This window comes from Thunnus albacares, chromosome 1, assembly GCF_914725855.1.
Source record: "Thunnus albacares chromosome 1, fThuAlb1.1, whole genome shotgun sequence".
NCBI lineage: Eukaryota > Metazoa > Chordata > Actinopteri > Scombriformes > Scombridae > Thunnus > Thunnus albacares.
In genome coordinates this window covers 12,720,952-12,996,516 of record NC_058106.1, presented here as the reverse complement: position 1 = coordinate 12,996,516, position 275,565 = coordinate 12,720,952, and the positions used below count along the sequence as shown (strand labels likewise).

At 39.3% G+C, this 275,565-nt stretch overlaps 12 protein-coding genes and 2 long non-coding RNA genes across 28 annotated transcripts; 8 read left to right on the top strand and 6 right to left on the bottom strand.

Annotated features, from left to right (window-relative positions):
* Positions 1–44,393: 44,393 nt before the first annotated feature.
* ube2q1 (ubiquitin-conjugating enzyme E2Q family member 1) lies at positions 44,394–59,847 on the bottom strand. 3 transcript variants are annotated; one of them, XM_044336182.1, is made up of 14 exons: positions 59,444–59,847; positions 59,128–59,311; positions 58,602–58,706; positions 54,322–54,444; positions 53,892–53,945; positions 52,805–52,945; positions 52,005–52,095; positions 51,316–51,376; positions 51,103–51,193; positions 50,948–51,006; positions 50,718–50,766; positions 50,479–50,574; positions 49,282–49,348; positions 44,394–47,652 (listed from the first exon to the last, which is right to left on the bottom strand). In XM_044336182.1, the coding sequence occupies exons 2-14, from the start codon at positions 59,284–59,286 to the stop codon at positions 47,621–47,623; spliced, it is 1,128 nt and encodes a 375-aa protein (XP_044192117.1). In that variant the 5' UTR covers positions 59,287–59,311; positions 59,444–59,847; the 3' UTR covers positions 44,394–47,620. The 3 variants fall into 3 exon arrangements, with proteins under 3 accessions (XP_044192117.1, XP_044192035.1, XP_044192143.1); XM_044336100.1 differs by having other exon boundaries at positions 59,128–59,847; XM_044336208.1 differs by having other exon boundaries at positions 52,005–52,089; positions 59,128–59,845.
* Positions 59,848–79,268: 19,421 nt separating this feature from the next.
* chrnb4 (cholinergic receptor, nicotinic, beta 4 (neuronal)) lies at positions 79,269–89,066 on the top strand. Its single transcript, XM_044335984.1, has 6 exons — positions 79,269–79,996; positions 82,994–83,139; positions 84,093–84,137; positions 84,384–84,493; positions 85,690–86,743; positions 88,347–89,066. Exons 1-6 carry the CDS (start codon positions 79,948–79,950, stop codon positions 88,509–88,511), a joined length of 1,569 nt encoding a protein of 522 aa, XP_044191919.1. The 5' UTR covers positions 79,269–79,947; the 3' UTR covers positions 88,512–89,066.
* A 1,870-nt stretch (positions 89,067–90,936) lies between these two features.
* On the top strand, positions 90,937–99,738 carry chrna3 (cholinergic receptor, nicotinic, alpha 3). The gene is made up of 6 exons (XM_044357583.1): positions 90,937–90,940; positions 92,240–92,415; positions 95,397–95,441; positions 96,901–97,010; positions 97,345–98,545; positions 98,667–99,738. Exons 1-6 carry the CDS (start codon positions 90,937–90,939, stop codon positions 98,793–98,795), a joined length of 1,665 nt encoding a protein of 554 aa, XP_044213518.1. The 3' UTR covers positions 98,796–99,738.
* Positions 99,739–103,800: 4,062 nt separating this feature from the next.
* On the top strand, positions 103,801–105,441 carry LOC122997569. The gene is made up of 4 exons (XR_006398205.1): positions 103,801–103,872; positions 104,203–104,233; positions 104,510–104,580; positions 105,140–105,441. It is a non-coding gene; the product is annotated as an uncharacterized LOC122997569 (long non-coding RNA).
* A 1,607-nt stretch (positions 105,442–107,048) lies between these two features.
* LOC122988237 (UDP-glucuronosyltransferase 2C1-like) lies at positions 107,049–108,640 on the bottom strand. The gene has a single exon (XM_044360464.1). It carries the CDS (start codon positions 108,520–108,522, stop codon positions 107,053–107,055), a length of 1,470 nt encoding a protein of 489 aa, XP_044216399.1. The 5' UTR covers positions 108,523–108,640; the 3' UTR covers positions 107,049–107,052.
* A 1,673-nt stretch (positions 108,641–110,313) lies between these two features.
* Positions 110,314–118,339, bottom strand: LOC122969783 (neuronal acetylcholine receptor subunit alpha-5-like). Its single transcript, XM_044335796.1, is given in 10 exon segments — positions 110,314–111,154; positions 111,275–111,967; positions 112,053–112,230; positions 112,512–112,621; positions 113,314–113,358; positions 114,062–114,213; positions 117,323–117,402; positions 117,778–117,827; positions 117,829–117,864; positions 117,866–118,339. Coding segments are annotated over 10 exon segments (1,704 nt in total). The 5' UTR covers positions 118,067–118,339; the 3' UTR covers positions 110,314–110,995.
* A 4,796-nt stretch (positions 118,340–123,135) lies between these two features.
* On the top strand, positions 123,136–127,692 carry LOC122969315 (UDP-glucuronosyltransferase 2C1-like). Of its 3 annotated transcripts, none has more exons than XM_044335026.1 (2): positions 123,136–123,369; positions 124,866–127,692. In XM_044335026.1, exon 2 carries the CDS (start codon positions 124,866–124,868, stop codon positions 126,441–126,443), a length of 1,578 nt encoding a protein of 525 aa, XP_044190961.1. In that variant the 5' UTR covers positions 123,136–123,369; the 3' UTR covers positions 126,444–127,692. The 3 variants fall into 3 exon arrangements, with proteins under 3 accessions (XP_044190961.1, XP_044190878.1, XP_044191026.1); XM_044334943.1 differs by having other exon boundaries at positions 123,136–123,412; XM_044335091.1 differs by lacking the exon at positions 123,136–123,369 and having other exon boundaries at positions 125,018–125,095; positions 125,214–127,692.
* Positions 127,693–127,830: 138 nt separating this feature from the next.
* On the top strand, positions 127,831–136,621 carry LOC122968839 (UDP-glucuronosyltransferase 2B15-like). 8 transcript variants are annotated; one of them, XM_044334671.1, is made up of 4 exons: positions 127,834–127,944; positions 128,192–128,263; positions 130,341–131,081; positions 134,341–136,621. In XM_044334671.1, exons 3-4 carry the CDS (start codon positions 130,367–130,369, stop codon positions 135,201–135,203), a joined length of 1,578 nt encoding a protein of 525 aa, XP_044190606.1. In that variant the 5' UTR covers positions 127,834–127,944; positions 128,192–128,263; positions 130,341–130,366; the 3' UTR covers positions 135,204–136,621. The 8 variants fall into 8 exon arrangements, with proteins under 8 accessions (XP_044190307.1, XP_044190606.1, XP_044190463.1 ...); XM_044334528.1 differs by having other exon boundaries at positions 128,138–128,263; XM_044334603.1 differs by lacking the exon at positions 127,834–127,944 and adding an exon at positions 127,991–128,008 and having other exon boundaries at positions 128,138–128,263.
* On the bottom strand, positions 128,666–152,478 carry LOC122969859. The gene is made up of 3 exons (XR_006399107.1): positions 152,463–152,478; positions 147,894–147,899; positions 128,666–128,771 (listed from the first exon to the last, which is right to left on the bottom strand). It is a non-coding gene; the product is annotated as an uncharacterized LOC122969859 (long non-coding RNA).
* LOC122969480 (UDP-glucuronosyltransferase 2B17-like) lies at positions 135,754–140,354 on the top strand. The gene is made up of 2 exons (XM_044335217.1): positions 135,754–135,838; positions 137,446–140,354. The coding sequence occupies exon 2, from the start codon at positions 137,453–137,455 to the stop codon at positions 139,028–139,030; it is 1,578 nt and encodes a 525-aa protein (XP_044191152.1). The 5' UTR covers positions 135,754–135,838; positions 137,446–137,452; the 3' UTR covers positions 139,031–140,354.
* Positions 143,230–145,745, bottom strand: LOC122969708 (calcium homeostasis modulator protein 6). The gene is made up of 2 exons (XM_044335677.1): positions 143,887–145,745; positions 143,230–143,685 (listed from the first exon to the last, which is right to left on the bottom strand). The coding sequence occupies exons 1-2, from the start codon at positions 144,349–144,351 to the stop codon at positions 143,533–143,535; spliced, it is 618 nt and encodes a 205-aa protein (XP_044191612.1). The 5' UTR covers positions 144,352–145,745; the 3' UTR covers positions 143,230–143,532.
* nptnb (neuroplastin b) lies at positions 145,895–174,372 on the top strand. Of its 2 annotated transcripts, XM_044335349.1 has the most exons (9): positions 145,908–146,249; positions 157,819–158,166; positions 162,381–162,555; positions 163,937–164,031; positions 167,367–167,500; positions 167,694–167,967; positions 172,881–172,902; positions 173,023–173,096; positions 173,189–174,372. In XM_044335349.1, the coding sequence occupies exons 1-8, from the start codon at positions 146,174–146,176 to the stop codon at positions 173,081–173,083; spliced, it is 1,185 nt and encodes a 394-aa protein (XP_044191284.1). In that variant the 5' UTR covers positions 145,908–146,173; the 3' UTR covers positions 173,084–173,096; positions 173,189–174,372. The 2 variants fall into 2 exon arrangements, with proteins under 2 accessions (XP_044191372.1, XP_044191284.1); XM_044335437.1 differs by lacking the exon at positions 157,819–158,166 and having other exon boundaries at positions 145,895–146,249.
* Positions 173,404–182,770, bottom strand: rec114 (REC114 meiotic recombination protein). Its single transcript, XM_044335557.1, has 6 exons — positions 182,398–182,770; positions 180,829–180,918; positions 176,763–176,846; positions 176,203–176,376; positions 175,017–175,082; positions 173,404–174,770 (listed from the first exon to the last, which is right to left on the bottom strand). Exons 1-6 carry the CDS (start codon positions 182,479–182,481, stop codon positions 174,606–174,608), a joined length of 663 nt encoding a protein of 220 aa, XP_044191492.1. The 5' UTR covers positions 182,482–182,770; the 3' UTR covers positions 173,404–174,605.
* LOC122968669 (potassium/sodium hyperpolarization-activated cyclic nucleotide-gated channel 4-like) lies at positions 182,376–264,386 on the top strand. Of its 3 annotated transcripts, XM_044334181.1 has the most exons (10): positions 182,376–182,464; positions 184,534–184,601; positions 188,282–188,953; positions 209,693–210,116; positions 223,957–224,118; positions 227,360–227,578; positions 240,898–241,044; positions 241,404–241,644; positions 253,186–253,350; positions 255,597–264,386. In XM_044334181.1, the coding sequence occupies exons 3-10, from the start codon at positions 188,295–188,297 to the stop codon at positions 258,302–258,304; spliced, it is 4,725 nt and encodes a 1,574-aa protein (XP_044190116.1). In that variant the 5' UTR covers positions 182,376–182,464; positions 184,534–184,601; positions 188,282–188,294; the 3' UTR covers positions 258,305–264,386. The 3 variants fall into 3 exon arrangements, with proteins under 3 accessions (XP_044190116.1, XP_044190197.1, XP_044190033.1); XM_044334262.1 differs by lacking the exon at positions 188,282–188,953; XM_044334098.1 differs by lacking the exons at positions 182,376–182,464; positions 184,534–184,601 and having other exon boundaries at positions 188,274–188,953.
* The last annotated feature ends 11,179 nt before the right edge of the window (positions 264,387–275,565 follow it).

Genomic DNA, 275,565 nt, shown 5'->3' with positions numbered 1-275,565 from the left:
TAATCATACTCCAGTGCTTGAGTGAGCTTTCATGTGCAGAGGCTGTTAATGTCCTCTGTACATAAAAACAACAACTGCATTCGATTTTTCTCCTGGTTTGCATATGCTGCTACAACCTTAGATCACCCGGATATTTACTTTTTGATGCATATGTCAGACCTATAGCAAAGACCCAGGCTGAGATGGCCTACTTTTTCATGGAATAACTCAAGGTTTCTCTGCTACTCCTAAAGGATCATTCCGCTCACTCTTGTACAAATCATAAAATGCAGTTATTGCAGCGTAAACAGAGTATCTGTAGACCGGCTCACTGAGGAACTAAATCTAATCTTTATATCTAATCTGTGAGTGTGACTGTACCCCAGTGGCAGCCTCTCTTCCTTTTGGCAGTCAGCTCCGGGCAATCCTCTGATCCAATCATGTCTCACTGGACTCTCCCTTTTTTTGCTAATCTAACAGCATGTAACAGTGTTGTCAATTATTTAAGGAATGCATCTCTGAATCCTCCTCAATGTTTTTCTGCTGGCTTTATTCTAATTATTCATCAATCTCTCGTGGAAGCTTAAAATTTGTTGGCAAGCGAAAGCACTCCAGTCGACATGTTACCTTTTGAACCCGGTTAAGTATGTCGCACAGTGTGCTAGAATCCGCACTGCCAAATCGTGCAAAATAAGGATTTACTGCCTATTAACTGGGATCCAAGTGCGTAGTTATAATGCTTAGGATGCTGCACACCCTTGTTGAAAATGAAGCAAAATATTTGGCATATATCCTGAATGATTTGTGGCCTTGACGAAGAACATGAAAGGACAGGACATAAACGAAATGCCGGTATGCAATTTCTAGGGATGCACTACATGTTTAAATGGTGTTTTCACTAAATTAGTTTACAAGATATTAAAGTATTTTAAAGGATTTTTCAACTGTTCTTTCTGTGTTAATTGAAGTTGTATGCTGGATGATGACTCTTACTGTTGTGCGTGGCAATGATACTTGTTTAGTATCATATTTGGGGATGTGAGTGTATTGAGTGTGACTGCGGTGGATCACAGCAGCATTGTTCAAAAACTTGCCTCTTCACTCAATAGACTCTGACAAATGAAAATTTGCTGCTCGCTCCTTTGTCTCCTAACCATCGTTTTATAATGCACTGCTGTATGCAACACCATATTTGGACATCACTTCAGAGAAGCCAGCTAATATAATACTGTCAATGGATTTGAATCATGTTATTGTGAGGTGGAAACCTTGTTAGTCCAATCTGGTTAATTTGTTTAATGTAAATTGTCTTTGTCATTGTTGGGTCATTCATTGGGTTCTCTCAAACTCTAAGGTTTAATTTCAAAACCCCGTGTTGCACTCCTCACACTGAGGTTGTTGTTTTGATTGCTGAAAAGTTTATTATTTCCAAAACACAGGATTTTTAGCCAGTAATAGCAATCATCTACATATCTTGTTTTTTTCTCCCACTCTCCCTCCAGTTCTCGCATCAACAAAATGATTATTATGTTGGTCATGCTTCACCTTGAATACGATTTCATTATTCCAAAGCACAATTACCAAAGGGAGAACTGCCAACAGTTAAACTCATATTGATTGCCTTGCTGGAGAGTGCAGTGATTGGATACCCACCCATTGCAACCATCCTCATTTTCTTTTTTATTTTAATTTTAATTTCTAATGTATCACTCTGACAAAGAAAGTCTCCAACTGTGCAGGTAAAGTGTGGCTGGTGTACGATAAGGTGAATTTAGCAGTCTTAGAAGCTGGTCTCATAGCAACGTATTAGCGCCAGTCCTGTGTGTTAGATAGTGAAACAGATTCCCAGGCTCTGGGCATATATATAGGGGAGGAATTTTGCTTAATGGTGGAGCTGTAGAGAGCTGTAAAGAGCTGTAGAGAGTCTCTGGGGTGAAATACTCTGTGCTGCAATTTGGGAGGCTGTAAAAGATGAAAAATGTTACCCAGCGGCTCCTTGCATTACTGCTATTGTCATGCTAATGCATCAGCAATGACTGGCCGTGTGTGTGTCATAACTAATAACAGGCTGATTGGGGTTTCCGTGCCATGTCAGAGCCAACACTGATGATGAGTGTGCTCTCAATTCTGTCTTGACTGACATCTATTCACTGTAATTGTAGCCTATTTCATTTTTTCCTTATGTGGTAAAGTGAACAGCTCTAAACAGAGTCTTCAACAGTGAAGGCAATATGTGGTCCCTCCCCCTGCTTTCCACACACATGGATGCAGGCTGCCAGGAAGCTACTGAAGACAAGGAACATTGATGATCTGCTTGATAATTAATTGCCAAACTCATACTCAGATTGCTGTTCTGTTCTGTGTTTTATGGTGTTTGGTTAAGGACTAAACCAGGAAACACTTTCTTAATGGCAACAGGATGAGGGTTGCACCAAGGTTTCCAAAAATGTTTAAAAAATATTTTTTTTGTCATAATGGTCTTATTTTGTGAAAATGTGCAAAGGATGACACTGAACACTCTTGCATTATAACATTTGGAAAACTGGAATAGTATGATGATAATGATAATAATCAGCACATTGATCCTATCTAAGAATATGTGCTTTAATATACGCTAACTTCATGTGTAATTGTCTGAAATATTAAATTTTTTATGGCCACTGTGATTGTATTAATTACATATTGATCTCTGGCTTGTGTTTTAATGTTGTGGCTGGCTTGCCCTCTAGAATCTTCAGTATATCAATAACTTGTTTGTCTTGTAATTGCATATTGATTCAGCAAACCCAATGTGGCTGTTAGTGCAACCTTTTTTGGTTAATTCCCCCTTTAGACAGACCAAATTCCTGCAGCCTGATACAATCTTCATTTTCTTTTCAGAGCTGTATGAAAACATTTATTCGCCATCCAGGTGCATAATGACTATCATTAGTATACCTTTGGAATTTGTTGAGCACTGGGAGACACGGAGAGTTTACGTGTGAAAACAATGCCTGAGTTGTGGGGAGCTGCAGGTGCTGAAAGAATATACTGTGAGATTTCACATGCCACTAAACATGAACATCCCGCATTCTTGAGTACCTCTCTAACACCTTCCCAGACAAATTAGACACAGCTCAGTAGCACTCAATAGGCTTCACCCCTGGGAAATTATCACAAGACAATGGGCTTCTCATCTTCGTTTTATGTTCTGAGGGGAAAAATGGACAGAAATGGCGAGGAGAAAAAAAAGAGTTTTGAGACTTTCCTTTAAAAAACAGGAGAGACTGGCAGTATCCGACAATCACAGAGCTGTGAATGATAAGTAATTTCCTTGCGGGTTTGTCAGTGCACAAGAGCGGATCCCAGAGACTCCATAGAAGTGCTGTTTTCAGAGGGATGATTACATCCTGAAGATGATGGATGTGTGCTGGGTAATGTGGGAGACAGGAGGATGTCCAGGCTGCTCAATGGCTGATGACTTGCCGCTGGCAGCCATAACCACAGCCTCATTACACACATAGCATGAGCTAAACACTTTATCCTGTGGCACGAACAGTAGACAGGTGATCTCAGTGGTCCTGCTCAATTAAGCAACACGATTCACACCCCTTTCTTTTGGGTGGGAGTCTGTTAAAGACTTCCAAACTATAATGAGGATATTATAAAAGGAAGTGCTTAGAATCTATTGCGAAGGCTGCAGCTGACCCCCACGCTCTGAAGTGCACAGGCAAAAAAGATGAATTTCTCACTTGGGAAATGTCAAAATGATGTAATGATATTCAACACATCCAAAAGTGAGACTCATCTTACTTTGGGGGATATTTTACAGCAGCTCATCCCTGTGTGAGCTTACAAAGGTCTTATTTGCATATGATTTTGGAACGGAGCAGGCAGGCGGCGTCAAACCCTGTTATCCTGAGGCACTGACCTGTTTCAAGCTGTTGACCCAAACAATCCAGAGCACATTCTCTCAGCTACTATGGTTCAGATGACAGTTTGGGTACAGAGTCAGTGAAAACCTGTAAAAACAAAAATGTCCAACTTTATAAAAGGTTATTGTCAAACAGAGAGGAAAGGAACACACGTAGAGTACATTGGGTGAACTGGAGTTGAGTAGTGCTGATTGACTAATTGATCAATCAGTTAATCGTCACTACTCAACTCCAATTCACCCAATATATTGTATGTGTATACTGAAAATTCATCAGTGATGATTTTGATAATTGATTAAGACAACTAGTCTAAGAGTCTAAAGCCATGCTGGTAGCACAGTGATGCTTTAACTTAAATGCTAATGTCAGCATGCTAACCTGCTCACAGTAGCAATGTTAACATGCTGATGTTAAGCATTTATAATATTTACTGTGTTAACCATCTTAGTGTAATGTGTTAGCATTTATTAGATAGCACTAAACAGTGCAGTACTGGTATGTTACAGCTGAAGCCGATCTGAATGAATGTAACTATTTTTGCAGATAACTGGTGATAAACCTATGTATTTGACTTGATGATAGTGCTAAATGACATGTTGACAGATCACTAAAATGATTACAGTTCATCTTGAGACGGACATGAATCTCTGCACTAATTTCATGGCAATCTATCCAATAGTTGGCAAGACATTTCACCCAAAACTACAAACATCATCATGGTGGTGTTCAAGGAAAGGTCAATGGATCAAGAAAGTGATTAGGATTCATCTTCTGGGAACCATGAATGTCTACAAAATTAAATGTCAATCCATCTGTTGATGCTGAGATATTTCACTGGATAAGTGAGAACTTTGACCCGCTGGTGTTGCTAGATGAAAAGTTAGGGGATATTCAAAGTCATTAAGATAGATCCTCTGGGCACGATGAATGTCGATACCAAATTTAATCCATCCAATAGTTGTTGAGATATTCCAGTCTGAACCAAAGGTGGATCAGTTGGCCAATGGACTGACATTACCATCCCTAATAAAAATGCCAAAGACTTGCTAGTTCCAGATGATTAAATGTGACTATTTGCTGCTTTTCTGTTTTAAACTATTGTAATTGAGTATCTTTAGGTTTTGGATAATAATATTGGCGTTTTTGGTAAATGTGATATTCATTCTTTTGACAGTCCATAAGCTGAACAAAAGAGGATAATCTGCTGCATAATGAAAAGATATTGCAGCTAGGCAGACCATCCCCACCTCCCAGTGTAATTGTACAGTAAATTTCATCCATTGTTAATACTGTCATATGTTGCGGTCAATGGGTAGAGAACTGAAGTGACACTGGCTGGGTTCAGGGTTTGTTTCTCTCTAGGGGGTCTTATTCTAAAATGTACACTCTTACACTCTTAGATACTGTTATCTGTTTGGAAGAAATGTATATGTACTTCCCCGGTGACCACTGCTCCACTGATTTAATCAGTGACTCTGTTAACCTGATTGCAAAGCACACACCAGGCAAACATATATTTCCCATTGAATGGCCCAGACTTGTTTTCTCAGGGAAACAGCCACCTTGGCAATAACCAGCAGTAGTTTATTAGATGTATTTTTATGTGCAGTGAAAGCTGGGATAGCTCCAGGCGGTTGTCTTACCCTTCCTTTTCTCACTGACTATCATCTCAGAACAGCTGTAATTCTAGGCCTGTTAGGCTGATAGCAGCCATCTGAAAACCTCACATTTTCCACATAATTCTCAGCCCTGTGGAAGGAGAGAATGATTTCACCAGCAAATCTATGACAGGTGTAGTGATCATCAGTAGAGAGTTACCAGTGATGCTTTTGAACACTATGAATGGGTGTGATAGCTCATACATCCTTGAGTTCAGTATTGTCATGCTCTTTCAATTACTTGAACCTCGATGTTGCCCCAGTATTATTTTTTTTCTCACACTTAACAACATTATCATGTGTATGCATACTTTGCTTCTGTGCTTCATTAAATATAAAGTGCAAATTGTGTGAAATATTTAAACACAAGATGCTATTTTACACCTGGTACATGGATTTCTTTCAGACACATTTCTGTAGAATCAAGCATAATGTATGTGCTTGAAAGCTTGAATCCTTGACTAGAATTTAACATTTTTCTGAGGATTTAAACAAAGCTTGGCTTTGAGTGATAGACTGGAAAAGTTAAGTGATAAATGGTTATGGTATGCTATTGATGAAAAAAACCCTGTCCGGTTCTTGCAAGAGTTAAAAATGCCACATTTTAATAACTATATTGTAAGATAAATACTAGATATACTAAAAATACCATTTTGCATACCTATAAATTAGATTAGAAGTTTATGATTTGCACCACAACGTCTGCTGTTCTCTGTCTAAAAAAATACAGTCAAAATTATCAAGACAATGACATTTGAAAATGATCTGTACAAGAAAAACTTCAATTCCTGAGTCCACATCCAGCATGAATGGATGTGGACAATCGCAGACCGGGACTTTAATCAGATTCAGTTTGGCAGGGATAGGCTGGTGGTAAGGCAATTGAGTTCAACAGTTTAAAATTCAAGACTGTCTGGGAAAGTGATGTAATGTTTACTGAAAAAAGTCACAGTCATAACAGCATTTGCCCAGTTGTAACTAATAGTGGATGATGATAAAACAACTGCATGTCTTGAATATATTAAAGCTGGCTGTAATGGGATACAAAGGAAGTTTTCTCTACATTTATGCCTAACATCACTTGCAGTGATGTGTAGGAGACTTCATTATCCTAAGACTGAGAAACCCTAAAGTGAATTAGGAAACAGTTTAACCTGGTAGTGTTAAACCCCAACCTTAACCTTAACCTTAACCTTAAACCAAGTCTTCATCCTAAAATGTATGAAGATGATTTACATTACAGGGACTTGCTTTTTGTCCCCAAAAGGGAGGCAAGTCCACCCACACACACACACACACACACACACACACACACACACACAACAAACAAACAAATACAAAAAAAAACAGGGGATTATTTTGCATGTGTATGGACTAGCTTTAGCATGACAGGAAGGAATTGAGTTCTAAATGGAGCAGTGCACACCTTTTCTGTTTCCCCCAGGACACAAAACTTGTGACAGCTCCTCCCCCGAGAGAGCAATCTGTATCTTCACAGTGAGGAAGTTCTGTGAACAACAGACAGTCAGTCAGACAGACAGTCAGTGAGAGAGAGAGAGACAGAGAGAAAACTAGGTTTACTATACCTATAGAATATGCATATGTAGCAAAGTAAAACACAGCTACAAGGTCATGAATTTTCTTGGATTGAAGTAAAACTACATCTGGAACCTTTGGTAGAAAATGCATCTGTGTTAAGATAGCCAGTGCTGAACGTACAGTAAATAATAACACTTTAAGATGGATATGTTTTACAGTATGGATTGTAGAGGACTTATCTCTTGTTTCATGAGAACTGCTCATTTCTTCTTTTGTTCTTTCATAGTTAAAGTTGTAAATCAATGACACATTTTTCCAAAAGAGATGATGTGATGCTACTTCAATTACTTCTGCAGTCATGTGACCAGACAATAACCTACACACTACAGAACAGGACTGAAGCAATCCAACGACCAATAGGCATTAGTTGAAACAGCCTATTCTTCCCTTGCAGAGCTCCATTTTATCATTCTCTCGGATAGATGCGAGCCATGTCCCATCTGAGTGAGCATAATTAACACCGGGTGATAAAACCAAGCCCCATGGGAGCTGTCCACTCACAATATATTTAATTGAAGTAAATGGTATAAAAGGATAAATCGTGAGTTATATCGAGCTGCCTTGACCAGAGGGTTCAACCATAAACTATTATACGGGCACAGTCATTTTCTTTGGGACATTCATTAAATAAAAGGGTTCCAGGCATTGAACACAAGGCGGGGATTCGGACTGTGGCGCTCACTCACCCCATCCTGCCCCCCCTCCCCTATTCAAGATTGAGTGTATGAATAGACATGCATGTGTGTGTTTGCCTGTCTGTGTACAGTATCTGCCCATAGGTTGATGTGTCTGTGTGTGTGTATGTCCATGTGCTTGTGTTTGAATGCGTATGTTCATGCTAATGAGTCCCTTCTGTCAGGTCTGCACTCACCTTTCTGCCCTGGTCTGATCAGACCCCTGACACTGCATCACAGAGGTCAGGGCTTCTGCCAGACAGGCTGCTGAGTTTCTGATCCACTGACTTCATCAGCATGCACGTACGCACACTAATGCATGCAAATTCGCCCACTCGCATACACGTTGGCAGTCCCACACATAGAAGAAGAAACAGAAGTTGATTGACGTACACAAGCCCACATTCACCACACAAACGCATGCACGCACACACACCCTGACACTTTAGACATTTCACGTGTCTAGAGCGCTTCCTCAGCACTTAGACCTCATTTAAACCAAACATATTCAATCGCAATGGAAGAAAGAGGTTTAGCAGGTGTATCACATTTACATCTTCTTACCTCTAACATTCTGCAGGTAGGAGATCCAGATTGCATTTTAATAACAGGTAAATTAGGTTTTTTTTGTCAGCAATCACAGTGACAAGACAAAGCAGAGTGAGAGCACATATACCAATTGCTTTCTCTGTCTTCAGATCACTGTGATTGTTTGCTTTTGTTGAGCAATTCGTTTCACCTTTTCAACACAGCCTGTTTAACATCTGTTCAATAAGGAGAGAACAACATGAAATGAATGAGATTATTTAATATGAAGTGATACAGGGAAACATTTGTCAGTTTGACTACATTACTGTATACATGTCTTCATCTTATCAGAATACAGGCCCATGAAGATACTGTAAGAGTTAGTCCTCAACTATTATATATTTTCCAAAGTCTACCAATATTTTTTGCCAAAATGTTTTTTTAATCGTCTTGATTCTATCATCATCCTCTGTTTCTTATGAAGCCCCTCAAGGGTCATGGCGACAATTTGTTCTCTCTTAATATGTTTTGCATTCTCTTGCAACACTTTTGCATTCACTTGCAATAGTTTTGCATTCCCATGTTTCCTCAGTGAAACCCCTCTGGGATCCAGCTCTTTCATAATCAAGCGGACATCCTCTTTTATTACTTGTAGGCTGTACTCTCTCTCATTTACAATACATGCATCTGTATCCATGCAGTTGTCCTGAGTACAGTAACTAGTCACGATCAAAACTGACAGCATCCTGCATATTACCATACTGCTTTCTCCTGGAGAGACTACTTGACCGAAGAAGTTTACTTTTTACATAACCATGCCTATTGAGTAGTACTACTATATCAGCATACTTAATGCCCAGTTCAAAGTGAAATTCAATGATCCATATTGGGTTGCACTGGGAGCAGCTGAGTGGAAATAGACTCAGAAATAGGCTCAGTGGGAATGGAAGAAGAAAAGTATTGCAAGGGAATGCAAGAAAAAAAAAAGAAGTCTTGCCGTGACCCTTGGGGGGCTCCATAATTTCTTATGGAACTATAAAGGCCACAGAATTAAAAAAGCCCACCTCTGTAAATCTAAACAGGAGGGCGGGTGGCTCTCCCTGATTGTCACTTATATTATTGGGCTAGTCTATGAAAATGATTACACGGTAGCTTGATAATATAACAGCTCCTCCTGTCTGGCTACAGTTAGATCAAGAACTATGCCATCCTTATAAACTTGGTTGCATTATTTTCTCTCCTATACAATTAGATAATCCATATATAGTAAGAGTGTCATTATACATGGCGTTATCAGAATATGGAGACAAATTAAGAAATATTGTTCTCTACCAGCATTGTCACTCTTCCTATACTGGGAAATCCATTCTTTTTACCTTCTCAAATGGATAAAGCATTTTCTCAGTGGGAAAACGCAGGAATATATACAATTGGATATTTATATTTAGATGGAATGTTTGCCTCATTTGATCAGCTACAACAAAAAATCTGGGCTTCCATAGAGTCACTTTTTTAGATTTTTACAACATAGGAATTATATACACTCTTGTAATTCTAATTTTAAAAAAGCTTCAGTTACTTTTTTAGAAAGGTGTCTGAATCCATATGCAAACACCGGCAAGACACTGACTCAGTTCTATACATGTTTACAGTGTTTTGTGTGTCCCTCTATGTCTGCATTGAAAAAAAACAAATGACAAAAAGAGTGGAATCAAAATACAAGAGGAACTTTGGAAATCAAGTTTAAAAAAGATTAACTTAGATTTAATTAGCTCTAGACATTGCTTGATTCAGTTTAAACTCATGCACAGATTGTACTATTCCAAAACAAGACTACATGAAATATTTCCAGCTGTGATAAGTGTAAAATAGAACAGGCAGAACTTACACATAGTATTGTCAGTTGTTCAAAATTACATGATTATTGGACTAACCGCAATATTTTATCTAAATTATTTAAAAGACATATTGATGTAGACCCTCTCCTAATAATTCTGGGGACATCAGAATCAATATTTATATTGAATAAAGCACAACAGCAACTTCTTTATAGTTTAATTACAGCAAAGAAACCTCTTCTTTTGAACTGGAATAAAGAAGTTGTTCCCACAGTTGATAATTGGATGAATCAACTTACTGACATAAAACAGACTGAAAGAATAAGGCATGGTGTAAAATATATTATCTATATATTATATATTATTCTATATCATATGCTATATATTATCAAATTTGGGGGGATTTCCTTGCTTTTTGGGAGGTAGTTAATTTTTTTTATAAATGTATCTATTTAATCTTATACTTATTTATTGATTTTATTTATTGCATGTTTGTACAGTAGATCTGCACTTGTTTACCCTCACTTTTCCCCTATTGTCTGTAACTGTTTATGATTCAATTATGTAAAAGGTTTTCATTATCTGTTACTTCATCCCTAATGGACTTCCACCACAACTTATGCATTGCGTACATGCATGAGCTGGAGCTCTGTTCTGGGAAGGGAGCTTGGAGGTGCGTGGGTAAGTGCACCAAATTGGTGATTTTATGTTGATTGTATATTGCATTAAAAATTCATGTAATAAAACTTATTTGAAATAATAATTGATCTATTGATTGTTTTTTAGCTACACTAGAAGTGTGATTCTTGGTTAGTTAGTCAATCCACCCTTCTGGACCAAATATCTGCCATGAAATTCTGCGCAGACATTCATGGTCCTCATTGGATGAATCCTACTGACTTTCATGATCCCCTAACTTTTTATCTACCACCACCATGAGGTTGATGGTCCAATGCTTCAGTTTTTGACCAGATATATATATATATATATATATATATATATATATATGTGTGTGTGTGTGTGTGTGTGTATAAAAATTCTGTTAATCGACTAATTGATTCATTTTCTGATTGTTCTGATTGTCCTTAAATCCGATACAACTATAAATATCATCTGTCACCATGTTACCAGTTGGTTTTTAGCTAATAACTCCTGTAGTGCACATGAATCTCCTCTGTCTGTACATATGTGTATATATTTGCTTGCATACATGTGTGCTTGAGTGCATGCTTGCATAATGATAAGTGCACACTCAGAAAAAGGCATTATGTTTACTAATGGTAAAATGATGTCAGAGAGGCTTTTTGAGCCACTTAGCTCTGCAACCAGATCAATAGTGTACAGCTTTGGGATTATTTACACTGTCCACATCTCATTTTAGGGTTACGCCTTGTTCATCACTCACAGTTAAATGAATGTTTCTGTAGTAGCCAGCTGAATAGAGCAGTTGTTCGGGTCAAACAACTATTGTGATGAACCTGATTAGGTATAGTGGGTGTCTATTAGAGTATTGATTTTTAAGTCATTCAGGTTGAGATCATCAACTAAGTGGGGTGACACATAGACCTGAATTTGCAGGGAATTTATTGACCATGTGAGAGAACAAGAAGTGCATACTCACATTTAGAGCACAGTTCTTATAGATCTAGCTAAGGTCAATGGATTATTTACACTGATCACATTTCTTTGAAACAATCCGAAGGAAAGAGCAAACACAATGGAATTTACAATAGGTTGAGAAAGAGAAACCTCAGAAAAGTGAATATCTAATATAGATGAATGCAGGTCATATGAGTGATGATAATTCCTTATAATTTTACAGCTTCAACAGACAGGGTTACAAAAAGACACAAATAAGACAGCAGAAAGATGTTGTTAACATCTTTGCAAAACTATGATATAAAAATTCAGTGTTTGGTTCAACAGCAATCTAAAAGTATCAGTTTTGCAAAGCAATCTGAGGAAGATCAAACGTGTTTACTGCTCCCTCCTTTTCACTAGTGTTTGAATCTGACATCTCATTGTTTATTTCAGTATCTCTGTGCCTGCCCTCTGGGGCCAACCAGCAAGGAGATTTTGTAACATTGCATCTTTGATTCCTGAACCTCTGCCACAGTCCTGCCAAAGCCCCCGCTGCGCCTTGCTCAGCTCATGTGCCTCCCCACCTTTCCCGCCCTGTCACAGATGAGAGAGGAATATAAATGCCTGCAGTCCCTGAAGCCCAGCCCCCACCCCTCTTCCCACATCTACACCACCCTCTGCCCGCCTCCCTCCATCCCTGACTGCTCTCCTCCAAGGACAGCCAAAGACATTCTCTTGAGTGAGATAAGACCCGACACAACATGGCAGCGCTCACACAGTTGTCTGTGGCGGCTGCCTGCAGGGTGTTACTGGTGGAGCCACACTGAGATTGAGACTTTGAATCTTTATGTTTGACTTTCTGTCACACCACCAGATATGTCTGGCACTGAAAACCATCCATATTTGTCTTTCTTCATCAGGGACAGAGTTGAGGGCGGCAGTCAGCATTTCAAAGCATGAGGCGCTTGTCATGTTACACATATAGTGCATGTGATGCAGCATGAATGATGAATGAATGGGAGCTAATCTAAATTATCTGCAAAGATACAGTGTAATGCATGTTGTGTGTCTTCTGTTTTTGCTTTATAACTCATAGCATATCAATGTTAAGTCTTTCCCTTGATTGATCACTCGATGGTTATTGTGCACAGGTCTTTAATGTCATGTTTTCTTTTTCATATCAATTGAAGACTGATAAATTATGTGTTTCGTGTGCATACCTCTGAAGATATTCAAGGATTCAACAGTAGAAATACAGTAAATCATGGCTTCTCAACATTCAATGTTGAATTACTCAATCATCTAATGATTTAAATCATTTTATCAGAATTTCGTGTGAGGAAGACAGTGTGTGCCTCTGCGAGGCAGAAACATGGTTATAGATGCAGGTGCAGATGACATGTGAACTCAAAGACCATGAATTTGTATTTGTGCTCGCATGCAGTTCTTGACAGGGAATGTATGGGTTTTATGACCATCATCTATGAAGTTATTTGGCTCCAGAAGGACAAAGCAGAGAGGTGATTAAAAAGCAGAATGGAATGTCACACCTAATAGATACAGAGCTGGTCTGAGGAAATAGGAAAAGAGAGCTGGAAGAGGAAGGGACAGCAAGGGGAAAAGGGGAGAGGAGACAAAATGCAATGAAAAAAGGTCTATTTAAGTTTGTGTACATGTGTGTTTGTTTGTGCACACGTCTGACAGAGCGTGTGGCGTGTGTGCACATATATGCTGTATGTGTGTCCGCATGAAGGGCTCGTGGAGAAATTGGATAGTGTGTGACTGGAGGTATTCTCGCCTCCCCCAATTTCAGGTGTAATTACTAAGACAGAAAATGAGAGGTAAGTGGACTAGACAGAGCCCCCTTGAGTCCCCTTTCCTGAGATACAGCCTCCTCCTCTGTACAGTACTAAGAGGAAAACATTTACAGCTATAAACAGTACAGTATATGCCACCTTGGCTTGCAGGATAAATTATTGGAATCAAAAGCTTGTCCGTTATGACATGTAAAGATTGCAATGTTGTAATCCTGTCCTACTGTGTGGGGTAGTAGAGACAGTAAATATGTAAAATGGCAGGCAGACCTATGGACAAAAGGATTTCTATCACTGTGTCATAATGTGATCAAGTTTATCTTTTCCAATGACTACTGCCTGTCTTCCTACCTCAGCTCTCTGGATTTGTCTTTCTCGTCTGACTGCTTTCTCGCTGCCAACTCTAAAACCTGCTTTCTGACCCAGTAAAACACAGTTTTTACCACACCTGCTCAGCCCACAGAGTCTGCTTTTGGGCACTAGATCTGTGAATGTCTGGAAGACAGGCTGCCAAGAAAGAGCTGCAACTGGAAGCTGCCCAGTCCTCCCACTCTCCTCCACATTTGGCTGCTAAGACTTTCACTGAAGCAGTTCCAGGTATGGAAGCATGTGATCCAAGAACCACCTCAACCCGAAATCTACAGTCTGTGTCTTAGACATTTTTTATAGGATTCATTCTCTTGGCAGCCGTGAAAACTTTGTACAGTTTTTGGGATGTGGATGTTGGTGTTATAGGAGGTTCACTGATAGTGGAAAACTGGCCAATTTCATCTTTGGCTAAGCTCTCATCACTGCATAATTTTCTCAACCACAAATCCCATGTTTTACTGACTGCAAGAAATAAATGATTCAATAAAAAAAATGGCTTCATTCCAGGGATGACACCTCTCCAAAGTTCCAGGATCACTTGTTAAGGGCAAGAAAAGACAGAACGTTTAGCATCTTGCCTCTTCAGGTGTACTATTTGCACAATCTATGAGTATACTTCAGTAAAGACAATGTGCATGGCACACAATTTTATCAGAGGGACAGCTACAAAAGCGTGTTTCGCTCTAAAAAAAATGTTTGCCTCTGTATTGTGCAAGTTGTTGCAGAATGTAGTACTCCACTATGTGTCCACTATGTGTCAGGCCCGGGGCAAAATGGATCACTCTATGGAGTGATATATTGTTTATTGTGGCTCTTTTTGTCTACAGTGAAATATAGTCTGACCATGCTGTACATTAACTGCACTACTATGTTTTGTTATTCATTTGCCACAGTATCTCTCAGATACAGTATCTAAGGATCATGTGCAATTATTACAGTAATAAAATATTTACATCAATATATAACATTTGACATTTGCTAATGTTTTAAAGCTTTGTGCTTTAGTATGGGAAGGTACTGACACAAGCCAAAGATGGACAGCAAAGGTAAAGCAGACATAAACAGGCAGGCTACATGATTCAAGTACTGTACATATACACAGTATTGAGGGATGAATACTTCACTGGAGAATTATTGCATACTGGATATTTTACACTCTCTTTCCAGTATATTTCAGGGGGATTTACAGCCATTTTTCTTCTTCATTTCTTTGCTTTGCTTTCTTCTTCATTTACTAGTCACACTGCAGATTAAGGTTTTAGATAGACTACATTTTATGCGCCTTACAATAATGCATTTCCACTGTTTAAATCACTCAACAATACATGCATTAGGTAGACAGACTGCCACCTCCTTTCAAGTTTAAAAATATTTTAACAGCAATTAACTCTTTAAAAGGGAACAGTGCTTTAAATTGATACTTCAGTATATTTAGCTGTTTACTTCTCTGTGTTGATTCAGGCAAATGCTTGAATACATTGTTTTTGTACTGTTCTGAGACCGACTTTGGCGGAGTACAATTACAACTCCCACACCAGGATCCTCATGCAGCTTTAAGCTTTTTCCTTGTGTCATTTTTCTCATGAAAGTCCCTGTAGCTGTCAGTGTGATGTTAGAGATTGCTGTGATCAGTTTTGCCTCCATGTTGTTGTGTAGACAACAATACTGTGCATCCAATTCATGTGGGATAGTTGCCTCTCCAGTGCATCAAAGAACACACAGAAAAACAAAAGACCCCATACCAAGCTGCTGGATATATTTTTGCCTCTTTTTTGGCATATCTGTTGCCGGCACTTGTGTATGTATTGAGGTTTCAGTAGAGGCTGACTGGTGTCCTGCCTCTTCCTGTGTCTTTGTCACTGCATGTGTGAACACATGGTGCTCCCAACTAATGGTGTAATATATGCTGTGAACTCAAACGCTGGACTCTCTGAAAGCACTGAAATCTGTTGAGGGTACAAGTCTGAGATTTGCAGGTTTTTGGTCTATTTGGTTGAGACACCATCACTGAGAAGTGAAGATCAGCTTTTTCTCTGTTTTTGCAGCTCACCCAAGGCTGTGTGGATGGATGGCTCCCTGTCAAATTGTTAAATTGTTAAGCGTACAGTATTCAGGTCTGTGGCATTTGTGCGCAGATTGCCAGAGCAAGGCCTAAATGCAAGGAGACATCTTTTATAGCGTGACCTTCTCAATAGACACCCCCCCCCCCCACCCCCCTCTCTTCTCCTCCTCTCCTCCTCTCTCTCTCCCTCCATCTGCATTCCCAGTCTGTCCTTGTTTGTAACATTTCCCCACCCGGCGCCATGGGTGGTTTTGTTTATATGAGATGTATTTGAGCACCCCCTGCTTTCACAAACTGAAGAAGTGTCCATTGAGTACACACAGACACACACAGACATAACAGACAGGTAATGGATCTTATTTATGAAAAGACACACTTTTAGGAAAAATCTATTTCAAATTCTGACCAAAAAATTACTCTTATTATTATTATTACTATTATTTTTTGTGATTATTAACCACAAAATGGACATCGGGAACATACTTTTTTTTGTCATTTGATAATAACATGATGAAACAATGGAAGCTTGAACAAAGTCAAACAAAATCATTATCAGGAGAGTCTCAGACCACTACTCACCCTTGGGCAAGGTGATGGAGGTGGCAGGTGGTGGACACAGAGAACACTGGTAAAATAGGAAACAGAATAATTTCCTCTGAAAAGTGCACAGGGGGCAGAGCAGTGGACATGCTTTAGAGGAAATATTCTCCCTACACGACTTTGTAGGTGTTAAGATTACACATATCCAGTTAAATGTCCAGTGTCTAAAATATTTGTCATGTTTTTGTGTCAACTGTTGCATGTGCTTACATGAGTGTGTACTTTTTCCTCTTATTGCCACTTGGTGTTTTAGCCCGCTGAATAATTATATATTGTACCAAAGATGCGTATCTTTTTTGGAGGTGTAAGTATTTTGGATTTTGGATTTCACTTATACACACCCTTCTTTCTGTTCCTTGTTTTTTCTGTATGATATCTAAACACCTGAGATACAATCTGATACTGATACATTATTCAGATATGAACATATACAATGGGTAAAATTCTTCACTTTGAGATTTGTATGATTATTTATCCATGATTGAGTGGAGAAATCATTGGTTACTGCTGTGACCAGTGTTCAAGTGTGTGCTACTTCCATCTGAATGCAGGTACAAAATATAAAAAGTAACTCTGCTTTATACAGCTGCAATATTAAAGCCTAGATAGGAAACTTGATGGGAAAATTGAATCAAAATCATGCTTCTTTTCACCACAAAGTCGCTGTTAGGTTACTGTTAAGAAAGGCCGAGCCTGAAGGGAGACAAAGTGAAATTGAATTGAAGTATCAATGGTGCCCGTTAGGCTTGTTGCTGTAATATCTTTACAGATGCACATTAACAGGGAGCCTCTTCCAGGCCTGGAGCTGATGTGAATGGTTGTAAGGGTCATACCAATAGTGTACATGTTTGGAAAGAAACATTTTTCCTTTAGCTGCTTATTGTTTCAACTTTTTTTCAACAGCATACCTCTGAATCGTTTTACCTTGAGAAAGAATTGACTTACATTTCACTAGTTTTCCTAACTGGGGAAGACAAGGTCTGTGGGCGTCAATTGAGCCCATCTTAATCCTCCCCATTTCCCTGCTTCTCCTCTGTGAAGCTGATGAGATATAAGGTGTAATTCTCTTGTTACTAACCTCCATTTACCATCTGATTATTGACAAACAGAGGTCGATATACAGTAAGTCCAGGTTTATTCAACCTCAGTAGTCACATGATGCTGGCTGGGGTGGTTGTAGCTCAGCTCAGCTAGAGCCAGACCAGTAACCAGTGGCCATTATTTATTTATGTATGTTTGAAGTTGTTGAGTTGGTTTGTCTGGATATGAGGGAGACAGCCAAAAAGAGATGGCTTGTATAACAAAGATGAGAATATACAATGAGATATATAATTATTACAACAACTTTAAAGAAGGTAATGTAACTAATTATAAAGGAATTGAATTTCTATTTTTTAATTTTCTATTTTTTTAATTTAAATTAAAAAAAATTAAATACATCATTATCTTCTCAAAGCATTTGGTTTGCCCACAGCCATGTCAGAATAATGCAATAATCTGCCATATAATATATGATGTATATTGGTAAATTGTCCCACATTAGAGTATGAGTATTATGACTGGTTTTCACAAGTAAAATGAGAGTGTTAGTAAATAGGTTATTTAACAATCATTAAACTTTCATTGTTGGATGACATCTATTTTTGAGAGAAATTTCTATTTAATTAACAATAGATGTCTGCAGTTGAAATAAACTGATTATTTTCATTCCTTCATACTGCACGCAGCAACACTCCTGATTGTAAGAAAGTTTAACATGCACAGTACTTGTTATTTTCAGTGGAACCAATATGACATGAACAAAACCATTCAATAATAATATAATATAATATAATATAATATAATATAATATAATATAATATAATATAATATAATATAATATAATATAATATAATATAATATAATATAATATAATATAATATAATATAATATAATATAATATAATGTAGCCATTGACCATTTAAGATAAAAAAAAGAAACAATTGAATCCTAGTAAAGAAACACCTGATGTTACACTGGTGGTAATGCAATTTCAGTTAGAGCTTCCATCAGCTTCCAACTCTCACACTCAGCCTTGCTCTTGCTTGCTCTCTTACACACACACACACACACGCACGCACACACACACACACACACACACACACACACACACACACACACACACACACATATTCAAACTCACAGATGTGTCAGTGTCAGCAGAATGCTGTTTTATAATCAATTTGGAATTGGGGGTGGAGTGGGTTGATGTTCCTTACAGCAAAGTAAATCCCAAAGTGACTGTTGCTCATATAGTGCAAGCGGGGCAATCAATTTCACCAGTATGACCACTGGAGAGCTGGTATCGTGAAAGGTATGAGCTAAGTTAGAGTTCATGCAGAGAGAGTGACAGTTTCCCTGTGTGATCACTCTGAGTCAGGTTCACTTAGTTCTCCATGTCCCCATGCTGAACTTTTGATTTCTTACTCTTTTTCTGCCTCAGTAAGGAACTATTGTTGAGACACTCATGGTCTGTGATTCCTTTTTTTCCATGATGGGGCTTTTAAATGAATTTTCAACGAGGGCACCAAACATGAATACCAGTTTCTTAATGCCAATTTAAGCCACCTTTAAAAATCCATGTCTCAGTTGTATTAAAAATCACTTTTCATCCTGTTCCCTAACGTGTTACTATAAAATGAAGTGGATTTGAAGGTGGAATAAATAAAGGATTATAGCTTTTACTTTGATTTACCTGGTTATTACCTGGTCTGTGAGAAAAAAAAACTTTATTACTACTGCATGCAGAGATTAACATTACATCAAGTTGTACAGTAATACTGGATTTATATGATGAATGAATAATTTCCATTCAAAAATGTGTTCTTGAACAAAGAGATGAGAGATTTGCATTGTTTAAGAGAAGAGACTAAAACAATGTTAGAAAATTACAAATACATCCAGGAAGAAAAGAAAAAGGTCAATTACCTCCTATGCATTACTGCATTTCAGAGCAGTATCCATGCTTTCCAGTAAAGTTATGTACTTTAACAGGACATGCCAATTTGATGTAGATTCATCAAAGTCATTTGTATTCCTTTGAGGTCTCTTAGTTTTATTGGCAATCTCATAAATGTGATTCTCTGAAAGTGTAGGCTGCTTTAATGGTGGGGGCATCAGGTTTTTAATCTGGCTTAAAAGCCCATTAAAAACCATGAATCAGTTGGCATGATAAGGAACTGAGGACATTGTCGCCTTTCCCCCTTTAAGAACTGTGTAATTACTTCTCTCATGTTTTATATAGATTAATGAGAACACAATTTTCTGGGAATCATTGGCGAGCTATATCTCATCCATAGAGATGAGGACAAATATCACCTTCGTTGGGTGAACTCATTGTGTCTCTTAAATCTTGTGACTCAAGAAAGTTATTTTTAGATTCTCTACTCTGTATAACTTATTGCAGTAAGTTTAACAAGTTTCAAGGACCTCAAAAAACTTGCTGCGGGCCCCACAAGGGCTAAAAGTTGATTCTCGAATGGGCAACAAACTGGGATCCAAAAGAAATTGTCCATCAGCTCCTGTGGTCTAAAGGCTCTATGTCTGTCTGCCCATGTTAATCAATGGAGGCTATGGTGGCTTCAATCATGAGCTCAAGGAGGTGGACAAAGTTAAAGAGCTATGTAAGACCTGAAGATGATTGCTTGTGGGGCCCACTAGAAGCACGCCTTGGCCCAATCATTATTTATATTCTCACATCTATGGAGCCTATGTGGGGTTGGAGGATGGGCCCTATAGCCCACCATGGCAATCCACATGGTTAGACACACATGGGGGCTCTATGGGGCTGGACAGTTTCTTTTGGTGACTCAAATTGGACCGAAATGCCAACCCATCACTGACCTATATGAGACCCTCATATTTTTTGTGACAGTAGATGTCCTTGGAAACATTTGCACCACAAGATTCTTCCACAAGATATACCTGAAATTGGGTGTTGAACAAGTGGCAACTACCACGTCTTGAGGCTGAAGCCAGTGCGGAAGTACCTTAAAGTGCATTACCACCGATGGCCGCTAGATGCTCCATGACTCCCATTCAAAAAACTTTTCTCTAGAAATATTAAGTCAATCATTTTTTCAAACAACTCATTATGGCTAAATTCGGGCCCTCTAATAAGTGTGCTAGTGGTCATTTTGGGAATTATTGCTCCGTTAGTAAGATTTAAAGACGTAATAGTAGGCTTTGATGTCTACTGTGTGGGCATTGATTGACAGCTGTGATTGACACTTGCTACTTGATACATGCCATGTTAGGAGTGACTGCCATGTAACTAAGTTAGCTAAGTAGCGAAGTTAGCCCAAGTGTGCATCACTCAGTGTTCCCAGTAAGCCAAGGTTCATTTTGGTCCGAGGTAGGGGGGCGTGTTTCCAGAGCATGAAAGGCAACACCCACACTCCTTATTTGGAAGGTCCTGGCTCCAAACAGAAAAGATGGAGCCAACCATAAGTTGCACCTCTGGACTTCGAACTGGCTCCAATGCACACCAATGGGAGACGTCACACTATGTCCATTTTTATATACAGTCTATGGTGTTGAATCAAACTTAATCGAACCAAGTATAAGTTGAATTAGGGGTGGGCAATATGGCAAAAATATCATATCACAATTTTTTTTCAGGCAAGATCGCGATCCATGATCATATGACGATTCTTTTTCATGTTGGTTTTTAAGACTATTTAGCAAGTTACTGAACAGTACTCAAGATTCAAGATTCATATCTATCACATAAACTCAAATAAAATTACATTAAAACACAAACAATTCCATAAATAAATAAGAGCAGGTGTGAAAAGCTGCATTAAAAAGTAGGCTGTTTGGGCTTGTTTAAAATGGATACTGGAGTGGGAAACCAAACCAACAATATGACCAACCTAATTTCACAGCTGAAAAGCAAACAACTGATGTTGTGTAGAAGCATTAGTGTGTTGTTTCAGATAACTAGCAGGATGTACACCATTAAAAAAAGGCACCAACACAGTACACCAGAGCTGACATCACACTGGCTTGCGGCGTGACAGAAGTTAGTGTTACCAGTTAGCAGACAAGCTAACCGCATTTACCTGCAGCCCAGCTGTCACTTTAACATGATGTGCAGCAGGTGAGTGGCCTAGTGGGACATTAAAACTGCTGTAGATTTCACCAGCTGATTAGAGATGTGGTACGAGGTGCTCACCATGTCGGTGCTGTTACCTGTTAGCCTCCTGCTTGCAGACTGTGCTCCATCATGGAGCTGAGCTGATACAATGTGCACTCTAGCACAATACTAATGATTTCTCTGTAAAGGCAGATTGTGGAGACATCGTTCATGATCTCATACCGTCATATCGCACACCCCTAAAAATCGTTACTCTGTCTTTCAGTCAGTCATAGAAAACAGTGAAAGAAAAGAACATTTAATAATGTGAAAATGTTGCAGATTACTGTTTTACATTGTCCCTTCTCCCTTATTTTGATATAATTATTTCCTAATTATACCGTTAATGACTGAGGTAAATGTGTCAAGATCAATAAGTAGGATTCATAGCTTTTACCTAAATCGAATCTGTTTTATTTACCCAGAGAATTGGAATATTTATGTACTCCAAAGCAGCCACCTGTCTCTCGGTTCCTAGACTACACTGCTACTCAACCTTTTCAGAGCTGTTGTAAAACATGCAAATCCATGCCAGCAAGCCAAAGCACACCTGTTGAAATCCACTGGTCTGGCCAAAATCCGCCTCTTCAAAGCACCCACAGAAAAATTCAGACACTTTTTTAATTCAGCAGCCTCCATGCTCAGTGCACTGCTCGGGCCCACGCACACCTGTTCATAGTGCCGTTCTCCTCTCCTGTCATCTAATTTGTGATTCATATCAAATGGATGCATTTCTAATGTACAAACTGTTAGCTTGCTTTTTGACTCTGGATATTATCTGGATATGTTCCACAACCTGAAAATGATGACAGCGATCCATGTGTGTGTGTGTGCTGTACTGAGAGAGACTTTGATTGTCCCTTGCTCTATACAGTTATTAATGAGGCACTACAGTCATCTTTTATACCATCTGTTTCCTCAGTACTGATGGAGCTGTGTTCAGTCATTCCTCTATGTCAAACCTCACAGCTCCACACAGCTCTCTTGCCTCCTATAGAACACTGTGTTGTCACATAAAACCACAACCTCCATCATCAGCTCTGGTCCAGAGTGTTTGTCACATTCCCATGGCACTTATTTAATCTTCTGTCTGTCGCTTTCTGTTATATACCTTCTTCCCAACTCCATTTATTTCAAATCTTCAGTAACCCTTTACATTTCGGTACACAAAATTTGTAGTAGTTACCAAACATAACACACACAAATGTAGTTTCAGATTTTTTCAGGGTCATTATAATACAATAGTCACATGCCATATATCTATTGAAAGACTCTGGTGAGAAATGCATATAGACCATAGACTGTAGGAAAATATGGACGTAGTCACCGTGACATCACCCGTTGGTTTCTGAAGAGCCACTTTGAAGGTCAAAGGGAGTCCCTCTGGCCGTCTCCATCTTGGCAGTGCGTGATGCTGCCTAACTCCCAGCCAATCGAAAATGGGCAACGAGGTGGGCCGAATGGCTGAAACAAGCCACCTAGCGGCCGGCGGACCTGTCACTCAAAGCAGCCATGTCCTTCATTATGCATAACTTTACAACTTAATAAAGTAGGCAGTCTGTTTGGGCTTGTTTAAAATGGATACTGGAGTGGAAAACCAAACCAACAATACGACTTAATAAAATTTAAACAAGTGAGTTATAAAAAAAGTCACCCCCCGTACAGTTGTCATGAAAGGGTAAATTAGCTATAGAGACCAAAACTGTTGTTTGTACCAGGCTGTTAACATGTTTATTTCTGCTGTAAAATTGGGCATTTTAACATGGGGGTCTATGGGGATTGACTCGCTTTTGGAGCCAGCCTCAAGTGGCCATTCAAGGAACTGCAGTTTTTGACACTTCCACATTGGCTTCATTTTACAGCCCCGGAGGTTGCCACTTGATATAGATGCACTGGACCACTAAACACTCCGCTTTGTGGTGACATGCTGGGTGATGTACTGAGAGTTGGGTGGTGATTGATTTTGCCTTGTCCGCTTTTAACATGGCGGCTGGGTTACGAACTTTCTCATATTACAGCTAAACAGTACACTAAACAGTAACTTGGCATCCGTCAACAGATCCAGCATGTCTTCACCTTTACTGGTGGCTGTAATTATGCATTCTAAAATTAGCCAAAAATGCATTATGGCTAATATGAGATTTCAGTAGACTGATGCGGCGCACAGGCTGGATGCGATGATGTATGTCAAGTTGATGGATTCTATTCATTTTCTATGTAGAGCAGGAGATGCAGCCATATGGTACATGATGGATACGGCACGGCGAGTTGACAGACTGCTCACCGAATCTGTATTTGCATAAACATAACTTGACATCAACTTTATGCAAAGGCCTATTTCTTGCCTCAGATGTTTTCAGAAACATATTTTAGCGTACTGTTTAGCTGTAAAATGAGCAAGTTTTTGACCAGGCCGTCATTTTCTCCTGCTTGAAAATGGAAGAGCCAAAACTAAGCACCACCCAACTCACAGTATATCTGTCCAACCAACTGCAGTGTTTCCATGGTAAGCTACATCATTTCTTTGGATAGAAAAAAAAAAAAATCATGATCATGGAGGAAACAGCACCGCCCACCAGCTGGAGCATTTAGTGGTCCATTGCGTCCAGATGCATCCTCACTGTCTTTTACATTTTACATTTCTTGTTGGTACGCACCACCTAAACACAACTATACCAGATGATTGCTCAAGCCTCATATTAGCTTCGACTGAACTTTAGCATGCATTTTTGCAGTGAGGACGGTGGATTCTGTGCCCTATTTCTTACAGTGTAGGTGTAGGACGGGATCTCTTCATAGCCAGGATGGAGAAGAGGATTGATTACAGCAACAAATAACTCTCACACATAGAATATATGACATATGAGTATTGCATTAAACAAACAACAAACTTGACAAAATCCAAACCTATTGCTAACAGTTCCTGAACTAGAACTATAATATAGTAGATAATGATTAGTTGAGAACAATGAGATACCATGTTATGGAAACATTATGTAACAATTCTAAATATTTGTTAATCATTTATTGATTCCTGTTTAACTCTGACGTTCTCTAACTTCATACATTTCTAAGTAGGTATTTGCTTCATTACTTGATGATGATTATCATTAATTACAATTTTTTGTGTTCCCTGAGGTAAAGTAAAACATCAGTGTATCAAACCGATCAGCAGCAACTGAGAAGCTATAATTAATTATTTTATGACAAATGGGAGACAACAAAATACTTGAAAAGATTGTGATCAATCAAATGTCCATTAATACCTCTTCCGATCAATTTCATTTTCTTTCCAATCACTCTCTTCTCTCTTTCCATTTTTCTCTTTTCCATCCTTTCTCTTCCTGCCTTTCTGTCTGTATTTATCACATCTCTTTCAGCTCACTCCTCTGTCTTCCTGTCTTCCTCTTTTTATCTCTTTGTTGTCCTTCCTGTGTTATCATGCAGTACTAAAGCCTCACTGATGTGAAGTGACAAGTGAAATATAGCTAATTGGAGGGTCTGGCATTACCTAATCCCATCTGACAAAAAATCCATTTTCTCTCTCTGTATATGTAACATTCATCAACTCAGAAACAAACCTGTTGCTTGAGGTATGTAAAGATCAATTGTAAATGAGTCATGAGCTTCCTATTTCAAAAGAGGGATGACAGTATATTTCCTACAGTGTTTTTGAGGCTCAGACCACATTGGTCTTGACTGTGTGATTCATGGCCAAGAGCAGGTTTTTATTGATGTGGGGTGAAAATGAAGCATTTCATTTGTAGATATACAGAAATTATTGACTCCCTGTACGTCTTCAACATTTTGTCATGTTGCAAAGACAATGGAAACTTGAGACAGAAAAAGATGTTTGGGTAAGGTAGAGCAGCTTCCTTAAAGGTGCCCTGAAGAGTTTTCTTGTAAACAAACAAATTTTCTTTACTCACCAGAACACATTGTATGTATCTACGAAGCATAACAGATGTCTGAATGCATTTCCTTCCTCAGGCAAATTTGCAAGGCCTATTATCTGATTTTACCGTCACCTGTAGATCAGTGCAATTTTCTTTTCCCCCCCTTTATTTAACCAGGTAAAAAGTTTTATTGAGAATAAAATCTATTTTTCAAGAGAGATTTGGAATAGTGTGAAACCACTGGCAGAAATGTGTATTGCATTGTTGCTGTGCTGCCGTTGGTGCATTTACGTGCACGTTTACGAGAACAAAACAGGGATCCATTCATAAAACATTGCTCCAAAGTGGTAGAAGTGGTCATAAATTCCACAGGGTACCTTTAGAAGCAATAACAGGCAATAGCTTAAACTATCAAGGGCACAATTTAAATAAGCAAAAATCAGCAAAAAAAGCACATAAAGATTTTTAGGTGCTACATAAAATGGACTAAAACTACCAAAATAACATTTCATATAAAAATCAAAGAGAAAAGAGTTGAAACCATCAGTTCTGAAAGAAAATAGTCAACAACTTAATATTTATGTGCAAAGGTAGTGATCATCACTTCACTAATGTTTTTGCAGTGAGTTAGCCCTCCATTATACAGAGACAGCAGACATACACTCAGTTTATTACTCAGTGTCAGTCAGCATTCTGATCTTTACCTTTAATCGTGAACTTTGGGTGGAGAGAATGAGAGCGAAATTGCAGATCTGCATTCAGCAAGACAAGAGAGACGGGGGCACAATAATCAGTGAGAGGTGAGGAAGCTTGTTGAGGTGATTGCTCTCAAGGCGGTCAACTGAGATAATCAGTAAGAAAATGTATGATTGGATGCCTTAATCTAAAATTGATTGAACAGGGATTTTATTTGTCAAAAACCTAAAGTTATCTGGTTCTAAAAGCAAATTAATACATAAATAAATAGGAATTGCGGCAAATACATGAATCTGGAATCTGTGGATGGGTTGAGTGTTGTGTTGTAATTCAAAATGTTTTAACAGACCCCATATGCTGCTGAACGTTTCTTTCTGTCAGGCTGTTGGTATTGTACAGTACATCAGTCCACATGATGTATCCTGTCCATGCAACTCTTACTGCCTGATGTCAAAAATCTGAACTGATCCCTTTAACATATACATGTTTACCCCTTTCACCTCAACTTTCAAGATAATTCCCTTTAGACTGATGGTAAATTTCATTCTTGTAATCAGCTTCCAAGCTCCTCTTAGTATGTCATTTTGTCATCCACCGCTGTATAATCCTTCTATCTCAGCAGACCGGGCCAGGGCAGTGAATTAATAATACTCTCCGAGGGCTGCGGCTCAAACCTCTCTCAAAAATGAGGTCTGACAAAGTCTCCGCTCTAATTGTATAAGCATTGCCACTTTTTGTCCGCTCCCAGGCACATCAGTGGAAGTGATGCTTGCAAGAGCTGCCCTCTTGGCCTTGGCGCTGCTGTCATATCTCTGCCCTGCCGGCTACCCCCTCGGCGGGAAATCAAATACACTTAATGGAGTAGAGGAAACATTACAGCTGTAATCGAACCTGGAACGAGATAAGAGTGTCACCAATCACCACCTTCCTGCATATCGTTGCTGTGGTGGAAAAACCTTTTACTGTAACTCCAGTGTCAGCAGTCCTCATGATTTCACTTGAATGGAAGGATGACACGGTGCTTCATGAGCTCAATGTATTCTACAACCTTCGGGTACATGAAACCTATTTGAAACTCATAATAGAATTTCACCAATGCACAGCAGGCAATCCTTTTGAAAAATACAAAGATTTAATATTCATGCTACAATATAGAAAAGTTTGAATAGGTGGAAAATGTGAAGTAAAATGTCCTCGCCTTATACAGCCTTTGTATTCTTGTGTTTTTTTCTGTTCGTGCAACACACGTCCATCCACTGATGGCCTAAACAGCTCCTGGTGGGCTACAGAGTGTACGACCAGTGGATCAAGTTCTCCCTTTGATTAAGGTCAGTGTTCCTGAGAGCAGAGGCTTAGCAGTGCTTGCCTCACCACAGTCCAGCTCCTGTTTCAGGGGAAGACCTCAAAGGGCAACCTCAAGGTGAAAGACATGATAAGTGTTGGGGAGTACTGGAGGACCGATACCGTGTCCACATTAAAGATGTGGATTATTTCTGTTGAGTGAAAACACAGAGAGATGCTGACAGAGTTTTAACATAAAGTTACCAAGAGAAGAAATGTTTTGAATTACAGTAGTTCAGGGTTTGGATCTTAGAGCTGTTTTCCAAACAAGAGGTCATCTTTTCTTCATGTAATATTAGATATTAGCAGAACTGAGTATTGGTAAGGAGTCAGTTGAAAATGTGGTAGTTATATATTTATTTCCTTTATTGTATTTGACCAAACAATAGTCTTCTCTCTTTCTGTGATCTTAATTCTGTTTGTTTTAGTTAGGAGTCTTTTTGTCAAGACACTTTATCAATTTGCTGTGACACTCAATACTGTCAAGGTTTAATCCCTCATCTGTGATGGAAAGTGGCGTATGGGTCAAAATCAATATAGCTAACGGAGTAAACCATAATGAGTTCAGGTATCCGGATGACATAGAGGTGCCCAGAATCATGCATTGCTTCCTATATTCAAATTCAGGAACAAAATCTTTAGTAGGTTCTTCTGTCTAAGGTTCTTTTCATATCATCCCAATCTCTATTGAATAATTTTATGGTAAATATTGTGAACATACATCACATACTCTTTTGGTTTTGCTCTGCAGAATGTATTTCAACATATTACTCTTTCATATTTCTTTCATCACTTATCTGTGATACATTGTTTCAGTTTTCTGTTAAGATATTGTTTCTAAAAATATCTTCTTATTATTATTATCATCATTAGTAGTAGTAGTAGAAGGAGGAGGAGGAGGAGGAGGAGGAGGACGACGACGATGAGGACAAGATCGAGGAGGAGGAGGAGGAGGAGGAGGAGCACAAGAGGAAGGGGGATTGTACTTATCAAATTGCCTTTACAATCTAATAATGTAATAACCTCATAGCAGGATATTTTGCATTAAGTAATTGCACAAACAGTAGTTACCAGTTAGATATTCAGTTCAGTTTTATTAAATTTCCCCTAAAATAATGATGTTATTAGTTATTTCCATGTATATTCTGAAACCAACTACAGGTAACTGGAGAAAATGAACAGGATAGAAATTAGAGTATTTGGAACTATTCCATTTCGGACCCAAAGAAAGGTGGCAAATCCCTGTTAAAAGTGGACCTACTTTGTGCAAACGGAGTAAAATAAGTATCACTTGAAACATAATAGATACACTACACTTTTAAGTATATAGTTGAGTTGACAAAAATAACTGAAGTGAATATTCCTAAAATATCTCTGACAAATAAATACTGATGAACTATTTAAACTGAAAATTTAGATGGAAATGTGACTTAAACACAGAGCCCCAAATTACTGCCACACATCTGTATCACAGCCCAACGCTCCACCTTGTAGTACACTCCTCCTTTGTTCAAACTGTCAGACCAACTCTCCGTGTCACACTCAAACAGGGCAATACAGTCTAGAACCAACAGCCTTCTCTCCTCATCATGGCGATACAGTAATACATTAACAATAAATAATGAAGAAATTCATCAGAAGAGACTTTGCATATAGATAGCCTACTTAAGCCGGAAGCGACCATTAACATAGCATGCGGGGAGTGGTGGATAATTAGAGTGGCTCTCCTTCTTTCCTTTTCCTTTCTGTGACTAATAGAGAGGCCATGGTGACAGAAGGAGGACACGGTGCACACATCTCACTATCACCAAACTCTCAAAGAGGGGGGACCTCTGAAAGACTGCAGACCTGCACATTCAATTAATCAGCTCTTTAAAGCTAGATAGAGCAGTCAGTAGCACACAACAAAAAGAAAGATTTTAAAAAGAGGAAAACGTTTCTTAAGTACACATTTACTACTTAATGGATCTTATCTTTTTTATTAGGTGATTTGATCACTGTGAGTGCCAAAGTGTGCCTTTTTTACTTTATTCAACCAGAATATGTCTATACCTAGGGCTCTATGCCATCATTTAAACCAGTACCCGTTTTGCCAGACTCGGGTTCCCTTGTGGTAGGTCCAAGTGCCTCTGTGGTTTGCTTCAATGTGACTCTGGTTTTACTTTAAGGCAAAAAAATTGCCTTAATCCTAAACCTGCATGTATAAAAGTTATAGAAGGGTGATTAGACAGTAGCTGTGACAGTTTTGTGTCCACCCATGGGCTCCTGTAGTTGAGGCCCACAAATCTTAACCCAATAGATGAAGTGCTTATCCCTGCTAGATCCCTGCTAGCACTCACCTAATTATACAAATCTCTGGGAACAGGTCATTAAATACAGGATATATTAAATATCATCAGGATTTAGGCCCCATTCATCAAACAACCTGTCTTTACTCCCTTCGGCAGGATGAAACTCATGCACATCAATCAGAGCAGGATGTGTGTGCAGGACTGCTATTTATACATAGCAGGTGGAAGGGAGGAGAGTATGTTGGTGAGTCGGACTGAGTTCCAGATGGTGGTGTAGACTGAAAACATTGCCTATTGTGTAATTAATATTGGTGGCATGATAGTATTTTTTAAATATGCGTGCTACTGTTTCCCTAATAACTTTTCCAATCTGTTGTTTCCTGCTGTTAAAATCTTCTCATTGGCATTAGCAACCTCAGTTGTTATGGAAATATTGGCTTGTTAGAGATGTTACAGTAATGCCCTAAAACCTTATGTTTTAACACTTACTCCTGCTAACATATGCCTCTCATTCTTTTTCTTGCATTTCCTGTAACACATATAAAAAAAACTAATAACTAATAGCTAATGCAGCATGGCCTAAATTTGGATGACACTGCAAATTAAGGAATGCAATACATGCCAAAAATCTGCTGAGGTCAGGCTTGGACTGGTAATCTGGCAACTCTGGCAAATGCCAGATGGGCTGGCCCACCTAGTGGGTCGCAAGGCCAGCAATGTGTGAAAAAACAAGACTAGGTCTGGACTAGGTCAAAACCTAGTATATGGCTAGACCATGTATGAAACACTAGAGGGCATTTAATTTGAAACAAAGGCTTTTAATTTGAAACAGTATACTGGCAGTGGCGGCATTTGGCTGACCAATGGTGTAACTTCATCTCTCAGTCAGTCACTCAGTCAGGGACATTCGTGGTTATAGAGCTGGCCTGCTGCGGTACAGCCAAAAATTGTGGGAAAAAAAAATCGACCTGTCTGATGTGGCCCACTTGATCTTGGAACAGCCCAGCTGACTGGGGGTCCCAATTGTCAATAGGCTACCTATACTGTAAGGCAGGTGCAGGAAGTGCTACCGTCGTCCTCCCCTTGCCCCTTCAAGTGGATGTGTCCATGTAATGTCAGTGGTCAAGCGGGAAATAATGAAATCAAGATGGAAAGAGTGGAAAAAAAAAGTTATAAGTTCAAATTGAAAATAACGCTAGTCTATACAAATTGATAAACATCTCAAAAAGTGAAAAGGTGGAGCAAAAAAGTTCTGACAGAAAAAAAAATCTCAAGGCTGATGCTGTAAAATATTTTAAGTTAACACATTTGTTCAAAAATACCAATGCCACTGCCACGCAAAATCCTGTTAGCATGCATAGCTGCAGTGATAACATTTACAGTCCACTGCCAAATGAAGAGGAGGGGGAAAGAGTCTGGACAGATGAGAAGGCTGAATCCAGTGGAGAGCAGGTGCAAGAAGAGGAGGCCGATGTCGAGGACGAGCGAAAGGTGCACTGACCCTCTCCGTTACACAAGTGGCACATGAGCGCAGCTTTTCAACTATAAAATTCATCAAGAATAGATTATGGAGCACTACATGGCGGCTGTGGCTCAGGAGGTCAGCGTTTTGATCCCCAGCTCCTCCAGTCCGCATGTCAAAGTGTCCTTGGGCAAGATACTGAAACCCAAATTGCTCTGTGACTGTGTGTGTGAATGGGTGAGTGAGCATTACAAACAATGTAAAGCGCTATATCACTCCTGATGAGCAGGTTGGCACCTCTGCCATCAGTGTATGAATGTGTGTGTGAATGGGTGAATGTTGGCATGTGTTGTAGAGCACTTTGAGTGGACGGTAGCCTGGAAAAGCTATATAAATATATATATATATATATATATATATATTTACATCACAAGAGCATCTAGAAGCGTTCATGCTTATGGTTACAGAAAAAGACATTCTTATGGCTTTGAACACGGATGGAATAATCTGATGAGGCGTCGTCTCACCACCTAAGGTAGGACATGTTATTCTATTCTATTTGCTGCTTAAGGCCGCTGTGCTATGCTGTTTTTTTGAATGATGTCAAGGCCAGAATGTTATTATGGCTCAGCTGATTAGTCACTCTGGGTTCGCTCCAATAGGGTGCAGGCATGCTGCCTATCACAGCCTGACAAAAGCAGTGAATGAATGTTTAAATAGTGTCAGTAGCATGAAATCCTGATTGTTAAGCCTGATGTGTGAATTGCATCAGATCAGCTGCGAACACAATGTCAGATGATTGACTATAAATAGAGTGCTGTTAATTAATGTCCAATTTCAGACACATTTCCAGATCATCACAGGAAAGCTTTTGTCCGGTGTGAAAATTAAGTTTTGGCTATTTTGTTTCATGATGACAGCATTGCATTTTGTCATAAACTATATTCATTTATTTGTGAAGTTACCCATTGTAGCATAAATGCCCCAAGAGCTGGGTTGCCCATATCAATTGTCAAATGAATAAAATCCTAAGTGCACCTCTTGGGTTGCCAACTTTTGCTCTAGACCATTTCTTAGCTATTCATTTATTTATTACATTATTTTATGAAACCCTGTACATACACTTGTTGTTAGGGTGCCATCTATTGCTTAGCCTATATATTATAAATAGCCTGATATTGCTTTATGCAACACATAAGTGCTTGTGTTGGGGAAAAATGGGGCTGGACCAGATGAAAATTGCCAATTTTGTTCCCAGTCCGACCCTGGCTAAGGCATTGTTATTATGATTCATGCAAACTTCCTTAAGGGCACCACCTGCAGAGCCAAGTGATATTTAAACAGCTGGAGATACCACCAATATTATATCACAACAATATTTCATAAATTTGGATGACAGTTTGCCAAATAACACATTTTCCCATGATTCCCGTTACCACGAAAACCTTCAGGTGTTTTTTGCCTGTGCCTAAAATGCTGTGCCTACATTTCCTTCCTGGCGTTAAGACTTGAACCAGGACTAAAATCAATGTATATATATATATTTATTTATTTATTTTTACTTTTTCATGACACTTACACCATTTCTTCACTTCAAGACAGGAACATCCTTCAGCAGTTCATCTCTTGATGTTGTTGCCATAGCATGAGTAGTATGTTAGTGGTGCAGCACAGTGATCTGAAAAGTGTCATGTCAGGAACCTGAGAATTGATTCAAAGACGTGACAGAGCCTGCGTTATAAGTCATGTGCGTGACTGCTCTCTAAAGGTCTGCTCAAGGCTGCCTGTCATGCATGCCAGGGTGAGAGTGAGACGTCAGGCTGTGAAAATAACACATTAAAAAACAAAAATAATCTACATCTATGCATCCTGTACTGACATGACATGACAATGCTAGGTAAGTGTTCATTCATCACATTAATGTATGCAAATATGTGTGTGTGTGTGTGTGTACATGTCTCCTTTATTTATCATATGTGGCATACAAATTTGATCTGAGGTTGATGGAAATACGTTACAATATTGAGGGTGAAAGTTGATTCTTGACCTTGCAAACAGCAGTTAAAATCATAACTCATCATCAAATTGTTGGCTTTTTCAGAAGCTTTCAAACACATATATCTCACAGTCTTTCTCAACAGATCCTTGGTTGTCATGGAAATAGCTCAAATGTTATTATGGGACCTGATTTAGGTCAAGTTATATCAGGTGAGAGAGATGGTAACCAGTCTGTTCAATGATGGTCTGAAAATAATAAAGCTTCCAACTACACTAATTACCTTTAAAACAGTTCTACTATCTCTCTCTCTCAATCTGTCTCTCTGTCTCTCCATTTGTCTGACAGCACAACTATTGGTTAGAAGGACTTGATTCATTCTTGCTAAAATAATCATTATCTCAGGTCTCAGAGACATAACGAAAACCCAGCCACGTATACCTGAAACCACCAGGTTTCAGTCCAGTAGTTGTGCTTGGGAGGAGGAGCAGAGGTTCCAGCTGGGGAGGATGTCCTTGATGTTTCTCTTGTTGAGGAGAAGACAGGAGAAAGAAGAGAAGGTGGCAAGATTGTCAGCGGTGTTCATCCCCCCCCACTCCAGAGTTGAGGACGGATGACTGCAACACTCCCCTCGCAGCTGGCCTCTGATAAGCCCTCTTTTCGAGGCCCAAGGTGGAGGGCCTTCTTAATGGAATTGCTCTCATCCGGGTAACAGTGTTCTATCGACTGCTCTCACCAGAGAAAGAGGACCCCCTTTGTGAACCGAATGAACTGGGAGATTGATGAGGCTCGGCTGTGTGAAATCAGCCCAGCCCCATCTCCTATCCAGCCCGAGGGCTCCGAAGGACATCTATTTAGGAGATATAATTCATATGTATGTGAAAATGAAATGCCTTTACTGGGTTGCTGGGAAAGCAATGTAATGCCAAAATATTTCACAGTCTAGTGAAACAGCCTGGAGATTCTCTGTGTACTTGGCGACAGAAAACACATCATCATGTATGTCTGTATCTCTATGTTGTGGGACTACTGCATTAACAACCTCTAAAAATATAAAGATAACAGACAGCAGAAGAATAGAAAAAGATGAAACATGTTTATGTAACAGTATAATAATAATGGCACTACATGACCCATTTTTTGAGAGAAATGTTTCAGGAGTTTATTGATACACTGTCAAAGCGATGTTTTCTCCTAAATGTAGATTGTGCAAAGGTACAAAAACAGAAGAGTCCTTTATCTGCAGGTAGCAGTGGCTGTCTAACATTCTGTAATACAACAGGTATACTCCGAGAGTTCAAGAGGCAGACGACAGGCTGATAAGATGCTTATCACCGCTGAGGCTGTACAGCCTTATCTGTCTTACAGAGGCTCTTACCTTTGGCTTTCACACAGCCAAACAAAGATCCTTTCTCAACGGGAATTTCAGCTGTGTGTAGAAGAAACAATTTGTTTTCAAGATGTCAGTTTTCTGTAACCTTGCTGGAAACTGCCTTTACCACTGTTGTTACTTCATATTCCACTTAGAAAAGGTGGGGATATACTTTATATTATAGTAAACAAATTGTTAATTGCTATAAATTGTTGATTTTAGGTCAGAAGTGGCAGTCTTTTATTGTAGCTCAATTTATATCTGTAGTCATATCTGGAGGAGGCTGTTTCCATATTCCTGATCATAATTAACAGTATTAATCTTGAAGATGCACTGTACTTTGTGCCAATAGCAATTCAAATATTACTGCATGGCAAAAAGCCCATTTTGTTAATGCAATTGTCCCTGTGTAATGGAGAGTCCTTTGTCTTTTCTGTTCGCCCCCTGTCTTTTCCATTGCGGTGTAGCCATTCAGCCAATGTAGAAATCCCATTTATCAAGTCTGTGAGTGCCCTCATGTCTGATCATCTGTCACTGGCTTCCTGACGTCTCAGACATCCCTCCTGCTGCTTCTCAAAATAGAGCAGGAGATTAGGAAGAAGGGAGCATTTTAGCCAAGTTCCAGGAGGTCCTTCATCCCCTTCACCCCCCTCCCTCATTCTCCACCTCTTCCAACCCCACCCCTCCTTTAAACATCTTCTCCACCCTTCCTTCCCCTCCTCCTCCCCATTTCCTTCAGCATCTTCATCTGATGGAGCCATCAAGGGAAATCATTGTCCAGAAGACGCACTATGTGCTTCGGGGGGACTTAGAGTGTGGTGTTCTTGGTGTTCCATCAAAGACATTCATTAATGTGTTATATTTTTCATCACAAAGTTCATAACGCAGACAATAAACTTTGCCATAGAACATTAATCAACTAATGCTGCTCATAGACCTTATAAAATGTCATAGCAGGAAAAACACATGTGTAATTAATAATATCAACACCTGGCTCTGTTCTAAGCCATGTCAGTGACCTCTGTGTATCTTAATTGTTTTGTTTTTGTGAAGAACAGTAGTGTATTATGATGCATCCACGTCCATACAGGACTGCCTCTCCAGTATAACCACTAGCAGTGTGAAAGGCAGACATGGGGGAGTTGCATCAATCTAAGAGGGCATCAGCTTTGGCACCACCTGAACAGGTGTTTTTAATTACATCGTTACTCAACTAGGCTGGCACAGGATGCATTCTGTGGATTTTTTGTTTGGTCATTAGAAGAGAAAAAGCTGCCGGGGTCAGAAGTGACATGCTGAAAATGCCATCAAAGTGCTGTACATAGTTCCTTTCTGTTTTATGTAGTAGCAGTTTCCTACTTTATTCATTTGTTAATTGTCAATGTTCAGTTATTTTACAGCTTAAAAAGATCATCACTCCATGTTGCATCAAACACATTTATTCAAAGAGGAAACCATAACATACAGGAAAACAGTTGATTATTTAAATAAATGTCTAAAGAACAAGCTGTGTTGAACAAGTGTTTTGAATTACTCATTTGATAATTTGGTGATCCCACCAAAAAGTGCAAATGGATAAAATGCACAACAGTTATAGACTAATGCTAAGCAATGTGAATAAACTCTTTCATCAGATTCTTAAACCAATACAAACATATAGATTCACCAAAAATAATGGATTTATGGGTTTACTAATTTTAATGGGTTTATAACATGAAGTACTAGTCAATTAGTCTGTACTGAGCTAAAGATTAATGGGTGATACTTACTCACCCATTACTATACTTACTCTTACAACTATCCATCACTTAAAACTACGAAACCCTAACTGAACATCCTCAGCATGACCTGAGTTACAGAGTAGTAAAAATACAGAGTTACCTGGGGCTACCTTCCTTGCCGTCCTTCCAACTTGTCTAACTATTTTAGGATACATTTTAAATGCAATATTATGTGACACAGCATTATAATGCCTGCCATTGGTTTCTGAAAAGGATAATTGACCTTTTTCACAGCAGACATTTTAACTTGTCATACAAGGGAAAGCACAGTTGGAACTGATATCATTAACGATAGCTCAGTGCCGTCCATGTGGCCAGGAAGCCATACTGGTCAACCATCATGCACTATACCAGGGTCATGAATTTGGAAAAAACTAAATGGGATTCAGCCATCATTAATGTTATTAATTACACGTGTTTTTCCTGCTTTGACATGTCAAAATGTCTGCTGTGAAAAAGATCTATTATGGGATATTGTCAGTTTATGTAATCATGCAGTGTAAGGTTTTGGCAGCATGCGGCAACACTAACCAAATGTAATTCAATGCAAACTTATTAAACATTGAACTTTTTTTTTTAAAATATTACCAAAAATTTGAAATTATAAATATGATAAAGTCGAATACACACAGGCATACTATACAAGCACAAATCACACTGCACATAGTACATGAACAAAAGCACTTATGCCCTAATTGACCTTCTGCTTTGCACTCATCACCGGGATTGCACTGCAAGAAAATAGCTCTTAGTCCTTTTCACGTGGGTGGGACTTGTTAAAACGTGATCGTTTCTAAGAGTGTTTGTCTTCAGAAGCACAGGGAGAATGTAAGAAGAGATCTAAGATGTGATGGGTTTTACTATAATCTTTGCCTTAAGATGCTTGTAGATTATGTGGCCTTGTTCTGTCTGTACTCCGTGAAAAATACCATTAAAGGGGCTCAGAGCTGCAAGGCTGTGCATGATTTGTGTTAGTATCTACATCAGAGAGAACAAACAAGAGATTACCCTGCTTAACTTAATATAATTGTAAAATAATCAACCTACTAGCCTTGCATTAAGCAGTCTGAATCCTGTACAACCGCACAAGACATGGAAGGTAATGTTGAAATTTCATATATTTTACAGTACGCCATCACAGGGGATGAGGGGATGGTGGAGCTTGACTCTATGACAATTTGTAAAGGTGGTGGAGCTCCAACTTTTAGGACCCTATAAAAATAAAAGCTAAACATAGCTGACAATAAAAAATAATTGAATTTTTTAATAAATTAAGACATCCTTCTACCTCTTGACCTGCAGAGAAAACTGCAGTTTTTAAAAGATATGTACCTGCTCTAATTCAAAACACACCACAAAATGCTGTTGTTTCTGCTTTTCTTTGACAAATTCATGAAGATCCCACAGAACTTCTAATGAGAGACAAGAGTGCTGCTTTTTTAAGTCAGTTTCAAATCGATGCTCAGACAATAATTCAGTTCCAGCTCTTCTCTGCAGTCGGGGGGGTTGCATAAGGGAATAACGGTAAGATGGATGGTCCATTTCCCTGAGATCATTGCTTTTCCTATTGATCGTCCGATGCAGGTCTAGCCTGAGCCCAGACACAGTACTGAAGAGATATATACATACTGTAGCAGTAGAGGAACATAACATGCACTCACTGCCCCGAGCTCTCCTAACCAAACAGATGTTGATATAATGGGTAGTTTCAGCTAAGCGAGCTGATGGGTCAAAGATGCAATTCAACTGAACTAATTCCCATTAAGATTGTCTAGCTGTTCCTTATTGCTTACTCAGGAGCTAGTTAGCAATCTGTAGCAATCTTGTTTTTTTCAGTTTTTTTCTTTGTCAGACTGCATCCATGTTTCACTCCTCACACTACAATACAGATGACAACCTTCCTTGCTGTGATAATCAGCACACAAGTTATGCAGACGGTGCGAAGCACATCCCTCTCCCCTCTCTGGACACTATCTCATACAAGAATGTTTGGTTTTGTTGTCCTTTTTTGTTCTGTCTGGAGGAAACTTTCTGCTACAGTGCCCACACAGTATTGAGTAAGCATCTGGAATGAGTCATAGCCCCTCTAATGGAAATCCATTTAGCTTGGTCTGAAGTATAAGACTGCGCAGGGAAGCATATCGTCATGCTTAACTGAACCCTGGGCTATCTTTCAGCACAGGCAGGACAAGCAGGCAACATTCAAGGTGAAAAGACGGTCCTAAACAATCAAGAAAAAAGGTATTATTTGGTCATCTTGAGACCAAACAAAGAAAAAGAGTAGATGTGTTTGCAGCTGATTGCATCTTTATTAGAATATTTTTTAGTTTTTACAGTTTTCTCACTGCACACCAATATGAAATAGAACATTTGAAGGAAGTTCTGATGTGTTCTTAAAGGCACCTAGTCTTGGGTGATTGAAAACTGAGGAAAAATATCCAAAGAGACCCCGCTGAAAGAGTTATCTGATCTGAATGAAAAGACCCATGAAGGCTGCAGAATATGGAGTAAAATGCAGATGCACGGATCATTAATATTTACATATACTTCCAGCCGGGGAGAATTGGATTTTGAGGCTGGCCTTTTAGTGTAATGTATGCATTCTGGCTCTTGATTGTGACGTCCCTGCAGCCTGAGAGGCAAAGTGCGAATACATTTGAAGTGAATCTTTTAATGGAGACATGAAAGAAGGCCCGTGAAGGTCAGTCTCTCAGTGGTGCTGCAAGCAATTTTGTTCTCCTAAAAATGTTTGGATTACTCAAAATTAAACACAACTGGTTTCACTTTCAAAGTGGTATTGACTGCATTGTGCAGTTTTCTCTTTTACCGGTGGAATTATAAAGCTTAATGTTTTCTCTGAGGCAGGTGATCATAAACATTGCTGCTGGTGAATAAAAGCAGTGAATCTATAAAATGTCTTTTCAGGAATAATAAAAAAAACACTGCATCGTATAACATAAGATTTAAACCTTGTCATGATTTCACTAACATAGATTTATGAAACTGAATCTGCAACATATAAAAACAAGTAAAACACCAAAATGGAAGTTACACAGTGATGCACATTATTTTCATGTTGTTATCTTGATATGCAATTTTCATTTCAGCAGAAGAGTTGTTGTCCCTATTAAAATGACACACATGTGCTGAATGAATAATGAGCTCCATCACTTTTTTTGTCTCTTTGTTCATAACTCTCTTCAAGTTTCACCATGTCTCTCTCTCTCTCTCTCTCTCTCTCTCTCTCTCTCTCTCTCTCTCTCTCTCTCTCTCTCTCTCTCTCTCGGTGTGTGTGTGTGTGTGTTGGTTCAAAAGATTTTGATTCATTTACAATTCTGTGCCTTATCTCGGGCTCCAATTTATTTTCAAGTCCTTGAAGGTAAATCTGCCAGACTGGTAATGTGCATTGACACACTCCCTTCCAAGAATAGGCCCTGAGGCAATTAGATAGATGAAACAGATGCACAGATAGAAAGGACTTTTATACCTCCAATTTAAACTGTTTTCATGTTTCTTTATTCAATTCAAATGTTATGTTATTTAGAAAATACCATGACCTCAGACCTAAATTCCTAAAGATTATTTGCTCTTAGTGGGTAATGAATGAATGCAATGTTTTGTTCTAACGGCAACAAGATGTGAGCTGTAGAGGCTTTTATGGCTGTATATTAACAATGTCTGTGGGGATGACACCTGTCTTATTGCTCTGCAGATGCTCTGCTCTAACATCAGGTCATTCAGAGTCACAGTGGGATTGCGTCTCCAGCCACTGATTCTGCCATGTCTTTCAAAGCCAGACGTCATTACCGCAGCTCTGTGCTCTGTGTTCTCAATTTACTCTAACAAGGCTCACACAGACCACTGTAAAAGTGTTGCTTGTCTTTTAATATCAGGAAGCACCTGCTGTCTGTAAAAGCATCTGGTTTTGTTGCTGTACCCCTGCACTGTTTAACAGATCTTCGGGACACTGACCGGAGGAGTTGGCAGGAACAGATTACATTAATTAAATGAAAGTGAAAAGGAGATAACTGCAGGCTCTTGCAATTAGTTAAATACTAATGAGACTCTGTACTGTAGGTGTTTCCTTACTCCATGCAATGCTTGATGAGGTGAGAAAGCTTTTGATTGCAAGATAATGAATATGATGTATATGTATATATCGTTTTACACAACTGAAATACTGTTTGAGGGTTTAAGATGATAAAAAAACTATTAATTAAAAAATGAGTTAGAGTGCAGGAAAAGTGTTTTTTTTTTCAGCTCTACTCTGACACTTCCTAATTTTGGCTACAGTCAGGAAATAATTATTCTCTCCTTTATGCTCATTGTTGGATGGATACAATATTGGTGGTTTAGGATTTCAAGTTTCTTTCTACAGTGCTTAAAATGCACAAAATGTAATATTGAAGAGACACTTTTTATTGGAATGACCAATATACAGAAAAACACAACACAAAATACACTTTACTTTCTTGTCGGGAGTTTGATGAGAAGATTGATACAGTAAATATGTAGCTGGAGCCAGTAGCTGGTTAGCTTAGCTTAGCATTAAGACTGGAAAAAGTTGGAAACAGCGAGCCTGATTCTGTGCAAAGGTAACACAGCAAATTGTCCTATTTTTACACTTTGTATAAAGGTTAAACAAACAATATATAACATATTTGTGAGCCTGTAGTCAGTAGGTGGATTTTGTTACCTTCGGACAAAGCCAGGCTAGCTGGTCTTTGTGCTAATTGGCTGCTGACTGTAGCCTTGACAGACATCTAACTCTCATCTAACTCTCAACCAGAAAGCAAATAAGCGTATTTCCCAAAATGTGTAACTATTACTTTACATTTACATGTATTACTTTGGCAGACACTTTTGTCCAGAGGTACAAATGAGCTACAATCCAAGCCACAATAGACCAAGGGGAAGCCTTCAAGATTAAGTGCACAAGCAATACTCAGTTCCTCATTCTGCCTGACAAGTGCCACAAGGCTGGCTTGTTCTTTTGAGAAAGAACAAGAGAAGGATCAAGCAATAGAGAAAGAGCACATAAGGTAAGTAAGTAGTCTCGGAAGAGGTTCATCTTCAAGCAATTTTTGAAGACAGAAAGGGATTCTGCTGATCGAATCAAGTTTGGTAACATTCACCACAGGAATTAGGACTGAGATTTCCTGTCTTACAGTGACAGCAGGACTAGTCTTTGTTCATTTGCAGATCTTAGTGAACAAGATGGCGCATAAATGTGAATGAGGAAATCCATGTAGGTGGGTGCCATGCAAGTGGCTTGAACTTTGTGAGCAGCAACAGGGAGCCAGTGGGGAGTAATGAAAAGTTGAAGGAGTGGAATCAATAAATCAAATCCTTATTATATGCAGCAAATAAAAATGGCTAATGTCAGTTTCACACATATCACCTCACTTATCTGTTATAAAGCATTGTGAGTGCAGTCATGACCCAGCCTGTGAGAAGAAGATCAGCAAGGCAAAAGCCCTTGCAGCTTCTCTGATGAATTCAATCTGAATCTGGGGTTGCACTTGAGTACGGTATTACTGATGGGAGGCAAAGCAGAGAAAGTCGAGCTATGATGGACGTAGCCGTTATGCCGCAGGCTATCAGTCAACTCCAGCTGATTCTGAATGTGGCCCACCATGTGCTTTGCACTGGCCCAGGATGAGGGGAGGGAGGAAAAGTCAGCTATTTCTTGCTGTCTCAGTGTGGGCACTAGCACGTTAATCACAGAGATACACAGTCTCCTTCCTCCAGGCCGAGAGTCTTGTCATTCTGCTCACTGTGTTACGTCTGAGGCGAATGACAGACTGGACAAACCAACTGGCTGAAGCTGGATAATGAGGCCTGTTCCTCTTGAGCAAAGAGGCCGATCAGCTAAACCTGCACATAAACAAAAATAAAAACTGCTGCAATAATAGGCAATTAGCCTTTTGTTTACGAAGTGCTGAGTTCCACTTCTTTTTTCCTCCTCCTCACTGCATTCTGCCCTTTGGGTCCAGGTTTGCAATCATCCTCACAGAGAGTACCAGTCTCCTGAAGGAGGATGTAATTTATCAATGAAAGATGTGGTTCTGGTGATGTCAAGATGTTTATGGTTGTCTGAGCTTTTTCAATGAATGGAATACGTAGGTCCACTTTTTTAAAGATGGCTGCTGGTAGACCATCTTTGCATGTGATCCAGAAATGCCATCATGAACATAAAAAGCAAGAAAAGACCTGGACCAGAATAGAGGACAGCATGAAAAACATGGTTTGAGTGATAATTCTAATATCCATAACTATTCAGGCTGCAACATGATCGACCACACACTCAATAGAGGGCAGGTCATCTCACCATCTACTTGCTCTCCCGCTCCTCATAAGAACTGATAGGAATTGATTCCGCTATTTATCACAAATCTGACGTCTGTGAGAGCAGCGCACTGTAACAGTCTCTGATGGGAGAATATGAGCCGTCCATATCGGAGTGTATCCCATCAATAGCACTCCTCTCACTAAAACAAATGACCTTATTCATTCAACCTTGAAGGAAATGAGCCACAGAGATGATAAGAGCAGGAATGAGTGTAATAATGGAGCACCAACTGCTGATGTTACAGATAGAACTACAGAATGTGAACTATAGAGTGCTACGAGTGACCAAAAAAAAAAAAACACACAATACCCCAGAGTTACAAGAGTGCTCCAATACCATCTAGTGGTGACTTCTAGTACACACAACCATAAAATACAAAGCCAATGAAATTTCAGCATGTTGTAGAGAAAGACAAGAGGAAATCTATTATTCCAAAGAATAGGCATAAAAATCTGCTCACCCTATTCGCTTAGCACCACTCTTTCCAGTTACTACAAGGTGCTATAAATCACTGCTCACAAACACGTTAACTCAAGTTTACCCCATCCACTTCCCTCTGATTGAACTGCATGAGCTGTAACTGTTCTTGTTTCATATATGTGATATGTTGCTGGATGTTTGAAGGTGATATATGATTTCTATTATGTCCATGTACAGTACAGTATTTGCTATTATTTAGTGAATGTGTGACCATGCCCTACTGTCCCAGAAACAAATTTCACCTGTTTAGCTGTGATGTCATTGAAGTGAATTAAATTAAATCTAATATTTAGCCACAGTACACACTTTTGTTTTCATTTATTCTACTTGAAGTGCAATTCTGAGCATTAAAAAAAAAATCCAATAGCAGCTACTCTAATTTTAGCAATGTAGGCCCCAAGATGTACATAGTTTGTCAAAAAGGGTGCAAGTTAGGTCAGTGTATTTTATTTATATTGCACCTTTCTAGATCAGACGTCACAAAGTGCTGCACAATAAAGGACAAAAGACATAAAATATGCGTCAGGGTTGGAGCGAAAATAAAAAAGGGTTTAAGTGTTTCCCATTAGGTCAAATCAAAGAGACATACCGGAGGCGCGCTGGCTCAAGTGCACTGCCTCACTTCAAACATCACACAATCACCTGAATCTTTTTACAAAGAACACCATCTACTGGAAAGCACAAGAAATAAATTACCTGCAAGGACAAGACATATTTGGAGTTGGGTGTAGCTCTGGTAGTAGCATGGGTTGTTAATTGTAGGTATGGTTGGTGTTTGTTCCCGGTTTATCAATACTCTTTGAATGTTCCTGTGTAGTGGCATATACATTTTCATCCAATACCAGTCAGATTTTGGATAGATTCCACATAGCAAATACCATATTTTCACATTTGCTTTTGATGAGTTTTTATTAAAAAGAACAGAATGAAGAGATATTTCATAAAATTCTTTATTCATAAACTTGATGCAAGTTTACAAATTACTTTACATGGTCAAAATCACCCTTGCAATGGAAAAAAATGAAACCAAACCAAAGCATGCTAACAGTGCATAACTTTATAACCCGGCCACCGCAGTTAATGAAGCAAGGAACCCAGAATCAGGCTAGTTCAGACCTCAGATCAATATGGCGCTTGCCAAAGCAGAAAAGGTTTTTGTTAGTCAGACGACATGTGTTGGTGTAAGAGAAGCTGTTATTCAGTGCACAACAGACTTGGGTACACCATTATTCAAAATGTCAGGTTCAAGATGTAAGCTCACAATTGTTCTGATGGCACACAAATCTAAACTGCTACTTTTTGTAGGGAATCCTGGCATCTTTAAAGGTAATCCGAACATGTAGTCCATGTGTCTCATATAGTATCTGACCTGTTTCAATAAGCAACGCACAGAAAAAAAATGACCCTGTGCTCTGATAGGAAACCACAAGTTGAGTAAACAATGAATGAAAAAATGGATACATCTAGTCTTTTTTACCACCCAAACCAACCACACTTTGCCTTCAGTAGCTTGGGGGAAACAACACCCATTGATATATTGACATGCAAAATACAGCAATATCAAAGAGACAGGGTTGATGTGTTCTTAACCCCTCATAAAGCACAGGATGATATGAAGGTGGGATCAAATCCCTGCTCCAGATATCTGATCATTCCAAAACTTGCTTAGTAATTATTTATCAACCTCAATGGTATTCAGAAAGTCTAAATCAAGTGTGTGCAATACAACAGCAAAACACACTGCAATGCCTATCGGTGAGACAAGGGCATCATTTTTAAATGGCACCCCAAAAAAAGATTGACACATTCAATCTTGCATTTTATGATATTCTGAAGCAATCCTTTGCAAAGTCAAGTGTGCAGTATGTATTCCTGAGTTTGCTTCTCCAGAGAATGGGGTGAGCTCGACAATGTGACCAGAATGAAGTGATTAGTACTTTACCAATGGTATCACAACAGCTAACAACCATGCCAATGATCCATAGTCATGTTGAAAATTTGCTTTGGGTGAAACAAGAAGGGAGTGTGACTCTTGTCAAATCCTGCAAGTCTTAACAAATGTCAGACTTGTTGGACATGAACACGCTGTTTGTACCCATTTCTACCTGTTTTGAAGATGTTGGACTGAGGTTAGTATTACTGAGAAAATTCTAAACCAACGCAAAAATGAGGAATGACTGTATGAATTAGCATAACTAAGCTTTCTATGCTGGTTTTCAGGACAATATACTTAAAACAATGCAAATAACCACACAATAGAACACCCACAACAAACGTGTAACTGCATTAATTGGAATGCTCCACACAGTTTTCTGCATATTATTCACATTACATCAAAGATTCGGCGTGTGAGGGGTACAGCAGTGCTGAGAGTGGTTAGGAATAGTAACCAGAGAGGTGGTAATGGGAAGACCTGGGTCCTTCCTGTAGCGAATCTGAACAAATATTTATCAAACCTGAACAAATATTCTGGAAATGGAACAGACTCCAGTTGATCTTCCCAGGTGTGAAGCCAGTAGGTATATGGTCAAGACTATTGCTGTGAATTTGAAACTCTGGCTGTGTTTTCAAACAGCCATGAGGTCGAGGAAAAGTCAGAAGGTAAAGGTCACTTTTTTTTTTTTCCAGACTATTACAACTGCAGGATTGGCAAAGTGGTCAGGATGTGAACCAGCTACAAGAACTAAGCAGGTGACTACACTGTTAAGACTACTTCTCTTCAGTACAACAAAACTCCACAAGACTGTGTCTTCACTGCATAGCCTTACTGAGGTTCATCCGGTTTGAGTGATTAGATATGAATAGCCGAACCTCTGGAATGCCAGAAACAGCTGTGTCTACGCCATCATCATTACGGCCATTGTAGTTAAGAGGTGCCATCAAATAAGGGGAATGGTACTGTCATTGTTGCCAATAACACGAGGATTACAAATCAATATATATATATAAAAAAAAAAAGAACAAAACCGCAGTAGTCATTAAGCTTACATAAGAACATGGTGTACTTTTGTTTCCTTCTGCAAGAGTATCCATGAAGCAACTCTTTCTTATTCTAAATGGGTCTTGAGAAGTTGCAGTGCCCCTGCTGTTAATTGTCAAGGGTATATACTAATACAGTCTCTGCCCAGCCAAAGACCCAGACAAGGTTACATTATAAACAATTAAATCCTTTTGCAGAAATACAAATTTACATGTTTACATGTGGAGTTAAAATCAACTACAATACAGTGTGAGCCAATCCCAACACACCCCTACTTTGCCTGGTCATGTTCCTTTTGTTTCCAGCCTCGCCACACACTAATCCTCCCCTGCAGGGAGGGGTCCAGTAGCTGGTTGTGATGATGACAGTGGTCTCCAACTTTGGAGCTCAGAAGGATGCTGTTCATTATTATGGGCTGTCCAGCCCAGGCTGCAAAGGTCTCTTTATCTTCCTCCCCACCTCAGGGCTTCAAGCTTTAAAAGATATGAGGTTTGAAAGCGAGCTAGCCTCAGAAGCATGTTATTCCAGAGGAGGGATCTTGGCATAACAAAGATAATACATGAGCACAATATTACAGAGGCCGTCCATGGAGAGAGAGGTGGTGGTTTTTCCCCACCACCAGCATTTATGTCCGTTCCAGCCACCACTGCATCATACCCGGGAATGTCGCATGCCATTCTCGGATCCAGTCTGTGGCTGCAGAGGCAGTGTGCAGTGACTGGAGCGCCAAACTGCCACTGCCAGAGGATAAAACCATGCCGCACCTTTCAACTCACAGCCTGTAAGTAACCTTGGCATGCTCGCTGCCAAAACCAAACGGAGAGTTTGCGTGATATTTAAAGTCCACTGTTCTCCTGGAGTATGGGATGAATGTCGCAATGGTAAAATGAGATTGTTTCAGACAACAGATGTACAGAGAGATAAATATCTGAAGAGAGGAAAACCTTGCGAGCAGCTGATGGGCTTGGATGTAATTTTTGGGTGGGGGTGCATGTGTGTGTGTTTATGTGCTAGTTTGTGGGTGGTCACTGAATGAAGAATTTGGTTTGGAGTTCAAACTCTCATGTAGAGAACAAAATAGTTTGAATGATTTAAAAAAAAAAAAAAGAAATTGGTCGCAAGGAAAAGGGAAAAAAAATCTAAGACATGTGGTCCCAGTGCAGGAAAGGCAAGAGTCTGTTTTAGCCGTCCTCCTTTGGGGGTGTGTACCAGCCTGGGGGGAAAAAGCACAACAACAGAGAATGACTATACATTAGGAAAAAAAAGCACCAATCTACTGTCGCCAGATCTCCACCACCAACAGTACCGCAGGTAATAACATATTTACACATTCACATGCACAGTACTCCTTTGTTGGTTGCAGTAAATGAACATCCTGTCACTGAAGATTATTTATAGAGAAGTGAAATAATGAAAGCCATTGTGAATATGGACCTTTCTGCTTGCCTAACAGAATGGGCCAATATTTTAAATTATGATCAGTTGACATGAAACAATTGTCTTATGAGCTATTCTGTGAAAGACACACACACACAAAAGTGCATTGTTTCCTGTCCCATCTATTTGTGCTGCAAAATGAAGCTCTCACTTCCTATATTCTGATACAATTAAATATGGCTCAATGTGGCCCAACAGAGCAAAAATAATTTACATATTTTCACCTGCACTTCTTTTATTAAATGCAGTGTGGTGTTTTCAGAAGTCAAGGACAACAAAAAATTTGAATAAATCTTTGAACAACACTGACTTACCAGTGCTGTTCCAATAAAGATATTTAACTTAAAAATGTAAATGTTTCTCTTTCTTGATTTTACTATTAATTTCACTGTATGTCCAAATGGATATTATTTGGATTTGACAGAGGATATTATTCTTTTATTCTTCTATGTTTGTAAACTGCAAAATCGCAAAGCCTTTATTTCATATGTAGATATGTGCAACACAAGTGGAATTACATAATAACATTCAGCAGTTTACCTAAACATGACACCACTCCACTATTCACCTATTTCAGAACAAAACCTTTACTTTGGGTCACACTTAATTTAGCTTTATTTGGTTTGTTCAAGCTGTTGCTCATCATGACATTACATGCTTATACCAAATTGTTGTCCAAACCATTATTGAGGACATTTACCGTCCACAATGGACAGTGTGATCAGCGCACCTTTGCACAACTTTAATAACATTCAACCTTGTATAGCAGTTAATTTCTGATGTCCTTTAAGCTTCTTTAAAGCAGTTTATTATGAACCTATAATTATGTATCTAAATCATATTTGCACTAAATAATACCTGTTGTTAAATTTCTTGTCTCACTCATTGTGCAGCTTACTATCAGAAATGCACTGCTAAGACTCCTTTCTGTATTTGTTATACGACACACTGCAGAAAACACCCGATTCTTTGCTTAAGGCAAAAGATGGGGATAATCTTATGTTTTATTTAATTTTATTAAATCTATTTGTCATGACTCGAACAAAACTACTAATCTCAAACAAGGACAGGAGATGCTTGGCACCTGATTTAGCTCCTAGTTACTTTCCATCTGCTATGGAGAGGGAGATCATTCTTAGTAGCACACTTAAAAACATTTAGACATTTCTGGATCCATTTGCTGTAACAAACACTTTAAAACACTAGCTGGCGCACTTGTGTTGTGTCAGTAAAATCTTTGACCTTCAGTGTAAACAATGGTACATGTGAGAAATTATGTTGTCCATGTTTGGTACATACAGTCCAAGCAGTCATTTTCCTACGCTTTGATGCATGGGAGGGATTACATTTCAGTAAACAAGGTCAGTAATGCACTCTGTGTGAAACTGGAGACAAAAACACTCACCATTCTTTTCGTGGATCTGAACCAGGGATTTGTAGGACTGCTGTGCTCTGGCAAGATTGTACTGGTTCTGCATTCAAAGATGAAAATGAAGTCAACCTTAGAGTGTGCATTGTGTTTATGATGACAGCACAGAACAGGAAACAGCACTGACAGCTGTTTTCTACAAGCAAAAAAAAAAAAAAAGCTTATCGCACAATCTCCAATCTGTGTATGGTGCAGTATAATGAACACACACACTCTCCCCTTGTTTGGCCATTCATACCAGACTGCTTTGACACACACGCCTGGTTAATATCACCATTCACAGAAGACCTGGCTCTGCACCTGTAGCTCTGCACACATCACTGCTAAACCACAGACAATACACAAGACTTTATGCTGAAAGTGATATGCTTTTCATTCTTGGTAACTTTTTGACAAATTAATGTAACAACTACCATTCTACAATTATATGTATCTTTACAATTACAAACAATACTGACAATATCTCCGGTAAGACTGCAGAAATGCTATAATAACTCTTTAGTAACTCTGGTCATTGAAGAGGCCCCTTTACAAGTGTTACACCCCGTTCACCCCAGCTCAGTGAGTCTATCTCAAAATGGTATGAGGGGTAATGGTCTTTATGAAGGCTGTTTTCCAATACTGTCAGAGCTTTCATACAACTCTAAGTAAGTGGATGCAACATCTCACTCAACATTTATACATTTTCATTAAAAAAAAACATTCCCACTTTCACTTCTAGCACCACACAGGCACTCCAGTCCTTTTAAGAGTGAAAAACAAACTATTAAGGGTCTTATTCTAAAGATAGAAGGGTTAAAAAATAAAATCATAGGAAAAGCTCTCTGATAAAAAATAACTTCACTTGCTCATTATAATGCGAGCATTATGCAAGAAGAGCTTAAAAATAAACAGTGACCCATTTGCCCTTGGTCCCCAAAGAGAAAAACAATTTCAGTAACTTTTGTTAGAGGCACCCAGTCAGCTGATTAAAATAGCTCTTACAATGAAATGACGAGGAGAAATGAAAAGAAAAAAAAACATGTACTTTTTCCAAATATTCATCACATTTGCACTTATTATCTGACTGGGAAAGGAGAAAGAGAAAAAGGATGAAAAGCAAACAGTGTGCTATCAACATATCACAGGACATTTCCTGGCTTGAAATGAACCTCTGGGTGCTTCCTCACTTACTTTATTGGCTCCAAACTGCACTCTGGCTTTTCCTTTGACTAAAGTGGCATTGATCTGCATGATGACAGACTCAATGGAATAGGCACTGCTCCAACCCTGCAATCAGGAAGCCCAGTGTCAATAAGAGTAGGTCTCAAAATGTAAAAAACAGATTCAAATGCAATCCGGAGTAACATTTTTTATTACGCAGCACAAATTCACTTTCATTTTTATCCTTAGGAAAAATACATTTGACATACCTGTTTGGTGAGAAGTTCCATGCACAGGGCACCTCCTCCGAGAACGTAACTAAAGCAAGGAGAAACAAATTATCAGAGGAAGGGTTATCCGAACAGCACAAGGAAGCCCTCTTCCTGTTTTTATGTAGGCACTTTTTAATCTCTCGGTTTGTTGATAAACTCTGCCTCAATTTGAAAACGGACTATGGGGATTGAAGGAACTGTTAAGTGTGCATGCTAAATGAACTCACCCTCCAGAAAGCACAGGCGAGACTACCCGGACAAATGGCGGATCAAAGGGGAAATTATCCTGTAGAGACAACCAGCCAAAAATGCTTCACTTAAAGACTTCAAAGACTCCCAAATACTGTTTCTTTTTCATTAATGCAAAGTCTGTTTTACTCACTTTATATGAGAAGTTTAGTAAAATGTAATCCATTCCTTCCTTTTCCTTTAAGACTTGTAAATCACTGTGTAAGGGGCTATCTGGATCCACCCTGTTGGGCATTAAATTATGTTATCAGTCAGTGTTTATGCTGACATAGAAAAAAACAACAACAACAAAAAAAAAAAACAAAAACATGATTTTTCATGGATCAAAGATCCCACAGTTACTTACGTCCTTAGTTTGACGTGCCATTCATACAGGCTGTCGTTAACGAGCTCGACTGAATAGATGCCTGCAAAAGAAAATGATTAAATACGTCTCCTGGTGCAAGACTTGGAAACAACTGTAATAATTTATCTCCCTTTTCACCTTATAAACTAAACAGCATTGCAGTGAGGCAAAGGTTTAGATGTATTTTGACAGGTACCTCCAGTCTCCACTGTCAGCTCGTTCTGCATCCGTTATTAGAGGCCTTGTTCAAAATTGTTCAAAAGTGAGGAATTTCAACATAATGAGACTTCAAAATGGGTTTCTGCCTACTGCATAAAAATTTGGTATTCATATTTCAAAGAACATTTTTTTTTTTTTGTTAAGCCTCAGTGGAAAACACGCTGACGTGCCTACAGCCATTACTAAAGCATACATGAGTTGTTTGCAAATAACAGAGAGGGTGGAGCTGACCTCATCTGGACAAGCTGTAAAGGTACTTTTTGAATTTTATCTCTCAAATGCTTTCCTCCATTCATATATACATCATGCCTCTAGTATTGCGATGCCTGATGTTGACCGATACACATCTATCACATTAAGAGGTACAACAGATAATAATAATTGTTTGTATGTTTCGGTGTCGTTTTTTGCAAATGTTCTTTTCACTTAGATCTGCTACAAAGTGCAGACCTCTGGGTGGTGAGCATTACCTGTCTTGTAGCTCTGAGACCTGTAGATCTCTCTAAGCTCCTTCATCAGGCGGTCAGAGGCTTGCACTGAACCAGACACAGCTCCCTGCAACAATAATAATAATAAAACAAAAAAACAGATGTAACAATAAAGACAAAGAACGCAGCTCTTTGCAATTCACCATGAGGGTAACCCTGTCTTCTGTACTCTATACAGGCAAACATCAAAGAGAAAGCATTATCCTGCAAGACGTCTATATTTACTCCTCTACACCCCTTGAGATTATTTCACCAATCCACAAAATTAGAAAACAAACAAACAAAGAAAAACTAAAATAAGTGCATGAAAAGCTTGGGTCATTGGCTCCATAGTTAGGATATAATTGTATTTTTGACACATTTCAGATACAAGGACAGGTACATAGCTGAGCCACAGAACAAAATGATGAGCAAGCTGAGGGCCAGAACAAAAACAAATCATTTCATAAATTTATGCTGCCTTGAAGGGCAGATGCTGAAAGAAACCTGAAGATGTGCTGTATATAGAAGCACATTAATAAACAGGTCACATTCTCCCACTGTCAGATAAACGGATGAAATATCTTATAACTGACTTGTTTTTCAGGTTTCTTCTTTCCAAACTGTTCTCATTTGTCATTCAAAATTTAATCACTACCTTAAGCCCTAAAAAGTACAACTGACAAAATGTTTAGGTAAGCATACATACATTCTGTATACAGAATATGTGTCAATCAAAAATAGTATTTACCATAAGACCCTTTGACACCTCAAAATACATACATCACTGAATAAAGACTTACATTCAAGTGGTCCTGCCTCTGGTTCTTACGTATCTTCTCCAGGATGGCCAGATTCTCCTTCTCGATGCCATCATCCTCGGATTTTTTCCCATCCACGGGCTCCTCCTCTTTCATTTCATAGTGGTCCAGATCTTCTATGTCCTGTTGGTTCATATTTGATATTTTAGGTATTCTTACTGCACATTATACTTTCCAAAACATACCATAACAGCATGCAATTTCAAAAGCTGAAACACTGCTCTTAAAAAAAATGTGTGAGTATGATGGGAGGAAAATAAAGAAGTATGTATCATTACTTGGGGGGGGGGGGGGGGGGGGGGGGGCTCAACTACAGGGGCAGTGCAGCACCTGGACAGTCTACACCGCGCACATGCTAGAGTTATCTTGTAGTTCATCTTCAAAAAAAAGGCAGTGGGTGCAAGCATTTTTTTACAAGACAAACGTGAAGTTAGTTGTGAACTTTCTACCTCCTCACCCAGAGACTGAAGTTAGCGGAGCGGAGCAATCAATTCCAACAGTAACAAATGAGACCAGCTGACCAACACACACTGCGGCATGAAACAACCTAAACCAACTCTGAGGTGATGAAAATAACTCTGTGCTCAGTCTGTTTCACTGCTCAGCATCTTGGACAGTGATGGCTTTCCCTGGAGCTAATGGAGACATAATGTTAACAACAACACAGCGGAGCGCTCCTCCCCCTCATTTTGTTATTCTCATACAGGCAGGAGATTCTAAGATGTCTTCAAATGAATTCATTCATTAATTAATGCAGTTAACTTTTAAAAATAAAAAGGCTGTGGATCATTTATCTTAATTGCCAGTTATGTTTGATATTGTATTTCAGTGGAATAAGGACACCAGTGAATGCTTTGGCACGCAGTGTACTGGAGCAAGTGAGTGAAAATAGGCTACGTTTTTCTGTTCATTCAATCGAGAATCGATTTGGAATCGTACATCAAAGAATCGGAGTCGAATTGTGAGATTCCCAAAGATTCCCGCCCCTAATCATCACTAATCACCTGGCACCACACCCTAAGAGTAGTACATGAAGTTAACAAGTGTTTAGTTTGATATAAAAACTTACCTCTCCCATCTCCTCCTCCTCTTCTTCTTCAGATGTGACCTCTTCTGTTCCATGCTATGAACACACACACCACAGACAAGGCATTAGGTTAAGTTGCATACAGTGAATTAAGTAGTATGTCAGAGACTTAATGAGCGGGCTGGTCCTTTTATTTGTCAGAAGACCACCTTCTACTGACTATGACCACAAGAGGAACAACCTCATGTAAATCATCTCTGTGATGTACGCAGCTATCTCCTTATGAAGTACAAGTGGTTTGGAAGCACATAAAACATCCTAATAAAAATATAATTGCATAATCTAATATAAATATACATTGCATAATCCTTAAATTAATTATTTCTAGCCAGTGTCCTGGTGTACCATACTATGCCATGCCATGCCATGCCACTGGGAGGTATCTGACAAGAGCAATCTAATGCAGTCTTGCCTTTCGGTCTTGTCCCACAGGGCCTGCGGGCAGGGGCTGATCCAGCATCTCCACATCGGGATGTTGAGGCAGGTTGTACAGGCGGCAAAGGTCACAAATGAGCTTCTTCAATTGCTGCAAAAGCTAGTAAAGAGAAACCACATAAATGAGGTTAAAGAGAGTTGGAGAAATCATTCAAGGGTGCAAACGCTGCTACACAGCATCACCACACAACAGACATGTAAATGATGTAACATACACTTTCACAGGTATAAATAAGAATTTTGAACATCAGTTTCTGGACTTTAAACTGGCAAATAGCTACTGGTGAAAATACTGGTACGACTGTGTGAGGCAAATCAAAGTGATGTTTGCATTTCATACATCAAGCAGCAATGTATTTAGGCTAATGTCTTAAATAAGAATTCAGACTAAACATTTTAACACAAAATACTAGTAGTAGTAGTAGTGTAAATAAATGTAAGAAGACTGTTTACACTCGAACAGAAAGACTACACAGTCATTTGGCTGCCATCAACTAGTGTGTTCTGCTTTTGCAAATTTGGTGCAATTCAAATATAGCATGCCGCTAAAACATCCGTGCAAAACAACCAAACTGATCTTATCTATCCACAGGAAGGCATAGCCTATCTCTTACCTAACAAATAACACACACACTAAGTTATGGATAATTTACTTCTGTCCAAAAAACTTGACAGTACTTCTATGAAAAGCTTATTTTGTGTCCTACAAACAGAGCATACAGCATGAGTAAGTAGGCTAACTAACCACCGTCACCACATAGGTAGTAAGGATGGGCATTTCAAGCAAAAATACTATTCGATATTCACTGGGAACTATTCGACCATTCTCCGAAGATCCCCCCACCCCCTGCAGGCATGCACGTACACACACATAAAGAGAGGGAGAGAGACAGAGGCCCATTCACGATCTTCACAACTCTGTCTTTTTATTTTGATGTCATGTTCTTTAGTGATGCAATACTTGTCTGAATGAGCTAGAATCCACAACAGAATCTAATTAAGCTGTTAAACCAAACAACCCCATAAAGCATAGAGTATAATGAACTGCGCCACATCCTTCCTCATAAAACACACAGACAGAAATGGATCATTTCTCTTCCACAGGACAGGTTATTGGCAATCAGCCTGTCATACTACAACTCAGTATGTTTGAGGCAACATGGTCCTGACTCTTCAGGCCTAACAAAAGCTAACAAAATCCTAATGCCAACTGCACAAGCGGATAAGGAAAAATGATAGTTATTTCTATATTTCTCATATAGCGACATCAGTGTTAATACAGCTCAAAAGGTTTATCGTTTCAGTCACTATCACAGCACACTGTTTAACTGTTTAATACCTGAGTGACAGCAATGCTGACATGAACATTCATTTTGAACATGTCTGTCTTCATAAAGGCTAATCTGAGCGACTGTTCAGGCCTATAGTCTATTCCATATTTTTTTAAAAATTTTTTTACAGTAAGTCCTGCACTGGAAAACACCCTCTCTGATGGCACAGACGTTGCAGGCAAACACACAAGTATGACCTTGCTAATTTTGCCAGTCGGGGATATTTGTTTTTGTTGGTTTTCCACCAGTCCACGGGATCGATGCGGAGGGGGTGGGCACTTGTCCTGGGCAGTACTGGTTTAATTCAGTAGTTGTGTCCATTGTTTCCATATTGTAATCCTCGCCAAACAGGACTGTGATGGCAGACACAGCATCAGTCTTTTTGGCCACCGGCTCGGTTTCATCTGATTCAACTGCGACCATCTCTCCCACGCCCACGAGATTGCACGCTTATGCCTGCACAGCAAGTTTAACTTCATCAGTTGTTAACCTCAAGTGTTTGTGCCTCGGATCCAGGAAGGATGCAATGTATGCAACCTTGCGAGCCCTGCTGACATCTGCAGGTGCAAGTCGCTGCTCCAGTGAAGCAGACATGGTGTGCTTTGGGTGATTCTCCCTGGGTTTCTTTGAGGTGCTTTAACAGGAGTGTTGCTGTAACCGGGTAAACCATGGGGATGGATACTCCAGATTCTCCACACAACGCAGTAGTAGCACATTTCAGTGAGTAAAGCACAGGTATGAGCTCCTTCATAACACCTCAGCTATCATCAGTCAATTTGAGGATTCGTACATCTGATAGTTTGGTGAACGCTCTGTCTGGCGAGACTGCAGATATTGCCTTTCTTTGCTCAAGTAGTCGCTGGAACATGTCATGAATAGAATTCCATCTTGTTCGGCAGCACTGCACTGATTTGTAGTCGGGCAAGCTCTGAAGTTGTTGCTTTTGTTTCAACGCTTGTGTTGCGGTTGTATTGTGATGGAAATGAGAAACCAGACAACTGGCAGATGCAACCACATGGTTTATGTGTTGAGGTTTGAATCTGTCATTTATAGTGAGTTGGAGTGAATGTGCAAAACAAGGCTGAGAGTCCCATTCCAGGCGTTCAGTGTTGGCTAGCACCATGTTGCTAGTGTTGTCATGTGCGCATGCTGTGACTTTTCCGTTTAGTCCCCAGTGTTCAGTAGCGGTGGGAACCACATTTGCCAGATTTTCAGCAGTATGCCACTCTGGCACTGCTTTGGTCTGTATTTCTTTGGTCAGCCCTCTTATTTCCAAGCTGAGTATGTAATGACAGGTGACCATTATATACAATTCAGTTGTAAGTGCTGTCCGTGAATCTGTGGTCAGAGACAGTTTTTCAACACTTGTCAACAAAGTGTACAGCTCACTTGTATTATCATCATATAGTATATATATTCTCCAGTTTTGTGGTAATGGATTTCCTTGATAGGGCCATAAACTCAAGCTCAAAAAATCCCATCAAACTTTGAAAACCCTCGCCTTTGACAAAGCTGATGGGAAGGATGTCTTTAGCTGTCATCTTTGAGATGAGGGCCGTTGTTTGCTCTGCACGTCTATGATCAAACTTAATTCATCTGGTGAAAAAGCTAGCCATCGATTGTTGATCTGTGGATGGGCCGCCACCTTCTGCTGGGTGCTTTGCTCTCAAATGACTGTGTATGGTTGTTGCAGACTTGTGATATGCTAGCTTTACCTGGCAGAGTTTGCACCGCACCTCATTTTAGTTTATTTTTTTGAAGGAGTGCCACATAGAACATCTTAATGGCTGTAGTAGTCTTTGCATATTTCTCCTATTTGTACATTAGCATCTAGCCCATCTCACAATGCTGTAGCAAATGCCCTTGTGTGGAAAAGAGCTGAACTGAACGTGCTGTACACAACAAGGGAAAATATATTGTTTAATACAAGACGATAGTCACATTAACTATTCGCTTTTTATAATTTAATCACTATTCAAAAATCATGACCATCCCTAATACGTAGAATTACAGCAGCTTGTCACATTTAGACCTCAAAGATTGTCCCAATGATCTAATGACACAGCCATTTGGTCATAAGTACAGACTCACATTTCTGCAGCACTTGCAAGCTGTTTATGTTTGAAAGCCCATACTGTAAGAAAACTGACATAAGCCCCTTTTTTGGTAAATCTTGAGAATATGACACTAAAATGGCAAAAACTCAACCTGCATCAGTGAACACTCTCTTTAACTAGTCCAACATTGCAAAAATCCTGCAAGGATGATGCAAAAATTGTTAAAAGGACAAAAACTGTATGAAAAATCTAAAACACTGACACAAAATCAAATATTAAGAGTACTTAGTATTTAAAACATCTAAATAATAGCCAGCATAATGAGTCAAAGTCCAAAATAAAGGGCCAGTGCCAAAAGATTATTTAGCAACACAATCATCTGCCTCCATCTGACACAGCAGGCTGGCATTATGTCACAATAATGCAAAGAAAATGTTCCTACTGTGAGGCAGCCTGGTCAAAAGGTGTTAAGCCGAGCATTTCAGTTAAGTCAAATAGAGTGTTTTCTTTTCAACTAGTCATGTGCCAAATACCACAGACAGACCATAAAAGCGTTTTGAGTGAGGCTACATCAAATCTGTTTTGACATATGAGGATATTTATTGAATTTTAGCTGGGTAGTTAAATTATCTGCTAATTGTTGTTGTTTATTAACTTGAAACCAACTGCTCTGTATCAGATTAACTCTGCCTTGCAGTAAGATGAGTGTGACAGTGGCAAAGTACGTGTCTTTGGGCAAAATGTTGGATGACAGGTTTTAAGTTCATCCTTTACAATGCATCATAAAAATGTCAGCAGATCCTTACAACGTGTACATAAATCCTCTCCTTCAGTGACACATAGTGAAACAAGTGAATCACGATCATTACCAGGGTGCTGCCTTTTCTCACATCTTCCAATCGCTCCAATACTTGTGTCAAGCTCGGGTCATCAGAGTCCACAAACCATATTGGCGGCGTAGATGGATAAGACTCCTAAACACAGTCGAACACAGCAGAAACAAGACAGTTAGCTTAAACCAATACGTTTGATCTAGCGTATGTAAGTTACCTGCGTGTCGCAGGGTTTAACACAGTGTCAGTAAATAATGTAACATTTGGGTTGACGACGTTAGCATTCAGAGTGCAGGGTTAGCTAACAGCTAGAGTTGCTTCACAACACTTTGTAGTGTCGGATTGTCAAACCTACAAAAAAACGCATTCTGTACTGCGTAGCTTCAATTCACACTGGCTAATGAAACTACGCAAACACCCTGTCCCGCATAGCATCAGATTATCGCACGGTTGTGGAGGTAGCCTGCTACCTGACTTAGCAAGTTAACCAGCTAACTTTAGCTCGCTAACGAACAACACGGGACACGTAGAAATCCCGGCGTTTGTATTTATGTCCCCTTACCGTTATGTTACAGTGGATAATTAACAGCTTTTCCCCAGTTACATTAAACTGGCAGCTCAGCTCATCGGGCTTCCAGTCAATGATCCGGAATCGTTCGTGGTTTGGATCAAAAATGGACTCCAAAAACTTCAGTTCGGCCTTCAGCCCCGACACCGACATCTTCCACGCATCTCCGGCCGGGCCGCTGGGGAGGGGGAGAAGTCGGGACTTAGCTTTTAGCTAGCTAAAGCCACAACGCAAATCTCACAACTAAATATGTTTTTAAAAGTGGCCAAGTGGTGTCGGGGTGCCTCGTTGGATAGAGCTGGATACCCACTGTCAGCTATCAAACAGCGTCCAGTCAAAATTTCAGCGCAACCAGACAGACTTGCTGATGAAGTAGCTAACGTTAGCTAGCTAGCTTGCAGTTAGCGTTTGAAACAGCGTTAGCAAGGCGATGCTAGCCGCTGTTGTTGTCTTTCCGTCTATTGTTGTTGTCCGCCTATGATAACAACATGTTAACGCTCTCGCTGTGTCCCGTGGCCGTCTCCGCTCAGTCCCATCGGACAGCCGCTTGTTATTTACTTAACTGGGAAACAAACATATATAAATTCCCAGGATCTGAACTTATATCCCGATGAAGGGAAAGTGTTTTTCATCCCGGTGTTCAACTGTAGCTGGCCTCTTGTGGGGTTTAAAGATGGCGTTCTGCAATCTCCCTGTTCCCGCAGAGTCCCAGCATTCAGCGCGTCCTCACTGTATCTGAAGAACAGATAGAAAAAGTTCATCACAGTGAATCATTTGAGTTCATCAAACATCTGTATGTGTGGATAAATAGATTTCATGATATATTTTTTTAAATTTAGGTAAAAGACCGTTCCTGCTTCAGATGAGTCAGACTAGAGTCAAATCTGAAGCACAGAACTTAGATAGATGGGTCCTGCTGCTTCATTTTTGCTCTGGTGCCACCAAAGATGGGTGAAATAATTTAGATTTATGTTACCATGGAAATGATGATTGATGCAGTGTTAATCAGAGTTGAATTGATTTGTCCTGGGCATTATGAGTCAGTATTAGCTGTCTACTAACATCAACATCATCAAACAGCAAAACTGTACTGAGTACTGAGTACTGAGTTCAGTAGAACATTTAAACACGAGAAAGGAAAAAAGGACCATGTCCAGGGTTGGCCCTAGTAGTGCTAGGACTCAAGAGCCCCAGGTTGACTGTGTGTCAGTTGTGTCTTGGTAATTTGATTTCTTACTAATTTCTTTGGGAATTTGCACTACAGAATTACAATATCAACTGGGTTCTACATCAGGACATAATCTTGTGACCCTATCTTGTAGAGATGCTCTGTGCCAAAATGTAGTTCGAACACCTTAATTAAATAACTAACTGGCATACAGAAAACTTGGTGTTCAAGGATAGGAGAACTTACTTAGTTTGTGCAAAATATAAGAAAGCTGCAATCTGTAGTGTACTATGTGCACTGTGCTTGATGCTGTGCTTGATGTGAACTTGGAGGCAACAGGGACCTGACTGCAAATTTTGGCCTGGAGCCCCCAAAGTATCTGGCCATGACAAACAGGACATGTTCTTCCTTCATTAATAAAAGAAAAAAGCAAATTACCCATGATATTCAGAATCTTCTGTGTGTGCATGTTGTCATGCGTGTGTGTGTGCCTACGTGCATGCGTTTGTGCGTGCGTGTATGTGTATTTTTCAAACAGATAGTTATATACCAGATAAATGTATTTCTTCCAGTGTTTTGTATAACCTTCTGCAATATAAACTTTGATTTAAATGTAAAATGTTACATCTTAATGATCAATAATAATAGTACAATAGTATAGTAAAACACTGACCTGATGTGGCTGCGCAGCTCCAGCCCAGCAGTCATTTTTCCACTGCCTTATTCACTCTAGGTTGTAAAAAAAAAATCTACTCAGCTCATAAGAAGGTAGCAAAGTAACATGCTCTAGTTCATGAAATGAAATCATCTCTGTAGTAGTACTTGGTACCCAATAGGGGGTAGTATTGCCTTAACTTTTGAACAATAAACACTCAAAGCTTATAAAAACTCACTATTTGTGCTCTCTAGTAACTGGTGGTGACTGTTCTTTACGTTACAATAATAACTATTTTGTTCATAATTATAATATTCTAAAATGTTGGTGTGCAGGGTGGATTAGGGACATTATAAAATGTTGGCATAATTATTAAGAAATAGAACAAATGGCAAACCTGTGTCTAGATAATTTAAATGTTTTTCGGGAAACTGTACTGCGATTGCTATCGACTGAAAAAAAACTTGGAAATATTTTGACTTTCAGGTTGAGAGCCAGACAGGTTCAATACTGGGTAGATGGCACACAGCCTCTGGAAGCAGTCCTTTTAGTCCATAAATTCAATTAGACAGATAGGGTAGGTTTCAGGGAGCACAGCAAATCTCAGACACAAACTTTAAAAGCCATACCTTTTGTGAGTAAGGCTGTTATCGGGAGAGATTTGGGAGCAGCTGACTGGGTCCAGAATAGTGCTGTGCTGTCAACTCTAATTATGGTATCACAACATTTTCCTTTCAACAGGGATAACCTTGCTTTTACTTTGCCCTCTCAAATTAGTATTCTGTGATAGACAGTGGAAGACACAGGTAGCTCACTTGAACATTACTGGTATAAGTTCAGTGTGTAGTGTTTAGTAATATGCTCTACCTCAGACCTGTCATAGCAGACGAATGCAAGAGGAGAGGAATGCAAATATGGCCCTTATAAATGTGCTGAAGTTGTTCAGTACGTTTGGGCCAGTAACTAAAATTGTGACATTTTGATTTACCACCACAAGAGCCCCTGTTCATCCAAGACTGGAAGTGGCAGTTGGCACATTTGTTCTGCTCTGTGCATGCCACTGGGGATGTGAAGGGTCTTGAGTGAAGAGTGACAACCAGGAATTAACCCATGACAGCGTTCTCATATGAATGGGTCAAACACAGGTCTATCCTAAGCCGCCGTGCTGTCCATGTATATGTCAACGTCTGTATATGACAAATTTTTTAGATTCATTGTGCAGAATATTGCAACTGTGTGCAGTAAACTGACAATCTACCTGAACTCACTGAATGTGTGCAGGTCAGGGGCTTTGCTAATGTAATGGTTCCTCGGGAAAGGTCACAGTTCCAGTCTAGCACACATTGTAATTCATTTTTGCGGGGTTTTGGGTAGCAAGAGTGGAGGTGGTGCTGTAAAATCAACAAGGGTAGATCACAAAGTGTGACTAACCTTTCTTTTTCTGAGCCCACATTTAGTGTTTCTGTTTGGTTATGTATGTCTGTAGTAATCATTGTGTGAACCAGAAGCTGCCACTATGTTCTTCTTTGTGTGTGTGTGTGTGCATAAAGAAGTCAGGGTATTGGCCAGACTATGATCATAGTAATTTATGATTTATGTAATTTGAGTAGGTCACAAAGGTTTGACAAATTATGCAAGGAAATTATTTCCATTCAAGTTAATATCACATAATACCTCTAGATATGAAGATTGGCTTTTTGAATGGGATGTAATGCAGAATTTATTAATGCCCCACATGAGCTGGAAGTAATAATGAGCTTAGTAAAATCACTTCCTAATAAAAAAAACCCTTCACTCATTTTAACAAGGCAATCTCTGTATACGACTCATATTATAAGGTTTAATTTTATAACTGATAGACCTGATCATTAAGTATGAAGAGAAATGTTTGTTGTTGAAGACTGTTGTGTTTTAAGGATTACTTTCAGTCTTTACACCTGGTCGCCAGGTTGATTTTGAAGCTGCTGACCTGTGTGCAGGTTGACCTTTCACTAGCAGGTTAAATCAATAGTATCTATCCTTGTTGGTGTGTAATTACTCTGCATTGATTGCTTATTTAGGATACTGTGTGGAGGGACTGTCCTCTACATGTGTCTTCGGCCAGAATGTCGTGTTATAGATGGTAGCGGTTGAATAACATCCTGTCAAAAGCAATTAACGCACCACGCCCAACATGTTGCATCTTCCCACAACTGACAGCCGCTGAGAGGTTGACTCCACACTATTAGACAGATTAATTACAGTGGCATTTGTGCTTTTCCCAAATCTTGGCAAGTAATAACGAAATGTTTTTGCATGAATATTTTTGCATGGAAACCATTACCATAATTCATGTTGTGCTTTACTGCAAGGGAAAAGATATTGTATATGTTTCCTTATTGATTGCACCTACGGTATTACATCTATTTCACTCATGAAGAAGACATGCAAATGAAGGGGAGGACATGGACAACTGAGAAATGGATTGTAGACCTCAATGCTAGAATTATGTTCCATATATTCTAGGCTGAATGCATATAAAACATTCTTGGTAGAGTATCTTCAGGGATGTCACAAAGGCATGTGCAAAGCTTGTCAAGGGTCAGAGAACAAATAAAACAAATGTCTTTGGTTGAATCCTGATTGTCTTCTCAGCCTTGTTTTATGATTGAGCAGCTGACATGTAGTTTGTCACAGCATGCCTGTGTACGCACTAATAAAGAGGCAGATTGCTGTTGTCCGCGGTGATTTATCCTGCTCTTCTGTCCTCCATCTGCACTAGACAAAAAGTTAATTAAAACCCTGTCTTGTTTCCTCATTCCATCCCAGACAGTGCAAGCAAATCATCTCACACCATTTACAACCTTTTATTATTTCTTTATGAACAAGAGCTGAAGTCAACAGCTCGAAGGCACTGCATGCCTTCTTTTTTAGCTTGACCTCAAACCTCATTACAAGATGTAAATGCACAACTTTTCATCCCATTTACATAATCTCTTACACTGATCAAATTGTTATGTGTGATTAAGAGGAGTTACTTTCCCAATTAAACATTTAAATGCCTAGCTTGTCTACGGACTTTAGGATTATGTGCAGCAGAGGTGAAACTGAATCAGCTGAACCTCACTGCCCTTTTTTTCCAGTAGCTCTTCATAGAAGAGTATGTGATGGCCATTTCAGCTCATTAGTCCACTATAACTGACTTTATCAACAGTATTAGCCAACACAACTGTTCAAAGTTCATCACTGCAGGAAAAAATAGGTGTATCTAAACCACTGTGGTGTTAAGCCAATGTCTTGTAAGCATTCGGAGGTGTTTAGATGTTGAGCTTTGGATAACTAAAGCCATTCCTCAACCGCCTCTGCTGCTGATTCACCACATATGGGAGGGCAGTTTGTCAGAGCAGACAGCACCATTCCCACCAAGGTGGAGCAATATTCAATTTTCTTCTGGGGAACAGTGACCATACAAGCAAAGACAGAGAGGAAGGTTAACATCCAGGACACACAGCCCTCATAGTGAATGCGGCATACTGTATGTCTGCATCATCCACACAAGTGACAGAGATGGTAGGTCACTTACACCAACTCTTTATCTCACACCCAGTGCTGGACAGCAGCTGTCATGGGCTTCATTTAGAATACAAGGTCCTTTCTGCAAATTAACCATTGATTCACATAAGCGTAAATCATGTTGGCTTTCAAATGTTTATGCTGCAAGGGGTAATGACAAATATAAGCCCAATGTACCATAATGTGAGAACTGTCTTTGAGACCGAAAGATTACAGGAACTACACTGGACCCCTGTTTGCTGCAGTCTTTTACTAAATGTTAATGATTTGAATAGAATTAAGTCTGGAGGGTAGCAGATATATTTCACTCTGGGAAAAGGTAAAAACAGCCACAGTCACTAGTATTTTATAACTATGTTACTATACATTAATACATGTATATCATCATGTAAAAGTATGATGTAAAAATGTATTACATTTTTGTAGATTAGGTATTATGGTACATTATACAAATTGCTTTTGTATAATTCTCACACCAGTGTCTTCCAAAACATAATTCCATTAAAAAGGTACTTGTCAATTCCATGGGTCTTAGTCGGCTTAAGTGTTTCTCCAATGAGCCCACAGAGGGCCATTACTCTCAAATAGTACTGAATAAAGAGCAAATGTCACCTTGAACTGCAGTGGTATCGCCAGAAGTGTCTGAGCAGTCTCTTTATATCATAAGTTACAAAGTTAAAAGCTGTGGATGAAGTCAGGTTTGAAGGAGAAGTGTACAAGTCTTACAGTAAACTTTGTGTATAAAAGAATACATGAAAATGAAGAATGGAAACAGATACATCACACCAATTAGGTGTTGGAGATTAACTGATCATTATCAAGTTTACAGTGGCAATGAAATTACTTTGATGTGAGGAAACAACAATGATGGTGACAACCCTAACCTTAGCAACAAACACAAGAACCATAAGAGAAACAGCATCTATGACACTATCAACATTAATAATGCAAAACATGTATGTCAGTTTTTTAGATTTAGATTAGGACAGTATGATCTTCATACCTTGCTCTTTCCATAGTAAGGTGCTAAGCATGCATCCAGATTAAAGCCATGAAACACATTGTTATATATAAAGTGGAGGTGTGGGAAGATGCAGGTTAAAGACTAACTTCATTGTGAGACAGCAATATTACAGCATGAAAGGACACAAAGAGAAATTGTTTGATGGCAGTCCTCATATTTTGTAAAGTCATGTATTTTTCATAAGTCCCAGTGTAATAGATAAATGGACTATATTGGGCCCAACTAATTGGATAAGGTTATCTGTGGAGCATCACTGTTCGGTTGGATCTGTTGTTCCTCATGTGGTCTAACCAAGTAAACTGCTGCCTAATCACATTCAAGCCAAAGTCTATTTACTTTGTGGGGCACTGCTGTTCTGGCAAGAGGCAAAGTGGGCTGGTGGAAGGGTCTCGTAAACGAGCGCACCATTGCCAATCTATCCATCCTAATGCTAATACAGTTTACAGGGCCAGTGAGAGACCCTGACAGGCTGACAATGGGGGAAGGAGGCCCGGCTTAAATCAATTAGCTAAGAGGACAAATATCATCTAAATCATACCCTGCCTGGCCCTGGGCAACGGGCCTGAAAATGGAGGGTACATGCAGGCAGAGAGTAGCACTTTATCCCAGCCAGGGTTATGATTGAGGTGCTGACAGTTAAGCATACACTTACTGTATCAACAAGCTCAGAACTGAGCAGACACCAAAAGTCAAATCAGAGAGCATACTTCAATTAAATCTCTAGCTTCATCAATCAACATTGTTCATTTCTGCTACATTAGAATGAGAGTACAGTACGTCCACATTTAAACCTTCTGACATTGTGAAACTAAGGCAGAAGTTTAAACTTTCATCTGGATCACTTTTAAGGGCCCAGCATGCTTCAAACCATGTGCTTGTTGAGTCATCTAACAGTGTCTGAATTCCTCTTTCCAACAGCAAAATTGTGTGAAAGTACGCAGGGTTTGAACTTCTCTCTCAAGCTCTCTTTTCATTCTTGTGTCATGGCCACAAGTTGCCATTTGTCCAATTGGTTGGTTGCTGAATGTGAAGAAAACGGATCTTATCTAATATGAGCCTGTCAGAGGGCACACAATAGAGAGAAAAAAACAAGTGCAACACTTCCTTCAAATACATATCGTACATCCTAGTTTGTCTGAAACATGCTAATGCCTTAATGTGCATCTCAATGAATTGAGGCTCAAAACAGCTCACCTTGGGCTTGTTTATGAGTTTTAGTCTGGCTCTCTTATGTTATTATCTTGCTAGTTTGGCTTGTATTTTCCAGGGTTTGGTTTGAACACAAGCCACCTATGAAAAGTGAGGAGCATTTGCATCGTCCAAACATATTCATACAACAGCGGCCTTTATAACCTGACACTTCTCAATGGCTGCTTTCCTGATGACAACTCCTCAGGTCAACACTGCCACAGCTTCTTCTATGACTCTGACTTCCTCCTTACTGTATGTGCTACACTTTATTGGTGACTTCACTAGAATCTAATGCCATGTATGTGTTGAGGGAAGTATTAGTTCTCCGAGCAGAAAGCTTGTTATTATTCTTTGAGAGCTCTCTCAAAGAGTAAAGCTATTTCTGACAAATCTTAACTGTATAACAGTTTTTTATAAATGGTCAATTTTGTGACTCTGACTGAGCTTAAGTTAGCTAACTAATCCAATAAATCCTGCTTTGGGAGACAGGCTGCTGGATCCTTTCACTTTCTTTCATGCTAGAGTTGTGACTTGAGACAATCTGGACAGTTTCTGTACCTGTCTAACTGTCTGCTTGCTTGTGTGGATATGTGTTTTGACGTCGTGGAGAACAGGGAGGGATGTGATCTAACGAGAAAAGGTAGGGACATATGGTGGCTGTGCTGAGAAGCTGTGTGTGGCAGATAACATTTTCCACGGATGATTCTGATCACAGTGGAGACTGCAAGAAGGAGAGGGTCTCAAGGGGAGCAACATACCATCTGGATTCCTGTGAGCTGTGACACATCCATCTCTACCTGTGGACCAGTCAGTAACCTCTCTGTAGTGCTCACCACAGCAACAGCCAGAGATTAGATGAAGTCAGATCTGACAAGACACACTTCTCAGACTGGTCAAATTACTCTCTAATTTAGAGCAGATAAAAGATTTTTTTAGAATAAAACAGCAAGCCATCTTTGCAAATTTACTTTTGTTGACTATCTGGATAACAGCCTGTATTGACCTCTTCGGAAAACCGTATTGTCTCAGAGTGTGTTTACATCCTGCTATTTTACAGAAAGCAGTGTTCAGTAAGGTTCTTAGCATCCTGAGGCCATGACAAACTTTTCTTTGGATGTCCTCTGCATCAGCTATGCTGTAAATGAACAGGGACATATTTCATTTTAAGTCCAGGCTAGGTTATGCAATGCTATAACATACAACTAATCAAGTGAAGGACAGCTCCCTAACCTCGCTCTCTGGTCTAAGGCCAAGGAAAGGCTCTTTCATATCATTACATAACTTGATCGCTAAGGTGGGGATGAAAAGTTATCAGTCATATTTTATAGCAGGAAGATTTCTATCTTCTTCTTCTTCTTCTTCTTCTTCTTCTTCTTCTTCTTCTTCTTCTTCTTCTTCTTCTTCATCATTTAGCTTTCTTTCAAACAAAAAACTACAGGAAACAAAGGCAAAAAAATGTCACATTAAATAAATAAATCACCTAAAAATTACATTAGATGTCTCAAATGTCTAATTAACACTCAAGGGCCTTAGATATACAAATTCTCTTCTTTCTTTTTAGCTCAACATGACAGATATTGTTAATTGGATTTTCATTAAATTCAAGCAAATTATGACTGTTATAGCTCTCATCTTTCATTTTTAATTTTGTTATGAAATGCTCCAATATTTACTTGTTACTGAATGCCCAAACAATATGTGCATCATTTTGAACAGACAACCTGTACACCCCATCATACTGTTGACGAAAATAATATTACCCCATTATTCAAGATCACACTATCTGCTGCAATATGCAAGACACACACAGGATGTGAATCACAATGTGGGTACACTTTATAGCCACTCCTCCAGTAACAAACTACTGTATCCTCCTCAGCCTGAGGGTATTTGCTTTCAGCTAATTGATGCATGGTTGGATTTCCATGTGGAAAATGCAGCTTCAGATCTAATCTGTTTCACTTATTTTGGAGTAACTACCAGCCACACTGCCTGTGGTTAGTTGATTATCTCTGCCCTGCATCATTAGCAGCCAGGCCAGACACGCAGCAATCAGTCACTTCACCATCTGAACCCAGCCTCTCAGGATGAGATTTCTGCTATGATGAGGGCCTCTGTAGTCTCTTGGGTACCACTGATGACAGAGGGGCTTCATCCTCTCCATCCCTCTCCCTGGAGAGTTGGTTTGATGGTAACACAGACACTGAATTGAATCACAGAGACATAATCCTGGCCAAATGTAGAGACGTCATTAACCCAAGATATCCACTGAGCAATGTCTAAAAGGATATAGTTGCGTCATGTTAGCTCCAGTCAAATACAGGTCAGTAACATCAATCACACAACTGTTCATTCTATAATGAAGTTTCCAGTTACTCTGTATTACTTCAACCATCTGTTTCCATGTCTATGATGTTTTATAGTGCTCTTATGATCACACTAATGGATTCTTGTGGACTTTATACCAAAACTCTTTGTCCAAGTTTTGAAAGTGAAATAAAAGAAAATTCATCACAAAATCTTGATAAACAGAATTATAGCTCTATAACTAAGAGTAATTACAAACAATAGCATGTTTCAGCTGTTTGCCATATGTTAAAATTCACCAATCTTTTTTTTTCAAAGCTAGTAAACCTTTCTACTTGTAAAACTCAAACCATATTTGCTTTTTTCCAGCTATGTCGACAGAATGGGAAACGAGTTTTCTACCTCATCCAACACTGGACTCAATCTGCTCCTAAAGATGCATCCTCCCAGTGGGACCTCCCTCATAGTGGTGTATTACCCATCTCACACTCCTGCAGGCTCAGGCAGGTCATTTCCATGTCCAGCATTGATAGGCATTGATTGAATCTGCACAGCTCTGACCCTACTATGAGCCCCAAGAGAGGGCTTCAGCTTCCAAGGTCCAATAACACCTGAGTTGCACTGTCAGTCCCACTCCATCATAGTTATGTCTGGCCAGGACTTATGTCTCCTGTTCTTCCTGTTCAACACAAATGAGTTTAGGATACTGAATGTAACAATATCTTAGATGTTGCAATGGGATTTTTTCATGCTGCAAAATCAATGGCAGACAGAGGAACTTTTATTTCCAAAATGAACAGAGTAAACACCATGACAAACATTTTGTTTATGATGGACTAGTGTGTACATTTGGAGAACTGGGAAATGCATTGTTATGATCAAGCATAAATGCCAAAAAGCTATGTAATGACTTCTAATTTTTGTTTTAATATTGTTAGAAGTTTTATCTTGTTAGTGCAGTATTTAATCTTTGTTCACTGAAATTGGTAATGGGTATGGATACATTTACCAGTAGTCATAAACTAACATTTGGGGTTACATTTTTAATGCCTTTTTCAAGTTTTGTGTGTGAAACAGAAACAATCAATATTATAAATCTGCATCATCAATCAGCCTATTACCCACATTTTGTTTCCCTGATTGTCTGCTACTGGCAGGTAACATAAAACACTGGAAAATGAACATTGCACCACACTGACTTACATACTGCACATGTATATAAATAATACTCTCTACTACAGCTATTAGATGTGTAAATTATGCAGCAGATTTACCTGTATTTTATAATCATGAAACACTAGTGTAGCCAGGAAAAAGACAAAACTGGGTTTACCACATCTAATTTTCTCTAAAACACAGAGTAGGCTAGACTAATGTGCACCTCCACAAAAATATAACCATCCATCACTCTCCATACAGGCTTGCCTACAACATAGCCATAACACAGTATAAAAAGTGCTTTAGTCATTGTACAGTCCATTCTTTGTTGTTATTTTAAACATCACAATGCAACCGTTCTTTTCGTAGGCTTATCAAATAAAACAAAATAGGCCTACAGTAGAATAGATAACAACCAAGCAAAACTATCTACACAGCATTCCCCCAAATGACATTTACATTAAACTTTATTGGGACACAGCCTATCCGTGCAAGTTGACATCTTAAAGGGCAAGACAGTGTGGCTTGGTCTTAAATGATTAATTTATTCTCTTAAGTCTCTGTAAGTTGCCTTTCAAACGCTAGCAACAAGAGGCTATTTAGTCTTCCTGTGAGCATGGTTGCTCTGTTCTCTGACTGTTGGGAGCAGGCACTCCATAGAAACTCCATAGAAACAAAACTAGCTAGCTGTCAACTGCTAACTGCTACCTGCCACCGTTACCAACATTCCAAAGGAGAAACTGCACTGAGGAAGTTAACAGAAGAGTTGTTTTTGTGAAGGAAAAAGAGAAATTAAGGGGTCCTTGTTGGTGGCTTTCTCTCTCTTGCTCCATCAACTGGTGTGATGGCGGCGCAACCAATGTTTGCGGCAGCCTCTCCTAGTTCCGACTATGCAGTGTCTTTTTCCATGTCTACTTCTACATCTACATCTGTGTCATTGTGTGGGGTGAAAGGGACATATGGCTATGATCGTCAGTTTCTTTTGGACATTTGTAACAAAGACTTTTGCTATGAGAAATGCTGGCTGGGAGCTAAGTGCTGAGTTCAGCTGAGTGAACTTGGTCTGCTATGTCCAGTGGACCCAAAGGAGACCACAGCCTTGCCTGGAGCTGTGCTGGAAAGGAAATATTGAAATTGGTGCGACAGGACATGGAACCTGGGCAAACGTGGAGGAGTGCAAGCCAGGCTAACTGCTAACCTATACAAACCAGCAGTTCCAACAATCATGTTGCCTAATGTTCTCTGGACAGCAAAATGGATTATATAACCAACCCCCCATCAGTGCTGGTCACTCATTGACATGCAAGAGCTGTCTACATCAAACTGAGACATGTACTTTCCTCTCTAAATGCACTTTAATGCACTGTGCTGCTAACTGCTCGTTCTTTTTTTGTGTTGTTTTTTTTCTCTTGGGATATATATTATTTTAACTTTTTTTTTCAAGAGAATTTTTAGATATACAGTATATCTTTATTCTTTCTGTTGTTGCTGTACTGCTGTGGTCTGGGAGGAACAGCATTTCGTTTTTTGTGTATGCAAATACACAAGAAAATGACAATAAACTAATTATTGAATCTTGAATCTTGAACAGCTTGTAACAAGCAATGTGATCAAAACACAAAATAAACTGTTTATGTTGGGGAATACTTTATCACTAGTCTAAGACTTCAATTAGGGACAGGTACAACCCCCATTCACCTTTTGTTTGATCAGTTGCCTAAATACTGTTAGTTGAAGCCCTTCCATTCCAAGTCCATAATGCTTGGAGCATGTAGTTTGTCCATCTAGTCAAACAAGTCTGTTGTGGGCAGCAGGGAGGCAACAGTTTCATTATTCTGTAGGAGTTGCACTGAAAACAGTTCTTAAGTTCCATAAGCTGTCGAAATCCACAATAAATGCAAATCCAAGTCACTCCTAGTGGGTTCAGACTTGCCCACTGCAGGGGTCACATGCGAATTAGCAAACCTGGAAAGTAATTTCCCATTACGGGTGCCCACAACGTCCCAGTTCTGCACATTGTTTTTCTTCATGACATCATCAGTAAGCGCGATGATTCTCTCAAATTCCCCATCTGAGTTATTCCTAAATGTAGCAAACGATTCTTTGAGGCCCTCAATCACATGGATGCAATCAGTCACCGAAAGAGATGGGGACTGTAGGCCTTTTGTTGCGAAATCACTGGCACTGAACAGCTTAGAAAATGCCATGAGCAGAAAGATGAATCTCTTGGTCTTTATTTGTTGCAAGAGAGACTCAGCGTTTGATCCAGCCAGAGCCTTCTGCAAACTCACTCAATGTTTCTAATATGACGTCATATGAAGTCAAAACTCAACTGACAGACTCAGATTTTGAACTCCATCTAATATCTGTGGAAAGTACAAGCTCAAGACAGGGGCTGTCAGGGTGAAGCTCTTTTTGGATGTGTATAAATCATGCGTGTCTGTTGGCTCCAGTCATGAAATTGTGCAATGAATTTAAATAAAAAAAGTGGCCACAGTAGGAGACACTTTCGAGGCTGTCAAAAGCACGAGATTCAAGCAGTGCGAGTGGCGATGTATATACAATGCATAAGGGAAAGATTTTTTTGAGCAGCACTTGCACTCCAGCTTCCCCAGCTGACATGACTGAGTTAAACAGCAAGCTCTACTTCATTTTTTATACTTCATTCATAATAGCCTAAGTTTCAAACAATACGTTTTAGTAAGGCTATACCTAAAAATTCATTCTGCATCTGATTTTTGGGTGTGACCCACACCCTGGCACACCCGTGGTTACACCATTGTCATGAAAGTCTTTTCTTTCAAAGTGTCAGACATTTTCTCTTGCGGTGATTTCCTCTTGAACTCACAATGTCTGAGTGCACTGAAGGCGAGGATTTTCAATCATTTGGGTTTTATGAGGCAGTCACAGTTCCTCAGACAGCTGACGTTTTGCAGCGATGACCTGGGTATTTTTAAGCAGCACTATCTCTATCTACCTACCTACATTTTGACTGTTTCAGACTGTTTATCTCTCCTTGCATTTGTTTTGTTACCGACATCTAACTTGTGCCCAAAGAAGCAGAAAGAAAAGATTTACAAATAGAAACAGTTTGCATGGCTTCGCTTCGATCGGGGCTCTTGTCTAGGAGCTATTAGACACACCTTTCTAAGCACATTAAGATCTCATCTAGGGCAGAAAGAATTGATTCCAGTCAGCTGTGATTGTGGGAATGCTTGTCAGTAAATAGTGCTTATGTAAAAGAGCTCACAGTGACAAATGGGATCAATTTTACAGTTCTGTTAACACAGGAGGATCAGCGAGGTAGTTTGTCATTTAAAGTACACACATGCAAAAAAAAAAACAAAAAAAACTGCAGACAAACATACTGTGCATGTACACACACTCATATACACATACACTGACTTCTGGCTGCACATTGAGATCTATAACTGTTTGGCTGTTTCTTTTTTCTCAATTTTTTATTTATTTTGTCTCCAGTGCACCATTCAAAAAGATGTAATTTCTTTCAATATAACACCCAGCAAAGTATGACATCTCTTTATTACAGTTCCAGGTCTCTCAGCCCTTCAGTTTCTAATCTGTGACATACAATTTGGTAAGCCAGCCTTTCAACTTCCAATCCACTTCAGTGAAGGCTTTGATGGCTAAAACGACCAGACAAGCTCCCTGACTGAGGTCATTAGAAGGCCACCTCTAAATCAAGCTTCTGGGGGGAAGAGGAAATCAGGGATGGCCCAGACCAATTGATCCTTCCAGGATTTGTGGGGCTGCTCCTCAAGACAGGTGTGGTTTAATACTCCACCCTGAGCTGTAAAAAATGGCACTGCAGAGTACATTCTGAATCAGGAGGTCACATTAAGTCCTGCTCTATCTGCTGGTGTCACGCAAGACCATTTATCTTTTTCATTCATGCTGTGCGACATATTGGACACTACACTTGAGAGCAGTCTCACCTTCCTGTCTATGACTGAGAAGCTGAATACATTAATAAACAGACTAATCTGTCTTATCCAGAGACTATCTATTACTGACCACGCAGTCTGACGCAACAGATATGGACCGCTGTGATAAGCTGACTATTGCATTCTACGTCTTTTTGCTCTCCCTTCCCATCTCTGTAACTGTTTTTAATTTTAAAAAAGCTGGCAATTAGACATGTGATAAATGTTCCCCAATAATATTTCCCCATCAGATCAGTGCAGATGTTTTGGCGGTAGGTCTGCCAATGCAAGACTAATGGCCACTTGGACATTGGACAGGGATTGTGAAGCAAAGTTGCACCTCATAATTTCATCCCCCCCTGACATAAAGTCAATCCTTTTTGAATTTAAACTGCACTGCCTTCTGAATCTTACCATGCTAAAATGTTTTGCTTAATAGGAATCAATGAACAAATATAATTGCTTTTGTAAATTAATATATTTATCTTTGTAGTCAGTGCATAATAAATGTTTGTGGTCACACATATGGTGCATGTAGGTCATCAGTGGTTTTGGCCAAAATCAGATGCCTACCAGTGGCCACTGAGCATCCATACATATCACTTAAGTGGAGATATCAGTATGTTTATAATGTAAATATTTATATATTTACATTCAGTTTAGGCATGTGTTAAAGCTAAAATCTAGGGCAGCAACTAATGATATTTCATATATTTTCATTATCGGTTAATCTAATCTCTAAAAAAATTGGAAAAAAAATCCCATCACAATTTCCCAGAGTCCAAGGTGATATATTCTAATTGCTCATATTGTCCAACCAACAAGCCAAAACTCAATGATATTTATATTAGAAAATACACAAAACAAACCAAACCAGTGACTGTGTAGCATTTTTGCTTCAAATATGACTCCATATATTTCCGGCTTAATTTCCTGTCAGTCAACAAATCATTATCATTAACCCGTTGTGTAGTAGTTTGTTCATCATTGCTGAACCTTGCCTCTGAATCTTAGAATGATCCCTTTATATCTACATAGGGAGTGGGTCCTCTTCCATAGAGGCTGCCATGTTGCACCGCCATGTTTCTACAGTAGCCAAGAATGGACAAACCAAACTCTGGCACTAGAGAGGGCCTTTCATGTTTTCCGCAAGTTTCGCGGTGATTGTAGGTTCTCCTACACACTTGAAAAGGAAGGGTGAGGGGATCTGTATTCATTTGGTGGCAATCTGTAACCTCACCACTAGATGCCACTAAATCTTAAAGACTGGTCCTTTAATGGAAACAATCTGTTTTGAACTTCTGTGTGTGCAAAATTGAGAAAGCCCTGTATGAATCCTACATGTTAAATGTTGCAAATAATGGGTAAGCTGCTGAATTTTGCAGCTTATTTTACAATAAGAGTAATGGTTTTTTAAATGTTTGATGTTTGAATGTTGGTTGGGGTGAGGGCTCAAAGAAGACATGTGATAGGGAGATCTCAACATACATTTCATACACATACAGTATGTGCATGCACACACAGAGACCAAAAAATCTCAGCTGTATCCATAGATTATCATAATGCTATAGCATCCTGCATGAACCAATGAGATGGGCTGATTCCCCCTGCAAGCAATGGTGGGTAATCGATAACTTCACATGAGGCTGAGACTCTCTGGTATAGGAGCCAAGCACTCCAGGTAATGAACTGTCTGCTTGATATATATCCCTCACAGGGTGGGATTGCGGTGGTGCAACATGGTACTGCAACAGCAGCAAATATTTGATTAGCCATTTCTCTTCCATCACGCTGGCACACGGGAAAATCTCTCACACACATACGGTAAATGTCTGTCGACATATCAACATGTCCACTGTCAACCTGTCATGAGGCTTCTGCAGGCTGCTCACAGACCTCATACCACCTTTCACGCTGCAGAGACAGACAAATATTGTTTGCTGTGCTATTTTATATCCACTTTGATTTATAAATATCAGTGCATGCTTGTCAGCAAGGCAGCTTGGTTTTGTTACTTTGTATTTTTTGTTTAATTTGTTGGATTTTTTTTTTGGTAAATTTTGGGGTGAGATGTTTTCATAAGCCATTTCTTTGCTGTTTTTACTGTATCGAATGTTTCTCTTCTGTGTTATATTATGGGCAAATATATGAATAAATATGGCTTTGAGAGTTCACTTCTAGTCAGATGAACTCTGGTTCAGTTAAACACTGAGATGTTGTCATTTTCAGAGCTATTTCCTGTTTTCCTGTATTTTATGGTGTTCACTAACAGTCCAGACAGGCTTCCCACTTGAGTGAATTTGATTTAAATGATTAAAGGACATAAGCAACGTTGATAACTTAGAGCACTTCACATTCAAGCTAAAACAGCAGGGTCGCTGCAAAAATGCAAGCACACCAGCCCAGACATGTATACAATACACCCTTGAATTTCTCATTGGCTGCTTTCCATATTAATAAATCAAGATTTTAATTCACTGTCTCAGACTGTCTCAAAATTTTCAAAATGTAGACTTATTGTCTTGTTTTTGACATAATCATGATTTACATTTCCTTTGCTCATTGTGTAACAGCATACAGGGAGATCCACTGATTTGGTAAGTTAATACATAGCAAAAAATATACAATATATAAATATGGTATGCTCCACATAATTGGTTATTTTTCATGACTCTATCCTATTATGTTTTGCTGCTGCAATGACTCAATCACATGTGTGTCTACTTTACTTTTTCTTTATTGTTGTCACAGCATGTAAGGAGATAATATGTTCAAGGAACATCGTAGATTCAAGCAGAAAATATCTTAAACAAGCCTAAATTAGATCATATATGAAATAATTTCTTTTTCTTTTCTTCTTTTTTTTTAAAGATGTGATAAAAGCTGTCACATCTTATATGTTTTTGCGCTAAGTCAGTGCATTGCTATGGCAGTGAATGTAGGGTGACAAAGTTATTCTTTTTGTGGCACTTAAACCTTTAAAATGTTACGCTGCCTTGATGGAAAAGGAAAGCTTGCACTTCATGATTCAGAAAGGCCAGAGAGAATTTTTCCCAAGGGTCTCGTAAATGGGGTTAATAAAAGAGAGCCGCCAATATCTCACTGGATTCTCTCAAATAGTTTGTGTGCCTGTTTACCATAAAATGCAATGTGTGTGAATATCTATGGTCATTAAGAAGACATTACCAGGGTAGGTATAGCAGATTGGGATTGGGTAATAAAAACGTGAAAACCTGTTTGCAGCGTCACACTTATCAAGATGATCAAATGTACATTTTTAAATTTTATCGTGCATGTTTGACCAAGTAAATCTGTTCTCATGAAATTCCTTGTTTGACATTTATACAGTCTCACCGTCTTGCAATCTGAGCCACTGAGCGGTTAGTAATAGCCATTAAACAAATTCAGTCTTTCTGAATTAATCAAAAAGTTATGATCAAAGAAACTAGAGTGGTGCCAAAGACCTGTGACAAGTCCTCTGCAAAACCCCCTTTTGGAATAAATAATGAATTTATCCATCTATCCATTGATACATTAGGGATGGGATCCAATTAGTGATGGGATCATTGGCTTTAATCCAAAGTCAAAACAACCTTCTCCCTCTCCAATCAGGAATTATATTGTTGATATTGAGTATTTCACAGAATGTGTCCCTGTAAATTGTCATCACTGTGTAATATGATGAAGTGGGCAGCCATTAAGGAAATTAACTGGCTCATGGTTCATATCTGAGGAGTCATGTTTCACAACTCATGACTGTACTGCAGTTCATTGCATATTCAAAGTAGACTGTCAAGTCTGCTGTTTAGGGTCAAATCTCAGCTTGACTGAATCTTTCAAGCATTTTGCACACTTGTCACAATTTGGGTTGTGATAATGAAAAGGGAGTGTCGTGGAAAATATTGTGCTGTGTGCTGAAATTTAGGCATTTCATTCAAGCTTTTGGGAACAATGAAGGAGAGATGTGAACTGCAGTTTCAGTGTCTTTTCTTTCCTACAGAAGGACATGCAAGATTTCCTGGGACGAAGTCAGGTCATAGCCAAACCGGAGTCAAAATTTACAACAACTTCCTGTAACGATAAGACCATCCATGTTTGAGCCAATTTACAACAGAAACTTTACATTGCTTCCAGACATGCTGTAGTGATTTAGATTTTTTAGAAATGTAAATTCAAAAGTTATAGTACCACATCAGCAAGTTATTCTCAGTGGCAACATTCAGTGCCAATGCAGAAAGTAATTTGATCTTCATATAGTGTCATGGTGGTCAGGGTTTACGGATGGCTTTATTAGCATTTGCTTTCACATTGACAGTTTTATTTCTGTATTTAACCATGAGCACAATCTTTTCCTCTACATTTCCACTAAAATATATTTTGATAATGGAAAATAGTTTATTTATTATATCATTTGTAGTAAAAAAGACTACACTACAGTCCTTTAACCAAGAGACCTCTCTAGATCAAAATGTTGTTGCTGTCTGTATCTGATTTAAAAATATAATGTTGCTTTGAATGTGTAATTTTCATGAAAACCATGTTTTCTACATAAACAATACCTATGACACATGTACAATTTTGAAAACAAATGACTTAACTGTGCAGTCAATGGCCCTGTCCCCTTCGACCTGATAGAAAACAAGTGAGGGTCAAAACCTAATCAGCCCCTATTGATCAGCTCTCAATAACCCAGAATATAAGTCTTTGGAGTTCAAATTTATAACCCCAGGCAGGGTCCTTGGGGCTGCTCTTCATGCCTGATACAGTTCCTTTACTGGCCAGTATAATGAGGCTTTAAGCAGCACAGTGACTGTAAATCTGCTACGCTAAGATTGCACTGCTCCTGTTCTGACTGGACTTTGCCTCACGACTGTAAATCTCACATCCAGGACCAGAGAATAATATATTATCCTCTCCTGAGTGCATTCACTAAAGCAGTGTGAAGTCAGCAAATGTCCACAAGTCACCAAAATTGTCACCTAATGTTTGTTGGTGGGAAGAGTTTGTTTGACAAAATCTGAGAGGAATATACATGTGTACAATGGACACAGTGTATGCTGAAATGTGACTATATGGTTCAGGACATTGACATAAAGTCAGAGAAACCTCTACTTTCAGATGATAAAAGTTCTCAGATATGATTTTTTAAAACAATTATTTCCACAGGGCATTATATGCTTCAGTTATTGTGTGTGTTTAACCATTTATTCTAGTGTTAGGAAGATGTTACAAATCATTTATTAGGGTGTGGGAATCAGATCAGAAAATTAAACAGGAGTAATACTAAATTCACTGACTTTACAAAAGGGTCATACACCCAAATAGTAGTAGCCTACTTCCCTATCCCTAATATGTCACTCAAAAAGTATGTTCAGAAATGAATAAACCTCATCTCCCTTTCCATTTGCACAATACAGTGTAGCATCTTCAGTGGCACATACAGCATATGAAACCTACCACCTAAAACAGATGCTGAGCTGGTGTAAAGTTGCAGTAGCCGATCAGAGACCTGGTGAAGACCTGCAGGACCTGCAAGGGACGGAGAGAGCAGCGCGTCTGCATGGCTAGGCTGCTGCGTGTTGGCGGAACGCAAAAACTGCTTGAAGAGACTCGGTGAATTTCACGGGGCGGATTGTTGTAAAGTAACACCACATTTCGGTGAATGACTTTCTTTTTCAGGCATCAGCACAGTGCTGGTAAAGTGTCCAGACCGAGAGCGCGTAGAGTCCGGCATGTCCGAGAAGAGGAGCGCTGAACACCGCAGCTTTGAGGCTTTCCTACTGACAGCTCCAGCGGACCAGATGGTGCCGAAAAAATGACTCGGGCTCTCTCCATCCTCGCTTACTTTTTCTCTTTGGTTCACTGTAAGTGTGTCTTCAGTTTTATTATTTGTCTTATTAATGTAGGCTGTTCTAGCATGTGCTCCTGTCTGTGTGACAGCTCCAAATTTATTTGGGTTAAAGTGCCTCTGAGCTGTGTTTTTTCTTTTTCTGTCATTGTAACAAAGTTGCATGCAGCTTTTGATTTTCAGCGCAATCTTCACTACAGTGACTGAATGTCTACTAACAATAGAAAATACAGATACATTAATATTTGCAAGTCCATGCTGCTTCCATTTTTATTTATTTTTTGTTACTAAAACACATTTTAAAAAGTTTTAATTTAAAAAAAAAATTACAGACATTTTTATAATAAAGAACAATAGAAATATGTATTTGCAAGTTCAGCTGAGATGTTAAGATATTAATACAAGTCCTGCTATCTAGTGTGGCCTGTATAGTCACCAAATCAGCACTTATATGGCTGAACGTTTGCAGAATGTAGTGGCAGCTTTCTAAACTTATAAAATTGGACAAATACTTGAAAAATTTCCAGAAACTTTTGTGTGTAACATGCCCACTTTATCTTCCTCAGCATCACAGTTTCACTTGACCATAGTGGGTTCATTGTTGAGATTAAGGGGACTCCTAGTCAATGGTGACATGTATTTCATGATGGAAAATACAGTGACAATCCCATGGAAATGCTTCACTAATAAATTATGATTTGACACAACATACAGTATGTTAACAGATTCATTCGGTCACAAAGACAAGGCCTATACTCATATAAATATCTGGAAGAAAGAAGAGGGAGAAGAAGACAAAGTAGCAATAGAAAAAGATGAACATCTTAAAACTGATTATCATAGGTGGAATAACAGAAAAAATGAATTCATACAACATGACACCTCACTCAACTTTTGCCTCATTTTGGTTCATTCACATTCTTAGTTATGCTCTCGGCTCTTTAACTGTGTTACATTTTTGTAGAATAATGTTTTTCAGTGTGCTGTGGAGAGTGACCTTATCAACTCCACAATAGCTGACTTCAACGTTGTATTAATATGCCTAACCTCACTCTGAATCAACATAATGTCAACACAACACTTATGAGATGCTGTTCATTTTACACAGTAAACCTACACACACTCACACACATACACACACACACACAAATGGCAGTTTTGGGTGTTTTGCCAGTGGCCTTCACCGCTGGGGAAGGCAGAGCTTGTTTGACTCTGGTCTCCGAGGGCTTTGACAACACACCATCTGGTACAGAGTGCTGCGGGGGTCCTACTGTGTTTGGATGGGACCTCAGCCAAATGACTGACAAAGGCACAGTTGCTGCAGCATGCACTGACCCACAGGGCAGACTGTGGGTATGCCACGCCCTGCAAAACTCCAGGAGTCTGTGGCCTGATAATGACAGTCACAGTTTGATAATGAACAAGAAGAGAAGCATTAAAAAGCTTTGAAATTAGCTTTGGAGTCTAGCTCTACTCTACTTTTTGTGCAACATGTCACCACATAGCTCCAGAAAGGGCACATTTGATGAATCTCTGAGGTTCTGCAGCCATGAATATCACTCTGCGCACAGTAGCGATTCTTCTTGAATGGGTGCATCAGTAAAACCTCCATGAGTAGACCAACTCGACTCAGCTACTCTAGCAGTGGAAGCATTAATAACCAGTGGCATGCAAAGTAATGGAAGAGGTGCAACATGCACCAATTCAGCTCCAGATGAGAAACACCAATCAAGAGTTTCAATCAGGCTTGTCTTCACCCCTGACATGGGCTTCATTTATCAGGGATGGAGGGAAGGAGGGGGAGTTTAAGTGTTGGTATTCATAGCTTAGTCTCATTTGACAAAACCAGTGGTTTGGCTTAAGGCAAAGACGATACAAAAGCAGAATTATTAACATGCTGTGGAAATTTCAGCCCTCATCCCAAATGTAATTACTTTGGACATGACTTTGGGGTGTTCATAACATTTTAATATGATTTCCACAACACAGCCATCCTTGGCTTTCTTAATTGAGAGCTCCTGTCTCCCTTGAGACCTTGGAAAGTTAAATTTGCAGTTTGTAAGACGCACTGCCTTGATACAGACTGCAGAGAGAGGAAGTGCAGTATTGACCTGAACAGTTTTCTTCATATCCTTTTCAAAGCAAAGAGGGTATATGTTGTTAACAGTGAGTTAGTTGTGCAGGGTGATAAACATAACCAATGAAACAACTTTACCCTCTCTCTTACAATACTATGATCCCCTGACCTTCCATCTAGCACCATTATCAGATCAAGAATTTAGTTTGTCCAATTCTTTGGTTTATGGCCAAACACATGCAAAACTAATGACATACCAATAACTTAAGCTGTACTTTGTCTTTAATGATGATTAGTCAATTGTTACCATACTAATAAGCTAAAATAAGAAGGTGAACATGGCACATCTAAACATTGTACCTGCTAGAGATCAACTCATTGGCATTGTAATTGTGAGCATGTTAGCATGCTGATACGGCATATATCTCAAAGCACTGCTGTACTAAGTATAGCCTCACAGAGCTGCTAGCATAGCTGTAGACTCTAAGTCTTGCCTCCATCACATGAACTAATTAAGTCCATCTACGTGGTGTCTCAGGTCTGAAACCCCATAATGGTCAAAATGGAAAACAGAAGAGATTCAAGATTCAAGAGAGATTCAAAAGGTTTTATTGCCACATGCACATCAACACAGCAGATGGCAACATTGAGGGCAGTGGAATTTGGCTTCTTCAAGCTCTAGTTACAATTAGAGTATATAATGAAATGAGAGAGAAGAGGAAGATTTAAAAGAGGCAAATTAAAATATATACACATATATATTATTTTGTGCATTGGTGTGCAGGTGTGATATGGCACATAGGTGGTAAATATAAAAATAAGTAATCTGGGTTATTTGGAAACTGCAGTACACAGTTCACATCTCACTCAATGATTTTAGATATGTATACACTACCTATGCGTTAAAATAATCATTAAACAAAATTGTGTCTCTAGGTAGCAGTTGTGCTGACTCAGAGGAGCGTCTCATGAACTGGTTGTTGGGAAAAGATCGCTATAATCCACTCATTCGCCCAGCTGTCAACAGGACCGAGAGAGTCACAGTGAAGCTGCAAGTGTCTCTGGCACAGCTCATCAGTGTGGTAAAGCACCAAATATTCCGGCTCACCGGGAGGATGTGTGTGCATTTATTTGTGTGTGTGCATCTGTTAGTATGCGTGAGAATATGTGCTGGAGAGAAAAAGAGTGAGACCGAGAAAGAAAGACAGGGAAAGAGGATGATGGAAAAGACAGAGCGAGATCCACAAAGCTTTAAGAAAGCAGTTAATTACAAACCAGTCTCTGCTGAAAGGCCATAGCTCTGAATGGATGGATGAAGTAGGGGATATATCTGGTCAGCTCTGATCTCTGCCTCTGTCATGTCCAGATTGAAACTTCAGCACATTGGATTAAAAGGGGCCATAAAGCTGTTTTAGCCACAGTGATAGAGGCTCTCCTCTGATTTACAGTGGAAGCTCTTCCCAGCTGCAGACCAAGGCAGTAAGGCTCATTTTCAGCCTCACTTTATGAGCTTGCATTGTAGCCCTTGGAGTAATTGGCATTTGGTATCACTTTACTGTAATTGTATATCATGGCAGTGTGATGACAGTGCCATCAACAAACATGTTAACAAGCAATCTGAGAAGAGAGAAGTTATTTTTGATCTCTCTCCAAACTCTCCAAACGAGATGCCAGAGAGTAGTCTGTCCTCAATTTTCTGTGTGTGTGTGTGTGTGTGGATGTTGACACGATCTAAACAAGATGATAATTCATTGTATGTATCAACACATTTCATCACATTTCACCTTCTTGTGATCTTACAGCATTTTTAGTGACTATTTATAACTGAAACAGCTGTGACCTTATCAATTCATGACTTAAATCATTGTTGAAGTTTGTCAAAGTAGATCAAACCAGCATGCAGGTATAACACAAAAAACACAATAATATAACCCCTGTATTGTTCTTTTCTAAATTAAAACAGAAGATTGTTGTGCTTGTATTTCTGCATGGAACTGTATTTAAAGTGAAATCTTCCACACTTGTCCATTTCCAGAATGAAAGAGAACAGATCATGACCACAAATGTCTGGCTCACTCAGGTAAGTCTGATGAAGCTCAGTCATATACTCTCAGTCAGCCGATGTCTAGTTAAATGCCCTTCCAACTGAACTTGAATTAAACCGTGTCCATTCTTCTTCTCTCAATGTGGAACAAACTGCTGCTGTAATTCTGCTCCAAACATATTTCACTGATAATGAAGCATGTAATTGGATATGAGTTAGTCTTGAGAAAGTGTGTGGAAGTCAGGACTCAGACTTGATGACCAGGTCTCTGTGTCTCTCCAGCACTGGGTGGATTACAGATTATCATGGGACCCTGCAAAGTACGAAGGTATTGACAAGTTGCGTATTCCCTCCAGACACATCTGGCTCCCTGATATTGTCCTGTACAACAAGTAAGCATAACTGAAATGTCATGATGTTGTTTCTGTGTTTATGGACAATGTTTGTATTAATAATACTAGGAGTCTACAGCATATTAGCATCTCTGTGAGGCCGTACTTTGGCACAGAAGTGCTTTGAGCTAAATGCTAACATCCTCACAGTGACAATGTTAACATGCTGATGTTTAGCAGGTTATATTTACCAGGTTCACCATCTTAGTTTAACCTGTTAGCATTCTAACATTTGCTTATTTGCAACAAACACAAAACACAGCTGATGCTAACAGGAACAGCATTAATTTTACAGGTATATAGTCATAAACCAAAGTGTTGGGTACACTGAAGTTTTGACCTGATGAGAGAATTCTAAGATTCACCTAATTAATTAATTTATGCCCTAGGGACCTGGAATATCTGTAGCCAGTTTCCCAGCAATCCATCTCATAGATGTCAAGATATTTTAGACAGAAAACCACAAATGTTTACCTTGTGGTGGCCCGAGAGAGAAAGCCAGGGGATCACCAAAGTCATTAGGATACATCAACTGGTGAACCATGAACCATACTTTTGTATCTTGTAGATGTCAAGCTATTTCAGTGAATATGTTAAAACTTTGACCTGCTGGTGGTACTAGAGGAAAAGTCAGTCACCAAAGTCATTACAATTTATCCTCTGGGGACCCTGACCTTTTCAACGGCAATCCATTCAATAGTTGAGATGTGTCCATCCAGACCGAAGTGGTGGACCAACATTGCCATCCTTAGGGCCATGCAACTAGTGAGATTAAAAAATCAAAACAGATCATTACTCATATAAATAATTAGTTCTTTCTATAATGTACAACAGTTCAACCAATATTTTTGGATATAATCTAAATTACCAAGAAAGAAAACATTAAGTATTAAAGTGACATAATCAGCATTCTCTCCATCTTCACTTTGTCTTGTTCATTTTAACTATCTTTCCAAACTGATTCTCTGAAGCCTCACCAAAGCTTCTATATGATGAAGGTTTCAGTCTTTGCTTTGTGGATTTTGGTTTTGATATTGATTGAACTGTCCTTGTCTGTCAGAAATAGCCAATAGGACTTTACAGTATGAGTAGTTTTCCCTTATCTGCACTATGATTGCAGTATTGATAGAATAAGCCTCAGAGACGGATTCAGAGGCTCTCCTAAGTTTTCTTTCTCTTTCTCTTTCTTCTCATAGTGCTGATGGAACCTATGAGGTAACAGTTTTCACCAATGCCATTGTCCTTTTCAATGGCAGCATCAACTGGCTCCCTCCAGCCATCTACAAAAGCGCCTGTAAGATCGAGGTCAAGCATTTTCCCTTCGACCAGCAGAACTGCACCCTCAAGTTCCGCTCTTGGACATATGACCACACTGAGATCGATCTGATCTTGAAGTCAGAGGTGGCCAGCATGGATGATTTTACTCCTAGTGGGGAGTGGGATATCTTGGCACTGCCTGGTAGACGGACTGTAAACCCTCTGGATCCTACCTATGTGGACCTCACATATGACTTTATCATCAAGAGGAAGCCCCTCTTTTACACCATCAACCTCATCATTCCTTGTGTGTTGATCACCTCTCTGGCCATTCTGGTCTTCTACCTGCCTTCAGACTGTGGGGAGAAGATGACCCTCTGCATCTCTGTCCTCTTGGCCCTCACTGTGTTCCTGCTTTTGATCTCAAAGATTGTTCCTCCCACATCACTGGATGTGCCCCTGATTGGCAAGTACCTGATGTTCACTATGGTGCTGGTGACGTTCTCCATCATCACCAGTGTGTGCGTGCTCAACGTGCACCACCGCTCTCCCAGCACTCACACCATGCCTTCCTGGGTCAAGCTGATATTTCTTGTTAAACTGCCCGCTTTACTCTTCATGAGACGTCCACACAATAACTCTGCACGCCAGAGGCTGCGTCAACAGCGGTGCCTACGGGCTAGAAGAGCCATTTTGGGCCTGGGTTATCCAGTTGCAAACAAAACAGGTATCACCATGTCATCTTCTGCCCTGCTGTCTTCCGACTCTGCCTTCTCCACCCCAGGACACAAAAATGTAGCTCCTCCACTGGGCTACAGCAACCCCAGCAGGAAAGGAGACTTGCGTTCCACCGATTACCTCCCAAGCGGTTTCCCTTCTGCCCAGGACCTCCAGCAGAGAAGCACTTCAGATTGGGCTGCTGATGTCCAGGAGGCGGTGAATGGGGTGCGCTTCGTGGCTGAGCACATGATGGGAGATGATGACGATCAGAGTGTATGTATTGATGTTTAAAGCAAAACTTTTATTCACTCTATATGGTTCTATGAAAATATTTCTAAAAAATTTCTTGTGCCACAAAATCAATCACAAATATCTGAAATTGAAGAATTAAAAGGTACCCGTTATACAGTGCAAAATTTGTTGTACCACAGTATCATTCATAAAGATTTGAAATTTAAGAATTTAAGAAAGATATACATTTTTTGTTGTCTAATAAAATGGTACCAACATTGGCTTGAATTTCAACGAACTAGACAACATTTTAGGAAAATACGCATATTTGTTTTTTTCCTGAGAGTTGGATGAAAAGATCTATACCACTCTAAATAGCGTGCTTAATGTATGGAGCTGGAGCCTGGAGTCGGTTAGCTTAGCTTAGCATAAAGATGGGAAGCAGGAGGAAACAGCTAGCCAGGCTCCATCAAAAATGCAAAAATCAGGCAACGAGCCCCTCTTAAGCTCACTTATGAACATAGTGTGTCTTATTTCTTAAATCTATACTCAAAAATCATTGTAAAATTAAGGGTTAATGGCTTTTTGGGAATGCTGTAACTAATGATATTAACTTAGCAGAACAGACTGACACATTGTTAGCCAACCGTAAATTATGTAACCGTAAATATGACAGTAACATAAATTGGGCATTACATTTTTATGTTCTCATCTCATGATTAGCTTATGTTAAGGTTAACAATAGGTAGCTACAATAACTTTGAGTAATGTAAGAGTTGAACAGTTTTGCCATCAAAGTTGAAGCCAATTAGCTATTGGCAAATTTTGGGGGAATCAGGTTCCAATGTCATCACCATCTTCTCCCATCTATTCTGATCTCAATAAACTGGATCAAAGATGTTTGTATTGGCATGATAGCATTTACTGTTCTGTGACCCCTGAGGTGCAGCAAGGAAGACCACTAACCTTAAGTGGTGGCTGTGACCCAGCAAATTGAGGGCAGACTTTGGGTAATCAATTGCTTTTTGTGACAAATCAATAAAATAGGGAGGGAACCAGAAATGAGAAATGACTTGTTTCAAAAACTACCAAGACCAGCATTGAAATTGAGGCGAAAGGGTCAATAGCTATTTCAGTATAGATCTCAGCATTATGGAGACAGTTCCTTATAAGGATATAACTTAACTATGCTCCTGTTCAACTATCACCCAGTCCGCATTCTATACTGCACCCTCAGAATAAGCTTATGTATTCTAAGTAATATTGGTTTAGTGCAGTCAGAGAACATCATGGTAAACCATAAATGGAAATCACAGTAAAAGTTGCAATTCATTCATTCATTCATTCATCAATCCCAGTCAATTGCTATAGACTACAAGACATCCAAAACATCATACGACTAAAACATATAGGGTTTTATTATTATATTTAGATCCTCATTTATTCACTCATTCACTCACTCATTTATTTTCTTTGCCCCCGAGTGGCTGCATGGAGGCATAGCACTGAAAACACACTGAGTCATGCAATACAGCTGGTTTAATATGATAAATGAAATAAATAAATAAATGTGTACGATATGTCCTGACACATCTGTATAACAAGCACACTGAATAATTTAGACTTCATTTCTGTGTATTTGCAGGTGATAGAGGACTGGAAGTATGTGGCCATGGTGGTGGATCGTATGTTCCTGTGGATCTTTGTGATAGTGTGTGTGGTGGGCACCCTGGGCCTGTTTCTCCAGCCTCTCTTCCAAAATCAGATTATTCCCAACCAGCAGCCCATCTCCGAGATCCCTCGTATCTGATGAGCAATGAGGAACAGTGCACAAGATAAGGCTCTTCATTAGCAATTGAACTGTTAGGGTAATTATCATACAACAGATGAAGGCCAGTAGTAGTTGCAAAGTATTTTTGGTGTTTGATTAAAACTTATAGTACCATATTGGTGGGGTCCAAGGGCACTGACACCAATGTCACGTGTGCCAAATTTCACCAATAAGGCACCTTAGTGGGTTAAACCAAACCATAAAAAGTAATCCTAGCACCAACCAAGTATCCTACAGCAATACTACCCTCTTCATCTCCCAGTGTTTTGAGGAAATGGTACATCTGCAAGAGACCTAATGAGACCTCATTACACTGAGGTTATTTCCCTTCATATCCACAAAAATCAGCTCCAGAACTGGACTGAATATAGCTTCCTCTGCAGTGAAGTATGCAAACATGATACTTGCTGAACTGTTGTTGGGACAAACCCAATTGGACAGAGATGTGAGGGACGTTTGTCTGCTGTCAGATGTTGTTTTACTCCTTATTTGTGATTAAGTTATATTACCATGTCATTGAAATGTGATGTGTGATTAAAGAATGAATAAATGTATCGAAAGGTCAACCTGTGTCCTCTTTCAGTTTGATTAAATGTATGAAATCCCCAGCAAATTCCCAAAATTGTCAGGGTCTTGCCAAAGTGCTCAGCTCTATCAATCTATGTTGCTTGTGGTAAAGTTTGCCCTCAGAGCCAATACATTTGCTGAAGATGTGCCAGTTAGAACATTTCATCACATAGATAAATGTGGGAATGTGTGACCAGGCAAAAAAAATAGGTTGATGCAACAAAACAGTTGAAAGTGGAGCTGATCTTGTCTTGAGGTCCAATGCACGCTGCACAGGCTTCAAATCTTAGCTGAAGAGAAAATGAAATTCATATGTATCAGAAATTGACCACACATGTGCGTTGCGTTTACACTCGAGTTAATCTCTGTTATGTTTTTATTTGTAGAGACAAGCAAGTGCACCCACACACATAAATCGAGCCTCACAAAGCACACAAACACAAGCTGAACATTCACCTCCACACACACACACCCACACACAACGTTTACTGCTCAATAAACAGTGCTGAGTGGGCTCGTTACAGATTCTGCAGACTGTTGGTTCTTTTGTGACACCTTTATTTCAATCAAGAGATAGCTATCAGCATCTATGTTAATGACTGCACTTACTTTGTTTTAATCTCTGTTTACAGTTTTCAAGATTATTCATCGCTTTTTCATCCACCTGTTAGTATCTTATCATTAGGAGAGAAAGTGCAGTGCCACAGCATATCTGTTAATAATTGATCATCTGTTTCAAATCGTACAAATCTGGAGGAGTCTTTAATCAACACTCAATGCAAGGATTCATTAATCACAAACCTTATGTCAGCAGCCACATGTCATTAGTCTCCAATCTGGAGGAGTCTTCATTCAACACTCAATGTAAGGTCCCATTAATCACAAACCTTATGTCAGCAGCCTTATGTCATTAGTCTCCAGTAAGAGATGCATGGATATTTTGCTCTGAGAATTACCTTTACATTGATGCAACCAGTCCTCTTTTCAAAATCTAGTAATTTATATGTTTTCAACAAGAATTTACTATATGAAGAATGGAAGGATATACCATAAATGTGAGGATTCTTTCAAAATCCGATATATATTTAATTCCATGTCAGATTAAACAATAAAATCATAATTAAAAACAATAACAATAACAACAACAACAACAAAACATTTTACAAATGAATAATCCTTATTAAATCCACAGGATAACCTTTGCATCACGAGGCTCACTGAAGTCATGTTAAATGACCCGAGCCTCGGCTGAAATCTTTTATGTGTAGGTGTACAAACAACCTAAGTTTTCATTGTAACCTGTCTGGAGGAAAGAAAACTTTTTGAAGGTCAAATCAACATTTTTTTTTAGTCTTATGTGATGTAATCCTTAATGGTCCCCATGGGGCAATTCTCTTTTCACTTGCCCCACTTGAGGGAGTTAAGAGTGAGTCAGACACCAAACCACATCCCTGGTGCTGTTATGAATTTATTTATCATTAAAGGGCTCTTCAGCATGGTGGATGTCAACTTAGCTCTTCATCCAGCTGAGGGACAGAACTGTCAAACCAATGAGCCACCCTGCTAGCCAACTGAAACCACTCTAAATTGACAATGGACCCTTTTAATGACATTTTGACTTGTCAAAGCAGGAAAAGCACAGAGGTAAATAATAACGATGGCTCCATTCCATTAATTGTCCCAGTAAACCATGTCAGTGAGTGAGCATTCACAATATCAGAGCCCTGGAACTCACCTAAATGGAAAGCAGTCGTCACTAATGTTATAAATTCCACCTGTGCCTTTCCTACTTTGACAAGTCAAATGCTTTTACGTGTCTGCCTTGAAAAGGGTCAACATGGGTAAAAAGGAAGACCAGAATCAAATACAAAGCTGTATCCCAATTAGAGGTGGGATTACCAGCAGTGACATATTTTTGAAAAGACAAAACAAGAAACAAGAAGATATTCCGTCAGAATCAATAAAGAACTGGTTACTAAAGAAATATTCTGTTATGTTCCCGAACTACCACTGAGGGCCACCCAAACCCCAACACAGTGACACACAATAACTACTGATCTTATTTGATTTAGGCTATTATTGACAAAATGTCTTCTTGCAGGAGACTCAAATTTGGGCTGGAGTCTGACCCCCCTCAATTCCCCCACTTGAGGAAAAAAAAGGGAGGAAGAGAAAAAAAAACATATGCTTTTCAGCCAATTGTGTAACCATACTTGTTTCTATAGGGTAGTCCAGGTAGTCCAATCCCAGACTTAAAGAGAAAACTCTGGTGACAATGTAGACCCTAAAGGAACTATCCAAAAAAAGACCCCCCCCCCCTTTTTTTTTTTTATCAGATTAGGTCGCTATAGGTTGCACATTTTTTGCAGTGCAGTGAGCATCCTTCCAGTGACTGGCTGTGTGTTTCAGTGTGGCTCTGCCTCCCTCTCTCTGCTCTCTGGGCTCTTGGCAGCTGCAGACGTGCTTTCACTCTTCCCACTTTCTCCTCCTGTCTGCTGCGCGGAGCGCTGCTGCCTCTGACCCTGGATTAATATTCCGATTGCCAGGTGAAACAGGATGAAAGCCAATTTTTGCTCTCTTTTGCACACCTGTTCCTTCCTTCTGTTTCTTCTGCAGGGTGAGTGGGTACTTCTTTTCTTTAGGACATCTTGTTAATTGTTGCTTTACATAAATGTGTTCAATAATATTACCACAATTAAGGAGAAAAATGAACATTTTATTGTAGCATAACCTGTACAAAACTAAAAAATAGAAAGAACATTATTTAAAAATAATCCCTTGCATGAATAAAATACGTTCATGACAAATCCTTTATATAATGCAAACACTGTGGGAAATCAAAAGGATGACTTAACATGGCTATGTTTCAAGTGAAGGGATGAATGTAGGCTATTTGTATTGCTGCTCGTATTCTCTTCAGGGGAAATTTCGAAATAAATTAAAACAAAACTGCACGAACTTGAAAGTAACACAAAAAAACCAAAACAAACAAACAAAAAACAAAAAATGAGTTAATAATTCTAGTCACTGTTTTACTGAAATAAGAGAAATCATTGCTCCCCTGGATTGGTGAGAGCTAACAAACGTGATCAGCTGGCAGTTATCCATCCTGAAAACAAGCTGTTATTAACCATGTGCAGTGACAGATCCATGTCTGACCCTCTGCTCTGATGCAGGAGGCACATGTTCAGATGCAGAGCACAAGCTCTTCTCTGTGATATTCTCCAACTACAACCAGTACATACGGCCGGTGGAAAATGTGTCAGACCCAGTCATTGTACAGTTCGAGGTGTCCATGTCACAGCTGGTCAAAGTGGTAAGTATAGCCTGCAAAGGTTTTTTCGCAGTTTCTGAGACAAGTGCTTGTATCTGTCTAAAGGTACCTGTAATTTATGGGGCAGCTACTTCCCCACATGTCAACATGTATCACTCTCCAATGAGCGGTCATGACCTGAGAGAAAAAGCAAGAAGCAACATAAAAAAATAGGTTGTGTGTCAATTTGTGGACTTTGGACAACAAAGTTTTGAGAGGGGGAGGATTGTGGCACCATCTGAGACACCTGGGATATTCTCTGCCAGTGCACAGTTGCCCCGGGTTTATAACCCTGACAAGGGAACTAGGTGAAAAGAGGGTCAGCGTGGCTGTTTGTCTGGCCAGGACAAGATAGGAAATGTCAGCTGTCTGAGTACCTCTCAGTTTAAGTAGCCTCTATCACTCAATCGCTGCCACTTCAGATGAGCACCCCTGGAATTAATGGCAGGTTTTGCTGGAGCTTGTTGTGTGCAGACTGGCTGGGCAGACACACGGCTCCATCGCTTGACTCAGACAGGTCTAGAGTGGATAGCAATAATTAAACAAAAATGGGCTTATTGGAGGGCTTGGGTCATTGTGCCACATTTGAATATACTGCAATGTATCTCATCAGTCCCTAAAGACATTTTATCAATATCAGATGTTTATTTTACAGCTTTAGGTCAATCAAATTGATTTACATTATAGTATGTCACTGCTGTAGAAGCAAGGCTACAAGATTTGTTATAGTTTGAATGGATAATGTGTTGTCTGACACGTCACAGCCCACCTCAATCAATTTTCCTTTGTCTGTGATAAGAAACTTTAATATTTTTTCCTCATAAGAGCTAGGTAAGTACTGAAGAGCTGTCTGAGTCGAGAGATGACAAAGAGATAAGGACTATTTTGTTATCTTATCCTTAATACAACTGGTCTATCAGGCTGCTGAGCTCCCAGTGCTGATGAATGGCTATAATTCCCTGCCCACACCTGGTGCTCCTCACGCGGTGTTGCTCGGCCTATAGCAATTACAGCAGGGCTATATGAGCTCATTTAGACCATCAATAGCTCATTGGCCGAGCTGGCTCAGCCATCAAGTCACAATCAGGGATTGTACCACAGGCAGTTTGTGCTGATTGAAGGTGTCAGAACATGTGGCAGTGTGGTACAGCACGAAGAGAAACTGTTCTTTAAAGGAATAGTTTGACATTTTTGGAAATATGCTTATTCACTTTCATGTCGAAAGTTAGATTAAAAGATTAATACCACTCATGTCTGTATGGTAAATATGAAACTCCTGCCAGAGGCCAGTTAGCTTAGCTTAAAATAAAAGTTGTTCTGTCCAAAGGTAATTAAATCTGCCCACTAAAATCTCCAAAGCTCACTAATTAACACATTATATATACAACACATCATGATTTTATGGAGGTTTATGTGCTGGATTATTTCTTGGCCAATAAATAACAGGCTAGCCGTCTCCCAAGGTCTTAGTGCTAAACTAAGCTAGATGCTGGCTGTAGCTTCATATTTACTTTGCAAGCATGAGAGTGAATAACCATATTTTTTTCAAAATGCCAATTTATTCCTTTAAGCCTTAGATTTAATCATCACATCAGTAGTCAGCCATGTTTGTATGTCTGTTCAGAGGATTCTGTTATTGTGAAATGGTACTTAATTAATAATTCTAAAAATCAAATGTCCGTGCTTCAATTGCACTTTTGAAAAAAAGAGACGGAATTATAAATGAATCTCCATCTGATCTGAACCAGAACATGCTCCCTTTCTGTCTCTGCACTCTGGCTGATTTGGTGATAATGAATGTTTGCCTTATCAAATCTCTCAAAGTACTATGAAATTACCAATCTCTTACAGATAATCCAGCACAGATCACCCTCTGGCCTTCTGTCTAACTGTGCTTATCAGCCATGCGGAACCATATAAACACAGATGTAGCAAGGTGTGACGTCACCCATTGCTTTGCATTGGAGCCAGTTTGAAGCCCAGAGTTGCTGCTTATGGTCAGCGCCATTTCCACTTGGAGCCAGGACCTTCCAAATAAGGAGTGCTACCGCGCTATCTCAGACTGAAGCTAACGCTAGCTTAACGGGAACACCTAGCAATATAGGCCTGTGCTAACATTAGCTAACTAAAACAGCAGGTATTGTTATCAAATAACATTCAATTAATTTAAATATTGTGACAATAGTCCGACCCAGTGTGAGCCCTGGAGCCGGGAAGCACACTGTCAATCAGTGCCCACATGGCAGAAATCAAAGCTACTATTCGTCTTTATATCTTATTAACGGTGCAATAATTTCCAAAATTACCACCAGCACACTTATAACAGGGGCCTGTAGAGATTGAAATCATAATGACTCTTTGAAAAAATGTATTGGCTTGAGTCTATTGGAGCAAGGGACTTTATTGACCCAGCATCTAGCGACCATCGGTGGTTACTAGATGCTGGCCCACTTAAGGGACCTCCGCATTGGCTTCAATTTCAAGCCGTGGTTGTTGCCGCTTGTGTAGAACCTGAGAGCTCTCCTGGATATTAAACGGTCATATGAACGGTTCATGTTATGCACTGGGTCATGAGATTGGTTCATTCACGGTCTAAGTCACGCGCAAACCTGACCCTCACAGTTTTTTTCTCCCCTGCATTCCCTCCTCCCCCTGCTCCAGCTTTCTCACTCAGTTGTTAGAATAAAAGTTAAGGCTGTGCTGCGACCTCCTGTCAAAGCGCCATCCCCTCCTGGCTCCAGCTGTCATGTGTGTTATGCTTCAGGCATGGAGGACTCAGGTGTGCCTCTCTGAATCCTCTTGTCCAGGATACGCAGAGGTCTGACCCTGCAGAGAGCACACAAACAATCCTCAGCGGTGAACTGGATGATCACCTGTGACAGTGTTCTTACTGTTTTAACGTAAAAAAAAAAAAAATGTTGAATGATTTGTTTTTTCTTTTCTTAAAATGTCTTCATTAAGGATAAATTCTGCTCTGTTGTCAGGATGAAGTCAATCAGATCATGGAGACAAATCTGTGGCTGAGACATGTAAGTTTATGGTGCGTGACTGTGCAAATGGACCTTGAGCAAGGACATCAAGTATGGATCTAGCCTTCTGTCATACATGACTCTTTGGGGTTAGACTGACAGGTTGAATTATTCATGGGGGGAAGCTTTTTAAGCACATTGATCCTTGTAGTCTTGTTTCTTGAAAAAAATCCTATAAACCAAATGCACTTTGATTTCATGGCCAATTTAAATGAAAATCAATTTTTTTTTTTTATTTTAATTGAAAACATCTGGCAGTGGTCTGAAACTGATCATACTTGCCAATGTCCTTAATATTCCTATCGAAACAGAAACCTCCAATCTTTTGCAGTACACTAAACCTGGATAAAGAAACCTGATTCATATTTCAGAATCACTTAGAAAAGTCAAAAATAAAGTGTCTATACTTTTTGTATGGATTGATGGTTTTGTCATTTAGTTGGTCCCACGTGGCTCCTCTGCTGCCATGATGCGTAGTGCATTGAACCAGTTTTGAATCAAATGAGGGAGGGCAGGTCTCCAGGTCCCATATTACAAGTGCTAGAGCCATGTTCATGCCAAAGGGCTGACTTGTAATTGCTCTTCGGTGCTGAGAGCTGAAGCACTGTTTTAATGTCATCTTTTTATAGAGTCTCTTTAAGCATTGTACAAACAACAAGGAGAGCCCCCCTGGCCACCCAAATCTTACAATACACTCTAAGTACATGAAGATACTATTTCTTAATTAAATGAAATTTTTAAAGCTCTTTGAGGTTGCTTTACTATTGTTGCTTTATGAGTCTCATGAGGATCACTGGCTGTCCTGAGGCAAAAAATGTGACAAAAAGATCCTTCTTGCTTTTATATCTGTTTTGTAGCTTTATAAAACTTTGCAATAAACTTCTTTTGTTTAAACCACTTGGCTTGGAAGAATTAATCTGCCATAATAATGCTCACAGAGGTATATTGATGGAACTTGCTACTGGCTCACTTTTTCTTGTCATGAGAAAACATACTGCAGGTAGTTTTTTATACTTTTGACTGCTGCTTAGATCATATTTTGTATTACATTTTATCTTGTAGGTATTTACATTTGATTAGGGTGATTTTATGAATGAATAAATAATACCTTAACCACTGAGCTGTCAAATTCTGGTTAAAGATTTAGATTAACCAACTTGATTTGTGACCCGCTTTCAGTTTAAATTTCGATCAAAACGAGAGCACAGATTCAACACCAATTTTACATTATATGCACAAGAGAGGCATCCATCCAATGCAGGTGGATGATACAGTAAGTCTCAAACTGACTGTAAAATTGCCTTAAATAGAAAGCCCTACTTAAAAGAAACCTGACCTAAGTTGTATTAAGAAATATTTTTATTTTGTTTTCATTATCTTTAGATATGTCCAAAATGCTGAAGAAGTGCAGGCTTTTTGTGTTTTTAATGTAAATGAATCATTCTGTTTTGTTTTTCAGATCTGGAATGACTATAAACTCAGATGGAATCCAAAAGATTTTGGAGGCGTTGAGTTCATTCGAGTACCGTCCAACAGGATATGGAAGCCAGACATTGTGCTGTACAACAAGTGAGCGTAACAACAAATTAAAAACCTGGCTCAACCACTTCATTGATTGTTGCATTTATGATAAAAGATCGCTGCACAATGACAAGCCATATCGGTCTCTACTGGTCTGCTCATTTTGCACGGGTCATTTGATTTGTTTTGCATATTCTTCAGGGAGTCTATGTAGAAACATCAAAGGGTATAATTTGCTGAGAAGCCAAAAGACATCGCCATGACACAACAGTCGATTGTATATATCCCCCAATTTAATCTTCAGTGACTCATCTGTCCTTCTCACCAACCTGCACCATGTCTGTCTTTCATTATCTCATTCTTTCTGTTTCTCCCTCTACAGTGCAGTTGGAGATTTCCAGGTCGATGACAAGACAAAGGCCTTGCTTCGTTACAATGGTGACGTTACCTGGATCCCTCCTGCCATATTCAAGAGCTCCTGCAAGATTGACGTCACCTACTTCCCCTTCGACTACCAAAACTGCACCATGAAGTTCGGCTCCTGGACTTATGACAAGGCCAAGATTGATCTGGTGCTGATTGGCTCAACCATCAATCTCAAGGACTTCTGGGAGAGTGGCGAGTGGATGATCATTGATGCCCCTGGTTACAAGCACGACATCAAATACAACTGCTGTGAGGAGATATACACGGATATCACTTACTCTTTGTACATCCGCCGTCTGCCTCTTTTCTACACCATCAACATGATCATCCCTTGCCTCCTCATCTCCTTCCTTACTGTGCTCGTCTTCTACCTGCCATCTGATTGCGGGGAGAAAGTCACTCTGTGTATCTCTGTCCTGCTGTCTTTAACTGTCTTCCTCCTTGTCATAACAGAGACCATCCCATCCACCTCGCTAGTCATCCCCCTTATTGGGGAGTACCTCCTCTTCACCATGATCTTTGTCACCCTCTCCATCGTCATCACTGTTTTTGTGTTGAACGTCCACTACCGCACACCAAAGACACACACGATGCCCTGCTGGGTGCGGAGTGTGTTCCTGGGGCTGCTCCCCAGGGTGATGTTCATGACCAGACCAGATCGGGACCCCGAGAAGGTGACAGTGGCTGACACTGTTCAGATGATGCATTCGAGGTCCTGTGCCATTCATTCATCAGGTTCTCTGCAAAAGCAGCACAAACCTCAGGCCTTGGCTTCCAGCATGGTGTCCAGCCTTACGAACCGTCAGCGGCTTTTCAACAACACAGAGCTCTCCAATCTCAATAACTTAAGTGAAGAGTCAGCCAAAGGCACGGGCTCTGGGTTCCTGTGCCGCGAGGGTCGTTGCAACTGCTGCTGGCACCAGAGATCCAGCAAACTGCCTGCAGACTCTGGGGGAGGCAGTGGAGGACTGGGCAGCCTCGGGGCCTTGACTGGAGGCAGTGCTGTTGGGGTTGGAGGGGAAAGTCAGTGCTCCAGCTCTGAGTCTCTGGATGTAGGAATAATGTCTCTGTTGCCACTCTCTCCTGAGGTCAGGGAGGCTATCGAGAGTGTCAAATACATTGCAGAGAACATGAGACTACAGAATGAAGCAAAGGAGGTGAGTGCTCACAATTGTAAAAGCATTTTATTAAGGGCATGGGGAAAGTACAACTTTTAAACCTGTGACAAAACGTCTTTGCCATGGCATTAAAAATGTTTTCACTTTGATCCTCTCACAGGTTCAGGATGACTGGAAGTATGTTGCCATGGTTATCGACAGGATCTTCCTCTGGGTATTTGTCCTCGTGTGTATCCTGGGAACAGCTGGCCTCTTCCTCCAGCCTCTATTACTTGGGGAGGACATATGAATCAGTTTGACAAAACTAATATTCCAGACTGTTGATCAGCACAACATTCGTTACAAATTCTCACCATGGCTCAGAGAGAGAAAATATCGAGTGAATCCAAAGTCAAGAAGGAAAGATGATGAAGATGAAGATGGTGTCTGGCAAATGTTGATTCAAAGGGTTCAGTGTTGTTGTTTTTTCAGAGATAGATATTTTGTTTGTTTGTTTGTTTGCCAGAATTTAAGGATTCTACAGTGCTGAGATCATGGCTAATAAACAATGGCAAAGACAGTTGTCATTAGTTATTTCACTGTGTAAGAAATAGTTTAGCAGTATGGCAACACCCAGATAATTAGATCAGATAGGGTGCTGGTGCCCAAAACAGAAAAGACACCAGGTAATATCTGCAAAATCAAAAATTGTTTTTATGAGTAAATAATTGGTACAGTGACACATTTTTTATGAAAGTTCAAATTCATGAAATTAATCCTTTTCACAAAAGTATATACATACATTCACATACCATTGGAAAGATAAGTATTTGGGTATTTCGTCTTTAGAATAGTAAGTACTACTGAGTGCCATGTCCAAAGTAAAAAAAATGTGTTTAAGGAGACAAATTGTTTGGCATGGATTTCCATGCATCAGAACCATAAAAAGATGTTGAAAATGACAATGTTCAAAGAGTGACATCATGTGGTAAAGCTATGCTACTACAAATGATAAAATGGCTCTCTGATAGTTTTATAGGGACATGTTGACCATTTTGTCCTAATTTCAGTTGTAACATATTGCAGTTGTAAAATTATATAAAAAAGTACACATATGACTTCATTTAAATGGCTCAAATGCATAAAGAGAGCTGTTGTTTGATTTTGACACCATTACCTGCTGAGCAATACTGAGACTTTGTCAATTTATTTGACCATGTGGAGGACATTTGCATTTTCCCAAAAGTATGTGATGTGCAAAGAGAAACTGTAAATACTAATTTAAGACCAGTTTTACTCACCTATTTGTGTAAATAAATCTTCAAAACATGTGTGCAAAGGTATAAGATGGAGCTCATTATATGTGAGATGGTGGTTTCTGTGAACTATGTCTGTATTTCTGCAACTGGAAACAGAAGCTCTGGGATGTAGATGTAATTTCAAGGAGGCCACCAAGGCTCTGTTTATTACTCTGTTTCACATCCTCTGTGCCCCCATGGAGCTAACTCAGCTTATTGGATCACAATCAATACAGAAAGTAAGTGATGAAGGACCTTATTGGCTTCCTCTCTTTTCTTCATCTAACCATTCTTCCTGGCCAAAATATACCTTTCTAAATGGTCAGATTCTAACATGTACTCGTGAATGAATATATAGTGCCATTGATTGCCTTTTGTTTTTTTGCTCCAGTTATGATGAATCATCAGCTGCTGATATGCATAAAGTGAGACAGTACAGTATACAGTATACAGTATACAGTATACAATATGTGACTGCGGGTATCTGTGCTGAAAGGCTTTTAAGCATTCAAGGGACTGATTGCCAGTATGTCACTGACTCTTATTATAGAACTAAAAATCAGAGCAGATGGCGAGCTATGTGATTACAAGGAAATCCAGTCCATATTAATTGAATGCTGGCAGGGAAGCACGGACAGATACTGTATTGCCTCACTGTCACATCTGATAAGAAACCCCTGGCTAATGAATTTAATTAAAGCTCACTCAGAACTCATGTGGCTGACCTGCAGGAGATCTCCCAAACAGATTCTGTATGATGAACATACAAAATGAATGAGCTTCTAAAGGTATCAGTCAGTATTTTTTTTTTTTTTTTTTTTTTGGTGTGTCCTTTTTAGAAGCTATGTGCTGCAAAAACTGACTATAAATAGTAAAATAAAATGAGAAAGATGTTAATGGACACTAATATTAAATATTACTAAAAAGTAATAGCACTCACTTGCCAACAATCGCTCAGTGAAAGCATGCATGAACTTTTTTTGTTCTGTGTTTTTTTAACTGATGATGTTTAATTTGGGAACAAAAGTGTTCAGCTGTCACAAGCCACACCATCACACACAGGATGTGGTTTATTACAGTTTCTCTTATGGTTTTACTCTTTCAGCTTTCTGTAGATGTAAAAACCTGATAGGTGCCTTTACAGGGCTTCACAAGGTTTACGTGGAGACACTGTATGGGTGTCACATAGCTTATAATGATGAATATAATCACCATTCTTCTGTGTGAGTAACATCTTTATTTAACTGTTTGCATTTACAACTAATTGAACCTTTGCATGTGAGTTAAAGAACATGTGATTTTTTTTTCCTTCTTCAAGGTGCTCTAGCAAATCAAGTCATGAGTCATACTAACGGTGAGCTTTCATTCCTCAATATGATGATATGTTTTGAATTGTATTATTTATCAATACAGTTTCTGCCTCTCCAACATATTCATTTTGCAGATATTTATCCTGCAAGGATCCTGGCCCAACAGAAAACTTTAAGTGAGAACAGTGACCTTTATTTAACCTGCAGCACATTTGGATCCAAGAAACACACAAATGTTTTTATTTATTTATGTAAGGATGACCATGGAATTCAGATAATGAGCCAGAGGGAAGAACAAAACGATTCGACCTTCACTATAAGAAAAGTTGGTACTAATTATAGTGGAAATTACAGCTGTGTTTACTCCAAAAACAATTACCTACTTTCTGAAGTAGTCACGAGAGGAAGCAACATCATCCAGATTCTTGTTATAGGTAAGAAGTTTTATTCCTATGAAAACATTATGTCAGTGTCATTTCTTTCTACTTATTTTCTCCCTTTGTCATGCAGCCAATCTTCTCCCTGCAGATATTTCAGTGTCTGGGCCGTCCACTGTCAGTGAGGGAGACAATGTTGAATTCAGATGCACTGTTTCTGACGCCCTGAAAACACTCAATGAATGTCAACTCATCCACTCTTACCTGAAGAAGAATGAGACCGTCCTCCAAGTGCAAGCATTTAATGTCACACGGATGGAGGCAACTTTCACCATCGGAGCTGCCGTCATGAGGGATTCGGGGCATTACAGCTGTTTGGTGCTGCCATCTAAGTGTATCCAAGAGCATGAGAAAATACTCCATGGAAATAATGCAGTATTCCTACAAGTCAGCGGTAAGGACAGCATCTGGAAAAAAAAAAATGATCTTAGGTTTTTCTGTTTGGGTCAGATCTCCAATTCAGTCCCCTAAATTCAGTGATTAATTTTCTTTTCAAATAGTAATGTCAATTTATATATTTTAGAAATACAATAATGTTCCTCTGCTTTGCAGAGAGTTTGGTCCTCAAAGTGATTTTCCCATGTGTAGTGATAATCCAGATGTTATTACTGGCTCTGTGTCTCTGGTGGGTCAACAAACAAGGTCAGTAGATTGGAGGTGAATCAAAAAGCAAATAATTCAATTTCAGAGTTCATATTTTGTAGTAAAAGTCCATCTTGGTTCCCCTTCTCAAATATTATTGACTGACAACAAAGTTCTAAGTATTTAAATTCTTTTTGTATGATATTGGCTTCTCACACCAACCACATTATGAAGCAGAACACACAGTATTCATGGATCATTTGACGTTAAAATTATTGGGATTTTTTCTATTTCAGCATGCCACTCAGCTTTGTGCAATCCATGGTGAGTTGTGATACATTCTGGTTGATGCTGTCACCTCAGAAACTGAAGTTTATTATATATCCTGATATCCTCAGTGTTCAGTGGTTAATTTAGATTTTTACCTTATATGTTCCTGTGACCGACCAGCACTTGACTGAAAATACTGGCTGTGCATGGGCAGTTCTGTCCTTTGATATTATATATCCTGTCCTGGCTGCTAAATCTGCACAATGTTTGTAGTTAACTGCTGTTAATTAGATACCAAAGTGAATCTGCAGCTGGCATTAATATCAAACACTGACTGTCAAACAAAAGATGATTAAAGGGCTTGCATATTCCTTGAATTACATTTGCTTACAGTGAAGACAGTCAGCAGAACAATAAGAATGTGTTTGAGGAACAGGAGGAGCAGACAGAGGGACATGATCTGGACGGAGAAGACGGTATGTTGAAAATTAAATTAAAGACATAATCATCTATACTGACTGAAAACATAATAGTTGAGTTTTGACCAATTTCAATAAAAAATAAAATCGCTCACATAATATGAAAAAAACAAAAATACGTCACACACATCTTCCTAATGTTAAGTGGATCTCATTTTTTGTAAATTTTTGTAACAGCTTTTTCCAAGCATCTCCTCTTATTCATCCTGACTTCATCATTAAAATTAATCAAAACATCAAATGTATAAATAATTGTACCTTGACTAATGCAGTCTATCAGATTCATGGAATTTATGCACTAGCAGCAGCTTGTGATATTTTATTAATTGTTTTCATCTTTATGTGTCTTATGGTCATCAGCAAAGCACCATGTAGAGGAGTAAACCCATTAGTTTGCTGATACATTGTCTCATTTACACATCCCATCAAAGTCACTCAGGTCTGCTGAGTGACTTTAGCTTAATTAACTTAAAACTAATTTTTATTCCTTGGCTTTTAACTCGGTGTGTTAAAACCAAGAAATGTCTGTTAAACCAGTCTTTGCGTCTTTATTGTGTTGTTCATGGCCTTTGTTATCATGATTGTACAGCACTTTGCTCAACTGCTGTTGTTTTTAAATGTGCTTTATAAATAAATTTGATTGATTTGATTTGATTTATACATTTTACAATATAAGTATTTTTTTCAATTATCAGAAGAATCTTTCAGCACAGATGATGAAGAGGGGTAAGAACATAAATTATTTACAATCCAAATTATTGTTTTTAAGCATGTCGATCATACAGGTGATAATAATAATAATAATAATAATAATAATAATAATAATAATAATAATAATAATAATAATAATAATAATAATAATAATAATTATTATTATTATTATTATTATTATTATTATTGTTATTATTATTATTATTCCTTAATAACATTTTCTCATCAGGTCTCAAAATGGTCTGGCTGTAGAGAACTCAATTTACTATGGCAACTTTGAGGCAGTGTATAATGTTGCAGGTAACTGATGACCTCAATGACATGTTGTAACATGAGTTTAGCAACTTTGTGCTATTACAGAAGTATTTTTATTGCTTTTTGAGGCTCATATAGATGACCTTCATTTCTAACATTCAGATAAGAATGATGATGCGTTCAATGACATTAATCATATGTGTGCCAACTGAGAAACTAAAGGTACTGTCACATGTGGAGTTATAATTAGAATGCAAGAGTAGTGGGTATTAAAACATGTTGTATTGTTGTGTGTTTTCTTAATGTTTTCTTTATTTACTGATAAATTGTCTCATTTATACATTTTACAATATATGTATTTTTTTCAATCATCAGATGAATCTTCCAGCACGGACAACAAAGAGGGGTAAGAATATTAATTATTTACAATCCAAATTATTGTTTTTAAGGACATCTATCATACAGCTGTAATATTTTAAACAATGTGAGAAATAATGTAGAAGGTGGATAATTTACCTGACTTTTGATGTTGAAAGACAATTGTGCAAGGAGACTTTAGACATACACATACACTAATAAATATACAAACACTTATTATGATTATGATTATTATGATTATTATGATTATTATGATGGTGATGATGATGATTATTATTATTCCTTGACAACATTTTCTCATCAGGTCTCAAAATGGTCTGGCTGTAGAGGACTCAATTTACTATGGCAACTTTGAGGCAGTGTATGATGTTGCAGGTAACTGATGACCTCAGTGACATGTTGTAACATGAGTTTAGCAACTTTGTGCTATTACAGAAGTATTTTTATTGCTTTTTGAGGCTCATATAGATGACCTTCATTTCTAACATTCAGATAAGAATGATGATGCATTCAATGACATTGATCATATGTGTGCCAACTGAGAAACTAAAGGTACTATAACTTTTAGAGTTATAATTAGAATGCAAGACAAGTGGGTATTCAAGGCAGGACAAAAGAAACACTGCTCAATAACAAAGCAATATGGAAAGAAAATGTGAATAGTAAATTAAAAAAACATATTTAACTTATCAGCTTAGAAGCCGTTACACAGTATAACTGTGTCTTGCCACTTCACATTGAGGAGTTTTTTTTTCTGTTGGTGAGGAGGGTGCATCTTACAGGAAAACCACATCTTCACTTCTAACTCAGCTAGTTCTGTATGTAAAGCGGTAAACAAATAAAAAGAGTCAAGCAGACAAGAATAATTGTACGCCTGCCTAAAATTAAAGAATGTTGTGGGCCTACTATTAAACTATGAACTTTCCGACCACAGATGATGAACCTTCAAGACCCAGAGTGGCACCTTTGTACACCACATCCTTCAAAGCAAAAAGACTCAAGATCTCACCTGTCTGCTAAATGCACAGAATAATGCAAACACCTGCCCATGTTGGACCCCTGTTTAGTACAGTTCATGTCTATTTCATAGTTAGGCAATGTTTATGTTTAGAATGAATGTATATAATCTTGAGGTTTTGTGGAAGTGTGGTGGCCAAGTTCCTCTTGAACCTGCTGTTGTCTCTCCATTATTTAGGAGGCATTTTACTGGTCAAATCAGTTACGATCAAGGCATCAGAATATTTAATGAAAAGAGTGGGTGTCAGTGCTTTAGAAAAAATATTCTACTTATTAAAGTGTTGAAGCTTTGATTGTGTTCAATGAAGAGATCTTATTTGGTATTAAACAGTGCAGCGACTCCTCCTTTCACATCTAATCAGACACATTTGATCTCTGTTGTTGTTGTATGATGTAAAGCATGTGCTAACAGAAATAAAACCTTATTGCAAGGCATCTAAAGTGTTTTTACAGTAATAACAACCTTTCTGTTGTAGCAAAACTTTCCTCAAATAGTGAATTTACTGTGGATGAAGCAGATCTCATTTTTCTTCTCATGTTGACATGTTTCACTTTGGTCATGAGGGAAATATTTTAATAAAGGAGATGGGACAGAGATGATTATAATAGAATTTGAGACAATCGTTATGCAAATAGTGTGCTGCAGGGCAACAGCTTGCCTCTCCTTTGTGAAAGTGTGTGTAGGCTAGACAGAAGCACATATGCATATTTAACTATATTTTCATTTTAAAGATGTATCAAATATGTGAATGTTTTATATTAACATTGTAATTGTATCATTAACAACCTATATATCTGTTTTTTTAATTATTAGATAACATGAGATTGCCATCCTTGCTTTGTAGTTGTCTTATGAGTCCAATCAAAAGAGTTCAATGACCTTATGTGAAAAGAAAATCACTCCATCAGTAGCACTGACTGTAATGATTTGCCATGTTTTTGGCTGATGAGATACCAATCAAGAACGGCATCCAAGGTATTTGTCACTGCTCCTTTCCTCCTCTCTCTCATTACTGTTGCTCTCCCGTGGGAAATACAGCAGAGGAGCCGAGGAAAAGGCTAGAGGTTACTACTTAGTCATCAAAAATGGGGGATAGCAGTGTACTGCTGTCTGCTGCTGTGTGTTTTTTGATACTACCACTGATGGAAGCCAACTCTGCACATAGCTGTTCTATTCACAGGAGCTGGCAATTTATCTCATATGTTTCATCCATTTTTTTCCCTGTGACTATCTAGTCTGAACATGATAACGCTGAAGTCACCTTGAAGGAAAAACTATCCTCACAATTCTTGATTCTCAGCTTGAAAATGTAAGGGGAATTTTATACAATGAGTGACTGCAGCCTGTGTTGAAAGCAAACTTTTGATCATGTAGTACATAAATCTCTCAGTCAGTGAACCTTTCTTGCTGTGCCTGCTAAACCTGACTCTGGATCACGTCATAGAAGCCTCACTCTGCCCATCCTTGGTAGGGGTTGGCCTATTCTCATTGTGTTACACATACTGCCTGCGAAAAACCCTTACAGGACTAACCTTTAGCCCGTATGGAAAAATAGAGGAACCAGTTCAGTTATTCAGTGAAGGCTCAGATATGTAGCCCAAACATAATTCCCCTTCTGCACCTCGATGGGGACACAGAGATATCTGCAGGTATTTCATGCAATCTCAGAAGTGTTTAATCAACAAGAAATTCAAATCAAATGCAATATAATCCATAATTTAACAATCATCAGAGAAAATGTGTTTTATATATCCTCCCTTTCCCGTTACTTGAACAAAAACATTATGTGTAATATTTTTGTAGAGGACAGGACAGAGAACAGTGTCTTATCACTTTTTATTTGTTTTCTTTTTGTTTTCAAGACATGCAAATCTGAGAAACACAAAAGGGAGAAAAAAAATCACCACAACAGTAGCCAGCAAAGTCAGGACCACATCTACAGAGTAGTAGGAATACCAGGGCAGTCTGTAGGACTCTGTTCTCAGGTGAGCTGCTCCTTTATGTCTCATGACAAACTCTATCCAGAAGAGGGCGTTATCTAGTGGCTTCATAGGCTGATCTCTGTGCAGCCTGGAGAGCCTCTGCATGTTCATCCTGTAAGAGGGGTCATTCAAGACTTCTTGTATGGCCTTCAGGAAGCTGTTGTCTTTGTCCACTGTATTAATGGTTAGAATCTTAGCTGCTCCTCTCTCTTTCAGACGGAGCAGATTGTCATATTGGTCAAAAAACACAGGTAAACCCACAACTGGCACTCCATGATAAATAGCTTCTTGCACTCCATTTGTTCCTCCATGAGCCACAAATAGTTTAGTCTTGGGATGTCCTAACAGGTCATTCTGTGGCATCCAGTCAACTAGTAAAGTGTTGTTGCCCAGAGTGGCTGGTCTGTCACCTTTATGCCTCCAGATGACTTTCTGAGGTAATGTGGCAAAAGCTGCAGCTATCTTGTTTGTTAAGTCTGCAGGAAGTTCACTCACAAAAGTCCCCAGAGACATGAGGATGACTCCATGTTCTCCTGAACTCTGGACAAACTCCTCCAAGTGTTGAGGCAGAGGTTTTGCAGGTTTACACTGAAACCCACCGATATAGATAACATTAGGCATGGTGGGACGAGGGAACTCAAACACAAAGTCCACTCTCATGAGCCATAGATCTGCTCCCTGTAATAGGTCACTGTATCTGACTTGTGGGCCAAAGAACTCATCACAGACAGCTTGATACTGAGGGCGGATTAGAAATATATCCTGAGCTTGCCAAATGACATAGAAAATAAGATTTTTCACTCTCTGTATGAAAGTCATTTTGTCTGACAGTCCTGAGCCGGTCAACGGGATATAAGATAAAGGAGAGGGTGCAATGGCCATATGCCCCTCCCCACTGGTTACCCACCGCACATTATAGATTAGAGGTAGCTTAAGAGCGTGAGACAACATTATTCCTGCACCCCATGCTGGGTCAGTAAATACCATGTCATATTTACTCTCCTTTAGATTTTTCATTAAGTCGTTATCTTTAAACATGTTAGTAGCCATTTTGCACATTATTCTATGCATGTTAAACATTGCAGTAAACATTTCAACCTGCAAGCTTGCAAAGCTCAAAACTGAACTCTCCCCCCTCTCTATATCAATAATCTTTTTCAGAATGGGGTTAATGAAGTTGTGATTAAAGGCTTCGCTGACAGGAACTGTGATTGTATTGTAGTGCGGAGAGTCATCCTTGATGTACCAGCTTTGATTGGTGCGTACCACATCAACAGAGTGTCCTTGAGTGTGGAGAGCTTTGATCATGATGTCCATGTTCACCCAGTGGCTTCCCTCTAAAGGAAAAATCAAAATCTTGCCTCCATGACAAATTCTCCATGATAAGAACAGGATGGATAATGAGAGAAGAAATGTTTTTGAATTTCTGTGCAGGGGCATCTCTAACCTGAAAGGAAAAAACAAACAAATACATAAATAATTCTAGGTTACCTTGGATAAGAAAACTAGACGTAAAATTCCATAAATGCCTTGACAAAAGAAAACTCAACAATAGATGGATCTGTAACATACCTGTTTTACATGAAGTTGCTCCAGCCATGCATATGGGTAAAGTACTCCTTAGATGTTGGTGTGAAACACTTTAAGTACCAGTGCATGCATAACCACAAATTCCAGGATAGCTTACATAAGTGGATTATGGATAAGCTCTTATTTGAGCTTTTCTCTCAGGAACAGAGAACAACATGGTCTCTTTGTTGAGCCATGGGCAGAAATGTATTAGAGCTATTTATTTGTACTTCTTTGTTTGAATCCTATTCTTAATTTTTAAAATTCTATCTACACACATCCTCAAGTGGTTCATATTTATAATCGACACCTCAAGGATTTTCAAAGGTGTGTTCATCCAAAATCACCAAGAAGATGTAAATCATTTGGGAAAGAGCCAAGGTGGTCCAAATAATATTACATATCTCATATCAAACTTTAACAGCAACCTTAATGTTTTTATATAATATTAGAAGTCACAGGTCATATATGTCTGACACCTAGTTGTTTTTTTGTTTTTGTTTTTTCCAGTCCTTTTTTACCCCATACAATCTGTATCTCAGAGTCAAAGACCAATCAAACAACATAAAATGAACTTTCTATTGGCAAGAAAAAGAATTCAAACAGCACAGTTGTGGTGCTAATGTGCAACTCTGCACTTTAATGAGTTGTGCAGAATATATTTAATTTATTTGATTTATTCATCAGATTCAGTGGCTGATATTGCATGTTTTAGATGTTTTTCACCATTTTGAATCACATCATGCACAACGTATTTGCATGGCTCCTCTCTCCCTTTATCTATTTTGGTCATCTCTGTCTGGTTTAATAAAAAGACAAAATCATATGACTTATACTGTTTACCTGTGCTAATTTCATTTTGTACTCATCATTTTTATTGACAGCCTCCACATCTGGTATAACTGGACCTGGAATGTCACAGATCTCATCACTTCAGCCAGAAATATGTCCATGTTTGCATGTGCCTTTGTTGCATTGCTCAGCTGTAATGTAAAGACATGGCCATGCAGAGGCAGTGCAGGCTCAACTCAACAAGAGGCTGAGCTGCTCAGCTGCAGGAAAACAGGATCTTCCTATGGTCCTCTATTACAAAGTATCAACAAATTTCTAACATTTCAAACAAGACCTGTGCTTTAAAGTTGTTGTAAGATTTATTTTCTACTTCTGATGGATTAAAGATAACAGTTTTGCCCTGCTTTGTGCTATGGCAAAAAACATCCTGGACCAACATTATGCGCTAATCTGTATGCAAGATCATTTTACACCCTCACAAAGAATGCAGGATTAGTCATCTGGTTGAAAGGAAGTGCTGCCTGGGAAATTCAAGTCCTGGCAAGAAAGCCTCCTATCCTTCCCACACACAGTCAAGCAGAATGTAATGACGAACTGTAAAATCATGTGGAGTGTCTGACCTTTGTGTACTCTACGTATGTGATCATGGAATTGATGGCCCTCTGAAGTTGCACAGTAACTCAAAGAGATGCAGGTCTTTTTTTTATTAGAAACAATATGTAGTTTTATTCTTTCTCTTTAGCAAGTTTCACATGTTTACTTACAAGGATGTTCTCCAGAAAACTTACATAACTTCCAGGCTGCTGCTGATGCCAGGATAAGTAATGGAGATTTGTGAAACTGGAATTATAGAAAAGCAGACACTATAGTTAGTGGAAATGTTCACAAAGCAAATAAAAATGAGCATGAGAAAAAAAAACTCATGAGAAATGCCTTTTCTTCAAACATCAGTCAACCATCAAGATATGTTATCATATTTCACTCTGTTATGTAACCTGCATAAACATACTTTAAGGGCCGGTGGTAAGATAGTCATCTTAAATGATCCTGTGAGGACTTGTTCTTGTCATTTTGTACCTACCTCGACCAGACTCAATGATAAATCTCCACTCTGTGATGCCAGCAAATACACTAGGCCAAATGAATGTGTTGATTTTTATTCATGTGTGAAATGTGGGCAAAAAAATGCAGCGAATATCACTGAATGTTGAATTATTTTCATTCATAAAGCAGTCAATTTTTCTCATACTGTATGAAGTACATAAAATGAGTTTTACACTTATGTCTAAACTCAGAAACAGAATCTCTTTTTAAAAAACTCTCTGTGAGATGTACTCAGCAAACAATGTCTGGCATGGCTGTGGATAACCAGAGCAGGGCTGTAGCTGTTAATGTGCTTTGCCTCTATTTGTTAGTTGAATTGTGGTATTTAGAGGGTGCTTCCAGCATGGTTAGGGACGATGATGCTGGCCCATTTGTAAATAACTGGGATGAAGAGGAGAGCGGAGCCCAGGATTGACACCAGCAGGAAGGCCCACAGAAACATTCGATCCAGAACCTGGGCTACAAACTTCCAGTCTTGTACCACCTGTGCCAAAAAAGAAGCATATATCATTTTTGTCATCACTTGTTGTTTTGTTTTAACTCAAAAAATAAAGATTGGGGCCAAAAAAAAAAAAAAAACAACCACAAAATCGAATAAACTCACCTCTCTGACCTCATTTTCTTTAACTACGTGCATGGTTATGTAGCGGATAGAATCCAAAGCTGCTTGTAGGTTATGTCGGGTGTAAAGGAGAGGAGTGAACTCAGGTGAGTCCTTCCTCAATCCCAGTCTGACAGCTCCCCCTGTCCCAGCTAATCCAGCTGTGGCGTAGCGGTCCACGTGGCTGCGCATGCACAACAGCTTGGGTAGTCGATGCAGGAAGATCCTCTTCACCCACGGTGCCATGCCATGATGTGTAGAAGAGGAGCGGTGGTGGATGTTGATGGCAAAAACGGTAATGATGATGGAGAGCGTGACGAAGATCATGGTGAAGACCAGGTACTCCCCGATGAGAGGGATAGCCTTGGAGGAGGAGGGGATGATCTCCTCTATGACCAGGAGGAAGACAGTGAGCGAGACCAGCACTGAGGTGCAGAGAGAGATCTTCTCGCCGCCGTTGGAGGGCAGATAGAAGACGAGGATGGTGAGGAAGGACAGGCCGATGCAGGGGATGATGAGGAAGAGGGTGTAGAAAAGAGGCAACCTGCGGATGATGAAGAAGTAGGTAATGGTGGGATAGGAAGAACTGCTGTCTGTCCTCAGACCGCGGCTGCCTGTGGCCTTCACTATCTCCCACTCGCCATTGTCAAAATAGTCCTGCTTGTCCACGTGGAATTCCTCCAGAATGATGTCGACCTTTTAAATAAAGAAAATCTCATGACAATCATTGCTCATAACTGACGCTGATGAAATGTGCACACACTGTGGAATATACACTAACCTGGGAGCCATCATAGGTCCAGGAGCCAAACTTCATTGAACAGTTCTGGAGGTCGAAGGGGAAGAAGGTGACGTCAATGGTGCAGGCCGATTTGTAATTAGCTGGTGGTGTCCATGATATTGTTCCATCATACTTAACAACAGCCTTGGTGACAGTACCCTCAAAACGACCATCTGCACTGTTGGAAGAAATAACATTTCTTTATTTACAAGATAAAGAACAGATTTAGCTGCAGTTTTAGCTGATTAGCTAGATTAGCTTTTCTGAAACAACCACCACTAACTCTTTCTTTAAGATTTTTGACTGAACTAAAATAAGTAATGGTTGGTCCTCTAAAATCATTTGAGGACTTTTAAATATACACTTCTTTCTTATCATGTAAGTCATTAGACAAACTTGGAAAATATAAAAATGTCTCACATCTATGTGAGCTTCTTTTTCGTGCATCATCTTACATACTTATCATACAGCACAACGTCAGGGAGCCAGATCCTGTCAGAAGGGACTCGTATAGTTGTGATGCCCAGATAGTCATCAGGGTTCCATCTGAGTTTCATGTCATTCCACTCCTACATTAAGAAAAAATGGAAAGTCAGTATAAACAAAGAAGAATTCTACTCATAGAAGCTTTAAGTTGATTATATTCTTTCTGTGCCATAATATTTTCCAAGTGTACAGTACATGCAGTACATGGTAAGTAAATGGTAATGGTAATAAATAGGAGGGTAAGCTGGTGTATGGAAAAAGCTTAAGCGCAGTTTTCTTTTCAACAAAAAAGGTGACTGCCAGATGCAGGAGAAAAGATGCAATTATGAAATATGACATTCCTCCCACTTTGCAAACGAAATCTATGATAGATAGACATCACCACCGTGGCCACTGCCATCCCTTTATGCATAATGTAATCCATCACTGTGAAAGGGGGCAACTGACCTGAAAGGCAGAGGCTGGTCTGTGGGGATAATTCATAAGATGTATGACACACAGGACACTCCAGACCATGAATAAGGCTGACAGAAGCTGCAGTGGGGAGGAGGCAACTAGTGGAGGCAGGCGTGTGGGCACAGGGCCGAAAGGACTCATTTAGATAAGAACTGTCAGTGAAATGCCACCAGACCAGATTACAAAGGGGGTGTGGGGAGGCTGACACCAACAGCACCTCTTTAACAAATCTACCTGCATGTTGTGTTTACCGCAGGTACAGTAGAGAAATGCAAGGCTACTCTTGTGTAGGTTAGTTGTCTACATTAGCTTTACTTGCCTGTTTCATCCACACATTGGTTGTCATTAGCTGGTTTTTCTCATCCTAGAATGGTGAAACAACAAAGTTTAGATTTTAATTCAAAAAGTGGCTATTACATTTTTATAGAGAAACAATTTAACATCTTTTAGTGCTATGTTTATGAAGTTAAAACCTCAGTGACACACATTCATGAAATGAAACATATAAGCAGTCGCTTTCTTTGTTCACCGAGGGCTCGATGTTAGTCCGTTGTACTAGTTTCCTTGAGCAAGTTGTCCTGCCAAGACTTTCTGTTGTGTTTGGACTCTTTCTGTTTTTGTTCTTTTGGATTTTCTGTGTAACACTTGTGTTGCCTGGTCATTTGGTTGAGCTTGTTTATGTCATTTGACTTTGGGGGACTTTCTTGCATTTTCGGTTGGATCGTGTTGTGTGTTCTGGGATTCGGTTTTCTCTGTGTTTCACTTGTGTGTTTCTTCACTCCTCCTGTGTTCGTGTGTCCCTCGTCTGCCCTGCATTACTCTTGTTAGCCTCCAATAAATATTTCTTTATCTGATCCTGCCTACCTGCCGTCATTTGCATTTGGGTTGCTCTACTCACTTCCTGACACAAGTCTAAAGTCTTTTGTCTTTAACCTTTGGACTGCTATTGCACTTACAATTAACCACTATATGGTAATAAAATTACATCACATTTAAAAATCACCCTTGTGTTTTGAGGTGTCAAATACAATACAGTGTTATCTGAATCGTATATCCTATATCCTCACCACATCAACTAGCTGGGAGATGGCCAGTCCAAACTTCACACAGATGGTCTGGTTTAGGTATTCCACCGGACGAACCCATTTCTGATAGTTTCCAAAGAGGTGTTTGAACAGCTTGTCCTCTGCTTTTGCATACGAGGAGAGTTTTGGAACCCCTAAAAGGTGTGAAAAGACAAGAAGGTTAACTAGAAAAATTTTACAGTTTATTAACTTGCATGTAATTGAACAAATACAGCTTCTTTAATTTATTCAGATGTCCGATATAGACTCCATGGTTGATTTTCAGCTCTGTTTCTAACAGCACTTCACTCTGATCTTATCACAATGCTCATATCTAGAGTGTCTGAACTCTGGTGTCATTATCCTTAAAACATATTATGCATGAAAGCCTGATAATCTGTCGAAACGACTAGATCTGACACCTGTGTGCTATGCAACAGCAACAGAGATGGTGGCCTTTCATATTTTTAGTTACTTTTTATCTGTAATGGTGCCATTACAAAAAGAAGGATGATACTAACCCTTGACTGTCAACTAGACCTAACTTACAACAGAATACTGTGTCACAGTGCTACAGCATATTCTGTTGAGCTAGTAATATACAATATGAGTCTCAAAGGATTTCCAGTCTGATGGTAATACGTTAAATAGAGCATAGTATATGAGTGGTAAACACGTAAAGAAGGCCCCAGTTCTGGGGACCAAACAAAAGCACCCCAAGCAGATTCCATTTCTCCCAGGTTTAGTGAGGTAATTGTATGCAAGTGATTTCAAATATGATTGGAGAAAGAATTGCTGATATTTGTCTCACTTCATATTTACTGTATGTTCTTCTTCTGCCATAGTTATAAAAGATGAGCCTATTTACCTGTCTTGCATTGTGACTTGTGTGTCAGTTATTGTGATTTCTGGATGCCTTTCATTTAAAATTTGCTGCTTACCAGTGGCTTTGATCCTGTCAACAGCAACAAGTCAAAATATTTTCTGAACCATGGAATTATGGTGGCAATAGAGGGATTATTGTAACTGATCTCAAAATGTGTACATACATTTGTTGGACTGACATTGCCAGTTCAAATCTAATTGGTACTACTTGGCCAAAACAAAAATATTGAACTGGATTTTTGTCTATTATTTGTTATATGCAAGGGTAAATATAAAAAAAAACTGTTGAGTTGAGCCAATTTCTGTCTGACACAGTATCAACAACAATTAAACATTTAAATTTTGACAATAGCATTCATCACAGGACAGAACTCTAGAGATCCCAAGTAAAAGCAGTGTCATATAATATCTATCTGGTCAGCTTACATTAATCAAAAACATGCATTGACTAGGGGACAGAGAATGCAGTCATGGCATTACATGTAGGTACATGATAACTGTAACTGACGGATCACTTCATACAACAGTGCCACAGTCGAACTGCTGCATTTTCTGAAGCAGAGCTCTACTGCAGACTGCAGAAAAACAGCAGAAAAATATCAATCACACTTTGAATTACACACAATTTCTTTCCTCCTGTTCTTTAAATCACCCACCAGCATGGTTATAAACTCAATTTATGGATGGAGAATGTGGTCAGAAATCTACAACGAGAATGACCACAAACGCATGGTGTTACTTTCTCAGTGTATTAATCAATAAAGACAAGGCTGCAACACCCTCAATCAATGACTGTGTTATTGGCTAATTCATCTTCTTTTCAGTCTCTCCCCCCAATATCACCAGCATCCTGCTTGGCTGAAAAGTATGCTATAGAATCATGCCATATAAAGCCATAAATGTACTCATAAAAAAGATATAGTACTATAAGCTAAAGAAATGATGATGTAATGAAATGATGTTTACACCTAACGTTGAGTAAAATTAATAGTTACATTCCTGCATTTTCAAGGAGAATCAAGTCAAGGCTTGCCTGCAGTCTGCCAATTGCAGTGGGCAGCATGACAAAAATCAAATCTGTGCTGTAAATAAAGTAAACATGGATAATATACCTGCTACCATAAAGATGATGATGATTACATTGAGACATTGCTACTACCAGCGAAATATGCAAAACATTAACAATATAATAAGAGAAATCTATAAAATCTATAGCAGATAATAACAGAATATAAGACTCATACACACACAAACATGCATAAATATACTGCATATATACACTGCACATACTGTATACATGCATACAAGTACAGTACAGTAGATACACTGTCATGGCAACAGCAGTTCCTCTCTTCCCTCCTCTCCTTTAAGTTCACACCATTAATCTCTGTGTTATACATAATGTACTAACCTTTCCTATTACTCTTCACCTGCCCAGCAGCTGTCACTGCTGAGCTTCCCACCTCAGCTCATCGCCTCACCCAGTCATCAGTCCACCCAGCTGCCAGCTAACAGTTGATTTGTTTCTCAGGCAGTCCAACTTTTATTCTTGGTTGGTCATACCTGTACCTTTTGACGACTACTTTTTTCCTGAGCCATCTGAATATTCTTTCTGGTTTTCCAGATTTTGTGTCAGTGATTGTGTTGTGTCTCTCCATCATGTACAGTAGCAAGAAATATTACTCAGTGTAGCGATAAGAAAACAGTGTCATTCAATATAACAGTGCTACTGCCAGAATCACAGTCAAACTGCTGCATTGTTTTGCTGAAGCAGAACTCCACTACAGACTGAAAAATATTGATCACATTTTGAATTGATGACTACTTGCTTTCCTGAGTCATCTGAATATGCTTTTCTGGTTTTCCAGATGTTGCGTTACTGATTGTGTTGTGATTCTCTGTCATGTACAGTAGCAGGAGAATTTCAGTATTATTATTATTATTATTATTATTATTATTGTTGTTGTTGTTGTTGTTGTTGTTATTATTATTGGAATTCTGGGTTTTAGGAGAAAATATAAATGTTTCTTTCAATTTTAGGTGGTCTTTTACTGCTATTAGACATGTGCAGTTGTTCAATAGCTGAACAGTCCACTAACTGTTTCTGCAATATTTTCAGCTCAATTATTACGACTTTCATGCAGCTAAAATCATTAAAAAATCTGATATAAGAGGGTAAGTGTCCACACTGACACCAAAACTTTTTGTTTGCACAACTGACCTTAATTGGCAAGCTCTCCTCACTCTTCACTTTACGACCATTTGCCAATTTCTACTTCTTCTCTCCCTGTCTCTGCAGTTCATCTTTGACTATGCCATCTGTCATACTGAGCGTATTACATTCTGCCACGGTAATTTGATGAGGCATTCCCAACTTACGCAGTGAGTGGCACAGGTGGCAACAGCACAGCAATGGCAGCAACAGCAGCAGTGCGAGAGAGGTGGCTGCCCCTCCTGCTCTCAGCATCATATCAGAGGTGGCACCGCATCAACACAGCTGGTCCCTCAGGCATCACAGAGCTGGAAAATAAATGTTAAAAACTGTGGTTATGCTTCTGTTTACATTGGGCAAATATTGGTGCAGTAAGAGTGTGACATTAAACATGCCTTAGGTTACTACACCCCTGCTTACTCCCCTTTGCTGTGTGCAATCCCAGTCACGTATTTCAGTGAATAAGACAGATAAAAAAAAATCATCCTTGTGTCATCCATGCTAAATAACAAACTGCATTTGAATGGCTCACACACCTTTAATATAGAGAGCAACATCCTGCACAAGCCAAGAATGCACTCTTCTCTCACCTTACTAACCTGGATGCAAATGCTGCACATACCTGCTCAGAGTCTCTGCCATTACCACACAATCCAGAGAAGCAGTGGTGGTGGAGGTGGTGGGAGTCTTGACGACAGCGACAGTGCTGCTCTAGTGCTCCTCCATTCCATGCAGGTTCTTTCTCTTGCCTCGTACAGATGCTGCTTCACTCTCTGCTGCATCCAATTGTGCACAGGCTCATCTCTTCCTCCTCCTCCTCCTCCTCCACCCCCTCTTCCTTCAGAAAGCCCGCCCTGTTTTCCCCCATCCCCCATATCCCATCTCCTAGCATTCTTGTGGTCACTAATCATAGAAAGGAATAGTCAGACCCTCTGTGCAGCCACATCACTCCCTCTCAACAGCACACGAAATGACGGGGGGCCAGCTCTGCAACTGATAATCTGCTTTGTACTTCCTCAAGTTTTCAGGTTGTTACAGTGTCTGGTGTCCACAGCCACATATGATGTTTTGTACCTCTTATTTCTCTCACTCTCTCTATATGTGTGCATGTGTGTGCTCTTATGGCGACAGCATATTGTGGGAACCAGAGATGCAGTAGGGTATGGGGTGAAGAGAAAATCAATACCCGGCTTGTGTTGAAAAATCAATTTGCAAAATTTTAAAGCCTGCTATTCAGTCAGATTTCTGAATATTTATCTTAGATTATCATCATTATCCTTAGATTATCATCTCATGTTTTGGCTTTATTTGTTGTTTGTAAAACACTGTGAAAACTGAAAAGCTGACCTTCACATGTAGTTAATTTATTTATTTATTATTTATTTTTAATTTTGTTTGTTTTACCTCAAATGTGGATACTAGTCAAACACACACAGACTGACACACACTGAGTCATGCTCTGCAAAATAACTTTTCAGTCTCCAGAAAAAAGATATATTATCTTATGATGTGAGAGAGCAATGTATGCAATGCAGACATGCTATAATGTAATTTTCTATGCAGTATAATTAATAATAATCATAATAATGAAAAGTGTTGAAAGATCTCTTAATCTGAAAGCTGCTATTAAGAAATGAAAGATTGTTCCCTAACAATTTCTTCCTGAAATAACCTTTCTGTCCGCTGGGTAAACATGCTTAAGAGGCTGTGGGAAAAAAAAACATTCTTATTGCTTCAATATGAAAAGCTCCCTTTTGATTACTTTATGGATGAAACAATGTGCAATTTTACCAACTGTATGTTATCGAAAATGGATATGGGCGAATACACTTAGATCTAGGTTTATATATCACTTGATGCTATTATCTATTATCTTACAATGGGTGCAACTTCAGAGTAAGCTTATTTGTGTATTTTCAATAAAGCTAAACCACACTTTACACCGCCAAACCATCAACCCCATACACTACTTAGAAAGGTTGTTTGGATTATTTTGATTAGGTAACTACTCTATGTATTAATTATATACTATTTATTTAAATAAATATCATATAGATTATGTAATAATATGTATTATATAGTATAAATGTACCTTTTCCTTGAGAATGATCTAACACACAGTATTTGGCCCACACAAGGAATTCTGATAACTAATTTGTTTGTCAATAATGGTGATGACATGTTGTAGTTGCTACTAAACAAAAGCTAAAAAAAAAAAAAACAGACTGAGAGAAGAAGGATCAACATACTGTAATACTTCCAGCTCAGAGTCACTGACAATTTAAGTTGTGCTCTAAAGCAGTCAGTCAGTACAAAGACTACACTGGAACTAAGCCAGAGCAGATATTAGCAATTTAAATTACATTTCATGTTCTGTTGCCTGTTGTGTAATTCATTGCCAAGCAACAAAATGATAATAAGCAGACACAATCGTCCTCTTGTCACCTTGTGTTTGGCTGACATAATGAAGTTGTGATTTTGGTTAGATAACAGACAAATAGCCTCAGTGAGAATGAATGAATTCAAGAATGCAGCAGTCTGACCAAAACTACATGGGCACTTATTAACAGCATACACTTTGAGGTCATTAAACCTAAGCTAATATGAATGATTAACTGCAACTCCAAGTTTCTACATGTGTGTTCTGGTCCTATCAATCAGTAACCTCCTTATCGCTGCACACAAATACATCCAGTTGTAGCCCTTCTTAACCCAACCCAGGACTCCAGTCTGCAGGGTCTGTGTACCCTCTATATAGGTTGCAACGAGCAGCACTCTGACTCTTTGGTATTTTCCTGACCTTGAAACTCGCTTTGCTCATCTGTGTGGTATTTTGGTGACCAGCAGAGTGCAGGGTGCACAGGTGGCAGGAGAGGCACAGACAGGTGGGATGTTCATTCAAATGAAGCAGCGCAAACACAGTTGTCGTATTTTTGTTGAATTATAGATGTTGCACTGAAAATAGACGTCTCAGAACCACATCTGTATATGGCAACGTCAATCAGTGTGGCTTTGGTGATATTATTAACAATACTTGCTGCAAACATGCTGCAATAACAGATTGATGCTTGAAATATAAATAACCGGCACAGAAAATAATGTTTAATGGGGTTAAAGAAGGAAAGTCAGTACAGTAAATCAATCTACATTGATCTATAAATGAATGTAAGTGATTCTCACAGTACTTGCTGTCCACAGCTGCTTTATACTGTATGAAAAGCTTCTCCTTTCATTCATCAAATCCCTGCAGCATCTGAGGGCAACAGGACTGATATGCTGATAAATCTGCAGCCTCTGATCAGAGAAATTCTGCACCAGAGCACAGTGCCATTATGCACCACCGTTCACTGTGTTTACCGTCATTAAATCACCTGAAAACAACACCACGCTGCCTCAGCACACACGCCTCTACACACATCAGACTGAAGAAGTAAAAGAAGAAGAAAAGCTTTCAGTTTGTTGAGCTGTCCTTATCACGTTAAACTGTGATTGGCACAACTGTTTCAAAGCTATGTGACTGACTGAGAGAGTATTTATTTATCACCACACCCGCTAATCTATATTCACCTTCACCCATCCCATTTGTACGTTGCGCTGCTGCACATACATGAACCAAAATAGCAGATTGCATGGAGATGTCCATACAGTCCATGAGCCCAAGACCTACTACACTGTGGTTGTCATTGCACTTGTGCGGTTGAATTAGGGCCCTAAGTATATTGGCACCTCTGGCCGAGTGGTGCTATCCACAGTACTGAAAGGAGTGTTGGGGGATTTAATTCTGGCATGTGAAATTAATATTTTTTAACTTTTGTTTTGTTGTGTATGATCACATCTCCTATGTAGGAAAGGCATGGACTTCACATCACAGCACTGAGAGTGAAAATATCACGCTACTTGACGAATTAAATTTTACAAAAAGGATTAAGATATTCCTGCAATTCAAGTTCAAATTTCGTAATTGTTTTGTGACAGTTCATAATTGTTTTATAAATGTTACTGTAAAAGCTGCAAGAAATAGCGTAATATGCGAAAAACAAGGTTTTGGTTTAATTTCTATTCCATTGGCTGCTTTGAGGACAAAAACGGAAAAGCACGTGGATTTCCGTTTTTTGTTTTTTTTTAATTCACACGAAAAACAGAAAAACAAAACAATGCATTGTATATTTGTTTGACCTGTTATCAAACAAGTTGAACACGGCTTTGGCCGGAGGGTACACAGACCCTGCAGCTGCAGGACAACCTTAGGCTCTTCTCATTTCTCAGTTTGTACATCCTCGATTCCTTTCCTCGCCTCCTCTCCTCGCGTTTTAGTCCCTCCCACCTGAGATGCGAACGGAGGAGGCGAGTAGGAGACACGAGGAGTGAGGAGTCGAGGAAAAAGACACTTAACAAAATGAGACATCCTCGCTTCAGAGACGTCATGTCAATTAAATATAACGTGCTGCAGAGCTGCATCATCTGTCCATTGTGTTGTTACAGCCTGCTGCTGTATTTTATGATCTCTAACAGATGAGCAGAACAGTGTTCATGACAACTTATATATTTACTTTTAATTCAAATTACAACATGGCATAATATGACAAGTGTGTACGGATGTCAGACATTGTTATATTTTATTGAACGCGCGCGCACACGCATGTACACACACACACACACACACACACACACACACACACACACACACACACACACACACACACATATCCTTTATATATTTTATTGTGTGAAGCACTACAAATGGTTTGTATATTCCAGCTGTGTGTCTCGCCTCTTCTATACGTCATGGATGTCGTAAAACTTCCGCAAAGGATATACTTGTGTATCCTCGCTTATAGCTCCTCCGGCAAGCCTCCTCTCTCCTCGCTAATCTCTTCTCGAGATGTTTTTTAGGAATTGAGACATCCTCAAACATGGCGCGCTGAGAGCAATTTCCGGGTCACGGGCAGGAGGACGGAGAAGAGAGGAGACGAGGAGGCACAAAATAGAGAAATGAGAAGAGCCCCTTAAGTCTCTTAATCAATGGGTGCATCCCAAATCTCTTAAATTGCATCCACGTTTCCCTCACTTGCGTCTTTTCCTTGCGTCTTAGTCCCTCCCACCGTGGATGCAAGGAGAGACGCAAGGAAACCAAGCGAGGAGAGAGGAAACGAGTAAATTTGTTTTAAGAGACATGAGACGATCAGCTGTCAGTCGGCTTTAACAGCTGTAGAAACTTCTGATGGAGTTTGTGTCTGCACACATGTGCACTGTGCTAATACTAATAAAGGTGCACAGTTATCACCACTCTGCAGTCTGTTACCTGTTTAACAAACACCTAAATAAAAACCTGCATTCTGCATTTATACTGTGTCCTGCTCAGAGGCACATGAACTATTTCTACTCGCGGAATGCGTTTATACTATTTATTGATTATTTGTATCTGTATTTTTAGATAATCCTGATAGTGAATTCATTATTCAATTACCCAGAATATCATTATTTCTTCTGAACACTGGAAAATATGTATTTGGATAAATGTTTCAGGGAAAATGGAAATGATATAACTCATATCAAACCCGACGCTCAGGAATTTTCAGCCTCACATGTGACTGAATGGAAATGACGATAAATGATGTAAACTATAAATGTGTTATTATGGATAAAATTAAAGTCAGGAAGAGTCTGTCTGTCAGCAAGAAACAGTTTAATGGAGGAAATAATAGATCATGAAAAGAAAAATCTTTCTAATATATGAAGAAAGTTGTTAATGGTTCTTTTATTGATCAGGTCGACAATTAATAGATTTTAACTATATGATGAATCAGAAAACAAGTAAAGCATAAAACTTGGGAGTGATACATTTAAATTGAATCTATAATCCTCCACTTCGGTATGAAACTGCAGTGATGTATCAGATCAGTCAGATTAGGTGCAGCGTCCAATCAATAACTGATATCCAATAAGGGGGCTCGTCGGCTGGTAAAAGACTTCCGTGAAGGCTCTCATGTTTCCTCGCTCCTCAGAGATCCCTCCTCGTTCCTCCGAGCAAAATAAGAGATTTGGGACGCTCGTCAAAATGGCGCATCGAGCGAGGAGCCATAAAATAAGAGATTTGAGACGTACCCGAGGAAAGGAATCGAGGATGTACCAACTGAGAAATGAGAAGAGGGACAGATGTACCCTATCTTGTGTTGTGTGGACTCGTCGGCAATACGGATGCTGAACGAAACAGGTGATAAACCCCGTAACTTGATTTTCTCGTGTGGACAAACACAGTAAGTAGAAACATTATGTGTAAACAATGTTTCACCATAGATATGGTATATGTTAATAAAATCTAGATACTAACTTTGTAGCTCAGTCAGTGGAAAAGTGGAGATTGGTACTCAAATCACGCACGCTTTTGTACTTTGGCACGTTATGCGCCTTTTTGAAGCCTATATATGGAAGGCGGATTGGGCCAAAATGTCTAGTTCGGCCTCCACATTATGTAATTTGTCAAATTTGTACATCTTAAGACACTGCACTGAAAATGTCGCCATTAATCAGAAAGGATCTTAACCGGTTAACATTGAAATCAATGGCTTGCAGAACACCACTTTCTACTCAAAATTCAACAGGTTGCCATTTATGCTCTAATACTGCCATCTAGTGGGCACTTAGGCGAACACAATACATTAAGTGAATGTCAAGTATGATATTGTATGCAAGCTACATTTTTTCTCAATAATTAACCAGTAACCTACACAAAATGCAGAGGTTAATAATGTCACTGTAAATTCATATCATTTCTTAGGCCCAATTCAATCAATATTGTTTCTTAACCTCAGTTCATACAAGGTAGGTTGAGTGGGGGAATCGTTTTCTCTCTTGCAATGATTATATGAAGAGTTTCCCCTCAGAAAGTGATGAAGTGGTAGCACCCAATTTTAAACGCCTTGAGATGTTCAAAATGAACGCTTTAACAGTTAACGCTTTTCTGTCATCTTAAGACGTATAAATTTGACGTATTAATGCGAACGCCAAACGAGACATTTTGGTGCAATCAGCGTTCCATATATGCCATACTTGTTTTTCCGTTATAACGAGAGAATATTTTCTTATTAGAAAACTTTCTCGAAAAAAGTATCTCGATATTTAACGAGAAAATGCATTTCATTGTTATGACATACCTTTCTTGTTTAAAGTTTTCTCATAATAGTAGGTGCTTTTATTTTGACAAACACATCCCATGGGCTTTCAGAAACCCATGTTATTTCTGTTGCTTCTTTCGCCAATGTGAGATGTAGCGTATGGAGGATGTAGAGTGATGATTATATTAATAATATATATTATTATTATTATTATGTGTTTGCCTTAAAAGAAAGTAAGACTTTAAACTCAACAGCAACACTGCTGTTTTCATGAGATGCAGTCTCAGTCTAATATTTCAAACACCTCTTGTTATCTTGTTGTTATCTCAGGCTGTTTTTCTTTAAATTTAACAGTTTGATGCAAACTATAGGGCTATATTAAAAAAAAAATGAACCTAAGCATTTCAGCTATGATCCTATTAAGAGACTTATTCTTAAGAGTGTGCACCATAGACAATTTTCAGCTGCATCCTAACTTTTACAATCATGTTGTGTTGACAAAGTTGAAAAAAAATAAGTGAGAAGTCACAATACATTTCTTCTGTAATTATATTTTTCACAGTAGTTAATTGATTTTCCATCATATTCATTTCAGATGATCTGTTGGTGCAGTGCTTTGCTGCTGCTCATCTTCATACCCAGAGCATGTCAAGGAGGCAACATCTTGGTTTTTCCTATTGAGGGCAGCCACTGGATAAACATGGATATTCTAATCCAAGCTTTGCACTCAAGAGGGCACAATATAACTATTGTGTGTTCCAGCAAAAGCTGGTACATAAAGGACAACTCCTCTTATTACAATACCTTAACAGTTCAAGTGGAAAGAAGCTTAGATCAAAAGTTAATTACAAAAATTGTATCTGAAGTCATTCTATTTGAGAGGGGGGCACTTCCTTTGACAAGTTTTCTCCACATGACTGTAGGAATGTTTAGCACATTTGTTGACGCTCATGCAGCCGTGGGTGAATTTGTATCAACAATGTTAGGTGATCAAGGGTTGATGAGAAACATGAAAGACAGCAAGTTCGATCTTGTAATCACTGACCCCTGCTGGGGTGGTGGAGTCATTTTGGCCAAATATTTGAACCTGCCTTTAATTTATAATGTTCGCTGGCTAATAGCTGGAGAAGGTCATCTTGCTATTGCTCCTTCACCTATATCATATATTCCTATAACAGGATCTGGTTACACTGATAAGATGACATTTTTTCAGAGAGTTAAAAACATGGTTTTGCATCTAATAACCCATACGCAACATACTATGGTGGTTAAGCAGATATACCAGAAAATTTGTGACAAATATCTTGGGCCAGATAATGACTATCATCAGTTAAATGTTGAGGCAGATCTGTGGCTCATGAGAGTGGACTTTGTGTTTGAGTTTCCTCGTCCCACCATGCCTAATGTTATCTATATAGGGGGGTTCCAGTGTAAACCTGCAAAACCTCTGCCTCAACACTTGGAGGAGTTTGTCCAGAGTTCAGGGGAACATGGAGTCATCATTATGTCTCTGGGGACTTTTGTGACTGATCTTCCTGCGGATATAACAAACGAGATAGCTGCAACTTTTGCCACATTACCACAGAAAGTCATCTGGAGGCATAAAGGTGACAGACCAGCCACTCTGGGCAACAATACTCTACTAGTTGACTGGATGCCACAGAATGACCTGTTAGGACATCCCAAGATGAAACTATTTGTGGCTCATGGAGGAACAAATGGAGTCCAAGAAGCTATTTATCATGGAGTGCCAGTTGTGGGTTTACCACTGTTTTTTGACCAATATGACAATCTGCTCCGTCTGAAAGAGAGAGGAGCAGCTAAGATTTTAACCATTAATACAGTGGACAAAGACAACAACTTCCTGAAGGCCATACAAGAAGTCTTGAATGACCCCTCTTACAGGATGAACATGCAGAGGCTCTCCAGGCTGCACAGAGATCAGCCAATGAAGCCGCTGGATAGAGCCCTCTTCTGGATAGAGTTTGTCATGAGACATAAAGGAGCAGCTCACCTGAGAACAGAGTCCTACAAACTGCCCTGGTATTCCTACCACTCTGTAGATGTCATATTATTTCTAGTAACAATTGCTCTTCTTGTTTTGTTCATTTTTGCTGGGTTAGTGTGCTCATGCTTCAGACTGTGTTTGAAAAGAAAAGTGAAATCTGACTAACCAGTAGAGATGCTTCATGGTTAATTTTCATATTGGTGAATATGTTGCTATATTACAGTCAATGTGGCTGTGATCAGTAAAAAAATTGAAAGAAAGGAGTAGATGTTTTAAAGATATACATTTTTTGACTGTAAATGTAACGTAAAGTGAAACGCGAATAATCATTCAAGGAATATATATTTTGTTCAATATCAGGTTGCGTTTTGCTAATTTTGAGATTAAAAGAATATTTGTTCGGCTGTCCATTTATAATAATATTAGATAACTAGTAAGTAATTGTTTTTGTAGAGGCAATATTTTCCAGTGTGTTCTTTTAATTTGTTTGATATTCATGTTTCTGTAAAATATGTGGATGAACTAAATGGATGTTGTGACCTGTCTCAATCTGTTTCAGGTAGGACACTGTACAAACAAAACGCAAGAAATGTATCTAAATTGAGTGATATTTTATTAGTTCCGGCAGGGAAATTGATGCTCTCTATTTGACCCCTGTTCAAGGGAAATGGCAAGAGTCTCCTAATACCCATTGTCTTTAAGACTGGATGAGGTTATGGCAACACAGAAAGGCCCCAGTTGGCCCAAATAGGCCCACCGTCTTTAAGTTCTCCTTACTTACAGCAGCAAACTGTATTTAAATATACCTTTGACTGTGCCTCTATGAAAAGTAAATGAAAGAAATTTGATACACCTTGATGGTTTAGTTGCAATTCAACCCGGTGAAACTAAATATGTTAGTTCATTTTTATTCTGTGTGTAGGAGACATTTCAGTTATATGTACGGTGTGCAAAAGTTTTAGGTACTTTAGATGTTTAGATTCTTATCCATCACACAATACCATCAGAAATGTGTCTGATTGGTCCCAAATTTATTCTGGATCATGGCAATGACCCCAAACATACAACCAGTTATCTATTGACACTTGTTCATAAAAAAATATTTTCAATGTCAAATAGAAGAAGGAGTCCTATAAGAGATGGTATGACCTGCACAGAGCCCTGATCTCAACATCATCGAGTCAGTCTGGGATTACATGAAGAGACAGAAGCAACTGAGATGCCTAAATCCACAGAAGAACTGTGGCAAATTCTCCAAGATGCAGGAACAACCAACCTGCCAAGTACCTTAAAAAACTGTGTGCAGGTGTACCGAGGAGTGTAGTCACACAAAGTATTGATTTCATCTAGGTTTCTTCTGTTTACTGAACTTTGTATGGAGTTAATTGATAAATAAAAACTATTCATAGTATTGTTTCCATGAAGTGACATCCTCACTTTATTTTTAGTGCCTAAAACTTTTTCATTACTATATATATTCCTCAGGACACTAGCTGGATAATTGACATAGATGTATTTAAGGTGGTTAACACAATCAGCTTCAGGTGTTGCTGCTTTGTGTCACAGCCTTTGCCTATGCCCAATTATCTGGTTTGTACTTTTTGCAGCACATTTTGGTTTATGTTAAGTGAAAAGGTGACACTTGACAATACTGGAACAACAAATGGTGAGCTGTAAAGAACTGTACAATAAATCTGAACTGTTTGTTTGTCTACATACTGAGCAAACAGGTACTACATTGTGTTATACTTGTATTTTTAGTAGCATGTTTGACTTCCTTAAAATGACTCACTTAAGTATGCCAACATTTTTGCCCAAGAGGCGGAGTTTCTATCTCAAGGGTGTTGTCTTCTTTGCAGATACTATGATTCTATAGCCTTGATCTGTGCCTGCCTTTTATTACATATCCCAAGCTTCAGATAACATTGTCTAAACGTTTTGACTGTTGGCTCTTTCATCTAGCACCTGACCAAAGACTCAGCTGAGTGAGTTTTATTCTTTATAGTTTTACAGCTTGATAATATTGTCTTGTAGTTTGAAATTTTTTTCAAAACTATTTGTCCAAATTCTACTGCTTTACAAAGAATACAGTGTGTCTGTTGTTAAATTAAATGCTAAATGCATAATAAATCTCATACATAAGTATAATCACAGTAAATAAACTTTCCTGCAGATTACTTTGGAGTTCCGCCTCATTACACTGTTAAGAGTGAACTTCCCTTAAAGCAGTGGTTCTCAAACTTTTTCATATCAAGGACCCCTAAACTGACACAAATTAAACAAAGGACCCCATCTGATAAGATTTTTGCTTTTAGATGTTTTATTACAAAAAGTGTATGAAACCCATGACCAAAATAGTCATAAATTCTGTCATTTTGCTACTTATGGGTGGAATTATAGTGAAAATAAATTATTCCTATTTTTTCTGGGGACCACCTGGAAAACCCTCAATGACCCCTGGGGGTCCCTGGACCCCACTTTGAGAACCACTGCCTTAAAGAGGCAAGAATTTAAGGTGGTAAGATTAGCAGAAGTGATGTCAGTGGTGAGGCAAATGTTGCAACAAAATGTTTTAAAAAATCAGGAAGTGGTTTTTCAGTTCCACTAAACTCTGCACAGTCCTGACAGCAGCACCCAGAAGATTTTACTTTAAGATTGCTATTGAGAATAGTCTGTCACAAGACAGTGATCTTCGAATGACAGTTGTAAAAGTCTTAATATATGGAGTGCAAAGACACCATATTGAAAAATTGAAAAGTAAATATCTTAAGCCTGTCTAATAGCTTTTGGAACATAAACTTTACAGTTGAAATGGTCATTTTACCAAATCAACAACTAAAGCTCATAATTCAAAATTGTAGAATTATGAAATTTGTTCTTTTCGCTGTATTACTGCTGAGTGAGTTTGGAGTTTGATATATAATGCATGCAGTATATTTATGTGATGTAGAGTCCTCATTGTACATTGAACATACAACACTCACTGCTCTCCTGAGTGGTTTATTGAGGTATCTCTAAGTATACTTTCACACAAAAGGCACACTTTATATTCCACAGTTTACAAATGATGTTAAAAAGTTATTCTTCTTTTGACTGCTTAATCAGTTAGTGCACCATCCAAAGTATACTGTTTGTGTGCAAATTTAAAATCTAATGTTTTCCACTGGCCAAATCTTGCTTCTTAAATAAATAATGACAGAATTTTCTGCCTGTGTAAAAGGTAAAACGTATGCAGCACACCACTTTACAAAGTAAATATTTGCCTTTGACATTGCTTCCCTGGCTTAACGCACAACGATGACCAAGCTTCCCCTATAAGCGTCGAGAAGCTCATGTAACAACTCTGCTGAGGGTGGGACATAAGAAACCAGGAAATGTTTTACAGTCCCGACAGTTTGACTTCGGTTCTTTATGGCCTGCTTTGTTTGGTTCTTAACTATCTGCGGAGAGGGTTTGTTGACATGAGTGCCAGGAAAGTTTTCACTGTAAGCTTGACCTTTACAGATCTTGTTTTTACCACGAGAAAACAGTGAGTAATGTCTGTCGTGCAAGTTGTAAACAGCTGTTCAGTACTAAAGGAGAAACATTTGTTTCTAGCTTTTGTCAGCTAATGTTACTAATTAGCCTGGAGATTTTATTGAATCAAATCTATTGTCAAAGGATTAGACATCAAATCAATATGAAAATCGGTACATGGGATTTGTTTTACAGGGATTATGGGTTTTCTTAGAGGGAAGCTCTAATATATAATATTTCTTGTATGCAGTTATGCACAGTTATGGTTATAAAAACACCATTGCTCAGGGAGATTGCAAACAGAGCTCTTGGCACTGAACAGAACTCTAATTTCCTGAGAGAGGCCCCATGTGCTTTATCCACGTGAGAGCGGTCAGAGGGATTTTTTTTATGCATGAATAAAGAGACAATTAAAAAGAACATTGTTGAAGCACTCTGTTTTGGACAGCCTCCACCAGGAACACTATCCATCATTATGTGCACATGTTTTCTTGAATCTATTAGTGACAGCTATCTGACTTTTGTTCTTTTTCTTTTCTATTTCAGACAACTCCGTTTCAGAAGATTTGAAGATGTTTTTTTCATTGGCCTCTATCATCTCTCTTTTGGCTGTCATTATTCCAGCTGCACACAGTGGGAAAGTTCTGGTATTTCCGCATGATGGCAGCCACTGGGTGAACATGAGAGTACTTGTGGAGGAGCTGCATTCAAGAGGGCACAGTGTGACAGTAATTCGCGCTGCAGACAGCTGGTACATCAGTGAAACCTCTCCATTCTACCGTACTGTCACACTGGATATTTCTGGTGGTGGAAATGAGGATTTTTTTCGTCTCTTTGTCTCTGAAGTTATTAAAATTAAAAGAAGCAAGGGGTCTGCGTGGGCCCATTTTGCTTTAGATATGGAGTTAAAAGACAAGTTCTTTGAATTACACAGGAAAGTCTCTGAAGTGGTCATGTACATGTTTGAAAATAAAGAGTTAATGAAGTCCTTTCAAGACGCCAAGTATGATGCGGTTTTGACAGATCCTGCTAATGGAGGAGGAGTAATGCTGGCTCACTATCTTGGATTGCCATTAGTATTCAATGCTCGATGGACTGTTCATGGTGAAGCACATTTTGCAATTGCACCTTCTCCGCTCTCTTATGTCCCACTTCCACCTTCAGAATTAACAGATCAAATGACGTTCCTTGAGAGGGTCAAAAACATGTTTTTTTATACCATGAGGATGCGTCTGTATAAACAGATTGTTGGACCGCATTATTCTGCATTGTCCACTCGTTACTTTGGTCCAGATGTAGACTATTTCTCCCTGTTCCAGGCAGCAGACCTGTGGCTCATGAGAGTGGACTTTGTGTTTGAGTTTCCTCGTCCCACCATGCCTAATGTCATCTATATGGGAGGGTTCCAGTGTAAACCTGCAAAACCTCTGCCTCAACACTTGGAGGAGTTTGTCCAGAGTTCAGGGGAACATGGAGTCATCATTATGTCTCTGGGGACTTTAATTGCAGAGCTTCCCCATGACTTGGCTGATGAGATAGCTGCAGCTTTTGCCACATTACCTCAGAAAGTCATCTGGAGGTATAAAGGTGACAGACCAGCCACTCTGGGCAACAACACTTTACTAGCTGACTGGATGCCACAGAATGACCTGTTAGGACATCCCAAGATGAAACTGTTGGTGAGTCATGGAGGAACAAACGGAATCTATGAGGCTATATATCACGGTATTCCGATTGTAGGCATTCCCTTTGTGTTCGATCAAGCTGACAACCTCTCTAGACTGAAAGCAAAGGGTGTGGCAAAGGTTTTGGATGTTTCTGAATTGGATAGAAAAACATTTCAGAATACCATTCAGGAAATCCTGAATGACCCCTCCTACAGGATGAACATGCAGAGATTCTCCAGGCTGCACAGAGATCAGCCAATGAAGCCACTGGATAGAGCCCTCTTCTGGATAGAGTTTGTCATGAGACATAAAGGAGCAGCTCACCTGAGAACAGAGTCCTACAAACTGCCCTGGTATTCCTACCACTCTGTAGATGTCATATTATTTCTAGTAACAATTGCTCTTCTTGTTTTGTTCATTTTTGCTGGGTTAGTGTGCTCGTGCTTCAGACTGTGTTTGAAAAGAAAAGTGAAATCTGACTAACCAGTAGAGATGCTTCATGGTTAATTTTCATATTGGTGAATATGTTGCTATATTACAGTCAATGTGGCTGTGATCAGTAAAAAAAATTGAAAGAAATGAGTAGATAAACATTTTTTTGACTGTGTTTTGTGTCAGCTGCAAGTTCCCTATCAAGAAAAATATCTACTGTAAATAAATAAATATAATTGCCAGTTTTAACTGTTAACTTGTAAGAGTGAAGTGTGTTTGATACAGTTTTAGGTTAATCAATATTTTTCAAATCCCATTATCACTGAGTATTTCTGTGACGTCATGTCACATTGCCATACCTTGGCTTTTGCTGAAACACCGCCCCTGCTGTAAAAAATGAAATATAACTGCCAGTTTTAACTGTTAACTTGTAAGAGTGAAGTGTGTTGTAAGTGTGTTTGATTACTTTGTCACTTGTCAACATTTGCTTTTGGATGTAACCAAATGAAAGTTAGAATTATCTCAGCTAATGCAAACTACCAGAAGACTACTAGAATAACTTGATGAATGACAATGAAATGAGCTAAGATAGAAATTTCAACTCTGCTGTACTGTGTTTTACGGTAGACTGCATTACGCTGAAAGCAAACTGTTAAAGGAAAGATCCTGAAATATTTAAAGGACTGACAATAAAATATTAAAACCATGTGGAGTGTAAGACGAGAAAAATAATGCACTTTCATTACTTTCAGGTTTCTTGCAATAGACATATTTTAGAAATTGACCTAAATGAGAGTTTGTTGACACTTTTATCAGTCAGAAGGTGATGTTGTTTGGTCATTTACAGTATTTTCTTAGGCTGTTAAAGAGGAATACCAGCTACCTAAAAAATCACACTTTCCCGAAGACAACACAACATAGCGGCCAAGTTACACCTGAGCATTATAGGCCATATCAGAAAACTCCTAGTTGGTTACACCATTAAGGCATGTAGTTGTTGCTTTTTATTGGGAGACAGAATAATGGACTTGCAATAAAATTTACAATTCAAACTGAAACTTTATCCCAATCTGAAGCTTTTATGTAACTAAATACTTGTAACACGGGAAAATAACCCTGCAGTTTCTAAGTTATTTTGTCTCCCAGCCTTTTAGTTTGGTTACCAATGTTTGCTTAGAGTTAAACACTGTGGACTATATTATCTCTTCCTTGTACTTTCTTATCACCTGAGCGTTAAAGAACATGACATTGTTGTACCAAAGTCCTACTCAAATTGGAACCTGGAAGGACTAACACGTGTTTTGCTCTCTGGCAAAGGAGAAATATTGAAAAACAAATACATTGGCAAAGAAGGTAATATTGGCATTTTTTAAAAATCTTTCACCAATAGAAATGATACCGCTATTTTGGAATTAGAAATTGTGCATATTTACTGCACATACTGTTACACATTTTCTTGTTGCTCCAGTGGTTTAGATAATCTCAGGTGTAAAGGTTGCATGCTAGTTAGTAAATACTGTAAATGTTAAACAAGTATAGCAGGCTTCACATACTACTGCAAAATTATTAAAAGCTTAAAATGTACACAATTATGAAACTTTTTTTTCACAAACCACTGATCAAACAATCCTTTAAATTTAAGTGATTTATTTTGATTTATAGAAAAGGCTACTTGTATTGACATTTGGGTTTTTGATGAGATATAATATGCTTTCTCCCCAACTTTAGAACAAAAATGCATCAGCCCTGGGTCTGGATCACGCTCTACCTGCTCTGCACAAGTGTAGTTTATGGTGGGAAAGTGCTTGTTTATCCAGTGGACGGGAGCCACTGGGTGAACATGAAGGTCATTATTGAGGAACTACATTCAAGGGGCCACGAGGTCTCTGTTGTGCGAACGTCAGATAGCTGGTACATCAAGGAAACCTCCCCATTCTATACTTCAATTACACTCAATATTGAGTCTGGATTTAATGAAGACTTTGTAACTACATTTGTGACCCAGTTGCTTAAAATCCAGAGGGAGGGAAAGTCTGCCTGGACACGTTTTAAACTGGAAATGGAATCAGGACAAGCGGCCTCTGAGATACATGAGAAAACATGCAAAATGCTTGAGCTGCTTTTTGAAGACAAAGATCTGATACGGTCTCTACAGGATGCAAAATATGACCTTGTCCTGACGGACCCTGTTACACCAGGGGGTATTATACTTGCCCACTACTTTAGGTTACCATTTGTTTTCAATGTCAGATGGACTAGTCATGGTGAAGGCCATTTTTCAATTGCGCCCTCTCCTCTCTCTTATGTTCCACTGACAGGGACTGAACTTTCAGAAAAAATGACCTTTCTTGAGAGACTTACTAACATGATCGTATTTGGCTTCACAAAATATCAAATTGCACATTATATCAAACCACATTATGTTGGCTTAATTGAAAAATATTTAGGTCCAGATGTAGACTACATCTCCCTGTTCCAGGCAGCAGACCTGTGGCTCATGAGAGTGGACTTTGTGTTTGAGTTTCCTCGTCCCACCATGCCTAATGTTATCTATATGGGAGGGTTCCAGTGTAAACCTGCAAAACCTCTGCCTCAACACTTGGAGGAGTTTGTCCAGAGTTCAGGGGAACATGGAGTCATCATTATGTCTCTGGGGACTTTAATTGCAGAGCTTCCCCATGACTTAGCTGATGAGATAGCTGCAGCTTTTGCCAAGTTACCCCAGAAAGTCATCTGGAGGTATAAAGGTGACAGACCAGCCACTCTGGGCAACAACACTCGACTAGTTGACTGGATGCCACAGAGTGACCTTTTAGGACATCCCAAAACTAAGCTATTTGTGGCTCATGGAGGAACAAACGGTGTTCAAGAAGCAATCTACCATGGAGTTCCTATACTAGGGCTTCCATTGATTTTTGATCAACGTGATAATCTATTAAGAATTGAAATAAGAGGAGCAGGAAAGATAATTGATATTTTTACTATGAATCACGACATCTTTCTCCAGGGTATTCAGGAAGTCCTGAATGAGCCCTCCTACAAGATGAACATGCAGAGACTCTCCAGGCTGCACAGAGATCAGCCCATGAGGCCACTAGATAGAGCCCTCTTCTGGATAGAGTTTGTCATGAGACATAAAGGAGCAGCTCACCTGAGAACAGAGTCCTACAAACTGCCCTGGTATTCCTACCACTCTGTAGATGTCATATTATTTTTAGTAACAGTTGCTCTTCTTATTTTGTTCATTTTTGCTGGGTTAGTGTGCTCATGCTTCAGACTGTGTTTGAAAAGAAAGGTGAAATCTGACTAACCAGGAGAGATGCTTCATTGTTAATTTTCATATTGGTTAATATGTTGTTATATTACAGTCAATGTGGCTGTGATCAGTAAAAAAAAAGAAAAATTGAAAGGAGTAGATGTTTTAAAGATATCACCTTTGTTGACTGTGTTTTGTGTCAGCTGCAAGTTTCCTATTGAGAAAAATATCTACTGTAAAACATAATTGGGGTATGACAAGTATGGCAGTTGCCATAGCTTGGAATCAGTTTAAAAAATAAAAATGAGAACTAATATCCCCTGTATTACCTTAAAATTGATCATTTATGCTCAACAAAACGTAAACATGTATCTACAACATCTGGAATGCAGTGAAGTGAGGCAGCGTTGCCAGCTGTTGTTCCTGAGCAGCTGCTCAGCCAGGCGGCTAACACTACAACCATAACCGAGCCTACAGCTGCAGATACTGCTAGCCGAACAGCAACAGCAGTCTGAGTCGGTGACACATGAAGGATGAAGACTGACTAACCAACCTCAATACTGAGAGAGAGAGAGAGAGAGAGAGAGAGAGAGAGAGAGAGAGAGAGAGAGAGAGAGAGAGAGAGCAGTTGGGAGGAATGGAGTTATGATTAAAAATTTCACTCAGTTTTACAAGTGTCGCTACTAACGGTGAGTAAATCCGACAGAGATACGGAAGTTGAGCCACAAAATTGTGCATCAAGCTAAATCAGCTGGGGGAGAGAGTGTGTGTTCATATTACTGTTACTGTGCACTGTCAGATATTACATATAATGATGCTTTGGCAACATTGTTCTTGAAACTTTAATGCCAATAAATCATAATATATCATAAGCCAGTGATTTGACTCATCACTGGCTTATGATTGCAAATGATGATAAAAGAAAAACGAAACTATATCCGTGGTAACCGCAAAAACTATTCATTTAAACTCGGCATCTAATTGAGACTGACCTTTATTAATCAAAACGTCTAGATATACCGGGCCAGTGACACTGACTCGGCTTTTAAATACAGTTTTAGGTTAATCAATATTTTTCAAATCCCATTATCACTGAGTATTTCTGTGACGTCATGTCACATTGCCATACCTTGGCTTTTGCTGAAACACCGCCCCTGCTGTAAAAAAAAAAAAAAGAAATATAACTGTCAGTTTTAACTGTTAACTTGAAAGAGTGAAGTGTGTTTGATTACTTTGTCACTTGTCAACATTTGCTTTTGGATGTAACCAAATGAAAGTTAGAATGATCTCAGCTAATGCAAACTACCAGAAGACTACTAGAATAACTTGATGAATTAAAATGAAATGAGCTAAGATAGAAATTTCAACTCTGCTGTATTGTGTTTTACTGTAGACTGCATTATGCTGAAAGCAAACTGTTAAAGGAAAGATCCTGAAATATTTAAAGGACTGACAATAAAATATTAAAACCATGTGGAGTGTAAGACGAGAAAAATAATGCACTTTCATTACTTTCAGGTTTCTTGCAATAGACATATTTTAGAAATTGACCTAAATGAGAGTTTGTTGACACTTTTATCAGTCAGAAGGTGACGTTGTTTGGTCATTTACAGTATTTTCTTAGGCTGTTAAAGAGGAATACCAGCTACCTAAAAAATCACACTTTCCCGAAGACAACACAACATAGCAGCCAAGTTACACCTGAGCATTATAGGCCATATCAGAAAACTCCTAGTTGGTTACACCATTAAGGCATGTAGTTGTTGCTTTTTATTGGGAGACAGAATAATGGACTTGCAATAAAATTTACAATTCAAACTGAAACTTTATCCCAATCTGAAGCTTTTATGTAACTAAATACTTGTAACACGGGAAAATAACCCTGCAGTTTCTAAGTTATTTTGTCTCCCAGCCTTTTAGTTTGGTTACCAATGTTTGCTTAGAGTTAAACACTGTGGACTATATTATCTCTTCCTTGTACTTTCTTATCACCTGAGCGTTAAAGAACATGACATTGTTGTACCAAAGTCCTACTCAAATTGGAACCTGGAAGGACTAACACGTGTTTTGCTCTCTGGCAAAGGAGAAATATTGAAAAACAAATACATTGGCAAACTACTACAGCAGGCTTCACATACTACTGCAAAATTAATAAAAGCTTAAAATGTACACAAACCACTGACATAAACATAATCCTATATATTTAAGTATATATTTTTTTTATTTTATAAAAAAGCTACTTGTATTGACATTTATATTTTTGATGAGATATAATATGCTTTCTTCCCAACTTTAGAACAAAAATGCATCAGCCCTGGGTCTGGATCACGCTCTACCTGCTCTGCACAAGTGTAGTTTATGGTGGGAAAGTGCTTGTTTATCCAGTGGACGGGAGCCACTGGGTGAACATGAAGGTCATTATTGAGGAACTACATTCAAGGGGCCACGAGGTCTCTGTTGTGCGAACGTCAGACAGCTGGTACATCAAGGAAACCTCCCCATTCTATACTTCAATTACAATTGATATTGAGTCTGGATTTGATGAAGACTTTATAATTACATTTATGACCCAGTTGTTTAAAATCCAGAGGGAGGGAAAGTCTGCCTGGACACGTTTTAAATTGGAAATGGAATCAGGACAAGCGGCCTCTGAGATACATGAGAAAACATGCAAAATGCTTGAGCTGCTTTTTGAAGACAAAGATCTGATACGGTCTCTACAGGATGCAAAATATGACCTTTTCCTGACGGACCCCATTACACCAGGGGGTGTTATACTTGCCCACTACTTAAGGTTACCACTTGTTTTCAATGTCAGATGGACTAGTCATGGTGAAGGCCATTTTTCAATTGCGCCCTCTCCTCTCTCTTATGTTCCACTGACAGGGACTGAACTTTCAGATAAAATGACTTTTCTTGAGAGACTTACTAACATGATTGTATTTGGCTTCACAAAATATCAAATTGCACATTATATCACGCCACATTATGTTGGCTTTGTTAAAAAATATTTAGGTCCAGATGTAGACTACATCTCCCTGTTCCAGGCAGCAGACCTGTGGCTCATGAGAGTGGACTTTGTGTTTGAGTTTCCTCGTCCCACCATGCCTAATGTTATCTATATGGGAGGGTTCCAGTGTAAACCTGCAAAACCTCTGCCTCAACACTTGGAGGAGTTTGTCCAGAGTTCAGGGGAACATGGAGTCATCATTATGTCTCTGGGGACTTTAATTGCAGAGCTTCCCCATGACTTAGCTGATGATATAGCTGCAGCTTTTGCCAAGTTACCCCAGAAAGTCATCTGGAGGTATAAAGGTGACAGACCAGCCACTCTGGGCAACAACACTCGACTAGTTGACTGGATGCCACAGAGTGACCTTTTAGGACATCCTAAGATGAAACTATTTGTAAGTCATGGAGGAACAAACAGTGTTCAAGAAGCAATCTACCATGGAGTTCCTATACTAGGGCTTCCATTGATTTTTGATCAACGTGATAATCTATTAAGAATTGAAATAAGAGGAGCAGGAAAGATAATTGATATTTTTACTATGAATCACGGCATCTTTCTCCAGGGTATTCAGGAAGTCCTGAATGAGCCCTCCTACAGGATGAACATGCAGAGACTCTCCAGGCTGCACAGAGATCAGCCAATGAAGCCGCTGGATAGAGCCCTCTTCTGGATAGAGTTTGTCATGAGACATAAAGGAGCAGCTCACCTGAGAACAGAGTCCTACAAACTGCCCTGGTATTCCTACCACTCTGTAGATGTGATGCTCTTCTTAGTTGGAGTTGTGCTGATTATTCTTGGTACTTTTGCTGCTTTTATAAAGTGTTTATGTTCCAAGCTGTGTCTGAGAACAAAAAGTAAATGTGATTAACAAAAAAAATCTAAGTAGTGTTAAACTGTAGATAATCTAAACTACAAATTCGCGACCATATGATAGTTATTTGAACTGTGATTATAGGGATAACAGAAATACACCTCCAGTGAGCTGCAAAAACATAGTTTGATTCTCCTAAAAAAAGAAAGTGCTCATTGAGTGCTTTATAATTCTTGTTTTATTGACAGTGAACAACAAATATGTTTAAAACTGATTATATTTGACTCACTATATTCTTACACTATTGTCATTTCACAGAACCAGTGCTCTGGATAAACAAACTGTAATAGTCTTAACAGCAAGATCCATCCTAGACATCCTAGAATGTGACCCAAGTTTGAATCATTTGTCATCCTCTGGACCTCGTTTTTGCTTCAAAAGAGTCAAAAATGTCAGAGATACTGTTGTCAGTTCTTTGTAACAGGAACCTGCACAAACTAATTGTGGAAAAATAATGTGGAAAATGTGCACACTGTTCAAACACATTTGATACCAAGACATTTAATCACCCTCATTTTGGAAAGAAATATGATATAAAAGAAATCATTAACTGTCTCTCTACACATGTCATTTACATCTTGAAATGCCCATGTGGCTTAATGTACGAAGGCCAAACAAAGTGCCATCTCAAACTGAGAGTTGCTGAGCATAAGGTTGCCATTAGAAATGGAAATATGGATTATGCCATTGCGAGACACTACAAGGAGAAAAACCATCAGTCGGCTACTTCCTTCAAACTTAGTCCAAGAGGTGGTAATTTGATTAACAAGCTCTTAAGAAGGGAGGCATTTTGGATTTATGAACTGAATACTATTGAACCTTATGGACTTAATGAAACACTGGATTTGAGTTTTTATCTGTGATATGTAAATATTAACTTGTATCTCTCTCCACAGGCTATTTGGACTCTTAGGGAAAGATGAACCACTAGTTCCCCTGGTACTCACCCTTCCCATTTAGTGGTTTAGAGGGACAGCTGTAGGATTGATAGTCTATTCTGCTAAGGAAATTTAGCTCATCCTATTCAGTCAGTTGTTGACGGGTGATAGCCTTTCTAATGAAGTTTAAATTATGTAAAATGGTGTAATTCTTGTAACTCTGTGTAATATTAATCATGTCATGTTTTTTGAAATACGTTTTTTTATTGTCATGCCCTTTTTTAAAATGCTCACTTTGAAAAAATGTAGACTGTGATAATTAGTCATGTGACTCAGATGTATTTATCACACCTGTGAGTACTCATGCAATTGTGATGAGCAAACCTGAAAAAGCTACAGGCAAAACCTGTTGTTTGCTCCTAATAAAGTCACAGTCAAGTCGTCTCAGTGTGTGATGGTTAATTTTCATTTTCAGCAAATTATTTTTCTTTGTAAATTGGTGAGTACATTTAAAAAAAAAAATAAATAAAAATTAAAAAAAAAAAAAAAAAAAATATATATATATATATATATATATATATATATTATACACACACACACACACACACACACACATATGTATGTATGTATGTATGTATGTATGTATATATTTAATGGTCACATCACACATTAAAACATGTTGACCCCCTGATATCTGTAGACTGTGATCAGAGACAACACAGACATAACATTAGGTGAAACACTTAATAAAAAGTACAGTATTACTGCTGCTCTAGGAAGAACAAAATAAAAACATTTTAATCAGCGCATCTTTTCTCTCAGATTTTCAAATTTTCCAAATTCACTTTTATACTGTAACACAATATATATATATATATATGTATATGTGTGTGTGTGTGTGTGTGTGTGTGTGTGTGTGTGTATATATATGTTCCTATCTCATCATAGACAAGTGTAGGCTTGCATGGATTTAAACATTTCACACACATAGATTAGAGTAACAAGTAACAAGACTAAACTAGGCCCTTATATGTGTAAATCCTTGCTTTATTGTATAAGCTTTTATACCTGTGGGATTTTATTGACTCAGTCTTTCCTTGTTATACAACACATACAATTACATTAATCTCAGTGTTAAGGAGAAGCCTCTTTCATTTGAGTCTGATAGTCTGACTTTGATTGTTCATTCTAGATGTAAAACTAATTTAAATCATTTGATCAACATACATATTTACTGCCTTAAACAATGTGTTGAGACATTCTAAGAATGACCTCTACCACATGTACATAAGCATTTTGAAAATAAAGATATTCAGGTGATTTTGAATACTTTTCACTGATACAGTATCTCTAATTTCTATGTTCAGCAATGGTATGCACACTGAGAAATGTTTTGATGTTTCTTATACATCTCCAATTGTCCTCTCATGATGGGAGAGCTGTAGTTGTTCCTATGGAGGGAAGCCACTGGGTGAACATGAATGTCCTAATCAATGAAGTCTTGTGTACAGTAAGACAGACCAACAGAAGCTGGTGCATGTTCTCTATTATATTATAATCATTGCTATCACTGAGGGGTTGACTTTGTTGATTAAAAATACTTTATACAAAGAAGGGAGAGAACACAGTGATGAAGCATGCTTATCTACCAATATGGGATGCAGGTATGTTATTGGCTCATACTATAACTCATACCAAAGTTACCTTTAGTGTATTATGTATGAACCACGTTTCCCTTTTAAGTATGAAAGAAAGAGGAAGTGGCTCAGGACTGTCAGACGAAGCAATTCTTGCACTGAAGTCTTTAAAAATGACAGATTTCCTGTAATACAGTATCTGTGGCTTAAGAGAGTTGCATTTGTGTTTGAGTTCCCTTGTCCTTTGGTCCCTAAGGTCGTTTATCAATACTTTAGCAAAGGCCTGTACAAAAAAGTGGGATAAATTTGGCAGCATTTGTCATATTACCTTTAAGTCATTAGGGTGAGAGATCAACTACTCTGGTCAAGAACAGTTTGAAAAGGAAATAAAGTAGTTCAAAATTCAGTTGAGTCCCAGTTGCAGGTCTCCATTTGCCTGTTGATGAACATGACATTCTGATGTGACGAAAAGTGAGGGGAGCAGAGCAGATAAAGGAAACAACTTCCTCAAGGCCACACAGAAAGTCCTATCTAAGCCCCCCATGGGATGAATATGCAGGGTCTGCCACAATTTCTGCACTTAATGGGCTTAGCTGGCATCTGGCCAATGTTGTAGATATCCACAAATACAGGTCGAAACTAAACTGTAAGCATTGGTTTTGACAGACCTGCACAGACTCTGTGGGCTGCAGAGCCACTGGACAATAATCCAACATAGGTGCTGCTCACCTGAGAACCCACAGACGCCTTTATATTCCTCTGTAGATATCATGCTGTTTATAGCCTGGGTTACACTGATTTCCTGCTCACCTTTTTAGCCAAGGACCCATGTTTCAGCTGAGTTAAGGTATTTTGGTTTTTAATATAATTCCACTAAAAGAAGAAAGGATATTCAAAATGTTACCATACACTGTTGTTAATGTCAAAGCAGCATTATTTGTCATTTAAATGATTATATTTTGTGCAACAGTATAGTAAAGGTATCTGTAAAATTTACTTGGTAGAACGATGTCACAAAACTTAGTTTCACAAGTGAGTTGATCACACTGAGACAAACTTAAATCCACAAATATGAGGATTGTGGAATCTTACTGGCTAGTATGACATGACCGTACAAAATCCCTGAGGGTTTTTACTTAAATAAATAAATTATTTTATTACAAAACAATAAAAAAACATACTGCAAATACTGTTATAGAATTTGTGTCTATATACTACTTTTGGCTGGTTGCAGCCATAATACAAATCATAATGTACATGGTTTTACATCTCTAGCTGTCAAACAGATAAATCATAAGGTTCAGTTCAGTCTGATCATCATTGTTAGGTAGACTTACACGTGATGTATGTCCAACCATACAAAAATCTGGAGATATTCGCTACCCAGGAGTGGGGAAAGTATTTAAAGTGAAATTTCACTTTGATAAAACATTTTCATTATTGGCATGCGCAACTCAAATGATAGTAAGAGTAATCTAATATTAGTCAGGTCAATATTAGCTGCCTGGTGGATCCCATCACCAGTAGTATTTCCATATGTCTGAATGTAGCTTATACAAAAGGCACAAAAAATGTCCAGGTGGAAAATGAAACAATATTTGCATGGTATAAAAAGTTGAAAGTAAGTGTCTCAGAGGTGCTGGCTGAAAATTTATGACTCTAAAAAACTGACCAAATGAGACAAAGTGAAATATCAATTTAAAGACAGGTATGAAATAATTTGTCACTGCACTGAAATATCAGATGAATACAGGCACAACACTGTGTACGTATTCACTGATAATACAACAAAACAGGTACAATATTTTCAGTTATATTCATATTTATGGCAGCATCATTCAAGACACGTCCAATTTTTAGAAGGGAAAATACTTTCAAATGGCACTTATTGACAATAGTTACAAATACTCTTAGTAAAGTCTGTTCAGGGTATTTACAAAGTGTCCATGCCAGCAGGGCAGGTGTGGTGGGCGGTGTAATCCTCTCATGATGTCCTGGACTGTAGAGACCTCATCCTGAGCACAGTGAGCTGGGCTACATCTGCATCCTGCATCTCCGCCTCTTGTTGGCAGCTTTCTCTGATTACATACACTACGAGACCCGCACAGATGAAAATGAGGAGGACTATGCCTATAACCTGGGGTGCAAAGGTGTAGAGCAATGCTTTTTTAGTAAATATTAACAGAAAAGATGTGAACTGTACTTTTCATTAACAAAGTCTATTAACAAAGCTATATTTATATATATTTATGGATAGATTCTTTACAGTGCACACTCTGGTGTTAGCACTCCACTCATCCTACATAATCTTCTGTAAACTAGAAATGATTCTACTCACCTGAGAAAAAACAAACAGCTGCTGTGAGCGGAGCATTAGTTCTTGTGGGCTGACATCTCCCTCACTAATTGGCTCACACCACTTCAGCGGAGCTGCCTTGTCAACTAGTACAAATCTACCCTCCCAGTCTGTCATAGCACAAGCAAAGTATTGGCCATCGAGGAACAACAAAATCAGCCACACGATAGCAGGAACGAAACTGGAGAGGGAAACAGTTTTCCTGCACCACGTATCACATCTACATCCTTGAATGATCAGCATCAAGGTGAAGGCCATGATGGCAGGAATGGTGAAGAATGCTGATGAAAACACTCCGTTCCATGTAGGGTTGCAAGGACACTCAAACTCCAGCTCCACCAGCTTCTCTAGTCCCATGAGGATAAAGCCAAAAGCCACATTTGATACCAGAGGACTGTTGCTAAGTTCATTTTTCAGTCTGGTAAGCCATTGTTGTCTACTTTCCATACTAGATTGACCGAAAAATGAAGACAGTCGTTGTAAAAAACCCAAATGAGGGTCCACCGTTGTGAACACATTGGACACAGCTAAGTGATGCGTAATTAACGCATCCAGGGGTAAGTTTTCCCCTCGGGCAAAATGCCACACTTCCACTCTGATTGGTTTTGAACAAAGGAGGGTGTGCCGTCTGCTCTGACATTTCTCTGGCTGATTGGTCTGTGCAAGGTTTCAGGTGGGGTTACATTTTAAATGTGGTCTCCCATGGACAAACTGGAGGGAGGGCTGTAAAGTGGAGGGAAGTTTGTTCTGCAGTTGAGCACAGAAGGACCATTTACAATATTCAAGCAAAAAAATGCATGGAGCTGTAGGCATCTGTCAAAGAGCAAGCCTTTGTTTTTAAAAATCAAGTTATAGGCCCAATTTTACACTAAAACTAAATAAAAGAATGAAATGTTACAATTACAAACATATTCAACTAAAGAGAGACCGCTTAATTTACCTCAGAAAACTGCAGGCCTAGTTATTAAATGCTTGGATGTTTTGAGTTAATTTGTCTCAATTATCTGCAATTCAAAAATTAGATGCATGCTGGCTCTTTCTCAGTTTACATTAACTGACCACATGAGGTCGCCCATGCGACAGCACAGATTAGGGATTGAGAGGATTACAGGAGGCCATGTTAAACTTTCAAGGGGATGTGGTACATACAGCTTGAGGACACCCATGCCACTGATGTGATGACATAATTTATAAATGACCTCAGCGAGTTCAAAAGCATCACCATAATCTCCTCACATTAAAACCTGACAAGGGAAAGTATTTAGGCGCTGTGAAATAGGCTTGGAAAGATGTGACTGGTGAAAACAGCGGCTGGGTTGTTTTCATTTCATCAAATTTTTCAAATGTAAAATCGTGCGTATGAGATTATTTGTCGTTTGCTCTGCGTAGTTGGTGACACATCTGTCTTGACCACTGGTGATAGTTGAAAATGGTTACATTAATATTGCAAGAGATCTTGAAAAGCGTGGCCAGTATAGGAAATCATATTGCTATTACTGTGGTCGCCGACTGTTCCATTAAATACTATATGAGCACGAACAAAATCCTCCAAATGCCAGATAATGTGTCATCTAATAAAAATGAAGGCCTATCCACTGACAAGGAAATGGAGCATGTGTAGCCACAGAATAACTGCCTGAGTTCCCAAACAGCATTTAATTACATACGTGTTATACAGTACACTGTACTATGTGCAGCCTCTGTGAGTCTGTGCCGCGGTCATGAGCGCATAGGGTACGCGCAGCTTGTCGTTGCTGCCGTCGGTGTCCTACCAGCATCTGCTCCTCTTTTTAGTATTAAAAATAGACCGCTGCTGTTAACAGACTGATGTTTCGGCTACATCACTTCCCGCCGGGAGTAATTTGTGCGTTACTTTCATTTTAATCACCGAACCGTGACCGTGCGTGCGCAAATGCGCATCGCTCTGCGCATCTTTGAATCTTCAGAACTACACTGTGGACAATCTCCCTGACATCCCAAGACCCCTCCTCCGCAATCCGACGAGGCTTCTTCACCGCCTATGGCCACACATCGGCATCCCTGAGCCGCTGGCCTCGTCCCGGACCTTTCGCTCATCGTAGTCGTCCAAAGGTCTTTGAATCCGGGCGACTTTTCTACAGACATTTTTTGAAATCAACCTCGGCTGACAATTTTTTTAAAGAACCAGGTGCTATGCAGGGCCCATCTCTCTAGAGCTTGTGATCAATACACGATCTCTCCTCCCACATTCGTCCGACCGAGACCCTGGTACTCTCATCGAGCCCCGACGATGCATCCTAACGCAGTAATGCTGGCGGTGGTCCTTCTGGGGAACTTGATGCTGCCTTTCATTGTGGCTCAAAACGGTAAGATGCCAGATGTGTCCATGGCATTATTGTACACAGCGCATTGAGGGAAAGTGACTTGACTTGTGTGGGGACGCGAAATGTTTCTAAAGAGGATTTTGCGAATGACTCCGTTAAAAGCTCTACTATCGTTTTACGCATCTCGACATCAAGGCCAGAGTTAGACAACCAACATATCTGATTCCATCACTGACTATACAATCTGTCTTCAATGTAACCAACTCTAAACTAAGAAAACAGCATGACAACTCACGATGTTATTGTGACATTTTTTTTTTTTTTGCAAGGTGACTAATTTTCAACTGAGTATTGTGAGTGTGTAAGAGGACAAGTCGGATATGTTTCCTTTTCCATTTCTTTAAATTACACAATGAATGCTGTTGCTGTGAACAAAACTGAGCTTTGTACCTTCATGTAATAAGTTGTGAATATCTACATACAGTATGGTAGTCTATGGCTGCCAGTGTACAGTTTGTTTAGTCAAAAGGGGGTTAGGTGACAGTGTGTGTCAAGCAAGACTAACCTGCTTTGGACGTTGAGCAAGTAACCTATTATCAACACCAAATACAGGCTAAAGACTCGCCCGGTGAGTTGTACTGTAAATACCAGGCCCTCCTGTATCACAGTTGCTGTGCATGTGTATCTTTTCGACTGACAAAACTAATTCACTATTGTTGCCTACCACATTTCCAGTGATGCAGGCTTAAGGGGACCTTTCTTTCTTGCCCAGTTGGCTCAGTCTTCAGCTATTTCAAAACGTAATACATGCACAAGTAACACCCTTATTTCCTTACCTGATTATTTGGCATGTTGGAGCACCAGATGTTTCCTTTATCCAAGTATTCAAAAATGAAAGGGAACGAGAGATGTGATTTATAAAGATTAAGAGCTGCAAATGATATTTATTTGTGAATAACACAATTCAAAAGTTCGCTTTTAATCATAATAAAACTGACAGGATTTGGTTTAAGTAAATGTTGGTAACATGTTATTGGGTGTTCTAGGCTGTCCTCCTCTGATACAGCATGTCCCAAATTCAAATTCTGTTGAATCACATCACCCAGAGGCGCACACAAATCAGCCGCCACTCATGAAATGAAAGTGGAATCTTTTGAATCTGTATTTTTTTTAAATTGCAAAAGAACATCAATAGGTTCCCTTAGCAACCCTGACATGATTATAAAGAAGTTGGCACTTTAATATGCAACTGGAATCAATATATTTCAATTTTTGTTAATAATATAATCATCGCATATACTCATATCATTTAGAAGAGCATGTTCTACCCAAAGGTCAAGGCCCCTGTGTTGAAAAATCAATGTCACTGACATGATCTAATCCCCCTTTAGAGAAAAATAAGGGAGAGAATTACTTTGCATACTTATAATTTTAATACTTAATGTCCGCCTCGTCTTTCCAGTGGGATAATCGGACACCCACCATGCAAGACTTAATGAGACGTGTATTCTGATGATAGGATGAGAAGGTTGTGAAAAAACTCAATCCAGCACTGTCCTACCTTTGAGGGATTTATTTTTGCAAATATCTGAAATGGAAAATGTTCAAAATTACTTATGTCTGAACAACAAGCTAATTTTACACGATCAGATAAGCTACATCTTCATCTTGTGAGGAGACAAAAACACTAAACTACCACAGCAGTTACATAACAAAATATTATCCCTTGAATTCCTTTCTTTTTTCTTTGTTAATTTCTTGGAGGTGCTTGAAGTGTGTGTGAGTGCACGGCGAGGCCTTCTCTGATCTTGCTATCTGGAAAATCAAATACCCAATAATCCCACTATTGTTTGATAAAGCTCAAGCAAAGGCATTCCAAACACTTCCTGTGGTCTTTGTCCAGTGTTAGTGCCCACTCACTGGGGCCCAGTTCATACCACAGAAACACACACACACACACACACACACACATACAACCAGGGGTCAGTTGGAGACAGACTGCTGCCCCCTAGTCACTACATGTGTTTGTGCTTCATCTGTTTCATGTAGAGATCCTAAATTCTAATCTCCAGACATATCTCATGCTCAGCAAACAGACCCTACATTAATTACAGGTATGATCATAATAGGCTACAGTTAGTGCTGTTTTTATATTTGGTCACATTGCATGCATCCAAAAGCCATTTCATTTCTCTCTCACAGTTCAGATTAAGGGTAATCAGTGCATGGCTTCTTACGCAATGCTAGATTTTCCTGTGATAGTACAGAGTTCAGGCAGTGACGTGGGGAGAATAATAATTATAAGTGCATGAGATGTAATCACTGCATCTGGGAAGCAGAGGGAATTCACGCCATTGTTCTCTCATGTTCAGGGAAAAGTAGGCCTACTATAGGTGGTCGGCTTCTGCGACAGATATTTGGAGGACTGTAAATAGCATCCATCCATTCTGCCTTGTTTCTATTTTTATCACTGAGACACAGCACTGAGAACTGTGGCTTTAAGGTCCTTTTGTGAAAGTGAATCCATTAACTCTTAATGGACGGCCTCCTTGTGCACAGCTGCACAACCTCCTAAAGACTTGCTAGGTGGTTGTGAACTATTTAAGCTGATGTGAGATGATGTGATCTTTATGCAAAGAAAATAAAGACTGTTGAGAAGGTGGCTGGGGCTGACCTGAAGGAAGTGCTTTTCTGTCTTACATAATTTCCCCCCACGAACCATGTAGCCCACTCTGACTGCCGACACTGTCGTTATATTATCACTGCCTGTGTGAATAATAGACAGATAGATAGATTGTTTATTAGCCACACGACCGAGGCTGGTGGAATTTTTTTTTTCAGTACAGTATATTAAACTCTGCAGCACAAATGCATAAATGGACAACAGCTAACAATTAATATTATCATGACACAATACAGGGATGCAGTCAACATATCATCACAGAAACATAGTACACACAAGCATATACAGTTGGTGCATGGTAATGCATGTCAGTAGTATGGGAGGAGGGGGTTCGATGGAGGAGTTCAGAGTCCTAATGGCTAAGGGGAAAAAGCTGTTTGTGAAGCGTTTAGTCTTAGTGGGCAGTGACCTGTAGCGCCTCCCTGAGGGAAGGACTGGAAGAGGTTATGAGCAGGATGTGAGGGGTCAGAGATGATCTTCTTTGCTCACACAGTTCGGTGACTATGTAGAGATTCAAATGAGGGAAGTGGGTTGCCTATGATTTTGGATGACTTGTTGAGAATCTGCTGTAGTGTAATGACCTGATACAATTACTTGCATGTTAAAAATTCACTATTTATATTTGTTCATATTGATGTAACTGATTAGAGCACATAGGTTCACAGTACATTAAAGTACAAAGACATCATGTAGAGAGGGCTATGCCCACATGCACTGCAATGTGTATGGAAATTACAATATACAGTTTTTTGTCAATACTTGGCCCTCTAGTTCTTCTGTATGCCACTTGTGCCAAGAAATGTTATCAACAGAGGCCAACTCCCCATTTTGAGATAAGCATACCACTCAATCAATAGACGCACTGTTTATGATGCGGCAACTTGTCCATTATCATGTTTCTGTCCATGCTCTGGACAAAGGTACATTTGTGAGTCTGGAAAATATGCTGTCGGACTCAAGCCAGCTCTTACAGTGAGTCATGCTTGCCTACTGTGAAATCTGATATGGACTGCACTGATTAGGAGCGGCATCACACAGTATAAAGCACACTGCAGTCATATACTGATACACAACTGTAAGGGGAGGAATGTTTTTTTTTTTTTTTAATAGTGATATGCTCAAGAAAGGCTTTTGTTCAGCATGCATGCTGTTTTTTCAGCACCACCCTGCTTCACATTCATACATTTACACATATTCACAGCTGGAAGCTCCCCAATTTAGCCATAACCCTGTACTACTGGCTCTTCTGCAGGAACAACTCAGGTTAAGCATGGTACACAAGGGCAGCTCAGAGACAGAATACTCAAAGATGTTATTTTCATGTATACCTGGCCACATTTCTCCCATCAGCCTGGGAATTTTAACTAGTGACATTGCAGACACAATTTAAGAATTATTGTGTTATTACGATGATGGGAATCAGTGTCCCGTGACATATCTACCTAAGTGCTGCTTCGGTTTTTACATCAAATCATTTGAATTCCCTTGTTTTGACCTCTGAAAGGGAAGTAGGAAGTGTTCGCTGGTTGTGATTAGAGGATGGGATTAGAGCATTTCTACCCAGCACAGGGGTTATTGGGATTTAAATCTCATTAAACTGTTGCCTCTCTTCTGTGATCTGAATGACAGACTCAAGTATTATCACTGAAATGGAAATGGTCGCCCCCAACGCCTGCTTTTCTGGAAATTCAGCCTTACAAATAACAGCAATATTTTATCACAGTGACATTAAATTAGGTTTATCAGTGATGTGATACTGTGAGTGAGGAAAACTACAACCACTCTGTCAGGGCCTTGTGTACACAATTGCAGCCTCTTTGACAGGTCAAACTGTCAGCTGCTCACTACATACTGTATCCCACCTACAAAGTGCATTCCAAGTGTGCAAATTCTTATATGAATTCAAATACTTGATGATTGTGACTTAAAGACAGTAATTTCCTACCACGTGAGCTGTTTTAGCAGTATTTAGTAAAGTAGTATTATCAGAGCAATTTGGTATTAAACCAAATTGAGTAATATCACATGGCCTCTACACATTGAATAGCATTCTCCTTGTATAATATTTCAACACTGATATAACTACTTGCCTGTAGGGATAGAAAACTGTTTGTGTTGCTCACATCCACTTCTTTTTACTGCTGACGTTACTTGCTACATACCATTTATCTATACCTTCCATGTATCTATGATGTTATGCTCATTTTAGCATGGCTGAATATCAACTTGCATCTTGGTTGATACATGTAATCCATTATAGCAAACATTTAGGCCAATTTATTCATTTATTAATTACTTTGGAAAGGGGTACTGGTATTTCTGTTGCAAATTACTTCTTGGTTAGATTTTTCAACAACAAAGCTTGTGAATGCCATGTTTTTTTCAACAGCTAACCCTTAAACCTGTTTTGTGTGTGCACAAGAACAAGAAAAACTGTAAAAACAGTCTCTTCCCACATGGATTAGACAGTACAGTTTTGATTGTGTCCTATATCAAACACGTTCCTAGTGTCCAAAGGATGATTTTTAAACTTTACTGAAAAATAATAGAAGGCACTGGATGTTTGGAAGGTAGGAAACTCATCTTAAAACTAATTTTTAAAAAACTAATTTTTAAAAAAAACGGAACCGAATCTAAAGAAATGGTTGGCAGTAATTTAAAGCACATGTGATTTGTAGTTAATGTGCTATTACATGAAAACCACAAATATGGCCCTTTAGAGTTGTTTAACTTTTTGACAGAGCAGGGAGGGTATCAAGGTGTGTATTTAACTTTAGGCAGTGTGAAAAAGTTACTACCCTCATAGATAAAAAAAAGTAGAGAGAGGGTGAAGAAAAAAGAAAACAAACAAAACATGTCCATAAAGAGGTCCCCATATTGTGACAAATTATCAGAATATTGATCTCTCACACTCATACAGGTGTTCTCAGTTGTGCCTATTTCGACCTTCTCTCAGGACTGCGTAGATGCCTGCAGACTGTGGATGACTGACACTCCCTGACTCACCCTATTTGTTTTGTGGTTCCTGTTAGGGCAGGACAAGTTACACCTTTATGATTTGGAGTCATTAGAGATTGGTGACCATGACTCACTCCCAGGGTAGCTCTGCCAAACTTTCACCCAAAATGAACTCTAAATCAACCAGAAAACCCGAAAACGCCTGTTTGGCTACGGTTGGCCTCTACCTGCAGGTGACGAAGAAAAACAACCAATTTCCTCATCTAAAAAAAAAAAAAAAAAAAAAAAAAAAATATATATATATATATATATCTAAACAATGGTCACAACTATAAACTATTATGTCATACAAATGACCTGCAAATAACTACCATTGTACCATACAGGTACAACACAGATGCACCCACACCCACTAACTCAAATATACACACACTGCCTAGCACATAACCAGTTCAGTGGCCCTAGGGGGTTTCCTACTCGCTGCTTTCTCTGTCTGTGTTGTGGGACTGTGGACGGGGATCCAGGTTGTAGGCAGGCTGCTGACTCACTCTCAGGATGCATGGTGGTTGTGTGTGGTTTGCCGTCAGTCCTCGGGGGAGCTCTCTCTTCTCTACCTACATCAGCTGAGTATGTAGGTTGTAATGACTATGACTTCCATACAGCCTCAGACAGAGCTTGTCACAGAAAACCACAGGTTATTTTGCAATACTGTTGTGTACATGTCAGATGGGAGTAAAATGAGCTGAAGCGTGTTAGTCAGATATTGGACCGTGAAGGACTTCATTATTTTGTGTTGAATCATTTCTGTTAAAACATCTACTCATAAATGTTTGCCCTCCTTGGTTAGATTCCATACAAACCACCACAGCAACTACACCTCTGCACGCATTAAATTGTAGCTCTTATAATCTTCTTTTGCAAATCCTGCATTTTGAGATGCAACACCCCTCACTTACTATGTGATCAGCTGACAACCCACCACCAAATCACTGTCCATGTGGTTAATATTATAGTTTGTATTCATTATTTAAAGTGATATTTTCATTTACTATAATTTAAAGCAAAGCATACGTGTCTTTAGTAGGGCAGGTAGTTTAGAACATGGTCACCACCAGCATTCAGGATTTATCCCAGCTGTAAATATTGCAAAGATCCACTTTGTGGTGGACTGTTTTATGTTTTATTATTTCCTATGTCAACTTATGGCTTGTTAGATCTTGTTTTAATGTGTACGTGTGTAACTGTGTGCTAACACTGCCAGTGACTTCACGTGTGGCCAAGTCACCAAGTCTCTTGCAGCCAATGTTGCAGCTGTAGCTTGTAGGCACTGCTGTCCATTATGTGAATTTTAAGGCATTATACAAACCACAGTAGTAGTAACATGGTAGAAATGTTAAATTGTAGTAAAATGCATAGAAACACTAATTTAGATTATGTTAATTTTATATATAGGTTTTTACCATGTGATTAGTCAATTCATCGATTAGTTGAATTAAGTTTAGTTTTAGAAACATAAAATTTACGTAAACATTAACAATTTTAATCATAGATTTATAGTTAAAGTTATATACCAAGCAAAAAGGTGAGAGATTGCTGCTTTTATATCGTTATAAATTGACTATTTTTGCATTTGGACTTTCTGACAAAACAATCAATTTGAAGACATCATCTTAGGTGCTGTGAAATTGGAGACTCTCCTAAGAAAAATAACACAATAGGTCAGTCGCGCAAAAACGACATATAATTATGTTTGAGTGACAGATGCCATCTAGTGGTCATAGTTATTATGAACCGGAGCAGTGGCGCAGTTGAGATGTCGTCTATACAAGTTGACAAATTTCTTCATTTTGGATGTGGTGGGTCAGGTGGGACGGTATAACACAACAGTGGTCTTTGCCACAGGAAACCACTGTTCATTTCATAGTGTCATCATGTCATAAAACATTATTTAACAGTGATTTGTTACAGTTTTGGAAAGCACAGACAAATGATGTCCTGCCAAGTACTGCGCCAGATTAGAAAAAGCTCCCATGTGTCATTCTGGAGTTTTTGTTTTTTGTTGTTTTTTTTACATTTTACTGATTTTAGACCAGACAATACACAATTAATTGAAAAATAGATCAACAATAAATAAGTAATTCAATTATTCATGTTTGTTGCAGCCCTAAAAGCCTACATAATTTTCCTTTCCTTTTTCTTTTTACTGATGTCCACGTAAAATAAAAAGGCAGCCAGATGTGCCTACTAAAGATAACTAAGTAAAGATGTTACCATCATCTTTTTTTTCTTGTTTTGCATTTGTGAACACACTGATTGGAACTGAAGTCAACACATCTGCCCTTCAGTTGGTAGATATGCTGACAGCAGTCCTGCTCATTTGCAGACAGAGTTCTGAACGCTGTTCATCTTTCTTCTGTCTCAAAGTTGCTGAGATCTGTCCACCATCCATGGCTCCATTCTTAGTCACTTATTTCCCAGCACAGCTTTGAAATGAATGAGTACCGGCTGCTTTGTATTTTGTTTTCACTGGCAGTGTAAGAACCTTGTTTAAACAACACACAAATTGGTCTGCTCATTGGTTGAGTGTTGTCTCTAGTTCTGTGCATATTCCTCCACAGAGCCTCTCGGAGCCTGAATTTAAATCAGGCTCTTCCTTTTTCTGATTTAATTTGCCATCACCTTGGAGGACATTCTTTACTTTTTTTTAAGCAGATACTTCACTGTGATTATGAGCACTTACGCATGGCTGGCAATAGCTATCTGTGCCATGTGCCAAGCCAGTTTACTGCCATACCCATAGTCATAGTAAAGGATGCCATAGTAAATGTTCTGTCAAATTGAAATATTGCTTTAACAGTGTAGGCGGATAGGCTTGGATTCACCCTCTGGGATTATGTGGTGAGCTTGATGGGCCCAGATGTTTCCAGAGAAAAGAAACAAATGCTAATTACTCTGCATATCTCTAGGCATCGTGCATAGAAACGCAAGTCGTAAGCACCTAATATCCTCAGACTCATCTTCTAGCAGGAAGACTGCAATTTTTTTTCTTTTTGCTAAAATCTCTTCACTATTCTTCCTATCATCCAATTTATTTCCACGTGGCTGTGAGTCATGAACTGGTGTTGGGCAACAGACTTGTTACCATGGTGCCAACTAAAATCCATGTATTGTCAAGTGTGTGAAATATTTTGGCTGTACTTTGGTGGCCTGTTAGAGTCCATTGTATAGATCACACTGGCCTCAAGCTTTGCAAACACTGCATTATAGAATTATGGAAAAGGACTATATAAACCATGGAAAGCTAAAACTTAAACTTCCAATAAAATTATTTAAATGTAATTGCCTTCATTGTGGGGGTGAGATGAATACCGCAGTTTTTTACACTTCTTCCACTGGCTTCTACATTCTTATCTGTTCATGTACTTATGATACATTACTTTGAGCTGGGCAGACAGATCTGGGAGGGCCTGTAAGCTGTTGTATTTAGACACAAGAGACCATAGGCTCTCTGTTCCCATTTCCTGTACAAAAATTCAGGCCAGAGTTGAAGCAGTGTTTTTTTCTGATTTATTTAAGCACATGTGGTTTACAGCTGACAGGCTGCAGGGGAGGCAGAGAACAGTGTCTGTGGTCCAGGTGATTTGTCATTAGATGAGGTTCATTAGGGCTGGCAGTGTATTGTTGGGCTAACTACTGATGTGGAACAGGAGCATGAATCAGGCACAAACAGAGAGTGGTACATTTAGAGTTGTGGTAATAATGCATATGGATCCCATTTTATTATGAATTCCACTGCATTTCAGAAATGAAATGTGTTTCCTATTCCACACTGCAGTAAGGTAGTCCACTGATGAAAATCAGGGTTGTTTGTCTGAGAAACAGTGGTCTAAGAGCCAGTGGCATGTATTGGGGATTCACATTATGTGCATATTCAGGTTTACATGTTTTAAAAAGACAATTCAACTGTTTGTGATTTCAAAATGTCATCTCAGTCCTTTAGTGAAAGGAGAAGCTGGTTGAACGATCCTTTTCTACTGTAACCATAAATGAATTTTGAGAAACTGCTCTTAAAGTCCTGCTTATCCAAAATGAAAGCTGGTTGACCTAATTTTTGGAGCTGAGAGCTGATATGGATTAAGATAGATTAGGTTTATACAGACATACATACACTTACATCTATTTGTGACAATTTCCCTGAAAATTTTAGGTAAAAAAACTATGAGAAGTGGCATCTGTATTTAAATGTGCTGATTATTGTTGAAGTAAAATAAATGCATTTGTATAATGGCAATTTAGAACTCAGACTTTAAAAGTCATATGTGAAAAATAATTCAGAATCTTTTAATAATCAGGATTATTTAACATGCTACAATATCATCAACAAGAATTTGACAACCAATTATGAGAAAACAGTGGCACAAGAAGACCCTGGGTTCGAATCTGTGTTAGGCCGACAGGTGACTCTAAATTGCCTGTAGGTGTGAATGTAAGTGTGAATTTGTATGTTAGCCCTGTGACAGACTGGCATTGTGTCCAGGGTGGACCCTGCCTCTCACCCAGCGTGTGATGGGAATCCAGCACCCTGCACTACTGATGGAAACAGAGACTGGTGTACCATATCAAAAAATGTATGAAAAACTCATACATATACAATCTTGTATAATATTATTAAGCAACTGTGATGGCGATTGAGTCAAAAACGCAATAAATAAAATAAAAATAGATAAAATAAAAAGGGGGTTAAGAGCTAAATTGCTTTATAACTGGACGTATAATGGCACGGCAAACCAAAAATGAATTGCTTTTTCATTCGCCCATGGTGCAACTTTCAAAATTTCATTACTAATCCTAAGAATATTCTGAGCCATCCTTCTAACTAACAAACTAACTTACTAACATCCGTGGTTGAGGGAATAACCTTATAGTTGTAAGATGCTCACTAGACTGAAAGCCACAGATATAGTCCCAAGCAGACGCGTACACAGACAGCTGCGGACACCACATGCGCAGTAGATTGGTGTCTACAGGAAGACAGCCTTGTGACTGCGCGGACAAGTCCACATGGTCACAACAAATTGCAGTTATGCGGATTTCTGCACAGAGCCCACGCATACACCCTCTGATGACGAAATTTACATCACGGGGACCCTAGTGGACCCTCACATAGTCGCAGGCGCTAAGGCATAATTTCAGCTTAAGAACACACATCATTGTACCTTTTTAATTTGACATTTATTCCTCCGACAGAGGTGTCTGTGAGACTTAAGCTCATGGAGAACATTTCTTAGCCACTGATTTAGATGAAACAAATAAATTCCCAAGCCGGTTCTTTTCAGCATTGACAAATACAAGGCACACTTGTGAGAAGTTTTCATTTCAATGAGCTCAAGTAGGAGTGGTGCCACTGACTGTTGCAACAGAGTACATTTAGAAAAGGGTTGGGTGATTGTTCACCTACTTGACAAGGTTCTGATAAACAAACCTATAAGAAACCGGCAGAGGCTGATTAAACTCAGGTAGAATGCTTAATCGTTCTCCCCTTCATCACATATTTACTGAATATTTTGTGAAATTACATGTACTACGTTCAGTGTATTGTAACAAATGTTTACACTGTTTGTTTCAAGCATAGGCACATGAAAGGTTAAATATGAGAGAGAAAAAGACAGAAAATACACAAGATACTAACCCTATTTGCTGGCATGAACATGGGACTGGTTGACTATGACTTTGTCTGACAGGTCAATGGCCTTAGTGGGCCAGGGAACCTTGACGTTGAACGGACTGGATTTAGACAATCATTGACCTTTTCTTTTTCCACCTATCACTGATTTGAGGCTTGCTTCTTTTTCATTTCCCTTAAATCATCCTCTCTTTTGTTTGTATGTACTCTGATCCCACTTAATTTGCTTCTCCATCCCTCTTCTGCCGTTTCTTTCCCTGCCATCCCGATACACTTTTCCTCTCCAGCTGGGTTTGTGAAGTCGCCAATGTCTGAGACTAAGCTTACGGGGGACACCTTTGAGCTGTACTGCGACGTGGTTGGTAACCCCACTCCAGAGATCCAGTGGTGGTATGCCGAGATCAACCGGGCCGACTCCTTCAAGCAGCTGTGGGATGGAGCCCGCAAGCGTCGGGTATCTATCAACACGGCCTACGGTGCCAATGGGGTTAGTGTGCTTGGCATCACTCGCCTCACACTGGAGGACTCTGGGACCTATGAGTGCCGGGCCAGCAACGACCCCAAGCGCAATGACCTCCGACAAAACCCTGCCATCACCTGGATCCGCGCTCAGGCCACCATTTTGGTGCTACAGAGTGAGTGGTCTATGTCCTGTAGTACCTAGATCGTGAACGAACTAACAATCCCCTGTCCCAACCACTCCAACCCGTAAAAACTCTCAAGAGCCCACCCTCACCACAGCGGTCACTGGCCAGACAAAAATAAAACAAACGCCAACCACGTTATTCATTTTAATTTTTTAAAAAGTTGTTTTATATGAAAATATTCTGTCTAAATCCCTTATGCCAGTGTTGCGTCTATCTAGTGTCTATCTACGTTTCCCTCTTTCCTCCCACACCAAACCTTTGTTCTTACTGTCTCTTGTGTCCTTTTACAATATTCTGATCATTATCTTTTTCTCTGTATCCTAGTTTCACCCATTCCCTATTCCTGGATTTATTTGTGATAGTTATTCCCTTAAAATTATGTTGTGTCTCTTGCGTTGCGTGGATTGTTTTATTTACTTCAAAGCCCTGCCTGCTAAATGCAGCAGAAACCTAGTGGTGCTTTGAAGTAATGGTGCTTTTGATTTGGCTTTCTCACTCTGGGCAAAGTGTAAATGGGACTGTAAGAAGACACAAGGAGGGATCCGATAAGGTGTAAAAGAGTGATTCCTGCTGTCAACTCTTTCGTGATAAAAGCAATCATTTTCTACTTTCAAATTTGTGTGTGGTAATCCAATAAAGGATAAGACCACGTGAGGGCCTTGAGTGTCTCATTTCTCTTTCAGATGAGACAGACATTTCTCTTCTACAAAATAGTCTCTCTGGACTCTCCTGTGCATTGTGTAACCTTGTGCCTTCTCAGCCACTAAGCGTGTGACTGTGAATCAGTAATGACATTATATCCTTTAACCCTTTGCTCTGTGCACTCAAACATTCAAACAAACTGAATTTTAACTGGACCCTTCTAATCTGTGCATGCTTCAGTGCTCTGCCCACTGGAGCACAGGGAGATGTGGAATGTTGTTAGTCATAGTGAAGCTCTCTGAGAAGCTTAGAGGAGTCTGATCCTTACTGGCTCTTCTGATTGGACTGACAAATTTTGATTTCTGTGTGAACACAATTTGAATAGGTGTAGGGCTGATGCAATTTAAACTTATAAAAAGTGCAATGGACAGCAGCTTTTCACTTGTCTCATTTACTTGTTTACTACTTTCTTACTTTTTATAAACATGCAATTTAAATCCTTACTCAATATATTCTGTCATTACTGAGCAGTAAATGTTCTTTGCATATACATGTAATATCCAAGTTATTACATGTATATAACAGGCTATACATAATAGCCCATTTATGTGAATGTATAGTTTGTAGCTGGGGGAACATGCTGAAGTCTGAATGTCTTGTTGGCCTTGTAGTTTTGCTTAATTTAGATTGTGAATCACTCCAAATCAATATACCCTAAATCAGTATATTTATGTAGTAATTCATTTCCATTATAAAGGTTTAATTATTACTCTTTTTGGCATTTGTATTTGCAAGTAATTGCAGTTTTAATGTTGAATTCTCCAAAAAACATGCATGCATGGATAAAATCTACTGGAGATGCATCTTTTTAACATGTGCTTCCTACATGTGCTTAAAGTGATACTCTAACCAAAATCTTTCCATTGAGTATGAAACCATCAAAATGTTTACAGTTTTCTTAATAAATTAATAGTTCTATATTTTGGAAAATAGGCTTATTTGCTTTCTTTCAAAGAGTTAGATGAGAAGATCAATACCACTCTCATGTTTGTACAGTAAATATGAAGCAAGTATGAAGGAGTTAGCTTAGCATAAAGACTGGAAACATGGGGGAACAGCTAGCATGGCTCTGTTCGAAGGTTAAAAAATGCCAACCAGCACCTAAAGCTCCCTAATTACCACAGTATATCTTGTTTGTTTGATTTGTACAAAAACAAATGCAACATTATGATTTTTACGGGGGTATTTCTGACTATTTCTTGGCCAAGAGCTGTGATTTCCCAAAGCCAGGCTAGCTATTTTCTCATATTTTCAGTCTTCATGCTAACTTCATATTTACAGTGATGTACATAAATGAGAGTGCATATATATATGAAGCAGTATGAAGGAGTTAGCTTAGCATAGATATGTATATATATATATGTATATATATGTATATATGTGTGTGTATACATACATACATACATACATACATACATACATACATACATACATACAACTTTAAGATGACCATGACAGCCTTCTCTGTAAAATAGTAAACCACATATAATTTTCAGCCACTTTTCAAACCTACAAGAGGTGAGTATTTCATACTAAAATGCATACACACATTTTGTGTGGAGTGTCACTTTAACTGATAAGTGATCTCTGTGGATTTTAAGAGTAAAGAGATAAGCGCATGTTTGTGTGACTTTGCTTTTTAATACAGTGTTACTAGTATGCGACCCTCTACTTTTTGCATTGCAAAGTAATACAAATATATGTGTTATCCTAAATTAGACATAAGAATGTACAAAATTGCTTATCCTTATAAAGTATAAGTGGTTCAAACCATTTAGCTCAACCACGTGCTCAGGAGGCCCACTATTCTCTCTGTGGCACCATTTTCTTATTGTATTGTAATGTGAAACAATGTCATGATTTGAGGCCTGCCTTGCCTTTTACAATAATGCTGTAGGCCTCGCCAAGTTGGCTACTAAATCTAAGCTATTTAGTTTAATTGATTTCATACCACATGGCAACATGTAACAAAAAGCAGCTCTACTTGACATTAAAACAAAACTAGTAATGTCATAAACTACAAGCCAATGTAAAGCAAAACAAAATATTTGTATTGATGAGGAAATAATTTAAAAAGTAACATCCCTCATTATGTAATGTATCAGTTATTGGGATACAATGTCGATCTAAATGCAGCCCTGTATCAGAGTATCAGCAAGAGGAAAGGGGGAAATCCGGTTTCCCTACATCTTTAAGAGCAACATTTTATATTTAGTCACATTCTGATATGGAGATACATTATCCAGCAGTCACCACATTTTAAGTTGTGACAAGGTGTCCTACAAACAACCTTCTGGTTAAATTGCCTGTGGACCACTGTGCCGTGTTTGCTAAATGTTAATTTATGTACCTCATGTTGTGTGTGTACGCATGTCTCGAAGATACTATTAATAGTACATGTGCTTCTGCTTGGTGGGGGAGAGAGAGATGTACGGGGGGAGGGGAGAGATATCCCCTTAGCAAGTAAGTATACAGAACTGCAGGAAGAAGGTGCCATGACTGCTAATAGAAGTCACTCGCTAGTAGTCTAAGTGACCCTTCTTCCCCTCTCCTCCCTTTTACCTTGCTAGTGGCCTTGCAGCAGCAGCCAGTAGTAGGATTATGATGCTTCTCCTCTCTGCTCCTCCCCTCGGGGGCTCCATCGTTGCCATGGTTGGCCCGCCCTGGAGGAGGAGGAGAAGGAGGAGGAGGGGCAGGGCAGAAGAGGCTTCCTGCTTACTACTACTCAAGGCAGAGCAAAGCTCGCCCTCAGATGACACTGCTTCCCTGAACGTCCTTGAGAAATGAGCACTGGTATTGCGTAGTGATTTAGAGGGTGAAGCAATTTAGGTAATCATACAGCAGTAATGTAAAATGTCAAAGGCCCAGATCTCCCAAGTATATGGCTCATCTTACCTCAATATTCTGATGACATTTACATACAGGCCTCTGTTACAATGAGACATTTAAATTACTTTAGTTATCAGCTATATCATTTTCTATCTGACAAATGTTCTTCTGCAGACTGTGTGACAGCACATCAAGAGTTTTCAGATTTTTTTTATAAATGCAGTGCTATAACCAAGGAATATAATAATATCACATCAACATTTGATTATTTTTGATTAATTGTCTATGTTTGTCTAAAATAGAGAGATTTTGGTAGTGGTTGCTCTTATACTCTTAATATTGATGACGCATTAATATGTTTTAATTAATCAGTCACTTTAAGCATTTCCATTCTCAGCTTTGTCCAAAGATTTTACTCTGTCAGAGGCTGTTATTCTGTTATTACACTAGACAAAAGACAATCAGTTGACACAAGGTATTCCAGCTGTTTGATGTACTTATGTCTTTTGTTTGTTTGTTGTGTGCACTTTTGTCTTCACTTCATAGACACCCGCCTACATAGATCATATAAAAACAGCATACAGCCTACAGCTACTACAGCATGGGAAGAAGCTTTAAAACAGCATTGAGCCCCACTTCTGTGATAAGGTTTGACTGTCTCTGTCTTCCAGAACCAAAGATCAGTGCCTCTGATCAGACCGTCCTGCCAGCGGACAGCTCTGGCATACCCATTACCCTGCAGTGTAACCTCACCACTGCTCACACTCCCCACGAGGAAAGCTTCTGGATGAAGAATGGACAGGAGATCCCCAATACACGGACAGAGCAGAAGAACACAGTATACAGGTGACAAACAGCTTAAGAGAGAGGATAATGCAGACAATAAGTGCTCCCAGCGATGGAAAGTGAAATATGGGTCTACAATTTATCTCAATGCTTCATGTAAAACAAAAGTGGCTACGCAAGCAAAAAACACAGCTGAGGCAATCTTGCATAGTCACATATCTGACTCAACAGTGGGCGTCTAGCATAATTCTTGTCAGAAAATAATGGTGAAGGGGACATTGTCAGGACAAAGGCAGTATACTGATTGGCTATCACTTTGAAATGAGAGTCTTGTTCACATTTCCAGAAATGGTAACTCAGGTTTGTTTCTCTGCTTGGCTAACTAACTATAGATACTGAAAGGGGGTCAGACCATAGACCACAGTGTTGCAAACATTTTCAGTGGTCAATGTGCATCATCAGTGCACGCTTCAGAGATGACTTAAGTTATTTTCCATAAGTCAACAAAGTAAGATTGTAATTATTGAACATACATTTTTCTAAATTTTGATGGAAGGTTATTTTCTTTATCATGAAAACACATCTCTTTATTTCAAGTAGCATACCAAACCTATAAAATTTTGTTCTTGTAGCTGACAAAGTGCTATGTATGGCTCTATGTATTTCATGGTACAACTTTATGTATATAACACATCTTATTACATTATACTGCTAGATTTACTAGCAAGCTACTACAAATATCAGTGCACTGTATCTCATAAGTACAAATGCATGGTTCATATGTTGTTTTTTTGCTTTAAGTCATGTGTGATACACTGGAACAAGCACATGTGATTCAGAGCTTATTAGGAGCACTGCTGAATTTGGTACCCTATTCATTTTAAATAGCTCAAGACCACCACAGAATGAGATCAATGCTGAGGTAACTTCTGACATTCTCGTCCATTTTTCAAAAACTTATGCAGCATATCATAATATGCCTTAAACCAATACCTATGCATCTAATAAGAAATGAAAAACTAAATGATAGCCTAAAGTACCAACTAGTTGTTAGTTCCTGCTGTCACACACTATAACCATTGGAGCACAAAGCTACTGTCGCCCCTGTAGACATACCACAGACTCTCCCTAGCCACAAGATAAGACCAATTGGTCACTTCCTTGTCACATTACATCAGCGATACGCTGAAGATTACAGCTAAAATGCCTGTGGTGCCCTTCCCTGCAGAATGCAGAACTGCTGTTCTGTAATATAACAGCATAATGCCAACATTTTGTCTCCCATGGGCTCAGAGGTCCTCTAGGCCCTCACTGCCATAGTCCCAACTAATTATTAGAGTTAAGCTGATATTAGTGGACTTAATTTACTTAACTACTTATAATGTAAGTGACTAGTAAGTTAAAGTTATGGAATAAGTTGGTGTTTTGTATTTTGTTGCAGAATCATTAAACCACGGGCGGATGATTCTGGGGAATACATGTGTGTTTACACATTTCAAATGGCACCAAATGCAAATGCTACAATTGAAGTAAAAGGTAAGATTCCTCTGTGATATAATAACAACTGAACTTTTGTAACATTTATAACACAAATGTCTTTTTATCAAAAAATGTCAATGTCCAACAACTGAACCCATTAGATTCTGAAAAAGCCCTGGCTTTAATTTTAGTGTTTACCATGTAATCTGTAGTTTTCTGCTGAGAGATGGAGAGCTAAAGGTGTCCTAGAAAAGTTAATCACCTAAAGCTGTGTGCAGAAAGTCCTTGTTGACAAAGTTGTTTGAATTCATCCAGTGCAGTGGTGATGACAAAGAGCATTCCTGAGGCTGTTGTCACTCTTTCACTGAGACGACAGTCTAGCAAAAATGGACGGGCGTTGTACATGTTCACAAAACATGCAAACACAAGGTCTCCTATGAGGCATCCTTAAGAGCACATACACTTTTAAAAATTGAGTTCAACTTATGGTTTCGTGTTTGTAGATTACTTAATGATTCCATAGTGTAGAACTCAGACTGTAATTAATAATTTATGTAGTGAAAGTGAACTAGAACAGTCTCTGTAATGGATATAAAGCTAACCAAAGACCTACTGTGTTGGTTTTATGCAAGCTGACAGCGAAGCCATCAACTTGAATAAGGAATCTTCCCTGACAAAGGGCAAGTGAAACCCTGTTCAAGAGAAGCTTGCCTGTGTGTAGTGCATAAGCCAATTTGCTGTGGCATGGCTATGGTGCATACTGAGCATGCCGTGCCTCCTATTCCGCGGCTGTCTTAAAGCGCTGCCTGATTGCGTAACATGGGTGATGACCGTGTGTGTTCTGCTTTCACTGGATTGTGAGATGACGGGAGTCATCGCCATTCAAACTGAAGTGTCCTAGCCATCACCAGACTGCAGGCCTGTGACTGCTGAGGCTTGCTATCTGTCCTCTGGAGAAAAAGTTAGTCTTTTAACTAAACTGATGATGCATGATTTTGCCCTTTAAATTGGACGACATTCAAAAAAGATATATTAAAATAACAGGATGTTTTGACTTTGAGAGTAGGTACCATTGCAGGATCTAAACAAAGCTTCTTTTTTTTCGGTTCTTAAATGCTCTTGTGATATTCTAGAGGTGTTTGAGATCTTTTATGACCCAGGTAGCAAGCCCACTGTTATGCTAGCCAGCTTTGCACTGCGCTTCTGGCAGCAGTTCACTGAGATCCCTCGCCTACAGTGTCCTTGGCACACTCATTCTTGCAGGACTCAGCTCAGAGGCAACAGATGGAGGGTTCTGTGATGTTGTAGGATTAAGGCTCTGAATCCGGTCCCAGCCATCTCTGTGGCAGGAGGGGAGTTTATTGTCTGTGATACTAAGCTTACCACAGATACATATTTGGTACCTTATATTTCTCAAATTGCAGTAAATGTTAAGCAGATGAAGCTTGAGATTAAGCTATGAAATGTTTCAGCTTGCATATTGATAATATAACATTATCCTTAAGAAAAAATCTGACTGTCCAAGTCTGTATAAATAATAAGTCTGTTAAAAAATAATCCTCACAATTACAAAATGAAGCCACCTCAACACCTAGATAAAATGTGGAAGGCGACTAATAAAGGATTTGATTTAGCAGCTCTTTACCATCTGATGTCACCTTAATCAGCTTTTTTCTATTCTTTCTGACAGCTTTGACCTTGATCCTCCTCACACACTGCTCACATTCATACAACGTCACGATACCTCTGTCTAGCACAAACAGATTAATAATCGCAGGAGTGTGAAATGGAGGTTTCTGCCTGTTTTAGCGCCACTCTGAGGGTTGTCTCTGCGCTGTCAGTCACTGACATAATACAGTCAGGATAAGGCACAAATGAGCTTGGCCACTCCCCTGCTCAGGGAGCACGTGTGAGCCATAATTAGAGTGGAGTGATGTCACCAAAGAGCTCAGACCTCTCCTGCTCCGTTATCCATGCGCAGCTGAAAAATGCTCACTCCAGGCCTCTCCCTTATCCCGCTTAATTGCATGGAAGGAATTATTGTAATTTTGAGGATTAGAGGAAAAGCAGGAACAGTGATCTTCCTGATGCTGTACAGAGTTAAATTGAGAGTCTGTGTCTCACCTCTGTTTTATTGATGGATCAGTTTGACTTGGCATCTGTTGCAGTGCTTTATCCCATATGCCTAAATTTATTAAATTCATAACCTTTGTGCTGCATTTTCGTCATCAGTTCATTCATTAATCAGAGCCAATTTACACAGTTTTCCTCTGGCTCAATGTCTCTTTTATGGAATTCACTTTGGAATTATTATGAATGAGAACATCTGGAGGCTCTCATATCATACTGATCCCCCTCTTCCATGACCTCATTATGAATTTTGTTGAAATGCTTTTTTGTCTTCCAGAGTGATATTCCCCATTGCGGGGGTTGGGTGGAGGGGGTATCTGTGCTCACAAAATGACTACACATCCAAAACTGCACTTTTTATCAAGAGCCTTTGACCATCCCTACTTCTGTGCAAATCTCTGTTCTATTGGACTCTGTTACACAATTCAATTTTGCAAGTATTTATTAAATCCATCTTTTTGATAAAATGAGAAGTCATCATGGGTGATTATGTCTATATTTTAAGCTAAACTTATATCTACTACTTAAAAATAGTAATATCTACTACTACTACTACTACTACTACAAAACAAAATACAAACAGAATACCAGTTTATTTTGGTAAAATTATTTTGTTAGCATTCAACAACTACAGCCCCCATGAGCTTTTGACAGCATGTGTATGTCATAGACTGATGGGAGCTGTAGTTGTTGAAAGCTAACATAATTAGTGCTATGTGTTAAAATGATTAGTTGTTAAAACTGTATTACCAATTACACTAATATATGCCAATTTGACCTAGAATACAAGATGAATCGCACACATATCATATTTTAGCTATTTTAGAAAGAATGATTTCAAAAAATCTTATAAGTAGAAAAGAAAATAGTCCAGAAACATGATACAACACAAATTCAGTAACCTCTGTGTGAGATACTGAACGACATAATGACATGACTTCACAAACTAAATGATACTGTATGATTTTTGAAAATATCTTAAATTAATTCACTAACCATGCTTCTTCTCAGCTGCAATAACTATACACATTTCAAAAGAAACAAAGCTGCTTCAGTGAATCAGCCCAGCTATAGAGAATCGTAATTGCACTCCTTTCTCTTACACAGACAGCTGAATAATACAAATTATTACCTTACCCAGAACAGCTAATCATGCTTTCCTTACTCATGCCATCTGGTAGGAGTTAAAACGTTCCTTTGAATGTCTCACTTCTGCCAACTTAGCTAATGATCAATTTTATTTATTTATTTTACCTTTCCAGCAAAACCTGACATCACTGGCCACAAGCGAAGTGAAAATAAAAACGAGGGGGAAAATGCAATGCTTTACTGCAAGTCTGTCGGTTACCCACATCCCACCTGGACATGGCGTAAAATGGATGGAACATCCTACACGGTAAATGTACATACTGTATATATAAGTATAAAATTGAGAGACAGAGAGAGAAGTAGACAGACAGATATAGATGTTAAATAGATTGACAAGACAGATGGCATATGTACTGTGTTTATTCCAAATTAAGCATTAAGCATTTTTAAGCATTTTTTTCCAATGTAATTAACGTTTAAAAATGACCATTGTGTTCCAGGACATTGACAACTCCACTGGACGCTTCTTCATCACTAATAGAGACAACTACACAGAGCTCAACATAATCAACCTGGATATAAACACAGATCCTGGAAAATACGAATGCAATGCCACTAACGTGATTGGGAACACTGCTGAGATCACTATCCTACGGGTGCGAAGTCATCTTGCACCGCTTTGGCCATTCCTGGGTGTGCTAGCAGAAATTATAATCCTTGTTGTCATCATCGTTGTGTACGAGAAACGCAAGAGGCCAGATGACATTATCGATGGTAAGAAAACTTTCACTCTGTTATTAGCAGTAGGCACTAATAAACTATAAAAGTCATTATGTTAAAATTACAGCACAGCAATTCCAAAGTATGAAGATATTCAGTGTTCTTTGTCTGGAGTCTGATCATTGCTATAAAAGTATTGCACTATTTTTAAAATACATGTAGTATACAAACTGCACTGACACTTGGTCTGATACTAAGAAGTAAAGTTAAATAATAATTATGGTAGGTTTGCTAGTGTCAGATCAGAAATTTCAGTTACTACAAAGTGTGTCCAGTAACTCCCTTTTCCAAAAGGACTTTAGATCTAAAGTAAGGTCAAATGTCATCATGAGAGGAGCTTGCCAGATCTGTAGTGGCCAACTGACTATCTAAGGACTTGCCTCCTTGCATCTTGACTGGTGTGGCGAAAGGAGACAGGAAGGACATTGTCACATATAAGCCACATATTGCACATATTAGATGCATGCAATGACCTTTACATATTCACATTAGGTAAACAACCTAACCGCAGCCAACCTTTCCAAGAGTTGGCTATTTTAGTGTTGTGTACTAATTGCAATAGCAACAGCACATTTGTTTCCATACTGATAGAAGAATAAGAGTGCTCATAAACATGCGGGTTTACCAGCATGTAGAGCTACTTGCTGGTAAACTCGCATATTAGTCCCAATCTGTAACTTAATTGGTTACTATTCTTTTCCCCCCTTCTTTCCAAATGGCAACATAATCTAAATGGGTGGTAAGTGAGAGATTCTGCATGGTTCCAGAGATTTTTTTTTCTGTCAATTTCTATGTTTTTACGAGCCTACAGTCCATCCAAACATTTTGCATTGTCTTATGAGATATTAACATTGTGAATTAAGTTAACTTTTATACCAATTATGGTGAAATGAAAACTTATCTCCATCCATTTTCACTTCCATCAGGTTCAGGTGACTTCTTTTCACTTGATAGCTTCAGACATGGATTCAATTTTGTTGATTTCTGAAGAGCCAGAATCTTAAACCATATTAAAAGCTATATCTACATAAATAAGTGAAGTTTGAATTATATATAAAATAAACATGTTGTGTATTTCTCAACTGACCGTCATTGAAAATGCAGGCCTGTGTCAGTATGTTAGTAGTCCTAATGCCACAGCTCAAACTAATCACTAGAGTGAAAAAAGTTTTAGCAAAAAAGTTAGCAAATGTAGACAAGTGATGGACATTCACCAATATTCAATCGTACTTTAACATATTCAAATCCAAACCCCCAAAATACATTGATTTAGTTACTGTATTGTACAATTATTTGGATAACTGAAAACACCCAGTTCTATTTCTTTTTTGTACACTGACATACAGTACATCTTCAACAGCCTCAAATTATATGTTTAGAATTAAATTGAAATGTTAAAATAACATATAAAAATAAATACATGTCTATGGATAAACATGAAGAAATAATGAAGAAACAACATCTTTCTTTGCAGATGTAATACAAGTTATTTCTAAATGTATTCTTCCTCTTAGTATGTTTACCTTTTAATGTATTTCTTTTTCTACTGAGGAGGGGTGAGTCTGATATTTATGCATAGTTATCAACACCAGACTACAGGTGTAACCTCTGTTTGCTGCTAGATGCATTCATTGGAACTGCTTTTTTACCTAAACTATAATGGTACTATACAGTATGTGATTATGAACAAGAATGTTCTCACTATGATCACTCGTGTGTGTAGCTTCAACATGCCACTGCACAGTGCAAATAGTTTATTGTGCTGCTTGCAGAGCCAGGAGACTCTTTTGAACAAAAAAGATAAAGCGGTGCTTAGAATTATTCATTTTTATGACTCTCTTGGCATATGCAAGTAGCAAAATAATTTTCAAGCATTCCTACTTTATACACACTGGGCTTTGGTCTGAAAGACGCACTGTAGACAAGCAGGTAGACACTAGTTTGCCCGACAACATCAAGGTTGTAAACAGCCCATAATTCACTCTCTTATACTAAAAGGCTCACAAAAATAAATAAAAGAAAAAATACCCATTAATTAATATGGGACAGATAATTAAATACATAATTTCTGCAGAATGTCCAATTCCTTTGTTCATTCTGTCATACTTTTATCAGTTCATGCATTTCTTTTTTGTTTTGAGATTGTCAAATATAGTAGCCCATATGTGAGATCAGCCTTTCCGCTTAACAAAAGAAATGGCCCATGCTTCAGGAGGCAGACAAAATCACGTGATAACAATGTGACAAGATGAAAATGTCTAGAAAGCCCAAAGGCATCTCCAGTCACCAAAGGTTCTGTCTGACCTTTACTCATGTGGCTTTGTCTTCTTTTTATTTTGGAATCAAACATTAACACACTATACTATTATATAAAACCACAATAGTCTTCCCGCTAATGTGAATCACTTCAGCTGGGAAACAGTTGTACGCTACAGTACACTCTAATACAGACCAAAGAAAGCTTCAGGGTACATCCTGCTTTTCATTCACTTAGTCTAAACAAATATTATTTACGTAGTAAAATGTGTAAAGAATATTAAGTAGATAAACTTGTTTTAGACTTCAATGTCTTAAACTGGTCACATGCTGTTTCTCCCCATCACTCCTTCTTCTTCACACCCGATACACACACTGCCTGTGCTCCAGACAATCACACAGGAAGGTTTAAGCTGACAGACGTAAATGTATTCATAATTTAATGGGCTCCAAAATTAACAGATGTTTCAAATTATTAAGTATTAAGTACTGTAGATATCGGTTTATGATAGCTACCAGAACCCATTTTTTAAATTTTAAAAAAGTCATTAATTTCTAACCATTATTTAAGTTCAAATGTATTTCTTTACTAAATATAATAAGACACTATGGTGGTTAACCACATCTATTATGATCTGTTAATATCTATAATTGAATATATAAATTGTATGTATTTTATTCAAGTTACATTAGTTAATCATATCACATTATTGGTTTGTTAAAATTGTTAATTAATCGATAATCAATACAAAAAACAAACATACAGAGAAAAAAATGCTTTCCTACAATACTTGTTTAAAATACATACACACACACAGCTCAAGTAAGCTCTGTGCATGGCCTCTAGTTTGGTTTCATCTACCGGAAAAATGAAGCGATTAAGGTGGATTATTTTTGCCATGTTTATGCCATTCAAATCAGCAATGAGGACTCCCAGCTCACGATGCACAGTCTCTCTAAATCTCCTTTTAGCATCCCGTATTCCCGGAGGTTTTGGCCCCTGTCTGCGCGCATTATGAATTCTGTTCTCTTGATGGCTTAGCTGTGTTTGAACACTTTTATACTCCACAACCAAGAGCTCTGAGGCAGAGGCTGACATTTCTATGCTGTTTCAAAACCAGTTGCTAAAATTCCAGATTTTGCTGTGTGATAATTTGCAAAATACCACAGAAAATTTAAGCTGGGAATTTTGTACCCACTTACAGTTTGATGTTACGTACGACTACAACCAATGCAGTTGAATTTAATTACTAATTAGATTATCAATGTTCAAGTACTAGTTTCACACAGTAAAAATCTGTTATTTGTTATATGCTTGCAAAGCCATTATGATAAACATAGCTTTTGTGTTGTATACATAGGATGTGTGAAAACAGTGGGACATGCCGACAGATGTTCCTCCTCCAAGTGATCACAGAACCATGTTTTTTTGTCTTAACATTATAACTGCCATGATTTGCTCCATATTAATGCCATGGAATGCTGCTAATGCTGCTTATCTCAGACATGTAACTGCATGAAAAATATCTCACTGTGTCTGGTTACTTACCTGTTGACACATTTTCATCTGTATGCCAAACACCAACCACCTTGTCAACCCCAAGGCTGCGGGGTTTTCAAACTAACTTGTCACTCAGTGCAACAATATTCACTATTATTCACCAGTTCCTCTTCCTGCAGTGTTTCGTTATGTTAGATAATGTACGTTGTTTACTGCACTGCTGTCTTGTGAAAAATTATGACAATTTATGTGAGGAAATTATTATTCAAAAATGTGTGTTTTCATTAACTTCATGTTGCTAATCTTAATTGAAATTAGTGTTGAAAGTTGTTGCAGGGAATTGATAAAACCACTAGATGCTGAGAGAAAGATCCATGTTTTTATGCCAAACCAGTCACCACAATATCACACCCATGTGCTAGGCCCTTTCAAATTCACTATGAAATTGCTGAGTGTAATTAAGAGATGGTTTAAAGTGAGCCATCTGTAACCCTCCTACACATATGCTCAGCCTGAAATGAACAGAAACCTCATGAGATTCAGATGGCATGTGAGGTTAAGTTTAGAATGCTTGGCAAAAAAGCTGTGGTTGTTTAAAGGACCATACCAGTTTTCAGTCCTTCTACTACAAATATGTCACTGCTGACCATTTTCTCATTCTTGCAGTTGATGATATTTTTCTGAATGGATTTTTACCACCTCCCAAGCAGCCTTTAGTACCCAAAAACATTTTTTAATGCAATAAGCTACAAAACTCACAGTACCCTTTCCCCTCCTGTGTTTGCTTAATGTTTTCCTTCTGAGTCTGTTTATTAGACGCAGAGCTTGTGCATAAAATGCTGTTCAGCAGCTGACTCACATGATGTCAGAGCTTCCCACCAGTGCACACGACTGTGCCACACCACTATTCAGAGCAATCTGTTCTCTCAGCTGCATTAACATGGAACATTAACGTTTGAAGGATATGGTATCCCATTTCTAGCAAATTTCTTGTTTCTGGAAAAGTGTGAAAATAGTCAGCAAAGCAAAGTACATACCTATTGCAGTAAATGTGCTGAAACATGCAGCACAGGTATTTTCCTTTTACCTTTATCTCATATTTGACTTCTGTTTTCTGCTTTTTTCCCTCTGTTCTCTCCTCGCGTCAAAGATGATGAACCAGTTGGACCAATGTAAGTAAATAAATATTCTTACAGCTACACATACTGTATAATTCATAGTGAAATACTCTGTACTGTGATTTGAATTACTATTACCTTTAGGTCACTAAACCATAACTGCTTCTTTCCTAGGAAAACAAATTCTACAAACAACCACAAGGACAAAAACATTCGCCAGAGGAATACAAAATAAGCAATTTACTCAAGTAAGAGTCTGTTGTAAGGGATGGGGGCTAAATATAGAACTCACTGCAAGGATTATCCATAGTCACGCCTTCTCTTGATTTTTCCTTCACAGATGAGATGGCTAAACTGCATTTTTGGCTACATGAAGGCATCAGAGGTGGATAGAGCTCCAGGCAGTTTTGAAAAAAGCATATCTTGTCTCATTTTATGAGAAACAATATCAGCATAACACTGGCAACAAAAAGAACATAATGGCTGTCTTAAGCATGCCTTATTCAGTCTTACATGGAGATTTCGGGATGACGAATAATGACGAAAAACCACCACAAAGGTGTACACATTTTTAATGTGCTGTTGATGTCTCCTTTATTCATTTTATCATGGTCCTCAGATGAGGTGATCCCTTTTGTATTACATATCATGTACAATGCATGCAAGATAATTACGCAATAGGATACTCAGAATAGACATCTTCTGTTGTTATCCCTCGTGTGGCTTTTTTTGCATCCAAAATTACCTTTTTTATGGAGTCATCCTTATCATATATATATATATATATATACAGCACCAGTCAAAGATTTGGACACACTTTCTCATTCAAGTGAATGGGAAAGTGTGTCCAAACTTTTGACTGGTTATATATTATATATATATATACGTATATATAGTTTTCTTCTTGAAAATTTGTACAGCATATCATTGTAATTTAACTATGTTTGATTTTGTGACAAGAAGTCCACTTTTAACAGAACTTTTATTGTGAAGCAAGGGCTTCAATGACTGGCAGTATTTACATTTAATTGAGAGTGATTACAGAAAATGACTACTGTGTGTTTAACTATCAAAACAAAAATATGTGTATTATTTTTATTTTCTTTTGAGAGTAACTTAGGTGTCTCGTATATGTTGCAGTATGAGTGTTCAAATGATAGGAAATCTGTGAAAGAACTATTTTTTTTATATTTCCCAATTTCATTAATTGATTTTTATTTTCTATTTTTTCTCTTTAACTGTATAGCATGGCTATAATCCTATGCAATATGTATTCTTAAATAGATATATGGAGGGCAGTTTGTTTTACTCAGTGAAGCTTTAATATTGTGGGATCACTTGGAAGCTGGCATAGCAAAATTCACTGCTGTAGCTGCATGACTCCTCTTTCAATACAATGTATCAGTGTGTGTTGCGGTGGAAATGGACCTGCATTAAGGTGGGAACAGAGGGACCAGAGTATATAGCCACGATCAAACATAGTGAGACCAATATTTTTTTCTGAATAAAAGGTTTAAAAATGAACCCAGATTTTTTTTTTTTTTTTGGTATATTCAGTACCATTGGATGCATCCTCTTCAGGCAATATATCATGACTACTAGTGTGAAAGAACATTTCAAACAACATCGGCAATACAGCAAGCAAAACCTCCACCACCACCAGGCACTTCCTACACATACTGTAAATATATATAAATATATATAAAAAAAAAAACATTTCACTTGACCTCTCTGCCTTCAGCTGTTGTTCCAATTCTTCACTCTTGAAGCAATTTCCTCAGCTCCCCCTCCACCTTCTCCACAAATGCATGAAAGCTAGGATCCAGCAGACAAACACGCAGGATGGGCTCCAAATCACCTTGTGCCAAAGAACCATGTTGGTATACTTTAGGCAAAGTCACAGCATTCTCTCCCAAGAAGTGCTGTGGAAGAACAAAAAAATACTTCATTGACATTTAAAAGAAAAAACTGTTAATTGAGTAGTCTTATGCTAGTATTCGTCATTTAAGAAAAGTACCTATGCCTCAATAAGAATCGATAAAAACATTATGCTTTTTGGTTAAACTTAAAACAAAATTACAATTAATGTTGTACATTAGATGTTTAATTTTGTTAGTTTTAGCTCAAGATGACCCACTGTTTACTGACGCTCACTTAACAATCAATACCTGGGTAAGACGCTTGATTGACAATGATCCTTGGACAACCTCAGACTCAACTCCCACAGCCTTTCCCTGATGACACAGGGTTACACACAAAAGGAGAAAAAAGATTTGACAAACACGACATGACACCACAGGGTTAAGAGGCCAATCAATGGCTTCATTACTAATTGAAAGATATCCACCCCTCAAAGCCCTTTCATCTTCACTGTGAACTCCTTCAGTGTGTCTGTACGCTAAAGGTCACATTCAACCCCATGGCAGAGTCCATTTCTTTCTCAACCCTTCATGTTAGATGTTGTGAAGCCCAGAAGAGCGTGATCGAAGATCAGAATCCAATTTCTAATCAACCATTAAGCTTGAGTGTTTTGAAGTTCCAAAGTAAAAAAAAAGAGACCTACTGACTTAAAGCACAATTGAATAATAATGTCCAAACCAGCGTCGAGCATCCTTGTGTCATTTGTAGAGTAAAAATTTCAGCTGGTTAAATGCTTTGATTGCATAATTGCTGTTGGTTTTTAGCTTTAGGACAAAAATGTTTGTGTTCATAATCAACAATTTGACTGTTCAAGGCAATATGACAAACTAATTTCTTCAGTGGCTTAAGGGACATGCCATTCTGATGGTTGTATTTATAAATTCATTTTTATTGTTCTACATTCCTGTCTGTGTGTGTGTGTGTGTTTGGGGTGGGGCTTACTGTACTACACCATATATTTTATTGTGATTGGCTAATGATTCATGTACAGTACATAGTCTATCTCACTCCACCTACTGTAGTTGTAATGTCACCTCTAAGAATATGACAGTATTGTAAATAGCACCATCTAGTGAGGGGAATGTTGATGAAGCTGACCACAATATTGTGACAATACTGTTAATTAAGCAATGAACAATGACTAATAGTGTTAAATATGTAATTTTACAGTCTGTCATATTTACATTTTTAAATGTACAATTTACAAAATACATTCAAATTAATAATTACATTGTATGATCAGTGTCTCTGGAAGAAAAATGCAGTAGGTCTTTGATACATCCACAAACTAGGCTCTCAAGTTACCACCTATGTCATAGGCCTATTTTGGGGATTTCTATGGGCAACACATTTAAAAGTACAAGCATCTGATCTGTGTGTTGGTGCTGATTACAAATATAGAAATTGTATTTACTGAATTGTAAAATGGGCAACCTGTATCAACGGTGCAGAGACCTCAGTGGGGGGCTGATTAAGGGGCGGTGGGGCATCATCCTGAGTGGTGACAGGCAGGTACTCCATCAGTTTTTCCACAGCACTTGAACACTCCTTTATGGCCTCTGCCCTGCTACTTCCATCAAACTGCATCCTTATCATACGGCTCTCTCCCTGCAGAAATCCACAAATACATTCAATCTGTGTCTGTCAATCCCAACTGTCCCAATTAAAAACACACTCTATGATTTGTATGTTGCTTTTGTGAAATCAGCATCTCATTTAGATTTAAACCAAGGGTTTGATAAAAAAGAGACTAATCAGGCAACTCAAGCCTGCGCATTAAACTTAACAGCAAATTATCAGGGTGATAATTTCAGTATGAGAAGGCTGTTCATCACAGCACCTGAATAAACTATAAAAAACCTAATAATCCAACCTACAGTATTATTAGTTTTGTTGGTTTTCATTTTAAATAAGTTCTAGTTTTAACCTTGAATTAAGACAGAAGCTTGAGAAAATATTACTGTGTTGGGATTGCAATACATCTCACAACTCACCCTCACAGTAAATCGAAACATCAGGTTATCAGTCTTTTGGTGTACTTTGATAAAATCCGAGCCATGGAGCAGAGGAATTGTATCCTTAAAAAGACAAAGAGAATAAATCTTTTAGCAGGCACAAAAGGAATCTGTTTTACCCATAGGCAAGATTATCTGATGGATAACAAATAAAAAAAACATTTCAGGTATTTTTTAAAAATATAGAGTCATCCTCCATCCTGCTGAGCCAAATATAACAGCTTTATTTCCACTCATGACATGTCTAGACAGAAGAGAGTGCTTTACTTTTACCAAGCTGATTGGACAAAAATAGTTACCTAAAACTGTCTGCAGGGGTCTCTATTTACTCAGTAACCTTAGAGTCTCAGCTTTGAGGATTATAAGCATTTCCACACATGCAACTAACCAGTAGATGTAAAAAGGCTTCAAACAATAGCCTAATATTGTGATCAGCCTATTTTGTTAAATGTGCTTAATAAGTACATTTGTTTTGACTGTTTTGACACTTTCAATGTAGATATATAAACAGGATTTTCATTGGAAAAAACAGCACTGTTCCAAAAGATAAATGTTTAAAAATGTTAATAAAACACACTTTTGTATTCATAGCAGCATCATACTTAGGAATTTTTGGGAGAATCATCTCAGCTGTCTCTGATTGTAGTACAAAAAAATCTATTGCTGGAGAGCAAGTTACCATAATGGTGGAAATAAACATAAAAGTAAATATATTAGGTTTCCTAACTTTTATGGATAAGCTTTACTTTCTGTGGGACAGTCAAATGGTTTATTACCAATTAGGGAAACACAGTCTTGGGTATGAATTTATTTTATTAAAATGCTAACTTAACTACTGTTTGTTATAACACAAAATATATAGCTAGATGACAAATTAAAGAAAAAACCTGAATAAATGTGTGGAGAGGCCTAATAAATGTACATGTTTCCATACAGGGCACTAGAGGTCACTAAACAGTCTGAATGGCTCTGTTTGTTAAAGTATAAAAATGATGTGAATCACATGCTGTGGTCTCACAGTTACCAGCACTTAGACACATGGGAGATTTTGGATCGACGTGTGTGACAGTGCTCCTCACCAACATCATCAAAACACTGAATGATAGAGTATCTTTTGGAAGAGCTCCCGAGCCAAGAAGCATCGAGGCTGCTCTGGCAGCTAGTGTGAGCCAACACTTTACTAAGACACTTTACATAGTTTTTTTTTTCCACCCATCTGTTGCATGCAAGATATACAGTATATGCATTTAAAGATGACTGATTTGGTGATGAAGTCAGGATTGTTTTTGAGGTATTTTGAGGAGAGCACTGGAGATCCTCAGTAAACCCTTGATTCTCTTTAATACAGCAGATTTCACTTGTGTTCAAAGACAATTTGTTTCAAATGTTTTTCCTCCAGACCTTATCATGTAGCCTATAGGCCTAAGCTCTTTGTATTGAAAGTTCCTGAGCATTCACTGCACCAATCTATAATAGACCAGTCTATCATCCTTGGTGAAAGCTCTCTGCAGTCTGACCTGAATATCTGTCTGGCTCGGCACCCTGGCACAGCAAGATAGCAGTGTCTCCTGCCAGAACTCCATTAACGAGACATTGAGTAGTCCCTCAAATTTCTGTTGTCTGCAGGGCAGCAAGCTAACTTTTTATGTCCAAAGACCACAATAACTTTACCTTTACTATTTTACCTGCTTAACCAGACTTCTACAGTTAAACAAACCTATACATAACGGTTACCTCCTAAATTACTATTATTTGTGGTGGTGACTTTAGTGATTTCCTGATGTCTGATGTCTGCAACTGGTCTTGGCCTATTTGTGGAGTTGAGATGTACATGTCTACTGTGCCAATCTTGGCAACAAACCAATACAGGAATAGGAAACTACTGTCAACTCCATGAGGCATATAAAATATGAATTGAACCAAGGCTTGTAAATTCATGCTCAACCTGACTCCACCTTAATGTTTCTATCAAAATCTGAACCAAGCCTGAAGTTGGTTTTAGATTTTCTGAGCCTGTACTTGGCTTTTCACATTTTTAAAAATGAAATGATTTTTAACCTGTACCCTAAACGTTCTGACGGGGCGTTTGGCTTGACCTAACCAAAACAATCCAGTCAAGTCCCATCAGATTTGAGTAGAAATGTCAAGCTCTTCAGCAGAATATTTCATATGGCCTTCATGGAAGCCTTTTATCTAGAAAGCAGATTTTGTTACTGTTTAACATCCTACAGATAGAAAGGTGCATTTTTTCTTTAGCCATCATGTGAATGGTGAAAAAAAGGCCACTACATACTGTGTAAACACACTATATTCCAATTAACATATAGATTATTGTTCAGTTCTATAATTTAGTGGCAGATAATACAGGTACAAACTTCAAAGAGAGTGGCAGATCATAGATGTCCCACCTGGGAATGTCGTTTTGAAACCAGCATTACTAATGTAATAATTAATATGATTCATAATATTCAGTGTCTCTTCCATAAGGGGGAGGACAACCAATTATAACAACTGTGATGTTCTATAAATTGCCAGTGCCAGAGCATGACATTTGCAGCTGCAGCCTTAAATGATTTCAAGCAATTCCCCTATAGCCACAATTTATTTTTCAAATTACAGAACTTCAAGTTAAGGTGCAATGCAATACCTATGCAACACAGTGTTTCATGGACTAACATCTACTACAGTCTAGTGTCAAAATGATGAGGTCTTATGAGCTGGAAGTGTGCATGTGAATATCAACATGAATTGATGTACCCTGCAGATGTACCTGCAGTTCAATCAGTGCATTCAGAACCAGGCTGAAGAATCTGCTGAAGGCTGCTCAGCTCTGTGACCATGGAGTCTGGATTTGATCTCATGGTCTTCTCAAATAATCTTGCTTTTGGTTTGACATGCTTGTATTGTTGACTTCTGGTTGAGACTGTGAGTGTATGTGATGTGTTATTGTGTATAGCTTTGAATTTTGTATCTTGTATAATGTGTTCCGTGTGTTTTTTGCTTTGTATTATTTGTTGCTGTGCTGTTGTATGTTTTGATTGTGGGGGACTACATTGAGCTAACTCTGGTGCAGTGCATCATTTATGTTAAAAACTGTACACTGTCCCAATAAACACAATACGATACTCTGCAGAACCACTAAACCAATTATAAACTGATGATTTCTATATATTCATGTGACTGAAGACAGACCCACATTTGATGACAACCCTATTTTAATCTATAATACTAATCTTAAATAAAACATGTCATATGTTAATCTACAATAGAGTCTTTTTACCACCCCCCCCTTTCCAACCAAAATGAAATGTACAGTCCTTGTCACTGCTAACTCCCACTATTGGCTTTGGGAGGATCACAGTCATGTGTTTCACACAGGGATTTAACATGTATCTTTGTTGAAGTTGTATCCCTAGTCACTGTGTTGATGGGACAGTAATTGTTACTCTGAACCATTCTCAAAAAAAATAAACAAACCAAACAAACAAACCCTTCATGGGGTACCCTTTCTCAAAATAGGTTCTTGCTGCATGCCTTCTTTGGAAAGAAAGAAGTTAGTTAATAAACTAGGCCTTCCCACCACTTACATACATCCCAATACACCTTAATCAACACATACAGTGTACCATCGTCTGGAAAGTAAGGCTGAGTCTTAAAGATCCCCTCCAGATATGTTTTAACAAATATCAAAATACTCTGCTTAGAATAATAATGTGTGTCTGATATTTTTCCTCAAAAAAAAGTACAGTTACCACATTGCAAATATTTTTCATTTCAAACGTTTAACTGTTGGCTATAAGATAATCCCTTCAAGGTGGACTCAAGGTGAGCACAGATGAATGTGAAAACAACGTTCTAGTGTCAAACTCTGCACACACATCATTCCACACAGTGAAGCTCGAAGATTCATCAAGAAACAAGAAGAAAAACACATTTTTGAGTGGAGGGGGGCTTTAAGGTGCTGCATGCTCATTGTAAAGGACTATCCATGGAAATTAAACAGCATAACACTAAGACGATCAATCTTGCTACACAGTCTTCTTACCAAGCTTTCCTGTCCCTGCAATACCAACAAGTATCCATATTCCACAATTGTGATGACAATTTCGGGTTCATTGCCATTTGCCTCAAATACCTGATGAACAAAAGAGAAAATGAGTCAGTGCAAAGTTATAATGAGTTTTCCTGATCAACTCATGATGGATCTTTGTATACATTTTAAAGGGTGTTTGGTTAAAACTGATGTGTGTAAATGAGCAGTTCAAGAGTACTGAATTAGACATTTCTATATGTTCTATGTCATTTTGAGCACATGGTTTAACAGCCCATCTAATTAAGCACAGTATATTTAACATTTTTTAGTTGGTTAAAGTTGCACTTTTGGATGTAGATCATGTGTGTTTGGAATAATCTTCTTTAATTAAAACCATGCAATTCCATGTCAACAAATGCCCTAGGACTGTATATTGCAATGTGGTGGAGTCCTATGGGTGAAGCGTAAAAGGCCCTAAACTAGGTTTAAATGAACAGTTTGAAATATATGTTTTACATCCTTTCATCACAGTCTTCTCTGTGAACATGCAGCTCTAGCTTGCCATCTAGAGTCTGATGCATTTAATGGAGGACAAAGTTACAATCCTTGCAGCTACACTGCCTGATTTTGTTACATATCACTAAATCCCCAAATTATTTTGACACTCAACACAGATGGATAGCAAGTTGGAGCTGAATGACAGGGTGAGGAAAAACATTTGGTGACTATGAAATGCACAACACCTGATAATGTGTGACATTTGTGGGCATTTTACAGGAGTCTTCCACATAGTAGTACTTAAACTGTTGAAACAAAGTTTACTTGCCACTTGGGATTATGATCATAGATTTATAATGTATTCATTTTTATTTGTGTTCATGTAAAACATATTTGAAACATGCAACTTACCTATTGCACTTACCTATTACCAAAAAATGATCAAATTATCTATTTATTATAAGTATGTCATTTAGAATAAGCACTTTTCATCATTTTAACATGTCACAGCAGGAAAAGCCTACGTATAAATAACAATTAAATAAATCAAATTAAATTAAATAATTAAATTAACAAGGACTAAATTCCATTTAGCTTCTAATATGAATGAATCCCCTCACTTCCATGCAGAGAGACCACATTTAGCCTACTTTTCTTACAGGCTCAATTGTACCTAATATTGGCCTTTTTGCTTCTACTGTACTGATACTTCTAGAGATATCATCAGGAAGTTATTTTTTATGAAAAAACAAACAAACCTATAACTTGTGCTTAGCTTAGAAACATTCAACTACAATCATTTCATTAGAGGCACAACTAAGTTACCAGCCAGCGGTTAGTTAGGTCCAAAGTGAAAGTGTTTTAAGAACTTCTGAAGACAGCTTTATTTCATGTGTGCACACAGTAATAGTATAATCAATACACCTGCAATGACGGCAGCTATTAGCTGTCAAATTATGGCTCATTGGAATGTAAGAGTACCTATAATGTCATATGCTAACGCTATGCTAGCTAAACAGAGAAAACTAATTTTAGCCAGTTAGCATAATGCTGCTCAACAACTGTAAAGTGAACGTGAGTTACCTTCCAAGGTCTGCCTGCTGTCTTTGTAGAGCCTGGAATGAAACGGCCATAGCGCTTTAACCTCCATGTAAGACTGCTGGCCATTTCCAATTATGTATCGATATTTTTTCTGGTAAACTAATCTGCTAATTTAACAGTGTAACTGTTAGCCGAGCCTGTGTACTACTGGCGCGCAGAATCAGCACGTTCCTGTTTTACTCAGACACATAACAAAATATGCTTTAGCCAGCCTTAGACGGATAGATAGATAATAGTATTCAGAGCTGCAACGATTAGTCGATTAGTTGTCAGCTATTAAATTTATCGCCAACTGTTTTGAAAATCAATTGATCGTTTTGAGTCATTTTTTAAGAAAAAAATGTCCAAATTTTTATTCCAACTCCTTGAATGTGAATATTTCCCGGTTTCTCTATTCCTCTATGACAGTAAACGGAATATGTTTGGAAACAGTGATCATCATTTTCAACCATTTTCTGACATTTTTTTCTGGACCAAATCGAGTTATCGAGAAACTAATTGACAAATTAATCGATAATGAAAATAATCGTTAGTTGCAGCTCTGATATTATTATTATTAGGCTATATATATATATTGTGTAAGTTTGCATGGCAGTGCAAGGGATGCTGGAATGCATATTGTATGGATAAATTAATAAAGTAGCCTAATAACTTTATTTACAGAAGTAGTTTAGTAGTTTTATGTGTTATAGATGCGTACAGTAGATACAGCCTGTTTAATTGACAGCAACAGAATATTTTGTACATATTACACCATGGTTATATTGCATCATAATGTATATACTCTGTACGAAAATGTGATATTGTTTTGGCACAAAACTGTGTAACCAAATCAAAGCTCCGCTTACCATTTACTAGCATTTGGGGGCTTTTAGCCACATCTCTCGCATTCTTCAGGAAATGGAGCTGGCTCATGTGACCTCATAGTGGAACCTCAGTCAAATGATAACAGGTGGATATAAATGGGGGGGGGGGGGGCAGATTGTAACCACTGTATCTGTTGATGGTCATTGACATTGATGTGGATGCCTAACTCCTGGTTTGACCCTTTTCCACAGTCACCGGTTTTGTTCTAATGTTCACAGACAATTAATGTCTGTTTCCGGTGTTTATTCAGTCACTAGTCCAGGGTCCATTCACTTTTATCAATGCAATGGTCACTACAGCTGAGACAGGATTTTACAACTCTGGTAAAGTTATCACAGTGGCAGCTATTTTATAAACTATTGTAAACGGTAGAATTACTCTGTTCACGTTACAAAATAATCCACCCAGAGTGTGCACTTTTTTGCCAGAGCTCTCTGTGTTTGTGGTCTGCTCTTTGTATGAGGGTCTTTGATCTTTCATATTGTAAGAGGAGGTTAGAGTTACAAGTGAAGTTTTTTTACTGTAATAAAACTGAAGAATTCTGACTCAGGAGGAGTCCCGGAAGGTGGGCGGGTTTGCACTAATGATTTTAATAATTGCTGTGTGGGACTAGATCTGCAGCTCCTGTGGAAGGGTGTACTTCCTTTGCCAGTGCAGAAAGAGGAAATACATCCTGCTGGGTCATCTTTATGTTGGAGTCTATGTTGATGTCTACACACCAGGTCCTGGAAGGTTGTAAATCCCAGAAACCTGAAGGTTTCAACAGCCAATAGTGGTAATAATAGTTCTTTCTTCTCCCTTTCCTCTTTCTGCCAGTGATTTATTTTTTAACCGAAAGTCCTTCACAGATCTGTACTTTTTGCATGGAATATCCCATGGCCTTTCTACTTCAGAGCCTTCGGATTGCTTTCTCTCAAAGAATCAGGAAAGGAGATTTTCCTGTTTCCCAAATTTCAACTCATTTTTTTGCCACAGCAGCAGCAGATGGAATATTATCTTTCCAAACAGATAGAAGACTGAGGAATCAGGAAATGTCTCCAAACAGTGGTTTAGTGTTGTCAAATAACATGTTTTTAAAGGGTTTATATCATCTTAGAGGCTCAGATGTAGTCATCTATTAAAAGTCTCAAATGCAAAAATTATGATACTATGAGAAGCACAAACTTGGACTGACTAGATAGTACCATGTTTGGCTCACAGCATCCAACATCCTGTCTGATGATTTCCCTAATGTTTTATTTTGCTTCTCAGATCCAGCCAGGAGCCAACTTGACTAACAAGAGAGGAACAATATTAGTCACAGGCACAGCACAGAACAGGTAGGACATGAGAAGGAAGGGAGAAAGAAAATGTTGATGGCTCAGTAAGACTTTCATACCAAACAGGATAAATTGAATTTATGATCACTTGTTGTCAGTACAGGAAAAAACGCTCAGTGCACAGTGTCAGCATGGCTAAAACATATCACACAATAAATAAATGTGCTAAAGTGTATGGCCACATATATTCTCCAAGTTTTAATGTTTGCTCTATTTGGAGTGTGCAGTGAGGACATTTCTTAAATATGGGGCGGTTTAGCACTGTGACCAGAGTCATGTGCAGTATGGGATAATACTAACTTTACATATTGAGTGTGTATTTCTATGACGTGTGTTTCATATAGTCACAAAGGTTTGTCTTTAATTAAAATGAAGGCCTACAGAACTGAACTGAAATCACTCAAAATTTTACCTTACATCCAAATCAGAATGACTGATTTGATTAAGCACTCTTGTCTTGAATAAGTGTCAATCAAAAGCCATATCTGTAACCATTCAGGACTTCAGCACTTTGACACTTGATTGTATAACTGTACTGATACTGGAATTGTGAGGCCAACACTAATATCAGAGGGTTTATAAAATCCAATAATAATATATAGGCTGCCATACATTTTTTACACAAAGGAATGATATAAACAGTTTTAATGATCTCTTTAATTCTTTTCTTTATAACTGTGACCAAGGCAGGGGAAGAGGGACATTTAAAGGTGCAGTGTGAAGAATGTACATCTAGCGGAACGGACTTGGCAGAAATGGAATATAATATTCATAAGTATGTTTTCATTAGTGCATAATCACCTGAAAATGAGAATCGTTGTGTTTTCGTTACCTTAGAATGAGCCTTTTATATCGACATAGGGAGCGGGTCCTCTTCCACAGAGGCCGCCATGTTGCACTACCATGTTTTCTACAGTAGCCTAAAATGGACAAACCAAGCTGGCTCTAGAGAGGGCCTGTCACATTTTTTGTGAGTTTCGCGGCCATTGTAGGTTCTCCTACATGCTTGGAAGGGGAGGGTGAGGGGAGGTGTATTCAGTTGGTGGCAATCTGCAACCTCACCGCTAGATGCCACTAAATCCTACACACTGGTCCTTTAATAGCTGAAAAATAAACCTGCTCTTCAGGGCTCTCTGGTGGACAAACTATTTAATGGCTTCACTGTTTTTAAATTACTTCAAACACATGGCCGGATTAAGCTCCTAGGGGGCCCCAGGGCAGAAGTTTGTTGTTGGGCCCCGGTTGATCCCCCCTATAAATGGTACACTAGAGCTGAAATGATTTGTTGATTAAATAATGAGTTGATTGATATAAAATTAACTGGCAACAATTGTGATAAGTGACAAATTGTTTGGGTCATTTTTTAAAGCAAAAATACCAAAAATTCACTGGTACCAGCTTCTAAAATGGGAAGTGAAATCCCTTTTCCAGTTTTCCAGTATGGGAAACTCAACATTTTTTTATTTTTATTCAGACAAAACAAGTAATGTGTTATATGTTAACATGTTAACTTGGGCTTCAAGAAATAATGATAAGCATTTTTCACAATTTTTGGACATTTTATACACTGAACAATCAATCAATAAAGAAAATAATTGTTAGACCTGTTGATAATGAAAGTAATTGTTGGATGCAGCCTTATAGTACTCCTATGATGGAATAGTACTACCTTGCCCTAGGTTTTCTGTGTGCATGTTACAACAAGTGGGTACAATATAATTAAAGTCTTACAAGTAGATTTTGAGACAGAGCCCCCTTTTAAGATGAGGGCCACAAGATGTACTTTTTATTTCCCTCCTATTGCCCTCCAATGCCATATTGGCATTGTATCTAGCCAATAAGTGGGTTCATTAATTAAACTTTGGAAAGGGGCATCTTACAAAATGGGGAATCAAATATTGTGACATTTTGCAAAATTAGCACAGTAAACAATAACTCTTAAATTAGATTTATTTCCAACTATTTTTCATTAGTGAAATGCTTTCTGGATTATATTTGACATCAGCACATTAGACAGAGAATTATTTTACTTACTTGCAACATTGTCCACTGTAGAATAATCTAAGTCTGTCTGCTCAACAATTATAAATACTCATTTAAAATTCTGACCTGTGAGGATCTGTCGGTGAGAATATTTCATCTATTGAACTAATTTTATTTGTTAACATTCTAGTATATAAGTCACTTACTGTATGCTTGTGAGTATTTTTTTCTTATCACTTTAATAAGTTAAAGACAAAGATACAGTACAGTAGATTAATAGTGAAAATTGATTGTTTTGGTTGATTTTACACTAAACAAATCCTTACTTATTCCCATGTTTCCTTGCCAAGCATTTTGCTATGAAAATCATTGATAAAGTGAGCTTTGACTAATTGTCATGTAAACTCATCATGTGGACCTCCTTGGGAAGGGGGATGTTTTTGTCACAACCTTATTGAAATTTATTACAGAAAAACAAAATCTGCAAATACTGAAACTGTCATGCCCCCTAACTCAGGACCTTCCTTTTTCACTTAAATGTCTGATTGTTTTTGTGGAAATGATGAGGAAATTAATGACCCTGCTATTACACATAATTTTACAGAATCGTGTGTCTATATTTGAACCACATTAGATAGACAGAAATGAAAAGGAAACATGCCAAACAACAGATTTGGATGGGGAAAACGAAACATAAGTCTGTAAGTCTCAATTGCATTATCTTCTAATCGTTGAAGTGGCCTAAATTGTATTCCTCTAAACGGGAAGAAAATCATATTTTAGATTTCAAAAATATTAATATTTTTCAAGCATTACAGGTCTGTGTTGTAGCTGCAATTCAACCAACTAATGAAAGCCTGACACTCTTTGTCAAATTGGCCATCCTATTCTAGTTTGAACCATTTAATGTGCGCAAATTACGCAGTGGATCAGTCTGATCGTGGGGATGGCAAACAGGCTACGTGGAGCCAACAGTCATGTATTGTTGAACAATGAGCTTGCATTGCCTACCTGTAGCCTTAACTTAAGAGAACAGGAGAGCGTTTTAAGAATGGGAAGAGCATTCCCCTTTAAACAAGGTGGGCTGAGCTTATTTGCAGTTCTCGCTCCTATGGCAACCCAATAGATCAGCATCATGAATATTCACAATTCACCAAAACGCACCCTGACTATGGATCAGTGATGTCAGCGGTCCCTGGAATGCTCTACTGTATTTTTGCACGATTGTGTCGCGTTGTTTGATGGCAGCTGGCAAAATATCTGGTGAGAAGAGCATCCTTCGTTGTGCATGACCTTTCCCTCGTCTCCATATCACCGTCCGTCGGCACGTCCCTCACATGTCAAGCTAAGGTGACTTTCAAGCAGTTTTTTCCACTTTTGCGCACAATGTCGGAACGACACAAAGATGTACATCGGGGACGCAGTGGCCAAGCGGACCGCCCAGGCTGTGCGTGAGGACATATGCAAACTGTCAGGTAGTCTAATTATGAAAAAGAGTGTCTCTCATCTGTTTCAGCAGAGCCACGGCGGTCCATGTCATGTGTAGCAGGCTTTCAGGGATTCAGATTAGCTCCAGACTGATCGCTCTCACAAACAGATAGGGAGCGCTGGGCTGGTGGCAATAATCGTTACAGTACAGCCTAACAATTTGGATTTATTTAATTTTCTCCACTGTGTCTCAATGTCATAATGGACAGGTTGCACTCCTCCATGCGTAAAAGGCTCTACAGTTTGCCACAACACATTGGACAGAAAGCATCTATAATGGGTGAAGGAGAAGACGCAGACAAGGACACCCGGAGGAAGAGTATCAGGATGAAGCCTCTGCCGTCGCCGACCTCTGGGGGAAGCTGCAAAGGCATCGGGGAGACCAAAAGTGGGGAGTCTGTGATCATGGAGACGGACATAGGGAGACCGATGAAGACCAGCTCAAATGGAGATTGCCGGAGATTTCGAGGCAGCCTCTCGTCCATCACAAGTCGGCATGTGCACGACTCGGACTCGGCGGAGGAGAGACGCCTCATCACCGAGGGGGATGTCACCCCGAGCGAGGAGAGCCCCCCCGGAGCCATCGGTGATGGGCCGCCGGATCAAGGCGCGCAAGGGGCCACCGGTGGCGGAGGTACCCAAAATGATTCCCAAGACCAGCAGTCAGGGTTTATAAAGTTGGATGGCATCGATCAAATTCTGCCGGACGACGAGAGATTATATCAAGCTGGGTTCATGCACAGACAGTTTGGGGCAATGCTTCAGCCAGGGGTCAACAAGTTCTCCCTGAGGATGTTTGGAAGTGAGAAAGCGGTTGAACGGGAACAAGAGCGGGTTAAATCCGCCGGATTTTGGATTATTCACCCCTACAGTGATTTCAGGTAGGCTAAATGTAGACACCTTACACATGAACAACAAAAGGCTTAGAATAAAGCGTCACGTTACTATCAATGCCTTGGCACAGGCTCAGATGTTTTTCTCTGTGTGTTTATCATTTACCAGTACATTCATCATCTCTGGTGCAGCCCATTCATCGTTTTATTCAGCTTTATAGCACCCTCATCACTTATCCTACACATCCTACTCCTACACGTTGAAATATTAGGCCACATTTTACCAAGGCCATGATTGTAATAAATTGACTTTACTGCTTTATGAAAAATCATCAAAATGTACCAATTTTGATAGATTAATAAGGGAGTTCTTGGTGCAGCAGAAGAATAAGATTCACTAGTTTCAGGATACACAAGAGGCCTGTAGACACACTGTTGTGTTATGGAACAACCCACAGATAACACATCCTTTACTAATAAGGCCAATTTACCTATCTTGTGCAGATGCTATTCAAATGAATACAAAATTGAAGCCCCTCAGGGGTTTCTGCTCCTTTATTTGAGAAAACATGCTCAGCTAGGGGACATGATTTATCCATTGATTAGGGTTAGTGATGAGGCCTTCACATCACATCATTGAGTTTCTTTCTTTCTTCTCTTCTTTTGTACATAGTATTTTGAAAATGAACAGGGATAAGTCATTTTTATTGGAATTTAATTTGATTAGTCGTTAAAGTTGTAAAGCCATTTTGAAATGATCAACACATTTTACATCTGCATTTAACATTGTGGCAAACTACAGCAGCAAAACTGACTCATAGAGTCTATGATCGCTCTTCTTTCTTGTCCTGCACACTTCTCTCCATTAGTGCCCTTGAGTTTGTTATTGGCCATATGCATCTGATTCATGGCCACATGTAGGCTCTTAACGGCTAAGAGAGATTGGAGTTAAAGTCCTTCATTCTTGCTTTTATGATTTTGGACTTAATGAACTTAAATGCATGTATTCATCTTTACTTGCATCTCAGACAACCACTTCATAGGAGGTGTCACTGAGCTGTTTATTTAAAACAGTACTGCTGTGGCTTGAACAACATAAAATATATCCTGTGAAATCAAATTTGGAAAAAAAAAAAATCTATATTGACTGCTCCATATGTAGCTTCTAATTCTCTCAAAATTTTAGTAATTGTATATCATGGCTGTTTATTGTGGTAGGTAATGAGCCTTGTCTTTTTTCTTTAAATTATCACGTTTTCATGTAGTTCAATAATTCAGTCAAAACTATTTAATTACAGGCTGTGTCAGCCTTGGCATTTAGTTCACCAATGCATCTTATCATTTAAGTCACATGGAGACATCCGTGTTGCTGTAAAAGGATACAGAGCAGGATTGTCATTGTTACACATACTGTAACATTTTCTCCTTGTCTGTGACATTGAATCCTGTCTAGCCTGCCTAGTGTTTGATTGTCTAATGACATACGATACAGAAACTATCACCTACCACAAAAGTGTGTCATTTCTACCCCAAGAACAAGATGTCTGACTTTGAGAGACATGTGAGTTGTAGTGCAAGTTGCTCGCAGGCCCGGGGTGTCAGTGAAAAAGACTAAATATGACTTTCTAGAATAGAGAGCAGACCAATTTATCTGACTGTTTATCCAGTGGGAGAAATGTACTGTGACTGCTGGCAACACTGGATGTTTTCTGTTGAATTTATATTTAAGATTGACTCTCATGTCTGTTAGTTGACTTAAGTTGTCATGAATGAAAAGCAACTTGTTAATTGTACTATTTGTTTGTAGACAGATAGCAAGAGAGAAGAGGAATATCTGTGCAACACAAATAGGAGTTTTTTGCAGACAAAAGAAAAATGCTTTCTTGTAACACCACATGTCAGACAGTCTTATGCAGGTGGATATCAGACTTACTGCTGTTACAGAACTATTCACTCATACTATCTCCAAATCCACACACAGGTTGTGCAGGTCATCATGAGGAGGTGAGACAAAGTTTTAGACAGATTGCCATTTTTGTTATGCTCCTCCCAGCTGGTTGTGTTTCCTCTGACCCCCTCTGCTCTCTTACTCACTGTGTTAAATGTCATGAGAGAGGGTGATTTGGGGCTTGGGGAGACTGTTCTCATACTGAAAGGGCAGAGATTTTTTTGAAGTGTCTTTGAGCAAGAAATCGGGGCTCTGTTCCACACTGCGCTCGCTACAAGGAGACGCACGTGTGACTCTCTCAGTGAGGTGGAAATAATAAATAAATAGATAGATTAAATTGCACTGAGAGAGAAGTGCTCTAAAAAATGAGGTTAGCCACCCACTTGTTCGGGGTCTGAGGGAGGATACTGTATATTACCATAATTAAACCATTTTGGCAGTCTGAGAGTGGTTTGCTTGTGGTTCAAGCACTCAATACTATGATTACGTAATCACTCAACTCTACAATTAAAACCACAGACGTGGTACTCAGTCAGGAGAGTGAAAAATGTAGTCTTGGCTATCACTGTATGAAAAGATTAATTTATGTTTCTCCGTGACTGACAAGGAAAAGAAAAGCAAACATAAATGCAGCAATTGACAAGTAAATTTAAATATGATGACCCACTATTGAACCACTTCTCTCAGGAAGCCAACAAGTATAACACCTAATCAGTATTAAAATGTTTCAAGCATTTTTTTTTTTTGAAACACACTTATTAATGTTAGATGGAGAGAAATAGCACGTCATGTCAGCATGTTGAGACGAGTTACAGCTCATATTTTATTTTTAATGAGCTGAAGGAGAAACATGATACTTGGACGCCCACTTCCTCCAAAATCAGGATCAGAGACAGGACAAGATGACTGTAATTAAAGTACACAAGGAGTATGAGAGGGATCTTTTAATGGGCCTGGAGAAGAAGAGGGGTCGCTGTGACTAAAAGTTTTATTCCCATGTCTGCATCAAAGCTTTGGCACTATAAGCTCAAATTAGAGTGTCACAAGGAATCACAGAGTCATCACTGCGCCAGAATTCAGCAAAATCTTCTCTTGTCAAGTATTGTATAACGCTAAGAAGCAGGGGAGGAGCAATATCTTGCAAGGGAAAAAGACGGATTAAAAATGGCATCATAATCCAATCTACAGCCTCATTTCCAGATCCAAAGCTGAACAGCCTCCTTCGATTCTGAACGAGAATTTTCCAGTCAGGAGATGTGGTCAGTGAGCTAGCTGCATGGTGACATCCAGCACCCAAACAAAATAAAACAAATCAAAAAAACAGGAGACAAGCGTTGCTACAAAATGACTGAGTTGTATGGAGTCTTTTAAATGAAGATTTTTTACTGTCCTTAAGCACACGAGGACCATAAAATATCTGTGGGGGTTTGATAGGATTGTTGAACAATACACATGATGGGGGCAGAGATTACTGTCCCCTCTTCCCTGCTCTCACTGGATGCTTCTGTTGGATATCTGCTCTGCTCTGTTAGCTTACATGCCTCTGTAAAGAAAATGTGACCGCTGTACCATAAACTGTGCTGAGATTGATAAGTCACAAAATGCTTATTACCCCTTTAAAGATATATAGAATATTTCAGTGCTTGATTGACAAAATGTTACCCCTTTCACTGAACGGATCCCCTATCTTTTCATGATAAAAACCAGGTGATATATATATATATATTTATTTTTATTTATTTATTTTTTTTGCTTAGCTCTTTGCATAGAGGCTTTTGAGTGGATTCTATCAGTGCAACAGTATTGTGCGGAATTCTAGACAATTGATGCGGCGCAATATTAGAATGCAGCCCTCTGATCGTCAAGTGCCTTTTAATTATCTTGTGATTCAGAGCCCAGAGGACACATCTGTTGGGAAGTCTTCCACATTTCCCTGGAGAGATAGAAAAGAAGATGTCTCACATTAGAACTTTTTTGCACTGAAGGCTCTATTAAGCGCCCCCTCCCCTCCTTTTTTTTTCTTTAGTGCCATGTTGCCAACACTATCAGAGAGGGGGGGTCAGCTGTCCTGCAGTTTCTGTCAATCAGTTAAATCCCTTTGCAACAGTCAGGCGAATCCTTCTGCAAAGTCCACTTTTTCAACAGCCTTTTATTCCTCCTGCACATCCAGCGCTGTTTCCCAGAAGACACTTACCTAGACAGTGGCAAAAATAAATCCTGTGAAAAGACATCTTACAATTTTGTTTCTGTTATTTTTTTTGCAGAGAATACATTAAAGAAAAGTAGAGCAGATCTAGTCACTGACGTGCACTTTGAGGCTTTGATATAGTTTAAGAGAAGTAACAAAATGTAGACTAAATGAAAATGTGCACTATGCTCATGAATACATTAATATGACATTATATTAATAATTAATAGGTAACATACCTATTAATATAACCAGTTTCTGATTTGATGTTTGTATTCTCTTGCTAAAATGTGTCATAATATTTTAAATTTCCTTCATTAGCCTAAATAAAAAAAAAAGTACAGCTTCTCACAATATTAGCATAGCTATGTTGACTCAGATAGATCCATCATCAGAAGACACACATGGCATAGGAAAGCTAAGTGTACTGTAATTAGTATAAAAATAAAATGATAGCTGTGCTACATATACATAGACTGTACTTTTATTTAGTAGGAAACGTGGCGGAAATAATTCCCATGGCCATTATCAACCGGTCAAGGCAGATGGCCGCCCATCCAGAGCCCGGTTCTGCTTGAGGTTTCTTTCAGTTAAAGGGTAGTTTTTCTTTGCAGCTGTCGCCAAGTGCTTGCTCAGGAGGGAAATGGGGGAATGTTGGGTCTCTGTAAATTAAAGAGTATGGTCTAGACCTGTGCCCTGAGATAACTTCTGTTGTGATTTGGCGCTATATAAATAAAACTGACTTGATTATTTTAAGGTATTTTAAATATTGTAGGTTTAGATTTACAGTCCTTATCAAGCATTAGCACCTTCTGTACTAACAGTTACATGCTTTTTGTTGAGGAGAACAGTTACAGTTGTTGCACCAGAGTGTGCACATGTGTATCTCTGTGTATTATGTTTGTAAGCGTATGGGATCAGATTAAATAACAGCATTCTCTATTTCAGTCAGGTTGATTACTGTTGATTTGAGAGTATGTTTTGCTATTGATTTGTTTGGGTCTCGTGGGGCCTCTGGCTTGCCATCGGTGGATTTATTGAAAAATGAGATGGAGGCACATACACGAGTGCAGCAATGGTGATTCCCCTTCTTGTGGCGGTGGCAGGAGTCATAGTCTGGGTGAGAGTTACACAAAGGTCAAGGTGAGGTGCTGGCAAGCTGCAGGAGATGAATGTAAAGCCTAGATATTTGAGCACCATTTACTTTGTTTTTTGTGCGGCACATCTTAATGATGATCATTGCAAGATCTGTGCAAGATCAAATAAAAGATGCATGAATGGAGTCCAGACAAGTGTTAGCTTGTGCCCTAATGGACCATGCCCTTTTGTCTTATAGTGCTACTCTGCATGGGAAGGTGGAAGAAAAGGAGATTTGACACTACAGTACATGGGATGAATGACACTATTCCTTTCGGTCCCCATTAAATAATTCCTCCTTTAATTTAGTGAGGGTAAAACATGGGGATTACAGATGGTTCTGGCTGGGCCTGAAAGTGGGGTAATCAAAATAGGCTGCTGTGCTCATCCACGAATATTAGGAGCCAAGAGATTATTACAGCACAATTTATTTAATGGAGGGAGCCCAGGGAGGATGTGTGTAGCCGGTGGGTAGAAGGTTGCCTGTCATAGTGGCAGAATGATTGAACGGTACCGCGTGACCTCACCAGGCACACTTGTGTGGGAGTGTGAAATCAGGAGACGTGATCACAGCTGTACAAGAATGGCCTTTTGTTTTTGTTTTTTTTTGCATGTCAGGGATTTTTTTTCTCCTCTCCTGATATGTCATTTAATTCAGCTTTATGTATTAGGCAGAGAGCTGAGTTTAACCTTGGCAAAGTGATGGTAATCTGGAGGTGAGATTATATTGATTGATTGGACATCATATACATTTTGAAAATGGGAAAGCCTGCTGGAAGCATTTTCTGTTAAGTGCCACATGTCATGCTTGATGTATTTTGGTCACCTGACAAATGTAATGTTGTGTGTCCTTCCTGCTACACCATCCTCTGCACTGCAACATCAATTTATAATCTCTCCAGGTGGATACACAACACTAGTCACCTAAAACCTATTCTCAAGTTTTTTTTTTTCCGTCTTTTAACACATTTCAGTGTCACATTTATTTTCCTTGCCACTAGACAGATGTGATTATTGTCCCACTGACCAGAGGTAAATATGTCAGTTTCACTTATCTCAACATTTAGGGGGGTTGATGGAGAAAACGTATTTATTTCTTTATTTAACAATTTATCACGCCATAGTCAAGTTATGTGTGAGGTGTCTTGTATGTGGCATTAGAGTGACCAAGACCTCCATGGACCTTTCTGTATTCCTGTTGACACATCCTGCTTGTGGCTATGCTAGAATATCATTTTTAGAAAAGAGAGGAGTGCAAAAAAAAAAAAAAAAAGAATGCTCGCTCTACTGTATTCCATACGGTGGACAGACACTGATCCCTTGTTGACTTCACCTGTCCACTCTGCTCATGCAAGAGAGCAGTTGAAAAGGAGAAAAAACAGGTTACAGCAGGATTTGTGAGCCTTGTGACACTTAACATATGAATTGTGCAAAAGGGGCTTGCAACTCACTGTTAGGGAAGTGATTGTAACTCTGTGGAGATAAACACTGAATTTGACAGTGATGGCTTACTGCATGCTGTACGCTGCCCTGTGGCACAGTGAGATTTTTTTTCCATCCAAACAGTGGCTCTGGTTATAAATCTAATTTTAAACATTTAGTTTTAATTTTAGTCTGACATCTGACATGTAATCAGTGCCGGTTGAAAAGCAATCAACATCAACACAGATTCTATATAGGTGTAATCTTCCAATGGTACCCAAGAGGGCATTATTTACTATGCTTAGGCGTATTACAGTGATTCAGCCTTGTGCAACATCACCTAATTGACAAACACAGTAAAAAATATATTCTCTCTGATATTATTGCTTTTACTAAGCCACGTGTAATGACTGAAGAAGTTTCTTTAATTTATTGCACATAAAAAAGTAAAACTTCTGAAAGAACTGACCTGGTTGCCAGCAATCAAGAAAGCACAGCATACTGTTTTTTATGGGAATTGTCAGCATGGTTGGAATGAATAATTAAGATTGCTTGGGTTAAAATACCTCCTGCATGCTATCACTTCTCTCTGATGTCTTCCATCAGGCTCAGTATTCACACAAACGGGTGAAATACTGTTCGCAACTACTTTTCTTGGTTTGTTATTGCCTAGATAGGAGCCAGATGGCTGAGATTTGCTCATTTTAACAAAGCAATGAAGGTCCAAAACACAAACAATCACATTATAAGGCAGCTCAGTACTGTTTTTCACCTAAGACACAAATTGGTCTGATATTTGATACCTTTTTACACCCCATGCAGGTTAAAATAATCATGTAATATTAATTGCAAACTATATTTTGACCTAGATTTGTCCTTCAGTTGGTGATAAGTATGCAATGCATAACCAAGAGACTGCTTAGTGTAGCGTGCAATTCTCCATAATACAAACCTAGATGTTTTAATGCATAGTTTGTATTGTATAGTACAGTAACCGAATCACATCTTCCCTTGCGTTGACCTCTGCGTGCACACTGCAGCCCCAGCCTGCTCATTCCTCCTCACATAGATTCTAGTACATACAGGATGACCTTTTCAGACCTGCCTGTGTCCCAGGTGGATTCTCACACCCCTTGTCTCTCTGAAATTTGATTGCTTTTTTCCTATCAGCCTAGATAGGAAATGGCCAAGATGTGAAACTGGCACCGATATGTTGCTTCAGGGGGTGGACACATGAGAAACACCGTATTAAAAAGCACTTTAAATTTAATGTAATACACTCACCGTTACAAAGTCAGCTTCACAGGCAAGTTCTATTGAGTTCAGAGCCAATTAGTGGTATGTGCTAGTAATGCTAATCAGCTCCACCTGTAGGTCACTCAGGTGGGCAGCCATTGGTCATGTAACAGTTTCATTGTGCCAAGACTGTTGTTGCATTTGATCCCTCTACATCTCCTTTATCTTTCATCTTTCTTGCATGGCTACATGGGAAATAAATCCATACTAACATTTATCAACTTTCAGTGGAACTGACAATCATATTGTGTTGTAGTTTAAAAAAAAAAAAGTTAATCGCGTTGGACATCATTTTGGTTTGACAAATAACTCAAGGTCCGCTCGCCAGCTTTCTCTAAGCTTTCAACTCCCTTCACAGTCTTCATCATCAAGTGGAGTTTGCTCAACTGTCGTGGAGTTGGTTCAGTTGTCTCTTAATCATTTGGTGAACATTAGTTTCAGTCACTAGTAGTACAGTTAACCATGACAACTGAGCAAACGCTGATGAAGACCATGACATACTGTTGAAAGCAGAAAAAAGCTTGTAAGTGGACCTTAAGATAAGATTTTTTTTGTCAAACTACTGTTGCTGAGGTCAAGAATGAATGTTTATGCTAAAATCATTATGACTCTTCTATATACCATTTTTCAAACACTGGCCATATTGCATCATATATTGATAATGGAAAAATACTGCATGAAAATTGTGATATTGATTTGACTGTGCATGACTTCCATATCTGATTAGTTATCAGACTTTATTTGCTCAAAACTATTTAATTTGTAAAGTATAACAGGTGGTGGAAAAGGGCAAAAATATAATTACTCAAAAATATCAATTTGCAATGGAGCCAAGGAAATAATCTTGTATATAAAGTAGAGTTCTACATTTTATGCCAGTTCACTTTATGCCAGTTCACATAATGATCCTTCACACAAGCTGCTGGCAGTTCACCTGTGATTATTCTGTTGTTAAAATCATTCTCAGCAGCCTTCTGTGCAGGACAGACATGGCAGGAGGATGGCATCAACACTTCTCCACTGTTCACTATGTAAGATTGAATAGAAGGCTAAAGCCCTTTGGAAACAGTAGGGTTTCCACTCAGACAGAGGGCCAAAGTCCAGTGCACTGAATAAAGAACTCTGTGTGTGGCTTGCGTGATTCACAGGAAATACTTCCCTGGATCAATGTGTTTGGCCTGGCCCTGCCACACGCTGGGTGTCTAGAAGACTCAGACAAATGGCTGGATTATGAGACATGCACTGGTGGGAGACAGATTGTTTGTCTCCTCTGCTATGGGGGATGACTCCCGATTTATCTTCACCATCTCCATAGTTGCTAGCATGTCCTCTTTTTTTTTCCCACACTCTGGTTTTGGTCATGATACTAGTAAATGTTACCCAGTGTTTGATTGAATAGGGAGGCGTCAGAAAAGTGTGTGTGTGTATAAATCCAATTCCTGACCCTGTTTAGCATGTACAATTGAGAAATTAGAGAGCTAACAAATAAACATGATAAATCCTGCTCTGTTTGGTTTAACAGTCAGATAAGCCTCCGCTTTTGCTTACTCACGCAGACCAGTAAAAATCAGATAAACTGCATCTCCTCACCGATTTGATTTGATTTCATGCTCAGAGTGTCTTCTTAGTGAGGGTTTTCCATCAGCTTTTAAGCTGTATTAATTTTGGTTTTATTTACCTCTACTTTTTTTTTTCCCTGTAATTTATTTTTTTCAAGAGATGGTGAATCCAGAAAAAAATAGTAATGCTGTTCCATATGGAAAGAAAACCTCTATGTCCAAAAGACTAAACTGACATGGTTTTCTCCTCATTCTCACCCTCCCTTTTAGACTTAATATGTTTCATTTTCTCTCACTGTTTTCATATTTTCTCTCCCCATATTTTTTTTCTTTTTGTTCCCCTACTCTTCCTCTTGCCCTTTGACCTCAGATCACTGTTTTGGAGATGGATAGAAAAGGCTGTCATTGTGGCTGCTCCATTTGCTGATTGCAGCACCTGAAGTGGTGAAGATAATGGCCCAGTACTGGTGCAGCCCAGAGCAAGGGCATGAGGTGATGGTGTACAGTGTGACCAGCTCCTGGTATTATAGACAATACATTATCTTAGCACTTCATCTATGTTAAGAGAAAGCCCCCTTGCTCCATCTCTCTCTCTCTCTCTAACTCTCTCCTGTCCAACATTGCAGCGGGATGGTTGGGGGAGGGGATTGGTGTTCAGTTGGGAGGCGCTGGCCAGTGTTTTCCCTGCCACACTCTGTGGCTGGCTGACAGGGGACCCCTTGACATGACCCTTAAGACCTTGCGGGAGATAACAAGGCATCACGATAAAACACAGATGCAATTAGTGGCAGGATGGAAGTCCACACAAAGCCAGAGTGCAGATACTGGCACATGCTAGTGGGATAAGTGCATGCTGATGGCACCGGCTGGAGAGCTTTCTGTCCTCCCCATGTCTTCTGCAGCCCTGCCACTCACTGTCTGTCTATTTTTTCCCCACAGAGGGCAGATTTATGTGCTGACTGCAGACTACCCTTGTACAGTTTTTGTTCCTATGAGCAGATAAGTAGCAGGTTGTGCTCTGGGAAGCTGTGAAGGACTTTGCAGGGCCTAACAGACAAGGACAGGGACACTGTGTAGCCACTACTGGCACCAGGCAGAGCCTCTCCAGAAACAGCCAAAAAAAAAAAATCCAATAGTACGAAAAGGGAACTTGGCTTGGCTACTTCAGAGAATTCTTCTCAGTGGGCTCCCGATTACATCTGGTCAGTTTGCAAAGTAGCTTTGGTGATTTCATTATTTAGTCAGAGCTCTTGAGTGCACACTTCTGAGCTATTCAAACATCAGAGCAAGTTTAGGCTGGACTTATTTCAATAACTGGATTTGGGGCATATTTTTGAATGACACACTACAGCATGAAGAGATTTTCCCTCAGATTTTGAATGAAGATGAAGTGGAAAGAAAATAGAAATTCCATCTGATTAACACACTACTGAATAGTTTAAACTCCCTTTAAATCGTTAATAGAGAATCACGATTAAAGGAATATGCTTTGTTTTTGTAAATGCTCCTTCTGATCAGCTGAGAACACCTGTAACAGTAACATGGCTGTATATTCCTGTGTTTACATTTGTCAGTGCTTACCTATAAGGGGTTCTATCTGTTAGAGGCTGTTTTCTAGTGCAGTGGATGTGACATTGTCTTTAGCGTTGTGTTTCTCTCGGCTGTGTTGAACAGTCCTAGACAGAGCTTTAGCGGTGAATAAAAAATCATACCCTGCACCCTTACCTTGATGCCTTACCACAGAACTACTTGTAATCTTATTTATGAGTTCTTTTAGCAGTGTTAGGTAAGGTTGACTCGTTTAAGTTGATTTTGCTTCTCCTCTCCCTCCGTAGGTATTTAGTAAATCCCTCTGTTTTCTCTTAGCCTAAGGTTGGGGAGATTTGCCTCTACCTCTGATGAAATCTTCTTAGCCTAGGTTTGATAAAACAGCGTGCCTCACCTAAATATAACCGCCTGCGACTGCACAGCCCCAGTGTCAGTGATGTGCTTGCAGTGTACCTGCTGGCTGTGCTTAGCAAAGACAGCGCCATTATGACAGTTCATTGGAGCGGGTGACAACAAAAATAGGATTAACCCTTTTAACCTGTTTTTTATTTTCTCCCAGACACTTAAATCTTGCTGTGTTTACCAACTGGCTTGTTTAAAACCAATGTGATGCTCTTTTATGGGAAATACACAGTCATTTTTTTGATGCCACAGATGTTGTTCTCCTGTTATCCCGGGATCAGACTACACAAATTCAGCCCGATTTTGACACAATTTTGTCCAGCGTTGGGCCTGATTATGAATGCCAGGAATGACGAATGGGCCTTGTAGAGTGACATAAACAAAGAACAACAATGTGTTCTTGACAAGTTAACACATTCGTTACCTCAAGTTCTCTTTGAAGGATAGACAGCCCATACTGTACTGTCCTCTTTATGACACTCAGGAATGGGTCCACAATCGTTTTATTCTTCTTCTTTTTTGAACACAAGACCACCAGCATCACTCATACAGTAGCGCTTCTGTAACCATGCTTGAGAATTTCTTGACCCTCCTCCCCAATGACCTATGAACTCATGCAAGGTCCTGAACAATGATTGGTAGGGGTCATACTTGTTGCCAGTCTCAAAACCTAGTATATGGCTGGACCGTGTATGAGTGTCCAAAATTGTGGCCAATTTGTTACAGGGATAGTCAGTGGTAGTATCTATAATGTGAATTCCTGGATATTGTATAGTCATCTGGAGGCTGCGGTGGAAATTACCAACCAACCAAGCGCACCTACACTAAACTGATATAATAGCAACATGAGTCCCATGTTTTACTTGCAAGACTTGTAATTTAATGCTGTTGTTCATCGTTTGTGATGTGAAAACATCAAAAGAAATCAAAACTTTGCATCCTGGTATTTAGTTCACCATGGATCTCTACTGCCGGCTGCTGCTAGCACTGCCGGAGAGTCGATCACACTGGACTGTAGAGGAGGAGACGGTAGACGGTAGGTACGTCTGTTTAAACAGGAGTTTAGCCAACCTCTCTGCATTTAACAGCGCAGCTGAAAGCTTGGAAAAGGAAACACAGTTGCTCTGCGTTGCATTGGCCTCTGTTTTCATCAGTTATGTATTTAGGTAATTTAGAGACAAGAGTTTGACTAGCAAAAGTTTGCATAATGTCAGTGAATTTAAGTAAAATTGGAAGGACAAAATTGGAAGTACAAAACTGTTTGCGCTGATTCATTTTGAAAGAGCATTGGCCAATGGGGAAACTCCAACACATGGCCTGCCGACCAATGCTGTCACTTCATCACTCACTCATTCACTTAGTCAGTCACTCACTCATGGACAACCACATGTGTAGGGCTGGCCCTGCTGTTGCAGTCCAGGCAAATATATCTTGTAGTCAGATCCCGGCATTGAGTGTGACAGGCTTTATCATAGATTTCCTCCCCACTTGCCTATAAGTGTAGTTTGCGTAAAATGTACCTTCCCTGCTTAATTTTCATTAATTCCCGTAATTCATTCTTTCAAAAAAAGAAACGGTCTTAATTGAGCTGTTGCTCTCTGTTATGATATAACCTTTAACTGGTACAATTAAACTATTATAACAGCTATTTACAGCTAAAATGCAGCTACAGAGGAAGTTAGATCAATGCAGGAGTATCAAAGGAACAACAAACATCCTCTAATAATAAGTTGTGCTGTCATTTCTCCCAGCAAAATATAAAGTCTGAAAATGTAGCCTATTATTTTGAAAATGTATTGTTTTGCTCCTTTGAAAAATATTCTTTAATAGCATGAGCAGTTAAGTAAAAAAAAAAAAGTAGTCAGTTTCTCTTACTCTGGCTTTAAAAAGTAATAAGGCAGATGTTATTTGAAATGAATTCATTTTAAATGAAATCACAGAATATTGCATTATGTTTACATTTAGCCTACTTAGAGTAGCCTATTAAACATGATGTATGGCAAAATATATTAATGCTTTATTATATTAAAAGTACATAAACAATAGACGCTTCTTAAACAGAGATGTAGCGTGTACCCTTAAATTTCAGTTAAATACTGTGTTCCTTAGTCTTAACTTAAGCATCAGATACAGAAACATCTCATGGCAGTGAAGCAGTTTCTATGAAATAGGTCAAAAAGCAGCTGTGCTAACTTCTGTGGATCAGTGTATACAATTTTCTGCAAAGGGCCTCATTCAGTTCCTGCAAAAAAATCACTGTCTAGTAGTAGAAAAAGCCTCAATGCACCAATCTGACACGCAGGACTAAACAGATTGAGTATTAAATGTGAGCAAGCCACATGATTGACCTTAAATACTGTTTTTGAAAGAGTAACTTAACATCAGGCTGAAAGGCAGTGTTTCACTGCCTGTTTCACCTCTGACCACACCCAACTGACAGGAGTAATGTCATGGCATCCTGGAGTACACCTGTACATAAGTGCAGCAAGATGAGAAGTTAAACCACTGGAGGTCAGGGAAAACAAGATTTCTAGGGTGTTGAACACTGTTTATTTAATTGAAACAGTACACTTTTAACATTCTCTAACAGTATTAATATAATAATAATAATAATAATAATAATAAAATAAAATATAACAGTATAAAAATTAAGTAATAAAATTTGCACAAGCCTAAAATTAAAATGCCTACATATACTGAACAGGTGATGTGTGTTACACACTCATGTTACCACTCAGTAAGCTACTGTATACAAACTTCAAACTGAAAAAGAAAAAAGTGCACCAGTATTTGATTGGCACATCGGTTTTCAGCAAAACCTCAAGAATCAGAGTATCAGAATCGGCTTTGGGGGAGAACAACTGTAAAGTGTGTATAGGCATGTGGTGGTCACAACCAAATGAATTGGGGGATTTGTGCTGTTGATATTTAACATAACATGAGCCAGAATTCTCAGGGATATATTGAATTAGTACTTCTGAACACAAACAAATCTTTAGAGAGAAAACGGGAGCAAACACACACACACACATACAACAAGCAAATGAATTATTCAAAAAGTAAACTGCTTTTTTATGCAAAAACAGATAACTTTCTATCTCATTTACAGTGCACATGATGTTGGCTGGTGCCCTCATGGAAGTGTGGCACTGACTGTTCTTTTGCTGTTCCCATTCAGTCAGTGTGGTGCAGAATAAAGGGAGACACTGTTAAATGCTGTCTGCCACTTGTACCTGACATGACAGATGATCTGCTTGCATTGCTATGCCATCACTCTCCCAGCATGTTAGCCAACAGATAGACATCTCTACTTGAGAAGTGTAAACAAGTGTACACACGTATGCACAAAAACAAACATATATATTCCCTGTATATGCAGGACTATATATACCCCAAAGCCTCCTCAATTTAAATATAGGCTACCCTGAATGGTAAGTGTGTGTCCATCTCGGGCTGTTTGTGGTGGCTCTCACAGTCCCTTTCAGGTAGCTTGGCTGGCAGGGTGAGGAGAATGAGAGAGGCTTATCGTGTAGTCAGATGCACTCTAAGGGTGACAACATGTTCCTGCTGTCCCTGGTCACCCCGCTGGAGAGCAGAGTGGGCTGTCGCTCTGTCCCTCCAGACAGCAAAATGTCAGGGCTCCCTTCATCAGTACAGTGAACTCTCAGTACCATAAGTTAGGTGTGAGCTATTCTGCTACTTCGCTTTCAGTGTTTCCAGTAGTTCACTGTTTCTCCACTCCTCATTTTTAAAAGTTTCTGCCACACACATGCCGTTATTCAACCGCTCTGTCATCCTTTCCTTTCTGTTCATAAGCTCAATTTGATATTTGATGTTCCCCAGTGATCACATGCTGTAATTTCACAAACTCACACAGAAGCTCTGGCCATGTTTTTTGATGTATTTTTTGCTATCACTATTTTTATCTGCCTGGTATCTTTTGTTTCCTGTGAAGCTCTTTGGGACATTTTTATTTTATGCTTCCTGTTTACAACCAAACCACCAAGCCAAAAGCTTGATTCATGTAGAAAAAAGTGTCAAAAAGTCATGGCATCTGCAGTTTCCATATTTTTTCGAATTGTCTGGCAAACATAAAATATCTTTTTCACTACGCATCATTTACACAGAGTTTAAAGATGTTGCCAGTTTAACATTTTTTATGTACTTGAGTTGTGGCCAGAATAGCCCGAGTATCACTAGGGATGTCTGACTATTATGCAGTAAGATAAAACACAGTAAAACTAAAACTAGAATCATAAAAAGGATAAAACCTTATTTTTCCTCTCTTGCTGCTACATTGAGGAACACCACTTTTATATCACCATTGCTAGGTCACTGCATTCCCCGTTCATTTTATTTCAAAACAGGTGGTATACCACTACACAGCATGAGTCTGTGATTTGGGATGCACACAGAGATATGGGACTGTTTAATGCTTTTGAAATGTCTGCCTCACATCCCGCACTTTGCCCAACTGTATTTATAGAACAATGTTCTTCTATGTCAGGGTCCCAGTGCATAATAAAACACAGTAAATGGATCCCTGCTATGTTTAGGTGGCCTGACCTCCATTAGGAGGCAACTGCAAGAGTGAAAAGGAGAAATCATGAGCATTTACCCTACACATGCATGCACGCATGCACACACACAGACACACATGAACAAGTGCATGCAAAACCACAGTTGACACATACATATAAAACAGACTAAAAATGCACATAATTCTTTTCTTGTCCCAACCACTGACTATATGAATATGGACGACTCATCTCCACTTCCTACCACTATGCAAAAACAAAGCCAAAATATCTCCTTTCGAGGAGTCTGCCATCTTGCTTGTGTGATTTGGAGCCAGAGTTTGCTCAGTAGAGTTGGGCGGTAAGATGACAGCCCATGGGACTCACCCCCTCAGCCATCCCGCCACCTGACAGAGGTTTGAGAGCAGCTGTTACAGCTGTCAATCATGACGTTACACCCCCTTTTTACATCGTCAAATAACTAATTAAAAACAAACTTATCAGAAAAATGAGCACTTGGACAAACATCAATGTGACCACCTGCCTAAAATAACAGAAACCATCTTTGGGAAAAATTTATTTGACATGTACTTCGATTTTTTTAGTTTGGCTCATGTCCCATCCGCTAACATGGAGGGGGCGGGACTTATGACCTATACTGCAGCAAGCCACCAGGGGGCAATTGAGATGTTTTGGCTTCACTTTTGGGGAGCTGTCATGATGTCCATATTTGTATACAGTCAGTGGTCCCAACATATTGTAGTGTTAATCAAAATAATGTTAAATTTTCAAAAGCACCATAAAAATGACAAGTCAGCTAATTAAGATTACAATAGTGTCAACATCCAGGCTTAATTTTATCTTGACAGTGTGATAAGATTATTATTCTTTATTTTTTCTGTGTTGGAACATGTGCCCTGTGTTTTCTTATATTTGAAAAGATGCATTTGCACAATGAGCATACAGCAGCCACTGTTGATCTTACCAATCCCCCACACTCCTATAACAAATGAGGCTTGCTCAAACAGGTGGCATCAGTAGCTGTATTCTTCCAGAGAGACGTCCAGAGGTCTTACACAGTATACTGTCTTGTTATTCTTTCTTAAAAGATGATGAGGCGCTCTCCTCTGGCACTATTTTATTTTCATTTCTTTCAGTTTGTTTCCTCACTCTGTTGTTCAAACTGCTGGTGGGGCTTTTTCTGTAAGGTTGGATTTTTTTTTTCAAAGCCAGACATCTTTGTCAGGCCTCCACCTCTCTGGCTTGTCTTGTTTTTTTCTGGTGCTGAACTACCTTTGCTAGGTAGGGTTAGGTTTAGATTAGGGACACTGACCTACTCTATTTGAGTACATGTATGTTCATGTCACTGTAACATTTTTTCCCATAAAGTTCAAGTGCCACAACATTTTCTTAGTTGTTTGTTGGTGCTTAATAGAGTTATCTTAAAGGACCATTCCAGTGTTCTCTTAATGATTTAGTCCATTTACTAAGGGTCATCAATATTCTCAAGGTATTCCATAACACTTTTAATTTTTATGCAATTTCCTGCCATCTTGGTAGCCATTCATTTCTGTGCTGTATAAAAATGTACTATACTTGTAGAGACTTAAAACTTGAGCTTAAAATTAAGATAAAAAAGTAAGCAAATAAAAAGTAACATCTGCTTTTATTCATCAAACTCGCATTATTATTATGTGGTTATAAAGTGCAGACATTTTAAATCAGTCTTCACTTACAACTGTATTGCCACACAATGATAATGTGACCTTAACAACAGTAAAAGCAGAGTTGATGTTCACTGACATGGGTTACCTTGATCATAGTGAAACAAATGAAAACCAATGGCTGCCTGGAAAAACACATAAACTATTTAAACATGATGGTATGCTTTGAAAAAGCACCGTCACTTTTGATTGTATTTTCTGGTTTGTAGTAAAAAAGCTGCAGAGATGCAAAAACAATAACACGGAAAATAAGTATTATATGTGGTTGAGTCATCGCAGTTGATACAAATAGCATAACAAAGGACATGATTTGCAGCTCTTACAGACACTGAAATAAACTGATCATTGTAGTTTGTTGCTGGTAGACCCTGTCAAGTGCAGGGAGCACACTTACATCCTATTAGTAAGCTGTGCAGCTTATATATATGCACAGTCTATCTAGCATTCGTAATATTAAGGAACATGGAAATATGAAGAACATATGTTATTACCTATGTTTGCATTTCTTCCTTTGAAGTTTTTTTTGTTCTCTGGAGCTTTCAGTCTTAACATGAGCAAACACAGTGGTGGCAAGGTCTGTCTAAATATAACTCCACTTGACAACAAGCTGGAACTGTAGATACCCTTTTACTTTGAAGAATTCCAATTACTGTCACTGTTTCCTCAGTGTGTTTGTGTGTGTGTGTGTGTGTGTGTATGTGTGTCTGTGTGTGCGATAGACATGAAACTGAGATGTGTGTCCATGTATACTGTATATTTATGTTTGCATGTTTAAGTGTGAGATGCTCTCGCACATTACAACTCAAATATCTGCTGGATAGCAGCTTGTGTGGTTTTGCAATAACATTTTTTATTCAAAGTGATGTAAAATGTGTCCATAGATTAATATGTTAGAGGCAGTGAGACCTCTCGTCTCTGGAGGAAACCATGACAAATTGTGACATGGAAAATACAATGCTAGCCATCATTGATGGCCCTTGTTTTTCCTCTCATGCCTCTCACAGCTAAAGAAAATGGAACATCGCTAGCTAAAATAAAATCTCAAATTATTAGCTGTGACCAAGTCTAAACCATTTAAATGATGTGGTAGCATCAATGGGATTATCATACTTTACAAGGTTAAGCTTATTCATTTATGTAGTGCTTCATCACAAGCATGTCTCAAAGGACTTTGAAGAGTTCCTTTTAGATCTGCCTAATTATCAATGAAAGAATAAACTTTACATCATCCAACAAAGAAAAAACACAAGACACAGAAAATCTCATGAGGACAAAACTAGAAGACACCCTGGAAGTGAAAAGTTATTTTTATCTTTGTGTTTATGTTCTGCGAGGCCTCAAATATGTCTCAATGTGTTTGTAAAAAGTAATTTCATAACCAAAATTTACTCAACTTGTCTTGGCATAGATCAGAGGTCTTTTTGGATCAGGTGTGTGTACTGGTCCCGTTAGAGGGGCAGTTCATTGTAAACCCATGAGTTATTTAGTTTAACACACCGTGAATCAACCATGAAATCAATACACATCAGCTGCAACAAGGAAGTGAAAGAGCAGTAATTACTTGCTGTAGTCTAGCTAGCTTGCAGTAGAAATGTATCCCCTGCCCTGGTTATGTATGTAGTATCCTTTTTTTTCTTATTTCGTATGCTCCTGTTCTTGAAATTGCTTTTGCACAGAGACAGATCTTTATGGCCCAGTTAAAGGTGGGTTGGTAAATCATTCAAGCTCACTGGCCCAGTGCACAATACAGAATCCTCTCATGGTGCAATCTATGAATTATCCAGGATATATCACCCTTAAAACAAAAGAGCCAATCTGGATTCAATTACCAAGCCAGCAGAGAGCGCAATTTATATCCAAACTCTCTGACTTGGAAGATGGATGAGGTCACAGTACAATTTGTAATTAACAGTTAACCCTCATTGACCTTTGAGTTGTGATTTACTGTCCAAACACAAATAGCTTGTGAGGAGGTTAGATATGTATAGGTTATTACGCCATCATTACACTGTGTGTGTATAAGCTTGCTTCCCGCACACATGCACAACACCCAAATGTACCTAAGGTTAAAATAGGCTAGTGATGAGACACAAGTGGGTTCCAATACTGTGTCTGTGGTTAGATGGATAATCAATGTCCATACTTTTCCAATGTTTGCTAAGCAGTTGCACTATGTGTGTCTGAGTGTGTGTGAGTAAGTGATTGAGTGGGTGTGTTTTTCAAAGAAGTCACTTGCAAAAGATGAGATAGGATTAATCCTCTCTGTTCCTCATGAGGGAAATTTTAATGTTAAGTCACATAAAGACTAATATAACAAGTTGAATATAAATCTGGGTAATTTGAGTTAATTTAATCCATGCTGGTCTCAAGTATGCTCTCCATTACAATATATGCAAAACATGATATAAAGTATAGTTAACAATAATCAATCAGTACTGTGTATACCATATACTGTATGAATTAATGGTGTCTGAGAATAACACAACCAGCTACATGAAAAGTAATTTTAGAATTTTAGAACAATGACAGAAAAACGTGATAAATGAACATATGAGCAACTTCATCATATTTAATACTACACACAAATTCTTATACATTAGAACATTAGAATAATAAGACATTACTTTGTTGATGTCCACACAGGAATTCTGCCTCCATTTTAACTTTATTTTTCTGTATTTTTATGATGAATTCTAATAGAATAGATTCTATTTCTATAAAGTTACATTTTTGGATAACTTTCCTATCTATGAAGATGCTTTAGACACAGTAAATTGCACATTTGTTTGGCCCACCTTATTTGTAAAGCCTAATTGTTTGGGCATGTGTTTGTTATACAGTGTATACTATATGTGAGAAGAGATGTACATACAGTGTGTACATCATACATCATGCAGTACATCTAGAATTAGTTTTTTAACTGCATCGAACAAAATCTGCAGAATGTTACTAATAGTTAGAAATCTAGAAAAGCTGACTATGTTGTGACTTTAGCATTCACTCTTTCACCATCCCATTTCTGTATTTCTCCATTTCTCTCTCCAAGATTTTACTGGGACTTGACCATGTTGCTGCTGATGGTGGGCAACCTCATCATCATCCCCGTGGGCATCACATTCTTCAAGGACGAGCACACGCCACCCTGGATCGTGTTCAACGTGGTCTCCGACACCTTCTTCCTCATGGACCTGGTTCTCAACTTCAGGACGGGTATCGTGAAGGAGGACAACACAGAGATCATCCTGGACCCACAACAGATCAAGATAAAGTATTTACGGAGCTGGTTTGTGGTGGACTTCATCTCCTCCATCCCAGTGGACTACATCTTCCTCATCGTGGAGACGCGCATTGACTCAGATTTCTATAAGACGGCGCGCGCTTTGCGGATTGTCCGTTTCACCAAGATCCTCAGCTTGCTACGACTGCTGCGCCTCTCAAGACTCATTCGCTACATTCACCAATGGGAAGAGGTAGGAAAGTGCACCTCAGCATAGTTGTGTGCACATAAGAGAGGGAATACAGTAATGTGTTAAAGCTGATAACTTACAGTTGCTCTAAATGTTACCCACATGATGTGTATGGCGAGTGCTATTATGAGGAAACCCGGATTCCCCTTGATTTTAACAAGTGGATTCACATGGAGAGAAAAAAATAGATTGACAATCATACAAGCATACTATTTGATGAAGCTAGTCAAACAAACAGGACTTCACTTCCTCAATCCAATTATAATCCAAATGGTATTCCCATCCTAGGGAGCTACTGCGAGTATGTTTGCAGAGCTCTGTACCTTCCCCTTTACCCTGGGAAGGAAATATGGATAGATGCTGCTTCTGATTACATCCACCCTTGAAGGAGTGAAGAGGCTCTTTTGTCGTACCCCAGTCACCAATAAATTGATGAAGCCGGGATGTTGATTAGCATTTCTCTCTGTGTGCCCATCCAGTTAGCAGTGGGACCACAGAGCCCATTTCTGCAATACAAGCGTGATTATAATTGCGGCATTAATTGGAAAAATTTCCCACTGCTCCCTCACTGGATGGGTCTTGTTGTTTAGTCTCAGAGGTAAAAGGTGCCAAGTGAAGCATCAGAGTCTCCGTTTGGAGTCAACAAGAAGACACTCCATTGGAGGATGATATGGAACAGTGAGGTCTGCACTGATTTGGTTGTGAGGTTATGCAAGGTAATTTATTTGGGCTCAGTATGGACAAATGTGTGATTTGGTCAAATAAAAGCAAAATCATGTTTGTTGGCCAGTCACAAAATAAGACAAATCACTGGATAATTGTATTCAATTACTAATCAGAGTATTTTCATGCAGTTCACGAGAGGGAGAGTGCCTTCAAGACACAGCTCTACATAGTAAAGTGCTGTTTGTCATTCCACATACTGTATTCTCCCTAAAGATAACCAAAGCCCCCCCACATGCTTGTATTTCTTTGTGGCAATATCAGTTCAGGGTTGAGGCTTTAGTTCAGGGTTTAGTGTCTCAATGAAGAGTACTTTGACAGTATCTGTGCACATGGTCTTAATATAAATGTTATAGCAGCAGCCCTGCATCACTGCAGTACACACTGCATCACTGCAGTTGATGTCAGGGATCAAACAACAGTTTCAGTTATTAACCACCTTGTGTGTCTCCAGACTCATGACTTGTATGTCTGGATTTATTTTTTAACCCAGACACAAAGAAAGACAAGTCTATAGAAGTGGTTTAAGTCCAGATGCTTGATAGTTGCATGACATCCTGCTTATTATAGATTTTTTTTTTCAGGTTACATTTCTAATGATCAATTGACTTGTTTTTTCAACCTTAATCTTAGTTTTGCATCGTTTTTGCAGTCAATGAGAAAGTACAGATTCAAGATTTTCCAAAATTTTGTTTTAATTTACATAAAAATGTAATTCCCCAAACTACTGAAGTAAATTAGAGTAGACCTTCTCTAGGACAACAAATAGGAAAATGTATTAATTCATTAATCAATTAAGAGCTCCATTTTGCTTTGATATTACTGAAGCAAAGTAATATTTATCTTCAACAAAACAACCACAGCCAACAGAACAAGAATGTCACTGTGAGGATTGGTTGTATGTCTCTCTTGATCACTGATTCCTGTGCTAGTATTTATAAAACACACACAACAACACATTATTTTGGTTATTTTGAACAAATGCAAGCAAACGTTTAAATAATCATGTGATGAAATTTAAAAAAAAATCAAACACATTTTCAGAAATTAGGTCTTTGGTCCAGCTATGTTGCGCCTTAAATGAGACTATTTAAGAAAATGCTTGGTGTATTGCTCAAGGTCACAAGAACAGAAGACGGTAATTTTCCACTAATCTGACATCAGATTGACATCAAAGGCATGAGAATATACACTAACGACACAGTATTGTTGTCCATCAATTTGCTTGTTTCCACAATGTTGTCAAAATGCCGACGCACTCAGTCAGGTGGTGGGTGTGTTCACCTGAGTGCTTGACATTACATGGACAATCGGAAAGGTTGAATAGCTCGCTGATTGCCAACCAAATGCAGTTACCCCAGACCTGCCCACAGGGCATTCTGAAAAGTTCTTGGTTTTCAAAGATTCAGCTGGCACTCTGGGTAGAACAGTGTATATAAGTGTGGTGACATTAATCATGCAGGGCCTCTGTGATGCCATTTCAAAGAGAGGAAAAGTTCAAATGAACCACTTGGGGAGAATCCCTGAGCGCAAAATCAAGGCAAAGATACATGCAGTTCAGGCCAACCTTCATTTGAATATGGTGGACACACTGACAGTAATCTGTCACATGTTCAGCCTGTGCAGTAAGGCAACAAAGGAAGGAGAGAAAAAGAAGGAAACAAGAGAAAGAAAGAAAGAGCAGTATGCTTAACTTGCTTATAGCCACGGGCTGTTTTGGTGTAATCCACCATCACCACCACCAGACTGGTACTATGTTTAGAAGAAAAGGAAGACAGTAGGATGAGAAGGAAACAAAGAGCAATAATTCATATTCATGTCCTTAAAAAATTTGCACGGACATTGTGAGACCGTGATGACTACAGCATCTAAAAACCAGCGAAACAATACCACGAAGAGAAGGGACATTACATTCATGGAGCCAGCTGCCATTTACATGTTTTGTGTGTGTGTGTGTGTGTGTGTGTGTGTGTGTGTGTGTGTGTGTGTATGTGTGTGTGTATGTGTGTGTGTGTGTGTGTGTGTGTGTGTGTGTGTGTGTTCGAGGTGTGTGAAAGGCCAGCTTTGCCTCAGTGCCAGAGTACTCCAGATGCAACCTCACAGAAATGTCATCTGTCACTGCGGAATAACTTGTCGCCTAGATCTTACCACCTGACTGACTCTTTGACTTTTCCTATTGACAGCTACACTTCAGACTACACGTATGTATCTCATCGCCATTTGAATATTTTGGTAACACCTCACACTGCTCTTATACTCCAGTATGTTGCTTTATAGCGAGTTTTTCGTGTGAAGCTATATGGTAATTCTGTGGTCACACCATTTGAAAGTCTTTCTCTTATACCCAACATGTTGTTGCATTGTTTGCCACTCTAAATATGGCACTGCAGTGAGGTGCACTTCTCCGACATGGCAGAAGCTTTAGACCCGTGATGTCCAAATGTCCTCCAAAAGGCAAAGCGGATTTATTTTACTCATATTTCACAAGTATCTGCAATCTATAAATAATCCAGCACACATTCATTTGGTTTGTTATTGTCTGAGTTTCATTTTCTCCTCAGTAAGGAGTCATGCAGAGGACACTTCTTCCGCCAAGTGTTGACTACAGCTCAGTGAACTGTGCAGCATGGTTTAATGCCTTGTGGAGTGACACTGTTGGTGATAAATTTTAAAATCAAAATCTTTTTTCTTGTACTCACTGCAGCACAAGCTTTTTAGGAATTCTAGACAAGAAAAAGGAATATATACAGTACCGTATCTAATGTGCCAACAAGAGGTGCACTTCATACCAAAACCAGGGAGAAAATAGAGCTAATATAGGTGAAGTGCCTCCTAAAGCAAAAGTTATATGACCTGCCATCTTCTTGAGTAGAAACTAGATCTTTATCTCTGTGACCATTGAAGACATTGTCAACAAACCAGAGAATCCCCTGATTTTTCGTTAGTGGTTCCCAAAGTGGGTTTTGGGCCCCACCAAAGCCTGGAGGCATTAAAAATTACAGTTTGTCCAAAAGAAAAAAAAGCAATAACATACTTTACAGATCATTTCTGGCTTAATTCTGAACTTCTTTTGTCAAAAGGTGATTAAGCTAATTATTTCCTGCTTCACATCCTCACTTAAAAAAATGACACCAGTGTGACACGTACTCTCACAGCAACAGGCCCATCCAACACGCAATAAATCTGTTTCACATTCCTTTGGGGACAGTCAGCTAACTCCCTCATGTAGTATGGTCTTTGGTCATCGCATCAGTTTTTTACAAGTGAAATAACAACATTTCTGAGACATATAAAGGTGGTGAATCTACTGATGCCTCCTCAGAGGCTAAAAAGGAATGTTGTCCTTAGCGAGCCAGTAAATGTTGCTTTTAGCGTGGATTGAGATTGAGATGAATCCAAGAGCTGAAGCCTTTGCCAAGAGGTGTGAGGAGCCATGCCACACTACCTGTGTTTATTCATTACAAGATGGCAGAACGTTGTTCTCATTAATATTGGCATCTTGGATTGTTAAGATTAACGGTGCAGCCCACCCACGTGGCTGAGTTCCCTTAGCTTCGCTTTTATGAAAGTCCAGCTTAGGTAAAGAAAGTAGATCATAATCTGACATGCACACACGTGCATGCATTGGCAAATACATAATCGTCTCATAAACTGCAGTCAATATACTGTACATGTCTATTGATGTATTGCGTGTAAGTTACGGTACATTTTCCTGCATGTGAGTGTAGGCATGCTTTGGTTGGCTCTGTTTACATGGGTTATAATTGCATGTCCTTAGCAGAGCATACTGTCCTCGTAGCCTGAAGCTCACACATGTTGGCACATAACTACATAACTGTTGAAGTGTCCTTGTGCATGATGCTTGATCCCCAAACTGCTCCAGTCAGGCTGCCCAGAAGACAACAGAGGGGACTGTGGGTCAAAGCCGATTCATGAGTTGTCATCACGCATTCTACAGCTCAGTAGTATTTTGATGAGATCATTATTAATAGAGATGAATAATTTTAATCAGACCGTTAAAGTGATAAATAATGCATTAAATGAACAGTCAGTTTTAACCCTCTTTTCCAGGGTGAAAAAAACTGAAGCAGCACTGAAAAAATTAAAATGATTGGAACCTAATGAAATTTATTTAGGTGTATTAGAATAAGATTAATATCCTCACCACCATATCTGGTGGCAAAATGATTTGCCACTGACCTCTTTTGTATACTGATAACAGAAATAAATAGATGTGCAATTAACAATAAATTCAGACAGGAAAAGATGTATTTCAAAAAAACTCTTCCTGACTCACTCTGAAGTCTGTGGTGTAGCTTTTACATTGTTTTAACAAGCATGAGCCTTGTTCAAGAAATGATGTCAAATCTGTTGTATGTGTTGTTCAAGACATCGACATCTGTTAAGCATGCTCACAACTGTGGAGGGAAAAAATAAAAATTAAAAAAGTACAAAGCATGTAATGCTCCCAGAGCGTCTCAGCAAGGAAAGTGACGTCTGTAACTGCAATATCATCTTCACCTCCTCAAAGACTCTAATCCTAACACCACTAAGACCATCAGCCTCCCTTTGCATAACTAAAGCAATGCCCTGATCCCCCACCAGCTCTTAAATCTCCTTTTTGCATGTCCTTTTTTTATCACAGCTGTCATAAATTAGCTCTGATTGCTTCCATTTCCTCCCAAAACACTCCAGATTTAAGGGTGTTTCTACCATCGCCATGTTGACAGAATGTTGTTTACAAACAAGGAGCTTTTTGGCGGATGTGACTATATGCCAGTGATAACACTGTCATGCATAATGACGTTCAACATGGTGTGCAGATATCCATCACACACACACGTACACATGCACACACACACATACACACAGAGACACAGAGCGTCTGACATGGCACGACATGGCGTCTCCCCTGTCACCCTCTTGTCAGCTTCCTCTTGTCACTTTTCATCGGGATAAAAATAAGACTGTGACCGTATATTCTCCTCATTGGAGTTGTCTCTTGTTGACGAACCAGTGACTTGGATGAGATTAGTCATCCTGTTAAATCAGATTCAAGGCAGTGCACTAATGACTAAGCTCTGAGGGCTTCCTCTCATCATGCCTGATGCCTTCAACATAACCGTCTCGACTGGCCGACCCAGTAAACGTTGCTTTAAGCGCAGATGGAGATGTGTTTTTGAGACAAGAGTGGAGGTCTTTACTGAGGGGGGCAGGGAGTAAAAAGGATAATTTACAGTATGTTGTGTAGTCAAATGACTTAAGCCATACCACACCACCTGTGTTTATTTATTACAAGATGGCAGAACGTCTTTCTCTATTAATATTGGCATCTAAGCTTGTTAAGATTTATGACTCTGCCCGCCCAAGTGACTGTGTGCTGCAGTTACAGAGAAATAAAATGATATGTCAGTAAAACGCTCAGTTGCTTTGATAGAAGTCAACCATGTGGCTACCCCGTGGGCCCAGAGAATGAGTGAGGGGCCTTTCATTTCCACCCAGTAAATCTATACAAAAATATTTAAATAAGGTAAATCAACTAATCAGCCCACCACTCACTGACCCATTACCTTGGCCAAGGACTGGTCTTTCAGAGATAAGAAAAGCCAGAAGAATAGATTTAATGGGCTATTATTGAGTGCACAATGAGGCTTGCCAGCAACAGTGACAGGTCCTCAACATTCTGAATGAGCTTTGTGTGATAGGAATACCCACAGTGGATTTGCTTAAAAAACTATTACACAAAAATGTGTAATCTGGCACAAACCCAATGGCGCATCTTGGTAGGAAGCAGAGTGTGAGTGGTTTTTGTGATCCGAGCCCTGCAGGCCTGTTTAGACAGATGATGGAAGGGTGTTCCCTGTGGTCCACTCCCAGGCCTACTTCTCATTCTCCACATGTGCTTCATCCACCATGACAGCATGCATGAGCATGACATTTTGGTGGAGGCATTTATAGAGAAAAATCTAACCCCTGCCCACAGCCTGCTCCCAGAATCTGCCATCAAGTGGGATGATTAAAAATAACACTGAGGCATGCATGGATTGATTTGGTTGATAAACTTCATTAGTCATCACAGGGAAAGATGCAGCATGTGGTAATTGACACAGTTAATGTACCGAATATAATACATATAGTTATCTCCAAATTTGCATCATTTCCAGAGAAAAGTTACATTAAAATATCCAATACATCTCTCAAAAATCTTTTCTTCTTTGTGCATTTATAAAATGATAAGTTGACTGCATTTGCAGCTAAAATTCTGCAGCAATATGTCATTTTATGTTGCATGTGTTTTTAACTGATCAGTAAGATTCAGTTCATGCTTTTAAATTTACTTAATAACATGTTATTGCAGTATGAAAAAATGATGGTGAATCAACATGCTCAACTCAACTATGTATTGTTGCAAAAATCAAAACCAAGAATCACTAAATTCAAACGCTTTACTTATACATTAAATAATTTAATTGGAGTCTGTCTTTTTAATGATTTTTGCACTGCACTATAACATTATGATAAAATGAAATGTCTACGGTGTGGCTAATTATTAAGTAACTAGAATAGAAATTTAGCTGTATTTACTGTACAATTAAACTTTATCATCACATAAATTATGAAAAACCCATTAAAGTCAGTCAAACTACAAGATGCGTGTCGAGGTTAAGTCATCAAAATGGCATCAGGAAGACAATAATTGAAGAATTTAGTTTTCTCTTATGTGTCACGACGCCATCACGCCAAACATTCATCATCATTAGTGGCGCGAGCAGCAAACACCAGATGCCTCAGTATAGTGCTACATCAGCTGTGTCTGGGCATCTACCATCAGCATCATGGGACATATGCATCTATCGTCTCACCTGGATCTCACTCTACTCACTTCATCTGTTTGAGATGACTCGGCAGCTGCCTACATCAGCTCTCTGCCTGTCTGGACCTGATTGTTGCCTCACAAGGATACAGATTAGTTTATGACTTTAGCACATAACCTTGTTTTTGACCCCTGTCTTATTTATTGGTTTTTACTTGTTACTAGTTTTATTTGTGTCTAGAATTCAATTCAGTTCAATTCAAATTACTTTATTTTCTGTGAGGAACTTCATTTGTGCAGTGGACAAATAAATAAGACAAATACAACAATCACAGACAAACAGAACAGTCATGGCCATGATTAGTTAATCATTGTGTGCAGCCATGATACATAAAATACATACCTAACTTACATACAAATTCAAATGCATGTAGTGTGCTAGTGCTATAGTGCAATAGTGCTGGTGTCTGTGTGTGTGTGTGTGTGTGTGTGTCTTTCTTTCTTTGGTCTATGTCTGCTGTTGGTTGGAGTAGTATAGAAATAATAATAGCAGTAGTGTAGTAACAGTATAGTTTAGTGGTAGTCAGCAGGATTATAAATAGTAGTAATAGTATTTCTAGTAATAATTTAGTAATAGCAGGAGTTTTATTGTCAGTGTTTCATTTTTTCTTCCATCTTTTGCCATGCAAGATTAAATGTTGTTAAAGTGGCTTTTCCCACATGATAACTGTTTATAGAATACAGCCTCCGTCTCAAAGTTCTTACAACCATGTTGCAATTGCCATTTCATTATTTGCAGTTATGAACAGGGTTGGGCAAGTTCCTCAGGAAGTGTAATAAGTTATTTTTTACTTATTACTCCTTTAAAAAGTAATAATGTTACTTTACTTATCACTTGGTATAAAAAGTAATCAGTCACGTTACCCGTTGTACTATATTAGTACCCTCCCAGGATATAGTAAATGTATATATTTATACATATATCAAAATTTTTTAAAACTTTTTAACTAATGTTTTTCTGCATATTCAGTCATAAGAGTAACAAGGAGTATTTAATGGTTTTACGAAACATAAAACGTTGCATAACACCACATTTAGGCTGATATCGTGTCCTGCTTCTTGTTTTGTTATCTCTGTCCTGACATGTTAGGCAAGGTTCTAATATTCAGAAATGAAACAATGATTGTATCTTTTTAGCAGAAGTTTCTCAAACCTCTTATCAGACAGTCAGTTCCTTCTAGGGGTGAGCACCAAACCTCCTAAACTAAAAAGCCGCTCAACAGGTGTGCTAGATGGGATCAGAGTGCTCTACTTCATGTAAATGTTTTTGACGTTTGAGAACTGGTTCAGAGTCTCAACCTCATACCCCCCTGACCTTCAAATAGTCCATTACTTCTTTTTCTGCTGAGTAGCTGTCCTCGGGCTCTGTCTCAAATGCAAAAAAAGTCCATTTCATCATGGCTAGCTGACGTTGTGGACACAGAGGCAGGGTCCTCTGCAGGAGCAGTTGTGCGACACTCTGCTGTCAAAAGCTCCCTCACAAGCTCTCTCCTACCCTCATCTCTCAGTCATCACAGTTTGAACTTCAGACAACTGGCAACTGCAAGAAGTGCATCTTTGCCATCCAGTACACCAGCAAAACGAGTCTGGATGGCCTGAATAATACAATTTGATCTATTTATTATAGTTGTATAATTATTATTTAATTTGTCATTTGAATCATTTTTTATACTGGTTATTCATTGTAAGACCTAAACCATCCTTCCTGCCATGTGGGCTCAATATCATAGATTTAAAAACAGACTGCTTTAAAAACAAATATTGCAGTAAGATCTGTTCCCTCCGTTCATGAATAGTGGAATGCAACAACATTAACATCTGGAAGGCCAGCTGTCATCTTTGAGAGGGTGTCTTTCAAGGCAAGTGTCCTTGACATCAGGATTTCAAGAGTTGGTAATAAAGTTCCATAACAACAGTTATCCCCTTGTAAGATGTCCAATGCTGCTGTAAGTGGCTTCATGACAGCGCAGGAATTGGTACTCCTTGTTGTTGATGCACTTAATTCCCAGTTTGACACACAGGCTATTCAGCTCATTCATGGGAATTTCAGTGATTCTGGAAACAGACTCATAGAAGGAGTTCCACCTTGTTGATGATGGCACCAGTAGCTTGCTACAGCTGACTCCCTCCAGATGTTCTGATGCAACTGTAGATCGGCTTGCCTTGGTCTAAAGAGCTGTGCATTTTCACAATATTACTCCTGGACACCGCTTTGGTGTCTGCACTGGAAGTTGAGTATTTCTCAACATCACCGTTGGAAACTGGGTTAATTGTATGTAATCAGAATCAGACTCCGAATTGACAGGCCGATATATTTTAAACACCTTGGCAAAATTTGATGCATTGTCTGTCACAGTGGCTACAACTTTGCCAAGCAGTCCATATGGTGAGTGAATTTGTTCTATCTCTGTGCCAATAACATCAAATGTGTACCTGCGTCCAATTCTTTTACATGCTATGGCGACCTTGTTGCGTTGATCCAGTGAACTGTTACACCCAGAAAGCTTTTGTTGTTAGCTGTCCAGATGTCAGCTATGGTGGAAACAAAGTCTACTTCTCTGAGTGTGGCCCTAAAATTAGATTCCATCACCGCATATTCTCTCTCTGCGGCAGCTTGACATTGCTGTTTGTGGGTATTTTCTCTATAATGCGTCGAAATGAGGGTGAGTCAACTGTGGAAATAGATAACATCTCGTCTATGATATACCCAGTGATGAGCTTCTCCAGATCTTGTCCACTTAACATCTCTCCACCACTGTGTCCTGCTCTGAAATCCAGTTTTTGTTGTTTAGCCAGAGTGCATGCATCACTGGCAGTAGATGCCTCCCTGTCAGCGCCACTGTTTTGTTCGACAAGTTGCACATTGCTGTGCTGACGTATCAGATACTTCAATAAATTAGATTTTGTATTTTTCATGGTTGAAAGCATTTTACTGCTTGCACAAAGTTCACAATGGATGACAACGTTCTTAACATCTTTAACTGAGACAAACTCAAAATAATGACAATATTTCCAGCTGTTGAAAGTATGCCTCTCTCCCTCTCCCTCATCCTCCATCCTTCATTTAGCTTTTTGGCCAGTAGCCAACATGACCTGCCCTGACCTGTCGCGTGTACACATCATCATAAAATAGCCTACCTAGGACAAAAAACATATTGTTTTCTGGCAACGCAGTAATGCAGCGTTACTTGGATTAGTAACTGTAATATAATTACTGTTTTGTTTTCTCTTACACTACTGGGGATAATACTGGGGAAAGTAATAATATTATGCTGTGTCTAATGCGTCTGCCCAACACTGGTTACAAAACCACTGCACTGACTTTGACTGACTGTAGGTTTGCGTGATCTGACCCATGTATTTGATTAGAAAAAGGCAAATGTACATTAACATGGCCTATCATATGGAGAGCCCTAATGAGGGTAGTGTGAGTAACAACAAGCCCCCCATAAGAAACTGTTGTGTTGTGTCCCTGTGCCCTCATCAATCAAAGCTCTCTTGTTTATGCTGATGCTAATACAGCCAGGTTCACTCTGTGTCCCTATCAATTAAAAGAAAGTGGTCAGCAATCCATCATCCTCCATGTAATACACAACATTGTGGAATGCTGTGTGTGCAAGCAGCATGTAAGTAAGTGCATACACACACTGTTTTTGTGTGTTTATGTCAAATGCAATGTGTGTGCATGTTTACAGTACATGTTTCTTTGTTAAATTACACACAGCGTAGACGTCCCGCTGTATTTGGCAATTTTCAAATTTACATAGAGGCAACAGGAATGAAAAGAGAGGGATAAGAGATACGGAAACCTCGCGCCTTTGCGTCAGAATAATGATCCTTTAACAACCCTCTAACAGAACCAATCTTGGGAACAATTTTTCCTAACTGCAAAGTCTGTTCCTGCTTGGCACGGGTGTATTTGAATTGATTACAGCTGTGAAGGGAGATAGGGGAATCACCTTCCTCCAGTGAAACTACAGTTTGGGTTACAAACTGGAGATTTGCATGGCATTACCCATGACAGTTCTCATTGGCTTTATCCTCCACACAGTGGTTAAGTGCCAGAGGTCTTCTGAGGGCACATCTACAGTAGGAATGTAGCAGGAGTTATTGTTGAATAGTAATGAGTCATTCAGGCTGTGCCTCAAGATATTGAAAGGAATTTATCCTGCTACAGAAATACACTGACACTGCAGAGAGTTCAGTATTATTCAGCACAGTGACACATTCAAGGACAACCAACACAATGAAATGGGACAGTATATTATTGACTAAAGACAGTAGACCATTTCATATTCCATAAGAGTTAACTCCCAAAATGAGCCAGTGCAAAATGTAATAACTATACTTTTACATATGGTTGGTCATTTTTGGTCCTTTATCAGAATAAACACATAAAACTATTTGAAAAATAAATTATTAATACATTCAACATCTCATATCTACCAGACCTTACAATGAAATGCTTTTCTCTCCTGTAGAATTATGTAGAAATAGTAAAGCTACACTGTTTTATTGTTTTACTTTGACAGCATATGCAGCTTCTTCCTGCAGATAGCCTGGGGATAAATGTACTATTGGAATGGAAATTATGTCAGAATTTCAAATAGCTCATTTAAAAATGATAATTCACAATGTAAACAACACATTGTGTGCTTGTATGCACTATCTTTGTCAGTTCTTAATGTCCTAGGAATTGCTGTATTTGAATTTGCATATTACTTAGCAAGTTTTTTTTACAGATTTAAAAGCAGTCCCCATTTTATAAAGCTTCCCTTGCCCTGTCTGGAAATACAGTTTCACAAATGAAAAATATATCAGGCTCAATATGGGAGATGGAAAGGGGCACCTCATGATTTATTCATTCGCCATAGAGTGAATTTAACACTTAAATGTTATGAAATACCATTATGGCTCCAGCAGGAAATTTAACATCACATGATATTGCATTAGATAACACAACATGTATTGCTGTGTTTAAAGAAAGGCAGGCTCCTAAAAAAAAACAATAAGTTCACATTTGGCGTGCAGCTGTGAACAGAAGTGTTGAAAATGAGCAGGAAAGGTGCAGCTGGGCGAATGATTCTACTTAGGGGATGTAAAAGTGCCGAAAGCTAAACATTTTGAACAAAAGCCCAAAGAAAGAAGGAAAGGGACAGAGTGGGAGGGCAACACGTTGAGTTTCAGTGTTTGTATGTTTGTGTGGACAGACAGAGATCTGGCGTAGGAGAGAGAGCCTGGCTCCACTCCTCGGCCGGGCACATTTTCCTGGCCATACCTCAGGCTTCATGCTAGCCCGTTGACGGAGCTAAATTGATGTGATTTGATGGTGCAGCAGCACCCACACAATCCCAGACAAACACGACACTGATCCCTGCCAGCCTCATTCTTAACACGCACACAGATACACACTCACGTGTGTATGCAGTCGGATGAAAACAGCAAGTAGAGAAATAAACAAGCCCAGTGCTTTAGGAATGGAGACTAAAAATTAAACTCTGGGTGACAAAGATGTTGATGTCTTTGGATCCCTCTTCATCTTCCTCCTCATCATCACCTACTGCAGAACAACAAAGTGAAGATGGAATATCCCCTCTCAGTCACAAGCTCTTAAAAGGCACTGAGTGGATTTTAATAAGGAGTGGAGCGGTTAGCAGTGCACACCGTGGTCTTCAATGGGATTAAGAGGCTTTGAATGGTTGAGGCCATTAAAATCTACACCAGCCCAGAAGTCCTGGAGCGCCTTATGAGTATATTTATCATTAGGATTAACAAACCCAGCCTGTGAACGCTCTCACCCCAGGAGCACAGCCACCTCTACCCTTGTACCATTATTGTATTTGGCTGAGTGGCTGATGATAAGAGCGATTCAGCAGCAGGGGAGGCAAAGCTCTGGTCCCAGTCTGCTAACCATCCCCGGTGGACTGTTCTCAGAGCAGCAACATCTGCATCCACCAGCTCATCTATGTGCAATGTAAAAAGCTATGGTTTCTACAGGCAAGGCTCCTAAAGGAGTTTAAGCACATTGCCGTCTAATTCCTATACCAAGAAGCCTCTGCATGACGTGATCAAAGGATAGACCCAGAAGTTATTGAACTGGATGTAGAAGAGGGAAATCTCCCTTGAGGATGTGTGTGTGTGTGTGTGCTTTGCAATCTAGAGAGATTTCAGGGATTTGACCATCAGTGTATTGAGTCATCCAACCCTAACCTTTTTTCCTGCTTCCTTCCTCTCCCATCTCCTCAGATCTTTCACATGACCTATGACCTAGCCAGCGCCATGGTGAGGATAGTCAACCTGATTGGCATGATGCTGCTCCTGTGTCACTGGGACGGCTGCCTGCAGTTCCTGGTTCCCATGCTGCAGGACTTCCCCGCCGATTGCTGGGTGTCCAAAAATAAGATGGTGGTAAGTGCTTCTCCTGCACTGAGTCCTCCTGCCTGTTGGAATCAGATTATGTCCTGTCTTATCTCATCCATCAGTTTCAGTAATTACTGTACTAAAACCCTTTAGTATCCTGGGGAAGATTGCCCAGCATATCTGTCATTTTAGGCCTTAAATCAAATATATTTACCCACATTTATTTAATTTGCTGATTATTTTTATTTATTTTGAGCGTTCTACTTCTGTCCATATTATGGAATGAGAGAGACACTGAGGCTGTGCATGAACCATTGATTTTTTTAGAGGAGGACAGATGGCCCTTGTCCAATATTGGTTGGATACAGTTTCCAGTGAGCACTCGTGCTGTGCTTTAATTTTGCTGTATTGTTCAAACAGCTGCTGGAGTAGAGTCTCTGTTAAAGCCTGACTCTCTGACTTCTCTTTCATTTGCTTACGGAAGCGGACTGTGTCACACCTGATGTGCGACTCTGAATCACCCGCAGCTGATGGCCTCATGTTAACTTAGCATGTTACAAAAGAGCACGGCTCCAGAGGAATCTAATTTATTGTCAGGTTTCATGTTGGGGCTTTCAAAGCTTGCTGCCCTCAATAGGGATTGATCTGACATCAGTGAATGCTCCTCTCCTCAGTGTAACATACCAATAAATCAACATATATATATAACCTTTAAAGAATGCAGTTAAAGAGAGTTGCTCCCTAACTCATGGCTCATCAATATACATGTCAAAGTTAGTGTCAATAGGGCAATGCCTGGGTGTTTGTGTGGTTGGTAAGTCATCAGGGTGAAAAATTGAAAGATGTCCATGTGGTAGAATAAAAGCTTCCTGGATTGAATAGGTTTATTGGCGATGTCCAGGTTTTCCTCAACTAATTGCATTCAGCTTTCTGGTATACAAATAATGTTGACAGCCACTGTGTCACGATTCTCTTTGTAGAAAAATACACAATGTTGTTTTCATTCGAATTTAATATGAACAATACAGACTAAAATTGCTATTTTGAAGTCATTTAACGATTCACTTCACTGAGTGAATTCTGCTGTTATTAACAGAAAGATGACCGATTAGATGCCACAAATAGACATATTTTTAAACTGTGACAGCAAAACAACACATTCAAGGAAGCCAATTTTACGTTATACATAAACCATCTTCAAGTCAGGTGTATGTTCAGCTCTCCATGCCAGAACAGATGTCACATGAGTAGTTACATCGCTGAGGGTATGATGTATTTGGTTCTTCATGCCTCACTGCCTCTCTGACATGCTCAGCTCTCAGTTGTTTCACAGAATATGCCTCTCTTCTGTTTAATCATATGAAGCGACAGATGTTGCAAACCACTGTCCCTTGAGATGTTTCACAGTTTAGCTCATTTAAGCTTTCTATACCTGTCTGTGCAGAGATGCAGACTCAGGTGAGGTGGTCCTGCTCTGGGACTCAGCTGGCGAGAGCAGAGTCAGTAATGGGAATCAGATGAGCAACCTTTCAACTAGATAGCCTCCTTATACAGCCTCCCAATTTTACCAAGCTATGTATGTTATATATCTACATTAATTTGGATTAAAACAAAAGATAAAGATAAAATAGAACAATCTTCTATGTTCCACTTTTCTATTTCTGTTCCCCTTGCCATCATGAAAGATGCATTCTACCACCAGCTCAATATGCATGGAGTCAAGTTGCAAGGGGATTATCTTAAATTACATAAGGCTGAGTTGTCAAGCAGCATAATGTAAACTGTGGCTCATCAGTAAAGTACAGTACAGAATGAACAGATTAAGATCGGATTTCTTCTGTCTTATTCTGCAGCGGTGAAAACATGTATATGATTGCTCTCCTAATCTCTTTGTTTTATTCTGAAAAACATATTTGAACATTGTGTAGATGCAGATGCAGAAACAATCATAGAAAGGCAGATTTAAATACTCCTGTACCTCTGCAGAGCATAATGAGACATGTACCATACTGTATATTTGTAAACAAAAATATATTTAAATCACTCTTTTCTGTTATATGTTTACATTTTTGGAGATAAATTGTCTCTGTTCGTATTGCCAACTTTTACCTTCACTTCTACCCTTAAAACCTAAAAATCCAGTCTTCCATTTCTAAGACATTTTAATACCGCAACCTCAGCAACTGTGGAATATGGGCTCACACACCAAATTCCTTGTCATAAAATGATTTCATGCAGTTCTGACTAGATTATACTTAGGTATTTCTACTTCTCATATTGTTACAGCTCAGAGTCGTCTTTCCATAACTTCCACAGAGGCTGCGCCGGCTGCTTCCTCAAACTGCTGTACCCAAAAACAGCCCCTTGCATCCAAGGGTGCAGAGGCCCTGAGATGTGAGGAAGAACTCACATAATGTACTTAGTTTAAAATCCCATGTGAGAGGATGTAGCCTCTCATTAACATCCAAATGGAGTTTGTTTTGTTTCACACAGTAGACACTGTCTAATTAATTGCATTACGTAGAAGAATGATTCTCAATGTGACAGAATAACAAATATATCTTTCTGAATTAATTCAAGCCTCGGGGGCAGGCACCACTCTGATGGAAAGCTCCTCATGTTTTGCCCACATTACCTGGTAGACAAAGAGGTTGTTAGTATTGATAGGCTCATTCACGGTTGGTTTGGTCCTGATTAGAATCATTAGAAGACATTTTTTGTCTTCTTTTACAGTAGCTGTCCCATTATCTTGCTGGGTCATCGCTCCTTACCTTTTCAGGAGGGCACTAATAAAATTGCTATCTCTCAGGCTTTTCCGCTGTGGAAATGAGTTTGAAAGCAATTTGGACATGTCACCCCCAGGAGAGAGTTGATATTGATTTGCCATGAACTACCACCAGGATCTAAAGGAAAAAGGGCAATTTATCTACAAATGAGAAAACTCACAGAAAAATCACATTTTTCTAAATAGCTGACCTACTTTCTGTCATGCAAGCCTCTAGTGTCTCACACTCCATCCGCCTATTCTCAGGGCTGTGTTTTGGGCTCCTGCCCAAATGTCTGCTTGCTCCAAATGTTTGCATATTGAAAAGTACATTTTACCCTGCCAGCTGCTCCGTGTTGAACCAAGACAGTTTGAAGTGGACAGATGCCATTAGTTTTGTCTTAAGTAATTGGATGTGAGCGTGTATGTGTGTGAGCTGCAAGGGTGCTTGTTGACCTTTGAGAGAGAGCGAAAGAGTCCTGATGTACTCACCCTAACTCACCCCATCTCTTCTGTTTCATCCAGAATGACACATGGGGACAGCAGTACTCCTACGCACTTTTCAAAGCTATGAGCCACATGCTGTGTATTGGGTATGGCATGTACCCCCCGGTGGGCATGACAGACGTGTGGCTGACCATCCTCAGCATGATTGTGGGCGCTACCTGCTACGCCATGTTTGTGGGCCATGCCACCGCGCTAATCCAATCCCTAGACTCGTCTCGACGGCAGTACCAGGAGAAGGTGAGTCAAGATGATGTGTGGCTGTCTTGTGTTACTAAAAATTAGGGCATGTTGTGATAGGTGTCAATGTCTTCTCAGCTCCTCCGAACAGAATTTCTGTCTTTAGTCATGCTTTTGAACCATATGTAGAGAGGCAGGAATCCCAGCCTTCCCAGTTCAGGGAAAGGAAAGCCCTGACAGCTGGCCATGAAGGCAGAGTTGTGCTCCACAGTGCCATGCCCTCTGTGGGCCCAGCGTGGGCGATAATGAGCTGGGCTGCTAGGCTGCCACATTGCTCACCGTCTGTAACGAAGAGGAGACTGGAGAGAATGACCTCCAGGGAATGGAGGAAGAGGCTCGAGAGACCGCATCCGTATGAAAGAGGGAAGAGTGGGAGTGAAAGAGGGCATAGAGAAAAAGAACAAGGCAGACAGGCAGAGGTACACATTAGATGACGTAATGGGTGTATGTGTGACTCTGAGGTGCTTCGACTTCAAAAAGAGCAATGGATAAATGAAACACCTCACAGACCTCTGGGGGTGAGTAACAAAGAGACTAGTTGTTCACCAGGTTCCCAAAAGAAAGAAGAAAAATCCAAAAAGTAACATGCAACTTGGTACATCACTAATGCTGCTGATCTCAGTAGCTGTTTAATGAGAGGGGAGCAAACTGACTCCCGGCACAGCACTCTCCACTCATCTGCTGCTCTGCTTTAGAGATGCATCGTTGCCAAGTAGACTGAACAGCTGGCCTGTCTCAGCACCCGTCAGCATGTGCTACCAAAGCTTTTTGCTGCCGTTTGTGGGATCACACCCTAAGGCGCCTTAAGAATCCCCCAGCTAGTTAAAAAAGCTCCCCTGTGCTCCCCAAAGCTTCCCACGGTGCCTGCCTACAGAGAGGTTATTACTGGAGACTGCAATTAATTTTTAAGAGTGTGAATTCTCTCATTTATCTTCCCACATGCCTCAGTGATAAGGCACTCTCTGGGTGCACTGTCACTGCGTGCTCATCTGGCTGTGGGAGCCAGACAGTAGTCATTTCTACTACACTGTACTATACCCACTCCTCCCCGCTTATCAGGGCTAGTTCCTTCAAAGACATAAACCCTTTTTGTCATTGGCCCTTGCCTCCATTGTGTGACAACGGGATCTGCCTCCAGGAGATTTCACTCTGCTTTTCCATGTTTGACTAATGCCTTAATCCACACACACAAGAAGTGGACAATCCGCTGGTCAATCCCTAGAGTTTTGAAGAAGACAGGTGGCTGTTTTCAGATGGCCATTGGGCCACCATGACGGAGCCAGCTGTTCTTGTCAGCAGGGACCCAGCCTAGAGAGAAATCTGCTCAGTGAACCACCACCAACGCGGCAAGCAATGGCCAACCTGCCTTCATACACAAAGTTATTATACACAACTGTGTGAGATGATTCTAGTTAGTGGCAGTCATTAGTTAAAACTGTGGTGGTTCTTTTTCTTTTTTCTGAAAAAAAAAAATCTTAGGATCATAATATGAAAGATATTTATATCTTTCATATAATGATCCTAAGATTTTCTTTGATGATTACCAACATTTATACAAATATTTGTTCTCTAATCCAGTGACGAATGTGGCAATAAAGGAAGGCATCATTAAATAACAGGTGTTAACTCATCATTCACACCTTTGTATCACCCACTAGTGATTGTGGTTTGTGCAAGGAATTCTGCATAAAAACATTAAGCACACCAACAACCCAGCACTTTGAAATATCAAATAGAAATAGTGTTCAACGAAAAAAAACATTTTTAATCATATATGCTTTCCCTCTTTGGATATTTGCATATTATGTGGAGGATACTTTAAATAATAGTATATGTACTTGTATTAATCTGTCCCGTCAGAGCACTTTCATGAGTGTTAATGAACTCACAAACTCACTCTCAGGGTGGGTACTTACGCAAAGTACAAGGACACTGAGAAGCTTTAATTCTTGACAACAGTACTCATCAAAAGTAGAGTGCATTTGTAACACATTATATGATTATTATAGGATTACAGAGAGTGGTTGTCTGTGTATTTAGTGTGTAGTGAAATTTAAGAGGAAATTCAGAGGTAAATATGCAACAAAATCCATAAGAAAGACTGCAATAGATTTTTTCTCACATGGGTATGAGTGCTTAATTTAAGTGGCCTAAACAAGCAAAACCATATACTTAGTATCATGTGAAGTTGTGACGTATCTGATATTTATAGATGCCATAAATTGTGCAGATGTTAAAATAAATGAGTATGTAATACATAGATATACTATGTTTGTATGTACTGTAATGAAAAAATGAAATATTTCCAAATTTGATATTTGATTTGACTATTCACTGTTGTAGACTTACAGTACTACCCATATTAAAGGTTCAAAATTGTGGCTACCTAAATATGAAGTCTATTACTGTATATATTTGAAGAGTTTGAATATTGGACGGAAAATTGAAAAAAATGTGATCTATGTACATAACAAACATCTTACAGTATCAAACAACATGAATAAGTTATAATAATTATTATTAATATTAATATTAATTAGTCATAATAACTAAACTTATTTTTATTGTAGTTCAGTTATTCATTCATTCATTAAGTTGTTCAAGTGTTTTTCTTATATTAATCCTTCTATGTAAAGATCTTTTGATCAATTTCAAAGGAAAAGCATTTTGTGATCTTGTGTCTTGATTTTTCTTCTACATTTGGATCACAGACTGCTGTTTTTGATTCACAAAGTGTTTATTGATTCATCAAATATTTCAGTATGTTTGACGGTGGGTCTTACTGGAAAAATCTGTTTGTCTTTCAACTCTCATGAATATGTTTACCCACAGCTCTGACACAAGATGTAGCTCTTCATCTTGGTTGCAACTCTTGTTGTTGGTTTCTAAACAACATCACAGTTGTTTAGACACTCTTCTAATACTTAATTTAGCATGCTGACTCAACACATGCATAGCTGATGTTGCAGATTACAGATCGTGAAATATGAAGAACTAGACATTTAGCCTCATTAGTAAATGCCGGAAATGCCACCAGTATTTTTCTCTGTTGGATGTTGGCAGACTGTAATGATTCTCTGCAGTTTGCAGTTTGGAGGTTTTGTGTTCAGAAGCCAAAAATGTTCATGTTGATATTCCAAAGATGCTGTCAGCAAGACTACAAAACTGCATCATTTGCATATACCACCAGTCTGTGAAGTAGCAGGAATTGTGAGTGTAGACTCTCTGCAGCCCTATAAATCACTGACATCTTTTTTTAACAATCATGCTTATTACACAATATTCACAAATACTGTGTATATTAGATACATATAGTAATATGGAAATTAATATTTGTAATCCGTGGAGCTGGATGCAGGCTAGAGTAAGCTAATGCATTGTGCTGTCTGTGTGTGGTTGAGTTGTGTTTCATGTTTGACCTGAGCCTGCCAGTTGGTAAGCACCTGATGCCTGATGACACAAACTTACTCACAGAACTGTCACAGAGGGACGGAGGCTAGATACTGACCTCAGGTCTCTGTTTAGTCAGTGAAGGAAGTGCAAAGTTAATGCAAAATGCTGATCAATGCTGAGCCAAGCACCAACAATGTCACATTTAACTAACTCATTCTGCTTTTGAAGTGACGCAGGCTCTACATTCATCCACTGTAAATGAGCTGTAAAAAGTAGAGCATGGAGCCCTCATACACACGGCTGTATGGCCATGATGAGAGGCCATCTGTTCAGTTGGCATGCAGAGGTGATGTCCAGGTAACAGTTAAATTTAGACGGGAAACAAATCAGTGAAATCCCTCTGGGGGATGATGATGAAGAGAATCAGTCTATGAAGGAATCTCAGAAGTGTACAGACGAGAAAGAGCAAAAGCATGTGAAAAAAAATCTCTGCTCTCAAAGATGGTGAAAATTATCATCAGAAAGCTGGGGTATAATCTTTCCTGAATAGAATTCTATTACAATGTGGCACCATGTGATAAATGCCTGGGCTGTCAGAAGCTAGCAAGCAGACTTAAATGAGCTCTTAAATAGGAATCAGGCAGGCTGTTAACTGTTATACAAAGTGGAGAGCCCAGCAATCACACTAGATACTAAGGGTTGAAGTGTTGCCCCCGCTGAGATGAAAAACAGCTTTATTAGATTCATTTTCACGCTGCTAAAAAATATATGCCTGTTGCCAGTCTTTTGATGTGTGTCAACAGAGCCCGAGGAAACAGAATACTAAAGGAGCGAGAATTTTCTACCTGTTTTTAACTCAGTTTGCTGCATGGATTAGGTTGGGTCCCTATCACATCTTAATGGAATAGAGACCGACTGGAGCTGCACATGTTGTAAGCTTTTTCTTAGTGACACCTTTTCAGTGACTCCCATCTGCTAGAGGTGCAGAGTGCTAGTTACTGAGTGCTCTAGTCATGGGATTTTAGTTAAATTGTCAAGTAGTGATACATTCTGTGGTGGCTTCATTTGAACTCAGTACTCCTTTCTAGATAAGATGAATTTAATTTAACCAAGTGGTGCTCTGACATGGATCATTTTTATTTTTTAGCAGCAAATACTCAAAATCAGAATCCATCTGGGGAAATTGAATTTGTTGCTTGATAAATAATTTGTAAAGTGTTAGAAAAATGTACTTTTTTCTTTTTTTTTTCAGTAATTTTTTGTACCAACCTTAATTTGGTATACTGTAAATGTCCCTAAAGGAGTACATTGTTAACCCTGTAGCAGGACTATACTGGTCCGTGTACCCTCCGTCCTCCGTGTGTTCAACTTGTTTGATAATTCACACGTTTTTCATGTGAATTAAAAAAAAAAAAATCTATGTTATGGATGGATAGCATAGCTGCGGGAACATGATTTCAGTTGAGGGCAGGGGGGTGCTGACTATTAAACCCCCCTTTGCCCCCAAAAGAGTTTCTGACTTTATTAAATTCCTGCAGCGATCGCCCACACAGAGACACGTTGTACACATTTAAACACGAGGCACAGCAGCATAACTTCATTGATTATTTAAATCTCCTGACACGCTGACAGGATCGGTCAGGATCTAATTAATGTTCTATGTTCTTCTATACATCCAAAAAGTCACAAACACAGTCCAGGTTCATACAGTGAAATTGTTTGGAGTAAAGCAGCCGTCTTCCTGATAAATCTTGAGCTCCATCAAAGCTGTCTAAAAAATTTATTTCAGAAGCTAAAAGTTTAATTCTGTTTCCCCTGGAGAGTTTCCTCTGTCCTGTCAAGTTTATAACTACAGTTTTTAGTTATGCTGCTTAAGTGTCCCACGATATTTGCTTCAGTGACATTACTGTGCGCATTGAAACATTTACAATTACTGAAAGCAGCCTCTCTAATCTTTAAAGTAAATCGTTAAAGAAAACACTCATACATCAATACAACACAATAAAGAAATCATCTGGAAAGCTGGCGCTGCTCGACATAATTTAAAAAGCAATATCGCCTACAGGGACCAGTAGAGGTAGAGTGAAATATCCACTGTAAGTGGCTCGGTCGGGCATGCCTGGTTCTTGTCCCCACTCCCCTATCTTTATATGCAAGGTCTATTTTTGCTAGACCAGCTCACACACAACATACACACAAAAAAAAATAAATTATTGCAATACCACAAATGGGCCTATGGGTTGCCAGCCACCTGGAGGTGGGGATGCTGCACCTTGGAGTGAAGGTGCTGCAGCACGAATAAAAACCTCAAGCAGCAAATCTTAAAACTGTAGTTATAAACTTGACAGGACAGAAGAAACTCTCCAGGGGACACAGAATTAAACTTTTAGCTTCTGAAATAACGTTTTTCAGACAATAGTCAGCACCCCTGTACCCCCAACTGAAATCATGGTCATGGTCACGTCTATCTATCTATCTATCTATCTATCTATCTATCTATCTATCTATCTATCTATCTATCTATCTATCTATGCTGTAGCAAGCATAGCCAATGATAATGTTTTTGTAGAGATGCAGTAGGGGCAGTTAATATAACAATAAAAAAGAAGTTGTTTTCTGGTTTTGGCTGAATTTCTATTCCAATTGCCAATTTGAAGACAAAAACGGGAAATGCACATGGATTTCCGTTTTTTTTTTTTAATTTACACGAAAAACAGAAAAACAAAACAATGCATTGTATATCTGTTTATCGTGTTATCAAACAAGTTGAACACAGCTTTAGATGGAGGATACACAGACCTTGCAACTAACAATTCATTATTAATAAGTCTGTTTGATCTGATAAATCCAATTATTTTCTCAAATAATAATTTGGTCCATGAAATGTCAGAAAATAGAGAAGAAATGTCCATCGCAATTTCCATAAGCCCAAGGTGATGTCTTCAAATTACTTGTTTTGTCTGACAAGCAGTCTAAAACCCAAAGATATTCATTTTACTTCTATATATGAGAAAGAAAAGCAGAAAGTATTTACAATTAAGAAGCTGGAAAGAAAGGATGTTGGCATTTTTGTGAGATTAATGACTTAAAAAATTAAGCAATGGTCAAAATAGTTGCTGATTAATATTCTGTCGGTTGATTAATCGACTAGTTATCTCAGCTCTACCCTGTAGAATTACACTGTAGTGTAGAATACTACAGTACTGTAATATTGTAATACCCCATTAGTAGTATTATACACTAATCTGCTGGGGTCTCTCATCTCCACACTGAACCCTTGTATTACCCAGCAAGCAGCTCTGCTACACCACAGTATAAAACATTGTGAGCTGGAACAGGTTAAGCATCTGCCAAATTCCCCTGAGGATTGCTCCCTCTTGTCTCAGGCATGTAGAGAACCATTATCACACAAAGAGAATTACATCTCTCCAGATTGGGGGCACAAGATGGCTGCACATGTGACTGTGCATACAGGGTATGCCTGCCACTCCAGCTCTCAGTAAGCCGCTGCTTATCTTTAACTATGGCCCTCTACAGTGCAAATGTACACAGCACACAGAGATGGGAATGGGGACACAAAACAAAAAAGATAATCTCACTCATTTGTGGGTGACTTGTGATCCATGTTGTCTTACTTACCAGCATATGGAAGCTCTGTGATCCACAGCATTTCTCCTCTCAGGTTTTTAACAGTATTTTATTCATATTATTCAGTGCAGGATAAGTGAGTTGTTCTGTTTGTTGTTGGTAATCGGTGATGAAATCGACTTGTATATGAATGGCATGTTGTGGCATGCCAGTCCCAAATGGCTTTAGAAGGAAATAGCAATGGGATGCTGCACCCCTCCCCTTTAAATCTCTAATTAACACTTGGCAATTAAACATGGCTCTTTGGGGAATACTTAATAAGAGGCCCAAAGCTGGTTATTTGTGGGTGAAGAGGCTCTAGAGATCTTTTGTTCCCCCACTTCAATCCCTTTGGAAATGCAGTAAATAGTCATCAGAGGGAGACTATGTTTGCACTTGATAGAGATCACCCATTCTTTCCAAGGAAGGGAGAAAATATAAATGCTGTACCAATATACCAATACCATACTCAATACCCAAATACCAATACCACAATCAACCCAAGGACACAGCTGTCAACAAGTTGAGGAGCTTAAGGCTGATTCTGCCTTACAGTAAAAGCTGTTCTCATTAGTCGGGACCTGACTGTTGGCATTAATCTAAACCCTGTTAGATTCCCTTTTCCTCTCTGTCTGCCACATAACTTTTACTGCTGAGTCAGGCCTGTTGACATGCCCCAGAGGTACTACATTAAATCCCAGATTATTAAATGCACAACGAAAAGCAAGTGAAAACAGCAACCAATGTCAATATACTGTATATTTCACTCAAGTCAATTTTATTTGTATAGCGTAATATCACAGATAACAAATTTGCCTCAGGGGGCTTTACAATCTTTACAGCAATACAATATCCTCTATCTTTAGACCTGCGATTCGGATAGGGAAAAACTCCCCAAAAAAACCCTTTAATAGGTCATGGCAAATGTAAAGCCCCCGACACATTTTCAGTCTTCATACTGAGATTGTCATTCCAGTAATGACAGATAGATATTCAGTAGCAACATGTAGTTCTCTATGCATTTAACCATAATGCTGCTACGGGTGGCTAGTTCCTGTGTTTACTTTCCTTCAGACTCATGTGACAGACAGAAAAAAAAAGTTGAAGTGATTCATGTAAAAATCATGTAAAAATCATTTAAAAATCATGTAAAAATCATGTTTCTTTCAGAAGTAGTAGGAGGCTGACAGAGGGCCTTGCAAGGCCTTGTTCACCCGAATCTCAGTCTGAATCTCCGGAATCTCAATAAAAGACCTGCAGAGATCAAAGTTTGCAGGACATATAGAGTCACAACTGCCACATTTATGGGAAATACATCGGGTTCAAATAAACCGTAATTTCCCATTAAACTGGTGGAATAATTGGATATAAGATATGTAGCAGTCATTTTATGAGACCACCTGTCTCTCTGTGGCATAATTCTCACTATAGTATACAGACTGCTACCAATGATAGCTACTGCCAGTCCCTAAATCAATGGTGTTACAACCATTTGGCACTGAGCTGTCCTCTAACACATACAGAAATCAAAATCAAAGAGGATGGAGTATTCTCTAATAATGTGGTTTGGTAAATTCTTTGTTGCCCATTTTTGCAACTTGACGTTAGTGGATTCAAATACTGTATTTAAGACATAAGTAATCCTTGTTACATGACCTATACCTTTTGACCATGCAAAGCAAGGTTAGAGAGAAGGAGACAGAGAAAAGTGGAGAAAAATAAATGTTTAGAAAGTGTAATTAAGTGGCTGACATGTCTTTTGGGAAATGAATTATTCATATTTTATTTGGTAAAAATATGCATCTGCTTGGAGAGCTGCATGAGAGAGAAGGGAATTGGGGAAAAAAAAGAAAAGCATGATAAAAGAGAAGAGGGACAAAAAGAAAAAATACAAATGGGAAACAGACCAAAGAATGGCGGTATAGAGAAAGATCAAAACTGAGAAGTGAGGGAAAGGATTTGTGAAATGAAATAGCATGAGAATGCAGTTCTCTGTAGTTCAGAGGGCAGAGTATGCTACCAGTAATGCCGACTGAAGGGTAATAGGCTCACCCAAATAGACAAAAAAGGTCCTCTCTACTGTAACATACTTCAAGGTACAGTAAGATTCTTACAGTAAAGAATCTTAGTACCAGTTAGTACATGCAAGGCTAGCACTTTGTGTAAATTTAAATAGCATAAGAATTCAACATCTTCAGATGGTCACAGCCAAATGTTGCAATATGAAGCTGCCACCACTAGCTATTTAGCTTAGCTTAGCACAAAGACTGTAAACAGAGGGAACAGCTAGCCTGACTCTTTCTAAAGCTAAGAAAGTCCACCAACCGGCACCTCTAAAGCTCACTTATTAACATGTTTTATCTTCTTTGTTTAATCCACACCAAAGCAACTCGTTGTGGTTTTACAAGGGGTTATGATCTGGACTGTTTTTTTGGCTGGGCACTGTAACTTTCCCCTGTTTTCAGTTTTTGTCCTAAGCTAAGCTAACCAGCTGCTGGCTATAGCTTCAGTGTGGTATCAATCTTCTCATATCTTGACAAGAAAGCAAATTAGCATACCAAAATGTCAAACTATTCCTTTAACTTTGCCAGTGTGTTGTTTTAGCAACTTGTTTTGAGGCCATTTTTAACATTTTAGAGAGAAAGAAAGGGGGGGAATCCAATTGTTCTTATCGGCCACTTTTAAATTGGGAACAGCCCCCTGCAGCCTGAACCCCCTGGTTTTCAGAGAGCGGTGAGGACAGCTGATGATGGAATGATTAACTCCTTAATGCTGACTATGATTGGATTTAGCCAAGAAGAGCAGGAGAGCAGGGATCTTCCTGGTGGCAGTGTGATGGTGGTTGTGCAGCAATAAGATAATTTCCTGTCACAGGGGGTATTATCAGCCCATCATAGCATCAGGAGACCGCCGTCCCCCTATGGTTAGTGTCTTTAAAACCCTATTGGCTACTCTTGGGAGACTCAGCAGTGATTAATAAATATGAAATGCCTTTGAGTGAGACACCAAGCAACTGTATGTACAGTAGTACTCATAACAATATAAACGCAATAGGGGCGGCTGTGGCTCAGGAGGTAGAACGGGTCATCCACTAATCGGAAGATCGGCGGTCCAATTCCCGGCTCCTCCAGTGCCGATGTGTCCTTGGGCAAGATACTTAACCCCAAATTGCTCCTGATAGCTGTGCCATCAGTGTGTGAATGGTTAGTTTCCTCTGATGGGCAGGTTGGGACCTTGCATTGTAGCCCCTGTACCCATTCAGCATATGAATATGGGTGAATGTGATTTGTAGTGTAAAAGCGCTTTGAGTGGTCAGAAGACTAGAAAGGCACTATACAAGTACAGTCCATTTACCATTATCTTGCGTTTGTTCACTTGACTCATGTTCTTTCATGTCAGGAGAATCAAATTGTTACATGCAAAGCTGAGGATAAATGGATGTATTAAACGTTGACAGTATTTTCTTTTCTTTTTCTATGAAAGTTTAAAAAAAAAAAAAAGGTTGAGAGACATACTGAAGAAGATGATAATCCATGCCTGTGAAACAGAGTGCCGTGCTGTGGCAAGTCTAATGCAGGAGACATAAAGACATTAGATGCAGAACATGGGTTAAACCTGTCATCTTCACCCTTGAATCACACGCAGACAAGCCATCTTCTCTGCAATACTCAGCAACCAATGGGACTGCAGCTAGATGTCTGTGATTGTTTTCTAGAGCTTTCCGTCTCTTGGAGGATAGGAACAGAAGTTTCTCTCTGTGGAAGGATTCTGTTTCATCATCAGATCAGTAAATGCTCAATTTTATGCCAAAGGGATTGCAGGGATAAAGACTCAAACCCTTACCCCATGACAGAACTCATTCATCTCCCCACATGCACAGAAACTGGATATCTAAAAGCTTCTTTCCCCCTTCTTATTTTTCCTTGTGCAAGTATTTAATTTTCCAGGTCACTTACATAGCATTGACAAATGTACAATTCTAAGAGGTGATGGGATTTTTACCAGGTATCATATGAGCAATTTTGCTAGGTTGGACATAGAATATTATATTTTAGCTGATATGTCTGTCTGCACATGTGTCTTTGTATGTGTACATGTATCCTTGCACTGGCAAATATATGTATAAATTGCAGTGTTTATGATTGTCTTTGTGCAACTAACAATGTAAAGACAACACAGTAGAAAGTCATTATTACAAGCAGGGACATGCAACTGTTTGTATAGCTTAGCAGTCACATTTGTTTTTCTTCTTCGTCTGTGAGGGACTCAACAGGCTCTGGTCAAACAGATGAACTAAAACCCATCTAAATTTGGCAAAGACGGGTGCAGGACAAAAAAAGAGAGCATCGTAGAACTGAACATTGTAGAAGGGGAAAATAGGGCTGCTTAAAGGAGGATTACAAATACAGCAGGGTGTTTGTTACCTGGAAACCTTGTTGCCCCCTGATCAAACTCATTCTAGGATGGTTTTAGTTTAGTCTGCCTGCATGTTTTATAGAACAGGTTTTTAATCCTAGTATGTGTTTCTCTCAAACTCCCCTTGCATCTCTTGATTTTCAGGAACCCTGACAGCTTTCCTGCTCTCACAGAAACAATCTGACTTGCATGAGACAGCTGTCCTTATTTACTGTGCTATATTTCCACAAGATTGTCCTTTTGATGATCCCCTCTAAGATTAGTGGTGACTAGGGGAGTAGAGCCAGATAACAAAGAGGGAGACAACTGAGGTCGGCCATGTCATTGAGTGGTAAGAGTGTTGGCAGTGTAGAAATGGTGATCAAAGAGTACTTCCAGCGTCGCCCTATGAATGGTTAATTTCTTCTTTTTTCTTTCACTGAGGGTCAAGGATTCTACCTGTTCTTATTCCCGAGGTGCTCTTGGTGGGCTTTGATCTGCATCTTTGCTTCCTGCACTGTAGAATCAATGCAAGGCCATTTCACACACATTTTAATACATTTATTTACATAAAGACGAGAGGATTCAAACACACACACACATGCACACACACACACACCTTTTCAGTGTATAACAGAAACACTGATAAGTGTTTTGGTGTGCATGGTGATTGAGGAGCCACAAGGCCCTGTACTAATTACAACCTTGCACTCACATACATAAATACATAAGGCGTTATCGGTAGTAGGTAGGTAGTAAGTACCTACTGGAAATGAATTTGTATTATTTAGGCAAAAACAAAAGTGAAACAAAAATTGAAAACATCTTTTAGATTGTATTTTAGTTAAAGTATTATTTAGTTATAATTTATGATATTATAGTATATTACACATACACACACCCTTTAAATACACACAGAAACATGTACTTACACCAGCCTACATGCACTCACACATAGACACGCACATAGGAAAACACAAGCATAAATGGGCACACAAACCATTAGTGTCTCTAGTATTTTGGACTAACTTTTTTTTTTCTTTTATCTGTGGTTGCCTTGCTTTTTTCCTACTGTTCTTTTTTCTCCTGCCACTGATTTAAAGGCATGATTTGAATTAGTAATCACATCACATCTTTCTAAGAACACTCTCACACATTCTTGATTGTACCATATCCTCCAAATGTAATTAGACAAAGAAACACACACATATACAGTATATGTCTCAAGTTAATATGACAATTAACCACATTTTTTTCAGCGTCCTGACTGACTTGACAATGACATTTCTGTCCCCACTATGTCCATACTTTAGGTTGGAACAGCTCTTACCCAAAGCAGAGGCAAATGCAAAAATACATTGTTTCACTGTTAAATACTTGAAATGTATGAGATGTAACTCTGGCTTGAGCTTTGAAATTGAATGATAACTGTAGAATGACCAAAGAAGTTAGTTGAAAATGACAACTCCAACTGGATATTGGAGTTATACATTTACTTTACTATGAGTGGCTATCCAGGTTAGCCACAATGGTGCAATCTTTTACAAGCTCACAGTGAATTGCCAGCATGACTAGACACTTCTTGACAATGATCACACACTTCTCGATATCTAGAGAGCTGATACTATACTTTTAAAAATATTTAAAACAGATATGGAGTTAGTACATTATGTCAGACTGCCTTCCGTCTTTTGAGGGAGTCAGAGAGACTGTATGATCACAGACTGGGAAAATGCTATCTTGTTGGGCATTACCTGCAAGCGCCCATATGCCCTGTATGTATCCGTCTCCATTTCCTTGTGTGTCTGACCTCAGTGCCAGCTGTTCCCTGTGGCTGTGTATCTGTGATGCAGCACTATGGCCTTTGAGTAACCTGATTGTTGTGTGTCTCTGTGTCCCTGCAGTACAAACAGGTGGAGCAGTACATGTCGTTCCACAAGCTGCCAGCAGATATGAGGCAGAGAATCCATGACTACTATGAGCACCGTTACCAGGGCAAGATGTTTGACGAGGAAAGCATCCTGGGAGAGCTGAACGAGCCGCTCCGAGAGGTGGGATGAGTGTTTCTGTCTGGGGTTTAAATCTGCAGCAAATGTGGCAGTGATACATTCAAACGCCTGTGTTCTGCTTGACATTCCCCTCAGTTCAGTTCACATTCACTGACATTTTACCCTTACACAAGTGCACAGTGGGAAAAAGGTTTTTTTCTCCTGAGGCCAAATCCAAATGAGTAAAACTGAGAGGATCTCACAAAAGAAAAACAAATGTCTGCACAGCTGACATTTTTCCCATTGTTACTCTTGTCTGAAACTGTGACAGGTCAATGCATTTTGTAAAACACCAGTTCTAGCTCTTTTCTGCTGTCCTTACTAACTGCTGCTTTCAATTTTTATTCTGTGTGCTCACACAGGAAATCATCAACTTTAACTGTCGAAAACTGGTGGCCTCAATGCCTCTGTTTGCCAACGCCGACCCCAACTTTGTCACTTCCATGCTCACCAAGCTGAAGTTCGAGGTGTTCCAGCCTGGGGATTACATCATCAGGGAGGGCACCATTGGCAAGAAAATGTACTTCATACAACATGGGGTTGTCAGTGTACTGACCAAAGGCAATAAAGAGACCAAGCTTTCAGACGGCTCCTACTTCGGGGGTAAGACGAGTTGGTGCTGCACCAGAAACACAAACTCAAAGGTCACATGCACTCACGCACATCTTTATGTGGAACCTAAATCTGTCCTCTTTTAATATTAATAATGGTGTCCTTTAAGACATAGGCCTAGGCTTGAATTTTGATTTGTGAGGCAACAGCATTTGGATAATGCTATTCAGGCTCAGATATTAGCTCCTTGTGAGCTTTCAGTAATATATTGTGCATTGCTTGTCACCTCACCTAAAATTCTGCTTCATGGTTTATGCAGGATTTTTCCCTTAATTCACATCACGAGCTGTCTCTTAAATGTAGGGCAAATTAAGAAAACAGTACTCACTGTGGTGAATATTAAGAAATATGCATTTGAAGGTCACAGAGGTCAGAAAGCTGTGAAATTACATATTATATGAATGCTTGAGACTTAAGCGATAACCCAGAGTTGTTATGTACTTAACTCGTGTTATGTTCTTAATCAGGGTCAGATAATGCGTAGCTCTCTCATGGTCCCAGAGAGCCTATGACACATGTAGGAGACAATGCTGCCATACTGCCCTCACCAAATACCAATTAATTTGCCCAGTGACAGCGTATCATTTAGACTACACTGTTAAGTAATGAGAAATGGTGGCAAAGCGTTTAACAGCACATGACCTGCCTGTGGAAGTTTAATTACGCTTTGCCTGCTCAAGTCCATCTCCATGCCCTCTCTCCGGGGGTTCCAGAGAAATAATGAAAAGATGGCAGGCAATCTATCTCTACATATGCCAAAACTAATCAACATTTTAGACAACATGGCCCTGGCTCTCTCTAGAGCCATGTTGTCTCAAATGTTGTCCAAAATGTTCCCTCCTTCAGTCCCTCCTCAGCAAGGCGTAATTCAGATTCAGGGAGAGGTTTAGTGTGCTTATAAGCTTGTTTCCAGCACACACGTCCTGGTAATGTCACGGTTTGTGCGACAGCTTGGACATTCTGTCATTCAAAGATTATTATCTTCTAAAGACATTTGACTTTTTTTTTTCCTTGAGTGAACTTAAATGTGAGTAGTGAAACCCACAAAAGTGCAAATGCACTGGTTTTGGAAAAGAAACTAGCTTGCTTGCTGTAATCTTAAGCCTTGGATCTGTAATTATTTTCCCCTCTTGCGCATTATAGGGACAAGGCTTTTGACTCCATTATCTTGTGACTATTCCTGGAAGTGCCATTTCTCTGGGGGTGTAAGGGTTGGGGCTAGTGAGGTAAGCCTAGAGCCACTGGGAGTTTGTTACCAAACACGAGTTAGTCATTCATGAAATTAATTGGTGCAGGATCAGCAAAGGGAGTATGTGGCACATGTGGATCTCAGTGTGGCTGTCAGTATCAGCAAGAAGGAAGTCTAAAGCAATGAGAAGTTGTTGTTGTTGTTTTTTTTTATGTTATGTGCAGGGACACGGAGACCTGCTCAACATGGATTGCAATGTTTTGTCTGTGTATCGTGCACAGTGTGAATGTGTGAGCATGTGAAGGAGGAGCAGAAGCTGTCCAGTTGTTGAACAGCTTTGTTTTTTGTCAAACAGGCTCCTTGTCAGCAGGCTGCAGTTTACAGTACAGCAAATGGCAGGCGTATATGCTCATCAGCATCTCAGCAAACTCATGTACTATAATTCATTCATTCATAGACAACCTGAATTATTTACACAATTATATACTCAGCAGTCTGCTCCAGTTTGTTAGCTGTTGGATTAGCTCGAGTCAGAGAGCCTAAAGTCTAAAGTGGACACGACATGTCCTGGATAGGAGCGTCGGCTGGGCACACAGCGATCCACTGGAGAGGGGAAATGTAATGTGACTGCAGTACTAACGCCAAGGGACACATGGATTGCTGCCAAGCCTGCTCTCTGGACGCTGCTCTGGGCTCAGAAAGAAAACATGCACACCCTCCCACCCCCACTCCACTTCCCTCTTTCTCTCCTTATAGTTCAGTATTGAAACACTTATCCGAACAGCATCTCCGCTGCCCTCTCAGTGCCCAGACTGAGCAGGTTATTGTGTTGTTATAGTTCATCCTTTGTTGCCTGCAGTAATTGATGTGTTGCCAGTGCAGACTGCGTCTCTCTCTTGTTAGGAGGAGAGCTCCATGACCTTGTGGTGGCCCTGAATGCCAGTCAGAGGTGCTTATCAAAAGTTGCCTTTGATTGCACCTCTAAGATGGCTCACTTTGCCTCTGAGTGAGTGGCTTGCAGCAGCTCTGTGAGTAGGGGGAAAAAAAGAAAGTGAGACAGAGTCAGAGGGAAGGAGGGGGGTTGAGGTGGGGAGTAAGTTGACTGCACAGTTTGCAATCTCATGTGTCATCTTTTTGGCTTTACTCAGTCTGACTGGTTCTCTGTGAATGGTGCTCTTTTAATCCGTAGTCTCTTGAAGTTCTGGGTTAGGGAACTAATACTCCTCCTATCTCCGTTCTCTCTATCTTTACTTATTTGGCCTTTATTTTTTTCTTTCTCTGAGCTTAGACTGGCTGTGCTATAGAGCTGCCAAATGGCCATCTTGACTGAGTGAGTCAGTGAGAGGGGCTGGCAACAGCAAAGATCCAGGTAATCCTCCCGGTCCTTAACCCAGTTAACATCCCTGCACCTCTCGTTCTGCAGCAGCATCACCTAAAGATTGAGGAATGCAGCAGTTGACAGAACGGGGGATATGATGACAAATATAGATGATATAAGATATATTTTTGTTGCCAAACCTCCAGTGCAGATTCACAATGTCTGTCCTTGCAACAGACATTGTGAATCTGTTTTAAAAAAAATACAAATCAAGACATTGCTCACATAATTCTAGTTTCACAGAGAGCCATTGTCATTGAGTCATGGATGAAATATTATACTCTCCTTCACACAAACATCTTCTGGTCTTTGAATGTTGTTTTATTTTGTCCTTTGTCACTCACCAACATAAACATCATCCAGCTTCTGTTCAGGGGTGAAAAGGAGACAATGGGATGTGACGGGACACCAGCATCAGCTGAAAAAACACCAGATATCCCCTACCAGTCTGTGCATGCTAGCCAAACGGAAGGTGTTTGCGCAGCTATGCTAATGCAGTGAGGGAGTGAGCATGGCATGTCACGGGGAATCAGGCAGCCCACTGCGGATGTTTCAAAGGTTAGAGAGTGTCCGCTGCATGGGCTGGGGGCATTGTCGGGGAGGGAGATGGGAGCTGACAGCAGGACTCAGAGTCCAGGTGAGCTTTGCCAGACCAGGCTGCAGGACACAGATACTTCATCACAGACCAAGCAGCCCTGCTCATACTCATTAATTCACATCCATGCACACTTGTGAGCAGAAGAAGAAGGCAGGTACACACATACAATCACATGCAGATACATGGACACACAGACTTATGTAAAAGCACATTCAAAGGCCAGTATTTGCATTCACTCAGAATCATGCATAGTGGTTTGCAGGCACACACACACACACACACACACACACACACACACACACACACACACACACACACACACACACACACACACACACACACACGAATACACACACACACACATACATATATTATAATCTTGACTTAAGAAGAATATTCACTGCAGAAATCTGTTTCATTTACAAAAACAGTTGCACCTGTGCAGTAGATCTCTGTAAGTGTGGTTTGTGTCTGTGATTTTTATCACACAGTATGATGTCATATCTTATGGGGGTTGTAATCTAGTCTCACTACATTAATTACCTTAAAGTAATTCAAATTCTTTTATTAATGTAGCCTTGTCAAGAAGCTCAGTAAAGAGAAAAGAGTTTAATGCAACAAGCTGTGGTTGTTAAGCCAAGTTATGGGCAGCGTAATGTTTTGTTCATCTCTAAATTTTATTTTGCCATTTAATCACTGAAAACATATTTGCATGTTATCATGCATTTGTTCTGGTTTCTACTTACTTTACCTTAAAATTATATCATACATATATTTTTTACAGAATGATTTGGGATCACTTGGGATTTTATAGATTTGTACTGTATATCTCCATACTGCAGTATTTTTGCATGTACAACAAAACATTCAGCTTGCGTAGACTGCGGGTTTTGTTAACTGTATTTTGCACAGCTACCTGTTCCCAGTGTGGATGTAGCCAAGAGAAAGTCAGTAAAACCTTACAGAGAGCATAGTTAGTGACCCTCTCTTTCTATGTAGGACATGTGGACATTATACTGTGAGCATCACAGTATAGGAAAATGGAGATATATCATGCCTTTTAAAGACCTAAACAATTGTATTAATTTTATTTTATTTAACCTTTATTTAATCAGGAAGTCTCATGAGATTCAGTTTGCCCATTGGAATGAACCCAATGAGAAGGTGAAGGAGAGTGGCTATTAAATATTGAGCTTTTGCTTTTTGCTTTGCACTTCTATAAATGGTGAGAAACATTATGTTAGTTGAATCTGAGTTCAAAAATTGATTGTGATTATTCAGTCCTTTAATTCTATTTTCAGTTCCTTATCTATTGCACTGCTTTCTCCCCACACATACACACACACTGACATCTTGCATGGTATGCAGTCTGCTCTCCACTTTGAGAGCTGGTGCAGGGACACAAGGGAAGCATTTTCCCCATAAGAGCCAAAGACACGTGTGCTGCATCATCCAACAGAAAGACCAGTGTTTTCTTACCAAGGTCACAGAACATGACATCTTAGTCCTCCTGAAAAAGAAACACATAATGGCAATAGAAAAGTAACATCTTCTAGTGCACAGAAGCAGTTTTCCTTTAGGAAACAATGGCATCCTGACAAATAGTTTTGGGAACAAATATCACTGCTGGGCCAGATAAACTCAAAGGAGAGCAGGACAGCAGGGGGACGGGATAGGGAGATTTATCAAGTAGTAGAGTTATTCTCAGAGTTTCATCTTTAGAGCTATTTTGTTGTTTTCACTTTTTTTATTTTTAGAATCAAATATTTTGAGTATAATGAGATATTTAATTCACAGCCAATCACTTATCTTGTATCATGACAGATATTATAGCTTTGTTAATTTGAGCTAACAAAGCCCACAATTTTGAGCTGATTATGAATCATCTCATTGCTCGTAAGGACCACACAAAAAGGGTAATTGTTGAGGCAGCAGTCAGTTTGAGAAGAAAAAACACGCCCCTTACAGAATACAGAGGCAGAGCGTTCTATGATTTCATGCAGGATTTGGGGAGCGTTGCGATGACTCACAGCAGATGTGAGTAAGCAGTGAGAGTAGAGCATTCATAAATAAAATAAATGTAACTCACAATCCATCAACAAAAGCCATCTAGAGTTGAACAGTGCATTGCACAAGTTAACTTGTCATCCAGCAGTGTGTTACGATTTTCACTGTTACTATACTATCTACTCACCAAATTGTTGCTAACATGAAAGCAACAAAGAGTAGTGACTCTGTGATGGGGGGGAGGGGCTGCTGTCTTACTTATTTTAGTACTTATTTTTGTTCATAATAAAACGAGTATTATTCGTGGTCACTCAACCTCTCTCTGGCCTTATGAACCGACACCTTTTCATAAGTCTTTTTCTTTTTGCCAATACGTGTTTATTGGCTGGCATTTTTGATTACACATATTTTTCTGCAAAACATAGGATAAGAAAGATCTGCTCTTAACCATGTGCATCTGGTTATGTTTTAAAATGGGGGCGCAAACTTGGAAAGATGTATAAGTGGTGGAGGGGGGGCTGGGTGTCCTCCCCCAGAAAAAAAAATTGCAATTTTAAACAATTTTCCTGCATTTCTACACCACCTAACCTCTTGGATTAAATCAAGAAACAGCCACCTGCACTAGTCTAGATTAGTTAGATTGATGGTGATATGAAAACCAAGAATGCATCAAGAACGGTATATAATTGGGTGAATCAGGACACGAAAAGATTATTGAAAGAATGGCTATTTCATATTTGAAATTATATTTATAAAAAACATTATGTAGCCTAAAATGGTTGTAGGTTTCAGGCTACTAGGCCTTCTTCAAGGTCAAACAAGGAAAAACTGTTTATATAAATGAAATATTGACATTGTTTAACAGAAATGTAAACCTGGTTAAACATTGTTAAACCTGAGGGTTGCTATTCTCAGCACTCACAAGGCCATCTTCAAGGTCAACAATTGCAACAAAGTACAAACAATTTGGATGAATGAAATAACCAGAGACAGAGACACAGAGTGTCCTGTAACTATAGTAACTCATTCTAACTCCTGCCTGCGTGCACACAGCGCGAGAGGAGAGGGAGAAACGCTGTGCTGTTGCCAGAAGAGCCGCTGACTGAGATTACTCTGAGCAGCATGCATGGGAATAAATTACAATAACATAGATTTGTGTATATTTCTGGCTTTCGTCCTGATGGTCTGAATAACTCGCTGCTGCACGGTGCTGCTGTTGCGCTGTGCTGCTCTGTCTTGTCTGTCCAAGCGCTGTCAGTGTCCTCTTTACGCGCTGTGACGTTATCAGTTATGAATTTGTTTTTCACTGCGTAAGAAAATAGATATGTGGCATGAGAGCATGTGAAAAGTGTCAATTGTGTGAGTCTCACGGTCAATGTGTGAGACTTGGCAGACCTGGTATGATGTTTGCTATGTTCACCATCCTAGTTTAGAAAGATAGCATGCTAACACTTGCTAATTAGCACTAAACACAAAGTACAGCTGAGGCTGATGGGAAGTCATTTGTTTTACCAGGTATTACTATAAATCTTTTTAGGAGCAGTAAATCTAATAATCTTAATCTAGTATTATTTCTATCGTTTACATACAAACATAGCATGCTTTTTGTGATTTTCTGTTATTTTTATACTGTTAAGATGTTGGATGTCTATGTTCAACATAGTCAAAGGTCCAAAACTTTAGGTGAACGTTTGTAAAAATTCTCCCGGCAAGTCAAAAGCCCAGGCTTCAACCTGCTCTGAATGCTTCTTTTCCAATGTTACCTCTACTTCCTCCTTGTGATGACATCAGATTGTTCACACATGCCCACAAATGGCTGTCTGTTCCATAGTCTTTGTTGCTTAAGTTGTTCCATGGGTTGTTCGTGTTGTCCACTCACATATTTCAGATCAGAAGTTTCAAGTTTCCATTTCAAGTAAAAAACAAGTGAAATCCTACTACTACTGATTGTGTCATGGTTTGTAGTAGCCTCCTGAGCTTCCCGGGAAGCTGGCGGAGACGTAGCTTCCAGAGGCTGGCCAATCGGAATGGAGCGGGCTCATTGGGGGCCTTAAAGAGACAGGAGCTGAAACGGCCTGTTTCAGACAGTGGCTGAACTAAGGGGCTGCATAAAGGACAAGTATAAATAAGGAGTTTTTTAAACTGTAAATCATGCAAAGATATTCCAGCAGAGCCCCAGATTAAAAACATAGACCTGGAAAAGTGCATGATACATCCCCTTTAAAGATTTGTTGTTTTATATTACATTTTATATTGAGTTTTTAAAAATATATTTATCTTTTTTTTAATGAAACACATCATATTGCACATCTAACTTTGCCCCTGTTTTACAGTTCTTGATATTCAGGACAGTGTTGAGCTTCAGGGCAGCCATCTGCATTTAGCCCCTCAGCACTGTCCGCTAATCTCTTATTGTTTAGCTCGGAGCGGGTTGCACCAGACCCAAACCCTGCCATGGATTTTTTTCCCCACACTTGTAGTTCAGATGGCACCACTAAGTGTCTGGGCTTCACTTGCTTTCTGCAAAGACAGTTAGATGGGGCCACAGGGCTCACTGCAGCTCACCGCCTCATCTTGGCAGTGTTGGCTTCATCCAGAAAGCCACAGGACAAGAGGATTTAATAAAGAGCTGCGATGCTCCTCTCCAGAGGGGATTACTGGAGCATTGCTGCGGGAAATGGACCCCCCAGCACAGCTACAGCCAGGGCTGGCCCGCTAGCACACACTTACAGTACACGCACACAAACACGTGCAAACACACACATGTACACACATATATGGTACAAGCGTGGTATTTTTACTCTATCTTTCACATTCACAGCTCTCCTGCTAACTTGGCCATCGTCTATTCATCCATGCTCTCTCTCACACACAAGCACCCACCAGTACACACAACACAACAGTAAGAGCAACACACAACATGAGATTGTTCATATGCTTCATTTACAACACATATTCCTCGCTCACTGTCATGTCAAATCATGCACTCTCCCTTTAACTGTTCCCCCATCTCATTTTTCAAACCATCACACACAATCATAACTACTTTACACTCAGTGACCAGAAAAAATATTAAGTCTTTCTACAGTCTAATGCAATCCAGTCACCCTGTAGTGAATGTGATGTGCTTATAATGTTGACATTTTGCTGATCACTCAGCTCGTCAGTTTCTGAAGCCATATTTAGTGATGTTTTTGATGGGTTTTATTATATTGAGAGGTGTTTCTACTGTCCCAACATATGTGTAAATAGGGTAGACAGTGGAAACACTTCTCAGAAATTACCCTAACCCTTCTTGACCCTCTCAAAAATTAAACAGTACAATTGTCACAAAGGGAATATTTACTGCAGGGTTGTTGTTTTATTACACAGTACAGGTGTTTTCTGTCTACAGAGGATATATTATAAGATTTCACTCATCCAGATGCACAGATGCTGTAACGTATGCTTGTTGCCAGATGAGTCACAACAAAAAAATAAAAGTAGCATTTACATACTCATAATCAGCTCCAGTTTAACTCAAACCCATACTGGCAGTTATGATCTATGTGTGAGTGTTGAGGCTGTATTTCCATGGTACGGTGGGTTTTTTTCCTTGCCACTGAGCACATTTTGGTACCTTGCCAGTGGGAGGAGAAGTACAGTTGGGAAGTGTCACTGGTAATCGAGCAGCACCCTGCAATTATGGAGTCAACATTGACAGCATTTTTTGCCGTCCGCCTGCTCAGAGTAGGTGAGCTATGCACTACACATGGCGCACCCTGAAAGACCTCTCCAAGATGACCTTTTTCATCTTTTTCATTCATTCATCATACATTTTTCAATCTATACACATAAAGAAAAGCATGCTGTAAGAAGGCTTTCCCTTTCAGTTGATTAACTCCCCATGCAGCTGTCTGTTACAGCTTTCCTTTTCTGAGGGTTTTTTTCATCTGCAGTGCCTAATGTGAGTGGCGTCCATTGTCAAATTACAATTAGGCACATCAGATCCACTGTGGCTACTTTGAATCTTGCCCAAATAGCACCAGGCTGTTACAAATTAACCACATAAACTTCTACACTCTTTTGGGTATCAAACGATCATACCATGGCGTTCCACACAGTTTGCTAGTGAAGCTGTGAAAATCAACAAGACTATGATTTGCTCAAGTTAGGGTTGAGTTTTTAACCAATAATGTATCTTCAAAAGGCTTTGGCAGAGAACATTGTGCAGATATGTTTAATATGCATATTTCGTTTATAGGCTGATAAAAGAATTTAATCTCGGCAGCATTTCTCTAAAATGTGTTTAGCTATGAACATAATTCTTTGGAGAATCAGGTATCATGGGAATCATGGTCATTTGCAGATGAGAAAATTTGCTTAGTCTGAAGAGAAGCTCTTCCAGACCTTCCTGCCAAATGCACATCACGGTGAGGACAGAACTTCTTTTAGAGGGGATGAGAAGAGCAGTTGTGATTTGCCGTGATCGTTAACAGCCCCTAACACACCCAGACTCATTGACCACATTTTTATCACACACCCACACGCAGCTCACTGTCATCATACCTACATACAAAAACATCCACAAAAGCCAATGCTACACATGTTGTTGATTTAAGTGGACATTGCCTCATACAGCACAAGGAGGCTCTTGGTGTGTGTGTGGCTGCAGGTTTGCACAAACATGATCGTTTTAGAGATATGCAATATCGGAGGGTAAATTTGAAGCAAAGAACGATGGAGAGAAGGACAGTTAGGGTGGAGAGTGAAACTACATGTAAGATACACAGCAATAAGTTGGATGAAGGATTCTTTAAAAATTTGATTTGATGTAGGCTAAGGGGGGAAAAGTAGGAAAGTGCATGCCATGGGAGAATTGAGAGCATGTGTCTGTGTGGATGAGCTGGAAATGGGTTTTTGAGAAAGAGAGAGTATGATAGGAAACACAGGAAGGGCGGGCGGAAGATGAGATGAAAGCTAAAGAGAAAAGACATTAGATGATGTGTTCAAACACATGACGCACTGGCAAATAACACGTACACCAAAACAATATAACCCTGTCCATATAAATACTCATATACATTCAATGTATAGTATTTACTGCATGTATACGTTATTCTCATATATGTTTATCCATATCCATATATAGATGAAGTATACAGAAGCCTATAGTTTCAGCATACCTTACTCTCTTATACTGCCTTGCTTTCATGAATAAAACACTTGCATGCACATACACACACATATACTACATTCACATATGTTTGTTTATGCACACATGCATGCACGCACACACACACATTCTGTGCAGGCTCTCACACAGACACATTGCAATTGGATAGTGCATGCATCCACATGCGACATCTGCATACAGTACAGACACATTTGCACCCACACACACAGCCTCTGTGCCAGAGCTCTACAGCAGTGCAGCTTGTTAAATGGAGCATTATTTTCCTGAGCGGGCATGGCAGATGAGGGCTGGCAGACCTCTAAGCTCTGAAAATGGCATTAAGTGCTACACCGATGGATTATAGAAAACTTGTAGATTTTAATGCTAAAAAAATAAAACAAAATAACACTGGAGTTCACATTTTGCTTAGTTTTTATTGTGTTCACTTAGCATACTTTATCTACAGAGAAAAAAAGCTATAATTCTAAGCTTTAGGTCATGTTGAAAGAGGTGAAGGTAAATTACAGGGTCTTATAGTCTGTGGAGAAATGGTAGGTCTTAATATGTTTCACTCTCTGTTGTAGTTGAATGCACCACAAGTAAAATTCTTGTCTACCACCACAAAGACCCGGGGTAGATTCCCAGTAGCAGTGCCTTTGACTCCATATTCATTGGTGGGAGAACTGGGGGTACTTTTCCTAGCATGATATGCAAAAACGTATTTGTCCTCAGTGAAATGTATTCTGTATATAAAAAAGTGTGGCCATTGTGGAAATCCGGTTAGTTTTGTTTTTGGTTTTTTTATGTTGTTGTTTTTTTGGTAGTTTGTTTTTGATATGTAGGCTGGGTTGTGTTTGAAAAATGATAAAAGTCAATGCTGTTGAAAGTGTTTTATGTGCAGGGGCAGTTTAAACCAGGATACATTTATACCTTTTAGAGGTTTGTAGTGATTATGGATGATCCACTCAAATCTGGGTCTCTTCCAGCTAAACTGGGGAAGCCTTTAGCAGAAAATGTTACCTGTTTGCATTTTTGTGACGATGAATGACGTGACTGTTTATGATAGATCAGGAATGACAGTAACACTGGTATAGGATTTCATTTACTCAAATAAAACAAATAGATGTCTGAGTTTAACTCAATCATATTATTGTACTTTCTCTTTTCTTATTGTACTTTCTCTTTTATGCTGTGTTTTGTTGCAGAGATTTGTTTGCTGACACGAGGCAGAAGGACAGCCAGTGTCCGGGCAGACACGTACTGTCGTCTATACTCATTGTCTGTGGACAACTTCAATGAGGTGCTGGAGGAGTATCCTATGATGAGAAGAGCCTTTGAGACTGTTGCTCTGGACAGACTGGACCGTATTGGTAAGAAAATAATCTTTAAAATGATCATTTCAGATTGAAATCTTGAATATTTTTTAGTACTGTAAATAATATGCCACCAACTGCATTTTGCAACTTTTTTCACTGAAAGTCATTGAGAACTAGTGGGGACAGTTAAGGCATACAGTACTCATTATTCAGTTTGTAAAAATGCTACTTCTGTGTGTTCTCTCTTCAAACTATAACTTTCAAATTATTTCTGCAAACCAACACAAAATTCTCAAATAGTACATGACATGAAACATCAATTCAGTGACATTTATGCTGCTTGACGGTCATGTATAGAGTCTGAAATTGTTATAATGGAAAACATAAGATTTGTGTACTTTTTTTGTTCAACATCAACTTGACAACTCCTCAATGTACATTTGTAATATTTGAAAATAAAGCTTTGATTAATTGTATCTAACTCAGTCAGCACATCATTGAGTAGATTTCACCCCTGTGCTATGAAAGGATCACTCTCCTAGATATATTTCACTTTATGCTACTCATGAGTATGTGTGTTCAGCAAGACACACTGACAATGAAGAAAACCAAAGTCTTTCAAGCCAGAGCTCACAGACAAAACTTTAGGATTGTAACAATCTTCACATTGATACTCAATGACTTAAATTACTTTCAAAGTCATCTGCATATAAACATGCAGATGGAGCTCTGGTTTTGAAATCCCTGCGTGACTTCTCTTATGCATACAATTGATATTCTCTCCATATCCATCACTCTTCCCAGGCTCAGCCTGGGCAGATGAAAAATTCACAATGAAAGGCACGCCTGTATCATCACTCAGCCATCGCTGCATGCTCTGTTTTATCCTCTGCTATGTTTAGAATGGAAGATAGAGAAATTGCTTCAGGGGGTCTCTTTGTAGAAAATGGCTGCTTTGAAAAGATGTGGTGGGCTGATAGTGATGTTTCTGTGAGACGGTCTCTTGCGTATGTCCTTTCTCCCGGGCTTGATGCTCATGTACACCCTTCTTCCCTAATAAAGTCACTCACACGGCACTGATCCACAAATTAATTACTGTCTTGATGGACTTTGCACAATCTGATTGGTGGTGTGCAAGTGATAAAGGGTCAGGTGGTGCCAGGGTCAAGCCGGATACCTCACAGCAACACCTCTACTAATCTGCTACCAGTCATAACAGAAAATGGAGAGATTGATCTGGGCCTAATTGCATTTACAATATTTCTGGATTTCACAGCCTTTTGTTAGCATCAAATTGAAAATGGCAGTCATGTGAATTAACCCTGTCACTGCTAATGCGACCATTCAACAATGACTAATGGACTTTGAGGTCAGAGTTTCACACTTTTCTCTAGTAGGTAGGGTCAGCAGATAGTATGCCTGTCACAGTGACGCAACTCCAACTTGTCTCTTTGACCTTGTGCACAGCTCACAGTTACTTTATTTTCAGAGCACATATTCCGAGACTGGAAAATGAAAGAGTACAAATGATCTGGAGCAAGATTTGTGGAAAAAATTAAATTGTGGAAAAAGTCCATACTTTTATTGAATCTCGAATTTTGTTTTTCATTTTTTTCTGTGTCATGAGATTGCTTACTCCGCAGAAATTGTAGCAGTTTAGAACAATAAAGGTTTCAGGTTGATCCCTGATTTTTAAGAAGCTTTCCTTTTGATATTAACAGACAATAATAGGAGAGAAAATATGACTAAATACCAAAAAGATAATTGTAGACTTGACCCATACCTCAGCATAGCTCACACTCTATCAGAGGCTCAATCTACACCTTCTGGTACAATGTTTGCTTTATGTTTTGTCCCTGTTACCTAGGGAATCACAGTAAGAGCTAGACAAACATACACTGCCTACACCTTAGGCTGTCATGTTTTCTGAGCTTCTGTCTCTGGGTAGTTATCTCCCACCTATCTTTTGTTGTTTCTCTTATTCTGTACTCTTTCATACATTGTCATCTTCTGCTACATCTCTTTCTTGAATCTCTTTTCCTCCCTTTTCCCTGTGATTTTCAGTTGCACCTTTTTTCTTTTTCCCCTCTTTTTAACTGTTTGTGTGCTAGCTTCTGTTAGAGAGCGTTGTTGGAAAATAAGGTTGTTACTAGAGTTCATCCACAATGTCAACTGGGCTCTATCTGCTTACAAGATTTATGCTCATGCTCCTTTTTTCCTTTTCTTTCTTACCTGTAACTCTCTGCGTGTGTGTCTGTTTTTCTGTGTGTCTGTTTTCATGTGTGCATGTGTTTTTACAGGCAAGAAAAACTCCATCCTGCAGCACAAGGTACAGCACGACCTCAGCTCTGGTGTACTCAACTACCAGGAGAATGAGATCATCCAGCAGATTGTACAGCATGACAGGGACATGGCCCACTGCGCCCACCTCATGCAGAACGCCCCACCCCAGACACCTCCCTCACCTACCCCTGTCATCTGGGCCCCACTCATCCAGGCACCTCTCCAGGCAGCAGCTGCCACCACCTCAGTAGCCATTGCCCTGACACACCATCCCCACCTCCCACCAACGCTCTTCAGGCCTCCACTTTCTGTTCTGGGGTCCCTAAAGGACCCTCCTAGCCGGCTTAAGAAGTTTCACACGTTTGTCCCTCCATCCACAACTCCTGGATCTGCTGGGGACTCTCCATCTAGCACACCCTCTAAACTGCGCACTGGGGTGGACATGCCATTGCTGGCCTCTTTTCGGGCCCAGCACATGACGTCAGGTTCAGGGGCAACTGGTTCTAGCCAGCAGGCCTCAGGTAGCGGAGGCCAACGTGGGCCTTGTGGGACAGGGTCTGGGTTCCGTGGAGGTGGAAGCGGGGCCTCTGCCTTCCCCTTCGGACCATACTCATCCTCTGGTTCACCCTCATCTAGTATGGCCCAGCTACACCCACAACCACAGCAGCAACAGCCCTTTCGCTCCAGCACCCCACCACTGTCAAACCTCTTCCACCAAGGATCTGCAGGTGGAAGCACAGGGTCAGGAATAAGTGGAGGTGCAGTTGGAGCCTGTGGTGGTGCAACAGGTTGGTCTTCAAGTGGAGCAGTTGGAGGTTCTGTGGAAGGGGCCAGTGGAGGAGAGACTACCTGGGCTAGAGAGGACTTTACAACTGCAGTGACAGAAGCAACTCCTGAGGGGCACTTTGGGTTGGGAGGAGCTATTAGTGGATTAGTAAGAGGGATCTCAGGGGAATCAATGGGAGGGATATCTGAAGGATCAGTGGGTGGTGCTTGTGGCAGGTCAGCGGGTGGGGCCTCAGGTGGATCAGTGGGGGGCATTACCTGTGGGTCAGTGAGAGATTCAGCCAGGAGATCAATGGGAGGGGTTTCAAGAGGATCAATCGGAAGAGCCTCCAGGGGATCAGTGGGAGGGGCCTCTGGAGAGTTACTGGTTGCAACGACCACTGGAGGATCATTGGGGAGGGCTTCTGGGGGATCAGTGGGAGGGACTTCTGGAGAATTGTTGGTAGTGACGACCACTGGAGGATCATTGCACAGGGCTTCTGGTGGACCAGTGGGAGGGACTGCTGGAGAATTACTGATCGCAACAACCACTGGAGGATCATTGGGGAGGGCTTCTGGCACATCAGTAGGAGGGACTTCTGGAGAATTACTGATAGCGACAACCACTGGAGGATCATTGGGGAGGGCTTCTGGCGAATCAGTAGGAGGGACTTCTGGAGAATTACTGATCGCGACAACCACTGGAGGATCATTGAGGAGGGCTTCTGGCGTATCAGTAGGAGGGACTTCTGGAGAATTACTGATAGCGACGACCACTGGAGGATCATTGGGGAGGGCTTCTGATGAATCAGTAGGAGGGACTTCTGGAGAATTACTGAGATCTTCTGGGGGATCAGTGGGAGGGGCCTCTGGGGGACCCCTTGGAGGGGTTTCTGGTGATTATATGGTAGGAAATCCTGGAGGATCATTGGGAAGGGCTTCTGAAGGATCAATATGTAGCCATATAGGAGGAAGTTTGAGTGGGCCAGGGGGAGGGATGATTGGAGGCCATAGTAGCAGAGCAGCAGGGGGTGCGGTAGGGAGTCATTTAGGGGGGTCTACAGCTTGTCCTGTAGGAGGGGCTTCTGGTGGAATTACAGCTGGACTTATTGGTTCCTCCCGTTGTCAGAGTCCCATTTCTACCGGCTCGTCCAGCCCTTTGCCTCGTCAAATTCTCCAGCCACCCTCTAAGCCTCCTCACTTGGCTCCTTTGCAGCAGTTTGCTGGAGGAGGCAGGACTAGCAGTGGCTTAAACCTCTTCCACTCCCCTCCACAAGGCTCCCCATCCTCTAGTAGAGGACATCATAGCCAACAGCCTGCTGAGGACTCCCCGTCATCCCTCAGCCATTTTAGCCTGGCAGGCCTCCAGTCTGGCTTCCTGCCTCACCAGATGTCCCTGGAGAGGTCTGCCCTGGCCTCCCTGGCCCAGTATGGCTCAGCAAACGCCTCTCCCTGCCTTACCCCAGTGGCACCCAGCCCTACTATTCAAAGCCCAGTGGCAGGCAGGACTTTCCATTACAATGACCCTTCCAGTGCCACAGGATCCCACAGTTCTCTGCTCATGCCCCAATCTTCTCTCCCTCCACAGCTTCCCAGCCAGCCACACACAACAGGGAGAGATTCTCCACTGGGCCGCTTTTCAGAGGACCTAAAGCTGTTATCCAGCTCACACCCATCTCTGCCCCAGGAAGTGGCCCAGGCATTAGGCCACCAAACACCTCGCTCCTCTGTGGAAACTGGATACTACCCCTCACCCTTCTCATCACCCGCTCTCGTGCCCAAACCCTGTAGCTCAGTGCCAGGGCGCATGACTCCTCCAATCCAGATGTCTCCGGGGCACCCTCACCAGACTCAATCCCCAGGGGCCTCCCCGGCCTCGCCTCTACGAAGGGGCTCTGCTGCCTACTCATCAGATCTAGAACCTCAAACTGTCCGCTCTAAACTCCCTTCCAATTTGTGAGGATTGATCACACCCTCCTGTGCTCCTCCGAACTGAAACACACACAAACTATATCCATGTGTGGCATTATTTTCTTTCTGTGATCAGACTTCACTGTGTTCCGCCTCTCATTTTACCAAGATCTTAAATTTACTGTGATTTAAAAGACACTTTACCAGGTAACTCTGAGCATAGAGAATACTCTATATTTGTTTTATGCTTTGTCCTCTTTTTTATTCATACATACTGTATATAGATAGAGATATATTTAAATGATAAGTTAATCAAGGGACTAGGAGGGTGTGAAAAACGATCTCCATTTAAAGGACAGTCATTTTCTTTATTTCTATAACTATGCCAAATTCATCTGGTGATTTTTGGGAAGACAATTCAATGGACTACACAATAATACTCTTTTTCTGCAGGAACCTATGCACTAATACCTGCATGTATAAAGGCTTTTTGTGTGTTTCAAAAAAAGTTATCTAAATTTTTAGCTAAAACAAAATGCTTCGACAGGCTGACTCTTGTACCATCTCATACAGGATCACATATTGTTGATCCTTAAATGTATCTATTAGATTGTACTTATTTATCCTCTGTGTAAACTCTTCAAAACCTGATGAGAGATGGAGAAGAGACTTTAGGAAACCAAAAAGACTTTTCCTGTGGGGTAATAATTCACCTCCTCTTGGCCCTTCTATCCTTATTTTGTACCACTTTATCATACCAATACTGTTTTTGAAGCAGGGGGAGAGGGGTTCAGCGAGCTACCCTCCATCTCAATATTGAGACATAACAGTATGTGAGCGACTGGCTTTCTGCAGAGTCCTCAACCATGTCCTAACAAGCTCACTTTGTCTTCCAAGCTCATGCCGCTAATGTGTGTAGAAAGCATGTGTTGTTTTTCTTCCTGACTGCGTGCAACTGTTAATGTGTGAGTGTTAGTGAGAGTAAGTGTGTGAATCAGTGGGACAGTCAGATGCAAGGCAAGACTTTTCCCTGGACTGATCAAAAGGAAGTTTGCCTTTTTTCACACAAAAACTAGGACTTCCATTAACCCCAGCTTGTGTGTTGCATTGTGTAGCACTTGGACCATTCAAAAATAATCAAATATATAGTTGCCCCAAAACCAGACTTTCAATCATTTAGCAAATACAGTATATACAATACACAAGCTGAAAGATCCAAAAAGTGCTGGAAATGGAAATATGCCACTTGATATTTAATTTGTGCATTACTTCTTCTACTGTAGCTGCTATATGGTCAACATAGGCATGTCTCCTCATTGATGGCCAGTGCTGAGTTTGAGATGTTGAATGTATGTACATTTTTTGTTGCTAAAAGTAAGTACTGTAGCTATGGTAGATGCACTGAAGGGGACTTAAGAGACTGTTCCATAACAGGTCATTGGTTCAATATCTTTGACTGATGTTTTCATCAGCAGATATTTCTCCTGCCAAAGTGTCCTTTAGCAAGACACAGAACCACTACCCACTCATTTGTTGTAAGGCAATCTGGATATATGACTCAGTAAGTTGCGTACAAATGTGCACTCATTACTGCATATGCTCCATTATGTATTGCCATACAGCTGTGCTGCTGCTGTATCTCGAGAGAAATTGCTTGGGAACTTCAAATGTTATTATTGAGCCCATGAAGGTGCAGGGAAGCAATCACTGACAAATATTGTGTCAGAATGGACATTTTAAAATGTACCCCACACTATTCAGTTTTGATTGCATTTCTGCAGGTATTTTTGAATTCATGAAATATATATATATAAAAAAATATATATAAGTACATACATATACCTGGAGCACCTCTATGTAGGTGGCATTTAGCTGTTTGCCATCAAAAATCAAAGATGAGAAAAGGCCCTTTATATTTGTGTATTCATTCAAAATCCGGTGACACTGTCAGAGAGCCTTACAGTTGCCAGAAAACAGAATACACAGTAGAGCAAGGTATCACTAAACTCCCAAAGGAGAAAAGCTGTGTTATGCTTCTACATGTTTGTCTGTAGCTCATCATCAAGACAGACCCAGGTTCCACTCAGACAGCTGAGTCCCTAACTCAGTCACAGCACTCAGCCACAGCAGCCTAATTTAACAAGACATGTCTGTAATCCCTTGACCCTCACAGGCTATCATGCACTCACACACAGAGGTGCACAGTGACCATGTTCTCCCCTCATTACAGTTCCCAGAAGTACCTATAATAAGGTATAGCAATACACATGGCATGACACACAGCTGCACAAATGCACATTTACAGACATGCCTACAACCTCAAGAACACTCTTTGAATGCTCTTTGAAAAACAAACAAAAAAAATTGACAATCCTTTTTTTCTCCACGACATTTTATGTTGTTAAAAATATCCTCAACTGAATTTGCCGTTAGCAAATATATGAGTCTCACTTTCTCATCTTATTCAGATCAGCCAGGCCATTAGCCCTCACCACTTTTATGATTAGGAATTTCATGTATAATGTTGTTGATGACATGGATACACACACTGTAACCCTAGACAGAAATTTTCATCTGTTAAGTAAGCATGTAGTCTTCTATAAGAATTAAGCTTCATAAGATATTGGGGCAACATAAAATAAAAACAATCTCTTATAATCCACCTGTCACCCATCATGTGAAATGTAGAAATTCAACTACTGACATTCAATTAAACGAGGCAGATTGAGGGGAAATGAATACAGCAAAAACTCTATGATTATTTGGCATATCATTTCAGAATTAGATTAAATAGTTGAAATCAATGATTCACATGGCCTTTTCATGGTCTTCTTCACGGACTGAGTAGGTGCTTCTAATGGCTAGAACAGCTTTTTTTTTTTTTAAGCTTTCACACACTGGCTGTTGTTTAACACTTTGTCCTCATCTACAGTTCAGCTATTTAAAGGCTCTGAAACATTTACACGGGCTATGTGTTTATGTGACACGTGAAGCCTTGCTTGTAGGAAGCCTGGGTCTCTTTAGACCACCGTCCAGTGGGGCAAAGGGTGAAAGGGACAGAGCACTGAGACAGAATGACAGAAAGTAAACACCAAGAATGGTTTCACCTCTGGAATACTGATTGTCTGCACACAGTGTAGGTGTTTAAACCTTGGTCTTCCTGTACCTGCTAGTCTTGCACTGCACAAAAGCAGACTGCTGTGCCCCCCACATCAGGAAAAAGTCCCCTTTTTCCTCACAATGTGACCTTATTAAGGTGTATAGTTGGAAAACAATTTGAAGCTGGTCTGAGACAAAGGTGTGTATGTGAAGAGGTGTTGATGCAATGAGGGAATGATGTAGTCTGACACTCAGCCACAGGGAAGACAAGTAGACAGGCACCCCATTAGGTACTCATGTTGACGGGGTAGTTGTTTCTTGGGGATTTGTAGCATGTCACCCCTTCCTTATGATTGTTCCTGAGTGCTAGTGGATGTTTGTCAGTATTGTATTGATTGGAAGGATATGAGGGAAAGCTTTGAGTGTTGCTATGTAGCTAGCAGCTAGTGTGTGTGTGTGTGTGTGACTGTGTATCCCGCTCTGCCTGGCAGGGTCGATGGCTGGGGCTGGGCGCTGTCTGAGGAGGGTGGGACAGGGAGGCACAGGTCAGAGCTTACAGAGAGATAGACATTGGACAGGGATTGATTAGTTGGCCTGAACTTAGTATGGTCTATTATCACAGATAAGTGGTTTAGGCGAGGGGTGGGTGGGCACACAGTGTATCAGTTGAATCTGTCACTGTCAGTTAGAGAGCTGCCACAATCTGCATGATGTCCTGTCGGTTTCAGCTAGACCAACATATTTGCAAAATCTCCTGTCTTGGACTTTTTATGTAAGAAAAGTGCCAATTTTTATGAAATTAGAAGAGAAGTTTTTGATTGATGACCACATAGTGTTGAAATTATGTAATGGAAATGAACAGGGGTTTCATAATCCTTTGGGTCATGAAATTTTCTTAACTCACAGAAGACCATGTAATCCTTTATTCCATGTAAAGACATGAAAATAACCAAAATTGGAGTAACAAGATTTTCACCTGACAGCAATGTTTATTCTTCAAGGGGATTTGCTATTTCCATCCACCCAGACTATTTGCTGCAGCCGCATCTGTAGCGTAATGTAGTATGGAGACAGTGTTTTTTAGAGGAATCAGCAGGGAATTAGATAAGGAGGCTTTGAAACTTTGTGTCTTTTGAGAAAAAGCGAAAGAAAAACAAGGGTGACTCACTCGCTCATGCAGCAAACTATTTTCATTATGTTTCCCTATGTCACCCATCTAAACATGGTAAGACCACTGCAACAGAGAAAATAGCAACCAAGGGCAGTTGAAGGATCCCAACAGCTGCCAGCGTTCTGTCCAAACGCCCCGAGCTAGGCTGTTCTGAAATCAGTTCAGAGGACGACAGTGGAAAAGCACCTGACATGTCTGTGTTTTGATCCTGTAAGGTACCACTGTTTAATTTTAATGCCCTGCCTGAGTTGGTTGCCCTATTTTATCTGAATGTAACTAAATCTAATCTAGGTCTGACAGAAGTAGTTCATATTTTCCTCTGTTTTAGGCCATACTTTGCTCTGGCCTTGCTGTTAGCCATGGCTAGCTACGCAGACTGGCACCTCTGTACCATTTCCAATTCATGGTTGTTTCTGTAACGCAGCATTCCCACAATCTGTTTGGTGCACTTCCAATTTCGCTGCCTAATCTTAGCCTGCCTCTCCCTTTGTGCTGCCCTGCTCGCCCATGAATATGGGTTGGTGAATCAGCGATGCACACTAATGAAATCATTTGCTGTGATTGAGGATTAGATGTAGCAGCAGCGGAATCGAACCTGCAATTTCTCCGGGGAGAGACGGCACGTGTTTTTTTTCCGAGGCCCTCGTTATTCATTCATAACTGCAAATTCCCCCAACCCTTCCACAAACACTCAATTTATTTATCATACGCAAGCAGCAGAATCAGGTGTTCGTATGACAATGTACCTCAGAGTGATTGGATATGATATGAAGATTGCTATATGTGGTAGAAGGTTCTGTTTATCGTAGCGTCTAATACAACTGACCTCTTTTGCTGCTGCTCCAATGAGATGGAATAACACAACAGTAATGTTGTTCTGACCACAAAGTTGGCTGTTGGGCAGTGTAACCTAGATATGACCCAGTTTAGAGATACTGTGCACCAGTAGGGTGCCTGTAAGTTCACTCCAAGACTGTATGACCTTGAGATCCTTTAGCATAATGACACTGTTTGTTCATAGTAGAGACAGCTAAATATATGAAATTTGACTTGGGTTGGTAAATTCAAAAATTAACCAATTAGAAGCTATGATTTGGTTCTGAAAATATGTTGTCTGTATGTTTCTCTGCTGGGGGCAGCTGATCAGAAAATCCTGTGTTGCAGCCAAAGGTGAGGCTGCTCTTCACTGGATTAGAGTTGGGGGGGAAACAGAGAGAGAGAGAGATGAGGGTTTACATAAAACATTGTGCTTCTCATAGCCGTCTTTCGTTTGCTGAAGTATGTACTATAATTCCACTTAATCTGATGTTTGGGAAAATAATTTCAACAAGGTACTTATAAAGATTTATATATTTCCATAGGACCTATTTATATTTCTATATTCATTTTAGACTCTCTTAATAAGTGATGTCATCACCATAACAGATAATGATAAGCAATGTTCACCAAACTGTGTATGTACAGTTCATAACATGTCCATGATTTTTAATGAAGCGCAGGAGTGGGACATTTTCTTCACATGATGCTACAGACCAAGACTTTCTACTCGAAGGCTCAACCTTTTTGTTTCACAAAGGCAGAGACTGGTTCAGCACTTCTTACAAGGACACACAACCTTTTGGGGAGGACAGTATTTTGACCGCTTTGCTAATCATCAATGGATATCAGTCTATTTTTTCTGCATTTAACACGGGAACTATGGGAAAAAGCAATAAGGGAACTGTACAGGTATGGTGTGACTGGATGTGTACCTACGGGACATTGCGCTGACCCACACAACAACCACACACAGTAGTTTGTGTGGCGGTAAAAGGAGTGAGGCAAAAACTGCATTGTCGATAAGCACACATACTGGATGAAATAAAACGGTATAGAATAAAATATAAGGAACACCTGCTTGGAGTATTTTTTTTCTCTGTTGTTCGCAGCACATGCAGCATACTCTCAGTTACGCTTCACAAGGTCGCTTAGACATAGCACAGTGCAATATGCACACCTTTTCTGACACTGCCTTTTCTGTATATTACTGTTTCTCACAGATTTTTGGGATATTCATTTTTGCCTTCCTCTGTGTACGTGTGTGTGACTGGGTGCAGGAGATGGCGAGTTTGTGAGGTTTTTCCTATTATTTAAATAAGTCTTTCACACACACTCTCAAACACAGATGCACACAAAGAGCGGTCAAGAGACAGGTGAAGCTCCTCAGAATGCTGGAAATGTTGGCAGAGTGTAAAAAGGAAGACAGTCTGCGTCTGCCCCTGTGAGCACTCAGCCATCTGCTTCATTAGAATTCCCCCTTGAGGTAACCTTCCCTTCTCCAAGAGGAACTCATTGAAAGTGAAGGGCTTTATTTTAGATTGTCTATTGTAATTACACATTATTCTCCTCCTCTGATGCCTGCCTGCTGAGAGGAGAGGAGCTGGCTTACAACCGCCCGCTCGGCATCTGACGGTGATGAAAAAAGCACACAGGAGTGTGGTGTAAATGGTGCACTGCCGCTGCTGCCACGTGAGCCTCCTGTATGCTGTCTGAGTGTGGTTTTGTGCAACGGGCCAGCGAGGTCATGGTGACATCCTCGTGGCTGAGGTGGCTGTCTCTCTGCTGCCATAGAGGGACAACCAGCACTAATGCCTTCCTCTGCAGCATCTGGGATAATCTGCTCTAGTTCTCCTTGGGTCAAACTCAACAGTAATTAATCCTACCATTACCCCGCAGGCCTCAGGGTTAAAGCACTGTATATGCGTGTGTCTCAAGTTTTTTTTCTCTTTTTCCAGATAGGCCCTTTCAGCTCCTGCCATCAACACTGGTGCTGGAGGAGAGGGAAAGCACGGCATGACTTTAACAACCACTTTAAATTAAAATGTTTTAATAGTGGCATTTGAGAGGTACATGGGGATTTGGGTGGATTTCAGAAGGCCAGAGGGATGAAACTTGAGTGTCCTGAAAGACTGAAATCTGTGCAGAGCAACAGTAGGTCACAGGCATCATCAGAAAGTGCTTTCATGTGATGTGAATGGCCTCTTTTTTTTCTGTTTGTCGTTAACAGCAGCCACTTTTATTTGTTTGTTTTTAAGGAAAATGCTTTTACTTTTTCCACATCTTTTCACGCTCATAGTAGGCAGGCCTGGCACTATATTTTTTGGCAGCACGAAGCCCAGAGCACTCAGAAACACACACAGTAACTACAGCACATCCGTATTAGTGCTTATTTTCCTCTAAAACCCTGCCTTCAAAGCCTTTTGACATCTGCCAGTTTGTTCGTAAATATTGTCCAAATGCCAACTTTGCAATGCTCCAGCTTTTGATGCGAATGGCTAAAAGTTTTCTTTTTGTGTCAGTGTGTATGTGTGTGTGCCTCCTGGGATTAAGTTCATGAAAGCATACGCATGGATAACATCAGAAAGATGGCCACAGGTTGCCAACCTGATGTCCCCTCTCTGGCTCCCCCTCCCACCTTCCAAAAAAAAAAGCCCTGGTCCTCTGCTCGGTCCTTCCCTCCCCTGTTGAAAAATCATGATGGTCAGAACTGGGCCATACATGCCCTACTTAGAGGTAGAGGAAAGTGCTGACAAAACGACTGAAATATGCATGGGTTAGTATTAAAAGAAAAGGCTGTCAAGGTGATAATATGAGTTCTGAACTGATAGTTCCCATCATCAGGAGAAGAAATGTGATTAGCACAAAGGTCAATGTGTGTTTCCTGTGTACTTCAGTGCCATTGCACTCATACTGTGCTAAAATCTTGACTAAGACCCACACTGTAATGTACATTTAAAGTATATCTTATATAATATCCACTATTTTTGAAGGTTGTCTGGCCATTTCCAAGTCACCGAGTGTTAATCAGAACTGAGAGAAATAGACTTTGATGTGCCGCCTTGAGCTGCGACCCCACTGTGATATGTAAACACAAGCACCAGCAACTCAAGTTGTCACCCTGCCATCTGCTAACAGTCCATCCTAAATGTCCATTTCTGAGTACAGCCAAGCCACCCTCCAGACAAACCCTCAGAGGTTGATACACTTAGCTGCCTATTTCGGACTAGGAAGGCTTAAATCCGTGTTTGAGTGCTCTCAAAATGTTTAAATACTGTTTATTGAATCGGTCCTTGAGATCGAATTGCAGAGATTAATTCCAAAATGTGACATCCACTATTTCAAAAACATGACCCCTTCTCTGCTTAACTGACTGCTTGCATGACTGTGAAATACTCTAGTGGGATATTTTGGGGTTGTAATTTAAAGGAGAGTGATGTTCAGTAATGGTTTATGAAATGCGGAGCAGTAAGCTGATATAGTTTTCTCTCCGCCACAAACATAGCAAAGAAACCAAATGCATCTCAATATATTAGCATGCTATAAAGTTCAGTGGATGATTCCTACATTTTTCATAAAAACTGTCTCTCCTCGAAAAATAATGATATTAAAAAGAACCCAGAGGAACTCATTTGACAGAGAGGAAATACCATTTTCTTATTTTTAGCAATTATAATCCTCCATGACTGGTGATCCCTGCAATACCATCCTCCTCCACTTCCTCCTGCTCCTCCTCCTCCTTTCCCCCAGTGAGAGCTGATGGGGGGAAAGAGATCTCCCTTCCTCACATCCCTCTTCCCTCTTTGCTCCCGAGATGCCGCATCCCTCATTACACCAACCGCTTGCTTTTCACAGGGTGAGGGTAAACTGTAGAGAGCAGAAGGACCAGTCCCCCCCCCCAACCCCCACCCAGCCTGCAGCCTCTGTTCCCTGTTTATCATATTAGCCCATGCCCTTGAGCATTTTGCAGCCAGACTCATCCTTTGAACTAAGGAGAGAAAGCAGACCGGGGCAACCATACCATAAATCATGTGGGTTTAAATTCTGACAGTAAATGGCCTTGTACTAAACCATCGCCAGGCTTCAGAATGGAGCGTCTTGATTGGCTGTCTTGGTAGGCTTGTGTTCCTGCCATGGCTCCCCTTCCAGCCTTGAGAGAAGACAAGCAAAACACAGCCGTTTATCTCCTTTATCTTTATCTCTTTGGCTATTAAAACAAAATAAGTATTAGCAGTACAATATATTCTGTGATAAAATCATGCCAATGTGGGAGTCAGCCATGAAGAGCTGAGGAGATCAAACTATCACCAAACATATGCATCTAGGAAGGCTTAATTACACCAGTGCTGGACTAGCCATTGTTCAGAATAATTAAGATAGTTTGAAGTGTCATTACTGACTCCCATAATTATAATTTTGCAGAAGAGCCAGTCTGTTGAGCAGAATCACTCTTGGAGGGGAGCTGAGGAGAGGAGCAATTTTGGAGTCAGCCAGCCAATGCAGTGAATGTCACGCTGGCCCTGCTGACCTCTATGCTTCATCTCACCTGCAAATTAATGTCTTAGCCACTGGTGGGGGGGTGGGGGGTGGATGCAACCCATTCATGCAGTGGATTCCAGGCCCATACCAAATGTGATTGGAGCAAATTTAAAGACCTCATTAAGTTAATCCTCTGAGGTGAGAAGCATCCAATTAAGTCCTTATCATTTGATAAACAAACAAGCAAATAAGCAGGCATTCCTGAGGTAGCCATCTTATACCTAAACAAAACGTTTCCCTTCAACCAGGTAACAGATGGCAGAGAGTCAAAGTCAACCTTGCAGTCAACGTCCTTATATGTCAAGTGGCCTGTAATGTTATGTCATATAGCCCAGGAGAGCTGTTACATATACCAGTGCTGAGTGAAATCAGAATCAGCTGTGATTGTTAGAGGTTAGTAAATGGAAGGCAGAGAGGCCTTTCGCTGAATGATTTTTTTTTTCTCATTATCGAGCACAAAAATTCCCTATTGCTGATCACCTCTAGTGTGCTTAAGAGTCAGAAATAGATCTAACCATAAGGCATAAAGGACTGTCTGTTGAACAATCAGCAGCATCCTTTATAAAAATAGGGCTATGGAGGGGGGAGAGCGGTGGGAGGGGAAGGAGGCAAAGGCAGAGATGATAGAAGAATGAGAGGTGGGCTCAGAAGTGGGTATTAGTACCAACATCCATCTCATGAAGTGGGTTTCACAGAGGCTATAGAGTCTTTACATAGCATGAAGGAAGCAGATGCTAATTTGTATAAAGGATGACTCACTTTCATTAGCAGAAGTGGATCATTCTGAGCTATTGTACCTTTGATGTTTCTTCCTTAGGTGTGTCACAGGGAATATTTTTTTATTTGCAAAATGATCAAGATTTACATTGCATGTAATTGACTGTGTGTGAGTGTATGTTAGTGTGTAACCACATAGCTCACAGCAGTGGATTCAATAGACAGTTACAGTACGGTGCCAACTTCCCCAGAGCAAAACAGAGAAAAAAACAACAAGAGGGAGGAGTGAGGAAAATTGTATTGTGTGTGTGCTCACATGTGTGCCTCTTTGGCTGTGTTTATGAGTGTGTGTAAATGTGTGTGCCAGGACACAAATGCTGTAAGTATGTCAGTATGTACAAATGTGTGTGTTTTGTGTATGATAAGAGGGATGGAGGAGGGGGTGAAGGAGAAAACCCAGAGCAGAGATAGTGTAGGAAGGAGGAGGACAATGTGAGAGGGTTGTGCAGGGAAGAGGAAAAAACTGGTGAGGTGATGAGTGAGCGATGGAGGGTGTCTGTGGCTGGGGTGAGTGTAGGTGTGTGTGTTCCTGAAGAGTGTGAGACAGACAAACAGGAAGAGAAAGACGTGGTGTTTTTGAACATCCAGTTCAACTTCATTTCTAATCGTGGCACAGCCTTTGGGATTATATGAGGCAGTTCAACTCTGAATATTTCATGATTTCTATGTGTCATCGGCATAGAGGTTTAGATTAACATGCTCTTTTCTCCATGATTAGAAGAGACAGCAGTGCTTGTTGTATTTCTTGTTTGGCGACTGTTGCCCTCGCTCCTATTTCCTGCTCACCGAACTGACCGTAGACTAAACCCCTCCATCTAACAGCGATTTTCCAATCATAGCTTAGCGAATGTAACTAGGCACAACAGATCTGTCAAGCCTTGGTCTAAGCTTTCCCCACATGTTGTGTGTAGAGCTGTAGTAAGACCAATACCTACTCTACATTTACGATACAACTTTATTGTCAGCTTACACTGAAATTCATTTTGCGACTTATGCTGGCCTCACACTAGAAGATAATTGGGTATGTTGGGTTTGATTCACCTCTCTCGACAATTGCGAGGGTGTTCCCGATTGGAGGCTGGTCTGAACAGATTACATGTCCAAATGATCCTGTAGTATGAGGGGGTTACAGACATAGTCTTAATGTTACCGACTGGATCGGTGTTCCCCGATTTCGAATCCTAAATATCAAACATTGATATTTATGATTTATTTATGATTTGATATTTATGACTTGAAATCTTGTAGTGTGAAAGGAATAGCAATAGCAAATGAGTGCGAGCTGACCGAGAAGCATCACCAACCGGATGTTGCATACTTGTGTAGAACAGAAACATGGCTGCCATCAGCACAAATAGGACTGCTGAGCTAGGTGGACGGTAGGAAAGGGGGACAAACATTTGAGATTAACAACAAAACTTTATTTCCAACTCACTTCCAGTTCATGCTGCAAAATGTATAAGCCAGAGCCTGTCCTCCCAAGAAAAACACTATGGGTCATAAATTCAGTCGCTAAAAAGAACCTATGGTTATGTTTGTTCCGGGGAAGTGACACAGTTCAGATGACGTCAATATGAGGTGACTTCCTTCTTAGGAGGAGGCAGTTTGGGTGGTTGTCTATATAGTTAGTTAGATGGCAAAAAGTGGACTTAGCTGCAGGAGACCACTGTTTGCTTCCTGTTTCAACCGTAAGTCAGGACATTTTTTAAAAAAACATCAACTGGTGTTTACTGTTGACACGACGATGGAGGTTGCCTAACTTTAAGGAAGTACTAACCACGTTTCAAGTGATCATTTTAACCCAAACAATGATCTTTCGTTAATCTTAACCAAGTGGTTTTGTGCCTAACCCAACCAGACCTTAACCACAGCGTTGTCACATCATAAAACATCATTATTTTTTAACAATGATTTGTAACGGTTTTGGAAAGCAGCACGTTATGCTCCAATGGGTCATTCTGAACATACTTCAATGAGTCATTCTGGAATGCAGGTGCAAAACACCTGTGTGGTTGTTTAATTTGGAGGACTTGTTGGTAAGCCATGACTTCATCCACAGTTTCTTTTCTCTATTTTTGTTTTTCGGTGCAAAATATAGCACACACAAGTGCAACCAACTGACCATGGATGTATTAAGACGACGACAGTCCGCCTCAATGTTTATTTTTTTTCTGAGGTCACATTTGATCATGTGAGTTTGTGTGGGATAGTACCAGGAATCACCGCTCTGATATCGTTTAGTATAAACTCCAAGCATGTTCATCTCGTGTGTGCATTTATACAATTAAAATATTAAAAATCGGTTAAATCTGTCGTTATGTCTGTGGTCTCTCACGTTTTTAAAATCAGTTAAGATTTGAAAATCTTCCTGTGTGCAGATATTAAGCATACAGATACACGTATGAGACTTTTCATAGCCATACATAACACAATCATAATAATCATACATATCACATCATATCATCTGGATTCAGAACTCAATTAGCAAAACGTTGATCTTGGTTAAGTATCAGGATAGACTGATGTGTAGAAGAATTCTTCAACCTGTTGGATTTAAATTCAGGGACTCTAAATCACCTAGTAGAGGGCAGAAGTTGGTACCCCGGATTAACTAGCTTCACACTATCTTACAGAACAATGCTGTTATATTAGAGCTGCAACGATTGATTATTTGATTAATCGATCAACAGAAAATTAATCAGCAAATATTGATAATCGATAATGGTAAATTATAACAAGCATTTTTTTTACTGTTGTGGATATTTTATAAACAAAATGATTAATTGAGAAAATTATTGGAAGATTAATTAATAAAAATAATCATTAGTTGCCGCACTATGTCATGTCTACTGGATCATCAGCTGTTGAGAATGCTCACTGTTTTTGTATGAGACATGCAGCTTTAGCCTTTTAGCACAATATCATGTAGCATCAAGTGCATATTAAAGAACCCTCAAGAAGATTCTCTTTATAAAACGAGTCAGCTGGAAACATTTAAAAGTCAGCCAGACATGGTATTTTGAACCAATTCATGGAGCTAGCTAGCTACAGCTGATTAAGTCTGCTAGTGACCGTCATCTTTACAATAAAATGTAAGGCGTTAAGGACTGCCATACCTGGAAACAAACAAGAGAAGTTCCTCCATAGCAGTCAAAAATCAACTTCTATTTATGTAGCGGCATAAATTAGATCAGTTCTCCTGCACAGCTCCAGGATCAGGTCATGTAATGATGAATGGTCAGAACACTTGCATTTGTATTCGTATTATGTGTATATAGCTATGTAACATGATTTCATAGTAGTATGGCCATTCAAAAATATGTGCTACTACAATTCTACACCCAAACACAGAGTGCATAGAGACAGCAGATAGTTTTATTTACATTATTCCTTTATTTATTACATTAGTCATTATTAGTTATATTATTAGAAGAATATATATTTGCGTGAGAAGCAATAGTTTAGTTGATCTTTATGATCCAGACCAACAAAGCAAAAATCTGCTAGTTTAGTGACTCTTAGTGAAGAATGAAAATAATGCTAATATCTCAATAACCTGCATTATCGTACCATATCGTACCATAAGTTAAACATTTCGGTCTTCAAACAGAAAATTAAAAAAAATTTTTTTAAGTGCAGTAGATTCTGATTCATTTTACTTGTGACGGCACTGACTGAGATTATAGTTTATGCTACTGTCCACTCAGAAAGACTGAACATGAAATATTGAGCAGATTCTTTCATTTATTTATTCCAGGGTTCAGAGTTTTACACTTACCCTATTTTGGGATGAATTGTGCTTGCTTTGTGAGATGGTGTGACTAACTGACTGTATCCAATCAGCGAGTGGAGTGGCTGCAGTGAAATATCTTAGCCTGCATGGAGGGAGTTGCTGAACGAATTCAATAATCTCCACATAAGACAGAGCTTGAACTCAAAGAGATCCCAGGGAGGTGAAATCCACTTCCTAATCCCCTGCCAAAAACTCAGCTGGAAAAATGAGCAAACTGGTTTTTCCCTGGTTCTATGCTGGCCGCTAGTTAGTGGGCTCTGTAGCCCCAATAAGGATCCTATGCTGTCTCTTTCTTTCTCTATCTCTCTCTCTGGCTCCCCCACTGACATTTCTTCCTCCCTTCACCTTACTGCAAAGCCCTAAATCACTCTGACTGTGGACAAGCATACAGTTAATAAACCTAACAGCCGGAAGGCAAGTGCTAGGAAGCGTTACCAGTGTGTGTGCGTGTGTGTGTGTGTGTGTCTGCATACGCGTGTGTGCGGGTGCATGAGAGGGCCAGTGTAACCTGCGTAGCTGTATATAAAGTCTCTAGGCAGGACCGTCGTATCTGATACTGATAGCAGCTTGTAGTGATAAATCCATCCACCATTTTTTCTAGGGCCATCTTTAAACCTCACAACCATATGAAAACATGCTCTATGACCACTGTGGAGAAACTACTGCATATATGGAAAAAATATTTCCCAGTGATAATATTTAACAAAGCTCCAAAGTGATAAGGACATGATCCATTATCTGTAGCACAATGATGATGGGGTGTCAAAGCCAGAGCTGTATTTAGGTATGGATGTTCTGTGCTATGTCACGGCCGAGAAGCTGGGTCACACAGTTTGATATGCAGGTGCACAGGAGCGCAGGGTTTCCTGCAGCAAGCAGGCAGCTCTCTTGTCAGGGGTGTACCGAGGCATGAAACGTAAAGACACACACATGCATACACACACACACACACACACACACACGTCCCCCCTCTCAGCAGCCATCCGCCACAGGGCGGCTGATAAAAATATCACAAGCCCTATCAGGCAATTAAACAGGGAGACGCAGCGGAATGTGTTGGCTGCTTAATGGCTTCGGCCTCCCTGCAGAGGAGCCAGTGTGACTGGCCATCAGGGGGGATACAGACCACTGATGGAGTGGGAAATCAAAAGGTGGGTGAAGCAGCGACATTGGTTTCAGTGAACAGTTTTTCTGTCACGTGGTAGAAGAAGGGTGCTCGGGGATGTCTCAACTCCTACTGAAAAAAGGCGGACTACGTCTAGAGGTTGCAATAGAGAGTATTCATTATGAATCAATCAACTTCAGTCACATTTTTTTAAATTGTGCTTGATTGTTGGCAGTTATAACCAATGGGGTTTTTAATAAAGCATTTACTAATACCTTATACATCAGTAATAGGTCTTTAATAAGGACAAATTTGCTTTGCCTTTTAGCTTCTTTGTTGCCTTTTAATTCGTTAGGAAGATCACTTTGAGCTGCAGAGCATCGAGACCAAAATCCATAAATAAATAAAAACATTTAAAAATTAATGTATTAACAACTAATAAAGCAATTAATTACAACTTACACACCCCTTATGAAGAATTATGCATTATTATGAAGTGGCACCCACTTGTTTTACCCTCCTCTTGGACCTACTATCTCCATCAGTGACCAGAGTCATTATGACATTTGAACTAGCTTGCAAAGGTAGGTAATTGGAGTTAGCAAGCATCTGCTCTGATAATTGCCCTTTAGCAAACCACTCAATTACCACCAGCTCTGATGATACTCTGATGTTCCTGGACAACAACTTTCCCTTTATAAAACGGTTCCACATCGAGGAAAAACTTGGTAATCTAAGGTCACAGCGACCTACACCTCAGCTGTATTCCATGTGCATGCAGACATCATGACCCTGATACTGCTTCTCCTCAGGACATGCAAAACATCTTGGAGGTGATGGATCTACACTCCATAATGGACATTCCTCAAACCCAAATGGACTTTATCAGCTTGACAACAAAGGTTGGTATCTGCCCCATGTCTCAGCTCCTGCCATGTCTACCACTCTCACCTCAGCAGGGGCTCTGTGATGGATTCTGTATCACCTCACACAATCCCAGCCAGCCAAAACAAGTTAGCACCACGGTAGATAGAGACACAACTTGTTTTTGTGTGTTTGAGAGAAAGAAGGAAGAATAAAGAGTGAGATTGAGAGAAAGTGTGTCACATGTTCCCCAGATTCAGGCTGCAGTTAATAGAGATAGATAGTACTTACTCAGTGAAACAACAACACTGATAAACTGGACAACTTCTTCAGCACTCAAACAGATATACACATTCCCCACAGAGGCAAAACCTCTTCTCAAAGGGCTTCATTTGTTGGTTGGTAAAACCCCCGGCTCCATTAGATGTAAACATTATAGAAAAGGAGACATATTTTATCACACTTGTAATCATGAAAGTATTTGTATTTGTATCTGTATTTGTTGAGGTAGCAAAATTATTTGTATTTGTATTCGAATAAAAGTGGAAAGAGGCTTAAAAATCCTGTTTGGGTTTTTATTATGCTTTTAATTTTAGAAAATTAAAGTGTAGCAATAAATGTTGAATAAACAAGCTTACAAAGGAGGTCCCCACACTGAGTCTCGAACTGGAGTCTCCCAGATCATAGACGACTTCGCTGACTACTGAGCTAAAACTTTAGTCGTCGCCTCATTGCAGACAGACCTCTACCTATTTATACACCCATAACATGACAACAGCATGTAACATGTAGGGAGGAACTTCAAAGACGATTCCTGCTTTGCACTTTATTTATTGCCTATTTTTAACAACCTAACTTTGTGGAAAGGAGAAGGGGAACAACAGGTTATGGAGAGTCCCTTGGGAGCACTTCACTTGTGTCAGTAGCTCAGCTTTATCTCTGGGGAACACCCCTAATTCTGGGAATGATGTCCAAATTAGGAAATGTGCGTCATGTAGCAGGTGGATGTGACTCTCCTTGTTGAGACCTGCTGATAGACGTAATGGCAGCGCAGAGGAGAGAGACTGAGATAGCGATGCATCCTACCTGCACACAAATAATTTTTGAAATATTTGTATGAAACAAGTATTCCAAAAAAAAAAACCC

Coding starts and splice junctions, on each gene's coding strand:
- ube2q1 (XM_044336100.1), bottom strand. CDS start 59,286: ATGTCGGTGTCGGGGCTGAAGGCCGAACTGAAGTTTTTGGAGTCCATT. Junction 51,194..51,315: donor TGGCACGTCAAACTAAGGAC/GTAAGTAACTGT, acceptor AATGCCCAACAG/GGTGGATCCAGATAGCCCCT. Junction 49,349..50,478: donor TGCAGTTTGGAGCCAATAAA/GTAAGTGAGGAA, acceptor CTTTGAATGCAG/AACCAGTACAATCTTGCCAG.
- LOC122968669 (XM_044334098.1), top strand. CDS start 188,274: ATGGACAGGTTGCACTCCTCCATGCGTAAAAGGCTCTACAGTTTGCCA. Junction 210,117..223,956: donor ACATTCACCAATGGGAAGAG/GTAGGAAAGTGC, acceptor CCATCTCCTCAG/ATCTTTCACATGACCTATGA. Junction 227,579..240,897: donor GACGGCAGTACCAGGAGAAG/GTGAGTCAAGAT, acceptor GTGTCCCTGCAG/TACAAACAGGTGGAGCAGTA.
- LOC122988237 (XM_044360464.1), bottom strand. CDS start 108,522: ATGGACATCATGATCAAAGCTCTCCACACTCAAGGACACTCTGTTGAT.
- LOC122969315 (XM_044335026.1), top strand. CDS start 124,866: ATGATCTGTTGGTGCAGTGCTTTGCTGCTGCTCATCTTCATACCCAGA.
- LOC122969480 (XM_044335217.1), top strand. CDS start 137,453: ATGCATCAGCCCTGGGTCTGGATCACGCTCTACCTGCTCTGCACAAGT.
- chrnb4 (XM_044335984.1), top strand. CDS start 79,948: ATGACTCGGGCTCTCTCCATCCTCGCTTACTTTTTCTCTTTGGTTCAC. Junction 84,494..85,689: donor GATATTGTCCTGTACAACAA/GTAAGCATAACT, acceptor TTCTTCTCATAG/TGCTGATGGAACCTATGAGG. Junction 86,744..88,346: donor GAGATGATGACGATCAGAGT/GTATGTATTGAT, acceptor GTGTATTTGCAG/GTGATAGAGGACTGGAAGTA.
- rec114 (XM_044335557.1), bottom strand. CDS start 182,481: ATGGCCAGCAGTCTTACATGGAGGTTAAAGCGCTATGGCCGTTTCATT. Junction 176,847..180,828: donor TGCAGGGACAGGAAAGCTTG/GTAAGAAGACTG, acceptor TGTCTTTTTAAG/GATACAATTCCTCTGCTCCA. Junction 175,083..176,202: donor TCTCTGCACCGTTGATACAG/GTTGCCCATTTT, acceptor CTGTGTCATCAG/GGAAAGGCTGTGGGAGTTGA.
- LOC122968839 (XM_044334372.1), top strand. CDS start 127,854: ATGCCCAATTATCTGGTTTGTACTTTTTGCAGCACATTTTGGTTTATG. Junction 127,945..130,340: donor CAATACTGGAACAACAAATG/GTGAGCTGTAAA, acceptor TTTCTATTTCAG/ACAACTCCGTTTCAGAAGAT. Junction 131,082..134,340: donor ATTGTCCACTCGTTACTTTG/GTCCAGATGTAG, acceptor AAAAATATTTAG/GTCCAGATGTAGACTACATC.
- chrna3 (XM_044357583.1), top strand. Junction 95,442..96,900: donor CAAATCTGTGGCTGAGACAT/GTAAGTTTATGG, acceptor TTTGTTTTTCAG/ATCTGGAATGACTATAAACT. Junction 97,011..97,344: donor GACATTGTGCTGTACAACAA/GTGAGCGTAACA, acceptor CTCCCTCTACAG/TGCAGTTGGAGATTTCCAGG.
- nptnb (XM_044335349.1), top strand. CDS start 146,174: ATGCATCCTAACGCAGTAATGCTGGCGGTGGTCCTTCTGGGGAACTTG. Junction 158,167..162,380: donor CACCATTTTGGTGCTACAGA/GTGAGTGGTCTA, acceptor TCTGTCTTCCAG/AACCAAAGATCAGTGCCTCT. Junction 164,032..167,366: donor TGCTACAATTGAAGTAAAAG/GTAAGATTCCTC, acceptor TTACCTTTCCAG/CAAAACCTGACATCACTGGC.
- LOC122969708 (XM_044335677.1), bottom strand. CDS start 144,351: ATGGAAAGTAGACAACAATGGCTTACCAGACTGAAAAATGAACTTAGC. Junction 143,686..143,886: donor AGCTGTTTGTTTTTTCTCAG/GTGAGTAGAATC, acceptor TTTGCACCCCAG/GTTATAGGCATAGTCCTCCT.